We start from the raw sequence: 288,358 nt of genomic DNA, 5'->3' as shown, positions 1-288,358 counted from the left end.
GTGCAAATAAAAATTGCAGCCTTGTAATGTGAACACCCTGCTGTGAGAAAGGAAAGATTTACTACACTTTGGAAATAAAATGCTACGTTCTAAGATGAACTTGAAAACATAATCTTTAAAACACTATAAAGAGACAGTACATACCAATAGAATAACAACATGTCGTCTTCTTGTTGCCCCCCCCTCCCCGCCCCTCGTTTCCACTCTTGCGTACATCATGCTGCTGGTGGTGTGCCATTTCCACCAAAAGCCCAGTTGATGGGCAAATAAAAATTGGAGCCTTGTAATGTAAACACCCTGCTGTGAGAAAGGAAAGATTTACTACACTTTGGAAATAAAATCCTACATTCTATGATGAACTTGAAAGAACAATCTTTAAAACAATATAAAGAGACAGTACATACCAATAGAATAACAACTTGTCGTCTTCTTGTTGCCCCCCCCCCGTTTCCACTCTTGCGTACATCATGCTGCTGGTGGTGTGTCATTTCCACCAAAAGCCCAGTTGATGGGCAAATAATAAATGCAGCCTTGTAATGTGTACACCCTGCTGTGAGAAAGGAAAGATTTACTACACTTTGGAAATAAAATCCTAAGTTCTAAGATGAACTTGAAAGAACAATCTTTAAAACAATATAGAGAGACAGTACATACCAATAGAGTAATAATTGTCGTCTTCTTGTCCCCCCCCCCCACCGCGCCCCCCTTTCGTTTCCACTCTTGCGGACATTATGCTGCTGGTGGTGTGTCATTTCCACCAAAAGCCCAGTTGATGGGCAAATAAAAATTGCAGCCTTGTAATGTGAACACTCTGCCGTCAGAAAGGAAGATTTATTACACTTTGGAAATCAAATCCTACTTTCTAAGATGAACTTGAAAGAACTATCTTTAAAACACTATAAAGAGACTGTACATACCAATAGAATAATAATTTGTCATCTTCTTGTCCCCCACCCACCTCGTTGCCACTCTTGTGGACATCATGCTGCTGGTGGTGTGTCATTTCCACCAAAAGCCCAGTTGATGGGCAAATAAAAATTGCAGCCTTGTAATGTGAACACCCTGTTGAGAGAAAGGAAAGATTTACTACACTTTGGAAATAAAATCCTACGTTCTAAGACGAACTTGAAAGAACAATCTTTAAAACAATATAAAGAGACAGTACATACCAATAGAATAACAACTTGTCGTCTTCTTGTTCCCCCCCCCCCCCCTCTCATTTCCACTCTTGCTGACATCATGCTGCTGGTGGTGTGTCATTTCCACCAAAAGCCCAGTTGATGTGCAAATAAAAATTGCAGCCTTGTAATGTGAACACCCTGCTGTGAGAAAGGAAAGATTTACTACACCTTGGTAATAAAATCCTACGTTCTAAGATGAACTTGAAAGAACAATCTTTAAAACAATATAAAGAGACAGTACTTACCAATAGAATAATAACTTGTCGTCTTCTTGTCCCCCCCCCCCCCCCCTCGTTTCCTCTCTTGCTGACATCATGCTGCTGGAGTTGTGTCATTTCCACCAAAAGCCCAGTTGATGGGCAAATAAAATTGCAGCCTTGTAATGTGAACACCCTGCTGTGAGAGAGGAAAGATTTACTACACTTTGGAAATAAAATCCTACGTTCTAAGATGAACTTGAAAGAACAATCTTTAAAACAATATAAAGAGACAGTACATACCAATAGAATAACAACTTGTCGTCTTCTTGTTGCCCCCCCCCCCCCCTCGTTTCCACTCTTGCGTACATCATGCTGCTGGTGGTGTGTCATTTCCACCAAAGGCCCAGTTAATGGGCAAATAAAAATTGCAGCCTTGTAATGTAAACACCCGGCTGTGAAAAAGGAAAGATTTACTACACTTTGGAAATAAAATCCTACGTTCTAAGATGAACATGAAAGAACAATCTTTAAAACAATATAAAGAGACAGTACATACTAATAGAATAACAACTTGTCGTATTTTTGTCCCCCCCCACCCCCCTTCGTTTCCACTAATGCTGACATCGTGCTGCTGGTGGTGTGTCATTTCCACCAAAAGCCCAGTTGATGGGCAAATAAAAATTGCAGCCTTGTAATGTGAACACCCTGCTGTGAGAAAGGAAGCATTTACTACACTTTGGATATAAAATCCTACGTTGTAAGATGAACTTGAAAGCATACTCTTTAAAACACTATAAAGAGACAGTACATACCAATAGAATAACAACTTGTCGTCTTCTTGTCCCCCCCCCCCCCCCTCGTTACCACTCTTGCGGACAGCATGTTGCTGGTGGTGTGTCATTTCCACCAAAAGCCCAGTTGATGGGCAAATAAAAATTGCAGCCTTGTAATGTGATCACCCTGCTGTGAGAAAGGAAAGATTTACTACACTTTGGAAATAAAATCCTACGTTCTAAGATGAACTTGAAAGAACAATCTTTAAAACAATATAAAGAAACAGTACTTACCAATAGAATAATAACTTGTCGTCTTCTTGTCCCCCCCCCCCCCCCCCCCTCGTTTCAACTCTTGCAGACATCATGCTGCTGGTGGTGCGTCATTTCCACCAAAAGCCCAGTTGATGGGCAAATAAAAATTGCAGCCTTGTAATGTGAACACCCTGCTGTGAGAAAGGAAAGATTTACTACACTTTGGAAATAAAATCCTACGTTCTAAGTTGAACTTGAAAGAACAATCTTTAAAACAATATAAAGAGACAGTACATACCAATAGAATAACAACTTGTCGTCTTCTTGTTGCCCGCCCCCCCCTCGTTTCCACTCTTGCGTACATCATGCTGCTGGTGGTGTGTCATTTCGACCAAAGGCCCAGTTAATGGGCAAAAAAAAAATTGCAGCCTTGTAATGTAAACACCCTGCTGTGAGAAAGGAAAGATTTACTACACTTTGGAAATAAAATCCTACGTTCTTAGATGATCTTGAAAGAACAATCTTTAAAACAATATAAAGAGACAGTACATACCAATAGAATAACAACTTGTCGACTTCTTTCCCCCCCCCCTCAATTCCACTCTTGCTGACATCATGCTGCTGGTGGTGTGTCATTTCCACCAAAAGCCCAGTTGATGGGCAAATAAAAATTGCAGCCTTGTAATGTGAACACCCTGCTTTGAGAAAGGAAAGATTAACCACACTTTGGAAGTAAAATCCTACGTTCTAAGATGAACTTGAAAGAACAATCTTTAAAACAATATAAAGAGACAGTACATACCAATAGAATAATAACTTGTCGTCTTCTTGTCCCCCCCCCCCCTTTCGTTTCCACTCTTGCGGACATCATGATGCTGGTGGTGTGTCATTTCCACCAAAAGCCTAGTTGATGGGCAAATAAAAATTGCAGCCTTGTAATGTGAACACCCTGCCGTCAGAAAGGAAAGATTTATTACACTTTGGAAATAAAATCCTACGTTCTAAGATGAACTTGAAAGAACTATCTTTAAAACACAATAAAGAGACAGTACATACCAATAGAGTAATAATTGTCGTCTTCTTGTCCCCCCCCCACCGCGCCCCCCTTTCGTTTCCACTCTTGCGGACATCATGCTGCTGGTGGTGTGTCATTTCCACCAAAAGCCCAGTTGATGGGCAAATAAAAATTGCAGCCTTGTAATGTGAACACCCTGCTGTGAGAAAGGAAAGATTTACTACACCTTGGTAATAAAATCCTACGTTCTAAGATGAACTTGAAAGAACAATCTTTAAAACAATATAAAGAGACAGTACATACCAATAGAATAACAACTTGTCGTCTTCTTGTTGCCCCCCCCCCCCCTCGTTTCCACTCTTGCGTACATCATGCTGCTGGTGGTGTGTCATTTCCACCAAAGGCCCAGTTAATGGGCAAATAAAAATTGCAGCCTTGTAATGTAAACACCCGGCTGTGAAAAAGGAAAGATTTACTACACTTTGGAAATAAAATCCTACGTTCTAAGATGAACATGAAAGAACAATCTTTAAAACAATATAAAGAGACAGTACATACTAATAGAATAACAACTTGTCGTATTTTTGTCCCCCCCCCCCCCCCTTCGTTTCCACTAATGCTGACATCGTGCTGCTGGTGGTGTGTCATTTCCACCAAAAGCCCAGTTGATGGGCAAATAAAAATTGCAGCCTTGTAATGTGAACACCTTGTTGTGAGAAAGGAAGCATTTACTACACTTTGGATATAAAATCCTACGTTGTAAGATGAACTTGAAAGCATACTCTTTAAAACACTATAAAGAGACAGTACATACCAATAGAATAACAACTTGTCGTCTTCTTGTCCCCCCCCCCCCCCTCGTTACCACTCTTGCGGACAGCATGTTGCTGGTGGTGTGTCATTTCCACCAAAAGCCCAGTTGATGGGCAAATAAAAATTGCAGCCTTGTAATGTGAACACCCTGCTGTGAGAAAGGAAAGATTTACTACACTTTGGAAATAAAATCCTACGTTCTAAGATGAACTTGAAAGAACAATCTTTAAAACAATATAAAGAAACAGTACTTACCAATAGAATAATAACTTGTCGTCTTCTTGTCCCCCCCCCCCCCCCCCCCTCGTTTCAACTCTTGCAGACATCATGCTGCTGGTGGTGCGTCATTTCCACCAAAAGCCCAGTTGATGGGCAAATAAAAATTGCAGCCTTGTAATGTGAACACCCTGCTGTGAGAAAGGAAAGATTTACTACACTTTGGAAATAAAATCCTACGTTCTAAGTTGAACTTGAAAGAACAATCTTTAAAACAATATAAAGAGACAGTACATACCAATAGAATAACAACTTGTCGACTTCTTTCCCCCCTCCCTCCCCCCCCAATTCCACTCTTGCTGACATCATGCTGCTGGTGGTGTGTCATTTCCACAAAAAGCCCAGTTGATGGGCAAATAAAAATTGCAGACTTGTAATGTGAACACCCTGCTGTGAGAAAGGAAAGATTTACTACACATTGCAAATAAAATCCTACGTTCTAAGATGAAATTGAAAGAACAATCTTTAAAACACTATAAAGAGACAGTACATACCAATAGAATAACAATTTGTCATCTTCTTCTTGCCCACCCCCTCGTTTCCAATCTTGCGTACATCATGCTGCTGGTGGTGTGTCATTTCCACCAAAAGCCCAGTTGATGGGCAAATAAAAATTGCAGCCTTGTAATGTGAACACCCTCCTGTGAGAAAGGAAAGATTTACTACACTTTGGAAATAAAATGCTACGTTCCAAGATTAACTTGAAAGCACAATCTTTAAAACAATATAAAGAGACAGTACATACCAATAGAATAACAACTTGTCGTCTTCTTGTTGGCCCCCTCCCCCCCCCCCCTCGTTTACACTCTTGTGCACATCATGCTGCTGGTGGTGTGTCATTTCCACCAAAAGCACAGTTGATGGGCAAATAAAAATTGCAGCCTTGTAATGTGAACACCCTGCTGTGAGAAAGGAAAGATTTACTACACTTTGGAAATTAAATCCTACATTCTAAGATGAACTTGGAAGAACAATCTTTAAAACAGTTTAAAGAGACAGTACATACCAATAGAATAACAACTTGTCGTCTTCTTGTTGCCCCCCCCCCCCCCCCCCTCGTAGCCACTCTTGCGTACATCATGCTGCTGGTGGTGTGTCTTTTCCACCAAAAGCCCAGTTGATGGGCAAATAAAAATTGCAGCCTTGTAATGTGAACACCCTGCTGTGAGAAAGGAAAGATTTACTACACTTTGGAAATAAAATCCTACATTCTAAGATGAACTTCAAAGAACAATCTTTAAAACAATATAAAGAGACAGTACATACCAATAGAATAACAACTTGTCGTCTTCATGTTGCCCCCCCCCCCTCGTAACCACTCTTGCGTACATCATGCTGATGGTGGTGTGTCATTTCCACCAAAAGCCCAGTTGATGGGCAAATAAAAATTGCAACCTTGTAATGTGAACACCCTGCTGTGAGAAAGGAAAGATTTACTACACTTTGGAAATAAAATCCTACATTCTAAGATGAACTTGAAAGAACAATCTTTAAAACAATATAAAGAGACAGTACATACCAATAGAATAACAACTTGTCGTCTTCTTGTTGCCCCCCCCCCCCCCCTTGTAACCACTCTTGCGTACATCATGCTGCTGGTGGTGTGTCATTTCCACCAAAAGCCCAGTTGATGGGCAAATAAAAATTGCAGCCTTGTAATGTGAACACCCTGCTGTGAGAAAAGAAAGATTTACTACACTTTGGAAATAAAATCCTACATTCTAAGATGAACTTGAAAGAACAATCTTTAAAAGAATATAAAGAGACACTACATACCAATAGAATAACAACTTGTCGTCTTCTTGTTGCCCCCCCCCCCCTCCCCTCGTTTACACTCTTGAGCACATCATGCTGTTGGTGGTGTGTCATTTCCACCAAAAGCCCAGTTGATAGGCAAATAAAAATTGCAGCCTTGTAATGTGAACACCCTGCTTTGAGAAAGGAAAGATTTACCACACTTTGGAAATAAAATCCTACGTTCTAAGATGAACTTGAAAGAACAATCTTTAAAACAATATAAAGAGACAGTACATACCAATAGAATAATAACTTGTCGTCTTCTTGTCCCCCCCCCCCCCCCCCCTTTCGTTTCCACTCTTGCGGACATCATGCTGCTGGTGGTGTGTCATTTCCACCAAAAGCCCATTTGATGGGCAAATAAAAATTGCAGCCTTGTAATGTGAACACCCTGCTGTGAGAAAGGAAAGATTTACTACACCTTGGTAATAAAATCCTACGTTCTAAGATGAACTTGAAAGAACAATCTTTAAAACAATATAAAGAGACAGTACATACCAATAGAATAACAACTTGTCGTCTTCTTGTTGCCCCCCCCCCCCTCGTTTCCACTCTTGCGTACATCATGCTGCTGGTGGTGTGTCATTTCCACCAAAGGCCCAGTTAATGGGCAAATAAAAATTGCAGCCTTGTAATGTAAACACCCGGCTGTGAAAAAGGAAAGATTTACTACACTTTGGAAATAAAATCCTACGTTCTAAGATGAACATGAAAGAACAATCTTTAAAACAATATAAAGAGACAGTACATACTAATAGAATAACAACTTGTCGTATTTTTGTCCCCCCCCCCCCCCCCTTCGTTTCCACTAATGCTGACATCGTGCTGCTGGTGGTGTGTCATTTCCACCAAAAGCCCAGTTGATGGGCAAATAAAAATTGCAGCCTTGTAATGTGAACACCTTGTTGTGAGAAAGGAAGCATTTACTACACTTTGGATATAAAATCCTACGTTGTAAGATGAACTTGAAAGCATACTCTTTAAAACACTATAAAGAGACAGTACATACCAATAGAATAACAACTTGTCGTCTTCTTGTCCCCCCCCCCCCCCTCGTTACCACTCTTGCGGACAGCATGTTGCTGGTGGTGTGTCATTTCCACCAAAAGCCCAGTTGATGGGCAAATAAAAATTGCAGCCTTGTAATGTGAACACCCTGCTGTGAGAAAGGAAAGATTTACTACACTTTGGAAATAAAATCCTACGTTCTAAGATGAACTTGAAAGAACAATCTTTAAAACAATATAAAGAAACAGTACTTACCAATAGAATAATAACTTGTCGTCTTCTTGTCCCCCCCCCCCCCCCCCCTCGTTTCAACTCTTGCAGACATCATGCTGCTGGTGGTGCGTCATTTCCACCAAAAGCCCAGTTGATGGGCAAATAAAAATTGCAGCCTTGTAATGTGAACACCCTGCTGTGAGAAAGGAAAGATTTACTACACTTTGGAAATAAAATCCTACGTTCTAAGTTGAACTTGAAAGAACAATCTTTAAAACAATATAAAGAGACAGTACATACCAATAGAATAACAACTTGTCGACTTCTTTCCCCCCTCCCTCCCCCCCCAATTCCACTCTTGCTGACATCATGCTGCTGGTGGTGTGTCATTTCCACAAAAAGCCCAGTTGATGGGCAAATAAAAATTGCAGACTTGTAATGTGAACACCCTGCTGTGAGAAAGGAAAGATTTACTACACATTGCAAATAAAATCCTACGTTCTAAGATGAAATTGAAAGAACAATCTTTAAAACACTATAAAGAGACAGTACATACCAATAGAATAACAATTTGTCATCTTCTTCTTGCCCACCCCCTCGTTTCCAATCTTGCGTACATCATGCTGCTGGTGGTGTGTCATTTCCACCAAAAGCCCAGTTGATGGGCAAATAAAAATTGCAGCCTTGTAATGTGAACACCCTCCTGTGAGAAAGGAAAGATTTACTACACTTTGGAAATAAAATGCTACGTTCCAAGATTAACTTGAAAGCACAATCTTTAAAACAATATAAAGAGACAGTACATACCAATAGAATAACAACTTGTCGTCTTCTTGTTGGCCCCCTCCCCCCCCCCCCTCGTTTACACTCTTGTGCACATCATGCTGCTGGTGGTGTGTCATTTCCACCAAAAGCACAGTTGATGGGCAAATAAAAATTGCAGCCTTGTAATGTGAACACCCTGCTGTGAGAAAGGAAAGATTTACTACACTTTGGAAATTAAATCCTACATTCTAAGATGAACTTGGAAGAACAATCTTTAAAACAGTTTAAAGAGACAGTACATACCAATAGAATAACAACTTGTCGTCTTCTTGTTGCCCCCCCCCCCCCCCCTCGTAGCCACTCTTGCGTACATCATGCTGCTGGTGGTGTGTCTTTTCCACCAAAAGCCCAGTTGATGGGCAAATAAAAATTGCAGCCTTGTAATGTGAACACCCTGCTGTGAGAAAGGAAAGATTTACTACACTTTGGAAATAAAATCCTACATTCTAAGATGAACTTCAAAGAACAATCTTTAAAACAATATAAAGAGACAGTACATACCAATAGAATAACAACTTGTCGTCTTCATGTTGCCCCCCCCCCCTCGTAACCACTCTTGCGTACATCATGCTGATGGTGGTGTGTCATTTCCACCAAAAGCCCAGTTGATGGGCAAATAAAAATTGCAACCTTGTAATGTGAACACCCTGCTGTGAGAAAGGAAAGATTTACTACACTTTGGAAATAAAATCCTACATTCTAAGATGAACTTGAAAGAACAATCTTTAAAACAATATAAAGAGACAGTACATACCAATAGAATAACAACTTGTCGTCTTCTTGTTGCCCCCCCCCCCCCCCTTGTAACCACTCTTGCGTACATCATGCTGCTGGTGGTGTGTCATTTCCACCAAAAGCCCAGTTGATGGGCAAATAAAAATTGCAGCCTTGTAATGTGAACACCCTGCTGTGAGAAAAGAAAGATTTACTACACTTTGGAAATAAAATCCTACATTCTAAGATGAACTTGAAAGAACAATCTTTAAAAGAATATAAAGAGACACTACATACCAATAGAATAACAACTTGTCGTCTTCTTGTTGCCCCCCCCCCCCTCCCCTCGTTTACACTCTTGAGCACATCATGCTGTTGGTGGTGTGTCATTTCCACCAAAAGCCCAGTTGATAGGCAAATAAAAATTGCAGCCTTGTAATGTGAACACCCTGCTTTGAGAAAGGAAAGATTTACCACACTTTGGAAATAAAATCCTACGTTCTAAGATGAACTTGAAAGAACAATCTTTAAAACAATATAAAGAGACAGTACATACCAATAGAATAATAACTTGTCGTCTTCTTGTCCCCCCCCCCCCCCCTTTCGTTTCCACTCTTGCGGACATCATGCTGCTGGTGGTGTGTCATTTCCACCAAAAGCCCAGTTAATGTGCAAATAAAAATTGCAGCCTTGTAATGTGAACACCCTGCTGTGAGAAAGGAAAGATTTACTACACTTTGGAAATAAAATGCTACGTTCTAAGATGAACTTGAAAACATAATCTTTAAAACACTATAAAGAGACAGTACATACCAATAGAATAACAACTTGTCGTCTTCTTGTTGCCCCCCCTTCGTTTACACTCTTGAGCACATCATGCTGCTGGTGGTGTGTCATTTCCACCAAAAGCCCAGTTGATGGGCAAATAAAAATTGCAGCCTTGTAATGTGAAAACCCTGCTTTGAGAAAGGAAAGATTTACCACACTTTGGAAATAAAATCCTACGTTCTAAGATGAACTTGAAAGAACAATCTTTAAAACAATATAAAGAGACAGTACATACCAATAGAATAATAACTTGTCGTCTTCTTGTCCCCCCCCCCCCCCCTTTCGTTTCCACTCTTGCGGACATCATGATGCTGGTGGTGTGTCATTTCCACCAAAAGCCAAGTTGATGGGCAAATAAAAATTGCAGCCTTGTAATGTGAACACCCTGCCGTCAGAAAGGAAAGATTTATTACACTTTGGAAATAAAATCCTACGTTCTAAGATGAACTTGAAAGAACTATCTTTAAAACACAATAAAGAGACAGTACATACCAATAGAATAATAATTTGTCGTCTTCTTGTCCCCCACCCACCTCGTTGCCACTCTTGTGGACATCAAGCTGCTGGTGGTGTGTCATTTCCACCAAAAGCCCAGTTAATGTGCAAATAAAAATTGCAGCCTTGTAATGTGAACACCCTGCTGTGAGAAAGGAAAGATTTACTACACTTTGGAAATAAAATCCTAAGTTCTAAGATGAACTTGAAAGAACAATCTTTAAAACAATATAGAGAGACAGTACATACCAATAGAATAATAATTGTCGTCTTCTTGTCCCCCCCCCCCCCCCTGCCCCCCTTTCGTTTCCACTCTTGCGGACATCATGCTGCTGGTGGTGTGTCATTTCCACCAAAAGCCCAGTTGATGGGCAAATAAAAATTGCAGCCTTGTAATGTGAACACCCTGCTGTCAGAAAGGAAGATTTATTACACTTTGGAAATCAAATCCTACTTTCTAAGATGAACTTGAAAGAACTATCTTTAAAACACTATAAAGAGACTGTACATACCAATAGAATAATAATTTGTCATCTTCTTGTCCCCCACCCACCTCGTTGCCACTCTTGTGGACATCATGCTGCTGGTGGTGTGTCATTTCCACCAAAAGCCCAGTTGATGGGCAAATAAAAATTGCAGCCTTGTAATGTGAACACCCTGTTGAGAGAAAGGAAAGATTTACTACACTTTGGAAATAAAATCCTACGTTCTAAGATGAACTTGAAAGAACAATCTTTAAAACAATATAAAGAGACAGTACATACCAATAGAATAACAACTTGTCGTCTTCTTGTTCCCCCCCCACCCCTCTCGTTACCACTCTTGCTGACATCATGCTGCTGGTGGTGTGTCATTTCCACCAAAAGCCCAGTTGATGTGCAAATAAAAATTGCAGCCTTGTAATGTGAACACCCTGCTGTGAGAAAGGAAAGATTTACTACACCTTGGTAATAAAATCCTACGTTCTAAGATGAACTTGAAAGAACAATCTTTTTAAACAATATAAAGAGACAGTACTTACCAATAGAATAATAACTTGTCGTCTTCTTGTCCCCCCCCCCCCCCTCGTTTCCTCTCTTGCTGACATCATGCTGCTGGAGTTGTGTCATTTCCACCAAAAGCCCAGTTGATGGGCAAATAAAATTGCAGCCTTGTAATGTGAACACCCTGCTGTGAGAAAGGAAAGATTTACTACACTTTGGAAATAAAATCCTACGTTCTAAGATGAACTTGAAAGAACAATCTTTAAAACAATACAAAGAGACAGTACATACCAATAGAATAACAACTTGTCGTCTTCTTGTTGCCCCCCCCCCCCCTCGTTTCCACTCTTGCGTACATCATGCTGCTGGTGGTGTGTCATTTCCAACAAAGGCCCAGTTAATGGGCAAATAAAAATTGCAGCCTTGTAATGTAAACACCCTGCTGTGAAAAAGGAAAGATTTACTACACTTTGGAAATAAAATCCTACGTTCTAAGATGAACTTGAAAGAACAATCTTTAAAACAATATAAAGAGACAGTACATACTAATAGAATAACAACTTGTCGTATTTTTGTCCCCCCCCCCCCCCCCCCCCCCTTCGTTTCCACTAATGCTGACATCGTGCTGCTGGTGGTGTGTCATTTCCACCAAAAGCCCAGTTGATGGGCAAATAAAAATTGCAGCCTTGTAATGTGAACACCCTGCTGTGAGAAAGGAAGCATTTACTACACTTTGGATATAAAATCCTACGTTGTAAGATGAACTTGAAAGAACAATCTTTATAACATTATAAAGAGACAGTACATACCAATAGAATAACAACTTGTCGTCTTCTTGCCTCCCCCCCCCCCCCCCCCTTGTTTCCTCTCTTGCTGACATCATGCTGCTGGTGGTGTGTAATTTCCACCAAAAGCGCAGATGATGGGCAAATAAAATTGCAGGCTTGTAATGTGAACACCCTGCTGTGAGAAAGGAAAGATTTACTACACTTTGGAAATAAAATCCTACGTTCTAAGTTGAACTTGAAAGAACAATCTTTAAAACAATATAAAGAGGCAGTACATACCAATAGAATAACAACTTGTCGTCTTCTTGTTGCCCGCCCCCCCCTCGTTTCCACTCTTGCGTACATCATGCTGCTGGTGGTGTGTCATTTCGACCAAAGGCCCAGTTAATGGGCAAAAAAAAAATTGCAGCCTTGTAATGTAAACACCCTGCTGTGAGAAAGGAAAGATTTACTACACTTTGGAAATAAAATCCTACGTTCTTAGATGATCTTGAAAGAACAATCTTTAAAACAATATAAAGAGACAGTACATACCAATACAATAACAACTTGACGTCTTCTTGTTGCCCCCCCCCCCCCACCTCGTATCCACTCTTGCGTACATCATGCTGCTGGTGGTGTGTCATTTCCACCAAAAGCCCAGTTGATGGGCAAATAAAATTGCAGCCTTGTAATGTGAACACCCTGCTGTGAGAAAGGAAAGATTTACTACACTATGGAAATAAAATCCTACATTCTAAGATGACCTTGAAAGAGCAATCTTTAAAACAATATAAAGAGACAGTACATACCAATAGAATAACAACTTGTCATCTTCTTGTCCCCACCCCCCCCCCCTTTCGTTTCCACTCCTGCGGACATCATGCTGCTGGTGGTGTGTCATTTCCACCAAAAGCCAAGTTGATGGACAAACATAAATTGCAGCCTTGTAATGTGATTACCCTGCTGTGAGAAAGGAAAGATTTATTACACTTTGGAAATAATATCCTACGTTCTAAGATGAACTTGAAAGAACTATCTTTAAAAGACTATAAAGACACAGTACATACCAATAGAATAATAATTTGTCGTCTTCTTATCCCCCCCCCCCACCTCGTTGCCACTCTTGCGGACATCATGCTGCTGCTGGTGTGTCATTTCCACCAAAAGCCCAGTTAATGGGCAAATAAAAATTGCAGCCTTGTAATGTGAACAGCCTGCTGTGAGAAAGGAAAGATTTACTACACTTTGGAAATAAAATGCTACGTTCTAAGATGAACTTGAAAGCATAATCTTTAAAACACTATAAAGAGACAGTACATACCAATAGAATAACAACTTGTTGTCTTCTTGTTGCCCCCCCCCCCCCACCCCTCGCTCCTGCGTACATCATGCTGCTGGTGGTGTGTCATTTCCACCAAAAGCCCAGTTGATGGACAAATAAAACTTGCAGCCTTGTAATGTGAACACCCTGCTGTGAGAAAGGAAAGATTTACTACCGTTTGGAAATTAAATCCTACGTTCTAAGATGAACTTGAAAGAACAATCTTTAAAACAATATAAAGAGACAGTACATACCAATAGAATAACAACTTGTCGTCTTCTTGTTGCCCGCCCCCCCCTCGTTTCCACTCTTGTGTACATCATGCTGCTGGTGGTGTGTCATTTCGACCAAAGGCCCAGTTAATGGGCAAAAAAAAAATTGCAGCCTTGTAATGTAAACACCCTGCTGTGAGAAAGGAAAGATTTATTACACTTTGGAAATAATATCCTACGTTCTAAGATGAACTTGAAAGAACTATCTTTAAAAGACTATAAAGAGACAGTACATACCAATAGAATAATAATTTGTCGTCTTCTTATCCCCCCCCCGCACCTCGTTGCCACTCTTGCGGACATCATGCTGCTGGTGGTGTGTCATTTCCACCAAAGGCCCAGTTAATGGGCAAATAAAAATTGCAGCCTTGTAATGTGAACAGCCTGCTGTGAGAAAGGAAAGATTTACTACACTTTGGAAATAAAATGCTACGTTCTAAGATGAACTTGAAAGCATAATCTTTAAAACACTATAAAGTGACAGTACATACCAATAGAATAACAACTTGTTGTCTTCTTGTTGCCCCCCCCCCCCCTCGCTCCTGCGTACATCATGCTGCTGGTGGTGTGTCATTTCCACCAAAAGCCCAGTTGATGGGCAAATAAAAATTGCAGCCTTGTAATGTGAACACCCTGCTGTGAGAAAGGAAAGATTTACTACCGTTTGGAAATTAAATCCTACGTTCTAAGATGAACTTGAAAGAACAATCTTTAAAACAATATAAAGAGACAGTACATACCAATAGAATAACAATTTGTCATCTTCTTGTTGCCCACCCCCTCGTTTCCACTCTTGCGTACATCATGCTGCTGGTGGTGTGTCATTTCCACCAAAAGCCCAGTTGATGGGGAAATAAAAATTGCAGCCTTGTAATGTGAACACCCTGCTGTGAGAAAGGAAAGATTTACTACACTTTGGAAATAAAATGCTACGTTCCAAGTTTAACTTGAAAGCACAATCTTTAAAACACTATAAAGAGACAGTACATACCAATACAATAACAACTTGACGTCTTCTTTTTGCCCCCCCCCCCCACCATGTATCCACTCTTGCGTACATCATGCTGCTGGTGGTGTGTCATTTCCACCAAAAGCCCAGTTGATGGGCAAATAAAAATTGCAGCCTTGTAATGTGAACACCCTGCTGTGAGAAAGGAAAGATTTACTACACTTTGGAAATAAAATCCTACGTGCTAAGATGAACTTGAAAGAACAATCTTTATAACATTATAAAAAGACAGTACATACCAATAGAATAACAACTTGTCGTCTTCTTGTCCCTGCCCCCCCTCCCTCGTTTCCTCTCTTGCTGACATCATGCTGCTGGTGGTGTGTCATTTCCACCAAAAGCCCAGTTGATGGGCAAATAAAATTGCAGCCTTGTAATGTGAACACCCTGCTGTGAGAAAGGAAAGATTTACTACACTATGGAAATAAAATCCTACGTTCTAAGATGACCTTGAAAGAACAATCTTTAAAACAATATAAAGAGACAGTACATACCAATAGAATAACAACTTGTCATCTTCTTGTCCCCCCCCCCCTTTTGGTTTCCACTCTTGCGGACATCATGCTGCTGGTGGTGTGTCATTTCCACCAAAAGCCAAGTTGATGGGCAAATAAAAATTGCAGCCTTGTAATGTGATTACCCTGCTGTGAGAAAGGAAAGATTTATTACACTTTGGAAATAATATCCTACGTTCTAAGATGAACTTGAAAGAACTATCTTTAAAGGACTATAAAGAGACAGTACATACCAATAGAATAATAATTTGTCGTCTTCTTATCCCCCCCCCCCACCTCGTTGCCACTCTTGCGGACATCATGCTGCTGGTGGTGTGTCATTTCCACCAAAAGCCCAGTTAATGGGCAAATAAAAATTGCAGCCTTGTAATGTGAACAGCCTGCTGTGAGAAAGGAAAGATTTACTACACTTTGGAAATAAAATGCTACGTTCTAAGATGAACTTGAAAGCATAATCTTTAAAACACTATAAAGAGACAGTACATACCAATAGAATAACAACTTGTTGTCTTCTTGTGGCCCCCCCCCCCCCTCGCTCCTGTGTACATCATGCTGCTGGTGGTGTGTCATTTCCACCAAAAGCCCAGTTGATGGGCAAATAAAAATTGCAGCCTTCTAATGTGAACACCCTGCTGTGAGAAAGGAAAGATTTAGTACCGTTTGGAAATAAAATCCGACGTTCCAAGATGAACTTGAAAGAACAATCTTTAAAACAATATAAAGAGACAGTACATACTAATAGAATAACAACTTGTCGTCTTTTTGTCCCACCCCCCCCCCCCCTTCGTTTCCACTAATGCTGACATCGTGTTGCTGGTGGTGTGTCATTTCCACCAAAAGCCCAGTTGATGGGCAAATAAAAATTGCAGCCTTGTAATGTGAACACCCTGCTGTGAGAAAGGAAGCATTTACCACACTTTTGATATAAAATCCTACGTTCTAAGATGAACTTGAAAGCATAATCTTTAAAACACTATAAAGAGACAGTACATACCAATAGAATAACAACTTGTCGTCTTCTTGTCCCCCCCCCCCCTCGTTACCACTCTTGCGGACATCATGTTGCTGGTGGTGTGTCATTTCCACCAAAAGCCCAGTTGATGGGCAAATAAAAATTGCAGCCTTGTAATGTGAACACCATGCTGTGAGAAAGGAAATATTTACTACACTTTGGAAATAAAATCCCGCATTCTAAGATGAACTTGAAAGAACAATCTTTAAAACAATGCAAAGAGACAGTACTTACCAATAGAATAATAACTTGTCGTCCTCTTGTCCCCCCCACCCCCCCCTCGTTTCAACTCTTGCTGACATCATGCTGCTGGTGGTGTGTCATTTCCACCAACAGCCCAGTTGATGGGCAAATAAAAATTGCAGCCTTGTAATGTGAACACCCCGCTGTGAGAAAGGAAAGATTTACTACCCTTTGGAAATAAAATCCTACGTGCTAAGTTGAACTTGAAAGAACAATCTTTATAACATTATAAAGAGACAGTACATACCAATAGAATAACAACTTGTCGTCTTCTTGTCCCCCCTCCCCCACCCTCGTTTCCTCTCTTGCTGACATCATGCTGCTAGTGGTGTGTAATTTCCACCAAAAGCCCAGTTGATGGGCAAATAAAATTGCAGCCTTGTAATGTGAACACCCTGCTGTGAGAAAGGAAAGATTTACTACACTTTGGAAATAAAATCCTACGTTCTAAGTTGAACTTGAAAGAACAATCTTTAAAACAATATAAAGAGACAGTACACACCAATAGAATAACAACTTGTCATCTTCTTGTTGCCCGCCCCACCCTCATTTCCACTCTTGCGTACATCATGCTGCTGGTGGTGTGTCATTTCGACCAAAGGCCCAGTTAATGGGCAAATAAAAATTGCAGCCTTGTAATGTAAACACCCTGCTGTGAGAAAGGAAAGATTTACTACACTTTGGAAATAAAATCCTACGTTCTAAGATGACCTTGAAAGAACAATCTTTAAAACAATATAAAGAGACAGTACATACCAATAGAATAACAGCTTGTCGTCTTCTTGTCCCCCCCCCCACCCTCAATTCCACTCTTGCTGACATCATGCTGCTGGTGGTGTGCCATTTCCACCAAAAGCCCAGTTGATGGGCAAATAAAAATTGCAGACTTGTAATGTGAACACCCTGGTGTGAGAAAGGAAAGATTTACTACACTTTGCAAATAAAATCCTACGTTCTAAGATGAACTTGAAAGAACAAACTTTAAAACACTATAAAGAGACAGTACATACCAATAGAATAACAATTTGTCATCTTCTTGTTGCCCACCCCCTCGTTTCCACTCTTGCGTACATCATGCTGCTGGTGGTGTGTCATTTCCACCAAAAGCCCAGTTGATGGGGAAATAAAAATTGCAGCCTTGTAATGTGAACACCCTGCTGTGAGAGAGGAAATATTTACTACACTTTGGAAATAAAATGCTACGTTCCAAGATGAACTTGAAAGCATTATCTTTAAAACACAATAAAGAGACAGTACATACCAATAGAATAACAACTTGTCGGCTTCTTGTTGCCCCCCCCCCCCCCTCGTAACCACTCTTGCGTACATCATGCTGCTGGTGGTGTGTCATTTCCACCAAAAGCCCTCTTAATGGGCAAATAAAAATTGCAGCCTTCTAATGTAAACACCCTGCTGTGAGAAAGGAAAGATTTACTACACTTTGAAAATAAAATCCTATGTTCTAAGATGAACTTGAAAGAACAATCTTTAAAACAATATAAAGAGACAGTACATACCAATAGAATAACAACTTGTCGTCTTCTTGTCCCCCCCCACCCCCCTCGTTTCCACACTTGCTGACATCATGCTGCTGGTGGTGTGTCATTTCCACCAAAAGCCCAGTTGATGGGCAAATAAAAATTGCAGCCTTCTAACGTGAACACCCTGCTGTGAGAAAGGAAAGATTTACCACACTTTTGAAATAAAATCCTACGTTCTAAGATGAACTTGAAAGAACAATCTTTAAAACAATATAAAGAGGCAGTACATACCAATAGAATAACAACTTGTCGTCTTCTTGTTGCCCCCCTTCCCCCCCTCATTTCCACTCTTGCGGAGATCATGCTGCTGGTGGTGTGTCATTTCCACCAAAAGCCCACTTAATGGGCAAATAAAAATTGCAGCCTTGTAATGTGAAAACCCTGCTTTGAGAAAGGAAAGATTTACCACACTTTTGAAATAAAATCCTACGTTCTAAGATGAACTTGAAAGAACAATCTTTAAAACAATATAGAGAGACAGTACATACCAATAGAATAATAATTGTCGTCTTCTTGTCCCCCCCCCCCCTTTCGTTTCCACTCTTGCGGGCATCATGCTGCTGGTGGTGTGTCATTTCCACCAAAAGCCAAGTTGATGGGCAAATAAAAATTGCAGCCTTGTAATGTGATTACCTGCTGTGAGAAAGGAAAGATTTATTACACTTTGGAAATAAAATGCTACGTTCTAAGATGAACTTGAAAGCATAATCTTTAAAACACTATAATGAGACAGTACCTACCAATAGAATAACAACTTGTTGTCTTCTTGTTGCCCCCCCCCCCCCCCCTCGCTCTTGCGTACATCATGCTGCTGGTGGTGTGTCATTTCCACCAAAAGCCCAGTTGATGGGCAAATAAAAATTGCAGCCTTGTAATGTGAACACCCTGCAGTGAGAAAGGAAAGATTTACTACCGTTTGGAAATAAAATCCTACGTTCTAAGATGAAATTGAAAGAACAATCTTTAAAACAATATAAAGAGACAGTACATACTAATAGAATAACAACTTGTCGTCTTCTTGTCCCCCCCCCCCCCCCACCCTCGTTTCCACTATTGCTGACATCATGCTGCTGGTGGTGTGTCATTTTGACCAAAAGCCCAGTTAATGGGCAAATAAAAATTGCAGCCTTGTAATGTGAACACCCTGCTGTGAGAAAGGAAGCATTTACTACTTTGGAAATAAAATCCTACGTTCTAAGATGAACTTGAAAGCATAATCTTTAAAACACTATAAAGAGACAGTACATACCAATAGAATAACAACTTGTCGTCTTCTTGTCCCCCCCCCTCCACTCGATACAACTCTTGTGGACATCATGGTGCTGGTGGTGTGTCATTTCCACCAAAAGCCCAGATGATGGGCAAATAAAAATTGCAGCCTTGTAATGTGAACACCCTGCTGTGAGAAAGGAAAGATTTACTACACTTTGGAAATAAAATCCTACGTTCTAAGATGAACTTGAAAGAACAATCTTTATAACATTATAAAGAGACAGTACATACCAATAGAATTACAACTTGTCGTCTTCTTGTTGCCCCCCACCCCCCCTCGTTTCCACTCTTGCGGAGATCATGCTGCTGGTGGTGTGTCATTTCCACCAAAAGCCCAGTTAATGGGCAAATAAAAATTGCAGCCTTGTAATGTAAACACCCTGCTGTGAGAAAGGAAAGATTTACTACACTTTGGAAATAAAATCCTACGTTCTAAGATGATCTTGAAAGAACAATCTTTAAAACAATATAACGAGACAGTACATACCAATAGAATAACAACTTGTCGTCTGCTTGTCCCCCCCCCCACCCCCGCCACACTTTTCCACTCTTGCTGACGTCATGCAGCTGGTCGTGTGTCATTTCCACCAAAAGCCCAGTTGATGGGCAAATGAAATTGCAGCCTTGTGACGTGAACACCTTGCTGTGAGAAAGGAAAGATTTACCACACTTTGCAAATAAAATCCTACGTTCTAAGATGAACTTGAAAGAACAATCTTTAAAACAATATAAAGAGACAGTACATACCAATAGAATAACAACTTGTCGTGTTCTTGTTGCCCCCCACCCCCCCTCGTTTCCACTCTTGCGGATATCATGCTGCTGGTGGTGTGTCATTTCCACCAAAAGCCCAGTTGATGGGCAAATAAAAATTGCAGACTTGTAATGCGAACACCCTGCTGTGAGAAAGGAAAGATTTACTACACTTTGGAAATAAAATGCTACGTTCTAAGATGAACTTGAAAGCATAATCTTTAAAACACTATAATGAGACAGTACATACCAATAGAATAACAACTTGTTGTCTTCTTGTTGCCCCCCCCCCCCTCGCTCTTGCGTACATCATGCTGCTGGTGGTGTGTCATTTCCACCAAAAGCCCAGTTGATGGGCAAATAAAATTGCAGCCTTGTAATGTAAACAGCCTGCTGTGAGAAACGTAAGATTTACTACACATTGGAAATAAAATCCTATGTTCTAAGAGTAACTTGAAAGAACAATCTTTAAAACAATATAAAGAGACAGTACATACCAATAGAATAACAACTTGTCGTCTTCTTGTTGCCCCCCCCCCCCCCCTCGTTTCCACTCTTGCGTACATCATGCTGCTGGTGGTGTGTCATTTCCACCAAAAGCCCAGTTGATGGGCAAATAAAAATTGCAGCCTTGTAATGTGAACACCCTGCTGTGAGAAAGGAAAGATTTACTACACTTTGGAAATAAAATCCTACGTTCTAAGATGATCTTGAAAGAACAATCTTTAAAACAATATAAAGAGACAGTACATACCAATAGAATAACAACTTGTCGTCTTCTTGTCCCCCCCCCCCCCCCCCCCCTCGTTTCCACTCTTGCTGACATCATGCTGCTGGTGGTGTGTCATTTCCACCAAAAGCCCAGTTGATGGGCAAATAAAAATTGCAGCCTTGTAACGTGAACACCTTGCTGTGAGAAAGGAAAGATTTACCACACTTTGGAAATAAAATCCTACGTTCTAAGATGAACTTGAAAGAACAATCTTTAAAACAATATAAAGAGACAGTACATACCAATAGAATTACAACTTGTCGTCTTCTTGTTGCCCCCCACCCCCCCTCGTTTCCACTCTTGCGGAGATCATGCTGCTGGTGGTGTGTCATTTCCACCAAAAGCCCAGTTAATGGGCAAATAAAAATTGCAGCCTTGTAATGTAAACACCCTGCTGTGAGAAAGGAAAGATTTACTACACTTTGGAAATAAAATCCTACGTTCTAAGATGATCTTGAAAGAACAATCTTTAAAACAATATAAAGAGACAGTACATACCAATAGAATAACAACTTGTCGTCTGCTTGTCCCCCCCCCCCCTCCCCACGTTTCCACTCATGCTGACGTCATGCTGCTGGTGGTGTGTCATTTCCACCAAAAGCCCAGTTGATGGGCAAATAAAAATTGCAGCCTTGTGACGTGAACACCTTGCTGTGAGAAAGGAAAGATTTACCACACTTTGCAAATAAAATCTTACGTTCTAAGATGAACTTGAAAGAACAATCTTTAAAACAATATAAAGAGACAGTACATACCAATAGAATAACAACTTGTCGTCTTCTTGTTGCCCCCCACCCCCCCTCGTTTCCACTCTTGCGGAGATCATGCTGCTGGTGGTGTCTCATTTCCACCAAAAGCCCAGTTGATGGGCAAATAAAAATTGCAGACTTGTAATGTGAACACCCTGCTGTGAGAAAGGAAAGATTTACTACACTTTGGAAATACAATCCTAAGTTCTAAGATGAACTTGAAAGAACAATCTTTAAAACAATATAAAGAGACAGTACATACCAATAGAATAATAAGTTGTCATCTTCTTGTCCCCCCCCCCCTTTCGTTTCCACTCTTGCGGACATCATGCAGCTGGTGGTGTGTCATTTCCTCCAAAAGCCCAGTTGATGGGCAAATAAAAATTGCAGCCTTGTAATGTGAACACCCTGCTGTGAGAAAGGAAAGATTTATTACACTTTGGAAATAAAATCCCACGTTCTAAGATGAACTTGAAAGAACTATCTTTAAAACACTATAAAGAGACAGTACATACCAATAGAATAATAATTTGTCGTCTTCTTATCCCCCCCCGACCTCGTTGCCACTCTTGCGGACATCATGCTGCTGGTGGTGTGTCATTTCCACCAAAAGCCCAGTTAATGGGCAAATAAAAATTGCTGCCTTGTAATCTGAACAGCCTGCTGTGAGAAAGGAAAGATTTACTACACTTTGGAAATAAAATGCTACGTTCTAAGATGAACTTGAAAGCATAATCTTTAAAACACTATAAAGAGACAGTACATACCAATAGAGTAACAACTTGTTGTCTTCTTGTTGCCCCCCCCCCCCCTCGCTCTTGCGTACATCATGCTGCTTGTGGTGTGTCATTTCCACCAAAAGCCCAGTTGATGGGCAAATAAAAATTGCAGCCTTGTAATGTAAACACCCTGCTGTGAGAAAGGAAAGATTTACTACACTTTGGAAATAAAATCCTACGTTCTAAGATGAACCTGAAAGAACATCCTTTAAAACAATATAAAGAGACAGTACACACCAATAGAATAACAACTTGTCATCTTCTTGTCTCCCCCCCCCCCCCCCCCCTCAATTCCACTCTTGCTGACATCATGCTGCAGGTGGTGTGTCATTTCCACCAAAAGCCCAGTTGATGGGCAAATAAAAATTGCAGCCTTGTAATGTGAACACCCTGCTGTGAGAAAGGAAAGATTTACTACACTTTGCAAATAAAATCCTACGTTCTAAGATGAACTTGAAAGAACAATCTTTAAAACACTATAAAGAGATAGTACATACCAATAGAATAACAACTTGTCATCTTCTTGTTGCCCCCCCCCCTCGTTTCCACTCTTGCGTACTTCATGCTGCTGGTGGTGTGTCATTTCCACCAAAAGCCCAGTTGATGGGGAAATAAAAATTGCACCCTTGTGATGTTAACACCCTGCTGTGAGAAAGGAAAGATTTACTACACTTTGGAAATAAAATGCTAAGTTCTAAGATGAACTTGAAAGCACATTCTTTAAAACACTATAAAGAGACAGTACATACCAATACAATAACAACTTGACGTCTTCTTGTTGCCCCCCCACCCCCACCGTTTCCACTCTTGCGTACATCATGCTGCTGGTGGTGTGTCATTTCCACCAAAAGCCCAGTTGATGGGCAAATAAAAATTGCAGCCTTGTAATGTGAACACCCTGCTGTGAGAAGGGAGAGATTTACTACACATTGGAAACAAAATCCTACGTTCTAAGATGAACTTGAAAGAACAATCTTTAAAACACTATAAAGAGACAGTACATACCAATAGAATAACAACTTGTTGCCTACTTGTCCCCCCCCCCCCCCCCAGTCACGTTTCCACTCTTGCGGACATCATGCTGCTGGTTGTGTGTCATTTCCACCAAAAGCCCAGTTGATGGGCAAATAAAAATTGCAGCCTTGTAATGTGAATACCCTGCTGTGAGAAACGAAAGATTTACTACACTTTCGAAATAAAATCCTACGTTCTAAGAAGAACTTGAAACAACAATCTTTAAAGCACTATAAAGAGACAGTACAAACCAATAGAATAACAACTTGTCGTCTTCCCGTTCCTTTGTGCTCTACAACCCGCCCCCTCCCTTCCGTGCCAATCTCATGGACATCATGCTGCTGGTGGTGTGTCATTTCCAGCAAAAACCCAGTTTATGGGCAAATAAAAATTACAGCCTTGTAATGTGAACACGCTGCTGTGAGAAAGGAAAGACTTACTACACTTTGGAAATAAAATCCTACGTTCTAAAAAAGAACAATCTACAAAACACTATAAAGAGACAGTACATACGAATAGAATAACAACTTGTCGTCTTCTTGTTCCCCCCTCGTTTCCACACTTGCGGACATCATGCTACTGGTGGTGTGTCATTTCCACCTAAAGCGCACTTGATGGGCAAATAAAAATTGCAGCCTTGTAATGTGAACCCACTGCTGTGAGAAAGCAAAGATTTACTACACTTTGGAAATAAAATCCTACGTTTTAAGATTAACTTGAAAGAACAATCTTTAAAATACTATCAAGAGACAGTACGTACCAATAGAATATCAACTTGTCGTCTTCTTGTTCCCCCCCCCCCCCTCATGTGCCTCTCGTGGACATCATGCTGCTGGTGGTGTGTCATTTCCAACAAAAGCCCAGTTGATGGGCAAATAAAAATTGCATCCTTGTAATGTGAACACTCTGCTGTGAGAAAGCAAAGATTTTATACACTTTGGAAATAAAACACTACGTTCTAAGATGAACTTGAAAGAACAATCTTTAAAACACTATAAAGAGACATCACATACCAATAGAATAAAAACTTGTCGTCTTCTTGTTCCGACATCCCCCCCCCCCCCCCTTTGCCACTCTTGTGGACATCATGCTGCTGGTGATGAGTCATTTTGAACAAAAGCACAGTTGATGGGCAAATAATAATTGCAGCCTTCTAATGTGAACACCCTGCTGTGAGAAAGCAAAGATTTACTACACTTTGGAAATAAAATTCTACGTTCTAAGATGAACTTGAAAGAACAATCTTTAAAACCATATAATGAGACCGTACATACCAATAGAATAACAACTTGTCGTCTTCCAGTTCCCCGGCTCTCCATCCCCCCCCCCCCCCCCCCCCTCCTCACCGTGCACATCTCGTTTACATGATGCTGCTGGTGGTGTGTCATTTCCACCAAAAGCCCAAATGATGGTCAAATAAAAATTGCAGCCTTGTAATGTAAACACCCTGCTGTGGGAAGGAAAGGTTTACTACACTTTGGAAATAAAATGCTATGTTCTAAGATGAACTTGAAAGAACAATCTTTAACACACTATAAAGAGACAATAGATACTAATAGAATAACAACTTGTCTTCTTGTTCCCACCCCTCGCCCTCCATGCTACTCTCGTTGTCATCATGCTGCTTGTGGTGTGTCATCTCCACCAAATGCCCAGTCGATGGGCAAATAAAAATTGCAGCCTTGTAATGTGAACACCCTGCTGTAAGAAAGCAAAGATTTACTACACTTTGGAAATAAAATGCTACGTTCTAAGGTGAACTTGAAAGCACAATCTTTGAAACACTATAAAGAGACAGTACATACCAATAAAATACCAACTTGTTGTCTTCTTGTTCCCCCCCCATGCATCTCTCGAGGACATCATGCTGCTGGTGGTGTGCATTTCCACCAAAAGCCTAGTTGTTGGGAAAATAAAAATTGCAGCCTTGTAATGTGACCACACTGCTGTGAGAAAGCAAAGATTTACTACACTTTGGAAATACAATGCTATGTTCTAAGATGAACTTGAAGGAACGATCTTTAAAATACTATAAGAAGACAAAATATACCAATAGAATAACAACTTGTCATCTTCTTCTTCCCCCCACCCTGATTACCAAACTCGTGGACATCATGCTGCTGGTGGTGTGTCATTTCCACCAAAAGCCCAGTTGATGGGCAAGTAAAAATTGCAGCCTTGTAATGTGAACACACCGCTGTCAGAAAGCAAAGATTTACTACACTTTGGAAATAAAATGCTACGTTCTAAGATGAACTTGAAAGAACAATCTTTGAAAGACCATAAAGAGACCGTTCATATCAATACAATAACAACTTGTCGTCTCCTCTTTCCTCGGCCCTCCACCCCTTCCCCCCCCCGGCCCATCCGTGCAAATTTCATGGACATCATGCTACTGGTGGTGTCTCATTTCCACCAAATGCCCAGTTGAGAGGCAAATAAAAATTGCAGCCTTGTAATGTGAACACATTGCTGTGAGAAAGCAAAGATTTACTACACTTTTGAAATTAAATGCTACGTGCTAAGATGAACTTGAAAGAACAATCTTTAAAACACTATAAAGAGACAGTACATACCAATAGAATAACAACTTGTCGTCTTCTATTTCCCACCCCACATCCCCTCTTTACCACTCTCGAGGACATCATGCTACTGGTGGTGTGTCATTTCCACCAAAAGCCAAGTTGTTGGGCAAATAAAAATTGCAGCCTTGTAATGTGAACACATTGCTGTGAGAAAGGGAAGATTTACTACACTATTGAAATAAAATCCTATGTTCTAAGATGAACTTGAGAGAACAATCATTAAAACACTATAAAGAGACAGTGCATACCAATAGAATACCAACTTGTCGTCTTCTTGTTCCCACCACCCCCCACCCTCACGTGCCACTCTCATGGAAGTCATGCAGCTGGTGGTGTGTCATTTCCACCAAATGCCCAGTTGATGGACAAATAAAAATTGCAGCCTTGTAATGTGAACACCCTGCTGTGAGAAAGCAAAGATTTACTACACGATGGAAATAAAATGCAACGTTCTAAGATCAACTTGAGAGAACAATCATTAAAACACTATAAAGAGACAGTGCATACCAATAGAATAACAACTTGTCGTCTTCTTGTTCCCACCTCCCCCCACCCCCCCTTGCCACTCTCGTGGAAGTCATGCAGCTGGTGGTGTGTCATTTCCACCAAATGCCCAGTTGATGGAAAAATAAAAATTGCAGCCTTGTAATGTGAACACCCTGCTGTGAGAAAGCAAAGATTTACTACACATTGGAAATAAAATGCTATGTTCTAAGATGAACTTGAAAGCACAATCTCTAAAACACTATAAAGAGACAGTACATACCAATTGAATAACAACTTGTCGTCTTCTTGTTCCTCCCCCCCCTCTCGTTGCCACTCTCGTGGACATCATGCTGTTGGTGGTGTGTCATTTCCACCAAAAGCCCAGTTGATGGCCAAATAAAAATTGCACCCTTGTAATGTGAACACCCTGCTGTGAGAAAGCAAAGATTTACTACACTTTGGAAATAAAATGCTACGTTCTAAGATGAACTTGAAAGAACAATCTTTAAAACACTGTAAAGTGACCTTACATACCAATAGAATAACAACTTGTCGTCTTCTTCTTCCGCCCCCCCCCCCCCCCCCCCCCCTCCTTACCATTCTCGTGGACATCATGCTGCTGGTGGTGCGTCATTTGCACCAAAGGCTCAGGTGATGAGCAAATAAAAATTGCAGCCTTGTAATGTGAACACCCTGTTGTGAGAAATCAAAGATTGACTACACTTTAAAAAAAATGCTACATTCTAAGATGAACTTGAAGAACAATCTTTAAAACACTATAAAAAGACCGTATATACCAATAGAATAACAAACTTGTCGTCTTCCCGTACCCCGGCTCTCCACCCCCCTCCCCTCCCCACCGTTCCATTCTCGTGGACATGATGCTGCTGGTGGTGTGTCATTTCCACCAAAAGCCCAGTTGATGGGCAAATGAAAATTGCAGCCTTCTAATGTGAACACCCTGCTGTGAGAAAGCAAAGATTTACTACACTTTGGAAATAAAATGCTACGTCCTAAGATGAAATTGAAAGAACAATCTTTAAAACACTATAAAGAGACCGTACATACCAATAGAATAACAACTTGTCGTCTTCCCGTTCCCCGGCCCTCCATCTTACACCCTTCCTTCACATTGGAAATAAAATGCTACGTTCTAAGATGAATTTGAAAGAACAATCTTTAAAACACTATAAAGAGACCGTACATACCAATAGAATAACAACTTGTCGTCTTCCCGTTCCTTTGTGCTCTACAACCCGCCCCCTCCCTTCCGTGCCAATCTCATGGACATCATGCTGCTGGTGGTGTGTCATTTCCAGCAAAAGCCCAGTTTATGGGCAAATAAAAATTACAGCCTTGTAATGTGAACACGCTGCTGTGAGAAAGGAAAGACTTACTACACTTTGGAAATAAAATCCTACGTTCTAAAAAAGAACAATCTACAAAACACTATAAAGAGACAGTACATACGAATAGAATAACAACTTGTCGTCTTCTTGTTCGACCCCACGCCCTCCTAGCCACTCTCATGGACATCGTGCTGCTGTTGGTGGGTCATTTCCACCAAAAGCCCAGTTGATGGGAAAATAAATTTTGCAGCCTTGCAAGGTGAAAACCCTGCTGTGAGAAAGCAAAGATTTACTACACTTTGGAAGTAAAATACTACGTTCTAAGATGAACTTGAAAGAACAATCTTTAAAACACCATAAAGAGACCATACATACCAATAGAATAACAACTTGTTGTCTTCTTGTCCCCCCCCCCCTACCCCCCCCCCCCCCTTGCCACTCTCTTGGACATTATGCTGCTGGTGGTGTGTCATTTCTACCAAAAGCCCAGTTGATGGGCAAATAATAATTGCAGCCTTGTAATGTGAACACCCTGCTGTGAGAAAACAAAGATTTACTTCACTTTGGAAATTAAATGCTACGTTCTAAGATGAACTGGAAAGAACAATCTTTAAAACACTATAAAGAGACAGTACATACCAATAGAATAAGAACTTGTCGTCTTCCCGTTCCCGCCCCCCTCGCCCCTCTCATGGACACCATGCTGCAGCTGGTGAGTCATTTCCTTCAAAATTGCAGTCGATGTGCTAAGAAACATTGCAGCCTTGTATCGAGAACACTCTGCTGTGAGGAAGAAAAAATCTACTCCATTTTGTATATCAAATACTTCTTACTGAAATGAAGTTTTTGTAGCTATCGTTTAAAAATTATAATTGTTGTGTACTTACCATACATTCATTTGTTATTCACGTGACACATAATGATTAGTCAACAATGTTAGTTTTTTTTGAGCCACTATTTAGTTACTGCTTCCTTTCTCACAACATAATGCTCTCAGGCTTCTTTCAAATTGGTTGCTCCTCTTCTCGTAACATCTTTTGGTTAATGTCTGATAATAGTTTGGTTACCAGATGCTTCAGACGAGGTCATCGATACTGGTGTACTCTATATTATACACTGAAGATGCTCTGAATGTTGGACACCTTCCTAGCATTGTGTAGAGCACACGCGAGCATGCAGATGTGTCCTAACATGACGTGGTGTGGATTTGATTTCTGTATATTGAGCAAGCAGTAAAGGAAACAAAAGAAAAATTTGGAGTAGGTATTAAATTCCATGGAGAAGAAATAAAAAGTTTGAGGTTCGCCAATGACATTGTAATTCCGTCAGAGACAGCAAAGGACTTGGAAGAAAAGTTGAACGGAATGGACAGTGTCTTGAAAGGAGGATATAAGATAAACATCAACAAACGCAAAATGAGGATAATGGAATGTAGTTGAATTAAGTCGGGTGATGCTGAGGGAATTAGATTAGGAAATCAGACACTTGAAGTAGTAAAGGAGTTTTGCTATTTGGGGAGCAAACTAACTGATGATGGTTGAAGTAGAGAGGATATAAAATGTATACTGGCAATGGCAAAGAAAGCGTTTCTAAAGAAGAAAAATTTGTTAACATCAAGTATAGATTTAAATGTCAGGAAGTGGTTTCTGAAAGTATTTGTATGGAGTGTAGCCATGTATGGAAGTGAAACGTGGACGATAAATAGGTTAGACAAGAAGAGAATAGAACCTTTCGAAATGTGGTGTTACAGAACAATGCTGAAGATTAGATGGGTAGATCACATAACTAATGAGGAGGTATTGAATAGAATTGGGGAGAAGAGGAGTTTGTGGCACAGCTTGAAAAGAAGAAGAAGGGACCGGTTGGTAGGACACGTTCTGAGGCATCAATGGATTACAAATTTAGCATTGGAGGGCAGTGTGGAGGGTAAAAATTGTAGAGGGAGACCAAGAGATGAATAAACTAAGCAGATTCAGAAGAATGTAGGTTGCAGTAAGTACTGGGAGATGAAGAAGTTTGCACAGGATAGAGTAGCATGGAGAGCTGCATCAAACCAGTCTCAGGACTGAAGACCACAACAACAACAGCTACAACAACAACAACGAAATTTCGCAAATTTATTTGTCTAGGTGACATACGTAAGTAATTAACAGTGTAAGATCTTAAGTTTTTGAGAGCGTGAGATGAGCCACTGCATATGTGAAATGCTAGTGTATGAATAATAAGCATAAGAGACAGAATGTTGCATGCAAACGTGGATGCATTGTGTTGCACAGGTGCCGGATCTCAGTCTGTGGGAATGATATCCATGCCTGTTGCACTTGGTCGGTCAGTACAGGGACTGTTAACGCTATTTACAGATAACGCTGAAGTTGTTGCCTGATGATGTCATTAAAGGCAGATGCGGTGATTGAACAGGCCGAGGCAACATGTCGACAAGTTTGTTGGGTTACAACAGCGCTACGCTGGCGAGCGTTATCCTGTTGGAAAATATCTGCAATGCTGTTCAAGAATGGCAGTAGAACAGTTCGAATCATCAGACTGGCATCCAGATTTGTAGTCAGAGTGCGTGAGATAACCACGAAAGTGTTCCTGCTGTCATACGAAATCGCACCCAAGATCATAGCGAGCGTTATCCTGTTGGAAAATATCTGCAATGCTGTTCAAGAATGGCAGTACAACAGGTCGAATCATCAGATTGGCAAGCAGATTTGTAGTCAGAGTGCGTTAGATAACCACGAAAGTGTTCCTGCTGTCGTACGACATCACATCCAAGATCATAGCTCCAGTGTGTCTAGCATGTAGACGGGTTGGTTGCAGGCCCTCAACTGACACTCTTCTATCCCACACACGGCCATCACTGGCATCGAGGCAGAATCACCTTTCATGAGAAAACACAACAGACCTCCACCCTGCCCTCCAAACCGAAAATGGGGGTGTTTTGGGGTGCCAGTGCCTGGCTCGGAGCTGTCCTTGAAGTAACAGATATGTTACAGTTCATTGTGTCACTGTGGTGGCAACTGCTCCTCAGATTGCCGCTACAGAAGCAGTACGATTCGCTAGAGCCGTGTGCTGATCATGATGGCCTCTGCTCTCGGTAATGAAAGGCCATCTGGAGCCCGGTCTTTTTGCGAACGTACAGTCTCGTGACCAACTATGCCAGCAATCACGTACAATGTCTACATTCCTACCAAGTATTTCTGCAATATCGTAGAAGGAACATCCAGCTTCTCGTAGTCCAATTCCACGACCGCGTTCAAATTCAGTAAGGTGTTGATGATGGCATCCTTGTCACCTTAAGGGCGTTTTTGACTAACAACAACTCTTCACGTTCCATCTCAAAGCTAACTAACGCTCACGACCGTTGCAGTGCGTATTTCAAGCGAACCTGATTTGCACTCTCCTACATCCCGTTTACATGGGACGCCCAAACCCTAATTTCGTACATCGATTTCCCAATAACGATTTTGGGTGGTCATGTATACGCTTCAAAGTCGATTCTGGAAATCTACATCTACATCCATACTCCGCAAGCCACCTGATGGTGTGTGGCGGAGGGAACCTTGAGTACCTCTATCAGTTCTCCCTTCTATTCCAGTATCGTACTGTTCGTGGCCAGGATTGTCGGTATGCCTGTGTGTGGGCTCTAATCTCTCTGATTTATCCTCATGGTCTCTTCGCGAGATATACCTAGGAGGGAGCAATATACTGCTTGACTCCTCGGTGAAGGTATGTTCTCGAAAACGAGCTACTGAGAGTCTGTCTTGCAGAGTCTTCCACTGGAGTCTATCATCTCCATAACACTTTCGCGATTACTAAATGATCCTGTAACGGAGCGCGCTGCTCTTCGTTGGATCTTCTGTATCTCTTCCATCAACCCTATCTGGTACGGATCCCACACCGGTGAGCAGTATTCAAGCAGTGGGCGAACAATTGCACTGTAACCTACTTCCTCTGTTTTCGGACTGCATTTCCTTAGGATTGTTCCAATGAATCTTAGTCTGGCATCTGCATTACCGGCGATTAATTTTATATGGTCATTCCATTTTAAATCACTCCTACTGCCTACTCCCAGATAATTTATGGAATTAACTACTTCCAGTTGCTTATCTGATATATTGTAGCTAAATGATAAAGGACCTTTCTTTCTATGTATTCGCAGCACGTTCCACTTGTCTGCATTGAGAATCAATTGCCATTCCCTGCAACATGTGTGAATTCGTTGCAGATCCTCCTGCATTTCAGTAGAATTTTCCAATCCGCTTGTCATTGCCCGTTTTCCAATTCCGCAGTCGATTTACCCTGAAGCTGTTTACGCCTCGTCTAACTGAAGAGAAGCAGTAATTGTGCTGACTAAATGATAACCGCCGGCTGCGGTGGCCAAGCGGTTCTAGGCGCTTCAGTCCGGAACCGCGCGAATCCTGCCTCGGGCGTGGATGTGTGTGATGTCCTTAGGTTAGTTAGGTTTAAGTACTTCTAAGTTTTAGGGGACTGATGACCTCAGATGTTAAGTCCCACAGTGCTCAGAGCCATTTGAACCATTTTTTAAATCATAAACAGTAACAGCTGTTTTCCAGGAGTCATATTTAAGTGCTCTAGCAAATTCGCTTCAGACAATAAAATTTAAACACGACAGCCAAAAACGGTTTCCGAAATTCGGTTTTCGTCTTTCGGAAGATGTGTCGCGTGTAAACGCAGTGATTTTGGCGCTACTATCGCCACTCTTTTGCGCCTGGCGAGAAACTGGAATAGACATCATTTTTCAACTGTAGAAACACGCCTACCGAGTATCTTTTATGTCGCACAACTCCTGCTCGGTGTTGTGATTTTTTTCCGTCAGTGTGTTTAGCGAGTTGAAGTTTGTGATATCGCAGTTCAGTAATTTAGATCATGTATTCACTGATTACCCAGACATTAAGTAAAGCAGAGTAGCTGCACAGAAGAGAAAATGACGGTTTACGACCTTATCTAATGTAAGTTTGATCACCACAGAAATTTTATTGCAATATTATTACTGAATTATATTAGCGGATTAAAGTGATAAACACGTCTCACTTTCGCCTGAAATGCTGCCTTTTAAGGTGAATTAGTCCCTGTCACAATTTTTTTCTTTCTCAGTAGAATGATGGTCGTGTTTAGTGATCCTGACAGACTGCTCAAAATCTGCGTTGATTCTGGTACTGTCTTCCGGGTTGTCTTAGTCGAGGAGGAAACAAGTGTATGCATGATGTATACGTATGAAGTCAGGAATTTTGTGACTTGGAATGCATACACATATGTTGAGATGTTTCGCCCCATGGTGACTGTTGTAGCACAAATACGCAATAGTTGGATATTTCATAACGACCTACACTGTCCAGATGTTCGATTACGAAACGAATTTCACTCACCGAAGGGATCGCACGCCCGTATCCTCAAAAGTGGTTGGAGCCCATTGATCATCTGGATCAACTGCTGCAACCCTGTTTCAAACAATTATTTCTTGTACAGTAAACTAGATTTTACAATTGCAGAAAGTTACTTAACGGCGAATGGTCTTTGACTCTACTTCCATGAGGACGTATTCGTACCTGAAAGTTTGCTGCTTAAAAACGCTGCCTCATTCTTTTTTACGATCTCGATTTTCTTGCCTGATTTTTCACAGGCCCTGCCGCGTCTACTTTAAATAAGGGAGCTCCTAAGGTATCTGATAATCTGCAGTTTAGAATTATGAAGAAGAAGCTGTTCTATGATCATCAGGTCACACGAAAGAAGGCTTCGCTACGACTGTGATCAGCAAATACTGCAGAGGGACAGTTGACATTGTGTTGTGTGAGCTAGAGACGCGCTCTGCACTTAATGCCGAGGCACCAACTCTGCTGTGTCTGTATTGAAAGATTCCGTCGGGCTTTCAGCAATGACCGGGTGTATTTGAATATCTGTTCAGAATGGTTGTATGGATCAGTGGACAACTGCTGAGAAAAAACGATTACTAAATCAGAACGACTAAACAGAGTAGGCAGTTTGGATGGAGGTAAAGCATAATTTGTGGGCCAATGATTCTCACTATGTAATCTACAACTGGACGCAAACAACTCAAGTGCAACCACATATTAACATTTAAAATCTCATAAATGATCACTAAACATAAGACATCTACTATTTATTATATAATGACAAGAAACTAGTCGGCCGGAGTGGCCGAGCGGTTCTAGGCGCTACAGTCTGGAACCGCACGACCGCTACGGCGCAGGTTCCTGCCTCGGGCACGGATGTGTGTGATGTCTTTAGGTTAGTTAGGTTTAGCTAGTTCTAAGTTCTAGGGGACTGATGACCTCAGAAGTTAAGTCCCATAGTGCTCAGAACCATTTGAACCAATTTGACGAGAAACTACGTAAGTCTATAAAATTCGACATGGATTTCGCCAACTGAGATCCCGCGAAACTCAGCTCGTTCTGTTCCTCCATGAGATCCACAGTGCTCAGATTGATGCCGTGTTCCTTGATTTCAGTGAGGCATTTGGCACCGTCCCGCATTGCCGTTTAACGCAAAAAATACCAGCTTACGGAGTATCGTAGGAGACTTGCGATTGGATTTAAGACTTTCTTGCAGATAGAACACAACATGTCTCTCTTAACGGAACAAAATAGACAGTGTAAAGATAATATCCGGAGTACCACAGGGAAATGTAACAGGACCGTTGCTGTTCAAAATATATATCTAGTAGAAAGCATCGGATGCTCTTTAAGACTATTCGCGATAATTTCCAAGAACGGTTGCCTATCGAAGTCGGTGGATCGAAACGCTACTTATCGAACTTGCGATCGTAAATCGATCATGCAACTCTGGTGGCGGGCGTTATGGGTATGTTTACGATGGTCACTACAGCAACGACAAAAGAAGAGCGTTACAAAAACACTTGCAATTGCAAAGGAGACGTTTTACCCTACTCGTCGTCGGTGTCGTCGTCATGTTAGAGTCCATTACGGTGGTCTGGATGGAAAATTTGGAAGAGTCGAAACATGTATTCTTCCCGATACTCGTTCGTTTCCCGCACTGTCCGCAATGAAATTGTAACAGTATTTCAGCATTGAAACTGCTCTTACGAAGTTTTACACACTTCGCACCACCACACTCTAAAACAGTTCTTCTTCTCTCGTCTGGTAGTACTCCATATTTGCGACAAAAAGTCAAACAATTTTCTACGCTGGATAAACATGGAATTAGATTTTTCCATGTGAGAGAACCCGCCTAAGAAACATCAAGAATACCAGACATCCCACTCACTAACGACATAAATCGTCTGGGTTTCACTAGCAACTCACAAATAATTCGCGGAGATATGTAATTCAGAGCAACTACGGGAATTTTTTTTGGGAGGGGGGGGGGGGGAGGGGAGGCGGGGCGCCCAACTACTAAGGGCATTAGCGCCCAGTCACAAACGTTAGTGCACTAATAGCGTAGAAAAACTTACAAGGAAGCAGAGAAACAAAATAAAAGAGTTAGATCTTTTTGGACAAGTCCGTCAGTGTAATAAAACGAAGGACACGAGCAGCTGCTCGAGCGTCATCAGCTAAAAGTTTCTGTAAGGTAAACGGCAGGCAGAGGACAACACGAGAGTGAATAAAACGGGGACAGGACAACAAAACATGGCGCACGTCAATGGATGACCACAGGGGCACTGCGGGGCGAGGTCACCGGACAACAGGTAGCGGTGGCTAAATCGGCAATGCCCAATCCGCAGCCTGGCCAAAATGACCTCCTCACGCCGGGAAGGGCGTGAGGAGGTCGTCTGAGCCGTCGGGATCGGCTTGATGGCCCTAGGCTTATTTTCGTGGAGAGAGGACCAAGCCTCATGCCACAATGATGAAACGTGCCGACAAAGAATCCCACTAACATCAGTTGATGGGACGCAAAAGGAAGCTGTCCGAGGCAGGAGGACAGCAGACTTGGCCGCAGCATCAGCAGCTTCGTTCCCAGGCTCACTAACGTGGCCAGGAATCCACAAAAAAAGGACACGAGAGCCAGTATCAGCTAGCGACTGAAGGGACCGGTGAATTCGTTGCACGAGAGGGTGGTCCGAATGTGGGTCACGGAGACTCTGAATGGCGCTCAAAGAATCAGACCAGATGGCATAGGGAGAATGACGATGGCACCCTGACAGAGAGCAAAAAGCTCAGCTGTAAAGCTTGAACACTGGTCAAGGAGCCGGTATTGAAAGGTATCGTCTCCAATGACAAAGGCACATCCGACGCAAGCAGTAGTCAGAGCCAGCCATCTGTGTAAATAAAGACGTTATTAGCGAGCCTCGAACGAAGTTCGACAAACCCCGAGCGGTATATCGAATCCACAGTCCTCTCCTTTGGGAGCGAGCTGAGTTGAACCGAACCTAAGCCTACAGCCAAGGTGGCGTCGGGCACTCACCCACTCGAACAACGGAAAACAGGTAAAAATGACGATCACAATCAATTGATCACAACGCCCGCCACAGGAGTCGCATGATCGATTTACGATCGCGTGTTAGATGTGTATCGTTTGGACCCAGCGACTTGGATAGGCAATCATTGTTGGAAATTACCCTATTCGCAGATAATGCCGTTGCCTATACCAAAGTAGCAATGGCAGATGGTAATAAGATTTTGCAGAACGACCTGCAGAGAACTGATGAATAACGCAGTCCCTGACAGTTGACCCTGAACATAAATAAATGTAACATATTGGGCATACATAGGAAAAGAAATCCACTACTGTACAGCTACACTACTGATGACAAACAGCTGGAGACACCGTCTGCCATAAAATATCTAGGTGTAACTATCCAGGGCGATCTTAAGTAGAATGATCATATAAAACAGATAATGGGGAAAGCAGACACCACGCCCAGATTCATCGGAAGAATATTAAGGAAATGTAACTCATCCGCAAAAGAAGTGGCGTATAAGGCGCTTGTTCACCCGATTCTTGAGTATTGTTCATCTATCTAGGATCCCTGTCAGGTAGGACCGACAGAGGAGATAGAGAAGATCCAACGAAGAGCGGCGCGTTTCGTCACGGCATCGTTTAGCTGGCGAGAGAGCGTTACGGAGATGCTAAACAAACTCACATAGAAATTTAAGGATAGAAGAAGTCGGACAACTTATTACTTCCCCCCTCATACATCTCGCGTAATGACCAAGAGGGAATTCGTTAGAGTCAATACAGAGGCTTATCGACAATCATTCTTCCCACGCACTATTCGCGAGTGGAACTGGATTGGAGCGATCAGATAGTGGTACCGAGAGTAGCCTCCGCCACACACCATTAGGTGGGTTGCGGAATATAGTATAGATGTTGATGTAGATGAACTGTTAGAAACCTGCGTCATATTTGTGACTTGAAAGTTGTAACAGAGGAATCCAAATTTTTTATTTAAACACCGTTGGAGTCGAAGCTAATCTTAGACCGTGAAGAGTGGGCGATTGGGGAAGGGGGAGGGGGGGGGCGCAAAATTAATATATTTCGATCCTGAGAAACACACACACACACACACACACACACACACACACACACACACACGTAGTATTCACGGTCAAAAATGAACGCATGAAACTTTTACGCAACCTGCTAACAAATAATTTGCATTTATTGCACATAGTGCCAGGATTGACTAAACGTATTCCAGAGAACTATTGCACCAGTTGAGTGGTAGGAAACGTAGAAGGTAGTCAGTGCCATCAACCGAATGTTTTCAAGTTACGATCATTATCTTGTGAGACAATAGATTATGAACGGAAAATCCACCAGAAACATACTACGGAGCGGCGACATTAAAGACGCACGCTGCTAGTTTGTTGTCTATTTCAGGCCGCAGACAATCAAAAGAAAAACCATTTCAGTTACGGTAGGGATTTTGACTATGGGTGATTGTGAAGGAAATGACTGTCGCAGAAACTGCAAAACACGAGAAACTGCGAGCGGTTCATATATGCTGACATGTCTAATAAAAACAGAAGAACCTTAACATCCTCTAAGAACGCAAACATCACACATTTTCCCAACTACCTATGAGCACAACGCTGCTGATCGTGATTCAGTTACAGAAGTTGAGTATCTCTTACCTTTTCGCCAAGAAAACTTCCTGCTGGTCGCTGGAAACCCCTGGTATAGAATACTGGAAGCTTCAAATTCGCCTCGTATGTAACTGTCGAAGACAGAGCAAACAACATAAGTGTCGCGAAGGCACAGCTGCTCGTATACATAGGCCGTTCAAAGAACAATTATTCGTCGCGGGAAAAAGCTCAGAGAGTAAATAATACGTGGCGGGAAAAACAATCTCGTAGCGAACGCGACTGAAAGTTGCGCATCAGGTGTACAGAATTTTGACATAAACTAAAAATAAAATTTATTAACTGGAGTAATGTATTGTTTTGTAAATAGCAAACGTCGATTGCCCTAGCCCTGTGTCAACCAGTATCTTTATAGAAAATAATCGCCGCAAATTTTTCCAGCCAGTGATATGATACTATTTATGAAGATCAAAGATTCGACATTCGAACTTGAGGCACTCAGCGCTGCAGCCAGAAGTTTTTCGCAGATAGTTTGTCATACAGATAGCTAAATACACTGGCAAAAAGTAGTGAATATTACTTTTTCTTTCTGCTTACAGATCTGTGTATTAAAGAAATAAACTTCTGCATTTTTATTCGCATAAAAGTCAATATTTACACGTGATTCGTGTGGATCTGGAACATTCATGATTTATTCCTATTGGGTATATGGTTTTTAAAAGTAGTCTCACGACAAATGGTTTTTTATCAGTAATTAGGAAATGTGTCAAAGACAAAAGGGAACACTGAGCAGTCCACACCATTCACAATCGACATTTGTTTGCCCAGTGGGACCTCAATAAGTTCAAATGATAACTTAACGAACGTCTTACTGAGGGCTCACATTAATTTCTTATCTACAATGTTCAGAGCATGGGCTGTTGTAGTAAGCCAACATCAACGAGAACGAGAAATATCCCACCTCTACGGAAAATTGTGTTTATACAAGGTCAGACTAAAAAGTTTACGTTTGAAGGCGTTACTGCAGCGCATATGCAATGTAGCCTAACTCCGATGCGGGTATGTAAGCTCCGACATGTAGGCAAGGGACTGGTGTGATATGTGTGTCTTTCCGACGTGCGTGTAGTAAATGCCGTAACGTGAACTATGACGACGTTATCACCAAATGCGTCCAAACAGGAACAATGTGCTGTTATTCTTTTCTTCGTTACCGAAGGACAAACAACGGTAGACATCCATCGGAGAATGAAAAATGTCTACGGGGAAGCACGTCTGTCGAAAACTACTGTTGTGGAATGGTACAAATTCCGTGCTGGTTGCGATTCGACACAAGATACCGGCCGATTTGCGAGACCGGACTCATTTCAAGGAACTTCACTGGGGACCGGTAGCTGCGCATCGTATTGTGTAGGATTTGTCTCTGATGGCTGTTCTACAATGGCAGGCAGAGAGAGCAGTTTACAGGCCATTTTCAGTAAGTAATATTATCGGTCTTCACAATTTCTTTGCTCAAACCACAAACTCAAACTTGTTGGAAAAGATGCAAACGCAGTGTCAGAAATTACGAACACTGTTGTCATTGTAAACGACGCTACAAACGCTTTTTAGAAAATCGACTACACGCTGGAAATACGCTTCCAATTTATCACGAATGTGTGAGACGAGGTGGTCTGAAAAATATAAAACCAGCAGACTATCTTCTCAACATTTCCCAGATGCTGCGAGATCTCTAGAGAAATTGACTACAGACAGAAATTATGCAACGAGAATATCTACGTATCAGTTGAATTCATCCGTTACAAAACCAATGCTCATCTTACTTTTACATACAATAGCCAAGTAAATGTTGTTCGTAGTTGATCGTTGTGTTCGGTCGTTGCGGACGTCATATGACATCCGTTCAAGTTCGTTGTTGATCCTTTCACTCAGTGTTTTATTACAAAGGCCAACCAGCTCTCTGACCGAACACGCTGAGCTACCGTGTCGGCTGTACCATTTGCCTGTCTGTGCACGACTCACAGCCAGACCCAAACTTCCATATGTCATCAACCGTGTGTCTACAACTTGTACTCGTACATCCATTATGTATAGTTCCGTACAGGGAAGACATTTTACTTGAAAGGTGCTTGCCCAGAATCAGCGGACAACGATAGTGCGGTGCCTGTGTTACTCAGAATAGGCGGAGAGTCATCGTCAGACGTAGACGTATTTTCGGGTGTGCCCTAGGGAAGTGAGTTGGGACCCTTGCTGCTCATGTTGTATATTAATGACCTTGCATACAATATTAATAGTAATGCGGGGCTTTTTGCAGATGATGCAGTTTTGTATAACGAAGTACTATCTGAAAGAACCTGCATGAGTATCCAATCAGATCTTGATAAGATTTCAAAGTGGTGCAGAGATTGGCAACTTGCTTTAAATGCTCAGAAATGTAAAATTGTGCACCTCACAATTGTTGTTGTTGTGGTCTTCAGTCCTGAGACTGGTTTGATGCAGCTCTCCATGCTACTCTATCCTGTGCAAGCTTCTTCATCTCCCGGTATCTACTGCAACCTACATCCTTCTGAATCTGCTTAGTGTATTCATCTCTTGGTCTCCCTCTACGATTTTTACCCTCCACACTTCCCTCCAATGCTAAATTTGTGATCCCTTGATGCCTCAAAACATGTCCTACCAACCGATCCCTTCTTCTGGTCGAGTTGTGCCACAAACTTCTCTTCTCCCCAATCCTATTCAATACCTCCTCATTAGTTACGTGATCTACCCACCTTATCTTCAGCATTCTTCTGTAGCACCACATTTCGAAAGCTTCTATTCTCTTCTTGTCCAAACTAGTTATCGTCCATGTTTCACTTCCATACATGGCTACACTCCATACAAATACTTTCAGAAACGACTTCCTGACACTTAAATCTATACTCGATGTTAACAAATTCCTGTTCTTGAGAAACGCTTTCCTTGCCATTGCCAGTCTACATTTTATATCCTCTCTACTTCGACCATCATCGGTTATTTTACTCCCTAAATAGCAAAACTCCTTTACTACTTTAAGTGTCTCATTTCCTAATCTAATTCCCTCAGCATCACCCGACTTAATTTGACTACATTCCATTATCCTCGTTTTGCTTTTGTTGATGTTCATCTTATATCCTCCATTCAAGACACTGTCCATTCCGTTCAACTGCTCTTCCAAGTCCTTTGCTGTCTCTGACAGAATTACAATGTCATCGGCGAACCTCAACGTTTTTACTTCTTCTCCATGAATTTTAATACCTACTCCGAATTTTTCTTTTGTTTCCTTTACTGCTTGCTCAATATACAGAAAACAAAAAGTAGTATCCTATGACGGTAATATCAGTGAGTCACTGTTGGAATCGGCCAAGTCATACAAATACCTGGGTGTAAGACTTTATAGGGACACGAACTGGAATGATCACATAGACTCAGTCGTGGGTAAAGCAGATGGTAGACTTCGGTTTATTGGCAGAATACTAGGGAAGCGCAATTAGTCTATGAAGGAGATTGTTTACATATCACTCGTGCGACCGGTGTGCAAATAATGCCCATGCGTGTGGGACTCGTTCCAAACAGGACTAAGTGGGGATATTGAACGTATATAGAGAAGGGCAGCACGAAAGATGACAGGTTTGTTTAACCACGGGAGAGAGTCACAGAGATACTGAAGGAACTAAACCGGAAGACTGTCGAAGACAGACGTAAACTATCCCGAGAATGTCTATTAACAATCTTCAAAAACCGGCTTTAAATGATGACTGTAAGAATGAACTACAGTTCTCTACGCTTCGCTGACATAGGTATCGGGAACATAAGATTAATTACTGGACACACACACAGAGGCATTCAAACAATCATTCTTCCCGCACTCCATATGTAAACGGAACAGGAATAAACCCTAATAACTGGTACAATGGGACATAGCCTCTGCCATGCACTTCACCGTGGTTTTGCATAGTATAAATGTAGATGTATGGGGTGACAATTATTGAACTATATGAAAAGAAAACGTAAATTAGTTGCAAACTACAGCTTGCACAAACTTTATTCAACATGTAAAATGATTTACGCTATGACATGTTCGATATGCCTGCTATGATTGGCGATGGTGTGGCGCAGACGAATAGCGAAAATTCTGCATGACCCGCTGAAGTGTCAGAACATCGATGCTGTCGATGACCTGCTGAATGGCTGTGGTTTTGGAGTTATTGCTGTACACCTTGTCTTTAATATAACCCCACAAAAAGGAGTCGCATGTTTTCAGATCCGGAGAATATGAAGGTACGGGATACTGATCAGGAAAAAGATGAAGGGGAGACAGTTGAAATTTGGACACCATCGTAGTTGATATTTTGCGGTTTCCAACCTAAAACATTCCAAAACAGTTTTAACAGATTTCTGCGCTTTGTTTTCCAGAATTAATTGACATACTGAGTTTTGCTAAGCATGGCAGATAAATTTAGACAAGAGAACTTCCTGACATAGTGTCGTTCGAAATACTTGTTAAAATTGCTAGGTAATGCGTGTTGTGTGGCCGATTGCAGGCTATATTGCTCACAATATTGCCGGTGATGTATCTCTCGTGTGTGGGATGCTTAATCGACTCATCACTGAGGAAACATCTTGTTGTGTTAGATTAAGAGCGTGAGAGGTTACGTATAAGTAATGCTCACTGTCATAAATTACACATAACCAAAATGAAATACATCATTGAGCAATGCCGACTATGGCATCTGACCTGTGGCGCACAGTCTGAATGCGAAATGAATCACATGTCAGCAGCTCGTCTTGAAGCGATCGCTACCAGAAACCAAGGAAATGTGGCAGCACTGTACTGGTATTAAGGATACTAATTGGAGTGGCACAAAGGCGATAAGGCACGCCATCCTTATTTTACGATACGTAAGCAGAAAAAACAATTTCGAAAGGCATTTCGTTCCCTGAATTACGCAGCTATGATTTAAAAAGCCAATTAGCGTTCTGTCGTAAACAGATGATAAACTCTCGCTTCAGAGTCTACCTGTCAGCTACCAGCAATGACATCATATCTAAGTCCAAGTCGCTACTCACAAGGGAAATTCGCCGTCACATGCCCCTCAGATTTAGTGGTAAGAGAGCACACTGGACAGCCAGTCAAAAACTGGACACACACGGAGTATGAAAACAGGAAGAAAATGTACTGAACTGTGACAAAAAAGAAGCGAAACAGAAACAGTGGATGGTGCTCCAACGTAACGACAAGCGCCGCCACGACTATCAAGAACGGAGGAGCAGAGAGGGCTGTGAGAGGACGTCAGCCAATAGAACGCTGACGAACGCATCTCAGGGACGACACCGAGACAGCAGCGGCCTCTGTACGGAGAGAATGTAAGCGCCGCGCCGCCCCCTAGCCGCGGTGGAGTGGAAGACGAGCCGCGATAACAAACGCTACAGCAGTGACTTACGAACTGTATTGTTTTGCTTGCATTGAAATTGTACAGGGTGTTACAAAAAGGTACGGCCAAACTTTCAGGAAACATTCCTCACACACAAACAAAGAAAATACAGTACGTTATGTGGACATGTGTCCGGAAACGATTAATTTCCATGTTAGAGCTCATTTTAGTTTCGTCAGTACGTACTGTACTTCCTCGATTCACCGCCAGTTGGCCCAATTGAAGGAAGGTAATGTTGACTTCGGTGTTTGTGTTGACATTCGACTCATTGCTCTACTGTACTAGCATCAAGCACATCAGTACGTAGCATCAACAGGTTAGTGTTCATCACGAACGTGGTTTTGCAGTCAGTGCAATGTTTACAAATGCGGAGTTGGCAGGCGCCCATTTGATGTATGGATTAGCACGGGGCAATAGCCGTGGCGCGGTACTTTTGTATCGAGACAGATTTCCAGAACGAAGGTGTCCCGACAGTAAGACGTTCGAAGCAATTGATCGGTGTCTTAGGGAGCACGGAACATTCCAGCCTATGACTCGCGACTGGCGAAGACCTAGAACGACGAGGACATCTGCAATGGACGAGGCAGTTGACGATAACCCTAATGTCAGCGTCAGAGAAGTTGCTGCTGTACAAGGTAATGTTTACCACGTCACTGCATGGAGAGTGCTACGGGAGAACCAGTTGTTTCTCTACCGCGTACAGCGTGTGCAGGCACTATCAGCAGCTGATTGGCCTCCACGGGTACACTTCTGCCAATGGTTCATACAACAATGTGTCAATCCTCATTTCAGTGCAAATGTTCTCTTTACGGATGAGGCCTCATTCCAACCTGATACATCATACTGACGAAACTAAAATGAGCTCTAACATGGAAAGTAAGCGTTTCCGGACACATGTCCACATAACATATTTTCTATCTTTGTGTGTGAGGAATGTTTCCTGAAAGGTTGGCCGTACCTTTTTGTAACACCCTGTATATACCAAAGGACACTGATTATTTGCATGACGCCATTTGCTTGCGACACACCTTTGTGAATGCGCAAAGTTAAGTACAGCGAGTCCACAATGAGATTCCAACATATTAATATCCTATATCTTTCTCATTTCAGATGGTGGACCTGTGAACCCTGAAGGGGCAGACAGAGCAACTCAACAAGTTTGTGGTGTGTAAATTTGACACGCTTAGTGGAGCGCAATCAATTGTTTTAGCAAAACAGAGGATATGAAGGAGCGTGAACAAGTGGTCTGGTGGTATGCAGAGACAAAATCGGCGACCCAAGTGCAAAGAAACTTTCGTCGAGTTTACAACAAAGCGCCCCCGTCGTTCAAGACTATAAAGAAGTGGAGTGATCAGATTTTGGCTACTGGGAGTGTTGCGAAAGGGCACGGTGGTGCTAAGCCTGGGATCAGCGAACATCATGTGGAACAAGTGCGGCGGTCATTCGAACAAAGTCCACAGAAGTCAGTGCGACAGGCAGCACGAGAACTTCGTATGAAACGTTCAACAGTGCATAAAGTGCTTCATCAGCGATTACATTTGTACGCATATAAAGTGCAGGTTGTGCAAGAAATCGAGCCTGATGATCGACCAAAGCGAGAAGAATTTGCACGTGTCGTGTTAGATCGCTTTGCCACGGACGAGACATTTTTATAGCGCACGATGTTTACTGACGAGGCAACCTTTCACGTGTCAGGGGCTGTCAATCGTCACAACGTGCGCATGTGGGAGTCCGAAAATCCACATGCACCTAGGGAACACATGCGCGACGGTCCGAAAGTTAATGTGTGATATGGTTTGATGATAAATCGCATTTTTGGGCCGTTTTTCTTTCAGGAGCCGACTGTGGATGGAGCCATCTACCTGGACACGTTGTAACAATTTGCCGTGCCACAGATAACAGACCTGCAGCCAAATGTGATGTTTCAACAGGACGGTGCACCACCCCATTGGAGCCTTGATGTCCGAAAATTTTTAAATGACACATTCCCGCAACGATGGATTGGCTGTGGGGGTCCAATTCCTTGGACGCCACGTTCGCCCGACATAAACCCCTCGATTTTTTCTTGTGGGGTTATGTGAAAGAGCGGGTATACGCTATACCAGGAAAGGACCTGCAAGACTTGAAACAGCGCATAAGAATTGTCATCAACTCTGTCACGGAACTGATGCTGTGCAACACATGGCACGAAACCAATTATATGGGCTCTGAGCACTATGAGACTTAACATCTGAGGTGATCAGTCCCCTAGAACTTAGAACTACTTAAACGTAACTAACCTAAGGACATCACACACATCCATGCCCGAGGCAGGATTCGAACCTTCGACTATAGCGGTTGCGCGGTTCCAGACAGAAGCGCCTAGAATCGCTCGGCCACCAGTGGCCGGCTAAACTTGAACAGTTCACTGTTTTTATTTTGTCTTTTTTCACAGTTCAGCACAACTTTTTCCTGTTTTCAAGCTTGATCTGTGTTCAGTTTTTGACGGGCTGCCCAGGGGGCCATCTTACCACTAACGTGACAGGGTGCGATGGGCAATATCAGAAGTCAACGAGGCTTATTTGTAAACAAACGAATTTATCACAGAGAAAAAGATAACCATATAAATCTGATAGAATCCCACCACAGTTCATGGACTTAATTACATTGGCACGAATTATATTGTGAAGAAACTGAGATGACGGAAAAGAAGGTAACAACAGAAAAATGAAACATACATGTGTGAAACAAATTGAACCGCTGAGAATCATAACCGTCGTTCATTTTGAGATTGTGGCATGTGTGTGTTGTGTACATAGTTCCGCATAGTCAGGCGTTCACAACTTTCCCACTAGAGCGCGCACCGCAAAGCACAACAGCGCAGGCGCAGCGCTCGTCCGTCTCCGCACTATGAGATGGCGCTGCCATAGAGACGGACCAAATTCTGCTTCTGCCAATCCGCGTATTAATATGTAATGCAGCCAGTGAGATTGCTGCTAACATAGAACCTTTACTCCTCGCGGATCACACTCGCGCAGTGATACATGAACGCACGTGGTATTATAACGAGTGTACAGACCTCCAATTAGTCTGCATTTGTCTGCACGAGGCTGTACCAGTCTGCATTAGTCTGTATCAGTCTGTACTAGTTCTACATTTGTCTGTACCAGTCTATAGTCAAGTTTCAGTCTGCGCCTAATAAGATTACCATTTTCCTGTACATAGCCATGAAGACAAATGTATAGACACTTTTGTCAAGTATCAGAGATATATGTGAGCATAAGATTAACGTTCCAATACCAAAGGAACTTCAAATTGTCAATTGTAAATAGCATCCAGAACCAAGTTAAGTAATTTTTATGCATGTTATTATTTTAATAAATGTGTGTGAAAATAATCAAGTTCTATTTAAAGCTGGTCACCATCAATCTGCTACTCTAAGCATGCAAGTGGCATTTCTATCGTCTGACCTAACGGCAGAAGATAAACACGCCACGATAAGACCACAAGACATATTGCAGACACTCGCCTACTTCGTTAGAGCGACAAGTCAAATAATATGATGGTGTGTGTACTGAAAGTCTTACAGTACGCACACCACAGTATGCATGCTCCTGACATCTGTTGATCTTACAGTGAACCACCTTTGTCCATGCTGTATATCTGCACTACACTGGTATATATGAACATTTGCGAAAAGCTGTCTCGCCGGTTTCTCTGATATTCACTTCGATGATGGCCCAAGGCACAAATTTTCATTGCTGCAGTAATGCTGTCCGGCTACAATGACGCCCATTTCTTCATAAAACCTGGAACCTCGTGGAGAGAAGCCCCACCATAAAATCTCATTCCTTGGTTTCAGCATTCTAGTTTGTAAAATGGACGTTCAGGCTTTTAGAGTCTTTGATAATGTTACCGACTCCACTGCCAAACTGATGTTCGTCGTAACAATTTACTTTTAATAAATTTTGCAATGATGAGGTTCTCAACAGGTTTCCATGAACTGTTGATTAAAGTAACGTAACTTAAATTGGGCAAGGAGGCATATCTCACTCACTTACAGGCGTTCAAATTAGGTGCGTTGGTAAGAGATTCCTATCAGATGACACACGTACTGTGTCTAATGCCGTGTACGACACACCAGACTTGTTTTCTGGTGGAGGGTTCGGTGGACTTGTCTCCTTGTCATCAAACACTTGCGGTTCCCATTCAAAAGTCGACTTCTTTCGGCTGCTAATAGAGTAGTTGTGCAGAATCAACTGTCATTATAGGTCCGTTCCTTACACCTCGCTGTTGCAAACGGACGTTGCACCACGATACAGACGCAAATTTGAACATAGCGAACAGCTAAAGAAGAAAACGTTTGCGGCCATTGAGGGGCTTGAACACGGCTCACCTGCTTGATTGTCTAACACAGTGTCTACTTTTTTTTTAATCTCATTTTGCTCGTTGAAATCGTAGGAGGCCACCATTTTCTTCAAGTCACATTGAGGGAGACAACAATTCGCTATTTCTCCACAGTCCGTAGATGCCTTGCAAAATATAGTGCACCAATACGTAGGTAGAAGGCAAATACCAACCTTGAAACACGAACACTCGAGAAAATACTATAACAAACTTGAAACACATAGACTCAACAAAACTACTAGATTTCATGCCTAAAATGAACAGACAGTTTTATCTGGACCTCAATCCAAAGAATGTGCTTCATGAAAACGATGATAACAGGGATCTGAAGTGTTGAGACAGGTCACAACTATGTGCATTAAGTGTCTGTACTTGTGTTCTGATTCTAGTTTCACATTAGTTACAAACTACACTACAGTTAAAAGACGCCATTACCTCTATTAGATTAATAATAATAATAATAATAGTAATAATAGAAGTACTCAAAGAGTATGCAGAACAAGTAGGGCTAGAGATCTCCTTCCAAAAAACAGAGTTCTTCTGCACGAAATTCAACATACTGAATTTAAACACAAAATATGGCAACATGAACAGAGTATAAGATTTTAAATACCTCGGGGAAGTGCTCGAACCAACAGGAAAGGAGAAAATCACGCAGAACACCAGGTTACTGAAGACGAAGAGAGCCTTACATAAAATGCGGGCATCCACAACAAAAAATGTGTGTCCACTTCCGTCAACATTCGTCGCTACAAGACTGTACTCAAACCTGAGGTGTTGTACGCCTGCGAGACACTGACGCTACACACCAAGGGTGACCTAGAGAAGATGCTCACAGATGAAAGAAAAATTATCAGGAAAATTATTGGACCAAAAACGATGGATACAGGCTTCACTCTAGAGACACCACAGAGAAGTTGTCCAACCTCGCGGCGGACATCAGAAAAAGGCGGCTAAAATTTCACGGCCACGTCAGCAGACTCGAACAGACCAGACGCACCAACAAAATACTCAGATACAAACAGAGGTTCAAAACCACTACACCTTGGATGGCACAACTCAAAACTTATCTTCAAGAAGCACAGGTAGATTCAGCAGACATCACAGACAAAAGCGTCTGTAGACGCAAAATACACAATTGGGAAGTAATGTCAGAGAAGACAGCACCTAAAACCGAAAGACCAAAGTGGACCGAAGAAAGGAAGAGGGCCTTTAGCGAACGAATGAAAAAGTACTGGAAGAACAGGAGGAACAAATAGTCATACACGCTTCGCCTGGTCAGATAAAGGCCTGTGAGGCGTGTAATAATAAGAATGATAAATATTAAACTATATTAATAGGAAATATGGGATGTTAAAAAAAATCACAGCTATGAGACTGGTGGTTTCCCTACAAATTTGATTTTCACAAATATCTGTTTTTCCCTAAACTTTGCTTATGTCCTTTGGGCCCTTCTGGTTCTCAGTGCCTGAATTATTGTCATATTTACGCTAGTAAGTGAAAGAACCATAGACTGCCTTTGAAGTTCACTACAGCATCACACATAGTAAACTCTTAATATTATGGAATAGCGTCAGTTCTTAATAACAAGTATTGAATCTTGGGGTGGTGGGGGTGAGGGAGGGGGGGGGGGGAGCATGAGTTTTGAAAGGGCACAAACTAAAATCTAACACAACAACCGCAAAATGGAAGAAATGGTAACTCACAGGAAACGTAAGCAGGATATTAGCGGGAAATAGGGAGAAAGCAACACAACATTTCTAAAAGAAAAGTCTCTACGCAGGTAACGAAAAAATAACAAATCATAAATCGATAACCAGATGTGAGTTGTATAGTGCAATTCTAGTTGTCGATTCCAAGGTTTGCTGTTTATCGCGTTTCTGCAGTAGTACAGGAATCGATACCATACAGATAAATCCTAAAGGGATTGGGAACCCACGTCTAATGAAAATGACGTAATAAAGAAACGTGAAGTCGACAATTTGAGCGTACCACATACGAAAATTCTGAAAGAATGCACTGTAGGATTATGCAGTAGTTCGTTATATGATTTCTGTTTTGGCATTACTTTCTATATTACTGTTGTTGCTATAGGTGTGTATTGTGCATTCTTTGAGAATTGACTTGTATGGTATAACTCTAATTGTTGCTTCCGTGTTCCGCAATATTTTTACTGACTCTTAATTATTTCGTCTAAGATTTAACTTTTTAGCATCACTCGCTATCTCGCTATGCTTCTGGAAGAACGAGAAACATAACTAACGTTGGAATCGACAACTAGACTTGACCTACGGTGTATAGAGACAAAAAGTAAATAAATAATCCTAAAAGAAATAACAACAGACAATGAAAAATCACGAATAATAACGAATCGTGGTATGAAGAACTAGAATTGACCTATATAACTGTCCTCTTAAGTCGCTGCTTAATATCACCTTCGGCAATCGTGGCACATTAGGAAAAAAAGAAAACCAAGTTTTTGAGAGGAGCAAGATTATATGTACCGGTAATTGTAGACAGTCTCTCTCACACGCAGTAATTTCAGCTGTGCTCTTAAGCATCTGGCCAACCCTGCCTACGGGAATGGTGCCATATTCGGAAAAAGTAGTCATATATATCTACGAGAAATAAAATTATAAATACGATTGCTACTTGATTCACGAGCAGCAACTTAAGCTTTGCACTTAGGTTCCTGCCTAACCACAACCAGAGAAATCGTTATATATTTTTGTAATAAACAGTATCGTTTACGTCAGTTACGAAAACAACCATAGATAAAATTTAATAACAGCCACTTTCATCCTTCGCATCGTAAACTAATGGCGTCCTTCGAATGGGAATCGGACACTAGATTTGAATCAAAATAGAACTTAATGCCTGAAATTCATCTAAAATACGTTAGCAAGTCTTATAAAACAAATTATGTCATACGACAGGGCCAGGGAAAACGTGTGTTTCACGGCAGCACGACGATGTACTAAACTTGTCGAATGTTATCTACACGAGCGAATACAGCAAGCAATGACATATGGGCATCTTTGCAGGACCGTGTACAATTTGTAGTATTCCGATCATACTCTAATTACAAAATTTGTGAAGTTAATGGTTCTCCAACACAAGATGCTTTGGACAAACCGTGATAAACAGTCTGGACGAGCGATTTGCAAAATTAAATTACCTCGAATATAACTGCTGTGTTGAAGATCTCCATATTCATTCAACATACGTGACGTGAGAATTAATGTTATGCGTCAGCAGAAAGGTGCAATCGGTTTAACGCCTGTGTTATGGCTGCCAGGGATAGGCGGAAATCACATGCTGGTTAATGACTTACCAGAGACCGCCACCGTTGCCCGTGCCCGTACTTCATTTCACGATTTCTTAAGGTTCTGCTGAATGTGGACAGGACCATTCACGCTACTCACCATCCGACTCAAACTGTTGCTAAGAAACGACACGGGACGTCGAAGAGACCCCTGTATTGTTGCAAACTGCGTCACGCCGCGATTGCTGTAGTTTACTGAAAGAGGGTATGTGGATAATTATCGCCGTATAATTAAAGGAACTGTACACCGATGATAATAGGAGCGTAAATGGGCTGTGGTGTCCGGGGCATTTCCGTCGAGAAGAACATCCTCACAGCCTTACTCAGGTAATACACCGAAGAGCCAAAGAAACTGGTATACCTGCCTAATATCGTGCAGGCCCCCGCAAGCGTGCAGAAGTGCCGCAACACGACGTGGCATGGACTCGACAAATGTCTGAAGTAGTGCTGGAGGAAATTGACACCATGAACCTTGCAGGGCTGTCCATAAATCCGTAAGAGGTCGAGAGGGAGGAGGTCACGTTGCAAGACATCACAGAAACGCTTAATAATGTTCATGTCTGGAGAGTTTGGTGGCCAGCGGACGTGTTTAAAGTCAGATGAGTGTTCCTGGAGCCACTCTGTAGCAATTCTGGACGTGTGGGGTGTCGCATTGTCCTGCTGGAATTAGCGAAGTCCGTTGGAGTGCACAATGGACATGAATGGATGCAGGTGGTCGGGCAGGATCCTTATGTACTCGTTAGCTGTCAGAGTCGTATCTAGACGTATCAGGGGCCCCATAGCACTCCAACTGTACACGCCCCATACCATTACAGAGCATCCACCAGCTTGAACAGTTCCCTTTTGACATGCAGGGTCTATGGATTCATTAGGTTGTCTCCATACCCATACACGACCATCCACTTGATACAGTACAGGTGTACTCCATATGAAGCTGCTGGAGCAAGAGCCGAAATCGAACTCCAGAAGAGGGACGTGCCTCATACTGATGATCAAAGGAGTCATCGAAGAAGGAGGCATAGGATGGGCGGCCATGCATGGCAGACAAATGACACGGGTTTCTGCTGAGGAGAAAGTTACGGTGGTATGACAGTGGTAGTTCGGCAGCTTCAGCACACAGACTCTCAAAAAATGGTTCAAATGGTTCTGAGCACTATGGGACTTCATATCTGAGGTCATCATTCCCCTAGAACTTAGAACTACTTACACCTAACTAACCTAAGGACATCACACACATCCATGCCCGAGGCAGGATTCGAATCTGCGACCATAGCATAGAGATTCTCAACTGGGCTGGTGTAAAAGGTGCCCGTGGCCAAAGGGATGCCACGATTGTGGATAGTATTGACACAACATAAGAAGGATGGACCTGCAGATGCATAAACAAAACACCCATAGTCTATGATTCTTCAGTTCCTCCCGGCGTATTTGTTGCTCGAACAGTCCACGCGTATCCTACCAGTTGATAGTGTCCAACGGGCACAATATTTCGGCTATCAGACATGTCGCCATCGTCGGCCGCCCGCCCTTAGGAGCTCAGTTCGTCAGCGCACCTGACGATGGCGACATGTCTGATGCCCGAAATACTGTGCCCGTTGGACACTATGAACCGGCAGTATACCCGTGGACTGTTCGAACCTATAGTTTAGTCTCGAGCGGATAAGTGACCAGTCCAAAGGGGGGAGGGTGGTTCAATCTGCTCCCCAGGAAATACCACTGAGGACACGAAGGACGTTGAAGGACTGCATACAGCGGGCTGCCAGGTAAGACATGTGGGAGGACCAAGAAAGTGTCCTATCGAGAGTGAGTCCCATTAGTTTCGTATTTTCAACGAACGGAAGATCAACATGCCCAAGATGTAAAGACAGCGGAAGAAACCAATTGCGCCCCCAGAAATTCATACAAACGGTTTTGTCAGTGGAAAAACGAAAGTCATTGTCGATGCTCCACGAGTTAAGAAGATCGGGACAGCTTTGAAGACACCGCTCAATGAGGCAGGTCCGTGGAGAAATGCAATAGATTGCAAAATCTTCAACGAAAAGGAAGCCAGAGATGCCATTATAGAATTAAGGGGGGTAGGACGTCAAACGGGCCGACTTGGAGCAGGAGAGGCATCACAGAACATTTTAATTTCCAGTGTCTATACTTTTACAAATAAATTCATAATACTTTGTCAGCATCACCAGGAAGGATTCAGGATTCACACTCATTGCAGTGGAAGTTCGAAAACATAACAATTTTTTTACGTGTGAAATTTCATCATTTTTTACACTTACTAATAGCTGCATTTGTTGCTATAGGTACACTTTTCTTCATAAGTTAGAGAGATTCTTCGGTGAACTTTCCAGAACATACATACCATACTTACAGCTGTACGAAACTCTAGAATTTATTAAATTTATGAAAAAACGAATGAGCTGTTATATTTTAAACATCATGTTTAGAAAAAACACAAATTTTATATTTAATTACCTCAATTTTTACCATAGTTTTTAATAGATTTGGAAAATTCTGGAGTTTCACACACCTTTAAGTATGGTTTGCATGCTGTGCAAAATTCATCGAAGAATCTCTCTTACTTATGAAGAAAAGTGTACCTATAGCAACAAATGCTGCCATTAGTAAGTGAAAAAAAATGATGAAATTTCACATGTAAAAAAAATTATTTCGTTAGGTTTTCGAACATCCACTGCTAAGAGTGTGAATTCTGAATCCTTCCTGGTCATGCTGACAAAGTTTTATAAATTTATTTGTAGAAGTATAGACAGTGGAAATTGAAATGTCCTGTGGTGCCTCTCCTGCTCCAAGTCGGGCCGTTTGACGTCCTGCCCCCCCTTAACGGTGTCAGCAAAGAGGACGACGCTCAGGATGGAACCCTGAGGCACATCGTTATCCTGGACAAAGGAGTCTGACAAAGCAGAACCCCTCGCTATCAGTATTTTTTAATAGGTGCAGAAATCTATACAGTGATGTTATATGGTGGTTTTTCCGACTTTTGGAAACAGTTTTCAGAAGCATAAAACGACTGATGACATTATTAAAAGACCTGTGACGCTAAGGTGCCAGGTTCCTTATATTAGATTTATTCCACACTGGCTTAATCATATTTGTGTCACTGAACTATTGTTCCTATAAACATGATATGTAATTCGGAATTTATGTCGGACAGTGTTGCAATGTAGTGCTGAGGTACATCTGGCTATTGAAAACACACTGACGGAAAAAAATGCAACACCAAAAAATAATTAAAGTACAGTAATGAAATTTCGCGAATACATTTGTCTTCATGACATGTGTGATTTGCTAGATCACATGTTAATGTAAGTACGAGATGAGCAATGGAAAACGCGAAATGCTAGTACATTAACAACCAGTGTAAGCGCCAGAATATTGCATGCAAACATGCAAACGTGCATGCATAGTGTTGTACAGGTGCCGGATGACAGTTTCTGGGAAAGAGTTCTGTTACCGCCTGTTGCAGTTGGTCGGTCAGTACAGGGACGAGGATAACGCTGAAGTTGTTGTCTGATGATGTCATTAAAGACGCATCTGGTGGTTGAGCTGGCCAAGGCAACACGTCGACGACCATCTTGGTTTACAACAACGGTATGTTGGCGAGCGTTATCCTGTTGGAAAACATCTCCTGCAATGTTGTTCAAGAATGGCAGTAAACAGGTCGAATCATCAGACTGGCATGCAGATTCGTAGTCGGAGTGCGTGGGATAACCACGAAAGTGTTCCTGCTGTCGTACGAAATCGCACCCAAGATCATAATTCCAAGTGAAGGTCCAGTGTGTGTAGCACGTAAGTGGCTCGGTTGCAGGCCTCAACTGGCTCCCTTCTGTCCAACACACGGCCGTCACTTGCACAGAGGCAGAACCGGCTTTCGTTGACAAACACAATGTACCTCCACTCTGGCCTCCAATGAGCTCTCGGTTGACACCACTGAAGTTGAAAATGGCGGTGTTTTGGGGTCAGTGGAACAAACTGTACAGCGCGTCTGGCTCGGACCTGTCCTGAAAGTAACCGGTTTGTAACAGTTCGTTGGGTCACTGAGGTGCCAACTGGTGCTCAGATTGCTGCTGCAGATGCAGCATGACGCACCGAAACCATACACTGAACACGATGGTCTTCGTTCTCGGTAGTGCCACGTGGCCGTCTGGAGCACGGTCTTCTTACATTCTCGAGACCAACGCTGCTAGCAGTCATGTACAGTGCCTACATTCTGGCCAAGTGTTTCTGCAGTATCATAGAAGGAACATGCAGCTTCTCAAAGCCCAATTACATGACCTCGTTCAAATTCAGTGAGGTGTTTATAATGGCATCTCTGTCGCCTTAAAGGCATTCTTGACTAACATTTACTCATCACGTCGTATGTCTAAGGTAACTAACGCTCACGACCGTTACAGCTAATGTGCTCTCTTATTGTAGCGCTACTATCGCCACTCTTATGCAACTGGCAAAGGCAGAGCGGTTCTAGGATCTTCAGTCCAGAACCACGCGGATGCTGCGGTCGCAGGTTCGAATCTGCCTCGGGCATGGATGTATGTGATGTCGTTAGGTTAGTTAGGTTTAAGTAGTTCTAAGTTCTAGGCGACTGATGACCTCAGAAGTTAAGTCGCATAGTGCTCAGAGCCATTTGAACCAAGTAAGGAATTTTGTGACTTGGAATGCAAAAACATACAGGGTGACTCACGAAGATATGCAAATACTTTAATATGTTATTCTACAAGTAACACGAAAGAAAATATTCATATAAACATAGGTCCGCAAATGTTTAGGTAAGGAGTTATGGCTAATAAAAGATTTTGCCTGAAATTTAGCAACTTCGCTAATATGAAGCCATCGCAAAACTGTGTTTGGTAAAAGTACACCACATTTCCATTTATTTAGTTGTTATGGACCTGGTGAATCTAATAAAACATGTCTCAGACGTGTATCTGCCGCAGTTTTCCAGAACATTCAGAGAAGCAAAGACGTAATTCCGTAAAAATTTAAATGTTCGCATTATGAATGCAATACACGAAATTAAGAACAAACCTGTGAAACTGAAACGAGCAACAAAATATGTTCATTCACGTGCAGCTAAATGCATTGAACTCGGTGGGTATATTTTTGAACATTTATTGTGAATGTATTGTGAAATTTTATGTACACTTTACAACTTCCGTAACAATGAGCTTTGTTTTTTCTGGTTTAACATGAATTCACGTGTGCTATGGTATTAATAAAAGCGGCTTATCTGACACATTCATACAGTTTCAGTTAAGGTTATTACCATCATTTTTACAAAATTAAATTCTCTAAAACTTTTGTTGAAAACTTTGTGCAATTGTCTGGAATTTAAAAAACAAATAGGGCTGAGTAGTTAATAAATTAAAAAATTACGTAGTTATGCCTTTGCTTCTCTGCATGTTCTGGAAAACTACTGCAGATACATGCCTAGGGCATGTTTTATTAGAGTGGAAATCGTGCTTTACTTTAACCTCATACAGTTATGTTAGCGAAGTTGCTAAATTTCAGGCAAAATCTTTTATTATCCGTACTCCGTAACTTAACATTTGCGGGCCTATGTTTATATGCACTTTTTTCTTTCGCTTTACTTGTAGAATAACATATCAAAATATTTGCATATCTTCGTGAATCAAACTGTGTATGGTGTAGAGATTGGTGACTGTTGCAGCACAAAGACCCAATGTGGCAGGTATTTCATATTGATCTACATGGCACAAACGTTTAACTATCGAACGAAGTTCACTCACCAAAGGCGTCGCACACCCGTCTCCTCAAAAGTGGTTGGAGGCCATTGAGCATCTGGGACAGCTGCTGCAACCCTCTTACAAACAATTAATCCTTGCACAGTAAATTAGATTTTGCAGTTGCACCAAGTTACATAACAGCGACTGTTCTTTTACTGTACTTCCCAGAGGACGTATTCGTAGCTGAAAGATCGCTGCTTCTTACGCTGCCTCATTCGATTTCCGATAACCTGCAGTTTAGAATTATTAAGGAGAAGTTCTTCTACGTTCACCAGGTTACACGAAAGATCACGATTGTGATCAACAAATATTGCAGAGGGACGGTTTGCATTGTGTTGTAACTGTGAGCTAGAGGCGCGATCTGCACTTATTGCCGAGATATCAACTGTGCTGTATATGTATTGAAAGATTCCATCGGGCTTTCAGCAGAGATCGGGAGTATCTGAATACCTGTTCAGGATGGTTGTATAGATCAGTGAACAACTGCTGAGAAAAAGCAGTCACTAAATCAAAATGACTAAACAGAGCAGCCACTTTGGATGGAAGTAAAGCAGAATTTGTAGGCCAATAATTTTCACGATGTAATCTACAACTACACAATTGCAACCAAACATTTACACATACAGTCCCAGAAATGATCACTAAACATAAAGAAACTGCTGTTTATTATATTATGGCGCGAAAGTACGTAACTGATGGAGATCTGCGTTATATTCGTGAGTTCAAACTTGCAACAGTGGAATCCGAATTTACACTCCTGGAAATTGAAATAAGAACACCGTGAATTCATTGTCCCAGGAAGGGGAAACTTTATTGACACATTCCTGGGGTCAGATACATCACATGATCACACTGACAGAACCACAGGCACATAGACACAGGCAACAGAGCATGCACAATGTCGGCACTAGTACAGTGTATATCCACCTTTCGCAGCAATGCAGGCTGCTATTCTCCCATGGAGACGATCGTAGAGATGCTGGATGTAGTCCTGTGGAACGGCTTGCCATGCCATTTCCACCTGGCGCCTCAGTTGGACCAGCGTTCGTGCTGGACGTGCAGACTGCGTGAGACGACGCTTCATCCAGTCCCAAACATGCTCAATGGGGGACAGATCCGGAGATCTTGCTGGCCAGTGTAGTTGACTTACACCTTCTAGAGCACGTTGGGTGGCACGGGATACATGCGGACGTGCATTGTCCTGTTGGAACAGCAAGTTCCCTTGCCGGTCTAGGAATGGTAGAACGGTGGGTTCGATGACGGTTTGGATGTACCGTGCACTATTCAGTGTCCCCTCGACGATCACCAGTGGTGTACGGCCAGTGTAGGAGATCGCTCCCCACACCATGATGCCGGGTGTTGGCCCTGTGTGCCTCGGTCGTATGCAGTCCTGATTGTGGCGCTCACCTGCACGGCGCCAAACACGCATACGACCATCATTGGCACCAAGGCAGAAGCGACTCTCATCGCTGAAGACGACACGTCCCCATTCGTCCCTCCATTCACGCCTGTCGCGACACCACTGGAGGCGGGCTGCACGATGTTGGGGCGTGAGCGGAAGACGGCCTAACGGTGTGCGGGACCGTAGCCCAGCTTCATGGAGACGGTTGCGAATGGTCCTCGCCGATACCCCAGGAGCAACAGTGTCCCTAATTTGCTGGGAAGTGGCGGTGCGGTCCCCTACGGCACTGCGTAGGATCCTACGGTCTTGGCGTGCATCCGTGCGTCGCTGCGGTCCGGTCCCAGGTCGACGGGCACGTGCACCTTCCGCCGACCACTGGCGACAACATCGATGTACTGTGGAGACCTCACGCCCCACGTGTTGAGCAATTCGGCGGTACGTCCACCCGGCCTCTCGCATGCCCACTATACGCCCTCGCTCAAAGTCCGTCAACTGCACATACGGTTCACGTCCACGCTGTCGCGGCATGCTACCAGTGTTAAAGACTGCGATGGAGCTCCGTATGCCACGGCAAACTGGCTGACACTGACGGCGGCGGTGCACAAATGCTGCGCAGCTAGCGCCATTCGACGGCCAACACCGCGGTTCCTGGTGTGTCCGCTGTGCCGTGCATGTGATCATTGCTTGTACAGCCCTCTCGCAGTGTCCGGAGCAAGTATGGTGGGTCTGACACACCGGTGTCAATGTGTTCTTTTTTCCATTTCCAGGAGTGTATTTAATTGGAGTCGAAACTAATCTTACACCCTGAAAAGGGGTTGAGGGAGCAAAATTAATATATTTCGATCTTGAGAAATACAAACACACACACACACAAACACACACACACACACACACACACACATGCGAGTGTGTGTAAGTGTTCGCGTGCGCGAGCTTGCGCGCTCGTATACGCTGTCAAAAAAGGAACACATGAAACTTTTACGCAACCTGCTAACGAATAATTTGCATTTATTGCACATAATGCCAAGACTGACTAAACGCATTCTAGAGAAAACACTTCACGGAACTATTGCACCAGTTGAGCGGTACTAAACGTACAAGGCAGTTAGCACCATTAACAAAATGTTTGCAAGTTACGACCTGCATTATGTACGTAAAACTGACCAGAAACTTGCTATGGAGCAGCGGCATTAAAAACACCCGCAGCTAGTTTGCCATCTATTCCAAGCCACTGACAACCGAAAGAAACATCATTTCAGTACCGTAGGTATTTGGGGTGATCGTGAAGCAAATGAATGTCGCAGAAGCTGCAGAGCACGAGAAACTGCATGCAGTTCGAACACGTAATGTTTTTCATGTATGTTGACATGTCCAATAACAACACAACAACCGTAACGTCCTCGAAGAACACAGACATCACACATTTTCCTAACTGTCTATGAGAACAATCGCTACTGACTACGCATCAGTCTCATTCTGCGCTACAAAAGTTGATCATCTCTTACCTTATCGCCAAGAGAACTTTCTACTGGACTTTGGAAACCGAAAATAAAAGCTTGTGTTATAAAACTCATGTACAGAATACTGGAAGCTCCGAATCCGCCTCGTACGTAACTGTCGAAGACACAGCAAACAAAACAAGTGCGGCCAAGGCACGGCTGCTTGTATACGTACGCCGTTCAAATATTCGTCGCGGAAAAACAGAGAGTAAACAGTACGTGGCGCGAAAACAAACTCGTGATTGAAAGTTGCGCATCAGTCGTACAGAATTTTTCCATGAGCTAAAAATAGAATATTTAAACTGAAGTAGTATATTGTTTTGTAAATAGTAACGTCGATTGCACTAGCCCTCTGTCAACCTGTATGTTTACAGAAATAATCCCCCAAATGCTTGCAGCCATTAATATGACTGTATTTATAAAGATAAAAGATTCGATATTCGTAGTTTCCAAGAATGATTACCTATCGAAGTTGCGGTGTCCAAACGATACACATCGAACGTGCGATCGTAAATCGATCATGGGACTCTGGAGGCGGGCGTTGTGATCAATTATATGTGAACGTCATTTTCATCTGTTTTCCGTCGTTATCTTAGTTGCTCTAAATTACACACCTCCGCGAATTATTTGTGAGTTGCTAGGGAATCCCAGACGATTTATGTCTTTAGTGAGTGGGATGTCTGGTGTTCTTGACGTTTCTTCGGCGGATTCTCTCACATGGAAAAATCCAATTCCATGTTCATCCAGCGTAGAAAATTGTTTGACTTTTGTCGTGAATATGGAGTACTACCAGACGAGGAAGGAAGGGACTGTGTAGACTGTGGTGGTGCGAAGTGTATAAAACTTCGTAAGAACAGTTTCAATGCTGAAATACTGTGACAATTTCATTGCGGACAGTACCGGAAACGAACGAATATCAGGAAGAATACACGGTTCGACTCTTTCAAATTATCCATCCAGACCACCGTAACGGACTTTCACATGACGACAACACCGACGACGAGTAAGGTAAGTCGTCTGCTTTGCAATTACAAGTATTTTTGTAACGCTCTTCTTATGTCGTTGCTGTAGCGAACGCCGTAAACATACTCATAACGCTCGCCACCATAGTCGCATGATCGATTTACGATCGCACGTTCGATATGTATCGTTTGCACACCGCAACTTCCATACGCAATCATTCTTGGAAATTACCCGACATTCGAACTTGAGGGACTTAGCGCTGTAGTCTGAAGTTTATAGCAGAGAGTTTGTGTTACCGATAGCTAAACGTGCACCCAAAAGAACCGTGGATATTACTTTTTCTTTCTTTGTTACAGATCTGCATATTAAAGTTGTCATCTTCTGCTAAACCCTTTGTTTATTCACATAAAAATCAATATTTACACAAGATTCGATTGGCTCTTGACCATTCTTGACGTATTCTTGTTCGGTATGCGGTTTTTAAAAGTAGTCTCACGACAAGGGGTGTTATCAGGAATCAGATAATGTGTCAAAGACAAAAGAGAACACTCAGCAGTCCACATCATTCACAATCGACATTTGTTTACCCAGTGGCACCTCAAGTTTAAATGATAACGCAGTGATCGGCCCACTAAGGGCTCACATTGATTTCTTGTCTGTAATGTTCAGAGTATGTGCTCTGTTGTACACTCCTGGAAATGGAAAAAAGAACACATTGACACCGGTGTGTCAGACCCACAATACTTGCTCCGGACACTGCGAGAGGGCTGTACAAGCAATGATCACACGCACGGCACAGCGGACACACCAGGAACCGCGGTGTTGGCCGTCGAATGGCGCTAGCTGCGCAGCATTTGTGCACCGCCGCCGTCAGTGTCAGCCAGTTTGCCGTGGCATACGGAGCTCCATCGCAGTCTTTAACACTGGTAGCATGCCGCGACAGCGTGGACGTGAACCGTATGTGCAGTTGACGGTCTTTGAGCGAGGGCGTATAGTGGGCATGCGGGAGGCCGGGTGGACGTACCGCCGAATTGCTCAACACGTGGGGCGTGAGGTCTCCACAGTACATCGATGTTGTCGCCAGTGGTCGGCGGAAGGTGCACGTGCCCGTCGACCTGGGACCGGACCGCAGCGACGCACGGATGCACGCCAAGACCGTAGGATCCTACGCAGTGCCGTAGGGGACCGCACCGCCACTTCCCAGCAAATTAGGGACACTGTTGCTCCTGGGGTATCGGCGAGGACCATTCGCAACCGTCTCCATGAAGCTGGGCTACGGTCCCGCACACCGTTAGGCCGTCTTCCGCTCACGCCCCAACATCGTGCAGCCCGCCTCCAGTGGTGTCGCGACAGGCGTGAATGGAGGGACGAATGGAGACGTATCGTCTTCAGCGATGAGAGTCGCTTCTGCCTTGGTGCCAATGATGGTCGTATGCGTGTTTGGCGCCGTGCAGGTGAGCGCCACAATCAGGACTGCATACGACCGAGGCACACAGGGCCAACACCCAGCATCATGGTGTGGGGAGCGATCTCCTACACTGGCTGTACACCACTGGTGATCGTCGAGGGGACACTGAATAGTGCACGGTACATCCAAACCGTCATCGAACCCATCGTTCTACCATTCCTAGACCAGCAAGGGAACTTGCTGTTCCAACAGGACAATGCACGTCCGCATGTATCATGTGCAACCCAACGTGCTCTAGAAGGTGTAAGTCAACTACCCTGGCCAGCAAGATCTCCGGATCTGTCCCCCATTGAGCATGTTTGGGACTGGATGAAGCGACGTCTCACGCGGTCTGCACGTCCAGCACGAACGCTGGTCCAACTGAGGCGCCAGGTGGAAATGGCATGGCAAGCCGTTCCACAGGACTACATCCAGCATCTCTACGATCGTCTCCATGGGAGAATAGCAGCCTGCATTGCTGCGAAAGTGGATATACACTGTACTAGTGCCGACATTGTGCATGCTCTGTTGCCTGTGTCTATGTGCCTGTGGTTCTGTCAGTGTGATCATGTGATGTATCTGACCCCAGGAATGTGTCAATAAAGTTTCCCCTTCCTGGGACAATGAATTCACGGTGTTCTTATTTCAAGTTCCAGGAGTGTAGTTAGCCAGCATCAACAAGAACGCGAAATATCCAACATCTACGGAAAATTATCCGATCAAAAAGTTTCCGTTTGAAGGCTTTACTGCAGCGTATATGCATCGTAGCGCAACTCTAATGCGGGTATATAAGCACCGACATGCAGGCGAGACACTGGTGTGACACTCGTGTCTTTCCGACGTGCGTGTAGTAAATGTCAAAACGTAAACTATGACGACGTTATCACCAAATGCGCCCAAACAGGAACTACGTGCTGTTATTCTTTTCTTCACTGCCGGAGGACAGAAAACGGTAGACATCAGTCAGAGAACGAAGAATGTCTATGAGGAAGCAGGTCTTCGAAAAGTACTATTGTGGAATGGTGCAACAGGTTCCGTTCTGATCGCGATTCGACACAAGATCTGTGACGCCAGGGTCATTTCAAGGAACGGGGCGTCTACTTCATTGGGGAACGGTTACTGCGCATCGCAGGAGATTGTGTAGGACTCGTCTTCTGTGGCTGTTCTATAATGGCTGGCAGAGAGAGCAGCGTACAGGCCATTTTGAGAAAGAAATATTATCGATCCTCACAGTTTCTTTGATCAAGTCACAAACTCAACCTTGTGGGTAACAATGCAAATGTAGTGCCGGAAATCACGAATGCCGTTGTCATTGTAAACGACGCAATAAACTCTTTTAGAGAATCGACTACACCCTGAAAATAGGCTTCCAATTTATCACGAATGTGGGAGAAGAGATGGCCTGGAAAATATGAAACCATGAGACTATTTTCTTAACATTTCCCAGAGGCTGCGAGAGCTCTAGAGAAATTGTCTCCAGTCGGAAATTATGCAACGAGAATACATATGTATCAGTTGCATTCAGCCAAACCAATGGTCATCTTACCTTTAATTCAATAGCCAATTACTCAGCAGTTTTGGAACTAGTAGTCTGTCCGATATGGGCAACACCTGTGTTATTCCGAATTTAGATTCAATGTTCCTTCGGACATGCACTGCAGTGACTAAGCCGTTATGAAATACATGAAATGTCTTTGCAGTTGTGAATCCGTTATGTATATACTCGTAAAGAGAAGACGTTTTATTTGAAAGTCACTTGCCCAATATCAGCTGCTAAATGTGATAGTGCAATGCTTGTGTTATTCAGAAGGGATGGAGAGTTGTCGTCAAATGTAGAAGCCTCAGGTTTACCTCAAGGGAAAGTGTTGGGACCCTTGCTGTTCCTGTTGTACATTAATGACCTTGCAGACAAAATGAGGCTTTTTGCATATGATACAGTTTTGTATAACAAAGTGCTATCTGAAAGAAGCTGCATGAATATTCAGATTGATAGGATTTCAATGTGGTGCAGAGGCTGGGAAGTAACTTTAAATGTTCAGAAACGTAAAATTATGCACCTCACAAAACAAAATCGTAATATCCTATGACTATAATACTAGAGACTCACTGTTGGTATCGGACAACTCACACTGAAACATCCCCTTAGAACAATTATACATGACTTTCCTTAAACTGACACACAATATTTTTAGCGCAATGCAATCTGACTTTCAATAATCCCTACAAAAGAATGGCCCTGACTACCATTAACCTATACCTTTCACAAATCACTTACCTCACAAAAATCTTCGTTACTCGAACTACTGCAATACAGCGAGCGCCACTACTGCCAGCTAAATAAAAGATTCAAACTACGGAAGGCACTAACTACTGATAGGCATAGTTAGCAAATGAAAGATTTTAATACAGAACAAACAATGTATTTACCTTAATAGTGTTGAAAAATCATAATATACATAGCAGTTTTAGAAATTCCAAAACTCCGCCATTTCTCTACCCACATCCACCACTGCTGGCGGCTCACTTCCAACTGCGCAACGCTACGCGCTGTTCACATCCAGCTGCCCACTACAATGGCAGACAACAATGCAAACTAGCCACAGACTGCACACAGCACAGCCACTGATTTTCATACAGAGCGCTACGTAACGTTGCCAATAAGAAAACATAAACAGCCTACTTACAACACAAATACCTGGGTGTAACACTTTGTACGGACATGAACTGGTATGATCACATAGGCTCAGTCATGGGTGATGCAGATGGTAGACATCGGTTTATTGGTAGAATACTGTGGAAATGCAGTCAGTCTACAAAGGAGATTGCTTACACATCAATTGTGCGACCAGCCTGCGAATATTGCTCAAGTGTGTAGGACTGGTACCAAACAAGGCTAAGAGGAGATATTGAACATGTACAGAGAAGGGCAGCACGAAAAGTTATTGGTAAAATAATGGGGAAATGCAGTCAGTCTACAAAGGAGATTGCTTACATATCACTTTTGCGAACAGCCTGCGAAAATTGCTCTAGTGTGCAGGACTGGTACCAAACATGGTTAAGAGGAGATACTGAACGTGTACAGAGAAGGCCAACACGATAGGTCACAGGTTTGTTTAATGCGTAGGAGAGTGTCACAGAGATAATGGAGGAACTGAACTGGAAGACTCTCGAAGATAGACATAAGCTACCCCGAGAGTGTCTATTAACAAAGTTTCAAGAAACAGCTTTAAATGATGATTCCAGTAATATACTACAGTCCCCTACGTTTCGCTGACATAGGGGTCGCGAGAACAAGATTAGAGTAATTACTGTACGCACAGAGGCTTCAAACAATCATGCTTTCCGCACTCCATACATGAATGGAATGGGGAGAAACCCTACTAAGTGGTACAGTGGGACGTACCGTGTCCTATGCACCTCATGGTGGTTTGCAGTATATAGATGTAGATGTATAGGGTAACAAATATTGAACAATATGAAAAAAAGGTAAATCAATTACAAACTACGTCGTGCACACACTTTATTCAACATGTAAACCTCACTACAAATATCCGGATCTACGTTATGACATGTGCGATATGCCTGCCATCATTGGCGATCATGTGGCGCAGACAGATAGTGAAATTCTGCGTGACCCACTGAAGTGTCGGAACATCGATGCTGTCGATGACCGCCTGAATGGCTGTTTCAGCTCGGCAGTGGTTTTGAGGTTATTGCTGTACACCTTCTCGTCAATATAGCCCCACAAAAAGGAGTCGCACGTGTTCAGATCTGGAGAATATGGCGGCCAATCGCGGACAATACTAGTGGCCTCTGGATACTCCAGAGCCAGAATGCGGTCCCCAAAGTGCCTCTCCAGGACATTAGACGCTATCCTGCTTTGATGGGATCGAGCTCCGTCTTGCATGAACCACAACGTGTCGAAATCAGGGTCTTTTTGGTTAATGGGAATGAAACCATCTTCAAAAACCTTCAGGTACCAGTCGGCAGTCACTGTGCCATCGAGGAATACGTCACCGGTTATTCCGTGACTGGTCACTGCACACCACACAGACATACGTTGAGGGTGAAGAGACTTCTCGATCACGCGCCAGTTTTCCTTGCTGACGAACCCATCCAAATGGAAGTGGGCTTTGTCGCTAAACCAAACAACAAGGCGTATATTAATTCCCATCATGCCCTGCGGCCAACCGTATAGTTTGAACGTCCTAACGCAAACCGTTCAGAAGTTACGAAAACTTTGTTTCATATAGCTCAGTAACTGTCACCCTGAAGGTGTAGATGTGGTGTACGTGATGTAGATGGGGACAAACCGTGAGAATGAGATCGCAATTCTGTAAGACCCACTAATTCTGACAAAGCACACTGAATGAGATAATTTGGCTCTGAGAGTTTTCACAGTGGTCGGTAGCAAATACTGGACATGCAACAGTTCGTTTCAATAACTATTACATTGTTCCCTCTACAGTTTCAAAGCAAAGTGTATAATCTTACCCCAAATGCAGTAGCACTATTAGTGACGAACATTTACCCTACGAGAATGTAAGCACTTGGTTCTTTTAGGGTCATGTGAGCCTTATACCTGTAAATTTCTGTGGGCTATCGGCAGGATTAGGTCGAGTAACGATCATTTAACGCCTTTTAAATGCCCAAAACTCGGCTGCCAATCACCAAAAACATTTATGCCTAGGGGAGACTGGGCCACACTGAGCAGTGGGACGCAGTGAGCAATTGATTATATGAAATCTGTGACTGTCAGGATACCGTCATACTTTTGCACATGTAGCCTACACTCTCTTAACATCTAGAAGACTGGAACTAGATGGCTGAAAGATGCTAGAGTAGTAAAATTGTGAGTCTAGTGTTTTACTACTTTCCTCTGCAAATTTTGACACGTCTGCAGTAATTATTTGTATGTGCGGCTGGTCCCGGCGGAGATTCGAGTCCTCCCTTGGGCATGGGTGTGTGTTGGTCCTTAGGATAATTTAGATTAAGTAGTGTGTAAGCTTAGGGACTGTTGACCTTAGCAGTTAAGTCCCATAAGATTTCACACACATTTGATTTGAATTATTTGTACTTCCTCATCTTCCAGAAAACAAATTTCAAGAAGGTAAGCCATTATCATGGACACTGTCTCTTCATACCATATTAAATACAGAGTTATCTATATGTGACTGAATAAATATGTTGGTTGGTGATGTGGGGCAGGGGACAAAGTATCTGTGTCATCGGGTTAGGGAAGAATGGGGAAGGAAGGCGGCCCTGCCCGTGCTGCACCATCTCACTCGGTAATAAATATTTTCAGTTGTGTTGAAGGGGTACGGTGCAGAGTGAGCAATTTTTTCTGGGTCACAGTGAGCATAAACTGATGAGCCAAAACATTATGACCACCTGCATAATAACTTGTTCGTCCATGTTTGGAACGAAATACATCACTGATTCTGCGTGTCAGGGATCCGACAGTTTGTTGGTAGGTTTGTGGAGGCATGTGGTATTAGATGTATACGCAATTCGCGTAAATGACAGGCCGATGATTTGCGTACACGGTGATGGCACCAGATAGCAACCCAGATGGGTTCCATGGGATTTACATCAGGGGATTTGGTCGCTGAGACATCAAAAGTGAGTTCACTATAATGCTCCTCAAACCACTGTAGCGCGGTTCTGGGGCCGAGACGCGGACAGTTATACTGCTGAAAGATGACATTGCCATCGAGGAAGACATTGAGCATGAAAGGATGCAGGTGGTTTGCAGCTGTCAGCATGTCATCGATTACTATCACTGTAAGATGTAGTGGTCTCCCGCCTCACAATCGTTCCACACACCAAGACGCTTCATTCGAACCCAAACTCGATAAGATAAAGTCATTGTTGTATGAATTCATATAAACGATATGCAAATAACAAGTAAATCGCGAATGCACACTGAGGTTGAAATACTCGAGGCTGGCGTACACACACACATTCAGGACATGACGGTCACAAAAGCTTTTAATTTGGGAGAGGCAAACCGCACGCCAGGGGGCCGGTCCCTTCAGAGGATGAGTCAACCTATCTACGTTGGCCAGCGACCGCCCGTAGAGCAGACAGCATTTGCCCGAGTGAAAGTGGGAACAACCCCGTGTTCGGCTTAAAAGCAAATTCCGCTACATTGTGTGCAAGCGCCCAGCATACGCATTCTTTACAAACATAGCACACAGTTTCAGAGGTTTTCACAGGGAGACAGCAAACGCCAAACGCCGATGCTACAGATTTCCGGATTGGTCGCCTTAAACGAAACGTCATTCTCCCGTTTTAGAAGAGCAATGCTGATTGGCCGAAGATATTGCTGACGCCTTGAGCTAAAGGAGTAATGGAAGAGACTGAAAGATATCTGGCGTGGAGAGGGGCCGTTCCTTTGTCGCCCTTGGAGCGAGAACACCTAACTAGAGCGTGTGTGCTCATACGTGTACTCAAAGAGCGAGGAACAAGTCTCTCCTCAGTACTTCACTGGGAGGGCACCTCTGTCGAGAGCGGATCAGAGTGCGACTCTATATCGAGTCCTTGTGATTAAGTGTTGTCCACTGTGTTGGCCGCCACACTTACTGTGCGGTGTGAACGGACATAGTTAAACGCCTGCGAGCTGAGTGGCATCGAGGTGGACTGGTTATCTGACCGGTGTACCACGCCAATAGTTAGACTAGGGGCGAATAGGCGTCCTTGACTTCATCAAGGCGTAGGGAGAGTTTGATTGGCGAAGGTCAATCCAGATAGAACGAGTTATCTTGTTTGTCAGCAGCGAGCGGCGCAGACAGCAGTCATCACAGTTTACAGTATTGTGCGCTACAGCTCTTGCGAGCCCCATATTTCCTCCGCAACGGTACACTTCACTGCATTTCACACGTGACAGCCGCGACCGTACCTAGCAACATTCTAACAGATAATTATTCAAGTTGTTAGACACTGGACTCGCATTCAGGAGGACGACGGTTCAATCCCGTGTCTGGCCATCCTGATTTAGGTTTTCCATGGTTTTCCTAAATCACTCCAGGCAAATGCCGGGATGGTTCCGCTGATAGGGCACGGCCGACTTCCTTCCCCCATCCCTTCCTAATTTGATGAGACCGATGACCACGCTGTCTGGTCTCCTTCCCCAAACAACCAACCAACCAATTATTCAAGTTGAGTAGGCGTGGCTCTCAGCCATTCTGGCAAGTCAATGACAATCTTAAACTTTGTATAGAAATTTCATTAGCGAATCCTATCCTTAAGAGGTAACTTCACATTCCAAAAAGAACGCTGAAATAACTTGTTGCCGGGCGGGGTGGCCGTGCGGTTCTAGGCGCTACAGTCTGGAACAGCGCGACCGCTACGGTCGCAGGTTCGAATCCTGCCTCGGGTATGGATGTGTGTGATGTCCTTAGTTTAGTTAGGTTCAAGTAGTTCCAAGTTCTAGGGGACTGATGGCCTCAGAAGTTAAGTCCCATAGTGCTCAGAGCCATTTGAACCATTTTTTGAAATAACTTGTTCAGTTCATAACTAAAAGTGCCATTGTGATTTCTCATAATTTTTGCAAAAAAAAAAAAAAACAATAATAATTTTCGTTAGTTTCATGTTTTTCTTACACTAACTACCACTACTGCAGTACCCAAGTATCCCACTAGTTACGTAAGAAATAGTGTGAATTTTTGTGTCATTTCCTTCCAGCGGACGACTCCAGAAGGTATTTGTTGCTGAAAGTTTTTCAGGCATTTCTCTTTAGAACGTTAGGAGCGTCTGTCTGACTTCTGTATCAGTGTGAGGGTGGAAATTGCACCTTGCAGGAGCCACAGGGTAAAGGGTACATCTCAGATTAATCCGTTGCGCAGAATGACAGAACAGCACCCACACGGTCACACCACAGGTCCCACGGGAGGGCAGGAGAATGTCTCCCATAGCGTAATGCTGCTGCCACCAGCCTGCGTCCGTGGGGCGCTGCACGTTTCGGGCCGCCGTTCACCTCGATGACGGCGTTTGTGGAGGCGACCAACGACTTAGTGTAGCAATAATTTGATTGACTGACCGACTGTCGAATCCCGACGGTCCCGCGCCCTTTGCAATCGTAACTGACGATGTTGCTGGTTCAACCTGCGAACACGCAGGTGTGGTCTGCTACGGAGCTGCATGTTCACCAATGTACGATGGACGGTGTGCTCCGAAACCACTGTGCGGGACCAGAGTTACGCTCTTTGGGCAGAGATGCCACAGATCACCGTCTATACCGCTCTGCAGAGCAGACAAGCCTCCGAACCGCACGTTTTGCGAAGGGTCGTCGACGTCCAACCATTTAGCACTTAGTGGCAGTTTTACTGTCCTCCTTGTGAAGACGTCGTTATTTTGCGATATATATATATATATATATATATATATATATATATATATATATATATATATATATATATATATATATATATATTATTGTTTTCTTCCGTCTGTTCATATATCTTTGATGTTGTAGCGCATTTTTCTTTTGTCCTGTATTATAGACATAAAAGTTATTTTCTAGATGTAATATGTAACTGGAAATTATTTCTTTTTGTAAGTAGGTAAATATGTTTAGAGTTTATTGATTTTGGAAAGCTTTAATTTTTTTTTGTTTATCGTTTACTGTAAAAATTTTGGTAGAAAATAGTTGTGTAAAGATACATGTAATTTACTTTGATGTTGTATAAACTGTGGGCGAGAGTATTGAGAGAGAGAGAGCAATATCGATAGTCGATTCAACAAAGCGGGGGGTGCGTCGGGTAGCGAGAAAGGCGGACACATGTTTTACTGTGGAAGTCGTGACTTTTACGAGCTGGTGAAGATTGAGTTTAGTGGCAAGCGATGTATGTTTTTAATGACTGTTTTATACCAGGACGTGATATGATAATAGTGAGTGTAGAAACTGGGCGAAGTAAATACTGAGACTGTGCCGTGAGACGAAGTAACTATGACAATGCAACCGAGAATGGACGGTATTGTAGCTCTGTGTCTACGGATTGAACTGCGCTTGTATTTTGACTGTGTTTTCGTACACTCAAGTACTGTGAGCTTACGTATTTATTCGCGTTTCGATGAACCACCGGACGCCTATAATCAATAACAGTTGTTCTGAACTTACGCGAACTGTCTATTGTGTGTGAGCACATTCCCGCCCAGGACGCTTTTTCGCGATCGCGGCACTCCATTAATACGAATTGACTTTCTACAGAATTCGCGGTCGGTAAGTTTTATAAACTGTGTGCGGCATAAGTAAACTTAAATTGTGTGCGCCAGAAACATTAAAACTGTGCACATACGGGCATCCGTAACAACAATTAGATCGACCAGCCTGTGGCCTGTGAAACGCCACTGTAATCAGATTTGCAGCTTAATGAATACCACCGCCCGCCCGATTACGAGGAAAACATCATCGGCTGCCATCACACGACCGTGCGAGCAGATCTCAGCGTTTCACCAGCTGCCGTCGATATCGCGACCATCGTCACAACACACCAGGTAAGATTTAAAAGCAGCGCTCTCCTGTCATAGACTCAAAATTATTGCAAACAATTTTAATTTGTAATTTCTTTTCCTTTTGGCTGACATTCACATAACGTTTGTCTTCTTTAGAATAAAAGTGTTCTCCACGAAGTGGTGTGTTCCATGTAGACACTGTTGACTTTCATTAGCAGAAGCCATTTCCCTTTTCATTATTTCCATTTTTTTTTTTACGTTTCAAATCGCTGCCGCTGCAGGTGTATTTTTCATAACTTTTGGAGGGCATGTGTCTAAATCCGTGTGCCGTAACATTTACCAGAAGTATTGTAATACTTTGCTACTTGGACAAGGGCGCCCGCCATTAATTTCTTGAACGTCGACCAATGACAGTGAAGCTCGCTTGCTATTGGTGCTAACATTCTATAGTGGGTAATTCAAAGGTAGGTAGCTGTCAAATCACACGGGTTGTGATTACTTTGAATGAGAGTCGTGTAAAATTGTGGGTTCATCACTCAACTTTGGTATTCTTTTGTTTATTGATGTTAGAAGCAAATTTTTTTTGTCAATGTCCTTGAATCTTATTTAATACGGTTAGTCTATGCTGAACTGGGATAAATGCTCGGTCAGATACTGTGTCGGGAAGTAAAATTTGGAGAAACGTCTATTTAGATACGACATGATTTTGACTGCATTAGTTAACACGGTACTTTTCGGGTATTTTGGCGATACTTAGTGACAGGGTAGAATCGCATTCGTCACATCCTACATCTCTCTGCAGATGCTCGCGACAGTAGCACGTGAACATTTGACCAGCTTCGCCGTTTCGAAGATACTCGTTCACACGTCTGTGTAATCATAATATCCCCTTTCTCACGTCGCTTGTCTCAGTGGAGTTCCGCATTTGCAGGCCATCTTCGCTAGGTTGATCCCCCGTTCGTGTCTGCTCCGCTTACATACTTCAGTTACCGTGTCACGTGCTACTAGGCGGCATCCAGCGTCGCGATAGGCAGTGGTCGTAATGTTTTGGCTAATCAGTGTACTTCATGAAAATAAAAATGGTTCGCTACAGAGAGAGGAAAACTAGTGTTGGCTTACTACCTGCAGAGACCTTTGGAGAAAAGAGAACCACTTGTATGAATATCAAGAGCTCAGATGGAAACCCAGTTCTAAGCAAAGAAGGGAAAGCAGAAAGGTGGAAGGAGCACATAGAGGGTCTATACAAGGGCGATGTACTCGAGGACAATATTATGGAAATGGAAGAGGATGTAGATGAAGATGAAGTGGGAGATATGATACTGCATGAAGAGTTTGACAGAACACTGAAAGATCTGAGTCGAAACAAGGCCCCGGGAGTAGACAACATTCCCTTAGAACTACTGATAGCCTTGGGAGAGCCAGTCGTGACAAAACTCTACGATCTGGTGAGCAAGATGTATGAGACAGGCGAAATTCCCTCAAACTTCAAGAAGAACACAATAATTCCAATCCCAAAGAAAGCAAGTGTTGACAGATGTGAAAATTACCGAACTATCAGTTTAATAAGCCACAGCTGCAAAATACTAACGCGAATTCTTTACAGACGAATGGAACACGTGAGGCAATACTGACCCTATGACTTATCTTAGAAGCTAGATTAAGGAGAGGTAAATCTACGTTTCCATCATTTGTAGACTTACAGAAAGCTTTTGACAATGTTGACTGGAACACTCTCTTTCAAATTATGAGGGTGGCAGGGGTAAAATACAGGGAGCGAAAAGCTATTTACAAGTTGTACAGAGACCAGATGGCAGTTATAAGAGTCAAGGGACATGAAAGGGAAGCAGGGGTTGGGAGGGAGTGAGACAGGGTTGTAGCCTCTCCCCGATGTTATTCAATCTGTATATTGAGCAAGCAGTGAAGGAAACAAAAGAAAAATTCGGAATAGGTATTAAAATCGACGGAGAAGGAATAAAAACTTTGAGGTTCGCCGATGACATTGTAATTCTGTCAGAGACAGCAAAGGACCTGGAAGAGCAGCTGAACGGAATGGACAGTGTCTTGAAAGGAGGATATAAGATCAACATCAACAAAAGCAAAACGAGGATAATGGAATGTAGTCTAATTAAGTCGGGTGATGCTGAGGGAATTAGATTAGGAAATGAGACACTTAAAGTAGTAAATGAGTTTTGCTATTTGTGGAGCAAAATAACTGATGATTGTCGAAGTAGAGAGGATATAAAATGTAGACTGGCAATGGCAAGGAAAGCGTTTCTGAAGAAGAGAAATTTGTTAACATCGAATATAGGTTTAAGTGTCAGGAAGTCATTTCTGAAAGTATTTGTATGGAGTGTAGCCATGTATGGAAGTGAAACATGGACGATAAATAGTTTGGACATGAAGAGAATAGAAGCTTTCGAAATGTGGTGCTCCACAAGAATGCTGAAGATTAGATGGGTAGACCACGTAACTAATGAGGAAGTATTGAATAGGATTGGGGAGAAGAGAAGTTTGTGGCACAAGTTGACTAGAAGAAGGGATCGGTTGGTAGGACATGTTCTGAGGCATGAAGGGATCACCACTTTATTATTGGAGGGCAGCGTGGAGGGTAAAAATCGTAGAGGGAGACCAAGAGATGAATACACTAAGCAGATTCAGAAGGATGTAGGTTGCAGTAGGTACTGGGAGATGAAGAAGCTTGCACAGGATAGAGTAGCATGGAGAGCTGCATCAAACCAGTCTCAGGACTGAAGACCACAACGACAACAACAACAACCTGCAGAAGAAATGATGAAAGCTGTGAATAGGCTGTGTAATTCAAGAAAGCACAAAAGTTCTGTCAGCAGCATTGCAATATAGGATCTGTAGACAGTCTCTTGAAAGGTTACTTATCCTCATAAAGCAACAGTTAAGAAGGTGCAGTAGTCGGAAATATACCAAAAAATAATGATAATGACACCGACAAGACAGATATAACAGACACCAATAACACAGGCACTGTTCCAGTTGTAACTCTGCCTGCGATTAGTAACTGTTCAAATAGCTCAATATACTTGGAAGCACTGAAGGAATTTCCGCCTTTTCAGAAAGCAACTACAGCAGCTCTTTTATGGGAGAAAAAGAGGAGGAACAAGAATTTTTAACTGACAGCCCGGAGAAGCAGGAGTTTCTAGAACGTGAAAATGGGAAGAAAACAAACTGGTCAAACTCTCAACATTAAACGGCCAACGCGCCCGTTTCTAAACGTGTCAGAAGGCAGCTTCAGCCAGAGAGGAACTCAAGAAGGCTCTGCTATTCTTCTGACCGGTAACAGTGACGGTAATTTGAGTTTTCGCGACTAAGAAGAACTGAACATCGAAGGTGAGCTCCAAAAGAAAGAACTAAGTTATTGAAAAGTGGCAATCATTACGTAGCATATGTCTGATCAGTTAATACAAATGTAACCACTGCAATTGTGACTTATCTGCAGAAGTCACGAAACTCTGACAGACATTTTTCGCTTGTTGCAGATCCAGAAGGATGCAGAAGCTAATGAAATTAGCTTCACAGAAGACATTTGTAGACTACCAAAGACTTCCAAAGTCAGCGGCACTAAAAGACACTATAGTAATGCTTGTATTTCCTATTGACACGGATACTTACAACGCCCACTGATTTCATTATGTGCAAATTCAATGTATCACAAAATGTTTATCAACAAAAATAAATGTTTCTAGTGTGTCTGTGGATTTTGTTTCTGTTGCTCACTGTGGCCCACGCCAACACTCATGGTATGCCGTGATGTGGGTAGAGAGGGTATTTCCGCATCACTTTGCTGTCAGTAATTCAATTTGTAACCGGCTGTAGTGACCGAGCGGTTCTAGGCGCTACAGTCTGGAATTGCGCGACTGCTACGGTCGCAGGTTCGAATCCTGCCTCGGGCACGAATGTGTGTGATGTCCTTAGGTTAGTTAGGTTTAAGTAGTTCTAAGTTCTAGGGGACTGATGACCTCAGAAGTTAAGTCCCATAGTGCTCAGAGCCATTCAAATTGTAAAGTTTTTGTCAGAACAAAACGTATGAATTAATGTAGCTACTAGACGATATAGGCTTCCTAAATGACCCGAAATAATCCACAAATATCATCAAATTTGCTCACAAAATATTCTAAAACAAAACATGTATCCACTCTGTCGGAGTCTCCCCTATTGAATTAGACAGTGTGTCAGTATTTATTTCTGTTTCCCTTTTCTTAACGTTGTCTCCTTCTACTTTGTGTGGTCAAGATCAACTGATCTTCCTCCACCATTTCCCTTACCGTCCGGATCCCTGTAACAAAGCCCAACGCCCCCGTCTCGATGCGAAACTGGAGATCTAATGTCGGCGTCTGGATCAGACCTACGTAGCGGCTACAGTTTAGTGTTGGATAGGACTGAGTATGGTCTGCTAAGCTTAGCACCAATATCCAACAACTTATCTCTTTTGCCGGTCGGTGTGGCCGAGCGGTTCTGGGCGCTACAGTCTGGCGCCGCGCGATCGCTACGGTCGCAGGTTCGAATCCTGCCTCAGGCACGAATGTGTGTGATGTCCTTAGGTTAGTTAGGTTCAAGCAGTTCTAAGTTCTAGGGGACTGATGACCTCAGAAGTTAAGTCCCATAGTGCTCAGAGCCATTTATCTCTTTTTTTAACCTCTTTCCCATCCACGTTTACTATTAATCTTCATGGTTGCTACGTGCTCGTGCGCTATTTAAAGTACTTTAAAGAGGAAACATCTTTCGTATATGTAATAGTTTAATCCACTACCAGTTATGGACTGACGAGTATCGAAGTCGACCTATAAGCAATCACCGTCAAAATACAATGAAGAGCCAAAGACACTGTTACACCTGCCTAATATCATGTAGGGCCCCGCAAGCACTCAGAAGTGCCGTAACACGACGTGTCATGGAATCTACTAATGTCTGAAGTAGTTATGAATGTATCTTACACCATGAATCCTGCAGGGCTGTCCATAAGTCCGTAAGAGTTCGAGAAGGCGCAGATCTCTTCCGAACACCACCTTGCAAGGCATCATAGATATGCTCAATAATGTTCATGTGTCGGGAATCTGAGGCCAGTTGAAGTGTTTAAACTCAGAAGATTGCTCCTAGAGCCACTCTGTAGCAATTATGGACGAGTGGGGTGGTGCATTGTCCTGCTGGAACTGCCCAAGTCTGTCAGAATGAAAAATGGACATGAATGGATGCGGTCGATCAGACAGGATGCTTATGTACCTGTCAGAGTCGTATCTAGACATATCAGGGGGCCGGCCCATATCACTCCAACTGCACACGCCCCACACCATTACAGAGCCTCCAACAACTTGAACAGTCCCCTGCTGACATGCAGAGTCCATGGATTCATGAGCTTGTCTACATACCTGTACAGAACCATCCGCTGGATACAATTAGAAAAGAGACTCGTCCGACCAGGCAACATGTTTCCAGCCATCAACAGTCCAACGTCGGTGTTGACGGACCCAGAGGAGGTGTAAAGCTTTGTGTCGTGCAGTCATCAAGGCTACACGAGTGGGCCTTCGGCTCCGAAAGTCCTTATCTATTACGTTTCGTTGAACGGTTGGCACGCTGACACTTGTTGATGGCCCAGCATTGAAATCTGCAGAAATTTACGGAAGGATTGCACTTCTGTCACGATGAACGAATCTCTCCAGTCGTCGTTGGTCCCGTTCCTGCAGGATCTTTCTCCGGCCGCAGCGATGTCGGAGATTTGATGTTTTCCCGGATTCCTGGTATTCAGAACAGTGGTGAAATGGTCGTACGGGAAAGTGTCCACTTCATCACTAAGTCGGAGATGCTGTGTCCCATCACTCGTGCGCCAAATATGACACCACGTTCAAATTCACTTAAATCTTTATGACCTACTGTGGTATACACCACTTCTAACAAACACCGAACAACGCGCTCCAGTACGCGGCCGCCAAATACATAGCTGGCCGCACTTCTCTGGGCGGCCCGCTGCTTCCATCGCTGGCCGTCTTCACACGCACGCTCCCTTACGTGGCCGAGAAATACATCGCTGGCCGCACTTCTCCGGGCGGCTCGCGTCTACCATCGCTGGCCGCCTTCGCGCGCGCGCGTTTGTCAGCACACAGCAATTGGCTACGCCAGGAAATATTGCGATTGATTTTCCCTGGAAAACAGCGACCCCAGTCGACGGCTCCATTGACTAGCAAGCCTTATATAAACCCGGCCGCCGCCGCAAACGACAGTTCTCATCGGGAAGTGCAGTACGCCGTGTTCCAGCTGCTTGTGGATGACTCGCCGCACCACTCGAGGTTACCTGGCTGCTCGGCGGAAAATCTTGCGACTTCACTTGGAGAGACTGAACTTCACTGGACTTGGAAATAATTAGGGAACGTGCACGCCACCATGCACAGTCGGACATTGACTGAAGAGGTTATTGTGTTATTCCTGGTTATAACACCTACCATAGTAGCAACAGTAACCGATCTAACAACTGCGCCAGACACTTGTTGTCTTATATAGGCGTTGCCGACCGCAGCTCCGTATTCTGCCTGTTTACATCTGTTTTTGCATATGCATGCCTATACCAGTTTCTCTGCCGCTTCAGAGTAATTGGCTGTTTCACTGTTGCTCATTTGGTATAGAGTACCATCCGTAGCGCAACTGCGTTAGCATCTCTGTTTATGCTTGCAGAGTACATCAGGTACTTTGTCTCAGCTGTGTCTACTCGAAATACGTAGAGACGCACACAGCAGAGAAAAATGTACAATGCAGTAACAAGTACGTCTCCCAGAAAATGTTTTGCATTGAGTGTAGGGTGGCAGACCGATCAGTGTGAGAAACTTACTGTAAATGTAATTAACGTTACCCATAGCGAACTAATAAAACATGGTAACATACGTGTACCTAATCTTGTCTTAGTGAGAATGACAGTATGCCCAAATACATGTTCGATTATCTAATGTTTTTGTTCATAATGGGCGAAACGACAGTAACTGGATAAAGGTGGAGGTGCAAATATACTGGATGGAGAGAGCCAATACTATCGACTTACAAAGGGAGGCCACGCCGTTTGGAACGCAGATTTACTGCGAAGTTCGTACACTCCTAGTACTCCATGAGGACAACAACATGTGTAAGCAGTAGAGCGTACTTCTCAAGCGTTACTGAGAAAATCGCAAGATAATTTCGGTAGTCAAATATGTAACCTGTGCGTGGCCGTTATTATAACAAAGCGGCGGTCGTTATTAACACGAAGGGGCGGCAGCTAAGTGGTTAGGGTCCAAGCCCCGTTATCGTAGGAAGTTGGTCGCTGGATCGAGTCCTGTTCGTGACTTTTTTTCTTTTCTTTCCAACACAGTCATATTCTTTACTATTTATATTACAGTTAATATCACGGGAAAAATACGTGTAATCAGAAGAACTTTTATTACATTTACAATGTTATTTGGCAGCCTACAAAGTTTTATTATCACAGGGAATATAATATTCATAACTACCGACTTGTAAACGACCTAGCACATAAGTAGATGTAGTATGGTATTCTGCCTTACGGTAGGTCTTGTCATGGGTTAAGCCTCTTCCACTTTTGTCTGTTCATAGCCAGTCTTTTCATTTCTGAATATTTGTCTCCTTTGATATTGTCCAGCATTTGATATATTCTTCTTCCTCTTCCCCCTTTTTCCCTCCACTATTCCTTCTATTCCTTCCTTCAATAAAAAATCCCTCCACAAACAATGTCCAGTCCAGTTCTGTTTTCTCTTTCTGATAACTTTCAGCATGTTTCTTTCTTCTCCAACCCTTCTTAATACTTCTTCATTCGTTACTCGGTCTTCTCATTTCACTTTTTCCATTCTTCTCCATATCTACATCTCTAGTGCCTCCAATCTTCTTTCATCTTCCTTCCTCAAAGTCCAGGTCTCTGCACCATATAAACGCATGAAGTCAGACAATATATATATATATATATATATATATATATATATATATATATATATATATATATATACACTCCTGGAAATTGAAATAAGAACACCGTGAATTCATTGTCCCAGGAAGAGGAAACTTTATTGACACATTCCTGGGGTCAGATACATCACATGATCACACTGACAGAACCACAGGCACATAGACACAGGCAACAGAGCATGCACAATGTCGGCACTAGTACAGTGTATATCCACCTTTCGCAGCAATGCAGGCTGCTATTCTCCCATGGAGACGATCGTAGAGATGCTGGATGTAGTCCTGTGGAACGGCTTGCCATGCCATTTCCACATGGCGCCTCAGTTGGACCAGCGTTCGTGCTGGACGTGCAGACCGCGTGAGACGACGCTTCATCCAGTTCCAAACATGCTCAATGGGGGACAGATCCGGAGATCTTGCTGGCCAGGGTAGTTGACTTACACCTTCTAGAGCACGTTGGGTGGCACGGGATACATGCGGACGTGCATTGTCCTGTTGGAACAGCAAGTTCCCTTGCCGGTCTAGGAATGGTAGAACGATGGGTTCGATGACGGTTTGGATGTACCGTGCACTATTCAGTGTCCCCTCGACGATCACCAGTGGTGTACGGCCATTGTAGGAGATCGCTCCCCACACCATGATGCCGGGTGTTGGCCCTGTGTGCCTCGGTCGTATGCAGTCCTGATTGTGGAGCTCACCTGCACGGCGCCAAACACGCATACGACCATCATTGGCAGCAAGGCAGAAGCGACTCTCATCGCTGAAGACGACACGTCTCCAGTCGTCCCTCCATTCACGCCTGTCGCGACACCACTGGAGGCGGGCTGCACGATGTTGGGGCGTGAGCGGAAGACGGCCTAACGATGTGCGGGACCGTAGCCCAGCTTCATGGAGACGGTTGCGAATGGTCCTCGCCGATACCCCAGGAGCAGCAGTGTCCCTAATTTGCTGGGAAGTGGCGGTGCGGTCCCCTACGGCACTGCGTAGGATCCTACGGTCTTGGCGTGCATCCGTGCGTCGCTGCGGTCCGGTCCCAGGTCGACGGGCACGTGCACCTTCCGCCGACCACTGGCGACAACATCGATGTACTGTGGAGACCTCACGCCCCACGTGTTGAGCAATTCGGCGGTACGTCCACCCGGCCTCCCGCATGCCCACTATACGCCCTCGCTCAAAGTCCGTCAACTGCACATACGGTTCACGTCCACGCTGTCGCGGCATGCTACCAGTGTTAAAGACTGCGATGGAGCTCCGTATGCCACGGCAAACTGGCTGACACTGACGGCGGCGGTGCACAAATGCTGCGCAGCTAGCGCCATTCGACGGCCAACACCGCGGTTCCTGGTGTGTCCGCTGTGCCGTGCATGTGATCATTGCTTGTACAGCCCTCTCGCAGTGTCCGGAGCAAGTATGGTGGGTCTGACACACCGGTGTCAATGTGTTCTTTTTTCCATTTCCAGGAGTGTATATATATATATATATATATATATATATATATATATATACTATGACTGTGTTGTTAAAAAAAAAAAGGGGTAACGAATGTGTCTCGATGCACCGACCTACTACCTATGATTACGGGGCCTTTTTTTTCATTTTGTTTGTTATTAATCGTTGTGTTTGGTCGTCGCAAGACATCCTGTTCAAGTTCGGTGGTTGATCCTTCCACTCAGTTTTTTATTACAGAGGCCAACTGGCTCTCTGACCGAAAAAAAAAGAAAAAACTGGGCTTGGACGCTAACCACTTAGCTGCCGCCGCTTCGTGTTAATAACGACCGCCGCTTCGTGTTAATAACGGCCACGCACAGGTTACATATTTGACTACCGAAATTATCTTGCGATTTACTCAATAACGCTTGAGAAGTACGCGCTACTGCTTACAGATTTCGTTGTCCTTATGGAGTACTACGAGTGTATGAACTTCGCAGTAAATCCGCGTTCCCAACGCCGTGGACTCCCCTTGTTAGCTGTTTTCAAATCGATATTTCAATTAATTTTGTCCATCTTATTTCTGATTACGATAAAATCACACGAATTTTTAAGATGATGTAATCGATGCTGACGATTGACACTAAACATTTAATGACGTCTGTCTTTTTATGAATGACGCCCTCTCATGTCGATTCCTGCATTCTCCTCTACCCGGACGCTATTTATTACGCGAGGACGAAAGACTACGCTGTCATGTGGATCAGGGGTCACGCGATTCATAATCTATTTGGAGGTGGTGTTATAGAACTCATGGATGTTTGAAACTGTTCAAACGATCCTCGTTTTGCTATTGTGAAGAACCCTAAGTACAGTCAACACTTTTCGAACTTTTTGCGAAGCATCTTCCACGATCCGCTCTGTAGTGGATTATTCATCGCAAGAGATAAATTTGATACATTCAGAGAAGGAGACGAACAGATGACGGTAGAACATGCCATGTAAATGGGGGAGGCGGCGGCGTCCGTTGAGTATCGACGCCGCGTGTTACAGAAGTGTAACAGAACTGTTACGGAAGTGTAGGTTTGTCTTTATTTTTCTTTCTTTCAGAGACAAGTAACGGGAAATGTGGGTTGCTTTTTGTCAATAAATAAGTGAATATTCTCCTGTGGCCATTTACCCCTACCATATGATCCTGTTTGATGAAGGAAACATCGTCATGCCCCCGAGACCATTCCTTCCATTCCTTTACCCTGCATAAAAAAATGTGGTCACGGTGTTGGACTATCAAGCAGGCGAGCCATGTTCGAACCTCCCACGTGCCGAAAACTTTCTTCTTCTTTTTCTTTCCACTGTTCGCCGTATTCAAATTTGTGTCCGTATCGTGGTGTAACGTCCCTTTGCAGCCCTGAGGTGTAAGGACGAGACCTATAACGGCAGTTGTTTCTGCACAACTACTCTATTAGCAGCCTGTTTGACGACGGAAACATCGCCTAGCCCCCGAGATCATCATCATCATCATCATCATCATCATTTAAGACTGTTTATGCCTTTCAGCGTTCAGTCTGGAGCATAGTCCCCCTTATAAAATTCCTCCATGATCCCCTATTCAGTGCTAACATTGGTGCCTCTTCTGATGTTAAACCTATTACTTCAAAATCATTCTTAACCGAATCCAGGTACCTTCTCCTTGGTCTACCCCGACTCCTCCTACCCTCTACTGCTGAACCCACGAGTCTCTTTGGGTAACCTTGCTTCTCCCATGCGTGTAATTTGACCCCACCATCTAAGCCTGTTCGCCCTGACTGCTACATCTATAGAGTTCATTCCCAGTTTTTCTTTGATTTCCTCATCGTGGACACCCTCTTGCCATTGTTCCCATCTACTAGTACCCGCAATCATCCTAGCTACTTCCATATCCGTAACCTCAACCTTATTGATAAGGTAACCTGAATCCACCCAGCTTTCGCTCCCATACAACAAAGTTGGTCGAAAGATTGAACGGTGCACAGATAACTTAGTCTTGGTTCTGACTTCCTTCTTGCAGAAGAGAGTAGATCGTAGCTGAGCGCTCACTGCATTAGCTTTGCTACACCTCGCTTCCAGTTCTTTCACTATGTTGCCATCCTGTGAGAATATGCATCCTAAGTACTTGAAACTGTCCACCTGTTCTAACTTTGTTCCTTCTATTTGGCTCTCAATCCGTTTATATCTCTTTCCCACTGACATTACTTTCGTTTTGGAGATGCCAATCTTCATACCATAGTCCTTACATTACTGATCTAGCTCTGAAATATTACTTTGCAAACTTTCAGTCGAATCTGCCATCACAACTAAGTCATCCGCATATGCAAGACTGCTTATTTTGTGTTCACATTTCTTAATCTCACCCAGCCAATCTATTGTTTTCAACATATGATCCATAAATAATATGAACAGCAGTGGAGACAGGTTGCAGCCTTGTCTTACCCCTGATACTACTCTGAACCATGAACTCAATTTACCGTCAACTCTAACTGCTGCCTGACTATCTATGTAAAGACCTTCAATTGCTTGCAAAAGTTTGCCTCCTATTCCATAATTTCGTAGAACAGACAATAACTTCCTCCTAGGAACCCGGTCATATGCCATTTCTAGATCTATGAAGCATAGATACAATTCCCTGTTCCACTCATAACACTTCTCCGTTGTTTGCCGTAAGCTAAAGATCTGGTCCTGACAACCTCTAAGAGGCCTAAATCCACACTGATTTTCATGCAATTTGTCCTCAACTAATACTCGCACTTTCCTTTCAACAATACCTGAGAAGATTTTACCCACAACGCTGATTAAAGAGAACCCTCTGTAATTGTTACAATCTTTTCTGTTTCCATGTTGAAAGATTGGTGCGATTGCTGCTTTCATCCAGTCTGGTGGAACCAATCTCGACTCCCACGCCATTTCAATTATCCTGTGTAGCCATTTAAGACCTGACATTCCCCGACATCATTCCTTCTATTCCTTTACCCTACATAACAAAATGTGGTCACGGTGTTATCAGGCAGGCGAGCCGTGTTCGAACCTCCCACGTGCCAAAAACTTTCTTCTTTTTTTTTTTCACTGTTCGCCGAATTCAAATTTGTGTCCGTATCGTGGTGTAACGTCCCTTTGCAACACTGAGGTGTAAAGACGAGACCTATAACGGCAGTTGTTTCTGCACAACTAATCTATTAGCAGCCGTAAGGAAGTGGCTTTCGAATGAGAACCGCAAGCGTTTGATGACAAGGAGACAAGTCAACCGAATCCTCCGCCGGAAAACACGTCTGGTTTGTCATACACGACATAATGACAGGACGTGTGTGATATGTAATTTGTACGCCTGGTAAGTGAGTGAGATACGCCTCCTTGCCCGATTTAGGTCTTCATATGAATGTGATCACGCTTAAGGAAACGAAAACGTAATAGTTTGTCACATAAGATGCAACAAATGAACGCAACAGTTTCACAATCACACAGTTTCTCTGTACTCCTCCGAAACATATGTTTCTAACGTTTTTTGAAGTTGTGTTCCGTTTTGGAAGTTTTGAATCTTGGATTCCTTTGTTGTGACATAGTCCACACGCGTTTATTTGTTGTTTTCATTTCTGTTTTACCACATGACTCATGTCCTATAACCAATGTATTGTATGACAACTGTCAAAACTACAGAAAAATAACAAACATTTCAATGGCCGAACGGGCAGTTCATAATGCTGCGAAGAAAATAAAAATAAATACCACAATAGTGTCTCGAACCTGGTTCGTCAGCTCTACAGTCTGATACCGCAACTACTCCACGGTGACGCCACAGGTGTTTAGCTGCGCTCAGTATTACACTTGCTAAGCTTCAACCGTTCACTTTTAATTTTTGCTTCTTTTCTCAGTTCAGTACACCTCCTTCCCGTTTTCATGCTTGGTTTGTGTTCAGTTTTTGTCGGGCTGTCCACTGAACCATCAAACCACAAAATATGAGGTGGTGCGATGGGGAGTTTTCCTTGTTAGATGAGCCTCTGAGCACTATGCGACTTAACTGCTGAGGTCATCAGTCGCCTAGAACTTAGAACTAATTAAACCTAACTAACCTAGGGACGTCACACACATCCATGGCCGAGGCAGGATTCGAACCTGCGACCGTACCGGTCGCGCGGATCCAGACTGTACCGCCTAGATCCGCTCGGCCACTTCGGCCGCCCTGCAGATGATAAACAGGTATTCATTGAACAAATATATCATACTAGAACTGTCATGTGATTACATTTTCACGCAATTTGGGTGCATAGATCCTGAGAAATCAGTACCGAGAACAACCACCACTGGCCGTAATAACGGCATTGATACGCCTGGTCATTGAGTCAAACAGAGTTTCGGTGGCGTGTACAGGTACAGCTGCCCATGAAGCTTCGACACGATACCACAGTTCATCAAGAGTAGTGACTGGCATATAGTGACGAGCCAGTTGCTCGGCCACCATTGACCAGACGTTTTCAGTTGGTGAGAGATCTGAAGAATGTGTTGGCCAGGGCAGCAGTCGAACATTTCCTGTATCCAGAAAGGCCCGTACAGGACCTGTAACATGTGGTCGTGCATTATCCTGCTGAAATGTAGGGTTTCACAGGGATCGAATCAAGGGTAGAGCAACGGCTCGTAACACATCTGAAATGTAACGTCCAATGTTCAAATTGCCGTCAATGCGAACAAGAGGTGACCGAGACGTGTAACCAATGGCACCCAATACCATCACGCCAGGTGATACGCCAGTATGGCGATGACGAATAGACGCTTGCAATGTGCGTTCACTGCGATGTCGCCAAACACGGATGCGACCATCACGATGCTGTAAACAGAACCTGGATTCATCCGAAAAAAATGACATTTTGCCATTCGTGAACCCAGGTTCGTCGTCGAGTACACCATCGCAGGCGCTCCTGTCTGTGATGCAGCGTCAAGGGTAACCGCAGCCACAGTCTGCGAGCTGATAGTCCGTGCTGCTGCAAACGTCCTCGAACTGTTCATGCAGATGGTTGTTGTCTTGCTAACGTCCCCATCTGTTGGCTCAGGGATCGAGACGTGGCTGCACGATCTGTTACAGCCAAGCGGATAAGATGCCTGTCATCTCGACTGCTAGTGATACGAGGCCGTTGGGATCCAGCACGGCGTTCCGTATTGCCCTCCTGAACCCACCGATTCCATATTCTGCTAACAGTCATTGGATCTCGACCGACGCGAGCAGCAATGTCGCAATACGATAATCCGCAATAGCGATAGGCTACAATCCGACTTTTATCAAAGTCGGAAACGTGGTGGTACGCATTTCTCCTCCTTACACGATGCATCACAACAACGTTTCAGCAGGCAACGCCAGTCAACTGCTGTTTGTGTTTGAGAAATCGGTTGGAAACTTTCCTCATGTCAGCACGTTGTAGGTGTCGCCACCGGCGCCAACCTTGTGTGAATGCTCTGAAAAGCTAATCATTTGCACATCACAGCATGTTCTTCCTGTCGGTTAAATTTCGCGTCTGTAGCACGTCATCTTGGTGGTGCAGCAATTTTAATGGCCAGTAGTGCATATACGGGCTAGACCCGTAAAGTATATACAGGGTGTTTCGAAAAGGGCTTTACAATTTTGGAAATTCATATAAATTAATTCATAGTACCTACAGAGGTGATTGTAGTCTCAGTTTGTAGGGAACTACATCGAGTTTTGTTGCGCGTTGTTCGCTAGTGCCGAATCGCACCATAAGGAGCGCTAGCGCCAGTTGCGTCGAAGATAACTATCTTCACTGGGCCCGAGTGTGCTTGCTGTGTGTTTTGGTTTCAAGAATCGAAGTCGGCGACACAGTTCAGAATAATTTCTGTACCACGTACGCTAAAGAACCCCCTAATAGGCCTACAATTTATGAGTGGCATAAACGTTCTGTGGAAACAGGGTGTTCGGTAAGACACAGGAAATCACCAGGTCGTCCAAGCATATCTGACGACGTCGTTGAACGAGTGAGACGTTTTGTCAACAGTTTTACGAACTCGATCTTTCGTGCATCTCGCGAACTGCAAATCCCACAGACGACCGTATGGCGGGTGTTGAGAAGCTGTTTGCATTTGAAACCGTAGGGACTCACCTTCGTACATGCAATAAAAGACACTGATAAAATTGCTCGCAAGAACTTCTGTGTGGATGTGTTTAATCGGGTACATGATGATGAACCTTCCTTGTACAGAATCATCTTTTCTGACGAGTCGACTTTTCACTTAAGTGGCAACGTTTACACACATAATTGTAGGATTTGGTGCCGTAAAAATCCACATCGAACATTGCAACATGTCCGTGATAGCCCTAAACTGAACGTTATTTGTGCACTGGGCAAGAACGAAGTGTACAGCCCCATTTTTTCCGTGAGAGAACCAGTGGCGTAGCGTGAGGCGAGACTTTGAGACTTAGTCTCCCCCGTATTGCTGCTTAAAAAAGATGCAATAGTAATTCATAACGAAAATATAAACAACTTTCTACTAAGATCACTAAAGGTGCGGGGTCAGGGATTTTCTCTGCCTCGTGATGACTGGGTGTTGTGTGCTGTCCTTAGGTTAGTTAGGTTTAAGTAGTTCTAAGTTCCAGGGGACTGATGACCATAGATGTTAAGGCCCATAGTGCTCAGAGCCATTTGAACCACTAAAGGTGCGAAGAGATCAGTTTTGTAGCCCGCGCCGCCGCACCCTGAGTATTGGTGTATCTGCTCTGTCTCTGCCTCCCCTCCCTTACCTGGCTGTGTTGGTGGCGTTCTCGGCTCCCCTCCACTTCCCCTCTTCCACGAAGGCCGCTGCGCTGCACTTGCTAGCAGGTATCGAGACTAGTCTCAGCCGCTTCTATGCTGGCTTTCAACACGGAAGTGAACAGTCGCGCGGTTTGTGTTCGTAGTCATTCTTGTGTGATTTTTCGTTGTGTCGCCAACATGAGTGAGCCAACAACTGAACACTTTATAGAATTTTTATTAAAATCTCCTTTTTCTACATTAATGTGCGAAAAAAAGTACGAATTGAAGGACAAACGACCTACTCCTACACTCAGTGTAGTTTAAAGTGAAGCCAAACAAAAACGCACTTTTCAGACAGCCTGGTACGAAAAGTATGGTCGGCTGGCTGCGAATGCAGTTAATAACAGATTATATTGTTACATATGTCTTATGTTTGGTGACGAAAAGGAATGATGCAATGAGGGCATTTGTGCAATAAAGAACTTTGACATGAAAGCACAAAAGCATTAGATATCAAAACGTCACCTGTAGAACAAAGAATCATTTCAGTTACTGGGCAAAAGTAGAATTGAGCACGCCCTTTCTGAAGCCGCTCGTCTGAAAGCAATAAAATACAACAAACAAGTTGCATCCAGCGGGAGAGTATTGGCTTGTCTTATTCAGGCAATTGGATTTCTTTGTAAACAAGAACTAGCCTTTCGCGGCCATCGAGAAGACGAATCCCGCAGCGACAAAGGTAACTATCTGGAATTGTTGGATTTACTAGCTCAAGGAGAGCAGTTAATCCGAGACCATCTGTCATCATCTTCAACCTTTAAAGGAGCTTCTCCAGATATAGAGAATGATGTAATAGAAATGATAATTCTGGTAGTTAATGAGAAAATAAAATCTGAAATTCAGAACTGCAGTTTCATTTCGATTCAGGCTGATAAAACATTAGACATGTCATGCAAGAGTCAAATGAGAATAACATTCAGGTACCGTATTGCAGACGAAATTGAGGAAAGATTCGTTGGATTTTACGATGTTTCTGGAAATAAAACTGCTGAAGCTTTGTCAATCATTATTCATACAGTACTGAAAGAATGGAATGTGGAAGGAAAAGTGGTTAGCTAAACATATGATGGCGCTTCAGTAATGACGGGCAGAGAAAGAGGACTACAAGTATTGGTGAAGCAGTTCTGTCCCTATGCGCTGTTTATTCATTGTTACGCACACCAACTGAATTTGGTTCTGTTACATGCCTCCAAAATCATACGACAAGTGCGCATGTTTATAAGTGAGCTTACTGTATTCCATTAGTTTTTCAGCAAATCATCAAAACGAACTGTATTACCAACTGAGAAAGGATTTAAACTGCCACATGCAAGCAACACTCGCTGGAACTTTCGTTCCAGGGCATTTTAACAACATCTAGTCATTTCTCAGGGCTATACAGTATTTTTAATTATATACTTGATGATACAGACTCTCAGTGGGACCCAGAATCTTTGCGCTGTGCTGTGGAAATGAAACGACAGATGGATGATCCTACGCTTCAGTCAAAATCTATCAGTATAAATGCTTGCCACAACGAAATAAGAACTGTTTTGAGAAACTTACGACAATTAAGAACAGAAACATTCGTTGATGAATGCATTAAATGTAGCTTGTGTTTGAATGGCAATGGCAATGGCAGTCAAAAGACATTTCTCCGGGCACTAACTGACGAGATATTGGATTTGCAAATTGTTCAGATGGAAAGAAGGTTTCAAAACTTTCCCCAAATTCAGTTTGTTGAACTTTTGAACGAAAAATGTTTTCCGAACTATCAAAAAGAAATCCCAAAGTTGAAACTGCTTCAATTATTAGAACAGCACCCTTTTTTCAAACAAGAACAACTTGAAAATGAACTGTGTAACATATACGCTGATGAGAAAAAACACTTATCTCCAAAAATCCTCTTAAAGTACATTGTCAACAACGATTTAGACTTCGTTTATGAAGAAACAACGAAGTACCTGCGTTTGGTTTTGACCCTACCCGCAACTACAGCAAGCTGTGAATGAACCATGAGTACTCCTAAAGACGAGTGAAGAATTAAAGGAATTCAATGTTCAACATCCGGCTGTCGTGTTTGAGCACGTTAGCAATAGAAAAGACTACTTGGAGAGCTATCCAGTGGTCAGATCTTTGTAGACCGAGTTATAGACTTATTCGTGGGAAGAAAAGAGAGGCGCATTGCACTTGGGAACAAGAAAAAAATATAAAGTGCTTCTTCTCTTGCTGCTGGAGTTCTACAAAATTGTCATCGTTTCTTGAACAAGCTAGTTGTTGTTGTTGTTGTGGTCTTCAGTCCTGAGACTGGTTTGATGCAGCTCTCCATGCTAATCTATCCTGTGGAAGCTCCTTCATGTCCCAGTACCTACTGCAACCTACATCCTTCTGAATCTGCTTAGTGTATTCATCTCTTGGTCTCCCTCTACGATTTTTACCCTCCAAGCTGCCCTCCAATGCTAAGTTTGCGATCCCTTGATACCTCAGGACATGTCCTACCAACCGATCCCTTCTTCTAGTCAAGTTGTGCCACAAACTTCTCTTCTCCCCAATTCTATTCAATACCTCCTCATTAGTTACGTGATCTACCCACCTAACCTTCAAGATTCTTCTGTAGCACCGCATTTCGAAAGCTTCTATTCTCTTCTTGTCCAAACTATTTATTGTCGATGTTTCAGTTGCATACATGGCTACACTCCATACAAATACTTTCAGAAACTACTTCCTGACACTTAAATCTATACTCGATGTTAACAAATTTCTCTTCTCCAGAAATGCTTTCCTTGCCTTTGCCAGTCTACATTTTATATCCTCTCTACTTCGACCATCATCAGTTATTTTGATCCACAAATAGCAAAACTCCTTCACTACTTTAAGTGACTCACTTCCTAATCTAATTCCCTCAGCATCACTCGAGTTAATTCGACTACATTCCATTATCCTCGTTTTGCTTTTGTTGATGTTCATCTTATACCCTCCTTTCAAGACACTGTCCATTCCGTTCAACTGCTCTTCCAAGTCCTTTGCTGTCTCTGACAGAATTACAATGTCATCGGCGAACCTCAAAGTTTTTATTTCTTCTCCCTGGATTTTAATACCTATCCCGAATTTATCTTTTGTTTCCTTCACTGCTTGCTCAATATACAGATTGAATAACATCAGGGAGAGGCTACAACCCTGCCTTACTCCCTTCCCAACCACTGCTTCCCTTTCATACCCCTCAACTCTTATAACTGCCATCCGCTTTCTGTACAAATTGTAAATAGCCTTTCGCTCGCTGTACTTTACCCCTGCCACCTTCGGAATTTGAAAGAGAGTATTCCAGTCAACATTGTCAAAAGCTTTCTCTAAGTCTACAAATGCTAGAAACGTAGGTTTGCCTTTCCTTAACCTTTCTTCTAAGATAAGTCGTAGGCTCAGTATCGCCTCCCGTGTTCCAACATTTCTATGGAATCCAAACTGATCTTCCCCGAGGTCAGCTTCTACCAGTTTTTCCATAGCAAGTTTGTTATTATTATTATTATTATTATTATTAGTGGCGGTGGTAGTAGTAGTAGTATTAGTAGTAGTAGTTGTTGTTGTTTTATCTGATGCATTTTGTTTCGTTTGTTTAAATTATTATTTATTGTACTGTTTTGTCTCCCCACAATAAGTGCAGATCCTCCCCAACCTTTACAACCACGCTACGCCACTGGCTGTTAGCAAAGGCACTCGCGTCGGCCGTCTGCTGCCACAGGCAATTAACGCCAGATGTCGCCACACTGTCATAACGGATACGTTCGTTGTACGCCTCCAGGGATTTCTGCGGTTATTTTACGCGGCGTTCCTTGTCTGTTAGCGCCGACAACTCTACGCAAACGCCGCTGCTCTCGGTCGTTAAGTGAAGGCCGTCAGCCACTGCGTTGTCCGCGGTGAGAGGTGACGCCTCGTATGCGGTATTCTCGGCACACTCTCGACACTGTGGATCTCGGAATTCCGTAACGATTTCCAAAATGGAATGACCGACACGTCTGGCTCCATCTCCTCTTCCGTGTTCAAAGTCTGTTAAATCTCTTCGTGCAGCCACAGCCACGTCGGAAAGCTTCTCACGCGAACCAGCTGAGTACAAATGGCAGGGCGGCCAGTGCACTGCCCTCTCATACCTTGTGCACGCGACACTACCGCCATCTGTATCTGTGCATATCGCTATCCCGTGACTTCTGCCACGTCAGTGTACAGGGTGGCGCACAAAATGTGTTACCATTTTCTTTTTGAATATGAACTTTGTTGTCGATGCAATCTGAAAGGAACACAAAGGGTGATCAAAAAGTCAGTATAAGTTTGAAACCTGAATAAATCACGGAATAATATAGATACAGAGGTACAAATTGACACACATGCTTGGAACGACATGGGGTTTTTATTAGAACTAAAAAAATACAAACGTTCAAAAAATGTCCGACAGATGGCGCTTCATCTGATCAGAATAGCAATAATTAGCATAACAAAGTAAGACAAAGCAAAGATGATGTTCTTTACAGGAAATGCTCAATATGTCCACCATCATTCCTCAACAATAGCTGTAGTCGAGGAATAATGTTGTGAACAGCACTGTAAAGCATGTCCGCAGTTATGGTGAGGCATTGGCGTCAGGTGTTGTCTTGACATGTCGGTCGATGACGATATGCTTCTGGTAACTCCAGAGCCAATAATCGCACGGACTGAGGTCTGGGGACCTGGGAGGCCAAGCATGACGAAAGTGGCGGCTGAGCACACGATCATCACCATACGTCTAGCAATATGGGGTGCAGCGCCATCCTGCATAAACATAGTACGTTCCAGCAGGTGTTTATCAGCCAGGCTGGGGATGATGGGATTCAGTAACATATCGGTGTACCTCTCACCCGCCACGGTAGCAGTTTTGCTGTGCAGCACCATCTGTCGGACACTTTCTGAACTTTGTTTTTCTTTTGTTCTAATAAAACCCCATGTCATTCCAAGCATGTGTGTCAATTTTTACCTCTCTATCTACATTATTCTGTGGTTTATTAAGTTTTCAAATTTATACTGACTTTTTGATCACCGGTATACTACAATGAAGAGCCGTCCATGGAGATTTGTTCTAACTCAGCATATGCTCAATATGTCCACCATTTCGTTTCCTAACTTCCTTCGGACTAACACTGAAGTTAGTCATTACCCTACGGCACATGTCTTCCGTAATTTCACTGCAAGCTTGAAGAATAAGTCTTCTGAGCTCCATTAAATCATGTGGACGTTTCGGGAAAATTTTTTTCCTTTACGTACTCCCAAAGAAAAAAGTCACACGGATTGAGATCTGGACTATTGGGGGAGGGGGGGGGCAATTTTGTCCGTCATTGAAGCGACCTGGAAACCTGAGTGAAATGATCCGCATGTCGAAATGCTCGTGTAAAAACTCCAACACAGTGTTTGCAGTATGTGGCCTTGCTCCATCTTGCATGAACCACTGCGTGTTGAAGGGCAAGGCAGTAGCAAGAAGCTGTGGAATGAAGCTATTGCGAAGCGTGCTCAAATAACGCTCGCTGTTCAGTTTCTTGAAACAAAAAGGATCCAATAAGTCCGTGACTGGAAATTGCTGCCCACGCTGTAATCGTCGGAGCATAATGTTGTCGTTCATGAAGCACTTGTGGGTTTTCAGTGGCCCAAAAGCGTACATTTTGTTTGTTAACCACACCGTCTAAATGAAAATGCGCCTCGTCTGAAAACCAAACGTTGTCGAGAGTGTCTTCCCTATCCTCTGCCCACTGAACAAACAGTAGTCTCTGCTGCTTGTGTTCCTCAGTGAGCTTCTGTGCACAGGTCATCTTGTATGCGTACATATGGAGGTCACTTTTAAGAGTGCGTTGAACGGAGCGTCTGGATATTCCCAGTTGCACTGCTGCCTTTCTGCACGATTTCCCGGGACTTCTCTGTACAGCAACTTGTACCGCTTCAATATTCTCCGGCGAACAAACAGGCTTAGTACGAGGTCACTTCGCTTCCAGTACTGTTCCTTCCTGTACAAATTTATCGTACTACCTGTGGATGGTCTTCTTGCAAGGGACCCAACGTGTGTTAAACTGTTGTCGAAAACACCTCTGAGTCACGAGTCACAACAAGGCTTTTCGTTTCATGAAAAAGTAACACAACTGCCGACTAGAGATGGGCAAAACTGTTCTTTTCAGAGATTGGATCAGAACTGTTCACTCCCTGATATGAATTAGCTCTTTTTCATGACTCACCACTCATTTACAATAGAAAATAAATGGATGGCACATTGCCCTTTAAACTTGGTTTATTCCAGTACTATACCTGTATTTTGATCTTATTTGATCCTATTTTGAAGTAACACAGATAATGAGTAAGAATTTTGTATTGTTTATTGAAATTTCCACGATATGACAAAGTTTTTGATTATTGATTTATTTTGCACTATCGTGGTTTTTTGGGTGATCGGAAAATGTTGTAACTTGAGATTTACATTAACAATATATTTGGCTATAATGTATTAAAATTTCATTAACCTCATACAAATACATCGCAAGCCATATATTTTTAAAGTGAACGTTTCCTTCCGAAGACGCCTAAAATCGCTAAGTCCGTACCAGAATAAGAAAAAAAAATATAAATTTGACTGTAAAACGAAAGTGCTGCATATAGACTTACGCAGAATAAAACAAGGAAAATATTGGTGTATCACATTTTGCGATACGTTTATCGGTTCGCTCGTAATTAAAGCGTAAATTCGAGTGTCCATAATAAAAATCCTATAGTAAGAGGAGTCATCAGGAACCTAATCTAATCAGTTTAAACAAATAAAAATAAAATAAAAACAATTGATGTATACATAACATAATAATGTAATATACATAGCGGTATTACTACGAAGAACAATATCCAGTAGAGACGAACTCCGATGCAGAGGCGCTGAGTCGAGCAGGTCGAGCCGTGAGCTGTATTACTGCGTGAGCTGAGACCGCAGAGACCAGAGTGACACCTGAGTCGCTTTGCTCAACGCTCTGGCTAGAGTCGAGACGGTGGGGCGAGCGTTGAGCGGTCGAGTTCCGAGGGTGGGGAGAGCGGTGAACTCACCCGCTCCGAGACAAATCGTCCGTTCCCTTGTGAGCAGGTTGTTGCAAGTAGTTCCTATGTTATCCGCTAGGTGGCTCTCTGTCCTGTTGCTCGCATCAACTGCCCAGAGGGCAGGACGTGCGACTGAAACGATCGCCGACAGAGTGCGATGCGAAGTTAAGCTGCGCCAGACACTGCAGGCGGCAGACGACGCACAGAGATGGCACGGCATATGTGAAACACAAAATCCAATGGGGCACTGCACAATGCAGGCAGCCAAGGTAGTAGCAGGGCAGAGGCCGGCGCTGGCTGTGTTGTGTGGCATGCACTGTGCTCTGACCAGCAGAGGCGCTGCTGATATGCTCCGTCTCTCTCTCTCTCACTCTCTCTCACTCTCTCTCTCTCTCTCTCTCTCTGCCGTGGGAAACGTTTGGAGCTACCGTTCTTTTTTTCTGAATCACTGATTGTTCACTCCTTTGAAAGATTCAACTCTATGAATTAGTTCAAGAGCGGATCACCCATCTCTACTGCCGACCGTTGCTGTGTCGTCAGTCTTCCATTGTCAGCCATTGCTGCTTACTAGTCTCCTAGCGGCAGTATCGTGAATTACACATCATTTCGTAACTCATTTGTTTTTCCAAGCTCTGCTGGTACTGCTGTAGAGATCCCAGCGGGATATCTAATGTGCGTCGTAAATTGTGAAAGAAAAATTGGTAACACATTTCGTGCGCCACCCTGTATTTTCGGCACAGAAAGCCAAGACGAATGTGCAGAAACTCACTTTGAAACCTTCTATTCACGAAAGCCTTAATATCGTCAACAATCTCTTGCAACAAGTTTGCGAAGATGATAATTTACCAAATTTAATATCTGTATTGTGAAGATGGCGTCCAGTGAAATTGAATGAAGTGTTTGACTCTTCTAAGTCATTACGAACAGTGACTGTATGTAGAGTTTGAGTTAGGGGACACTTTTTGTGAAAACATGTGAAATGTGCGATGCTTTCTGTGAACACAAGTAAAATGTGCTATCAGCAGATTCAGTTTAGTTCTTTCGGTTATTCACACTTTGCAAGTAAACCCGGCTTTGGCCACTGTAAATTAGAACAATAAGATATATTTGAATATGTATTTTTCTCATATAGGTTGAATGGAAAAACTGGTAGAAGCCGACTTCAGGGAAGATCAGTTTGGATTCCGTAGTAATGTTGGAACATGTGAGGCAATACTGACCCTACGACTTATCTTAGAAGAAAGGTTAAGGAAAGGCAAACCTCCATTTCTAGCATTTGTCGACTTAGAGAAAGCTTTTGACAATGTTGACTGGAATACTCTCCTCCAAATTCTGAAGGTGGCAGGGGTCAATTCCAGGAAGCGAAAGGCTATTTACAATTTGTACAGAAATCAGATGGCAGTTATAAGAGTCGAGGGACATGAAAGGGAAGCAGTGGTTGGGAAGGGAGTAAGACAGGGTTGTAGCCTCTCCCCGATGTTATTCAATCTCTATATTGAGCAAGCAATAAAGGAAACAAAAGAAAAGTTCGGAGTAGGTATTAAAATCCATGGAGAAAAAATAAAAACTCTGAGGTTCACCGATGACATTGTAATTCTGACAGAGACAGCAAAGGACTTGGAAGAGCAGTTGAACGGAATGGACAGTGTCTTGAAAGGAGGGTATAAGATGAACATCAACAAAAGCAAAACGAAAATATTGGAATGTAGTCGAATTAAGTTAAGTGATGCTGAGGGAATTACGTAGATTAGGAAATGAGACACTTAAAGTAGTACAGGAGTTTTGCTATTTGGGGAGCAAAATGACTGATGATGGTCGAAGTAGAGAGCATATAAAATGTAGACTGGCAATGGCAAGGTAAGCGTTTCTGAAGAAGAGAAATTTGTTAACATCGAGTATTGATTTAAGTGACAGGAAGTCGTTTCTGAAAGTATTTGTATGGAGTGTAGCCATGTATGGAAGTGAAACATGGACAATAAATAGTTTGGACAAGAAGAGAATAGAAGCTTTCGAAATGTGGTGCTACAGAAGAATGCTGAGGATTAGATGGGTAGATCACATAACTAATGATGAGTTATTGAATAGAATTCGGGAGAAGAGGAGTTTGTGGCACAACTTGACTAGAAGAAGGGATCGGTTGGCAGGACATGTTCTGAGGCATCAAGGGATCACCAATTTAGTACTGGAGGGCAGCGTGGAGGGTAAAAATCGTAGAGGGAGACCAAGAGATGGATGCACTATGCAGAAGGATGTAGGGTGCGGAAGGTACTGGGAGATGAAAAGGCTTGCATAGGATAGAGTAACGTGGAGAGCTGCATCAAACCAGTCTCAATACTGAAGACCACAACAACAACAAGTTTTGATAATATAAAATTAATATTTTAGCATGTAAACAGCATATGACTGGTCATTTTATTCAATGCTCTGCCTGAAAGTTACAAAAAGTAATAGCGCCACACTCGAATTAGGACGGGCGCATCTCTCTGTCGGAGAACTTTGTCTTTTTTGCTCTGTAGTTGCTTTGGCTTTTGAGAGAGAACGCACGCGGTGGGCAACTGTTCACTGAAAGCAGACTCATTGCTATTCGGTTTTGTGTTGCAATCGACAAGTATGCGTTGTTTTAAAGTGGTTTGTGTTCTCAACATTCGATACGAGTATAACTTTTGATGAGTTAGTTACGGGACAGACGAAAGAGTTGCGCGACAGAAGGCGACGGCGTGCTCCTGTTGTAAAAAGCTACCAGCTTGTTCGCGCATGCGCAGTGCGGGTAAGACAGCCAGCCAAGTGGCGGAGGGGTCTGATTGTCGGGTCACGTGCGTGTGCGAATTCGTGGAACGCACCGCGCTGCGTATATGTTGCAGGCATCGTCAGTCGTAAGCTGCGTGTGGTAAGTGCTGCGCTTTGCTTCCTTTTTCTACAGTCTTTGCTTCCAATTCACGAACTATCATGTTACTACGACACTGTGCCCGTACAGTATATACAGCTAGGCGACAAGTTTTTTGTGCCAAGGAAAGTACGTCGTTTCGGAAAGTTACTAGAAAACAAGGAAAACATGTTCGCTTTCCTTCTAGTGTGATGCTTAGTTTTTGATGGCGAGATGCTGTTCCTTGGTGAGCATCTGCATTTAACATTTGTCATGACGTGCGAAATGTTGCTGTCAAGGCAATAACTGCAAAACCGTAAACACCACTTGGCATCCGGCTGAAGTAATTCTTCGTCGTTTGCAGGAAATGCCAATACGCGGCGGGTGTAATATTACGTTGCGCCACTTCCGATGATTTTCAGTCGTTTCGAACGTTTCTTTTTTTGCTCCCGGAATGATCTGTGAGATCTGCAGACATCGTAGCGGTATCTCTTTAACCGTCCATCGTTTTTGAAACCTTTGTTATTGTCTTTTGCTTCGTAGGCATTAGGTGACGTTAGAGTAATCTGTATCGTAGATTTAGTATGACTGTGTGTTCAAAGTGTGGTGCGAAGAGAAGAAACGTTTTGAAAAAATGATTTACAAAGCCCTTGGCGAGTCTACGTACGATGAAAATGAAGTATTTGGTGACGACTAAGATTACACCTCGTTTAAAGGTTGTAGTAATTCTAAATTTTTTGAAGATGATTGCTTAACGTATTATTTTCACAGATTGTGTTGTTACGGATTCACCTTCAGGTACGTCAGGAAATCAACGCGAGTGAATGTAATGTTAGACTATTACGATTTGCATCACACTGTATTACACTACGAATGAAAAATTATTTTTTATCTTGTGCTTTGTTTGTTTCTTTAGATTCTGATTGGCTGTAAAAGACTGTAAAAGGCTGTAAGAGGTCGCGTGTTTGCTTACACATTCGAATAACTGAATTGCGTCTCAGTTTATTGGTTCAAATGGCTCTGAGCATTATGGGACTTAACATCTGAGGTCGTCAGTCCCCTAGAACTTAGAACTACTTAAACCTAACTAACCTAAGGACATCACACACATCCATGCCGGAGGCAGGATTCGAACCTGCGATCGTAGCGGTCGCGCGGCTCCAGACTGAAGCGCCTAGAAGCACGCGGCCACTCCGGCCGGCCTCAGTTTTTTCCTGTGATGTTGTACTCTCACCTGAGTAGGTTACTCAAGACTTTATACTAGGAACACCAAAATAAGTGTTTAAAGTAGAAAGCCTAATAAACCAAACACGTTTTGAAATTCCAACTACATACTTGTACGCACGAATTTAAACTAAAAAAAAAAGTAGCAAATCCATAGGTAATTGCAGCTACGCACGAGACCAGAACCGTAAGTACCGTAAGTGTATGGGTTCCCACTTAGTGTGTGCACATCTTTCGACAGCTGTGCTGTCTTGCTTTACTGAATTTGTTTTCTTACTTAAAGTTGTTGATATAAATTAACAGTGAAGTGGCAAAGTGTTTGAATAAAATGTGTGTAAATGTACATCTGTCAGTCTCAATGACAACAAATTGCGGGCTTAAGTATAGATTAGGACCATTAGCAGTAACGGCGGTTTCGATGTACTCCTCATAGGTTGGCGACCCGTCAGTTTCCCGTAGCCAATGGAGTGATGCTTTGGCATAACCAATGAGAGGCGACAACTGACGCAGAGAGTTTCTAGGGCCGAAATTGAAACCACTGTCTTGTTTGCTGTTTTTCGCTGTGTGTTTGGCAAGGATTGCTATAAAGTGGACTGATCCAAGTTATTAAGTTGTGCACAGCAAAGTCGTTCGTTGGTGGATGTCTCGTGGGATAATTGTAGAGACACGAAAACGTATCATATGTGGTGTCGACATGACTCTTAAACAGTCAAAGGTTTGTGTGAATGGAATCATCCTGAAGTGGATCTTTTTTTCAAATTCAGTCTTGGGAAAAGGTAGGTGGTTCAGTGTCTATTAATGGTAGCCACATGTTCAATATAATAAGAAACGTTGATGCATTTTTTCAGTGCGCTGGTGCGGATAGACTACCTAGCAACACACAGTAGAGAAATATTTCATTGCTTTCTCGAATATGCCCTGGGTGGCGACGCTGTCTCTGGTTTGCAGATACCAGCACAGTTTAAACAGCTGCGACCCAAATAAGGAGCTATTTAGTTCATAATCCTCGTTTAGTGCAATGTTTCACCTTTTCTTCCGAATACGTTACTTCGAAACGTATTGTGTCGCTACGTAACACAAAGAACTGAGACATCTACTTCTGTTCTCATATCTCATGGCAAGCGCTGACAATATTCTGGGCCTATTCTAGACTTTTACCCACAACCATGTTAGTCCGCCCCTGGTAGCTGAGTGGTCAGCGCGACTGAATGTCACACATAACGACCCGGGTTCCATTCCCGGCTGGGTCGGAGATTTTCTCCGCTCAGGGGCTAGCTGTTGTGTTGCCCTTTCATCGCCATCGACACGCAAGTCGCCGAAGTGGCGTCAACTTGAAAGACATTCACCAGGCGACAGGAGGTCCTAGCCACACGGCATTTCCATTTCCATAACCATGTTTACTGAACAATGTCGTTTTCCTTTGACAGTAAAGAGCTGCTAATAAACAGCAGAAGGCCTGGGCTTCTGCAGAAAAAAGTCGTACAACTATCCAACACGTCGCAGTTTTTTTCGCTCCACTTTCAGCCAAATCAGTGAAAGTGGAACGTAGGAAACCTATATGGAATTAATATCTACATTATTTAACATGCGGCCGGCCGAAGTGGCCGAGCGGTTCTAGGCGCTACAGTCTGGAACCGCGCGACCGCTACGGTCACAGGTTCGAATACTGCCTCGGGCATGGATGTGTATGGTGTCCTTAGGTTAGTTAGGTTTAAGTAGTTCTAGGGGACTGATGACCTCAGAAGTTAAATCCCATAGTGCTCAGCGCCATTTGAACCATTTTTATTTGATATGCGAAATAAGCGATCAGGCCTGTAGCTTAAGGGGAGCCCACACAGATGTGATTATAAATCGCCAGAAGCAATAAATCTGCTTCCCAACACAGGACAGACCAACTGCACACGATTGCTAAATCTGAGCCTCAACTCAACAGATTCGCTTTTGAAGCAAAAGTAATTACACTTACAAAATTTTCGTGGATTAGAAAGTCGAGTGATGTATAAGAATGGGCCAGTCATTAGACCCCATAAAAATGTTTTAAGTGTCGAGGAAAACGCCTATGATAATGTTGTTGTTGTTGTTGTTGTTGTGGTCTTCAGTCCAGAGACTGGTCTGATGCAGTTCTCCATGCTACTCTATCCTGTGCAAGCTTCTTCATCTCCCAGTACCTACTGCAGCCTACATCCTTCTGAATCTGCTTAGTGTATTCATCTCTTGGTCTCCCCCTACGATTTTTACCCTCCACGCTGCCCTCCAATACTAAATTGGTGATCCCTTGATGCCTCAGAACATGTCCTACCAACCGATCCCTTCTTCTGGTCAAGTTGTGCCACAAACTTCTCTTCTCCCCAATCCTATTCAATACTTCCTCATTAGTTATGTGGTCTACCCATCTAATCTTCTGCATTCTTCTATACTACCACATTTCGAAAGCGTCTATTCTCTTCTTGTCCAAACTATTTATCATCCATGTTTCACTTTCATACATGGCTACACTCCATACAACTACTTTCAGAAACGACTTCCTGACACTTAAATCTATACTCGATGTTAATAAATTTCTCTTCTTCAGAAATGCTTTCCTTGCGATTGCCAGTCTACATTTTATATCCTCTCTACTTCGACCATCATTAGTTATTTTGCTCCCCAAATAGCAGAACTCATCTACTACTTCAAGTGTCTCATTTTCTAATCTAATTTCCTCAGCATTTCCTGATTTAATTAAACTACATTCCATTATCCTCGTTTTGCTTTTGTTGATGTTCATCTTATATTCTCCCTTCAAGACGCGATCCATTCCGTTCAACTGCTCTTCCAAGTCCTTTGCTGTCTCTGACAGAATTACAATGTCATTAGCGAACCTCAAAGTTTTTGTTTCTTCTCCATGGATTTTAATACCTACTCCGAACTTTTCTTTTGTTTCCTTTACTGCTTGCTCAATATACAGATTGAATAACATCGCGGAGAGGCTACAACCCTGTCTCACTCCCTTCCCAACCATTGCTTCCCTTTCATGTCCCTCGACTCTTATAACTGCCATCTGGTTTCTGTACAAATTGTAAATAGCCTTTCGATAGCCTATGATAATAGCCTATGATAATAAGACGACAAAAAAATAAGAGATTTTCATGCATTAAATATGGGTTAATATTCTCTTGCTGTCAGGTGAGTAATCTCCAAATATATACGTATTGGAAAGTATACCTTCTTGAATAAGTTTTATCTTATGTCATTAAACCTCTGCTTCGGCTGTTTGTACATGTACTTCACGATAACTGATGTCGCTTAGTAATTTACTAACGGATGGAAGCAAAAACATAATTATTTCGTTAAATAAGTAGAAAATAATTTAAAACAAACGTCATCCTTACGATGCATGTGAACGTCTGCTTGCTCACCGCTTTGAGCGCTAGTTGTATTATTATTTTCAAAAAAGAAAAGTTTTCTCTCTCGTTTTGTGTGGCACACTTTATTGGCAATTGAAAAATAATTTTTGATAAGAGGAAATTAACTGGAGTGTCGTTAATTAAAAGAAGCAGCCAACTAAAAAAAATAAGTTTCAATTACCACACGGCATAGGTAAATTTACCCCCAAGAGAGAGAAAATTAATAATTCGAGATTTTGTCTAACCTGCTTTGACACCGCCGGAGTGGACTAACCGCTCACGTCGTTTGTTGGCCGTATGCCGATCATTAAAATTACGCATTATGCACGGAAGTGCTGTCCCGAAACTGCGTTTACGGATCGACTTAACAGATCTCAGGGACACACGAGTGGCTGCTACAAATTCGGACATCAGTGACGTTCGACAGCGGTCGACATGTCTGCAGTCTTGCAGGTCTCTTAGCTGAAATATAGAAAAGTCTGCAGTAAAGGTTAAAGTTATTTAAACACTGATAAACAATCACATTTATTCACATACTGACATTTCGTTTACATGGATGAGTACTTTAAACATCTCGAAAATATATTTCAAGAACAAGAGCGGAGTCATCAATTTAGAGAGCAGGCCTCAAGGAGAGAGCGAGCTAGACGCTGCATACAAGTAGAGAACTGAAGGCAAATTTACTGTCAATTTTCCTCGGTCTCTTTCTGTTCTGGAAGCCTCTCGCCTGGAAAAATGTTCGAAAGACTTCACTACACTCTTTCCCGGCACGGCTAATCGCATAAAACTTGATTGTTGACGCCGCTTGCGCTGCGTCTGATGCATTATTTGCAAATTAAAGACATAGTTGCTCTCTTTTGCTAGTTTTAACATCTGTATGCTCTTCCACATTTAACAGAAATTAATTAGTTTTACATTATAAGACAACTTAAAGACAACACACGGAATTAATACAAAAATACAGAGTTTCTTACGTAGGTTTAAATAAATTATTTTACTTTTTTGACGCTTAAATTTATTTACAAGTGAAAAGAAACATTTCATTGCCCACTTGGATGATACTTTTTAGTTTTATAACATACATTACTGACCGTTAAAACTGCTACATCACGAAGATGACGTGCCACAAACGCGAAATTTAACCAACAGGAAGAAGATGCTGTGATATGCAAATGTTCCAGAGCATTCACACGATGTTGGAGCCGGTGGCGACACCTACAACGTGCTGACATGAGGAAAGTTTCCAACCGATTTCTCATACACAAACAGCAGTTGACCGGCGTTGTCTGGTGAAACCTTGTTGTGCTGTCTCGTGTAAGGAGGAGAAATGCGTACCATCACGTTTCCGACTTTGATATAGATCGGATTGTAGCCTATCGCGATTGCGACTTATCGTATCGCGACATTGCTGCTCGCGTTGGTCGAGATCGAACGACTGTTAGCAAGAGCATGGAATCGGTGGGTTCAGGAGGGTAATACGGAACTCCGTGCTGGATCCCCACGGCCTCGTATCACTAGCAGTCGAGATGACAGGCATCTTATCCGCACGGCTGTAACGGATCGTGCAGCCACGTCATGATCCCTGAGTCAAAAGATGTGGACGTTTGCAAGACAACAACCATCTGCACGAATAGTTTGACGACGTTTGCAGCAGCACGGACTATCAGCTCGGAGACCACGGCTGCGGTTACCCTTGACGCTGCATCACAGACAGGAGCGCCTGCGATGGTGCACTCAACGACGATCCTGGGTGCACGAATAGCGAAACGTCATTTTTTCGGATGTTTCAAATGGCTTTGAGCACTATGAGACTTAACTTGTGAGGTCATCAGTCCCCCAGACCTTAGAACTACTTAAACCTAATTAACCTAAGGACATCACACACATCCATGCACGAGGCAGGATTCGAACCTGCCACCGTAGCGGTCGCGCGGTTCCAGACTGTAGCGCCTAGAACCGCTGGGCCACTCCGGCCGGCTTTTTCGGATGAATCCAGGTTCTGTTTACAGCATCATGATGGTCGCATCCGGTTTGACGACATCGCGGTGAACGCACATTGGAAGCGTCTATTCGTCATCGCCATACTGGTGTATCACCCGGCGTGATGGTATGGGGTGCCATTGGTTACACGTCTCGGTCACCTCTTCTTCGCATTGACGGCACTTTGAACAGTGGATGTTACATTTAAGATGTGTTACGACCCGTGGCTCTATCTTTCATTCGATCCCTGCGAAACCCTACATTTCAGCAGGATAATGCACAACCGCATGTTGCAGGTCCTGTACAGGGCTTTCTGGATGCAGAAAATGTTCGACTGCTGCCCTGGCCAGCACATTCTGCAGATCTCTCACCAATTGAAAACGTCTGGTCAATGGTGGCCGAGCAACTGGTTCGACACAATACGCCAGTCACTACTCTTGATGAACTGTGGTATCGTGTCGAAGCTGCATGGGCAACTGTACCTGTACACGCCATCCGAGCTCTGTTTGACTCAATGCCCAGGCGTATCAAGGCCGTTATTACGGCCAGAGGTGGTTGTTCTGGGTACTGATTTCTCAGGATCTACGCACCCAAATTGCGTGAAAATGTAATCACAAATGGTTCAAATGGCTCTGAGCACTATGCGAATCAACTTCTGAGTTCATCAGTCGCCTAGAACGTAGAACTACTTAAACCTAACTAACCTAAGGACATCACACACATCCATGCCCGAGGCAGGATTCGAACCTGCGATCGTAGGAGTCACGCGGTTCCAGACTGAAGCGCCTTTAACCGCACGGCCACACCGGCCGGCCATGTAATCACATGTCAGTTCTAGTATAATATATGTGTCCAATGAATACCCGTTTATCATCTGCATTTCTTTTGGTGTTGCAATTTTAATGGCCAGTAGTGTAATTACAGTTTTACATTATAAGACAACTTAATGACAATACATGGAATTAATACAAAAATACAGCGTTTCTTACGTAGGTTTACATAAATTATTTTAGTTTTTTGGGCTTAAATTTATTTATACCAAAAAGAAACATTTCATTGCCCCCTTGGAAGGTACTTTTTAGTTATAAAATGTAGAATTCAGTTGAATGTAGAAGTCGGGTAGCAGGTGAACGTTTACATAATTCTTCCGGGCTATATGGCCGTGGTCCATGGAATTCTTCTATTCCTAACGTTTCGTCCAATACTACGTTGGACATCTTCAGAGGTATGGCTGGTCCTGCTGAGTCCTGCCGACTGACGAGTCAGGCTTTTTTTTTTTTTTCTTTATTGAATTTCAACTCCCCCCGAAGGGGGCGGGCTGGCATTCGAGTCAGGCGTCGGAGAGCGGCCTAAATACCGAGGAAAGTGGGCGTGGTCTAGCAGAGGGAAAACTAGTCAAAGATAACATGTAACTATCGATAATAGTCCGTCATAGATAAAAATCACTTATCGATTCTGTAACGCCACTGTCCATATCTCGCTTAATTTGAAGGCCTCTTCTTTTTTATTAAAATTATCTTCATGTTTATAAATTTCAATAGCCTCCCTATACAGTCGTGGACAACAGTTCGTGGTAGCACTTAAAACTGTAGTTTCAGAAAACTTAACTACACGGTCACCTGACTGAAGTGCATGTCCCGCAACGGCCGATTTATCTATTTTTCCCAGTCGGCAAAGACTTTTATGCTCCTTTACCCTCGTATTCACACTTCTTTTCGTAGTACCAATAAGACCTTGCCACAAGTACACGGAATTTTATAAACACCGCTAGATGATAATGGTGGCCTTCTATCTTCAACAGAACGAAGTACTTGTCCTATTTTTCTGGTAGGTTTGAATACCGGTTTCACTTTATGTTTCAGGAAAATTTTGCCGATTAGATCTGTAACCTTATTAATGAAAGGTAAAGACACCGTATTCTTCCATTGCTGTGTACCATCCTCCTCCTTTGGCCTGCTGTAATTAGGTCTTAAAACTCTATTAATTTCTTTGTTTGAGTACCCATTCTTTTCGAAGGCCTGTTTCAGATGATTCAGTTCCGTATCCGGATGTTCCGGCGTACAAATCCGTTTTGCCCTGTCCACTAAATTTTTGATTACACCTTTTTTTGTTGTGGGTGATGATTGGAGTTCTTGTGTAAGTATCTATCAGTATGTGTGCTCTTCCGAAATACTTTATGTTTTAGACTGCCATCGGTCTGTCTCATGACTAACTTTGTTCAACTGATCGTCAGTTCCGCAAATTATCGTACAAATCATAAAAGTTCCACAATGTTACTTCATCTGTAAACATCTTTTACGAATGAGAAATCACACAGAATGTGTCCTTTTCTGTGCACTTGGCACGTATTTGTCCATGTTTCATCAAAAAAATTCTTTTTTTTTGGTGTCACTTTGTTGAAGAAAGGCCCATCGGCTTTGCCGATTCGCCGTGTATTTTTGTGTGTGTTTAGATAGTTGTGCTGTGGTAGCACTCTTTATTTGACTTTGGGGGACAGGAATGTTATTGTTTCCGGACTTCGTCCGCCAATCCGCCTCCTTGGATGATGGTTTCCTTTTGCTCTTCAGGAGTTGTGTGGTTGGACGTTCTCGTTGTCTTCTTGTATCTTCCGAGGCGATTTGCCGTTGGGTTGTCGTACTTTGTTTGGTTTTGGGTGCGAGTACTGGTTTATTTCAGTGAGTGGTACCTGAGTCGTGCCTGCCTATCCTTATGAGCTATGATTTTTCTACATACTTGTTTAGAGAGGTGGCTAATGATTCCAATCTTACCTATCCTTATGAGCTATGACCCTACGACTTATCTTAGAAGAAAGATTAAGGAAAGGCAAACCTACGTTTCTAGCATTTGTAGACATAGAGAAAGCTTTTGACAATGTTGATTGGAATACTGTCATTCAAATTCTGAAGGTGGCAGGGGTAAAATACAGGGAGCGAAAGGCTATTTACAATTTGTACAGAAGGCGGATGGCAGTTATATGAGTTGAGGGGTATGAAAGTGAAGCAGTGGTTGAGAAGGGAGTGAGACAGAGTTGTAGCCTCTCCCCGATGTTACTCAATCTGTATATTGAGCAAGCAGTAAAGGAAACAAAAGAAATGTTTGGAATAGGTATTAAAATGCATGGAGAAGAAATAAAAACTTTGAGGTTCGCCGATGACATTGTAATTCTACCAGAGACAGCAAAGGACTTGGAAGAACAGCTGAACAGAATGGACAGTGTCTTGAAAGGAGGGTATAAGATGAACATCAACAAAAGCAAAACGAGGATAATGGAATATAGTCGAACCAAGTCGGGTGATGCTGCGGGAATTAGATTAGGAAATGAGACACTTAAAGTAGTAAAGGAGTTTTGCTATTTGGGAAGCAAAATGATTGATGATGGTCGAAGTAGAGAGGATCCAAAATGTAGACTGGCAATGGCAAGGAAAGCGTTTCTGAAGAAGAGAAATTTGTTAACATCGAATATAGATTTAAGTGTCAGGAAGTCGTTTCTGAAAGTATTTGTATGGAGTGTAACCATGTACGGAAGTGAAACGTGGACGATAAATAGTTTAGACAAGAAGAAAATAGAAGCTTTCGAAATGTGGTGCTACAGAAGAATGGTGAAGATTAGATGGATAGATCACATAACTAATGAGGAGGTATTGAATAGAATTGGGGAGAAGAGGAGTTTGTGGCACAACTTGACAAGAAGAAGGGATCGGTTGGTAAGACATGTTCTGAGGCATCAAGGGATCACCAATTTAGTATTGGAGGGCAGCGTAGAGAGTAAAATTCGTAGAGGGAGACCAAGAGATGAATACACTAAGCAGATTCAGAAGGATGTAGGTTGCAGTAAGTACTGGGAGATGAAGAAGCTTGCACAGGATAGAGTAGCATGGAAAACTGCATCAAACCAGTCTCGGGATGAAGACAACAACAACAACATGGACCTGTGTTGCTAATTTCCTGACTGTTTCGTCTAACATGTCCATCTCCATGATCACGTGGAGGTGTCTAGTGTGTCCATGGTGGGGCGCTTAGGATCCAGCGCAACACTTTGTTTTGGACGATTTGTAGTTGGTACCTGGTGGTTCTGCTTGCAGTGCCCCACGAAGTGCAGCCATACGTCATCGTCGGCAAGGTTGTAGTTTTGTACAGTGTTCGTTTTGTTTCTTGTTTTAGGTTTTTACTTTTGAAAATGGGGAAGAGGGCCTTTGCTAGGTTTTGAGCTTTTTGTTTCCTTTCCTTGATGTGCCGGTGGTAGAGCAGTTTTCTGTCCAATGTGACCCTAAATACTTTACTTCATCCCTCCAGAGTAGTTCCTGTGCATTTATTCTCAGGTTTTCTTCAAGGATGGGTCTTTTTCTCGTAAAGTAGACTGCAGCTTCCAGATAAGCTCAAGTACTATGGTATGAATGGGACAGTGCTCAAATAGTTTAAATCATACCTAACTGGAAGAGTGCAGAAAATTGAAATAAACAGTTCACATAATATGCAAAAAAAACTGGGGAACAATCAAGAATGGGGCGCCGCAAGGTTCGGTCTTGGGTCCTCTGCTGTTCTTAATATATATTAATGACTTGCCATTCTATATTCACGAAGATGCAAAGCTGGTACTTTTTGCCAATGATACAAGTATAGCTATCACATCCGACAGAAGAATTAACTGGTGAAATTGTAAACGATGTTTTTCAGAAAATCATTAAGTGGTTCTCTGCAAAAGGACTCTCATTAAACTTTGACAAAACACAGTATATACAGTTGCACACAGTAAATGGAATGACCCCATTAATAAATATAGTCTTCGAACAGAAATCGGTAGCTAAGGTAGAATATTCAAAATTTGTAGGTGTATGCATTGATGAGGGGTTGAACTGGAAAAAACACTCTGAGGATCTGCTGAAACTTTTGAGTTCAGCTACTTATGCTATTAGGGTCATTGCAAATTTTGGCGATATACATGTGAGTAAATTAGCTTACCACGCCTATTTTCATTCTCTGCTTTCGTATGGCATCATATTCTGGGGTAACTCATCATTGAGTAAAAGAGTGTTCATTGCACAAAAGCGTGTAATCAGAGTAATTCCTGGAGCTCATCCAAGATCATCCTGCAAACACTTATTTAAAGAGCTAGAAATCTTCACTGTAGCCTCACAATACATATATTCACTTATGAAATTTGTTATTAACAATACGAACGAATTCAAAAGTAATAGCAGTGTACATGGCTACAACACTAGGAGAAAGGATGATCTTCACTACTCAAGGTTAAATCTAACTTTGGCTCAGGAGGTGGTAAATTATGCTGCCACAAAAGTCTTTGGTCACTTACCTAATAGCATCGAAAGTCTGACAGATAGCCATATAGCATTTTAAAGGAAATTAAAAGAATTTGTTAATGGCAACTCCTTCTACTCATTAGAAGAATTTTAGGATATAGTAAGTGGGTAATATCCCAACCTCCACAAAAAAAAAATATTATTGTAATGTAATATTCTGTCTAATGTAATATCTTGTATAGACACCTTTTATTAACCTGACACGTTCCACATCATTACGAAGTGTCGTATTCATGATCTATGGAACAAGTACTAATCTAATCTAATCTTCTCTGCGTTCAGTTGCATTTTATTTTGGCGACACCGTACTTCCACTAGGGACAGTAGCCGCTGCAGCCTTTTGATGTTGGTGAGGTGTCGTTTGCCGCTTGTGAAAAATAGAGATGGGGGATCCGCTCTTGAACTAATGCATAGAGTTGCATCTTTCAAAGGAGTGAACAATCAATGATTCAGAAAAAAAGAACGGTAGCTCCAAACGTTTCCCACGGCAGAGAGAGAGAGAGAGAGAGAGAGAGAGAGAGAGACGGAGCATATCAGCAGCGCCTCTGCTGGTCAGAGCACAGTGCACGCCACACAACACAGCCAGCGCCGGCCTCTGCCCTGCTTCTACCTTGGCTGCCTGCATTGTGCAGTGCCCCATTGGATTTTGTGTTTCACATATGCCGTGCCGTCTCTGTGCGTCGTCTGCCACCTGCAGTGTCTGGCGCAGCGTAACTTCGCATCGCACTCTGTCGGTGATCGTTTCAGTCGCACGTCCTGCCCTCTGGGCAGTTGATGCGAGCAACAGGACAGAGAGCCACCTAGCAGATAACATAGGAACTACTTGCAACAACCTGCTTGCAAGGGAACGGACGATTTGTCTCGGAGCGGGTGAGTTCACCGCTCCCCCACAACCCTCGGAACTCGCCCGCTCAACGCTCGCCCCACCGTCTCGACTCTAGCCAGAGCGTTGAGCAAAGCGACTCAGGTGTCACTCTGGTCTCTGCGGTCTCAGCTCATGCAGTAATACAGCTCACGGCTCGACCTGCTCGACTCAGCGCCTCTGCATCGGAGTTCGTCTCTACTGGATATTGTTCTTCGTAGTAATACCGCTATGTATATTACATTATTATGTTATGTATACATCAATTGTTTTTATTTTATTTTTCTTTGTTTAAACTGATTAGATTAGGTTCCTGACGACTCCTCTTACTATAGGATTTTTCTTATGGACACTCGAAGTTACGCTTTAATTACGAGCGAACCGATAAACGTATCGCAAAATGTGATACACCATTATTTTCCTTGTTTTATTCTGCGTAAGGCTATATGCAGCACTTTCGTTTTACAGTCAAATGTATATTTTTTTTTCTTATTCTGGTACGGATTTTGCGATTTTAGGTGTCTTCAGAAGGAAACGTTCACTTTAAAAATATATGGCTTGCGATGTATTTGTATAAGGTTAATGAAATTTTAATACATTATAGCCAAATATATTGTTAATGTAAATCTCAAGTTACAACATTTTCCGATCACCCAAAAAACTACGATAGTGCAAAATAAATCAATAATCCAAAACTTTGTCATATCGTGGAAATTTCAATAAACAATACAAAATTCTTACTCATTATCTGTGTTACTTCAAAATGGGATCAAATAAGATCAAATACAGGTATAGTACTGGAATAAACCAAGTTCAAAGGGCAATGTGCCTTCCATTTATTTTCTATTGTAAATGAGTGGTGAGTCATGAAAAAGAGCTAATTCATTCCAGGGAGTGAACAGTTCTGATCCAATCTCTGAAAAGAACAGTTTTGCCCATCTCTAGTGAAAAAGGCCGTATCGTCAGCGAACTGGGCAATGTTTACTCCTGGCTCCAGTGGGATATCGTTTGCGTAGACATTAAACAGGGTTGGCGAGAGAACTGATCCTTGGGGAATTCCTGCATTCAGCGGTCGTAAAACGATGGCATTGAGGAAAACATTATGATCCCCATTACAAAGAAGGCAAATGCTACAAGTTGTGAAAATTATGGGACGCTCCACCTAGTTACTCACGCCTCTAAAATACACTCCTGGAAATTGAAATAAGAACACCGTGAATTCATTGTCCCAGGAAGGGGAAACTTTATTGACACATTCCTGGGGTCAGATACATCACATGATCACACTGACAGAACTACAGGCACATAGACACAGGCAACAGAGCATGCACAATGTCGGCAGTAGTACAGTGTATATCCACCTTTCGCAGCAATTGGAACGGCTTGCCATGCCATTTCGACCTGGCGCCTCAGTTGGACCACCGTTCGTGCTGGACGTGCAGACCGCGTGAGACGACGCTTCATCCAGTCCCAAACATGCTCAATGGGGGGCAGATCCGGAGATCTTGCTGGCCAGGGTAGTTGACTTACACCTTCTAGAGCACGTTGGGTGGCACGGGATACATGCGGACGTGCATTGTCCTGTTGGAACAGCAAGTTCCCTTGCCGGTCTAGGAATGGTAGAACGATGGGTTCGATGACGGTTTGGATGTACCGTGCACTATTCAGTGTCCCCTCGACGATCACCAGTGGTGTACGGCCAGTGTAGGAGATCGCTCCCCGCACCATGATGCCGGGTGTTGGCCCTGTGTGCCTCGGTCGTATGCAGTCCTGATTGTGGCGCTCACCTGCTCGGCGCCAAACACGCATACGACCATCATTGGCACCAAGGCAGAAGCGACTCTCATCGCTGAAGACGACACGTCTCCATTCGTCCCTCCATTCACGCCTGTCGCGACACCACTGGAGGCGGGCTGCACGATGTTGGGGCGTGAGCGGAAGACGGCCTAACGGTGTGCGGGACCGTAGCCCAGCTTCATGGAGACGGTTGCGAATGGTCCTCGCCGATACCCCAGGAGCAACAGTGTCCCTAATTTGCTGGGAAGTGGCGGTGCGGTCCCCTACGGCACTGCGTAGGATCCTACGGTCTTGGCGTGCATCCGTGCGTCGCTGCGGTCCGGTCCCAGGTCGACGGGCACGTGCACCTTCCGCCGACCACTGGCGACAACATCGATGTACTGTGGAGACCTCACGCTCCACGTGTTGAGCAATTCGGCGGTACGTCCACCCGGCCTCCCGCATGCCCACTATACGCCCTCGCTCAAAGTCCGTCAACTGCACATACGGTTCACGTCCACGCTGTCGCGGCATGCTACCAGTGTTAAAGACTGCGATGGAGCTCCGTATGCCACGGCAAACTGGCTGACACTGACGGCGCCGGTGCACAAATGCTGCGCAGCTAGCGCCATTCGACGGCCAACACCGCGGTTCCTGGTGTGTCCGCTGTGCCGTGCGTGTGATCATTGCTTGTACAGCCCTCTCGCAATGTCCGGAGCAAGTATGGTGGGTCTGACACACCGGTGTCAATGTGTTCTTTTTTCCATTTCCAGGAGTGTAGTAACCTAAATTATCCTAAAACGCATAGCACAAAAAGTCGAAGCTACACTCTCCGAAGACCAGTTTGGATTCCGGAAAGATAGAGGAACCAGAGAAGCAATATTTGCTCTAAAACTAATAATAGAGAAACGACTAGATAAGAACCTGACAACAGCTTTCGTAGATGTAGGGACAGCCTTTCAAAATGTTAAATGGGATAAGATGTTTGAGGTACTCAAAAAAGTAGGAATAGACTATAAAGATAGAAAAATGATATGGAACCTGTACAAAAACGAGACAGCAGTTATCCGTGGATGGACAAAACAAGAAGAGGTGCAGATACGGAAAGGTGTCCGACAAGGTTGCGCACTATCCCCTGTTATCTTTAACCTATACATTGAAGAGGCGCTGAAAAAAGTAAGGGAAAATTCACAGACAGGTGTAGTAATTCATGGCCAACGAATAGATATGATAAGATATGCCGTTGTATAGCTGTCCTGGCTGAAAGTCAAGAACATCTTGTAGTCCTACTGAATAGAATGGATAAATTTATGGGGGAAGAATGTTGTTGTTGATGTGGTCTTCAGTCCTGAGACTGGTTTGATGCAGCTCTCCCTGCTACTCTATCCTGTGCAAGATTCTTCATCTCCCAGTACTTACTGCAGCCTACTTCCTTCTGAATCTGCTTAGTGTATTCATCTCTTCGTCTCCCTCAACGATTTTTACCCTCCATGCTGCCCTCCAGTACTAACTTGGTGATCCCTTGATGCCTCAGAACATGTCCTACCAACCGGTCCCTTCTTCTAGTCAAGTTGTGCCACAAACTCCTCTTCTCCGCAATTCTATTCAGTACCTCCTCATTAGTTATGTGATCTACCCATCTAATCTTCAGCATTCTTCTGTAGCACCACATTTCGAAAGCGTCTATTCTCTTCTTGTCTAAACTGTTTATCGTCCATGTTTCACTTCCATACATGCCTACACTCCATACAAATACTTTCAGAAACGACTTCCTGACACTTAAATCAATACTCGATGTTAACAAATTTCTCTTCTTCAGAAACGCTTTCCTTGCCATTGCCAGTCTACATTTTGGATCCTCTCTACTTCGACCATCATCAATTATTTTGCTCCCCAAATAGCAAAACTCCTTTACTACTTTAAGTGTCTCATTTCCTAATCTAATTCCCGCAGCATCACCCGACTTGGTTCGACTACATTCCATTATCCTCGTTTTGCTTTTGTTGATGTTCATCTTATACCCTCCTTTCAAGACACTGTCCATTCTGTTCAACTCCTCTTCCGAGGCCTTTGCTGTCTCTGACAGAATTACAATGTCATCGGCGAACCTCAAATTTTTTGTTTCTTCTCCATGGATTTTAATACCTACTCCGAACTTTTCTTTCGTTTCCTTTACTGCTTGCTCCATATACAGATTGAATAGCATCGGGGAGAGGCTACAATCCTGTCTCACTCCCTTCCCAACCACTGCTTCCCTTTCATGTCCCTCGACTCTTATAACTGCCATCTGGTTTCTGTAAAAATTGTAAGTAGCCATTCGCTCCCTGTATTTTACCCCTGCCACCTTCAGAATTTGAAAGAGAGTATTCCAGTCAACATTGTCAAAAGCTTTCTCTAAGTCTACAAATGCTAGAAGCGTAGGTTTGCCTTTCCTTACTCTTTCTTCTAAGATAAGTCGTAGGGTCAGTATTGCCTCACGTTTTCCAACATTTCTACGGAATCCAAACTGATCTTCCCTGAAGTCGGCTTCTACCAGTTTTTCCATTCGTCTGTAAGGAATTCGCGTTAGTATTTTGCAGCTGAGACTCATTAAACTGATAGTTCGGTAATTTTTACATCTGTCAACACCTGCTTTCTTTGGGATTGGAATTATTATATTATTCTTGAAATCTGAGGGAATTTCGCCTGTCTCATACATCTTGCCAACCAGATGGTAGAGTTTTGTCAGGACTGGCTCTCCCAAGGCTGTCAGTAGTTCTAATGGAATGTTGTCTACTCCCGGGGCCTTGTTTCGACTTAGGTCTTTCAGTGCTCTGTCAAACTCTTCACGCAGTATCATATCTGCCATTTCATCTTCATCTACCTCCTCTCCCATTTCCATAATATTGTCCTCAAGAACATCGCCCCTGTATAGACCCTCTATATACCCCTTCACCTTTCTGCTTTCCCTTATAACATGAGAATAAATAAAGCAAAAACAAAAGTAATGGCACGCGACAAAAAAGATCAAGTGAAAGTCCAAGTTCATGTAGGCAATGAACTGCTTGAACAAGTTGATAAATTTACTTATCTGGCCAGTAGCATTACCAGGGATGGAAGGAACAAGGCAGAAGTGAGAAGTAGAATTGCTCAAGCAAAGGCTGCTTTTAACAAGAAGAAAAACATCTTAACATCTAAGAGAATCAGCCTTGAAATCAGGAAAAGATTTTTAAAATCATATGTGCGGAGTGTGGCATGGTATGGGTGTGAAACATGGACTTTCGGGACAGAGGAAGACCAGAAGCTAAATTCTTTTGAAATGTGGTGCTATAGATGCATGCTCAAAATAAAATGTATCAACAAGGTCACAAACGAAGTGGTTCTGGAAAGAGCAGGTGAGAAGCTTCTGGAATTTCATTGCTTAAAGAAGAGTGCAATTTACAGGCCATCTACAAAGACATAAAGGACTCCTGAACACAATCATAGAGGGATATGTCGAGGGAAAAAGACCAAGAGGAAGACCACGACTGAGGTACGTCGATCAAATCGTGAAAGATGTTGGATGTAACACCTATAAAGAAATGAAGAGAAAAGCTGAAAGACGCACAGAATGGAGACAAACTGTCATTGTAGCTGTTGCAAACCCAGTCCGTGGATTGACCACTACAGAGGAAGGAAGAAGAAAAGCGGTCGTATGGATGATTGTTTTCCGTCAATATCGACTACGAAGTGTCTGTTGGTCAGTTAGCTGTCTATAATTTTGATGTAGGTGGCTGGGATGGTTGTCTGTCTTAAGAGTTTCCATATTAGGTTCTGATGCCACACTTAGTCAAACGCTTTTTCCCAGTCAAGGAAGATGGCAGCTGTTGAATTTTCGTAGCTTGGGAGACGTGTTCAGTTAGCCGGAGTACTTGGAGCTAGGCGGAAATTTTTCTTTGGAAGCCAAACTGTTCTACCCAGATGGTGTTATCTTCAATGAGGGCTTTTTGTATACGGTTTAGCATAACCCTCTCAGGAATTTTCCCCATAGTTTGTAGGAGGCTTATTGGTCTATTGTTGGCTAGGGTTTTTGCCTGCTTTCGGAATTACGAGTTTCGCTTCCTTCCACGCTATTGGGAAGTAATCAGTAGCGGCGCGGGGAGCAAGGTCATAGCTCGCCTCATATCGCGCGTCCTGCTGCCGGCCTGTGGAACTATGCGGGCAGGCACGCTCCGCTCACGTGATTTTACAGTTGCATTGCTGCGCGGATGCACATACTGCCAAACCACGCGAAGCTTCTTGCGTTCATGAAATGCATAAAACACGGCAGAATCAGTCCTTTATACACTCCTGGAAATGGAAAAAAGAACACATTGACACCGGTGTGTCAGACCCACCATACTTGCTCCGGACACTGCGAGAGGACTGTACAAGCAATGATCACACGCACGGCACAGCGGACACACCAGGAACCGCGGTGTTGGCCGTCGAATGGCGCTAGCTGCGCAGCATTTGTGCACCGGCGCCGTCAGTGTCAGCCAGTTTGCCGTGGCATACGGAGCTCCATCGCAGTCTTTAACACTGGTAGCATGCCGCGACAGCGTGGACGTGAACCGTATGTGCAGCTGACGGACTTTGAGCGAGGGCGTATAGTGGGCATGCGGGAGGCCGGGTGGACGTACCGCCGAATTGCTCAACACGTGGGGCGTGAGGTCTCCACAGTACATCGATGTTGTCGCCAGTGGTCGGCGGAAGGTGCACGTGCCCGTCGACCTGGGACCGGACCGCAGCGACGCACGGATGCACGCCGAGACCGTAGGATCCTACGCTGTGCCGTAGGGGACCGCACCGCCACTTCCCAGCAAATTAGGGACACTGTTGCTCCTGGGGTATCGGCGAGGACCATTCGAAACCGTCTCCATGAAGCTGGGCTACGGTCCCGCACACCGTTAGGCCGTCTTCCGCTCACGCCCCAACATCGTGCAGCCCGCCTCCAGTGGTGTCGCGACAGGCGTGAATGGAGGGACGAATGGAGACGTGTCGTCTTCAGCGATGAGAGTCGCTTCTGCCTTGATGCCAATGATGGTCGTATGCGTGTTTGGCGCCGTGCAGGTGAGCGCCACAATCAGGACTGCATACGACCGAGGCACACAGGGCCAACACCCGGCATCATGGTGTGGGGAGCGATCTCCTACACTGGCCGTACACCACTGGTGATCGTCGAGGGGACACTGAATAGTGCACGGTACATCCAAACCGTCATCGAACCCATCGTTCTACCATTCCTAGACCGGCAAGGGAACTTGCTGTTCCAACAGGACAATGCACGTCCGCATGTATCCCGTGCCACCCAACGTGCTCTAGAAGGTGTAAGTCAACTACCCTGGCCAGCAAGATCTCCGGATCTGTCCCCCATTGAGCACGTTTGGGACTGTATGAAGCGTCGTCTCACGCGGTCTGCACGTCCAGCACGAACGCTGGTCCAACTGAGGCGCCAGGTGGAAATGGCATGGCAAGCCGTTCCACAGGACTACATCCAACATCTCTACGATCGTCTCCATGGGAGAATAGCAGCCTGCATTGCTGCGAAAGGTGGATATACACTGTACTAGTGCCGACATTGTGCATGCTCTGTTGCCTGTGTCTATGTGCCTGTGGTTCTGTCAGTGTGATCATGTGATGTATCTGACCCCAGGAATGTGTCAATAAAGTTTCCCCTTCCTGGGACAATGAATTCACGGTGTTCTTATTTCAATTTCCAGAAGTGTATTATCAATAAAATCATGTGGGAGGAAAGCAGGTGGGGAATGATGGCATTATAGGATTCGGAAACAGGACGTAAACAATAAAAATTCATGAACTAGCAACAGGAGCTCATTTTTTCTTTAAATGCAGTTATGGCAGTTTAGCAAGCTCGAGAGCAGATTCTTCCTTCTACTCCGGCAGTTTCCTTGGGTATTTGCAAACACCAGTTCGTTTCTTGAAGATTTGACTTCCGAAATAAGCAAACAGTTTAGAACAAAGCCACAGCTCTACGTTCTAGCACTGTTATGAAATTCATGCTTTTCTCAGATTGCGGCGGAAGCACACGCTTAGTACCTCAGAATAAATTATATTGATGAGGAAGACGCATCTTCCTCAGTCTTTGGCAGAGTTGTCCTCTGCACTCTGGAGAAAGAGAAATGAATCTAAGTTTTCTAGATTTCAGTATCTGTTTGAATCTGCTGACCGTAATATTTTTATTCTTACTGGACAAAATAAAAAATAAAATGAGAGAATGGATTGTGAATGAATCCACAGACGTTATTTTCGTGTACATTATCACATTTGGCTAATTAATGTTTGTTCACATTCCGCATCAAAAGTGAGAAGAAAGCCAAAATGGGGGAGGAGCGTTCATCCAGATCGAAACGTGCAAGTGCATAATAAAAGGGACTGTCTTAAGGTTCTCACTATTTGCAACTAATGAGGATATTTTCAAGTATTCCTTCAGTGCTCATTGCCTAATTATCAACACCATCTCTTTGCAAATTGCCACTAGAAACAAAATCTTACATACGCACTGCAGGGAAAGTGCTAAAAAAGGGACACACATCGCTCATGCCTCAGCGAATATTATCATTTTATTCACAAGTATAGTTGTTTCTTCTGTAGTTTATTCGCTAAATGGAAGAGGCTTCAAGGTGTCTTTTTGAATTGTTACATCAAACTGCGTGCCATTGTTTACATCTTCGACTTCAAGTAAAACACACTAGATAGGCCGACGTAATCAGCCCGTAAAGCAGTCGGAAAAAAAGATCGGTCAAGCGCCAGGGGGGGGGGGGGGGCAATTGCCCCCATTGCCCTGCCCCCCCACCCCCACCCTTGGATCCGCCCCTACATGAGATGAACCGATTATGCTAGGCGAAACACAGACTTGACACACGGTTTTTGAGGCAGGTTTAATTTCACGACCACGAATTTCGGATTTTGGCTTCATCTGATTTTTTCTTTTTCTTTTTTTTTATCTCTCGTGCTTTGTCCTCTGCGGTTGTTTTCCCTTTGGTGTGAATGGGAATGTGACCTGTACTGGGCAACATGGAACGGTCGTGGCCTCATATGTGTTGACAATGATCTTGCACACATGAGCCACACAGTAGGAATGTTGAACCAGACTGCTGGAGAAAATTCTACAGCGACATCATATTTCTATGCAGGCATGGTTTCAATGTAAACGTGTTTAATAAGTGTATATTAAGTAAATAGTTAGGTATTTAGTATATCGATTTCCGGTATTCAGGTAGCAGGGACTCACTTGTAAATAAGATGTACATTTGCAAAAATGACTGTTTACATGTGTCGCAAATAGTGCCACAAGGATAAGTGGACTATTAGGCGAACATGGGAGACTCAAGAGAGTGCGAAATGTGTACTTTTAAGTGTTTAAGAAGTAGAGAGGATATAAAATGTGGACTGACAATGGCAAGGAAAGCGTTTCTGAAGAAGAGAAATTTGTTAACATCGAGTATAGATTTAAGTGCCACGAAGTCGTTTCTGAAAGTATTTGTATGGAGTGTAGCCATGTATGGAAGTGAAACATGGACGATAAATAGTTTGGACAAGAAGAAAATAGAAGCTTTCGAAATGTGGTGCTACAGAAGAATGCTGAAGATTAGATGGGTGGATCACATACCTAATGAGGAGTTGCTGAATAGGATTGGGGAGAAGAGGAGTTTGTGGCACAACCTGACAAGAAGGGATCGGTTGGTAGGACATGTTCTGAGGCATCAAGGGATCACCAATTTAGTATTGGAGGGCAGCGTGAAGGGTGAAAATCGTAGATGGAGACCAAGAGATAATACACTAAGGAGATTCAGTAGGATGTAGGTTGCAGTAGGTACTGAGATATGAAGAAGCTTGCACAGGATAGAGTAGCATGGAGAGCTGCATCAAACCAGTCTCAGGACTGAAGACCACAACAACAACTTATAATTACGCGAAAGAGATGATTAACAACGGCCAGGTTCGACTTACCGTTTGTGGACGATGTGTAGCAGTCGACGGGAGATGAACCAACGTTTTCAGCCTTTTCTTGTGGTCTACTCCAATGACTGATACACTTTTACACACACACTAAGCAATATAGTGAAGTGTACCATAGTGACATGCTACATTTAAGGCACAAACTGTAATTAATTTCGCTAAAGACGGTGCTGGGACGATATGTTATCGACAACACACAAACAGTGCAATCACACACAATGCAACTTTAGAGTGCGATGAATAAAATGTGTCAGCAGAGACGTCTAATAAATGCCTGCTTAAAAATACCCGTATAAAAGCTCTAATTAAGTAACACTGTTGAGACACGTTTGTTGTGGTTATTCAAACCGGGAACCGTTTCATAACAGCGTGACACACTTCAGCTGTGTGAATTGTTAAGGCTCTAGTGAATGAACAGTGACAATTTACATTAATGCTAGAGGGATACTTATCACACAACAAAAATGCTGATCAGAACCTTATTCCCAGGCACTACAGTGTGAAGTGATATACACTTCCGCCGCAATCTGAGAAAAGCATGAATTTCATAACAGTGCTAGAACGTAGAGCTGTGGCTTTGTTCTAAACTGTTTGCTTATTTCGGAAGTCAAATCTTCGAGAAACGAACTGGTGTTTGCAAATACCCAAGGAAACTGCCGGAGTAGAAGGAAGAATCTGCTCTCGAGCTTGCTAAACTGTCATAACTGTATTTAAAGAAAAAATGAGCTCCTGTTGCTAGTTCATGAATTTTTATTGTTTACGTCCTGTTTCCGAATCCTATAATGCCATCATTCCCCACCTGCTTTCCTCCCACATGATTTTATTGATAATATTTCACAGGACTCTGAAAACCCAGTGGTGCTCGGTCGCTGTAGCGGAACAGTTTTGGCGCTGTCACGAGACGCGCGTACGCGAAGGCTGTGTTCGTGACCCCCCTTGGGTATCGGAGTTAGTGATGTATTTAGATTAAGCTAGAGTAAGTTAGCACTAAGCTGTCTCAAATGACCACATTGTCAACAGGGCGTAAAACAACGTAAAAAAAAAAGTAGGCTTAGCATTTTTTGCTTCTCAATTTCAGTGAAACACGATGGTGATAATGTAAGTCACCACTAGAAGCGTGATTTGACACAAAAAAGTATCATATATTAGAAACTACTGCGAACCGCTGAAGTCAAGAAGGTTGTGTTGAGGTGCGGCTTGACTGTTAAGAAACCGACAGCTTGCGAACTCTTTGGGTGGCAACCGGCATCTAGCTCAATATCCCTCGCATACCTCGCCACGGTCGACGCCAAGTTTATCGTGACAACCCTCAAACAAATTCGGCAGAAGAATATTACAGAGTAACAGTCTATACTCCCCTACTGGACTTCATTATAACTGATTTACGAGAGAGATCCCTCACCAACTGCTTCGGTTCGTTGCTTGACGTGTACAAAGGCATTGCTTCTCTTATGTTACGGGATGAAATGATGTTGTGGCGAGAGAAATGGAATCAAGAAAAGAAACTACAAAAAGAGCTTCCAACCATCGCCCTTGATGTATTGGCTAGATGTGATAAGGATGCATATCCTATAATACGTACGTCCTGGCAACGCTTCCAGTGACAACGGCATCTGCTGAAAGATCTTTTTCGTCGTTGCGGCGCCTGAAAACTTATTTAAGAACATCGATGAATGAAAGCCGCCTCCTTCGTCTTGCACTTATGTATATTCATTACCAGATTCCTGTAGATGTAGAAAAAGTAATTACAAGATTTTAAAAAAGTGGGCGTAGAAGGAGATTAGAATTTAATATTTAAGAGCAGTATTTTGAATATACATATTTAATATTAAATTTAATTTTATTTATATTTTTGCATTTTTATTTTATTTCTTATTTTTTTACAAGAAGAAAGAAAGAAATTTCTTATTATTAAAATTTACATTCATGAGGAAAAACAGCTCATTATGAGCATAAAATGACGTAATTAACAATATAAGATGATTTCCTGAACACAGTAAAATACCCTATTATAACTTTTCGCAGTCGTATCGTCATTGCTGCGAATTCGATGGCAACATTCTGTCAAATGAAAGAAATTGGTGAACTAATTTCGAAGATTTAAGAATGGAAACAAATGAACATTAGCATTTTTATAGATTATTTTACATTAGCAGACAAACACAGAGTTTTTCAAGTGCACGTGTCGTATTTGAAGAATATTTTTTAGGTGATGCAGTAAGTTATTTCATTACACACTTAACATACAGCGATACACAATTAAACTAAAAACAGAATTATATATGAAAACAAAGATGATGTGACTTACCAAACGAAAGCGCTGGCAGGTCGATAGACACACAAACATACACACAAAATTCAAGCTTTCGCAACCAACGGTTGCTTCATCAGGAAAGAGGGAAGGAGAGGGAAAGACGAAAGGATGTGGGTTTTAAGGGAGAGGGTAAGGAGTCATTCCAATCCCGGGAGCGGAATGACTTACCTTAGGGGGGAAAAAAGGACAGGTATACACTCGCACACACACCCATATCCAACCGCACATACACTTTCCGGGACTGGATCAGACTCTGAATGTGGCTCTCTGGCAGGGATACGACTTACTCAAATCCTGCCCTGAAATGAGATCCATCCTTCACGAAATCCTCCCCACTCCACCAAGAGTGTCTTTCCGCCGTCCACCTAACCTTCGTAACCTCTTAGTTCGTCCCTATGAAATCCCCAAACCACCTTCCCTACCCTCTGGCTCCTACCCTTGTAACCACCCCCAGTGTGATACCTGTCCCATGCACCCTCCCACCACCACCTACTCCAGTCCTGTAACCCGGAAGGTGTACACGATCAAAGGCAGAGCCACGTGTGAAAGCACCCACTTGATTTACCAACTGACATGCCTACACTGTGAAGCCTTCTATGTGGGAATGACCAGCAACAAACTGTCCATTCGCATGAATGGACACAGGCAGACAGTGTTTGTTGGTAATGTGGGTCACTCTGTGGCTAAACATGCCTCGGTGCACGGCCAGCACATCTTGGCGCACTGTTACACCGCCCGGGTTATCTGGATACTGCCCACTAACACCAACCTGTCAGAAGTCCGGAGATGGGAACTTGCCCTTCAGTATATCCTCTCTTCTCGTTATCCGCCAAGCCTCAACTTCCGCTAATTTCAAGTTGCCGCCGCTCATACCTCACCTGTCATTCAACAACATCTTTGCCTCTGTACTTCTGCCTCGACTGACATCTCTGCCGAAACTCTTTGCCTTTACAAATGTCTGCTTGTGTCTGTGTATGTGCGGATGGATATGTGTGTGTGTGCGAGTGTATACCTGTCCTTTTTTCCCCCAAAGGTAAGTCTTTCCGCTCCCGGGATTGGAATGACTCCTTACCCTCTCCCTTAAAACCCAAATCCTTTCGTGTTTCCCTCTCCATCCCTCTTTCCTGATGAAGCAACCGTTGGTTGCGAAAGCTTGAATTTTGTGTGTATGTTTGTGTGTCTACCGACATGCCAGCGCTTTCGTTTGGTAAGTCACATCATCTTTGTTTTTAGATATTTTTTTCCCACGTGGAATGTTTCCCTCTGATATATATATATATATATATATATATATATATGTGTGTGTGTGTGTGTGTGTGTGTGTGTGTGTGTGTGTGTGTGTGTGTGTGTGTGTGTGTGTGTATATACGAGGGCAGTTCAATAAGTAATGCAACACATTTTTTTTCTGAAACAGCGGTTGTTTTATTCAGCATTGAAATACACCAGGTTATTCCCCAATCTTTTAGCTACACAACACTATTTTTCAACGTAATCTCCATTCAATGCTACGGCCTTAAGCCACATTGAAATGAGGGCCTGTATGCCTGCACGGTACCATTCCACTGGTCGATGTCGGAGCCAACTCCATTGATTGCCGTTTTGTTTCAGGTTCGAAGTGATGAACCCATGTTTCATCGCCTGTAACAATCTTTGACAAGAAATTGTCACCCTCAGCCACATGACGAGCAAGCAATTCCGCACAGATGGTTCTCCTTTGCTCTTTATGGTGTTCGGTTAGACAACGAGGGACCCAGCGGGAACAAACCTTTGAATATCCCAACTGGCGAACAATTGTGACAGCACTACCAACAGAGATGTCAAGTTGAGCACTGAGTTGTTTGATGGTGATCCGTCAATCATCTCGAACGAGTGTGTTCGCACGCTCCGCCATTGCAGGAGTCACAGCTGTGCACGGCCGGCCCGCACGCGGGAGATCAGACAGTCTTGCTTGACCTTGCGGCGATGATGACACACGCTTTGCCCAACGACTCACCGTGCTTTTGTCCACTGCCAGATCACCGTAGACATTCTGCAAGCGCCTACGAATATCTGAGATGCCCTGGTTTTCCGCCAAAAGAAACTCGATCACTGCCCGTTGTTTGCAACGCACATCCGTTACAGACGCCATTTTAACAGCTCCGTACAGCGCTGCCACCTGTCGGAAGTCAATGAAACTATACGAGACGAAGCGGGCATGTTTGAAAATATTCCACAAGAAATTTCCGGTTTTTTCAACCAAAATTGGCCGAGAAAAAAAATGTGTTGCATTACTTATTGAACTGCCCTCGTATATATATATATATATATATATATATATATATATATATATGTGTGTGTGTGTGTGTGTGTGTGTGTGTGTGTGTGTGTGTGTTTGTGCGTGTGTGTGCGCGCGCGTTTATAGGGTATTAATGGTTTTATTTGGAATTAATTTTTTGGCAGGCAGGTACCAAAGAATTTGCCCCCCCCCCCCCCCCCCCCCCGATCGAGATCCTGGATCCGCCCCTGCTTATACGCATGTATTACGAAAATAAGTACGGGACGTCTGACGAAAGAGGGTCTCGGACACTCATTTGCCGGCAGTCGCCCGAGTTAAACATAAACAACATTGCCATCTGGTTAACTTAAGGAGGGTAGGACGCCAAACGGGCCGACTTGGAGCAGCAGAGGCACCACGGCACATTTTAATTCCCAGTGTCTATATTTTTACAAATAAATTCATGAAACTTTGTCAGCATGACCAGGAAGGATTTAGGTCGGCTCTGAGCACTATGGGACTTAACATAAGGATTTAGGTTTCACACTCATAGCAGTCGAAGTTCAAAAATATAACAAAGTAAATTTTTTTTACATGTGGAATTTCTTCATTTATTCACTTACACTACTGGACATTAAAACGGCTACACCACGAAGATGACGTGCTACAGACGCGAATGCTTTTCAGAGCATTCGCACAAGGTTGGCGCCGGTGGCGACAACTACAACGTGCTGACATGAGGAAAGTTTCCAACCGATTTCTCATACACAAACAGCAGTTGACCGGCGTTGCCTAGTGAAACGTTGTTGTGATGCCTCGTGTAAGGAGGAGAAATGCGTACCATCACGTTTCCGACTTTGATAAAGGTCGGATTGTAGCCTATCACGATTGCGGTTTATCGTATCGCGACACTGCTGCTTGCGTTGGTCGAGATCCAATGACTGTTAGCAGAATATGGAATCGGTGGGTTCAGGAGGGTAGTACAGAACGCCGTGCTGGATCCCAACGGCCTCGTATCACTAGCAGTCGAGATGACAGGCATCTTATCCGCACGACTGTAACGGTTCGTGCAGCCACGTCTCGATCCCTGATTCAACAGATGGGGACGTTTGCAAGACAACAACCATCTGCACGAACAGTTCGACGACATTTGCAGCAGCACGGACTATCAGCTCGGAGACCGTGGCTGCGGCTACACTTGACGCTGCATCAAAGACAGGAGCGCCTGCGATGGTGTACTCAACAACGAACCTGGGTGCACGAATGGCAAAATGTCATTTTTCCGGATGAGTCCGGGTTCTATTTACAGTATCATGATGGTCGCATCCGTGTTTGGCGACATTGCGGTGAACGCACATTGGAAGCGAGTTTTCGTCACCGCCATACTGGCGTTATCTCCCGGCGTGATGGTATAGGTTGCCATTGGTTACACGTCTCGGTCACCTCGTGTTCGCTGACGCCACTTTGAACAGTGGATGTTACATTTCAGATGTGTTATGACCCGTGGCTCTACCCTTGATTCGTTCCCTGCGGAACCCTACATTTCAGCAGGATAATGCACGACCGCATGTTGCAGGTCCTGTACGGCCGTTTCTGGATACAGAAAATGTTCGACTGGTGCCCTGGCCAGCACATTCTCCAGATCTCTCACCAGTTGAAAACGTCTGGTCAATGGTGGCCGAACAACTGGCTCGTCACAATACGCCAGTCACTACTCTTGACGAAATGTGGTATCGTGTTGAATCTGCATGGGCAGCTGTACCTGTACACGCCATCCAAGCTCTGTATGACTCAATGCCCAGGCGTATCAAGCCCGTTATTACAGCCAGAGGTGGTTGTTTCAAATGGCCCTGACCACTATGGGACTTAACATCTGAGGTCATCAGTCCCCTAGAGCTTAGAACTACTTAAACCTAACTAACCTAAGGACATCACACAATTCCATGCCCGAGGCAGGATACGAACCTGCGACCGTAGCGGACGTGCGGTTCCAAACTGAAGCGCCTAGAACCGCTCGGCCACTGCGGCCGGCAGTGGTAGTTGTTCTGGGTACTGATTTTTCAGGATCTATGCACCCAAATTGCGTGAAATGTACTCACGTGTCAGTTCTAGTATAATATATTTGTCCAATGAATACCCCTTTATCATCTGCATTTGTTCTTGGAGTAGCAATTTTAATGGTCCGTAGTGTACTATTGGCTGCATTTGTTCATATAGGTACCCTTTTCTTCATAAGTAAGAGGGATTCTTCGACGAATTTTTCCCAGCATACAAACCATGCTTACATGTGTATGAAACACAAGAATTTATTTAATTTATGGAAAAATGAATGAGCTGCTTTAAACTTCGTGTTTAGAAAAAACTCAAATTTTATAGTTAACTATCTCAATTTTTATTAAGTTTTTAATACATTTGGGAAATTCTAGAGTTTTGCTTTAAGGACTTTGTGTTTAATAATCAGTGAAAAATTCATCGAAGTATCTCTCTTACTTGTGAAGAAAAGTGTACCCATAGCAACAAATGCAACCAATAGTAAGTGAAAAAATGATGAAATTTTACACGTAAGAGAAATTATTTTCGTGCACAGACTGTAACAGCCAGCTGCAATAACGACGTCTAGCAACAGTATCTAAGTTGATGCACTACTGTTATTTTCTACGGTTTCACTTTCGGTTGTATTCAGCTCTGTGAGCAGATGTTAGTGACACCCAGTGTGTAGTGCCAAATGGCGGTGAGATTTTCTCGGACGTCTTTCCAAGGACTCCCCGATCTCGTCTAATTTATTTTCGGTTAAAACGCCAGATTCTCTTGGCCTTCTACCTCTGCATCCATACTCCGCAAGCCACCTGACGGTGTGTGGCGGAGGGTAACTTGAGTACCTCTATTGGTTCTCCCTTCTATTCCAGTGTCGTATTGTTCGTGGAAAGAAGGATTGTCGGCATGCCTCTGTGTGGGCTCTGATTTTATCCTCGTGGTCTCTTCGCGAGATATACGTAGGAGGGAGCAATATACTGCTTGACTCCTCGGTGAACGTATGTTCTCGAAACTTCAACAAAAGCCCGTACCGAGCTACCGAGCGTCTCTCCTGCAGAGTCTTCCACTGGAGTTTCCCGCGATTACTAAATGATCCTGTAACGAAGCGCGCTGCTCTCCGTTGGATCTTCTCTATCTCTTCCATCAACCCTATCTGGTACGGATCCCACACTGCTGAGCAGTATTCAAGCAGTGGGCGAACAAGCGTACTGCAACGTACTTCCTTTGTTTTCGGACTCCATTTCCTTAGGATTGTTCCAATGAATCTCAGTCTGGCGTCTGCTTTACCGACGATCAACTTTATATGAACATTCCATTTTAAACCACTCCTAATGCCTACTGACAAATAATTTATGGAATTAACTGCTTCAAGTTGCTGACTGCTGTATTGTAGCTAAATGACAAAGGGTCTTTCTTTCTATGTATTCGCAGCACATTACACTTGTCTACATTGAGATTCAATTGCCATTCCCTGCACCATGCGTCAATTCGCTACAGATCCTCCTGCATTTCAGTACAATTTTCCAGTGTTACACCCTCTCGACATACCACAGCATCATCCGCAAAAAGCCTCAGTGAACTTCCGATGTCATCCACAAGCTCATTTATGTATATTGTGAACAGCAACGGCTCTACGACACTCCCCTGCGGCGCACCTGAAATCACTCTTACTTCGGAAATCTCTGCATTGAGAAGAATCGTTTGTGTAATTCGGATCTAGTCTCTTGCAATTTCTTCACTAATCTACGTGTCGTCGCATGTTTGGGAACATGCACACTGGAAAATTTTCGTATGAATTCGAGCCGATATTGCACATACGTTTCTGTTTTTGCATAGTTCAACACAAGAAACACTCGTTGATCCTGCGTGTATACCGTACCGAATGGAAACTCGACAGTACTGAAAACAGAACACTGTTACACTCAAGTGCATAATGTAGGGAGTAAGCGCAAAGTATTGGTGTCGGAGAACTTCGCATCCGCGGACGCCTTCCGGATGTCTTTCGTGAGACACCGTTTAGTTTCTTCTTTTTCTTCTTCTTCTTCTTCTTCCGAATGGGCCAGTTAAGGACCACGATATTCTGTTTTTCAGCCTGGTGAGGGACTTGATGTTTGCCCAGTAATCCCGCATCTCTGGCTACGTTTCTCCTTTCTCTCCTTTGTCCAAAGGGCGCCAATCTTTTTACGAACCTCTTTTCTTTTAGTGCCCTTCTGAGAAGTGCTCGGTTTCCGATGCAACTTTCAGTTACGTTCAGTTGCTGGATGTCTTTCTTGACTTCTATCACCCACGGTGCCACGGTCTTCCTGCTCTTCCAGTAGTTTAGAAGTCGGTTGGTCAGTCTCGTTTTGTCCATCCTTGTGATACGTCCGTAGACGTCTCTTCCTGGCTACATCTATGATTTTCTCAGTGTGATTGTATGGCTCCTGCTTTGATTGTCTTCTGTACTCACCAACTGTTTTCATCGGCCCCAGAATTTTTCTCAGGATCTTCCTCTAGTGAATCTCTAGTTTACCTGTCAAGCCCTTCTTGTTCAGATTCAAGCCTTCTGAGGCGCAGAGGACTTTAGGGCAGATACGTAACTGTTTGGTAGTGTTTTAGTCTGGAATTGCGAGATAGGCATTTCTTATTATAGATATCCTTGGTTAATCGAGATGCTAATTGTAGTTTCAATGATACACCGCACTCAGAATCTCTCCAAAACACGTTCACAGTATAGTTTATAAGTCTACAGTGACAGGATGTGCGACTTTGGTGTGTAAAAGCTTAACAGTGGGGTTATGAGCGCACTTCAAGAAGAATATAATAATTCCAATCCCAAAGAAAGCAGGTGTTGACAGATGTGAAAATTACCGAACTATCAGTTTAAAAGTCACAGCTGCAAAATACTAATGCGTATTCTTTACAGACGAATGGAAGAACTGGTAGAGGCCGACCTCGGGGAAGATCAGTTTGGATTCCGTAGAAATGTTGGAACACGTGAGGCAATACTGACCCTACGACTTACCTTAGAAGAAAAATTAAGGAAAGGCAAACCTACGTTTCTAGCATTTGTAGACTTAGAGAAAGCTCTTGACAATGTTGACTGGAATACTCTGTTTCAAATTCTAAAGGTGGCAGGGGTAAAATACAGGGTACGAAAGGCTATTTACAATTTGTACAGAAACCAGATGGCAGTTAGAAGAGTCGAGGGGCATGAAAGGCAAGCAGTGGTTGGGAACGAAGTGAGACAGGGTTGTAGCCTTTGAGATTCGCCAATGACATTGTAATTCTGTCAGAGACTGCAAAGGACTTGGAAGAGCAATTGAACAGAATGGACCATGTCTTGAAAGGAGGATATAAGATGAACATCAACAAAAGCAAAACGAGGATAATGGAATGTAGCCTAATTAAGTCGGATGATGCTGAGGTGATTAGATTAGGAAATGAGACACTTAAAGCAGTAAAGGAGGTTTGTTATTTAGGGAGTGAAATTACTGATGATGGTCGAAGTAGAGAGGATATAAAATTTAGACTGGCAAGGGCAAGGAAAGCATTTCTGGAGAAGAGAAATTTATTAACATCGAGTATAGATTTAAGTGTCAGGAAGTAGTTTGTGAAAGCATTTGTATGGAGTGTAGCGATGTATGGAAGTGAAACATGGACGATAAACAGTTTAGACAAGAAGAGAATAGAAGCTTTCGAAATGTGTTGCTACAGAAGGATGCTGAAGATTAGATAGATAGATCACATAACTAATGAAGAGGTATTGAATAGGATTGGGGAGAAGAGGTGTTTGTGGGACAACTTGACTAGAAAAAGGGACTGGTTGGTAGGGCATATTCTGAGGCATAAAGGGATCACCAATTTAGTATTGGAGGGCAGCGTGGATTGTAAAAACCGTAGAGGGAGACCAAGAGATGAATACACTAAGCAGATTCAGAAGGATGTAGGCTGCAGTAGGTACTGGGAGATGAAGCAGCTTGCACAGGATAGAGTAGCATGGAGAGCTGCATCAAACCAGTCTCAGGACTGAAGACAACAACAACAACAACAACAACATGGATATTTTACATGGCGAAAGTAGATGTTTCTATTATATGGCGCGTGGATCAAAATTTGAGTGTGAATCAACAAGAATCGTTTAATTGATGAAAGGTAGATTAGCGGTTTCACAGCAGCTCACTTTCTTCTAAACATTGTGAAAATTAATGCAGTACTGGCAGTAGATTCAGATAAGAATCTAGTTACCTTCAATGCTCTTAAACACTTGCCCAGTGAATATGGGGAAGGAAGTAACAAGATACCTGGTGACAGTATTAGGCTACCGTTGGAGACCTTGTACACTACTGGCCATTAAAATTGCCACACCACGAAGATGACGTGCTACAGACGCGAAATTTAACCGACAGAAAGAAGATGCTGTGATATGCAAATGATTAGCTTTTCAGAGTATTCACACAAGGTTGGCGCCGGTGGCGACACCTACAACGTGCTGACATGAGGAAAGTTTCCAACCGATTTCTCATACACAAACAGCAGTTGACCGGCGTTGCCTGGTGAAACGTTGTTGTGATGCCTCGTGTGAGGAGGAGAAATGCGTACCATCACGTTTCCGACTTTGATAAAGGTCGGATTGTAGCCTATCGCGATTGCGGTTTATCGTATCGCGACATTGCTGCTCGCGTTGGTCGAGATCCGATGACTGTTAGCAGAATATGGAATCGATGGGTTCAGGAGGGTAATACGGAACGCAATGCTGGATCCCAACGGCCTCGTATCACTAGCAGTCGAGATGACAAGCATCTTATCCGCACGCAACGTCTCGATCCCTGAGTCAACAGATGGGGACGTTTGCAAGACAACAACCATCTGCACGAACAGTTCAACGACGTTTGCAGCAGCTTGGACTATTAGCTCGGAGACCATGGCTGCGGTTACCCTTGACGCTGCATCACAGACAGGAGCGCCTGCGATGGTGTACTCAACGACGAACCTGGGTGCACGAATGGCAAAATGTCTTTTTTCCAGATGAATCCAGGTTCTATTTACAGCATCATGATGGTCGCATCTGTGTTTGGCGACATTGCGGTGAACGCACATTGGAAGCGAGTTTTCGTCATCGGCATACTGGCGTATCACCCGGCGTGATGGTATAGGGTGCCATTGGTTACACGTCTCGGTCACCTCGTGTTCGCTGACGGCACTTTGAACAGTGGACGTTACATTTCAGATGTGTTATGACCGGTGGCTCTACCCTTAGTTCGTTTCCTGCGGAACCCTACATTTCAGCAGGATAATGCACGACCGCACGTTGCAGGTCCTGTACGGCCGTTTCTGAATACAGAAAATGTACTACTGCTGCGCTGACCAGCACATTCTCCAGGTCCCTCACCAATTGAAAACGTCTGGTCTATGGTGGCCGAGCAACTGGCTCGTCACAATACGCCAGTCACTACTCTCGATGAACTGTGGTATCGTGTTGAAGCTGCACGGGCAACTGTACCTGTACACGCCATCCAAGCTCTGTTTGACTCTATGCCCAGGCGTATCAAGGCCGTTATTACGGCCAGAGGTGGTTGTTCTGGGTACTGATTTCTCGGGATCTATGCACCCAAATTGCGTGAAAATGTAATCACATGTCAGTTCTAGTATAATGTATTTGTCCAATGAATACCCGTTTATCATCTGCATTTCTTCTTGGTGTAGCAGTTTTAATGGCCAGTAGTGTAATTGTAATTAATTAGTGCATAAACTATAAATTATGAGTTCCTTTGAATAAACTAAGGATACTAAAATTTAAGATCGTTAGTAATAATGTCAGTGTCATCGTCGTCCCCTTCCCCCCCCCCCCCCCCCTGCCCTCTTTAATTTTCTAGGATTAAGTTCTGTTATTACGTTCAAGCACACTCTCGGAATTCGCGAAATCGAAATTACGATATATTCGGGATGAAAAAAGCCATATATTTCTCCAAACAAGGGTAGCAATGTGATTGCTTCATTGGCATCAGTTTAATATGTTGTCTTACGTCCCAGCCTAACCACGTAACCACAGAACCAACATTATATATGAACCCATAGCTTTAGTTATTTCTTTTGCTACTGTATGTATATTAATTTGTGTGTGCGCGCGAGACGAAACAGTCACTTTGCCATTGGCTGATGGCATCACGTATTCTATGCTCGCTGTAATTGGGCAACTGGATCACATGTCCTGTACACAGATTGCGTCAACTAAGCCACATTTTACAGCGCGATCTATATACCCCCGTTTGCGAAGATATTGTGCCATACTTGATGGATTTCGTATTTACACTTGCTAATCACGCAAATGTGCAGAGTCAGTGCTGCAGCGCTTTGAAGATCTAACCAAGAGACATCGTTGTCTTTTCGGCTCGTTGTCCGACAATGTCTCAAAATCCGATAACGGCATATAAAAATTTAACCGTCAAAATACTCATAACAGCGCCAGCTTCCAAAGTGAGGTTAAAACGATAAACCTTGTTTGTACATATACAGGCTTGCTTGGTAGATCCGTGGTGAGATAACAATTTGTCAAACACGTTTGATTGTTTATGGGGGCCTTAGCCACTGAGACTAGTTTCATTCTGTTCTTGCATTCGACTGCACAGGATAGAGTAGCATGCAGAGCTGCATCAAACCAGTCTCTGGACTGAAGACAACAACAACAACATACACTCCTGGAAATAGAAAAAAGAACACATTGACACCGGACACTGCGAGAGGTCTGTACAAGCAATGATCACACGCACGGCACAGCGGACACACCAGGAACCGCGGTGTTGGCCGTCGAATGGCGCTAGCTGCGCAGCATTTGTGCACCGCCGCCGTCAGTGTCAGCCAGTTTGCCGTGGCATACGGAGCTCCATCGCAGTCTTTAACACTGGTAGCATGCCGCGACAGCGTGGACGTGAACCGTATGTGCAGCTGACGGACTTTGAGCGAGGGCGTATAGTGGGCATGCGGGAGGCCGGGTGGACGTACCGCCGAATTGCTCAACACGTGGGGCGTGAGGTCTCCAGAGTACATCGATGTTGTCGCCAGTGGTCGGCGGAAGGTGCACGTGCCCGTCGACCTGGGACCGGACCGCAGCGACGCACGGATGCACGCCGAGACCGTAGGATCCTACGCTGTGCCGCACGGGACCGCACCGCCACTTCCCAGCAAATTAGGGACACTGTTGCTCCTGGGGTATCGGCGAGGACCATTCGCAACCGTCTCCATGAAGCTGGGCTACGGTCCCGCACACCGTTAGGCCGTCTTCCGCTCACGCCCCAACATCGTGCAGCCCGCCTCCAGTGGTGTCGCGACAGGCGTGAATGGAGGGACGAATGGAGACGTGTCGTCTTCAGCGATGAGAGTCGCTTCTGCCTTGATGCCAATGATGGTCGTATGCGTGTTTGGCGCCGTGCAGGTGAGCGCCACAATCAGGACTGCATACGACCGAGGCACACAGGGCCAACACCCGGCATCGTGGTGTGGGGAGCGATCTCCTACACTGGCCGTACACCACTGGTGATCGTCGAGGGGACACTGAATAGTGCACGGTACATCCAAACCGTCATCGAACCCATCGTTCTACCATTCCTAGACCGGCAAGGGAACTTGCTGTTCCAACAGGACAATGCACGTCCGCATGTATCCCGTGCCACCCAACGTGCTCTAGAAGGTGTAAGTCAACTACCCTGGCCAGCAAGATCTCCGGATCTGTCCCCCATTGAGCATGTTTGGGACTGGATGAAGCGTCGTCTCACGCGGTCTGCACGTCCAGCACGAACGCTGGTCCAACTGAGGCGCCAGGTGGAAATGGCATGGCAAGCCGTTCCACAGGACTACATCCAACATCTCTACGATCGTCTCCATGGGAGAATAGCAGCCTGCATTGCTGCGAAAGGTGGATATACACTGTACTAGTGCCGACATTGTGCATGCTCTGTTGCCTGTGTCTATGTGCCTGTGGTTCTGTCAGTGTGATCATGTGATGTATCTGACCCCAGGAATGTGTCAATAAAGTTTCCCCTTCCTGGGACAATGAATTCACGGTGTTCTTATTTCAATTTCCAGGAGTGTATGTTCCATAGGATTTACACGAGGCGAATTTGGTCACCGAGACATTAACGTGTGCTATAATGGTCCTTAAATTACTGTCGCATGGTTCTGGCTCTGAGACACGGACAATGATGCTGTAGAAAGATAACATCGTCAGTGGGGAAGACGTGGAGCGCGAAGGGATGCAGATGGTTTGCATTTGTTAGCGTGTCTTTGATTACTGCCACAGGTCCCGAGCAAATGCAGCAGAATGTCTCCCAGAGCGTAACACTGTTCCTGCCAGCCCGCATCTGTCGCGCGCTGCACGTTTTGAGCCACCGTTCTCCTCCATGACGGCATAAATGACCTGGGTGACAATCTGAGCTGTTCTCTTAGGTTGTTCGCAGATGATGCTGTAATTTACCGTCTAGTAAGGTCATCCGAAGACCAGTATCAGTTGCAAAGCGACTTAGAAAAGATTGCTGTATGGTGTGGCAAGTGGCAGTTGACGCTAAGTAACGAAAAGTGTGAGGTGATCCACACGAGTTCCAAAAGAAATCCGTTGGAATTCGATTACTCGATAAATAGTGCAATTCTCAAGGCTGTCAATTCCACCAAGTACCTGGGTGTTAAAATTACGAATAACTTCAGTTGGAAAGACTACATAGATAATATTGTGGGGAAGGCGAGCCAAAGGTTGCGTTTCATTGGCAGGACACTTCGAAGATGCAACAAGTCCCCTAAAGAGACAGCTTACACTACACTCGTTCGTCCTCTGTTAGAATATTGCTGCGCGGTGTGGGATCCTTACCAGGTGGGATTGACGGAGTACATCGAAAGGGTGCACAAAAGGACAGCTCGTTTTGTATTATCACGTAATAGGGGAGAGAGTGTGGCAAATATGATACGCGAGTTGGGATGGAAGTCATTAAAGCAAAGACGTTTTTCGTCGCGGCGAGATCTATTTGCGAAATTTCAGTCACCAACTTTCTCTTCCGAATGCGAAAATATTTTGTTGATGCCACCCTACATAGGTAGGAATGATCATCAAAATAAAATAAGAGAAATCAGAGCTCGAACAGAAAGGTTTAGGTGTTCGTTTTTCCCGCCCGCTGTTTGGGAGTGGAATGGTAGAGAGAGATAGTATGATTGTGGTTCGATGAACCCTCTGCCAAGCACTTAAATGTGAATTGCAGAGCAATCATGTAGATGTAGATGTAGATGTAGATTTGTGGAGATGACCGTTGACATAGTTCACCAGAAATGTAATCATGATTTCGATTTCGCGATTTCCGAGGGTGTGTTTACGGCTTGGATGTAATAACAGAACTTAATCCTAGAACATTAAAGGGGGCGAGGGGGGGGGGGGGCGACGACACTAATATTGCTACTATCTATCTTAAATTTTACTATCCTTATTTTACTCAAGGGAATTTTGTTACTACATCGTGTGACCACAACGCCACCAGGTGCGGGGGGCAGTGGTCGTAATGCTTTGACTCGTAAGTGTTGTAGGAATAGTGGAGGTGACAATCCGTTGGAAGGAATGATCTCGTGGACGAGGTTCCCATGGTGATGAACTGTGCTGTAATGTGGCAGAGGTCTGGGTTAGGATGGAAGCCAAGTGTTTGGCTGAGTTAGCGAACCCATTGAATGTCCCAGCAGAAAATTCTGTTTCTGTTAAATGAAATTCGTGGTGAAAGACTCACCAGTAGTGTAACCGGAGGCCTAGGTTAGACTGGAAGATGATAGTCTGATTGGGAGTTGGCAAAGTCAATCAATGTAACGGCAGTACTGTGCATTCCAGAGTTAAATTTATGTCGCTGATGAAGAGCACTATTTTCTTACAGCGGTGACATTTTAAAATTTTTAGTTTGTTGGATGGCGTTAAAAATAACGGTATTCCTGACTCTCAGTGCCAGTGGAGATCCTTTGACATCATTTGAATTTACCGGGTGATCAAAAAGTCAGTATAAATTTGAAAACGTAATAAACCACGGAATAATGTGGATAGAGAGGTACAAATTGACACACATGCTTGGAATGACATGGGGTTTTATTAGAACCAAAAAAAGTCACAAAATGTCCAACAGATGGCACTGGACAGCAAAATTGCTACCGTGACGGGTGAGAGGTACGCCGATATGATACAGAATCGCATCATCCTGGGCCTGGCTGATAAACACCTGCTGGAATGTACGATGTTTATGCAGAATGGCGCTCCACCCCATATTGCTAGACGCGTGAAATATCTCTTGCGCGCGTTGTTTGGTGATGATCGTGTGCTCAGTCACCACTTTCGTCATGCTTGGCCTCCAGGTCCTCTGACCTCAGTCCGTGCGATTATTGGCTTTGGGGTTACCTGAAGTTGCAAGCGTATCGTGATCGACCGATATCTCTAGGGATGCTGAAAGACAACATCCGACACCAATGCCTCAAAATAACTCCGGACATGCTTTACAGTGCTGCTCACAACATTATTCCTCGACTACAGCTATTGTTGAGGAATGATGGTGGACATATTGAGCATTTCCTGTAAAGAACATCATCTTTGCTTTGTATTACTTTGTTATGCTAATTATTGCTGTTCTCATCAGATGAAGCGCCATCTGTCGGACGTTTTTTGAACTTTTGTATTTTTTTGGTTCTAATAAAACCCCATGTCATTCCAAGCATGTGTGTCAATTTGTACCTTTCTATCTACATTATTGTGTGATTTATTCCATTTTCAAATTTATACTGACTTTTTGATCACCCGGTATTCTGCAATGTTTTTGTTTTTTATTATGTCTGCTGTTGATTATTTCTTAAGGTATGTATCTCTACCACATTAATGACTTCAGTAGTCTGTTGGCTCGGTATCACACTGTTAACTTGTTCTGAAATATTTTCATTCATAGTAAATTATTTCAAAGACAGCTGTCAAATAATGTTGGCATGGTGTTGCTGTTATTCATTGGCCGGAGTGGCTGTGTGGCTCTAGGCGCTACAGTCTGGAGCAGAGCGACCGCTACAGTCACAGGTTCGAATCCTACCTCGGGCATGGATGTGTGTGATGTCCTTAGGTTAGTTAGGTTTAATTAGTTCTAAGTTCTAGGCGACTGATGACCTCAGAAGTTAAGTCGCATAGTGCTCAGAGCCATTTGAACAATTTGTTATTCATTACATTAACACAGTGGGCATTAGCTGAAATCTACATATCCATGTAACTGTGTAACGGCAGGCTTATAATGCTGTTTTTTTTTCTTTTTTTTCTATTTTTCAGTGCTTGCAAGCATATCTGACAGACATCCACTTGACAACTCCTTTCCCAGCACCTTTCCACCTCACAGTGGTCCGTCAGCAGGCTCGAAAGTGAAATGGCTTCAGAATCTGAGCACAGTGGTGTATGCCACACAGCTGGTGAAGACACTGCCGTGCGGCGTACGAGCATTGACCACATGCCTGATGAGATAATGATAAACATCTTCTCTCACTTGTCTTTCAGTGAGCTACTGGACGTGGTACGGAAAGTGTGCCGTCGTTGGAGAAAGCTGTCACGAGATTCGAAGTTGTGGGCTGATAAGGAATACCATGTCGGGTAAGAAACCTGCTGATACATAACATTGTAAGGTTGATGTGGGAAACTTTGGAGGCGAGCACACTGTCGGCTCAGCTTAGATCATTGGAGTATTCTTGTTTTGTATTCAAAATGTGTTCCACTTTTAGAATCCTGTAAAGGAGCTAAAACCTGTTTTGAAATTTTTATATCTGTTAGGTAAATTTGATAGTGGCATTTGGTGCATAGACCATGTTAATGAAAAGTCTTTTACTTCTTCGTTAATGTTGCACCTGTTTGTGAACTAAGGTATATGCCGTATTTTTACCTTTCTTTTATACCCCTTCATTTCTGTATTTGTGAATGTACCCTCATTTTTATCCTGATGGAGTTCAAAAAAATTCCTTGATCAGTGACTATCTCAGCTGGTTAAATATGTTTCTGCCCACCTACAGTCCCTGCTGTGCCCCAGGGTAAAAGTTTAGAATATGTAAGGTGACCATATTTTCTAGACTAAATTTGGGACGTTTCCTAGGCCCAAATCCGGGACACATTAAAAATTTTGAAAATAGGCTATGTTTATTTATTTATTATATGAGAAGAAGGTTTCAATTAAATGTAATAAATATAAAATATCAATTAAATTTGTTACAAAGAAAAGCACATTTACATTTTATTTACACCTTCTAAGATGAACAAGTGTGATTAAGGCAACTCTATTTATCAGTGCTGTGAATTTTCTTTTTCAAGTCTGTATTTTTCAACAACATAAAACCTCCTGTGCCACTTCCATGGCTATCAGAAAATATGCAGATTTCTTCCTTCTTCTGTTCGAGTGACGGTTAGAACCGTTTCGACCACGCGATTGCGTTCGAGTGCGAATTTTTCCCAGTTGCCGTGGTCTCTGACTGCCCATTAGCTGTTCGAGCTGTGGCCAACACATGTTTGCACAGTAGAAACAGTTTGATAACAGTTTCGACAATTTGTCGTACCCTCTGGTCAAACAATTTCCCACCATAACTAAAACTAATAATAAAATATACCGATACAGGTGAAATGAATGTTTAATTCGGGACAAATTGGGTCACGATTGTTAATTTCGGGACAAACAGGTGTCCCGAATCACCTTTGAAAAAATTCGGGACAGACACACAAAAATCGGGACTGTCCCGAAAAAAACGGGACGGACGGTCACCTTAAGAATATGGCCATTGATGTACTTACGTGTTTCGTGCAGGATAGTTAGCGCTTGCCGTGAAGTATGATGAGAACAAAAGAACATGTGTCAGCTATTGGTGTTACACAGCCAATGAGATAGCGGTAGGCAGACGACGTGTTTTGAAGTAATAAATTGGAAGAAAGGGTGAAGCATTGCTATAAACGAGGATTATAAATTTAATTGCTCCTTTTTTGAGTCCCAGCTCTTTAAACTGTGCCAGCATCAGCAAACCGAGGGCAGTGTCGCAACATGTGATATATTCCAAAAAGCAGTGAAATATTTTTCTGCTCTGTGTTGGTATGCGATCAATCTGCATGAGCACAGTGAGTAAGTCAAATAATAATAATAATAATAATAATAACAAAGAAACAGGAAAACAAAGACAGAGGATGAGATGGTCAGATGAAGTTAATCGACACCTCATGTTCTGTTATTACCAAGCAACAAACCTAGGAAACAACACAACTGGATACAGATCACAAGTATACACAACATTTATTACCAGATACCCGGAATTAAAATTTTTAACAGAACAACGACTAGCTGATCAGATCCGTGTAATAATAAAAAATAACAGGATACCCCAGTCAGAATTAGAAAACATCAAACAACAAGTACAACAAATACTGGAACAAAATAATGTGCAATCAGAAGAAGAAGAAAATACAGTAATGGACTCAAACATCCCAGAGCAAACAAACAAAGACCAACACTCATCAATTAAACAATCAGAGGAAAGCGAAATCTTAAGACAGCCACCAGAACAAGCACAAATAGAACACAAAGAGACACATGTGTTAGATATAGAAGAGAAATTTCAGCTGACATATATAGAATACAAAGACACAAATACAGACATTAGACCATTCTTGCATAGACCGCCAAATAACCCACAAGTCGAAACAACAATAAAAACTATCAACACAATCATACACAACAAAATAAATGAAAACACAACTATGGAAGAGTTACAACTACTGGTTTATATAGGAGCACACACTACACTAAATATACACACTAGGCAGAGATCAGAACAAACCAACACACAGAAGAAACCCACAAAACCAGAATGGCAACACAGGCTACAGATCAGAATAGAAAAACTGAGAAAAGACATCGGACAGCTAACGCAATTTATAAGAAATGAAATATCAGACAAAAAACGAAAAAGGTTAGGTAAAATCTCACAACAAGAAGCAATAGAGCAATTAGATGAAAAAAAGCAGAAATTGCAAGCATTGGCCAAACGACTTAGAAGATACAAAAAAAGTGAAAATAGAAGGAAACAAAACCAAACATTCAACACAAACCAGAAGAGATTTTACCAAACAATGGATAACACACACATTAAAATAGACAATCCACCAAACATAACAGACATGGAACACTTCTGGAGCAACATATGGTCAAACCCGGTACAACATAACAGGCATGCACGGTGGATACAAGCAGAAACAGACACATACAAGATGATACCACAAATGCCTGAAGTGGTAATTTTGCAATATGAAGTCACCCAAGCAATTAATTCTACACACAATTGGAAAGCCCCTGGTAATGATAAAATAGTAAATTACTGGCTAAAGAAGTTCACCTCAACACATTCACATCTAACTAAATTATTTAACAGTTACATTGCAGACCCATACACATTCTCTGATACACTTGCACATGGAATAACCTATCTGAAACCTAAAGATCAAGCAGACACAGCAAACCCAGCTAAATATCGCCCTACAACATGCCTACCAACAATATACAAAATATTAACTTGAGTCATCACACAGAAATTAATGACACATACAACACAGAACAAGATTATAAATGAAGAACAAAAAGGCTGCTGCAAAGGAGCACGAGGATGTAAAGAGCAACTGATAATAGATACAGAGGTGACATATCAAGCTAAAACTAAACAAAGGTCCCTACACTATGCATACATTGATTACCAAAAAGCCTTTGATAGTGTACCCCACTCATGGTTACTACAGATATTGGAAATATACAAAGTAGATCCTAAATTGATACAGTTTCTAAACATAGTAATGAAAAACTGGAAAACCACACTTAATATCCAAACAAATTCAGATAACATCACATCACAGCCAATACAGATTAAGCGTGGAATATACCAAGGAGACTCATTAAGTCCTTTCTGGTTCTGTCTTGCTCTGAACCCACTATCCAACATGCTAAATAATACAAATTATGGATACAATATTACTGGAATATACCCACACAAAATCACACATTTGCTATGCATGGATGATCTAAAACTACTGGCAGCAACAAATCAACAACTCAACCAATTACTAAAGATAACAGAAGTATTCAGCAATGATATAGATATGGCTTTTGGAACAGACAAATGTAAGAAAAATAGCATAGTCAAGGGAAAACACACTAAACAAGAAGATTACATATTGGATAACAACAGCGACTGCATAGAAGCGATGGAAAAAACAGATACCTATAAATATCTAGGATACAGACAAAAAATAGGAATAGATAATACAAATATTAAAGAAGAACTAAAAGAAAAATATAGACAAAGACTAACAAAAATACTGAAAACAGAATTGACAGCAAGAAACAAGACAAAAGCTATAAATACTTATGCTATACCAGTATTGACCTACTCATTTGGAGTAGTGAAATGGAGTGACACAGACCTAGAAGCACTCAATACACTTACACGATCACAATGCCACAAATATAGAATACATCACATACATTCAGCAACAGAAAGATTCACATTAAGCAGAAAGGAAGGTGGAAGGGGATTTATAGATATAAAAAACCTACATTATGGACAGGTAGACAATTTAAGAAAATTCTTTCTAGAACGAGCAGAAACTAGCAAAATACACAAAGCAATCACTCATATAAATACATCAGCTACACCATTGCAATTTCATAACCACTTCTACAACCCTTTAGATCACATAACATCAACAGATACAAAGAAAGTAAATTGGAAAAAGAAAACACTACATGGCAAGCACCCGTATCATTTAACTCAGCCACACATAGATCAAGACGCATCCAACACATGGCTAAGAAAAGGCAATATATACAGTGAGACGGAAGGATTCATGATTGCAATACAGGATCAAACAATAAACACCAGATATTACAGCAAGCATATTATTAAAGATCCCAATACCACAACAGATAAATGCAGACTTTGCAAACAACAAATAGAAACAGTAGATCACATCACAAGCGGATGTACAATACTATATACTATATATTGTATTGTATATGATTTTGCTGACGAAATCCACACAATGTAAATTGTTACATGGATTAATAAAGAAATCAATCAATCAATCAAAAAAAACTAGCAAATATAGAATACCCCAGAAGACATGACAATGTAGCAAAAATAATACATCAACAACTTGCCATAAAACATAAACTAATAAAACAACACGTGTCCACATACAAGTATGCACCACAAAATGTACTGGAGAATGATGAGTACAAATTATACTGGAACAGAACCATTATAACAGATAAAACAACACTACATAACAAACCTGACATCATATTCACCAATAAAAAGAAGAAATTAACACAACTAATTGAAATATCCATACCCAACACAACAAATATACAGAAGAAAACAGGAGAAAAAATTGAAAAATACATGCAACTGGCGGAGGAAGTCAAGGACATGTGGCATCAGGATAAAGTTGACATTATACCAATTATATTATCAACTACAGGAGTCATACCTCACAATATCCACCAGTACATCAATGCAATACAGCTACATCCAAACATATATATACAACTACAAAAATCTGTTATTATTGATACATGTTCAATGACCCGAAAGTTCCTAAATGCAATATAACATATACCGTACAGTTAAAAGGAAGTCACGCTTGATCAAGGTCCGCGTCACGTTCCATTTTTAACCAGACTTAACAGTCTCAGAAAGTAAAGAAAAAATAATAATAATAACAATGATAATTATAATGATAATCGTCATCGTCATCATAATTTTCCAACTTCAATTTCCTGGGTGTGGTGTACAAGGATTCGCAATCTCCTTCTGTCTTCATACATCTTCTGTTCCAGGACAGCTTCCCATTTGTGTCCTTTCTCCTCCTCATCTGATCTTACAGTCTCTATTCAGTGTTTTCCTGGTCTTCCTCCTATGAGGCTCAGGTTGACATACCTTTTGGCAGGTATTCGGCTGCTCATTCTCATTATATGCCCATACCACTGAAGTCTGCGTTTCTTTATGACACTGGTAACAGAAACCCTAATACCAGATACTTTTCTGTTACTCAATCCTGAGCTTGTCCTTTTTAGTAAGTTGTTTGATTCGTAGTTCTAATGAATCCCATTTCTGTTGCCTGAATTCTGCTAAAGTCCTCGTTTAATAGGGTACATGTTTCTAAATCATATATTAGGACTGGTACAAAATAGGTGTGGTACATGGTCCCTTTTGATTTTCGTGACATTTTCTCATCCCAGAGGTGACTACCCAGTCGAGGCTGAATTGCATGACACCCTTAACTACAGTAAGGGTGTGGTTACTTGCTTCGTTATAATGGAGATGGACCCCGCAGAGTTGCATGAAGAGTGGAAGAATATGAGTCACGAAGGTGCAGAATTATATGAGGAGAGTCGATGGCAAATTGGGAAAACTGACAACGTTTATTCTAATGTTTAGTACTCCCGAATTACTGGAACATATCCTTGTCGGCTATATCCACCTTAAGGTTCACCCATTTGTTCCTAACCCCATGCGATGCTGGAAATGTCAAAGATTTGGCCATACCACTATGGGATGTAGCGGGCAGGCTACGTGTGGCAATTGTGCAGACTGTGATCACAAGTCAGGGACTTCTTGTACACTTCCTCCGAAATGTGTTAACTGCTGTGGGGATCACCCAGTGGGGAGCAGAAAGTGTGGGGTTTACAACGAGGAAAAGAAAATTCAAGAGTTGAAAGTACAGAGATGCATACCCTGTGGTGAAGCTAAAAAAGCTTACAGAGCCATGCAACCACTGGTTTTTGCAACTTCTTTTGAATCAGCCCGTAAAACACCAATAGCTAAATGTGATGCCTTCACACAAACTCAGACCACATATTCAAGTACGAGCAGATGCACTTGTCGCTGTAGCTGTGGGGGAAACGCTTCAATTGCAACTGATGTCACTCAGAAGCCGTCAGCAGTAGACTTACCACCTAAGCCACATACCACTCCCCAACTTCAGAAGCCACCTAAGCCATCCCAGCAACCCAGGCAGCCACCTCCTCCTGTCAGTAAAGAAAAACACCCTTCTAAAAGTAGTTGTAAATGCAAGAAAGCGGTAGGTAAGCCTTTGGATCGATGAGCGCTCTCCTTTTCAGAGGGACTATGCTCTTGATGACATTGTAATTCTGTCAGAGACAGCAAAAGACTTGGAAGAGCAGTTGAACTGAATGGACAGTGTCTTGAAAGGAAGGTATAAGATGAACATCAACAAAAGCAAAACGAGAATAATATAATGTAGTCAAATTAAGTCAGGTGATGCTGAGGGAATTAGATTAGGAAATGAGACACTTAAAGTGGTAAACGAGTTTTGCTATTTGGGGAGCAAAATAACTGATGATGGTCAAAGTAGAGAGGATATAAAATGTAGCCATGCATGGAATTCAAACGTGGACAATAAATAGTTTAGACAAGAAGAGAATAGAAGCTTTCAAAATGTGGTGCTACTGAAGAATGCTGGAGTTTAGATAGGTAGATCACATAACTAATGAGGAGGTATTGAATAGAATTGGGGAGAAGAGGAGTTTGTGGCACAACTTGACTAGAAGAAGGGATCGGTCGGTAGGACATGTTCTGAGGCATCAAGGAATCACCAATTTAGTACTGGAGGACAGGGTGGAGGGTAAAAATCGTAGAGGGAGACCAAGAGATGAATACACTAAGCAGATTCAGAAGGATGTAGGTTGCAGTAGTTACTGGGAGATGAAGAAGCTTGCACAGGATAGAGTAGCATGGAGAGCTGCATCAAACCAGTCTCAGGACTGAAGACAACAACAACAACATGCTCTTGAAGATATGGACTTCCAATTGGAGGAACTAGAGAACGCGGAACTGGCTAACGTTCCTCCTGACCTCCCCGGTAAATCACTGCCTCTGAGGGAGAAAGGAAAGAACCACCATTGCTAACCAATGGCTTCCACAGGGACTTCTGTCTTGCTGTGGAATTTGAATGTATATCGCTCACATTTGGAAGAATTGCAACTGCTGGTCCAGGATAAACTCTGCATCGTCATACAAGAAACACATATTAAAGTCACAGACACACCTACATTACGGGGCTACCACATATACAGGAAAGATTATACTACTGCAGGAAGGGCTAAAGGTGGCGTGGCTGTTTTTCTTGATGACAGATACCACTCTTCTACTGTCCCTCTTACCATGACCATCCAAGCAGTTGCTGTGAAAGTTCTCTCACCGTTTACTGTCACAGTGTGTTATTTGTACCTGCCCCCCCCCCCCCCCCCCCCTCCCCATGACGCTTTGGATGCAGATACACTGGCAGACCTCTCCCAGGCACTTCAATGCCCAAAGTGTGCTGTGGGGCTCGGTTACTACTTGCTCCAGGGGTCAGCTGATTGAGCGACTCGTCCATTCTGAGGATATCTGCCACCATGCAGATGTATGATACACAGGGCAAACTGGTTACTGTACTGTTGATAGGCTATTTTTGAACGAAAGGATTGTGCATAAGAGGCGGTGGCCCATATCACTCATGAGATCCAAAGGGCTGCTGCAGAGTCCATCCCCAGGTCTAGTAACCACCTCTGACAATGGCCTGTACCTTGGTGGAATGACGACTGTCGATTGGCAATCGGGGCCAGACGGACAGCTCTTCAGAACTTTCAACGTTGTCAAACTACAGACAATTTTCATGTCTTCAGGTCTGCGAAAGCACATGCAAGGTGAGTGATCAAATAACGGAAGAGGGCTTCATGGAGCGAATTCACGACTTCCATTAATCGGTTCACTTCCACTGCACACGTTTGGGAATTAATAAGATGGTTTTCTGGTAAGGGTAGACCACAGCCCCTTACGGCCTTGTCAAATAATGGGGTCTTGGTGGACACGCCAGAAGAGATGGCTCACGTTTTAGCTGAACACTTCTTTACTGTTACTAAGTCATCCAGACGAGCTCCTACTGTACAGGTATTCCGTCGGACTACAGAGATGAGGAAGCTCAGTTTTTTCTCGTGTAATGAAGAAGTTTACAACCTCCATTCTCCATGTGGGAACTAGAATCAGCTTTATCTGTAGCCAGAGACACTGCTCCAGGACCTCATGAGATCCGTTATACTGTGCTTCGTCATCTGTACCCTGAAGCGAAAGATCAGCTCCTCTCTTGTTTCAATCAGATTTGGTGTGATAGACAGTACCCCATGACTTGGAAGGAGGCAATCTTAATTCCATTCTGGAAACCAGGTAGGGACCGTAGCACCCCTAACAGTTATCGGAGTGTCACCCTTACCAGTTGTATACTCTTGAACGCATGGTCAACCGCTGCCTCGTCTGGCTGCTCGAGTTCCGAGGTCACCAGAGCCGCTCCCAGTGTGGATGCAGGCACTACTGTTCCACTCTTGACAACTTAATTCTACTGGAGATGGCGATACAGGAGTCCTTCTTATGCCAAAACCACTTAGTTTGTGTGCTTTTTGACCTAGGGAAAGCATATGACACTACTTTGAGGTACAACATCCTTCGCCAACTTCACGAATGGGAACTACATGGATGCCTACCGCTTCTGACCCGATCCTTTCTCGAGGACAGGTGTTTTCGTTATTGCATTGGCAATGCCATGTCTGACTGCTATGTTCAGGAGAATGGTGTGTCTCAGGGCAGTGTCGTCAGTGTCACATTGTTTGCCATCGCTGTCAATGGCATTTCCTCTGCAGTCAGAAGCCCTGTCAAATGCTCTTTGTTTGTGCACGACTTTGCAATCTTCTACTCTTCCCCTGATCTTACGACGACGATGAGGCAGCTACATCTGACCCTTAGGAGGCTGGAAACCTGGGCCCAGACAACTGGTTTTTGGTTCTCAACCTGAGAAGACTGTGTGTGTCAATTTTAATTGTCGTCGTCAGTTTTAACCAACCAGAGCTTACATCGTATTTTACTTTTTCAAGACACAGTGCGCTTTTTGGGTTTATTATTTGACTCAAAATTAACATGGCTCCCACACCTGAAAGACCTACAAACAAAGGACTTCCGGTTGTTGAACATTTTGAAATGCCTTGGCAGAAAAACATGGGGAGCTGACAGGTCCCGCCTCCTACAGTTTTATAGGGCATTTGTTTGATCACGCTTAGACTATGGCAGTGTGGCCTATGGATCAGCCCGTCCTTCCTACCTCCAGATCCACCATGCGGGCATTCGAATATCGACTGGAGCCTTTCAGACCAGCCCCTTTCAGAGTCTGTGTGCATAGGCTGGTGAACCACCACTCTGGATTCGGTGACGTATCCTTTTGGCTCGATAGGCACTGAAAATCTCGGTGTCACCCCAGTCATTGGCATTTAAATCAGTGATCCAACCCACCTTTGAACGACTGTTCAGGAATCGGCCCCAAGCGACCCAGCCATTTGGTATATGTGCTACGGACTGCCTCAAGGATTTGGATCTCTCGGGTATGAAAATACACAACCAGGGATGGAACGCACTGCCACCTTGGTGTCTTCTGAGGCCCAAAGTAATTTTAAGCTTGACGCAGTACCCGAAAAATTCTATTCCAGATATGGTTTTTACAATTTTGTTTTCGTCTATTTTAAGTATGTCCCTAGTTTTATCATTATTTATACAGGTGAATCCCAGCAGGAGAATGCTTTCAGTTGTTCTGTGGTTTTCCCTGATAGGGGTTTTAAAGTGTGCCTTCGAGAACAATTTACAAATTATGATGCGGAGTTATATGGCATTCTAATGGCACTAGAGAGTATTCACAGACATCACCGTACGAGTTTCCTTGTCTGTTCCGACTCCCACTGCAAGCGCTTCACCAAATGTATCTGGTAGACCCGCTGATTAGCTCATCCGTGACTGCTTACAGTGGCTCCAATGCCGTGGTAAGGATGTGATCTTTTGCTGGGTACCTGACCACGTTTGGATACAGGGTAATGACATGGCTGATAAAGCTGCCAAGGAAGCATGTTGGGATTGTGCTGTCCATCAATATCCCATCCCGTTGCATGCCATTATCTCATTTTCTGACAGATGCATCATGCATCAGTGGGAGACTGAATGGTTGCAGGTGTCGGGCAACAAACTGCGGTCACTCAAACCGACCACTAAAGCTTGGCGGACTTCGTGTCAGCCTCGCCACTGGAAGGAGGTTTTGCTTACTAGACTGTGCATCGGGCATAGCCCTTTCACACACGGCTTCCTCCTCTTGGGGGGGGGGGGGGATCCACCTTTCTGTGAAGTTTGTGGCGTGCCACTTTCAGTTCAGCATATTGTGGCTACGTGTGTCCTGTATACTGATATTAGCGCAGCCCTCGGTCTTGTGGGAGATCTGCCCACCGTCCTCGCGGATACCGATACCAGTGGTGAAATATTGTGAATTATCAGGCCTCATCCCTAAACTGGTGGGGAAGTGCGGCAGACTTTAGTATGTTATAAACTGCTCTGCATGTGGGGACAGCCTTCTTCGCCACCCTAGAGATTTCATGTTGACTTTTCGTCAGGGCGCTGATGACCATGATGTCAAGCAGCCCCCTCAACCGATCAAGCCCTCATCATCATCGTCATCTGATCTATCTTCCCTTTTAGCAGATGACATCAGCTCAGCCGATCGCGTCCTTGAGTTTTATCAGTGTCAGGGAGATGACATCAGTCATTTGAAGCTCTTTTTTGGGGAAAACAACCCCCCTTAAATTGCAGTTCTCTTGGATTGCCTTTCATTTTTAGTTTCCCTCCTTCGAGAGTTTCGGTCCCATTGCTACCGATTTAAAATTCGGTTTTTTAGCTTCACCAAGCCACATGAAGGGCACTTACGACTGTAGCAGTTTTGCACCCTAAAACCATAATTATATCAAAACTCTTCACAATTGAAATGTTACCCCTAAACAATATGTTTGCTTCTTCTGCAGCTACTGTGACTGTCTCCTGAAGATCAACTTCATTCATAGCTTTGACAGACAGACTGGTGTCATTGGCAAACAATACTGTGTCTGCTGCTGATGTATAGGTGGCATGCCATTTAGAAATTTTAAGAGCGGCAGTGGTCCCTATAGGGTGTCCTGTGACTCTCCGTATCCGACTCTTTGGTATGCTGATGAGTAATTTTTTTTCCTGTATCTCTACCATTTGGTACCTGTTAGAGGGATAAGATTTGAACCATTCATATACTATGCCATGAATCCCCTAGCACATAGCAATATAGTTCTCTCTCTCTTTCTCTTAAAAAAAAAATAATAATAATACTAATAATACGTAAGACAAGTTGAAGACATCTCTCTGTCCTCCTCCTCCTTCCCCTCCCCCTGCCTGTCATGATGAATTATACAATGAACTTTTCTCTGAGGGGGAACTCCTTCAGGCTCTTGACTAATCGCACAGTGTGGCCCCAGTTCATCATCAGATGATCCAACATTTGAATGTTACTTAAACACTCTCATCTACTCAGGGGCTGCAACCTTATTTGGCCAGAAAGTATTTTTCCTTTACAGTGTCGAGATAGTATTCCAGTCTTTAAGCCAGACAAAATCCAGACATCCGTTGACAGCTACTGACCAATTAGCCTCATCAATGTGCTCTGAAAACTGCTCAAAAATATGGTAGCCCAACGTTGTTGTGGTATCTCAAATCGCTGGGCCTTTTGTCCCCCAGTTTCCAGGAGGAACAATCCTCAATTGACGATGTGGTTAGGTTGGAAACAGCAATCTGACAGGCTGTTTGTAAACGGTGAAGCCTCGTTGAAGCCATTTTCATCTCTACAAGGCAAACAACACTGCTCGGTGTGATCACATTTTACTTACGCTATATGATAGGGGCTTTAGAGACTCTCTGCAGGTTTTTATTTGTCAGCTTTTACTACACTGATGGTTTCGTGTTACAGTTGGTACACCGCGCAGCCCTGCGTGGGTCCAAAACGGCAGGGCTCCACGCATTTCACACTTCATCACCACTGTAAGTGGGCTAGTTACCTGTCGTACCTTACATCACACTCCGGCTGTGTCAGCTTTTGCATCTGTAACGCCTTCCAGTCAGTAGCCTCGACTAAACAGCACTTTCGAGGTGCCATCCGAAAGGCCTCTGCTGGGACCCTTTCCTACGACTCCCAATTCTCTTTCACAAAAACTGGAGACACACATTTGTGTTGTCGTGCTGCAGTCCTTCTGGACCCAGAACTCAACTTACGTTCTCCATGCTCAGACGTTGTTGCACCGTCCCAATTTGTGGGACTCCTCTGTGATAAAAAGCTGACAGAGCTGTCCCATATTTGTCAACTGAAGACCAGTTGCGTGCCTAAGCTTAACCCTCTTCACTTCCTCGTCCACACCTCTCGGGGAGCAGATCGCGCTATTTGACTTCGTACATACTGACCCCAGTTTCGACCCAACTGGACTGTGATTACAGGTATACGATTCAGGGTCACCTAGAAATGACTGCATCCAATCCATCATCGTGGAATAAGTCAATCGCTGGTGCCATTCGAACTACTTCCTTTGACAGTCTGTGATACAGCGTGGTTCTCCTCTCCCATCTGCTAAGTTTTTGACATCTGCTGATGGTTAATTTTTTTCTTTCCTATAATTTTTTGCCATATTTCTGTTTTGTAAGTGATATATGGCATATGTATTGCTTTCCCAGAGGTGTAATTGGGCTTTCTGCATTTAGATTTGTTGTTCAGTTTATTCTTCTCATTATGCTGATTGCACTGATGGCATTGTTTTGGCTACAGAAAGTGTTAGTTATTACAGTCAATTGGGCTTAATGCCACAGTTCGATACGTGTAAAACTTGGTGAGCTAATTAACGTAATTCAATTTAGTGACTCACACTGACAGAATGCTAAGCATTCTGACTTTCCTCTAAAGTACTCTAAATTACCAAAAACTGATTAATTGGAGAGACAGTTCACTTTCAAGTACATACGCAGCCCAATCTTCCACTGAAAAATTCTATGTAGCCACTGTTAGATTCTGACTTTTGAATACTTATTTCTGTTGTTTTAATTTTTGTGTGTTAAATGATATGCAGTATTGATTAATCAACTTAATAACTAATATTTTCATATTATTTACCCTGAAACATGTAAATAATGGATCTATAGTGTGTAAGCATAATAGCACTCGTGTATTTTTCTAAATTTCTGTCGAGGGATATTGTCTATGAGCCAAAATCATATTAGTTCTTGTAATACAGGAAAATTGTAAAAATCCAATCTAGCCATTTTTAAACCATTATATAGCTCTCAAAATAAGTTTGTTCTTATGCCCATCTACAAAGAGTCGGACATCCCCCGAAATTGGCAGTTTGTCGTTTGAAAGCTCGCGAGTAAGATCTATGTCCGGAGCACACCCAGTGCCGAATTGTGCCACTACTGTGTGTCTTCAGCAAGCAAAAATTTGTGCACCAACAGCAGCAAAGCTGAGGACTTGAATCATTAATAATTTTTGAGTGATTTCTGTAATATAAATTAATTAACATCTTTTACTAAACTGTGTTGTGATTAAAAAATGCTGTGAAATCTTATTGCAATCAAAACTACTGATTGTTGCATGCTGAAGCTCATTATGGATTAAATTGAACTACCAAAGTGGAATGTTTTCTGTAACAAATTACTACAGTGCAGTCTTAAATAGAAACTGTGACTTTTTCATCTAAATATGGACTATGTATTTTTCTGCAATCAAACAGTTAACTTCACCATTGTCACTGTAGATGTCAATCTGGTTCTGTGGGCTAGTAAGTTTTTGTAATTGATAATCTGGTCTCTATTCTTAATAGCTGAACTTAGTGAAGAATGAATGTTTGTGTGTTAATGTAATCTAGATGATATCATGTACATTTTTGAGTAATCGCCATCCCTCACTCATTTAGACTTTCAACTTCACAGTGATGAATAGTGATGCTCCTGAGGAAAGAGCTACAAGAAGCAGGTCAGTTCTGCTTAAAGTCTTCACTGAAGCCGAGACCTTACCTCTCCATTTCTCACAGTACCAACTCGAGCTCATTTATGCAGTCACACTCAAACTGTCCAGCTTACCAGATTCTTCTTGGGTGCAAGGGGCATCATTCCACCCGTCCTTGGGAGTGATTACCAGTCAGAATGCTGCTCAAGATCCCCCACCTAACATCTGTAGAATGTGCAGATCGTGTTCTCCCCCCTTCGTTGGCATGCATACCGTGAATTAGGACTGACCTGCTTCAAAGACCTGCAGTTTGTCATCCCTGTTGACTTTGAGTGTCCATTTTTCTCAGTTTGTCAGGAGTATCAGGATGTTAGCAGTTCTAAAACCATGAGTAGTGCAGGATACGCTTTACGCCTCCTGCTAACCTTAAAAAAAAAAAATAAAAAAAAAATAAAAAAAATTGCTGCCAGGAACATCTGCACAGCTGATAGTCATTAACAGAGCTCTAAGTTTTGTCAAACAGACTTCTGTTGACCATGTCTTAATTTGTAGTGACCCAGTGAGCAGTCTCCAGGCTACTGACTGATGTTACTTTCATCACTGTGTGGTGTGTACTATTTATGATCTTCTCTGTGACCTCAGTCGCTCTGCCTGACCAGTTGTCTCTCTCTGGGTCCCAAGTCCTTGGGGGTATCCCAGGGAATGAAATGGCTGCCTTTTGGCTAAAGAAGGGATACCCACCCGACATTCACTTTGACAGTAGCAGGTGTGCAAATAAGACCTCTACTCACTCAGAAATGGAACATATGGTGAGATACTGTCCCCTCAATCTAACTCTGCACTATCGAGGAGACTGCTGCTGTAATGAATCCCCTATCCTACGTAGCACGTGCATCGGTCGTACCAATTAATCCGCAGTTTTGTCTGATGTAATGAGCAACCGCCACATTGCGGCTGCCGAGCCCCACGTTCTGGCAAAATGCTACGTTTATATGACTCTGCACGCTAGGCACGGTCTTCCAGATTGTTTGCCTCTAATGTTGGCGGACAGCATATGGTCGGTCCATGTGGTTTTAAACTGCTTTTGGGGTGGTGCAGGATGGTTTGGCTGGTTTTGGGGGATTGTAAACACCACCTTCTCAACCAGCTGCCACGATCATACCTCTCCTACTCTATTTTAATCATTTTAAGGTTTATTTTGCCCTTTTTTCTGCCATACTGCAGTGGCACGGTTCTTTCCGTCCCTTTACGATGGACCTGCACCTACCTGTGAACATCGTCTCAGCACATCATCAGTAGGAAAGCCGAGTGAAACCTACTGTACTTCAATGTGAACCAGGCTGCAATTTAAGTCACTAATCAACGTTTCGGGAGAAAATTTTCACACAAATGAAAGTTTGGAAATTTTGTCCTCAATTAATACACTCCTGGAAATTGAAATAAGAACACCGTGAATTCATTGTCCCAGGAAGGGGAAACTTTATTGACACATTCCTGGGGTCAGGTACATCACATCATCACACTGACAGAACCACAGGCACATAGACACAGGCAACAGAGCATGCACAATGTCGGCACTAGTACAGTGTATATCCACCTTTCGCAGCAATGCAGGCTGCTATTCTCCCATGGAGACGATCGTAGAGATGCTGGATGTAGTCCTGTGGAACGGCGTGCCATGCCATTTCCACCTGGCGCCTCAGTTGGACCAGCGTTCGTGCTGGACGTGCAGACCGCGTGAGACGACGCTTCATCCAGTCCCAAACATGCTCAATGGGGGACAGATCCGGAGATCTTGCTGGCCAGGGTAGTTGACTTACAACTTCTAGAGCACGTTAGGTGGCACGGGATACATGCGGACGTGCATTGTCCTGTTGGAACAGCAAGTTCCCTTGCCGGTCTAGAAATGGTAGAACGATGGGTTCGATGACGGTTTGGATGTACCGTGCACTATTCAGTGTCCCCTCGACGATCACCAGTGGTGTATGGCCAGTGTAGGAGATTGCTCCCCACACCATGATGCGGGGTGTTGGCCCTATGTGCCTCGGTTGTACTTGTCTGTGCCAGTCTGTATTTGTCTGTACCAGTCTGTACTTGTCTGTACCAGTCTGTACTTGTCTGTACTTGTCTGTGCCAGTCTGTACTTGTCTGTACTTGTCTGTACCAGTCTGTATTTGTCTGTACCAGTCTGTATTTGTCTGTACCAGTCTGTATTTGTCTGTACCAGTCTGTACCAGTCTGTACCAGTCTGTACCAGTCTGTACCAGTCTGTACCAGTCTGTATTTGTCTGTACCAGTCTGTATTTGTCTGTACCAGTCTGTATTTGTCTGTACCAGTCTGTATTTGTCTGTACCAGTCTGTATTTGTCTGTACCAGTCTGTATTTGTCTGTACCAGTCTGTATTTGTCTGTACCAGTCTGTATTTGTCTGTACCAGACTGTATTTGTCTGTACCAGTCTGTATTTGTCTGTACCAGTCTGTACCAGTCTGTACTTGTCTGTACCAGTCTGTATTTGTCTTTACCAGTCTGTATTTGTCTGTACCAGTCTGTACTTGTCTGTGCCAGTCTGTACTTGTCTGTGCCAGTCTGTACTTGTCTGTGCCAGTCTGTACTTGTCTGTGCCAGTCTGTACTTGTCTGTGCCAGTCTGTACTTGTCTGTGCCAGTCTGTACTTGTCTGTGCCAGTCTGTACTTGTCTGTGCCAGTCTGTATTTGTCTGTACCAGTCTGTATTTGTCTGTACCAGTCTGTACCAGTCTGTATTTGTCTGTACCAGTCTGTATTTGTCTGTACCAGTCTGTATTTGTCTGTACCAGTCTGTATTTGTCTTTACCAGTCTGTATTTGTCATACCAGTCTGTATTTGTCTGTACCAGTCTGTATTTGTCTGTGCCAGTCTGTACCAGTCTGTATTTGTCTGTACTTGTCTGCACCAGTCTGTATTTGTCTGTATTTGTCTGTACCAGTCTTTATTTGTCTGTACCAGTCTGTATTTGTCTGTACCAGTCTGTACCAGTCTGTATTTGTCTGTACCAGTCTGTATTTGTCTGTACCAGTCTCTATTTGTCTGTACCAGTCTCTATTTGTCTGTACCAGTCTCTATTTGTCTGTACCAGTCTCTATTTGTCTGTACCAGTCTGTATTTGTCTGTACCAGTCTGTATTTGTCTGTACCAGTCTGTATTTGTCTGTACCAGTCTGTATTTGTCTGTACCAGTCTGTATTTATCTGTACCAGTCTGTATTTGTCTGTACCAGTCTGTATTAGTGTGTACCAGTCTGTACTTGTCTGTGCCAGTCTGTACTTGTCTGTGCCAGTCTGAACTTGTCTGTGCCAGTCTGAACTTGTCTGTGCCAGTCTGAACTTGTCTGTGCCAGTCTGTACTTGTCTGTGCCAGTCTGTACTTGTCTGTGCCAGTCTGTACTTGTCTGTACCAGTCTGTATTTGTCTGTACCAGTCTGTATTTGTCTGTACCAGTCTGTATTTGTCTGTACCAGTCTGTACCAGTCTGTATTTGTCTGTACCAGTCTGTATTTGTCTGTACCAGTCTGTATTTGTCTGTGCCAGTCTGTACTTGTCTGTGCCAGTCTGTACTTGTCTGTGCCAGTCTGTACTTGTCTGTGCCAGTCTGTACTTGTCTGTGCCAGTCTGTACTTGTCTGTGCCAGTCTGTACTTGTCTGTGCCAGTCTGTACTTGTCTGTGCCAGTCTGTACTTGTCTGTGCCAGTCTGTACTTGTCTGTGCCAGTCTGTACTTGTCTGTGCCAGTCTGTACTTGTCTGTGCCAGTCTGTACTTGTCTGTGCCAGTCTGTATTTGTCTGTGCCAGTCTGTATTTGTCTGTACCAGTCTGTATTTGTCTGTACCAGTCTGTATTTGTCTGTACCAGTCTGTACCAGTCTGTATTTGTCTGTACCAGTCTGTATTTGTCTGTACCAGTCTGTATTTGTCTTTACCAGTCTGTATTTGTCATACCAGTCTGTATTTGTCTGTACCAGTCTGTATTTGTCTGTGCCAGTCTGTACCAGTCTGTATTTGTCTGTACTTGTCTGTACCAGTCTGTATTTGTCTGTATTTGTCTGTACCAGTCTGTATTTGTCTGTACCAGTCTGTATTTGTCTGTACCAGTCTGTACCAGTCTGTATTTGTCTGTACCAGTCTGTATTTGTCTGTACCAGTCTGTATTTGTCTTTACCAGTCTGTATTTGTCATACCAGTCTGTATTTGTCTGTACCAGTCTGTATTTGTCTGTGCCAGTCTGTACCAGTCTGTATTTGTCTGTACTTGTCTGTGCCAGTCTGTACTTGTCTGTACCAGTCTGTATTTGTCTGTACCAGTCTGTATTTGTCTGTACCAGTCTGTATTTGTCTGTACCAGTCTGTACCAGTCTGTATTTGTCTGTACCAGTCTGTATTTGTCTGTACCAGTCTGTATTTGTCTGTACCAGTCTGTATTTGTCTGTGCCAGTCTGTACTTGTCTGTGCCAGTCTGTACTTGTCTGTGCCAGTCTGTACTTGTCTGTGCCAGTCTGTATTTGTCTGTGCCAGTCTGTATTTGTCTGTGCCAGTCTGTACTTGTCTGTGCCAGTCTTTACTTGTCTGTGCCAGTCTGTACTTGTCTGTGCCAGTCTGTACTTGTCTGTGCCAGTCTGTACTTGTCTGTGCCAGTCTGTACTTGTCTGTGCCAGTCTGTACTTGTCTGTGCCAGTCTGTACTTGTCTGTGCCAGTCTGTACTTGTCTGTGCCAGTCTGTACTTGTCTGTGCCAGTCTGAACTTGTCTGTGCCAGTCTGAACTTGTCTGTGCCAGTCTGTATCTGTCTGTACCAGTCTGTATTTGTCTGTACCAGTCTGTGCCAGTCTGTATTTGTCTGTGCCAGTCTGTATTTGTCTGTACCAGTCTGTATTTGTCTGTGCCAGTCTGTATTTGTCTGTACCAGTCTGTACTTGTCTGTGCCAGTCTGTACTTGTCTGTGCCAGTCTGTATTTGTCTGTGCCAGTCTGTATTTGTCTTTGCCAGTCTGTATTTGTCTTTGCCAGTCTGTATTTGTCTGTGCCAGTCTGTATTTGTCTGTGCCAGTCTATGCCAGTCTGTATTTGTCTGTGCCAGTCTGTATTTGTCTGTACTTGTCTGTACCAGTCTGTATTTGTCTGTACCAGTCTGTATTTGTCTGTACCAGTCTGTATTTGTCTGTACCAGTCTGCTTTAGTCAGTACCAGTCTGCATTAGTCTGTACCAGTCTGCATTAGTCTGTACCAGTCTATAGTCAAGTTTCAGTCTGCACCTAATAAGATTACCATATTCCTGTACATAGCCATGAAGGTAAATGCATAGACACTTTTGTCAAGTATCAGAGATATATGTGAGAATAAGATTACTGTACCAATACCAAAGGAACTTCAGATTGTCAATTGTAAATAGCATCCAGAACCAAGTTAATTAATTTTTATGCTTGTTATTATTTTAATAAATGTGTGTGAAAATTAACCAAGTTCTGTTTAAAGTTAGTCACCGTCAATCTGCTACTCTAAGCGTGCAAGTGGCATTTCTATCGTCTGACCTAACGGCAGAAGATAAACACGCCACAATAAGACCACGAGACATATTGCTGACACTCGCCTACTTCGTTAGAGTGACAAGTCAAATAATCTGATGGTGTGTGTACTGAAGGTCTTACAGTACGCACACCACACATACATCATCTCTGGCTGGGTGCAGCTGGGTACGTGCGCCGCTTCCCTATTCCATTATTCCCACTGCTTCTCCCTTTCCTACCACTACCCTCAGCTTGCAGTCAGTGCTGCCACCACTTCTTGCAGCTGATTACAAGAGGCAGGGAGGCGTGAGGAGTGGTTTGTTTGGATCTAATTCTCAGAGATTGTAGACGCAGTGGCTGGAGACAGCAGCCGTGTTTACGTGAGTTGTGTCTGAGTGTGTGAATGTGTGTGTGCTCTTGTTTGGCTGTGGCTGAAAATTTAGTTACGATTGTGATTTCTACGTGCCTGTCTGTGGCTCAGTGATCATCTTTACAGTGAGTTGCTACCCGTCCTCATTATTGATTCTCAGAGTATTCGCACAAGTTATCACCTTCACAGATTGATCACCGAGCTCTCATTTCATTGACGTGCTGTCTGTGACTCTGAATAGCTGGTCGCACGAGTGGATTTCCACAAGAAGCTAAAACTGCAGGCCGTTTCTTCACAAATGTGTCCGGCCTGACAATCTGAAGTCCTTCAGGTTCCACTAACATGCAGGCCCTGCCTGTTGGATCTAGTCTCAGTGATCTGCTTGCAGGCCGGATCTGTTTGTGTGTGGCATAATGCAGCTGATTTTCACAGTTTATCCTCGGACCCAGGACTGTGGTGCTCCTCAGCAGGCCAGAGGCCATGCGCGATGGATTTCAGGAGTTATGACTGTCTCACCACAAGTACGTTGCACGGTGTGGCATGTTATGGACATTTTATTTGTTCTACGAGGGTAATCCCAATAGTAAGGCCTTTTTTTTTATAAGTACAGAACTCTGTTTGTGTGCCGGTCGGTCACACTGATACGAAGAGTGCTTCACACGCCGTGGGTAAACGTGCACACGCCACACTGAGGTACTCACTCTTGGCTCGGCAGCTGTCGAGACTGGAGCTCCCGTTGGATGTTACCGCCGAGTGTGAATTGCGTGCAGTTATTTGGTTTTTGAATGCAAAGGGCACTGCGCCAATTGAAATCCGTTGCCAATTGACAGGTATGGTGAGTTGTGCACGGATGCCAAAAATGTTCGTAAGTGGTGTAGACAGTTTGCAGCTGGTCGGACCGAAATTCGTGATGAACAAAGGAGCAGGAGACCGTCTATTTCTGAGGAGACAGTGTTGAATGTTGAACAAAGCATGTGTGAAGATAAGCGGATCCCCCTGTCTGATCTCTGCACGATGGTTCCTGAGGTTTCCTGAAGCACCGCTCACAGAATTTTAACATAAACATTGAACTACTGGAAAGTGTGCGCAAGATGGGTGCCATGCGTGCTGGCTGAGGACCACATGCGGCAACGAGTTGATGCTTCCCGCACATTTCTTCACCACCTTGCAGCCGAACAGTAAAACTTTTTGGACTCGATTGTTGCTAGTGACGAAACCTGGGCATAACACTTCACACCTGAAACCGAGCAACAATCACGCCAGTGGCATCACCCTTCTTTGCCAAAGCCATGGAAATTCAAACACAGTCTGCTGGTAAAGTCATGACAACCGTTTTCTTCGGATCGGGAAGGGGTATTGTTGGTCGACTTTATGCCCACGGGGACCACAATTAACACTGACAGGTACTGTGATACTCTGAAAAAACTGAAACGGGCATTTCAGAACTGGAGAAAAGAAGTGTTGGGTGAGGGCATACACAATCTCCGTGACTATGCTTGCCCACACATCTCTCGGCAAACCGTTGCTCTTCTGCAACACAAACCATTGCTCTTCTGCAACACAAACCGTTGCTCTCCTGCAACAGTTTCAGTGCAACATAACCACCCACCCACCCTATAGTCCTGACTTGGCACGTAGTGACTATCACCTGTTCCCTAAGTTAAAATAAACATTTGGCCAGAAAGAAATTCAGCTCCAACAACGAGGTGAAAGAAGAGGTTCATAACTTTCTGAACAGCATGGCGGCGAGCTGGTATGACATGGGCATACAAAAACTGCCACAGTATCTACAAAAATGCATTGACATAAATGGTGATTATGTCAAAAACTAGCTAAATGTTCAAGCTGTAAACTGATGTAAACCATTGTAGAATAAACAGATCTTTGTACTTATAAAAAAATAGGAGGCCTTACTTTTGGGATTACCTTCATAGGACATTTATATATCAGAAAGTATGGATGATAAGAAGAAGAAAATTGTGTCAGTTGCTGGCAGTTTGTGCGCTATGTACTCACATATTTCTTGAAAGAATAGTTGCACAATACCTGTAAAATAATAGATATAACACAGCATGTAATAACGGACAATAATGAACATAGCACAACCAACCTTTTATTGGCAGTCACCTACACTGCTGGTTTACACAATTCGTCCACATCTTATGCACTTCTTTCAAGAGGCCTACTTCCTTCTGAGGTTATTTCTGAAATTGGTGAAAGTATTTTAAATCTGTCTTGCGAGTCCAAGGAAATGCATATTTTTGTCACCAAAAATGTTTTATTTTAATAAAATAATATCAGTAGTTTTAATGAAACACATATACCATTTGGCGTGCTTTCTACATCTATAAACAGTTCATTACAAAAGAGGTTGATGTTAGTACCTAAGATTTTTGCTTACATCGGAAAATGCCGTCTGATTGCAAGTTTGTGTGTGTTTTTTAGGTATTTCCTCGTTTACACTATTATTTCTTGTACCGCAGCTGCAAAGACAGATTGTCAACTCACATCTTAACTTACACCCTTGAAATCTCAAAATTTGTCATGGAAAAGTGCTAAAACTTGTCTGAAAATCAGCGAATTTTACTTGGGGAAACTTGTGGCAACCCCAGTCCTATACCTCGCCATTAGTCCCTAAATCCTCACCGACCGACCAACATGTTTCTTTGTGGTGTCCTGCTTCTGTAATTGTAACTTCTTCACTTTTCAACTGTGCAATGCAAGCAATGAAGATTCCAAAAAAGCTGATGGTTGCCACAATATTAGATATAAAACCTACCACCTGAGAGCAAATGTATAGTCCTGAAATCTATAAATTTTGGTACTACTTTGTATATTGGACAGTGACATTGTGTAGCATTAATTGTCAATTCACGATCTAAACTCTCAAGCATAAATTCGAATATTCGTGCAAGCTACTCTTTCCACGTAGCAAAATTAGTATAATTCTATATATGAAGACAGTAACTGTTCTCGAAAGAACAGAATACTGTTGATGACCGTGCAGCTTTTCCCTGGAATAAATGATGACTAACTGAAACCCTCAACTGCCAATAGGTGTTGTTGATATACCTCTATGTGGACAGCTGAATTTTTAGATTGTATAAAAATAATAATTTTACTGTTTTTTAATTTTTTGGTTTTGATAAGTACAGATTTTAACCTTGATATCTACATATTTTAATTAAGTATTTTTGGAGATAAAAGTTAATAAAAAAAATGTCTACTGAATACAGTATGTGCAAATGGAATGTAACAAATGTACCAGATGCCACCTATCAGTAATAGTGTTATAATTAATGTAAATGATGTGCGTTCTGCCAACCAATTTTATGTGATGCAGCATGTGAAAGTTGCTGGATTTGGACGGGTTACTCTTGTAACGAAATATCAGGTACGTTCTGGTACATTTGATGTTGATTAGATAGGATGAAAAAGATTTGCTTCCGTGAAATAGTAAATTAGTATCATTATTGTTACAGATCTGAAGATGGTTCTGAATGAACCGAAACCGATCATATGAATAAAAAATTTTGCAATCAAGACGGATTATAAGTAACATTATACGATCACTGATTGCTGCTATCCCACCTGACATTTTTCCAAATAGTACTGCCCTTACTGCAACAACAAAAGTAAAAAACATTAACAGTTTGTGTTATAATCACCCAATAATGACGACAGTCCTGTGCTGTGATCTTGACAGACCCCTTAGTCATTTGTATGCATTGTGACTAAAAGGCTTGTAACATACTTGAGAATTCAGTTTCTTATACAAATAACCTCCTCATTTCTCATATTTACTATTGTAACTCAAAGCATTAAACTTACTAAATATATTGTTCACTCTCAAAATAAAATACAAACCAACTCAAATCAGTCTGTAGTTTGCAATTGTAGTGTACAGAATGTAATGATAACACTGCTGGAACTTCCTGTTAAGTTACAGCTGTGTGCTGGAGTGCGACATTAGCGACAGTACAGCTGAGCAGTCAGAGCACGACTCATGCCCCGTCCTCACAGCTTTACTTCTGCCAGTACCTCATCTCCTACCTTCTCAACTTCACAGACGTTCTCTCATATTCCCTGCAGTCTCAACACTCCCTAAAGAAATGATCGTACCTAGAAATGGCTCAGCTGTAGCCTAAAACATAGTTTCCGGAATGAATTTTGACTCTACTGCAGAGAGTACACTTGGTCAGCCACATACTTTTAATTTGCCATGAAATTTCAAATTGGTGCACACTGTCCTTGTTGGTAAAAATTCATTCAGAGTAACAAAACCACATGAACTGGAAAAAGAAAAAATAACAAATTACAATAACTTAAAAGCTCATTTTTGGTCTCACTGACTGTTCAGTGAGACTTTCTCAGCAGCAACAGTACTTAAATACCAAATTACATAAAACCACAATAAAATTCCAACACGTTTTCATTAAACAGTGACAGAATAATTAATTATGTAGAAAGGCTCACCTCTACTTAATTTTTAAAATAATATTTGTTTATGTATTGTTTTAGCATACATGTTAGCTCTAAGAGCAATAATGAGAAAGAGAGATCACCTTTTATTCAAGTTTATTTGCCCTGTCTCCTATGTAAAATTTTTCAACGTTAAGAAAAGCAGATACTACGACTAAATTAACAGTAAAAGTAATCTATTCTTGGTACACAAATACAGAAACAATTATTGCTACAGGTGATCTTTGTCTTGTCATGACAACCGTATCACCAATGGAATCAGTTCAAAGTGGACAAGTGGCAGATGCCGCATCTGACATACCCATGAATCTCAGGAGATTGTCAATAACAAACCCACTGAATTTTGTTTAAAACTAAAAGTATAAAATTTATAGCTGATGTTTGTGCCTGTTACATATAATTGGCTTCATAGAAGGTACTTGTAAAAGAAGTACAAAAATGAAAGAAAAAGCTTTATTGGACAGTCTCCAAACGTTTGTGCTATGCACAAAGGAAAATAAAAACTGTGCCCACATGTATTTCAATTTTAGCTCCATCTCTAGTGATCTCATTGTCGACAGTAGGTTAAATGCTAATCTCCCTTGCTTCTTTTGTTTTACTACTAGTACTAATGTTCCAGCAGTAATGTTACTATTTATTATAATGCTTGTGATTATACAGCGTAATTTTGGAATATTTAGTATCTTAAGTGGTGTCAACATTTAATAAGATTTAGCTATCCTTTACCTTTTATTCTTGACAGTTGTCCCTTTTTGTGCTTGTTGGACTTCCGATCCATCTGTTTTAGCATTACTATTAAGAATTGTTACACCAAATTTGTAATCTGTACCAGATAACTTGCGAGATATCACTTGCATTAATGTTTATTTCCTTTACAAAAATTACATAAACTTGTTAAGTCAAACCTACTCGGTTCAATATGTCATATGCAAAATGACTCTGAAAGAATGACGGAAATTATAATAATGTCTCCTTTTGTAACAACCTTCTGTTGTTTTCACCTACACTTTGGATTCCAGTACATCGCTAAGGAAGTTTTATTTCCACATCTGAGCAGATATTTCCTCTCATGACGCTGCTGCAATCACCATTCGGTGTCAGAGATGTGTGTCTCCTTGTATGCGTGTGGTTCTGATGCAGAATCGTGTCTTTCTCAACTCACAATGAAGCATTGACAAATCTATATTTGTTTGTGATAGGATGTCACAAGTTATGACAGGTTGGTGTAGCAAGCATGTTATTATGAAGGTCTTCATAGAAATAAATTGGTGATGGCTAATGTTTTGTAGTTCACATATTTCTGTACCTCATGGTCCCAATGCCCACAATAATCCTGACAAATACTGAGGGAGACCCTTAGCCAAGGATACAGACCTCATAAATGCCTTACAAAGGTTAAATTACTACTTTTAATGATCCTTCCTTCCCTTCAACATCAGAACCAGTGGTTCCGAAAGTTAACATTGGTGCTGATCTGCCCCCCCCCCCCCCCCCTTTCCCCTTTTTTGTGCCTATGTTTGTTAATGTTTGGTTTTCCTATCTGTTCACTTCTGATTTCACCTGGGACAGTACTTCGATTGTGGGTGCTAAAATAGGCTTCTACAGTGTTGACAAATTCTCTCTCCTGCCTGTTGGAGATACTATTCAGGAGTGAACTGTCGACATATTGCTATTTCACAGGGTCTCGAGGCATTGCAACTCAAAGAACTGTAAGAGTGGCAGGACTGAACGGGAGGCAATACGGATCTTCCGCAGTGCCCGAAGCCTGCGTAAAGTACACATTTGGCGCACTGTCAACTGCCACCTCATCGAAGTCCTCTGCAACAAATGCCGGAGACTCACAGATCTCCACCTGCACGCCGCCCAGGAGCTCAGCTACTCAGTAAGTGTCCCATTCTTTATATTAAACAATGGGAAATCCAGGATGGGGTAATGGCAATATTATGCGAAGGATAGGTTGCTACTCACCGTATAATGGAGATGCTGAGTGGCTGAGTGTTAGATAGGCCAGAAAGAGTGATAACAGCTATGCAATACCTCCTTCTGGATTAAACACACACACACACACACACACACACACAGATATAAATAAAAACGAAAGCGCTGGCAGGTTGATAGACACACAAACAAACAAACACAAACATACACACAAAATTCAAGCTTTCGCAACCAACGGTTGCTTCATCAGGAAAGAAGGAAGGAGAGGGAAAGACGAAAGGATGTGGGTTTTAAGGGAGAGGGTAAGGAGTCATTCCAATGCCGGGAGCGGAAAGACTTACCTTAGGGGGAAAAAGGGACAGGTATACACTCGTGTGCATGCGTGCGAGCCCAGACACACACACACACACACACACACACACACACACACACACACACACACACACAGATATCCATCCGCACATATACAGACACAAGCAGACATGTGTAATGGCAAACTCTTTGCTTGCAGTCTGGCCCAAGCAGCTCGAGACGGCGGTAGTGAGCAAGTGAGTTGCGTGTGGGTGGGTGGGATGGATAAGTGTGGGAGGGTGGTGTCTGCTTCAAAAGGAGGCCTTTTGACCGACAGCTTCTTACATGTTTAGCAGCCTTTTTGTTGTGCCCATCTGCAACTCATCTCCACTATATGCTGAGTAGAAGTCTATACTTTTCAAAATTTTGTCATTCTTTATATTAAAGTCTTCACTTTGTACTGGTGGTTATATCTCTAGTCACCCTTCGGTCTTATAAATATCTGCAAGCAAGCAAGCAAGCCTGCAAAAAACCACACTATAACAACTTTAAGTTAAACGATGAAACTATAGAATGTGTAGACTACACAAAATTTCTTGGTATGCATGTTGACAGTCAGTTAAAGTGGGAAGAACGTATTAAAATACTTAGTAACAGAATTGCTACAGTGTGCTATGCTCTTAGAATTCTGACTGCAGTGTGTGATACTACATGTGTCAGATCTGTATATTTTTCTTATATCCACTCTGTTATTACCTATGGAATAATATTTTGGGGAGTCAACAGTAAAAATATTCAAATAGTTTTCAAATTACAGAAAAGAGCAATTCTTAAAATAACCAAGAGGGGCAGTAGGGCTCACTGCCTTGAACATTTCCAAAAGCTGGAAATCCTAACTGTCCCCTGTGAATACATTTTTCAAAGTATTGTTGTTGTTGTTATGGTCTTCAGTCCTGAGACTGGTTTGATGCAGCTCTCCATGCTACTCTATCCTGTGCAAGCTTCTTCATCTCCCAGTACCTACTGCAACCTACATCCTTCTGAATCTGCTTAGTGTATTCATCTCTTGGTCTCCCCCTACGATTTTTACCCTCCACGCTGCCCTCCAATACTAAATTGGTGATCCCTTGATGCCTCAGAACATGTCCTACCAACCGATTCCTTCTTCTGGTCAAGTTGTGCCACAAACTTCTCTTCTCCCCAATCCTATTCAATACTTCCTCATTAGTTATGTGATCTACCCATCTAATCTTCAGCATTCTTCTGTAGCACCACATTTCAAAAGCTTCTATTCTCTTCTTATCCAAACTATTTATTGTCCATGTTTCACTTCCATACATGGCTACACTCCATACAAATACTTTCAGAAATGACATCCTGACACTTAAATCTATACTCGATGTTAACAAATTTCTCTTCTTCAGAAACGCTTTCCTTGCCATTGCCAGTCTACATTTTATATCCTCTCTACTTCGACCATCATCAGTTATTTTGCTCCCCAAATAGCAAAACTCCTTTACTACTTTAAGTGTCTCATTTCCTAATCTAATACCCTCAACATCACCCGACTTAATTCGACTACATTCCATTATCCTCGTTTTGTTTTTGTTGATGTTCATCTTATATCCTTCCTTCAAGACACCATCCATTCCGTTCAACTGCTCTTCCAAGTCCTTTGCTCTGTCTGACAGAATTACAATGTCATCGGCGAACCTCAACGTTTTTATTTCTTCTCCATGGATTTTAATACCTACTCCGAATTTTTCTTTTGTTTCCTTTACTGCTTGCTCAATATACAGGTTGAATAACATCGGGGAGAGGCTACAACCCTGTCTTACTCCCTTCTTAACCACTGCTTCCCTTTCATGTCCCTCGACTCTTATAACTGCCATCTGGTTTCTGTACAAATTGTAAATAGCCTTTCGCTCCCTGTATTTTACCCCTGCCACCTTTAGAATTTGAAAGAGAGTATTCCAGTCAACATTGTCAAAAGCTTTCTCTATGTCTACAAATGCTAGAAACGTAGGTTTGCCTTTCCTTAATCTTTCTTCTAAGATAAGTCATAAGGTCAGTATTGCCTCACGTGTTCCAGTATTTCTATGGAATACAAACTGATCTTCCCCGAGGCCGGCTTCTACTAGTTTTTCCATTCGTCTGTAAAGAATTCGCGTTAGTATTTTGCAGCTGTGGCTTATTAAACTGATTGTTCGGTAATTTTCACATCTGTCAACACCTGCTTTCTTTGGGATTGGAATTATTATATTCTTCTTGAAGTCTGAGGGTATTTTGCCTGTTTCATACATCTTGTTCACCAGATGGTAGAGTTTTGTCAGGACTGGCTCTCCCAAGGCCGTCAGTAGTTCCAATGGAATGTTGTCTACTCCGGGTGCCTTGTTTCGACTCAGGTCTTTCAGTTCTCTGTCAAACTCTTCACACAGTACCGTATCTCCCATTTCATCTTCATCTACATCCTCTTCCATTTCCATAATATTGTCCTCAAGTGCATCGCCCTTGTATAGACCCTCTATATACTCCTTCCACCTTTCTGCTTTCCCTTCTTTGCTTAGAACTGGGTTTCCATCTGAGCTCTTGATGTTCATACAAGTGGTTCTCTTATCTCCAAAGGTCACTTTAATTTTCCTGTAGGCAGTATCTATCTTACCCCTAGTGAGATAAGCCTCTACATCCTTACATTTGTCCTCTAGCCATCTCTGCTTAGCCATTTTGCACTTTCTGTCAATCTCATTTATGAGACCTTTGTATTCCTTTTTGCCTGCTTCATTTACTGCATTTTTATATTTTCCTCTTTCATCAATTAAATTTAATATTTCTTGTGTTACCCAAGGATTTCTACTAGCCCTCGTTTTTTTACCTGTTTCATCCTCTGCTGCCTTCATTACTTCATTCCTCAAAGCTACCCATTCTTCTTCTACTGTATTTCTTTCCCCCATTCTTGGCAATTGTTCCCTTATGCTCTCTCAGAAACTCTGTACAACCTCTGGTTCTTTCAGTTTATCCAGGTCCCACCTCCTTAAATTCCCACCTTTTTGCAGTTTCTTCAGTTTTAATCTATATGTCATATCCAATAGATTGTGGTCAGAGTCCACATCTGCCCCTGGAAATGTCTTACAATTTAAAACCTGGTTCCTAAATCTCTGTCTTACCATTATATAATCTATCTGATACCTTTTAGTATCTCCAGGGTTCTTCCATGTATACAACCTTCTATCATGATTCTTAAACCAAGTGTTAGCTATGATTAAGTTGTGCTCTGTGCAAAATTCTACCAGGCAGCTCCCTCTTTCATTTCTTAGCCCCAATCCATATTCACCTACTATGTTTCCTTCTCTCCCTTTTCCTACACTAGAATTCCAGTCACCCATGACTATTAAATTTTCATCTCCCTTCACTATCCGAATAATTTCTTTTATTTCATCATACATTTCTTCAATTTCTTCATCATCTGCAGAGCTAGTTGGCATATAAACTTGTACTACTGTAGTAGGTGTGGGCTTCGTATCTATCTTGGCCACAATAATGTGTTCACTATGCTGTTTGTAGTAGCTTACCCGCACTCCTATTTTCCTATTCATTATTAAACCTACTCCTGCATTACCCCTATTTGACTTTGTGTTTATAACCCTGTAGTCACCTGACCAGAAGTCTTGTTCTTCCTGCCACCGAACTTCACTAATTCCCACTATATCTAACTTTAACCTATCCTTTTCCCTTTTTAAATTTTCTAACCTACCTGCCCGATTAAGGGATTTGACATTCCACGCTCTGATCCGTAGAACGCCAGTTTTCTTTCTCCTGATAATGACATCCTCTTGAGTAGTCCCCGCCCGGAGATCTGAATGGGGGACTATTTTACCTCCGGAATATTTTACCCAAGAGGACACCATCATCATTTAATCATACAGTAAAGCTGCATTGCTATATGGAAAATTCCTTAGTACAGAGCTGTGAAACTAGAAACCAATACAATCTGCGTATAGAGAGGAAAAATAAAGTTAAAACTCAGCAGAGCTTGTTGTACAATGCCGTTAAATTATACAATAAATTACCCCAAAATATAAAAGATATTGACACAATTGGACAGTTCAAATAAAAGTAAAAAATTTTTTATTAAATAAAAGTTATTACGCAGTAATGGACTATCTGAATTAAAACATGTAGTGTAATTAAAGTAGCCTGCATTGTAATACATGAGGAAATAATTATAATATGAAATCCAGAATTGTACAGTACTATAAGAAAATTACATAAGGATATAAAACTAATGTAAGATACTTCAAAAATGTGTGTAAATACTAATTTTATGTGTATAAATTGTAGGTGTTTTGTATTGTATATGATTTTGCTGACGAAATCCACACAATGTAAATTGTTACATGGATTAATAAAGAAATTGATCAATCAAAAATGGTTACACAGCGGAACCATTCACTTCTTAGGAGATATAAAACTTTTTTCCCAGCCTTCATTAGAGCAATAATCTTCTGCTTACAATTTGGTCAGCTGCAGAGAGAGACAAGCAGTGGACACAGTTGTTTCCAATGGTTATGGTTTCAATATGGGATACTTCAGAATTTCTGCTGGTGAAGATTTAAATCTATTCACTTTTGAAATTGGTAATTAGCGGAGAATTTAAGTTCCTGAGTCACTGTACAACATAGCTGGATACAAATAATTTTGCCAAGAATTATGTCTAAATTCTCCAACACTACACTACCACCTCCACAAAAAAAGAAAAGAAGTTCTCTAGCCTGCTAGTGAAAATGAGAATTTATATCTTCAAAAACTTTTTGTATTTCAACATAATCTCCTTTGACATTAATACCTTTTAACCAGTAGTGTTTCAGTGACAGTATGGCATCTGTGGGTGTTCCTCTCGAAATAATGTAAAATACTAAGCTGCATATGCTTCTCGGTGGGACAAAATATACTAAGCAGCAGGGAGAACTTGATGTTATGGGAAGAGATGGGGTTCTGAGGGAGCCAAGTGAGGGAACAGGGTGGGCACTGCAAGAGTCCATGGTGCAGATAACTCATGTTTTCTGCTGCGGAGATACTTTACTGCACACGTGAATGTCTTAAGGAAAACCATCTCTCTTTTCTCAGATGTTTGCGTCCAGATCTATTAGAAAGTTAGAATATTACTCTACAGTTATTGTTTTATCTTTTTAACAATAGTTGATTAACTGATGCTATAACCTTCCCTGTTGATGGCACCATCTTCCACTTCTTTGGAACTGAAGAATTGCCTTCTGTTGTTTCTGTTTACTGTTGTGATTCTGGTGTACAGTGGTGAAGGTCCTTACAACGTAGCAATTTTATGCCTCGGTACGCTGATCTTCCGAGATCGTATCATGTCGTTCTTAAACAGTTTCTGGTGTATTTGCAGATTTCGGGTGTCTGTCTACTCGATTATTGTGGACTCTCCGGCCCTCATTTAAATTCAGCAGGCGAGTCACTGTACACTTTGGTGAAACAAATTTTGTTGGATTTGAGCCTTCTTTAGCAAAATAACTGTAGCACTGCATGATACCTGACTTTCTGTATTACTGAGAATTCACTCACAACAACTAGTTCAGACAGCTGTCTACAGCCGATTACTGGACTGAGTTGCTTTGCAGTTTCACACAGAACTTCTTAAGTTCTACTGATCTCCAGAGGGCAAAAATTGTGCACCTAGTGCTGCAATATAAGGATTAGGCAGAAAATTTTTCAGATCAGCTTACTAAGTAGCTTCTGCTAATTTCGTACATTTGTGTCCCACTTTTGAGGTCCATGTTGTAGGGGACAGTTTTGCAAACAGTCATACAAATTTGTCACCTGTGATCAGAACCAGTTAGTAATGACTTACTTCACGATATGAGATCTCAGGCTTTCCTGCCAAATATGCTGTATCCAAGGTTCTCGGGTGTCCAGCCGGATCCGTTTGTCGAAGTTCCACGATATTTCGGCCGATAACCGTTTCGCCATCATCAGGTGGTGCTGTTGGAATGATCTGTCTGCTCTGTGTCCGTGGTATTTATGTCTGCGGGGTCCCGAGTCGTACCCCAGTGCGGGCGGCCAGCGGGGCGACGTGTGGTGGGAGGGGTGGGGGTGGGGGAAGCTGCAGCCATGCCCGGTGGTAGGCGCAGTCCATCTCCGTCCGCCGTGGCGGAAGGATCTCGTGTCCGCTCCTGCTGTTGCTCTTTGATGTTGTTTAATAACGGTAGATACTGTCCCAGTAGGCACTTGTGGCAGTCAGGATTTTTTTTTTTTTTTTTGTCTCTTAGAATTTCACTGTGTGTCCTGTTTCAATGCAGTGTTCTGCTAGGGCCGAATGGCTGGGCCGGCGTAAGCGGGTGTTATGTTCGTGTTCTTTGCATCGGTCCTCGACTGTGCAAACTGTTTGGCTGATATAGGATTTGTCACAGCCGCACGGGATTTTGTATATGCCCGCTTTCTGCAGCCCTACGTCATCTTTTGCTGATCCTAGTAGGTCACGAATCTTTGCTGGTGGCCGGAAGACTGTGTCAATCTTGTGTCGCCTTAACAGTCTCCCTATTTTTGACGACACGTTGCCAGCAAACGGCAGAAAGGCCGGAACTTACTTTTCTTCTTCGGGTTGTTCTTCATCTCAGTTCTTGCTGCACTTCTATTGTCGAAAGGCCCTTTGTATTTGGCAGTTGCCATACCCATTCTTGCGGAACACGGTCTCCAGGTGTTTGAGCTCCATTGTCACTTTCTTTGTGCATTTTTGGGAGACCATATATCCTCGGGGCTACCACCGAATGTTGCCGAAGTCTTTTGATGTCCTTGTCCTCGAGCGCGCCATTTTTCAGAAAGGTGGCCAACCCAGCCATTCGGCCCTAGCAGAACACTGCATTGAAACCGGACACACAGCGAAATTCGAAGAGACAAAAGTCCTGACTGCCACAAGTACCTACTGGGACAGTATCTACCATTATTAAACACCATCAAAGAGCAACGGCACGAGCGGACGCGAGATCCTTCCGCCATGGCGGACGGAGATGGACTGCACCTACCACCGGGTGTGGCTGCAGCTTCCCCCACCCCTCCCACCACGCGGCAACCCGCTGGCCGCCTGCGCCGGGTTACGACTCGGGACCCCGCGGACATAAATACCACGGACACAGCACAGACAGATCATTCCGTCAGCACCACCTGATGATGGCAGAATGGTTATCCACTGAAATATCGTGGAACTTCGATGAACGGATCCGGCTGGACACCCGAGACCCTTGGATATGACTTACTTCATGTCTTCATCGAAACATGGTCCAGAAAAACATGAACGGGGATGCGTGTATAAATTGTGGGTCAACAAATCAGCTCTTTAGGAAATTGGACTTTGTCTCAACAGAAAACGCCTGCTGTACAATTGTGCCTGGGCATTATCGTGTTGGAAAGTAGTAAAACAGACTGCTGTTTAAACATACAGTGTATACCGATGCATTTGTTTTTTCCTTTTTTCTTATGTGGGGGGGGGGGGGGAGGGTGGCGGTGGTGAGGGGTGTTGTCACTGAACTGGCTGCCACTAAGTCGTGTTTGCAGAGACTGTTTGCTTTCACTTCATCTTTCTGTCACTTTTCCTCTGCTTGCAAATAACCATGTTGGATATTAGGAGCCAAAGTAGCCAGCTTTTCCTTTCTTATGCATGAATAGGTTGCTGTGTTGCTATGCGGATGAAACAGTTTATGGTTGGCTTATTACAGATATCTGTGGCATTGTTTTTTGCTTGATTTAATTAAAAAATGTTAGTGCCTTATAGTATGGCCACGAAACTCGTAGTAATGTATGCCAAAGTTGGGCTTCTGTTGTCACATCTCACATGGCAGTGGTCCCCATTGCAGATTGGCTGCCTAACAGCTTACAGGGGCAAAGGACATTTGATTTTCAGTACTACATGTAATTACTGTCCAAACTTAAAACAAAATGCTGTCATAATATACTCATTGAGTGCTATAATCCTAAGTCAAAGATTTAACATAATAATAATGAAACATTACAGTTCAAAATTATGCTCTTCTTGAGGCTGCATAACGCACAGCTCACAAATTAGCCAGACTGTACACACACACACACACACACACACACACACACACACACACACACACACACACACACACGTGTTTTCGGGTACCAGACCCCAACAGGTGTTCCCGGTGTTAACATTAATGGCGTGTTATCCACCAACACAATCACAATTGCCTAGCACTTTGCTGAGCACTATGCTCGAGCCTCTCCATTGGAGAATCACCCCCCAGCCTTTCGCACTCAAACGGCGGCTGGAATGGAAACTCCTCTCATTTGCTACACGCCACAGTGAATCCTATAACGCCCCATTTACAGAGTGGGAGCTCCTCATTTCCCTTGCATATTGCCCTTGCACATTGCCCCAACACTGCTCCTTGGCCAGATTGGGCCCACAGTCAGATGATTAAACATATCTCATGTGACTACAAGTGACATCTCCTCGTCATCTTCAACCAGATCTGGTGCGATGGCATCTTTCCCTCACAATGGTGGGAGAGCACCATCATTCTGATGCTCAAACTTGGTAAAAACCTGCTCGATGTGGATAGCTATCGGCCCATCAGCCTCACCAACATTCTTTGTAAGCTGCTGGAACATATGGTGCGTCAGCGGTTGGGTTGGGTCCTGGAGTCACGTGATCTACTGGGTCTGTGTCAGGGTGGCTTCCACCAGGGTCGCTCTACCACTGATAATCTTGTGTCTCTTGAGTCTGCCATCTGAACAGCCTTTTCCCAATGCCAACACCTGGTAGCTATCTTTTTTGATTTACAAAAAGCGTATCACATGACCTGGTGAGATCATATCCTTGCCAAATTATACGAGTGGGGTCTCCGTGCCCCACTCTCCATTTTTATCCGAAATTCCCTGTTATTTTGTACTTTCCGTGTTCAAGTTGGTGCCTCCCATAGTTCCCCCCACATACAGGAGACTGGGGTCCCACAGGGCTCTGTATCGAGTGCGTGTCTCTTTTTAGTGGCCGTTGACGGTCTAGCAGCAGCTGTAGGGCCGTCCGTCTCACCTTCTCCGTATGCAGAAGACTTCTGCATTTCGTACTGCTCCACCAGTACTGATGTTGCAGAGTGGCACCTACAGGGAGCCATCCACAAGGTGCAGTCATGGGCTCTTGCCCACAGTTCCCAGTTTTCGCCCACAGACTCATGTGCTGTGCACTTCTGTCAGCATCCAGAACTTTACCTTCGTGATGATCCTCTCACTGTAGGGGAGACATACCGATTCTTAGCACTGGTTTTTGATGCCCGATTGACTCGGCTCCCTCATCTTCGTCAGCTTAAGCAGAAGTGCTGGCAGCACCTCAATGCCCTTTGCTGCCTGAGCAACACCAACTGGGGTGCAGATCTCTCTACACTGCTGCAGCTCTACAGAGCCCTTGTCCAGTCCCGCCCCCTTCTTCAATACCGCCTCGACAATGGAAGTCTGGTTTATGGTTCGGCGGTGCCCTCGGCATTGTTTTTACTCGACCCAGTGCACCACTGAGGCATTCGCCTAGTGACAGGAGGTTTTAGGACGAGTCCTGTGACCGGCCAGTTACGTTGCACACATTTGTAGTTCTCCTGCACATCCAAATTACCATCTCCTTTTCCCACCCGTGGCGGTTCATCTCCCACATTGGCGGCTCAGGTCAGGGCTTCCAATTGCAGTTTGTGTCCGAGCCTTTCGTTCCAAACTGGAGTCCTTGCCTTTACCAACTATACTTGAGGTCCATTCACGTACACCTCTGTTGCGTACATAGTTCCACACAGTGAGCGCGTGCACAACTTTCCCACTAGAGCGTGCCCCGCTAAGCACAACAGCGCAGGCGCAGCGCTCGTACATCTCCGCAATACGAGATGGTGCTGCCATAGAGACAGAACAAATTCTGCTTCCGCCGATCTGTGTATTAATATGTAATGCAGCCAATGAGATTGCTGCTACCGTAGAACCTTTTCTCCTCACGGATCACATTCGCGCAGTGATACATGAATGCGCGAGGTATTGTAACGAGTGTACAGACCTCCGATTAGTCAGTCTGCATTTGTCTGCACCAGTCTGTATCAGTCTATAGTCAAGATTCAGTCTGTGCCTAGTAAGATTACCATATTCCTGTACATAGCCATGAAGATAAATGTATAGACACTTTTGTCAAGTATCAGAGATATATGTGAGAATAAGATTAACGTACAAAGACCAAAGGAACTTCAGACTGTCAATTGTAAATAGCATCCAGAACCAAGTTAAGTAATTTTTATGCTTGTTATTATTTTAATAAATGTGTGTGAAAAGTAATCAAGTTGGTCACCGTCAATCTGCTACTCTAAGCGTGCAAGTGACATTTCTATTGTCTGACCTAACGGCAGAAGATAAACACACTACGATAAGACCACGAGACATATTGCTGACACTCGCCTACTTCATTAGAGCGACAAGTCAAATAATCTGATGGTGTGTGTACTGGAGGTCTTACACTACGCACACCACAACCTCCACGGTGTACACCTGAGCTGTGGCTTTGCCTGGACCTTTCACATGGCCCTAAGGACTTAGTTAACCCCACGGCTCTCTGCTGCCACTTCCTCTGGATTCTTGACATGTACCGAGGACACGAAGTGGTTTACACTGACGGCTCGATGCCTGACGATCGTGTCGACTTCGCGTATGTCCGTGGAGGACATATTGAACATCATTTCTTGCCCAATGGCTGCAGTGTTTTCACTGGTGAGCTGGTGGCTTTATCTCATGCTCTTGTGCACATCTGTTCCTGCCCTGGGGAGTTGTTTCTTCTGTATACTGACTCCTTGAGCAGCCTACAAGCTATCGACCAGTGCTACCCTTGCCATCCTTTGGTAGCAATCATTCAGGAGTCCATCTAAGTTCTGGAATGGTCCAGTTGTTCAGTTGGTGTTTGTCTGGACCCCTGGTCACGTCGGAATCCCAGGCAACGAACATGCCCACAGGCTTGCCGAATGGACTATGCGGAAACCGCTTATGGAGATTGGTTTCTCTGCAACTGACCTGCATTCAGTGCTATGCCGCAAGGTTTTGCGGCTTTGGGAGACAGAATGGCATAACCTCAGCACGCACAACAAACTGCGTGTCATTAAGGAGACTACGGATACGTGGCAGTCCTCGATGCAGCCCTCTTGCAAGGACGCTGTGGTTCTCTGCCGCCTCTGCATTGGGCACGCGTGGGTGACACGTGGCTACCTCCTGCACTGTGATGACCCACCTCACTGTCGGTGAGGTTCCTGTCTGACAGTGGCCCATATCTTGGTGAGCTGTCCTTCTTTGGGTGCCGTGCAACGGACTCTTCAGATACCGGACTTGTTGCCATTAATTTTAACTGACAATGCCTCATTGGCTAATTTTGTTTTATGTTTTATATGTGCCGTGTTTTATCATTCTATATAAGGGTTTGTGCATGTCCTTTGTCCCTTTGTGTTGTGCACTCTAATGCTTTTAGGGTTGATGTTTTAATGTGTCGCAGAGGGCTGGGTTTTCCTTTTCATTCTCGTGGTCGGCCAGCCACGGTCATCTGCCCTCTTGTTTTTAGGCTTTCTACCTGTTTTCTGCTTCTCTCTGTGGTTTTCTTTTCATGTTTTGTCCGTAGTAGTGTTGGTTGTCCTTCTGTCGTTCTTCTGGTTCTTCCATTCTCCTGTTATTGTGCTGTGTAATTATTATTACAAAGAAAGCAGGTGTTGACAGATGTGAAAATTACCGAACTATCAGTTTAATAAGTCATGGCTGCAAAATACTAACGAGAATTCTTTACAGAAGAATGGAAAAACTGATAGAAGCTGACCTCGGGGAAGATCAGTTTGGATTCCGTAGAAATATTGGAACACGTGAGGCAATACTGACCCTACGGCTTATCTCAGAAGCTAGATTAAGGAAAGGCAAACCTATGTTTCTAGCATTTGTAGACTTAGAGAAAGCTTTTGACAATGTTGACTGGAATACTCTCTTTCAAATTCTAAAGGCGGCAGGGGTAAAATACAGGGAACGAAAGGCTATTTACAATTTGTATAGAAACCAAATGGCAGTTATAAGAGTTAAGGGGCATGAAAGGGAAGCAGTGGTTGGGAAGGAAGTGAGACAGGGTTGTAGCCTCTCCCCGATGTTATTCAATCTGTATATTGAGCAAGCAGTGAAGGAAACAAAAGAAAAATTCGGAGTAGGTATGAAAATCCATGGAGAAGAAATAAAAACTTTGGGGTTCGCCGATGACATTGTAATTCTGTCAGAGACAGCAAAGGACTTGGAAGAGCAGTTGAACAGAATGGATAGTGTCTTGAAAGGAGGATATAAGATGAACATCAACAAAAGCAAAACGAGGATAATGCAGTGTAGTCGAATTAAGTCGGGTGATGCTGAGGGTATTAAATTAGGAAATGAGGCACTTAAAGTAGTAAAGGAGTTTTGCTATTTGGGAAGCAAAACAACTGATGATGGTCGAAGTAGAGAGGATATCAAATGTAGACTGGCAATGGCAAGGAAAGCGTTTCTGAAGAAGAGAAATTTGTTAACATCGAGTATAGATTTAAGTGTCAGGAAGTCGTTTCTGAAAGTATTTGTATGCAATGTAGCCTTGTATGGAAGTGAAACATGGATGATAAATAGTTTAGACAAGAAGAGAATAGAAGCTTTCGAAATGTGGTACTACAGAAGAATGGTGAAGATTAGGTGGGTAGATCACATAACTAATGAGGAGGTGTTGAACGGGATTGGGGAGAAGAGAAGCCTGTGGCACAACTTGACTAGAAAAAGGGATCAGTTGGTAGGACATGTTCTGAGACATCAAGGGATCACCAATTTAGTATTGGAGGGCAGCGTGGAGGGTAAAAATCATAGAGGGAGACCGAGAGATGAATACACCAAGCAGATTCAGAAGGATGTAGGTTGCAGTACCTACTGGGAGATGAAGAAGCTTGCACAGGATAGAGTGGCGTGGAGAGCTGCATCAAACCAGTCTCAGGGCTGAAGACCACAACAACAACAAATATTTTACTGGAAACAAGGGACCAATGACCTCGCAGTTTGGTCCTTTCCAAGAAAGGAAAAAAGTCCATCGTTCATCACTTATGGCATTTTCACTGTTCTGCAGTAAAACATCCACACCAGGCATTGCATTTTAATTATTACTTCTTCACTACTAACTATATTTTCAACACTTTTGCAGACAATATCTACATATAGCACTGAACATATCTGCAAAGTTATATCATTCTACCACAGATATATTAGGAGATATTGTCGTTGATGTCTTCAGTCTGAAGACTGGTTTGATGCAGCTCTTCATACTACAGATATTCTATCCTGTGCAGGCCTCATCATCTCCAAATAACTGCAATATACAGGGTGTACATAAAGTCCGGGAACACTTTCAATTATTTATTGCACAAGAATCAAACATTGTACAGATATCGTACATACGTCATTTTGAAGAGACACTCTGAAAGTGTTTTTCATGTATACCACCACAGCGTAGTTTGGTAATTTGTCGATAGTCGGTGCTAGTCGCAAACATGGCGAGTTCAGGTGCAGAGCGAGCTTTCTGTGTGTGTAAGTTGACAAAAACAAGTGTGCTACAGCTGTTCATAGAACCAAGTACGGTAAGAAGCCAACAACAAGGAAGGCCATTTACCACTGGCACAACCAATTCATTAAGAAGGGTTGTTTGTGCCCGGCAAAGAGAAGTGGACATCGCAGTGTAAGTGAAGTGAATGTGGAGCGCGTACAAGGGGCATTCGTAAGGAGTCCAAAGAAATCAGTGCGTCGTGCATCCCATGAACTCGAAATGGCTCCAGTGACAGTGTGAAAAGTCCTGCGACAGAAGCTGTCTATGAAACCATTCGAATTGGAGCTAGTGTTTCAGCTCAATGACAATGACAAAGACAAGCATTCTGAGTTTTGTTCGCAGTTCCAACAATTGAATGAGGATGGGGATGGCACTGTTGATCGCTTAATTTTTAGCGACAAAGCCACTTTTCACACTAATGGGGAAGTGAACTGGCACAATTGTCGATTCTGGGATCCAAATCGTACACACGAATGCATTGAATTTGAGCATGATTCCCCAAAGGTAAATGTTTTTTGTGCCTTGTCAAGTCGAAAAGTGTACGGGGCATTCTTCTTGGCCAAGAGCACTATCACTGGATATTCCTACTTGGATGTGCTGCAGCAATGGCTGATGCCTCAAATTCAATTGGACTCTCCATTCGTCTTTCAGCTGGATGGGGCTCTACCCCAGTTTCATCGTGAAGTTCGTGGGTACCTGAACACGGAGCTGTCGTATCAATGGATCGGCCTTGCTGTAGAAGGGGACAGATGTTTCATGAAATGGCCTCCCCGATCGCCAGATCTCACTCCGTGTGACTTTTTTCTGTGGGGACACATTAAAGATCTGGTGTATGTACCGCCTCTACCACGTGATGTAGCAGAGCTCCGGGAGAGAATACGGGAAGCGACTGCCGCAGTCAACAATGACGTGCTGGGATGGGTATGGCAAGAATTTGATCACCGTATTGATGTCTGCCGGGCCACTCACGGTTCGCACATCGACTGTACAATGTTTAGTTCTTGTGCAATAAATCATTGAAAGTGTTCCCGGACTTTATGTACACCCTGCACATCCATTTGACATCTACACCTACACAACTGCTCTGCAATTCACAATTAAGTGCCTGGCAGAGCTTCCGTAGAACCACACTTAAGCTACTTCTCTACCATTCCACTCTCAAACAGTGTGCAGAAATAACAAACACCTAAGTCTTTCTGTGTGAGCTCTGCTTTCTCTTATTTTATTATGATTTTACCCCCAATAGTTCCCTCCAGTACTAAACCGGTGATTGCTTGATTTTTCAGAATGTGTCCTATCAACAAGTGAGTTCTTTTAGTCAAGTTATGCCACAGATTTCTTTTTTCCTTAGTTCTGTTCAGCACCTTTTCATTAGTTATATGATCTATCCATCTGATCTTCAGCAATCTTCTGTAGCACCACATTTCAACTTCCTGACACTTAAATACATTTTTCATGTCAACAAATTTCTCTTCTTAAGAAACTCTGTTCATGCAATTACCAGTCTACAGTTTATATCCTCTCTACTTAAGCCGTCATCAGCAAAACTCATCTTCTACTTTTAGCGTCTCGTTTCCTAATCTAATTCCCTTGGCATCCCCTGATTTAATTTGACTACATTCTACATCTACATCTACATCTACATTTATACTCTGCAAGCCACCCAATGGTGTGTGGCAGAGGGCACTTTACGTGCCACTGTCATTACCTCCCTTTTCTGTTCCAGTCGCTTATGGTTTGTGGGAAGAACGACTGCCTCAAAGCCTCTGTGCATGCTCGAATCTCTCTAATTTTACATTCGTGATCTCCTCAGGGGGGTATAAGTAGGGGGAAGCAATATATTCGATACCTCATCCAGAAACGCACCCTCTCGAAAACTGGACAGCAAGCTACACTGTGATGCAGAGCGCCTCTCTTGCAGAGTCTGCAACTTCAGTTTGCTAAACATCTCCGTAATGCTATCACGCTTACCAAATAACCCTGTGATGAAACGCGCCGCTCTTCTTTGGATCTTCTCTATCTCCTCCGTCAACCCGACCTGGTATGGTTCCCACACTGATGAACAATAATCAAATATAGGTCGAACGAGTGTTTTGTAAGCCACCTCCTTTGTTGATGGACTACATTTTCTAAGGACTCTCCCAATGAATCTCAACCTGGTACCCGCCTTACCAACAATTAATTTTATATGATCATTCCACTTCAAATCGTTCTGCACGCATACTCTCAGATATTTTACAGAAGTAACTGCTACCAGTGTTTGTTCCGCTATCATATAATCATACATTGCCTTTGTTTTACTTTTTATCTTATCTTCTCTTTATAAGACACTATCCACTCAGTTCAACTACTCTTATAAGTTCTTTGTTGCCTCAAAGTATTATTTCTTCTCCCTGAAGTTTAATTCTGTTGTGTTGGCAGAAGAGCCAACACCATGTTACTAGGGGAGGCCGAAATGAATGCGTTGTAGCTCACACAGGCTGGCGTGAGGAGGGAAGAACTATAGTGATGTGAGGTCTGGAACATGACAAGGAATGAGAATTCAGAAAGCGGACAAATGATGAACGTCGCTCTTGACGGTACATGATTCACAATGTCAATATCAATAGTAACTGAATATGGCGCCTTGCTAGGTCGTAGCAAATGACTTAGCTGAAGGCTATGCTAACTATCGTCTCTGCAAATGAGAGCGTATGTAGACTGTGAACCATCGCTAGCAAAGTCGGCTGTACAACTGGGGCGAGTGCTAGGGAGTCTCTCTAGACCTGCCGTGTGGCGGCGCTTGGGCTGCAATCACTGATAGTGGGGCCACGCGGGTCTGACATATACTAACGGACTGCGGCCGATTTAAAGGCTACCACCTAGCAAGTGTGGTGTCTGGCAGTGACACCACAAATTCCTACTCCAATTCTGTAGTTTTCTTTACTGATGGTTCAGTGTAGAGACTGAATAACATCGGGGATAGGCTAAAACCCTGTCTCCCTCTCTTTTCGTGCCTCACAATTCATAACTGCCACCTGGTGTCTGTACAAGTTGTGTACAACCTTTTGCTCCTGATGTTACACCTGCTACCTCCAGAAGTTCAAAGAATGTATCCCAATTAACATTGTCAAAAGCTGTCTGCAACTCTACAAAAGCTATAAGTGTAAGCTTGCCTTTCCTTAATCTATCTTCGAAGGTAAGTCATAAAATCAATATTGCATTGGGCATATCTACATTTCTCTGGAATCCAAAAATATGTTCCCCGAGGTTGAGTTCTACCAGTTTTTCCATTCATCTGAAAAGAATTTGTGCTAGTATTTTGCAACTACAACTTATGAAACTGTCAGCATTTGATTTCTTTCGAATTGGAATTATTATATTTGTCTTGAAGTCTGAGGGCACTTTACCTGGCTCATATATCTTATGTACTAGGTGGAATAGTTTTGTTATAGTTGGCTCTCCCTAGGATATCATTAGTTCAGAGGGAATGTTGTCTATTCCAGGGGCCTTGTTTCCAATTAAGCCTTTCAGTGCTCTGTCAAATTCTTCTAGCAGTATCGCATGATATCTCCCACCTCATCTACATCTGTATCCTCTGCTTTACCGTAATATCGCCTTCAAGTTCATTTCCCTTGTGTAGACCTTTTGCATACTCCTTCCACCATTCACCTTTCCCTTTTTGCTTAGGACTGGTTTTCCATTTGACCTGTTGTTACTTGTACAGATGCATTCCTTTTCTGAAAATGTCTTTCTAACTTTCCTTCAGGTGGTATCTATCTTTCACCTGGTTTTATATACTTCTGTATCCTTGCATTTGTCTTCAAACAATTCCTGCTTAGCCATTTTGGATTTTCTGTTAATCTCATTTTTTAGATGTTTGTACTCCTGTTCAGTTACTTCATTTGCTGGATTTTTATATTTTCTCCTTTTGTCAACTGAATTAAACATATCTTGTGATATCCAGAGAGATATTTAATCATAAGCACTGAGATATGTGAAAAACTGCCTTTTGCTTAAAACGGAAAAAAGTTATCCAAACAGTACTCCTCCAGTGTTTGATAATTAGAACAATCAGTGACTTTCAGCATACTTCAAACATTATTTTAAACCTTTTCTAAACTTTTTCTTGTTTACCTGCTGAACATTACATATTTAACACATTAACTCATATGTAATCAGACATTTGATACTGTTTTTGTACACAATACTTTGTTTCTCAAAATAACGGGTGTTGCATTGGTATCATATTACAGCTTAAAACAACTCAATAAAAACCATTAAATAAACCGTAATGGACCTAAATGAACCTTTTGGATAGTAAGCATTTATTCCAGTTATCACTGTCATTACAAAAGATTCCTTCTGAATGCGGGAAATTCCACTAATATATTTCCATTCTAATCCACTGAGCTTTTTCCCAGTAACTACTTTGTCTCAATGTATGAGGGGGGACCCAAAACAAACTGGATTGTTGTCATAAAAAATTTATTGATGAACCTTTTTACAAAATTACTTCAGTCACCTTCAAAATACTCTCCATTGCATGTGATGCACTTGTCAAGTCTCTTTTCCACTGTTGTAAGCAGGTTTGCAACTCTTAAAGTTTGATATTGTCCAGTGCCCTTTTCGAAGCTGTTTTTACTGCCTCCACATCGTCATAACATTCCCCTTTTGGCGTTTTTTTCATTCGTGGAAATTGGAATAAGACGCACGGGGCTAGGTCCTGCGAATACAGAGCATGGGGAACGACAGACCACCTCTGAGATGCCAAATAGCGGGTAACTAGTAAGGCCGTGTGTGCTGGAGCGTTGTCGTGATGCAGAAACTAGTCACCCGATCGCCAAAGTTCTGGGCGTTTCCTCCTCACATCCTCTCGCAGACGTCTTAAAACATCCAAGTAAAAGTGCTGGTTAACAGTCTGGCCAGGTTGTACCAATTCCCGATGCACAATTCCATGAACATCACAAAAGACAATGATCATTGTCTTCATATTTAACCTCACTTGCCTTGCTTTTTTTGGTCTGGGAGAAATGGGAGTCCTCCACTGGCTTGACGCTTGCTTGATTTCTGGGTCATACCTGTAACACCAACTTTCATCCCCTGTAATGACTTTGTTCAAGAAATTTGGATCACTTGCAATCTCTGTTTTCAAGTCCTGACACACATTCATGTGGATGGGTTTTTGCTCCTGTGTGAGAAGGCGTGGAACAAATTTAGCAGCAACACGTCTCGTCTGCAAATCCTCACTCAAAATCCGCTGGCACGAGCTCCAACTGTTTCCTGTCTCTGCTGAAATTTGGTCAATCGTTTGGCGACGATCCTCTTCGATCTTTTGACGGGCCTTTTCAATGTTCTCCTCATTTCGCGATGTCGAAGGGTGTCCAGAACGAGCTCGGTCTTCAACACACATCTCACCACGTTTAAAGGCCCAAACCACTCGAAAACCTGTGTGCGGCTCATAGCGTCCTCTGGAAAGCTTCCTGAAGCATTTGGTGTGTCTCTGTCACAGTTTTTTTAAGCAGGAAACAAAATTTCACACACTCTCTTTGTTCTTTTAAAGTTGTCGTAACGACTTTGCAGAGGTAACCTGCTAACAGTCAGAGAAACACAATACCGCACTTGCACGTACAGCTCTACACTGACGCCGTCTGCACAGCTGTTTCGTGAAGGTCTCTACTAACACCATCTAGCGTGAGAACCCTGCACTATGTCTACGAGTGGCAGCGCCCTCGGAGTCAGGTTTATTTTGGGTCCCTCCTCATATGTACGATTACTGGGGTGGCACATAGTCAATTAACAACAAGGAAAAAAGAGTAGAGATTAGTTGTTCTGAAATGTAGGCCATTCAGCGTGTTTTCTGGGATCGAAAAAGACACACGGTGGTACAAGCAGCTGTGACATTGACAATACGAATCAACTTTGGAGTCATCAGAAGGGAGGAAACTTGTTTGTAGTGAATAGCAGCCTTCTGTTAGCTGACAAGAAGTCAGTTTGGTGAGTGTGGATGATGTGGGTGCTTTCCTTTTATTCATCACAATTACTGTCTTCGTTTGTGGCCGTCTATTTTGTTGCTGCGCAACTTCTGTTGCTGGAAATTGGTTAGGTGCTTCAGAAGAGACAGGAAGCTTCTGTTTGAACAACCATTAATAGTGCTCCTTTTGTTTCAGTGTATCCCACTCCTTAGCTCGTAAGTGTTACTATACTACAGGAACTGTGCGGTTGCAGACGGTGATGGATTTGGTCGAGCAATGCTCCAGGATACAGACGCTGAGGGCATCTGACGAACTGCTGAAGACCGAGAGAGCTTCAGTGGCAGTATCTCGACTACAGCACCTCCGTGTGCTGCGTCTGCAAGAGACACACGTATTCAATATTCGTGTCGTGCGTCCCTTTGTGCTGAGACCTCTGGCTGACGGGTGCCCCCGACTAGTAGAGATTGACTTCGGGCATTTGTTTGTCAGTATGGATGATCTGAAGTACTTTCTGAATGCCAAGAAGAACACCCTCAAGTCCTTACGAATAAAGTGGTCAATGGATGGAACGAGGTGAGTGCTATTACCTCTCCTCATACGATTGTATGTTCAATATTTTCACACTACATAATAGCCATTTGGCTTATTTCACGCTTACATATGCATAGGGACAAGAGATACAAAAGGTTAAGAAGACATCTAATTATTACTATAGTGCTTTTAGGATAGGTGTAGTTCAGTAAACATATCTACGTCTTCAAACATCTTCTGTCATGTTTTTTACGAAATTACTTCCACTCGTAGCTAATAGTGCCATTGTATTTAAGGGTTGTGCCCAATTCAGTTCTGTGCGATTGAGCAGTACCCGGCAGAACTGTCTCACTCGCACGTGCCACTGTCGATTGATTGTGTACACACAGCCTGTAGAAGAGGAAGTTTTTCAAACGTGCTTCCCTTGGTGCACAATTCTGGGCCCATTACTTTTCCGTTTACATCTGCAATATTCTGTCATCATTTATTTCCATTCTACTTTTTGCTGCTCATTATTGAAACTTAGCAACTCATATGCGAGGGAACTGTGCCTGCTACAGCGCGAGCTTGTAGTGGAATGTATACTTTGGTACTACATAATTTTATTGTGAAACAGTTGCCAAAAATGGCTTTCTACTGCAGCTCGCATATGAAAGTGTGACCGTGTGAATGTTACACTAAACTCACGAAAATAAATACAGTAAAATCCTGTTTTACACATTCTCACATTTTACATTTTCCTGCTTTTCATGTTCATTTTTGTCGGTGCCACCAGGAGTCACATTCTCTCAATTCAGTATTTTCCTGTTGTTAATGATTTTGTGTTACAACATTTCCCACATTTTAAGTTTTCTTTAACATTATCACAACCTTTAACATTGTTTTTCATACAGATATCTGCAAAAAGTGCATTGTATTCCTGCTCAGTCAACCTCGGAACAAAGCAGAAAATGCAGACTATACACGAAGTTAATAATCATGTAACACAGTGTTAGCATAGTAAGCAAGATTTTCATTGTCATCATGTTGGGTCACAGCCACCTGTATTATAGGTTCGCAGCGTTTGGAAGGGTCGGAGAGTATGCTGATCGTGATCTGACAATAGTAGCAAGCTTCCTTCTGCACATCGTCTTGTATTTCTACAGCTTTGATTTAATTTCAGTTATTCATACAAACGAGACACCACTTTTGAAGATATGAAGATGGAATCTGTTCTTTCAGACATTTCCAATAGAACAGATACCATCTTCATATCGTTTAAGGCTAACTGGCTGATGACCTCCTTCAGTGGGGATGCACACAATTTGCCTGAACTCTTACGTTGGATTGTCTACTGCGAGTAATGGGTATAACGGCAGGGGCACTACGAATGTAGAGTGTGGACTTTAAGTTGAGGTTGTGGTTCTCACGGGGAGACTGCCAGCAATAAATTCGTGCAGTCACACTATCCTCTGTGCCCTCGGTGGCTCAGTTGGATAGAGTGGCGGCCACGTAAGCAGGAGATCCCGGGTACGAGTCCCGGTTGGGGCACACATTTTCAACTGTACCCGTTGATATATATCAACGCCCATAAGCAGATAATGTTATTGATTTAACTGTAATTTCACTTTTGAAAACTATATAATGAGCTTTCACAAATTGTTGTTTCTTGAGTGTAAAATACACTAATCCGTAGTAGGCATGCAGTCTTACGGCAATACGACTTCACGTCAGACACAAGTATTCCTCCTCGAGATGCTCCATAACATTACGAATTACATCCTCTTCCTTGCCCAGGATGTCCCTGAACCAAGTGACCTCCTTGTTGACAACAAGCTGTAGATTTTGTGTCTGTTGTTCTCCATTTATGAAAGACTCCCAACATTAGTGTTTCAACCAGTATTGTGTTACAAGTTTTATTTACCACAGTTTTATTACGATTAACAGTAATAAGTCTCACACTGTAATGTGAATGCTTTTTTAATGTGGTTTCATGAAAGAGTACAGCAAATTGCTGTTAGAAAGAAACAAAAACAATTATTTCAGTTTTTTTTAAATATGCAAATTTTAAATCATTATAATTTCTTATTTTGAACAATATATAGAGAATGACAGTGAGATAAATTTATTCATTTTTACTTGTTGTGTTTCCAGTGCTTTCCTGTATTTTGCACTTTCCAGCATCTTAAACTTTTTTTTTGTGTCATTCCATTGAAAATTGTAAGCAGGGGTTTAACTGTATGTCAAGAGCTGATTCCACCACTTGGGTGTAAAAATTCAGTATACTACAGTTCAGTTATATACTTCAGAGTCTTTTTGTCTCTGATACATTAACTACTGTCCACAATTAAGCATTATTAAGACCACTGTGGCCTGGACTGCCATTGTTTCATTGTTATGCACACACAAAAAGACACAAAACTATATAAAATAACTCCCTCTGGAATATGCACACAAAATCAACAATTAAATTCAGTAAAGAATTTTCCATAGATAGTGTTCAGTGAACACATGTATTTGCAGTGATGGTTGATAACACTGACACATGGGGCAACAATATCTGAACAAAATAAACCTCACGCTTGGGGGGGGGGGGGGGGGGGGGGGGAGAAAGAGAGAGAAGAAAACCATAAACACCTTTTGTTCATGGATTCACGTCAGCATAAATGTATATTTCATATCTTGCAATGATACATTGAACTCACAAAAATTTAATTAAATTATTTAGATAAATACCGATATAAGATGACAGATGGTCGTAATATGACTGTATAATAATAGTGATAGTGGTAGCGGCAGCAGCAACAGCAACAATAACTCGTGGTCTTGGCTATTATCCAGTAGTGAGGAACAGATATCAAGCAGAGGTACAAGCTTCACACTGAAACACAAACTTACTGCAAACACTGCGTTCTCAGATTAAGATTTGTAAAGCTGCATAGTGGTGAACTTTCAAACTGATCAGGCTCTAACTGAACTACAGAAATCAGTTAAACATTAGCACAGTTGCCATGTCACAGAAGAAGCTGCCCTTGCTTCCAGTTTTGTCTTACAAATTCTCCAATACTAGCGTGGTTATTTTACCAGGGTGTATATGTGGACAAGGAAAAATAATTCCCGGGTAAAAATACACTTTCTCCCACGTGAAAATACGCTTTTTCTGTGTTAAGTGACACTAAACTCTTCCTCGGCACTGTAAAACTCATCAATTCTTTGAATGTTTATGGTTTTATATATGGATGTAAAATTTCCCGCCACTTTAGGAAACTAAACTCGGAGGGGGAAAAAACGTTTTGAATGACCTTTGATGTGCACTAACATGTACGCTGCATAGTTCCGTATTACGAAGGTATAAATTTGAATTCCACCATACACCACATGTCACTTTCCGAAGCATTGAAATCGAGATTGCGATGCGCTTTTGTAAGCCAGTCATAGTTCATGTCCCGTGATCTCACCACCTGATGACAGCATAGGACACGTGATGTAGTCAGCCAATAGCAAAATCACTCTTAAGTAGTGCAAACACACAAATAAGAAAAGTTAGTGGTTTAAATTAATATACATAGCATTCACATATAATGTTGGTCTCAAAGATTAATAAGCTGGAAGAGAAGCTAAGCTTCCACATACAATGTTGATCTTTTTTGCGTGTGTAACACTTAAAGATACAGCATACAAATGTGCCAGCAAATTTTTAATAACTTCATTTCAAATAAAGCAGAAAAGATTAATGAAAGCCAAACCTCGTTAGCAAACCAACAAAAATAACTTCATTGTTCTGCAAGGCAATTAATGCTTGACTGTCAGGAAGGTGGAAATAAAATATAAAACTAATAACATATTTTAGCCTTCTGTAATCATGGGAACGTATTTTAATTCATTTAATAACTCCCGGCCGCAAAAATCCATTTGTTATCATTTAACGTGAGAACAATAAATGAAGAGGAAACAACAGAATGACTGAACTTAAACACAGTTCACGTGGATACGACCCATATACCCACCACAACTCAGACTACTCCGGGCATCAGCACCAGATTTACTATATTTCTGGTGCAATATTAAGTAGTGGCACCCAGCCATACTTCCGTAACCAGAAACGAAAGAAGATACTACTCATACAAGAATCAACTGTGCATGCACAAGAGACCGCCCGCAACTGCTCAAACGAATCTAATTTAAACAGTTGTCATACGTCACGCTCATCGGAAGCAATTTGTTGTTACGAAGCCTTTGACACACTTTGCTGTTGGCAGATCCTTGTATGAGGACTGTGTTTTGTTGTTGTATATGGTGCATTTCGTTTGCAACTTAAGTTTTCTTCTTCTTTTTTTTTTTTTAAGTTTATGTTTTGTTGCTGCAGTATTATTCTGCAGTAGTGGGATACAGTAATATCCTATGTTTGAGCATTGGTTCTTACCAGTCAAAATCACAAAAATTTAACTGAAAACTAAAACAATGAAATATTCCCAGAATTCTAAACAATTCCCGGGGTTTTCCTGGTTTTCTCCCGGATGAAAAAATTCCCGGGTTTTTACCAGATCTCCCGTTTTTCCTGGGTCATATACACCCTGTTTACGTGCCCAGGTTATCATCTCGGTACTGCCTGTTGACAAGTGCCCAGCATTTGATCGCACACCCACTCATATTCGAAGATAGTGCGGAGCATCTCTTCCACTGTGGCTAGTCAGTCCTCGCCTCGTACAGGACAGTCATTTTCGAGGACTACAGTGGGTGGGACTACAGTGCCAAAAAACAAGGTTATTCAAAAAGGAGTGGCATATTTCTGGAATTAATCTTTTACAAAATATAAAGGATAGAAATGCAACTCCAGTGTTCCTAGACAGAGAAAAGTGGAAACTTTTGATTAGTTCACACAGAAGATCAAGTGAAGGTGCATTGCTGCTGTTGCCCATTTGTAGGAAAATGGAGGCACCACAGGGGCATTCATTTTTTGTGCTGCTGCAGTTAGCAAAATTAGTCCATTTCTAATGTTTTTGAAGACTAAGAGTGTGTGAAGTGTGTGTGAAAACTCCCCACTTCTCTTACACGAGTCGACTTACTTGGGAATGCGCAGCTGATCTTCTTCTCTGGACAACTGGCTTCTGGAATCTCTATAAACTTCTTATCCGAAGAATGATGCTAGTTACAGGAGCCTTAAAGACTCTCTCTCTACTTGCGAAATAATTAGGTACTCGAAGAATACTTTTAGTTCGCTGTCGGTATATTTCAAATTTCGTAAAGAACACATTGCCATTTCTCACATAAATATTTGACTTCTTGTAAGCCACCTGTGATGCCTCACATTTGACACAATTAAGACACATTTACTACAGAGTTGGTTTAACAACCATAGAAATCATAAACAAATCTTGCTTCTAGTCTGTGTTAAAAGTTACTAAAAATCTTTTTCGACTCAATTGTTCTTTTGTCACTAACAATAGTCACAGTTGCAAAACAGCACAGAATAACACAGAAGTTGCTCGGTGCTGCCGTGTGGTTTCATTACGACTACCGTGTATCGACCGACAAGTACTTGCCGGTGTCGTTCGACCGCTGTGTCTACAGTCTTCTCACGATAAACTTCTGACCTGCACACACAGACAGGTGACACGCAGTATGTAGTTTTCCTTTCTCCCCACTCACATCTAAAATATCGTGTCTTCTAGGCGGTGGAAGGCCGAGTGGTTCTAGAATTTACACAAAAATTCTCAAAGCACTACGTATCGCCCCTTTCAGATCGAACACATGATATTTTATTCAATCGTTATGTACATTAATATCACACGTAATAACAATTCACATTTCAACAGTATACATTTTTTTCTTTTAATAATCGTGAGGACTATATATATATTTTTTCCTTTTTTTTCTTCTGTATTTCCAATCGTAAACTCCAGGTGTTCATGACACATGAGTAACCTACTTTCTGTTCTCACCTTTTGTACTACCTTTCCTAAGTATGTACTAATTGTAGTATTTTTGTGTAGTTTGGAGGAACTCTGGGCAAAATGAAAGTGTTCTTCTGACACACGTAAACTTCCATAAAATGTAATAATGCTAGTTGTGCATAGAATTCAAACTTACCAGAATAATTCCTATAAAATGTGTGACTTCTGTCACAATACTGTCCCCTTCTCCTAGGATCAGTACCTATACGTTGCATGTGGGTTGACCTTCGAGAGCACTTCCTCTTTCCATTCTGGTGTGTATGCCCCTTTATAAAACATTCCTATTTTTCAGGCCACAGGTCATCCTATCTCCATATAGGTGCACCTGCCCTGTATACTTACAAAATGCAGGGTACACCCCCCCTTATCCTTTCTGAGTAGGCCTCATGGTTCATTACCCTCATATACATTTCTATGTATACTATAATTAAATATTTTCTGTTAAGCTACAAATCTATTTTACACTTCACATTCGCTTTTGTAATACACCATTTAATCCCTGGAGTCCACCTCCACCTCTCAACTCCTATATCCTTATTATATACTATGTTTGTGTATAAATGTAATTTTGTGTGTATGTAGATGTGTATTTGTGTAGTCTGATTCTTCAGCCTTCTTATCTGAAGATAAGGTTATTGGAAACCACGGGAACCAGGAAGGACTTCTGTGATAGAAGTAGATGAATATGGAAAGAGGGAAAAATTAGGTAGGTCCTCAGATGAGAAGTAAGAAAGGAAATAAATGGAAATGGTTGCTAAGATTGGAGAAGAGAAAGAAGAAATCCGCAAAGACAGGAAACCCTTACACCTCCCCTCCCCAGGATCCCTACCCCTCAGATACTTGAGTGAGATGCCGGAGGAGGTTTGGTGTTAAATCGTCTCCTACAGAACAGACATTCCCACCTTCACCCTCAAGGTCCTCAAAGGAAATCTTAGCAACCTTATGAACACCCAGCTAATGGTAAAGAATCAGTCACACTTGTTTGTGAGGGTTGTATGAAAGGTGTGGTGTGTGTTTTGTGTTAGTCACGATTTATGTGTTCTCATAAACCACGCTTTTATCTACAATACCCAACCCTCCCATCTACATCGCATCTTATAAAAGGTATAAAATATTCTGTACAAAATAGAAAATTATACCCTACAGTCTAACAATCATTCAGTTTGGCACGTTATATTACATTTTCCACAGACATAATAGTCTTATTCTGTTTATTTCATGTCTAGAGATCACTTTCTTTCGTATCCCATGATTCTCCTAAGTTGTAGTCATATCCAGTTTTCTAGGTAATAAGATTGTAGGATAGTTTAAGATTTTAGGAATAGATGACAATAGTTTAAGATCTAAAGGGAATTCAGTGGGAGAAAACTATTTTGGAAGAAACAACAAAAACAACTCTGGATCTGACGGTCGTCACTCCGCCTGTCAACTCAGAATGTTAACATCCCTGGGGGATATATGACTCCACCCGGGTCCCATCAATCTGACATTAACTTTTCTTGTGCACTGGCGGACCAGTATTTCTCTTTAAACTTCTTTTGAAAGTCTCCCCACTGCAAATCAGTCACCACTTCACTAGTCAACACAACATAGGGTGAAGTTCCTCATTTTTCTACTTGTTCCTGGAAAAGTTTGACTTCTTCCAGAGTTTGTCTATACCTTTCCCGGTATCAGTAAGTTCGGAAGAAGCCATAGGCGATGCATTCCTGAATGTTATTCTCTCAGTGAGATTCCAATCTATAATTTCTTCTATCTGTTCCTCCAGACTACTTACATGATATCAGCACTTGCTGTATTCTCTTTGAAGCTTCTTTCTACACTGTCTACTCACTTACTTACACCATTAATTTGCAATTGAGTGGCAGGCATTAATTTGCTATGCTTATCAACGCTCTCTTTCAAAGTATGTCATCCCTACTTTACAGCATTAAACTTAGCATTGCATACATTTTCAAATTATGGTAACTTTTCATTGATTTCTGATTCTACAGTATTACATTTTTTCTCAATATCAATTTCTAAAATTTGCTAAATCTTGTAACTGATCATTCTCTTTCTGACTAAAGTCAGTGAACAGTTGATTTACATGAATGTCCAAGGAATTGGTTAATGCTTTCTTTAGGTCTAATTTCAAATCCTCTCCTTTACTATTCAAGGTTTCAAATTCAGTCTTTAAAACATCCACACCTTCTCATAGATTACTGAATTCTTTGCTCTGTGCATCAACTTCAGCATTCAACAAATTTGAGAGTCTAATGAGCCTAGTTCTTTACTTAAAGCTTCACTCTAGGCATCTATTTTTTCACTTAAAGTCACACTTAAAGTAGCATTTTGAGCTTTGATTAGATTTACTATCTAAGACCAGTCTGGCCCTCCTTTACTAATTTTCATAGCCATGACTGGTTCTCAAGTTTCCCCAACTTGCTGTTCCTGATCCATAATTTAACAAGCTTTAGACCTTGTGAGCATCTAAAAATTAACTTTTATTATAATAACTACACTAATAGAGTTCATTCAACAGTTTATATCACGTTGTATTAAAACAATGAAGTTCTGTTTTGCACTCACTCGGCACAGAATTTGGGCTGCGTCGATGAGCGGACATGTAATCATCCCCAGTGAACAGCAACTGGTGCCATGGTGTCGGCTGTTGGTTTCCACGTCTGCATCCCCTCAATGTGTGTGAGAGCTATCCACTCCCTGCACCAGATCTTCTTAGTCAAAGTGATCTCGGTGTATTTCTTCTTAGAGAAACACACTGGAACTTCACTATTTCTCAATTCAAATTTTTTCTCTTTTGAGTACTCAAGCACGTCCCTGAGTCTCGGAGCAAATCCTTTATCTGGTTTGGTTTAGTTGCTATGGTAACATACAACATCCACTTTTCTCGTTTTTTGGTCTTAAAATTCCCGTGTTTTTGTGTCCTTTTTCACTGGTCGCCATGTTCTAACATTTTGTGACAACTTTTTTAATAGGCCTTCTCTTCTAAAACTGTGCTCTTTCAGCAACACCATCGGTATATTTGGACTCCGTGCACAAGAACAAATTCACACTTTCAATATAAACATTAGACTTCTTGTAAGTCACCTGTGTTGTCTTAAATTAGACACAATTAAGACACATTTACTACAGAGTTGGTTTAACAATGACAGAAATCGTAACCGTGTCTTGCCTCTAGCAAGTCTGTGTTAAAAGTCACTAAATATCTGTTCCACGCAATTGTTCTTTCGTCACTAACAATAGTCACAGTTACAAAACAGCACAGAATAACACAGAAGTTCCTCGGTGCTGCCGTGTGCTTTCATTACGACTTCTGTCTACCGACTGAACAAGTACTTGCTGGTGCCATTCATTTGCCGTGTCTACAGTCTTCTCGTGGTAAACTTCGGACCTGCACACAAAGACAGGTGACGCTTAGTAGATGGGGTTCCTTTCTCCCCACTCACATCTAAAATATCATGTGTTCGAGTTGGTGGAATTCCGAGAGGTTCTAGAATTTACGCTAAAATTCTCAAAGCACTACACATTGTTTGTGACAGGCATGTATTTTGATAAAAATTTGACAGAGAGCTGCCTGCTGGTAAACAAATGTATGAGTACCATTGAAAATCACAGAAAATGGGTGCATCTGCAAATGGAAAAGTGTGCGTCATCCTTGCACACAGAGTGAAGATGTCAAAGGTATCTGTGCAACTTACAAAAGGCACCCTAGGAAATCCATGACATGAGCAAGCAGTAAACTTAAGACCCTTCAACTAGAGATATGGTGAGTTAGGAAACTGTCTGCATCAGAAATTGTATACACCAGAATTGTTGCAAGCATTCCATTCTGATGACCACACCAAAAGATTTGAATTTTGCACAGAAATTCTAGAGGAAATGGAAGAGGATATTTTTTTCTGAACAATTATATTTTTCGTATGAATCCACTTTTCATCTTTCTGGTACAGTTGCTCGACATAATGCTAGATTTAGATTTTGGGAGAGCGAAAATCCTATGGTAGTAGTTCAGCACAAATGAGACTCACCAAAAGTGAAAGTCTTCTGTTTAGTTGCCATAAACAAAGTTTACGAAGCGTTCCCCCCCCCCCCCCCCCCCCCCCCCCCCCCCTCCCACCTTTTTTTAAAATTGAGCACTGTTGTAGGAATCTTGTATCCAGATATGATAGAAAACTGGCTGTTTCCTCAACTTAAAAGTGATTCATGTAAAGTCGTCCTCTCATAAGGTGGCGCATGATTCTTCTACAACCGTGTTCGATGTCACTGAATAACATCACTCTAGGATGCTGGTTGAAGGACGAGGAGTGGATGATCAGTTTATCAGCAGCCACCAGACTTTATGGCCCTGCAATTTTTATGCATTGGTCTACACAAGACAGTCCTTTCGCCCTACATATGCCTACTACTCTCTAAGATGTGAAATTGTTGAAGGTGTGAATTCGATAGAGACCAGCTCATTGGTCTGTGGGCAGAAATGAGCCTTCATTTTGATGTAACAAATGGTGCTCACATTGAATGAGTGCATAACTGTTGGAACATTGAAATCTAAACCTTTTCCTGTCTCAGGATCATTGAAATTGTGTTTGTACTGTTTGTAGTTTGTGAGAAATACTTTTTTTTAAATCTGCTCCTTCTTTTTGAATAACTAAGTATGTGTTTCTTCAGTTAAAACTTTTGAGGTGAAAGAGCCTACCAATCATAGATTTACCTCTGAAGATACCTCCCACAGTTGGAAACGAAACGTCAAACAATAGTTTTACATGTCGAACACAGCCTTTCGTCGTTGACGTTTCGACTTAGGTACGTCTACATCTACATCCGTACTCTGCAAGCCACCTGACAGTGTGTGGCGGAGGGTACTTTGAGTACCTTTATCGGTTCTCCCTTCTAAACACTGGCTTTGAAACCTGTGTTGTATGGTCTGTATGTATTGTTAACAAAGATATTTTATACAAAGAATTTCATTTTGGCAGTATATTCTCATGACCATTTGCCTATATACATCAAGAGTAATTTAAGTTGGTACTGAGTTGCAGGAGCAGTCAACAGATGGCAGCCACAAACTTGTCAGGTGTTGCATATACGTCATAAAAATTGAATCCTGACTTTGTAAAGTCATAAAAGTGCTATTTATGTTGAAGCCTTAGGAGCATTAAAAACTGTCCTCTGAAAACGCTATTTTGTACCCAACAGAATTGCAAATACCTAGTGCCCTGACACTCATCATTGTGTCTAATGTAAAGCAATACAATTTGTCACTCACAGGTATAATTTCGATGCAAATTAATGTGGTGATAGTATTAATGTTATCATATTTCAGTGGCAAGTGATGTAAATGTGACAGTTGAACATGGAAATGTTACAAATAGAGGATTAGAACCATTAATTTGGAATTGGAATATAAGGTACACTGTTTTTTTGGTCTTCTGAAATGTGACTGAAGATTAATAATTCTCACGAGCCCCATTTCTGTTGTTACACAGGTGCCTCTTATCGTTGCTGCCAGTATATGCTGACAGCTTGGAATGTCTGGAACTTTACGAGTACGACATAGCCCACGACTTAGCCAGAGAGGCATTCACTACTGTCGGAAGCTTAAGGAACTTGCAGGAACTCTGGATGTCCGTCCCCGATCAAGTACCACCCGGAGCAGCTGCTCTGGCTTTTACGTAAGTCGTGTGTCGAACACGTAGAGTTGTCATGAATGTGTGCAGTATTGTGTTGGAGTTGCAGTTTAAAGAGGAGGTGAGAGAAGCAGAGAAGGAAAACGGCTACTGTATTTACTCGAATCTAAGCCGAATTCAAATTTAAACCACACCTGAAAAATGAGACTCTAAATCGAGGGAAAAAAATTTTCCCGAATCTAAGCCGCACCTGAAATTTGAGACTCGAATTGTTAGGGGGGAGAAAAGTTTTAAGCCGCACCTCCACATCGAAACAAAGTCAGTCCATTGTAATATGAGACATAATTTAGGTCGAATGAATGACGATACGGCTACAGTAGTTTGGTTCGAGTCGTAAGTTTAGCAATTAAGCTTTACCAGGTAGCCATTGCTATGCGTCAGGCGCTCCGTCCATATTTGTACGATAACCCTTCCTCTTTCACGTGCTTCATCTGATTTGAATTGATTGCTTATTTTTCTTTGATCTGTAAAGTGCCATTCTCTTTGTTATAGGTGTTTACGTCACTCTAAACTGAAAATGCATTACTGTACTGTGTCATGCATTGTTTGTCGCATTCTGATAACGAGTGTTTACGACCTGTCACCGCTCACCACATGGCTTGCTATTGTGCACGGTACCGCCGCTTACAATGCTATTTGTTGTTACTTACACTGCTACTTTCTTTGATAATGATCAACAAGAACCAAATAATAGACTGCGTATGATAGATGATGTTCTGAACGAGAGTTTAGCGAAAAATTTTTCTCCGTTTGAAAATCTTTGCAGTACATTACATTCTGCACTGAAATTAGAGTCATCTTAGATTTAAAAATCTAGTCAGTTGCCGTGCTTCATTTCTGACTGTATCACTATTAGACATAAGAATAATACGAATATAAACATGACATGATATGTATATTTTTCTGCTGTTGTCTCACTCTAGTTTCGTAGTTTATTAGGCAGACAGGATTTAAATGAGACAGCAGCAAACATGAAAGAATACATGGCAAAATGTTTATATTCATATTATTCTTGCAGTGAAGAGAATACTGCATGTGATTCACAATTCATAAAACTTCCTATTAGCAATCATCTCTTCTCACAGGTAGGAAAAAATTCAGAATGTAGAGTTTCCCTAATTGACAAATATCCCAAACAGTCTTGCCAGTAGGATTTTCATAGCACATTGAAATGCTGCTACATTCGAAGATGAACAATACGAAATTTGTATTTACTTTGTTGAATAATGTATGAAGATGCAGTGGTCGAAACTCGGGTCAGAGAAAAAAGATAGTCTTCCACCTTTTATTTTATTTTATTTTATTTACTGACGCAGAGGTTTTTGCGACAGTATTTCTCTTTGTGCCTGCAATGCATGCCTGTGAAGCGCTACATATATTTGACAGCAGAAGTTACGTTTGGCGGCACCTACCAACATTTTTCAGAACTTCCGCATACTTTGCACTCGATTCTAAGCTGCAAGCGGTTTTTTGGATTACAAAAACCGGAAAAAAAGTGCAGCTTGGATTCGAGTATGCAGGTGCTCTGGATGGATAAGAAGCATGTGTGAGGCTGGAGTGAGAGCATTGGAGGGAATAGAGGCTAACAGTGGGAGGGGTCGGGATTTACAGGAACAAAGAATATATTGCAAGTAGAGTTCCCACCTGCAGAACAGAGGACAGTGGATGTTGTTAGAAAGAATCCAGGTGGCATGACCTTTTTTTTTTTTTAAAAAAAAAAAAAGAAAAAAGAGTGACCCACCAAGTAGGTAATTACTGTATTTACCTGATTATAAGATGAAGTTTCTTCCCAAATTTGCCATTCAAAATATACAACATCGTGTTATATTCACAGATTAAACTGCTGCTGCTGAGATTAACATTTTAACATTGTTTAACAGAGTACATAGGAGCCATGGAAGAGGAGGTGGACGAAGATGAAATGGGAGATATGATACTGCGTGAAGAGTTTGACAGAGCGCTGAAAGACCTAAGTCAAAACAAGGCCTCTGCAGTAGACAACATTCCATTAGAACTACTGACAGCCTTGGGAGAGCCAGTCGTGACAAAACTCTACCATCTGGTGAGCAAGATGTATGAGACAGGCGAAATTCCCTCAGACGTCAAGAAGAATATAATAATTCCAATCACCAAGAAAGCAGGTGTTGACACATGTGAAAATTACTGAAATATCAGTTTAATAAGTCACAGCTGCAAAATACTAATGTGAATTTTTTACAGACGAATGGAAAAACTGGCAGAAGCCGACCTTGTGGAAGATCAGTTTGGATTCTGTAGAATTATTGGAACACATGAGGCAATACTGACCCTACGACTTATCTTAGAAGAAAGATTAAGTAAAGGCAAACCTACGTTTCTAGCATTTGTAGACTTAGAGAAAGCTTTTGACAATGTTGACTGGAATACTCTCTTACAAATTCTGAAGGTGGCAGGGGTAAAATACAGAGAGCGAAAGGCTATTTACAATTTGTACAGAAACCAGATGGCAGTTACAAGAGTTGAAGGGAACAGAAGGGAAGCAGTGGTTGGGAAGGGAGTGAGACAGGATAGTAGCCTCTCCCCGATGCTATTCAATCTGTAGATTGAGCAAGCAGTAAAGGAAACAAAAGAAAAATTCGAAGTAGAAATTAAAATCCATGGAGAAGAAGTAAAAACTTTGAGGTTCACCAGTGACATTGTAATTCTGTCAGAGACAGCAAAGGACTTTGGAGAGCAGTTGAACGGAATGGTCAGTGTCTTGAAAGGAGGGTATAAGATGAACATCAACAAAAGCAAAATGAGGATAATCGAATATAGTCGAATTAAGTCGGGTGATGCTGAGGGAATTAGATTAGGAAATGAGACACGTAAAGTAGTAAAGGAGTTTTGCTATTTGGGGAGAAAAATAACTGATGATGGTCGAAGCAGGGAGGATATAGAATGTAGACTGGCAGTGGCAAGGAAAGCGTTTCTGAAGAAGAAAAATTTGTTAACATCGAGTATTGACTTAAGTTTCAGGAAGTCGTTTCTGAAAGTATTTGTATGGAGTGTAGCCATGTATGGAAGGGAAACGTGGACGGTAAATAGTTTAGACAAGAAGAGAATAGAAGCTTTCGAAATGTGGTGTGACAGAAGAATGCTGAAGATTAGATGGGTAGATCACATAACTAATGAGGAGGTATTGCATAGAATTGAGGAGAAGAGGAGTTTGTGGCACAACTTGATTAGAAGAAGGGATCGGTTGGTAGGACATGTTCTGAGGCATCAAGGGATCACCAATTTAGTGTTGGAGGGCAGCGTGGAGGGTAAAAATCATAGAGGGAGACCAAGAGATGAATACACTAAGCAGATTTAGAAGGATGTAGGCTGCAGTAAGTATTGGGAGATGAAGAGGCTTGCACGGGATAGATTAGCATGGAGAGCTGCATCAAACCAGCCTCAGGACTGAAGACCACAACAACAACAGGGGGCATCTTACATTTACAGATGGAGCTTTGCAAGCAGAGGTCACGTGCAGTTTTATTTTGAAGAATTCAGAAGAGCAGGGCCGGGCAAATGATATTTGTGTCATAAGAGTCTCGAGATTTCCCGATAGAAACATTAATACTACTTTTAAAGTAAACGTAACATTCAGAAGTGGAAATGTTGTTGTTCAAAAAACATTGCTCGATTCTGAACCCAGACCAATATTTTATTTGATTGTGAGAGACTGAAATGATTTATTAAGTGCATTGAAAGTGAGAAATTTGGCTGCTGTCCATGTATTAGAAGAATAGGTAAAAACATTACCAGCTTTTAATCAGCTTTAGAACATGGTGACATTCAGATGAAAAAAGAGGAAAATTAATCGAGAATTAGATTTCTAATTAACAAAATATATCATATTAGATTGACTGTAATTGTTATTGCAAGAATAAATTACAGCGGCAAGACTCGTCAGGAGATACTGCTGACAGACATCAATAGGTCATGGGATGAGCAATAGTTTAAGAATTGGACCGAATCGTAATTGAAAACTATATTTGTGTATCGGTCGTGGTTGTCGTTGTTGTTACATCCGACTTGCACTCTGGGAGATATTGTAGTCTGTGTTTCGTAGTATCTCGAGCAGAGTTCCACACGAGGCTTAGTGGGGGAACAGCTTGGTGGAGTGGAATGTGAGGAGTGGAGTAGTGAGCACTTGGGAAATTATGTCGTGTTGCCAACCGTGGTAATCTGTACCATGTACTCTGTCATTTCATGTACATCTGGCATGTTTAAGCTGCAGTTTGCCTGAATCATTTCGTATTCGGTATTGAATTGACTTTAAAACTGGACAAACACACAACAGTAGTATTCGTTTCTGCAGCAGACTTATTCAGTCTCCCTTACTCCACCTCTCACTTTTTTACTACTAGAGGTAATTTTATTCGGCTTGTGGTTATGGAGCGGGAGAGGGAATAAAACACTTTTATCATAAATGTGGCACACCTTGGATCAAATTATTGCTGTTCCTCATCTGCTCTGGATAATCATGTGTGGAACTTTCACTTGCTACTGTAATGCAACCAAGAAAGAAAGACTACTGTATCTGAACTTACTACTTTTCATCGTCTTCAGAAAAGTCAGTAATGAAATTCAGATGATCTTTACAGCACTGAATGTTGGCTACGTTATGCAGTGGATTTTTGAATACTGTTAATTAGAACAGGTGCGTGGCTAGCCCACATTCTCTTAATCTCGGGGAAAAAATGTAAAATATTGCTTTAGTTTCACGCAGCAGACCTTGCCACAAAATGTGAAAATGATAAAGTCATAACACAGTTATTCGTTATATTTTTTGCGGCCGCATGCAACATGTCGCACAGCACCTTCCAAATCAAACTGAGAAATGCACTGAATAATATGATATAGTCTGCCAGCACTACTGGAAGCTGTAAGAAAATGTTAAATATTATTACGTTACCTCGCTTTACCGGCGAGGTGACTGCGATGCCTGAAATAAATGTTTTTTAAATGTGCCGCGTGTGCGGCCGTTGCCCTCGCAGATTGGTACAGCGGTTTGCACTAAATTAAATGCTGAAAATGTCTAAATTATTTACGGGATGAATGGCTGGCAACTTTACAAATTATTTTAAAAACATATTTGCTCAAACTCTATATATTAAAACAAAAATGCATTAATTTTACACACTTTTTTACAACTCACCTAATGGCGGATCTCAAGCTTCATGAACAAAAGACTCATGGCTAACATATACATTTGCTTAACACGCTAATGTTACTCGTAACGAACCCCAAAGAGAACAAAGAAATTATTACAATGCTTTTTAATATTTATACATGTACTGAATTGTCCTTTTTATCTGAGGCACAGATCATAATCACTAATTCATTTAACAAGATTTTCAAAGATAATAATATGTCATTGATTCAAAGTTAACAAATGCATAAAATGTCAAATAATTATGAATGTTCTACATACACACATAGTACATTCGTGAAATGTTTACACAGTCTTGCTTTATTGCTTCACTTGGTTGTGTTTAAATTATTTCTCTTTCGCCGTGTGCATGGCACTATATCGATACATGTTAACTGGTCTTACACAGATGGAAAAAAACTCTTATCATACGATTTTTATGACGACTGGCCAGGAGACACTACAGACAGTAAGTCTGTGTAGGGGCCAGTGGCGTAGTTGTATGTTTCACGCTGTAGGGTTATCGATGCTCACTGTGATGTATGACAGGTGTGAAAGGATATGTGTCAGCTGTCTGTTTTGTGTAGCTAATGAGAGAGTGGTGGGCACTTTCAGATGAGACCACAACCCCAGGATAGAAGCAAAACTTTGGGCCCCAGTCCATCGTAGTTAAAAATGTCTTAAATGATGCATGACTTCAGTCCGGTCATTATAGTATAATTGGTGAATGTCTAATAGCGGACGTAATTCATTAAAAAAAATGGTCATTGGTGTAATTGTACATTAAGCTATGGATCGATACCCAGGAGGTTGAGATTATCTTTGCCTCGTCATCATGTTTATCGATGTATTATCTTTGAGGATCAGTAATATACTTGAAAATGGGCTTATAATCTGAAACATTAATAATAAATTGTGAAACAAGGCTAGAAACAGTGTTTGTTTAGTTAACTTACAATGTTTCAATAAGGACTCTCAGTTAATTCAATTAAAATGGCATAAATTTAGAACAGGTATAATGTTAACTTTTTAGGCAGATACTTTGTCAAGAAAATAGTTTTTAATTTTGATTGCTCAAGAATAAGTTTAAAAAAAATTTCTTAAGAAGCCACTTGAATAAAAGGGGCTCATCATAAAATCAGGGTCGTCTTACCCTCATGTAAATATAGTATGGCGGGCTGTTTGTTACTAGAAACATGTACTGAGCCAGTAGGAGTTAGGTCTCTCAGCCGTCATGGTTACTCAAGATTGGTGGCTTCAAATGAGAGAGAGAGAGAGAGAGAGAGAGAGAGAGAGAGAGAGAGAGAGAGAGAGAGAGAGAGAGAGAGAGAGAGAGAGAGATGTGCCTACATTGTGTGGGCTGGACACACGTCATGTATCTACATCTACCTCTACGTCCATACTCCGCAAGCCACCTGTCTGTGTGTGGCGGAGACTATCTCGAGTACCTATATCGGTTCTCCCTTCTATTCCAGTCTCGTATTGTTCGTGGAAAGAAGGATTGTCGGCATGCCTCTGTGTGGGCTCTAATCTCTCTGATTTTATCCTCATGGTCTCTTCGCGAGATATACGTAGGAGGGAGCAATATACTGCTTGACTCCTCAGTGAAGGTATGTTCTCAAAACTTCAACAATAGCCCGTACCGAGCTACTGAGCATCTCTCCTGCAGAGTCTTCCACCGGAGTTTATCTGTCATCTCCGTAACGCTTTCGCAATTACTATATGATCCTGTAATGAAGCATGCTGCTCTCCATTGGATCTTCTCTATGTCTTCTATCAACTCTATCTGGTACAGATCCCACACTGCTGAGCAGTATTCAAGCAGTGGGCGAACAAGCGTACTGTAACCTACTTCTTTTGTTTTCGGATTGCATTTCCTTAGGATTCTTCCAATGAATCTCAGTCTGGCATCTGCTTTACCGACAATCAACTTTATATGATCATTCCATTTTAAATCACTCCTAATGCCTACTCCCAGATAATTTATGGAATTAATTGCTTCCATTTGCTGACCTGCTATATTGTAGCTAAATGATATGGGATTTTTCTTTCTATGTATTCGCAGCACATTACACTTGTCTACATTGAGATTCAATTGCCATTCCCTGCACCATGCGTCAATTTGCTGCAGATCCTCCTGCATTTCAGTACAATTTTCCATTGTTACAACCTCTCGATATACGACAGCATCATCCGCAAAAAGCCTCAGTGAAATTCCGATGTCAACCACAAGGTCATTTATGTATATTGTGAATAAAAACGGTCCTACGACACTCTCCTGTGGCACACCTGAAATCACTCTTACTTTGGAAGACTTCTCTCCATTGAGAATGAGATGCTGCATTCTGTTATCTAGGCACTCTTCAATCCAATCACACAATTGGTCTGATAGTCCATATGCTCTTACTTTGTTCATTAAACGGCTGTGGGAAACTGTATCGAATGCCTTGTGGAAGTCAAGAAACACGGCATCTATCTGGGAACCCGTGTCTATGGCCCTCTGAGTCTCGTGGATGAATAGCGTTAGCTGGGTTTCACACAATCGTCTTTTTCGAAATCCCTGCTGATTCCCACAGAGTAGATTTCTAGTTTCAAGAAAAGTCATTCTACTCGAACATAATACGTGTTCCAAAATTCTACAACTGATCGACGTTAGAGATATAGATCTACAGTTCTGCAGATCTATTCGACATCCCTTCTTGAAAACGGGGATGACCTGTGCCCTTTTCCAATCCTTTGTGTGTGTGTGTGTTAGTTGAGTACATGACAAAATTAATAACCAAGACTGCTGTCTTCATGAGTCTTCGAGGAATATAGTGTGTGTGTGTGTGTGTGTGTGTGTGTGTGTGACATTTTTGCTTTTCGTATTTATGTTTCCAAAAAACAAAAACGCTTAACGAAAGAGTTTCACAATTCCTGTTATAGGTTCCTAAGGGTTGTGAAGGTGACTTGTCAGATAAAATCTGGTAAGGAACCCACGTCTGCAAATTTACCATTTGGACGCAACAGAAGTTTGAAGGTCACATCACTTTCGTGTCTTCTACCATAAGCAGACACGCACACAGTGGAGGTAATGAGCTCTGACTTTTTGTAGGAGCATGCATTATAGTCAGTGTTTAGAGTACTCATTCTATGTGGTGAAGGACATTCTCTCCAAAGTCGAGAGTTTGGCCGGTCTGTGAAGCACCACATAAGATCGCTATAGTTGTAAATGTACCAGTTTCTTGCAACCATTGTTGTAGTCGGAGGAAAATGGTATGCGATGTCATTATTACAACAGCCTGTGACAACAGCATGCTCTTCTCAGGGGCTGTGTGCACCATGAAGTGGAGGACTTGAAAGTTTTCTGATCTTCAAACTTATTTTACATTCAAAGAGACATGGGCTCATTATGAAAAACTTGTATACTAAGTCTCCTCTACAAGTCCTACAAGACTGCAATAGGAATTGTAAAACACTCTGTTGCCAGAAAAAAAAAAGAAAAACTACAGAAAGCAGACTCTGGACCAAGGATGAAAGATGAATTGTCAAAGTTTGTAATCTCTACAACATATAAGTTGACAAGTAAACTAATAATGTGAACACAGGTCTTGTACCAGTTGGCCACAGTCAGCAAGGCTTCCACCACAAAGCATATCTGTGGTAATGGGTGAGATGTGCCACAGATGTATACATTTTAAGAAACTTTTATTTTCACAATCTCAGTTGAATGACATAAATGACTGGGTAGTTTTGGTCATATGTAAGACAGAGAAAAACAACCTGACTGATCAATTCGGAGCACAGAAGAAGACATAGAATTGACAAACATTTTCTGAATAACTGTTGGTCGTAACTGCATCTTTGAGGAACTACAGCTGATCAGTGGTGAGAACATGGAAAAGTGTGTACATTTGAACTAACTTTCTGTAGCATAATTGCCTTTTACACTAAAGAGCCCAGTGACTATTTAAATTAGCTGCAGATGATAGTTTCAGGCGATCTGTCAAACTTGGTAAAACTTTAAATTCATATCCATGGCTAGTTACCCGACACGTGAATTTTCTGTTATGTTTACTGGGTAATGGTAGACTATTAAATCCAATTATGCTAACAGTACTGTAATGTCATTAATTTGTGAAGATACTAATTGGTACCGGAGAAACAGCACTGCACTAAGATAGATTAAAACTGTGTGCCGGACCGAGACTCAAACTCGGGACCTTTGCCTTTTGCGGGGCGTGAGTCGTGCTTGGATAGCTCAGTTGGTAGAGCACTTGCCCGCGAAAAGCAAAGGTCCCGAGTTCGAGTCTCGGACCGGCACACAGTTTTAATCTGCCAGGAAGTTTCATATCAGCGTACACTCCACTGCAGAGTGAAAATCTCGTTCTGCACTGAGATAGTTGACTTGAGGTACTGTAAGATTCAGTGTTGTTAATACTGAAATGTAAAGGCCATACATTCTTTTTTTTTTCCTAATGTAGAGATAGCCTGAATTAACTTTTATTCTACCAAGTTCAGTAGCACTGTATTCTGACAAAATTACACTACTAAACACATCCTCGTATCGTACACACTTCTGTGTGCTCGTAGCTGATCAGCTGCTGTTCTACAGTGGGAGCTTCCAGACGGTGAAATTTTGCTCAAATCGAGGTTGCTTATGTTGCTCTGATCTCGTGTTCTGGCCGGTTTTATTTTCCCACCCTATATAATGATCACCTCGATATCAGAGTGTCCCCACAGTCCGTGATCAGTCGAGCATATCTGAAACAAATTGAAATTAGGATTTTGATATCTGGAAAATTAATATAGTTACAATTTCCTTATTTTTTTAGTGTTCCAAAATTGTACTTGCTCCAAATCACATCGTGCCTCGGGTCATTTGACTTGGATATTTCCAAAAAATGTAGTGTTGTGACCTATATCCTTTCGCAAGATTTACTTTCTTGTGGCACCTGATTAGCATCCTAAAGTTTTAAAGGCTGGTGAGCAGGGTGTGTCCTGTCATTGTAAGCAGAATGTGTCAGATTGCTGTCTCTTATTATTATTATTTTTTTTTCATTATAAAGACAAAATAATGTGGCACAACATAAACTGTGTACTCGATTGTGTTTTTAAGGAATGGAGGACTGCAAGAACTGAAAGTGCTGGGTCTACCATACGGGTGTGGCGTGGAAGATAACACAGTAATTGCCATCAGCCGTGGATGTCCCACTTTGCGGCAGCTCTCCATCACTCACACTACGAAGCTGTCGCCTGCTGCCTTCTCGGAGATCGAACGTCTGGAACATCTCGAAGTGTAAGCGATGTTGCTGGCTTTGCAGTGTAGTGCAAACAGAGTAATTGGCTGAGTAATGAAACCGTAACTGGTGAAGTAGCTGAGAATCACTCGTAAATGTCATGACTGAAACTGAGTAAAAAAGAATCATAAGTCAAGACATTAAATAAAATATGCAGCTAGCTATTAAAACTGCAATATCACAGAGGTAGAATGAAACAATTGTCAAATCTGCACGAAGTTTACTACTGTTTCTACCCAAGTATAAGACGACCCCGAATATGAGATGACCTCCCCAAACCCCTGCACCCTGCTCACCCTTGAAGCTTCTTTAGAAACATTTATTTTAACATAACCTGACTAATCAGAGTAACAAACTGTTTTATTGACATAATGTTTCTGTCTAAAATGTTAACATTGTAACTATTCTGAACTTATTCCATTTGTGACTGTCTATATTTGATAACACAAGGAGCATTTTTTTTTTTTTTTTCCAAATTGTGTTCCAAAAAATAATAATTTTTTATTAATTAAAAACATTATATATTGAAGGACATTACATACTAAAATATAAAGATGGCTTTTAGAGCTCAAAACTGTAACTTACAAAATTTTGAAAATCACCAATAATACAATCCCGTGCATACTCGGGCACTAGACTTTGACTAAAATATCTGTAACTTGAAATCATTTTTTAGTTTCTGTGTAGCTGTCAATTCTAAGCACATATTTCACAATGATTTCCTGTGAACAGAAATCTCGTAGGAGCTGGCCAGAGCACATTTGAAGTACTTATCTCATACCACCGGCAAGTACTTGTCACTCGACTGACGAACTGTCATCACTTTCTGTCTCTAATGAAGTAACGTCACATACTTCTTCACTTTCTAAGCTGCTTTAATTCATTGTCAAACTCGTGATATTTGTAGTAATCCTTTTTAAAAGCATTGCGTTAACAACAATACAGGAGAAAGGCTGAGAAGCACGTGTTTCGTTGTTGAGCATCTAAAGATGCACACAGTAAAGACGATACCTAGTAGCAACCACCTCAAACAAAACATGACGGCCAGGTACAAACGCAATACCACATGACCTGTAGTGGCTGAACACTTAATTATCAGTGCTGAAACAGATATAAATGGAGTTTTATTCTTTCAGAGGTCTATTTTGAAGCTGCCCAAGTACACTAGCGATTTTAAGTATGTGTCAAAATAATAAAATTGAGGTAACTCAGGGTTTTATGATGTTGTTGTTGTTGTTGTTGTTGTTGTTGTTGTTGTTGTGGTCTTCAGTCCTGAGACTGATTTGATGCAGCTCTCCATGCTATTCTATCCTGTGCAAGCTGCTTCATCTTCCAGTACGTACTGCAGGCTACATCCTTCTGAATCTGTTTAGTGTATTCATCTCTTGGTCTCCCTCTATGATTTTTACCCTCCACGCTGCCCTCTAACACTAAATTGATGATCCCTTGATGCCTCAGAATGTGTCCTACCAACCTATCCCTTCTTCTAGTCAAGTTGTGCCACAAACTCCTCTTCTCTCCAATTCTATTCAATACTTCCTCATTAGTTATGTGATCTACCCATCTAATCTTCAGCTTTCTTCTGTAGCACCACATTTCAAAAGCTTCTATTTTCTTCTTGTCCAAACTTTTTTTATCATCCATGTTTCACTTCCATACATGGATACACCCCATACAAATACTTTCAGAAATGACTTCCTGACACTTAAATCTATACTAGATGTTAACAAATTCCTCTTCTTCAGAAACGCTTTCCTTGCCATTGCCAGTCTACACTTTATATCCTCTCTACTTTGACCATCATCAGTTATTTTGCTCCCCAAATAGCAAAACTCCTTTACTACTTTAAGTGTCTCATTTCCTAATCTTATTCCCTCAGCATCACCAGACTCAATTCGACTACATTCCATTATCCTAGTTTTGCTTTTGTTGATGTTCATCTTATACGCACCTTTCAAGACACTGTCCATTCCGTTCAACTGCTCTTCCAAGTCCTTTGCTGTCTCTGACAGAATTACAATGTCATCGGCGAACCTTAAGGTTTTTATTTCTTCTCCATGGATTTTAATACCTACTCCGAAATTTTCTTTTGTTTCATTTACTGCTTGCTCAATATACAGATTGAATAACATCGGGGAGAGGCAACAACCCTGTCTCACTCCATTCCCAACCACTGCTTCCCTTTCATGCCCCTCGACTCTTACAACTGCCATCTGGTTTCTGTAACAATTGTATATAGCCTTTCGCTCCCTGTATTTTACCCCTGCCACCTTTAGAATTTGAAAGAGAGTATTCCAGTCAACATTGTCAAAAGCTTTCTCTAAGTCTACAAATGCTAGAAATGTAGGTTTGCCTTTTCTTAATCTAGCCCATATTTCTACGGAATCCAGACTGATCTTCCCCGAGTTCAGCTTCTACCAGTTTTTCCATTCGTCTGTCATTAATTCGTGTTAGTATTTTGCAGCGTTGCATGTTCAGTGATTTTCACATCTGTCAACACTTGCTTTCTTTGGGATGGGAATTATTATATTCTTCTTGAAGTCTGAGGGTATTTCACATGTCTCATACATTTTGCTCACCAGGTGGTAGAGTTTTGTCAGGACTGGCTCTCCCAAGGCTGTCAGTAGCTCTAATGGAATGTTGTCTACTCCCAGGGCCTTGTTTCGACTTAGGTCTTTCAGTGCTCTGTCAAACTCTTCACACAGTATCGTATCTCCCATTTCATCTTCATCTATATCCTCTTCCCTTTCTATAACATTGCCCTCAAGTACATCGCCCTTCCATAGTCCCTCTATATACATCTTCCACCTTTCTGCTTTCCCTTCTTTGCTTAGAACTAGGTTTCCATCTGAGCTCTTGATATTCATACAAGCGGTTCTCTTTTCTCCAAGGGTCTCTTTAATTTTCCTGTAGGCAGTATCTATCTTAACCCTAGTGAGATAAGCCTCTACATCCTTACATTTGTCCTCTAGTCATCCCTGCTTAGCCATTTTGCATTTCCAGTCGATCTCATTTTTGAGACGTTTGTATTCCTTTTTGCTTCTTCATTTACAGCATTTTTATATTTTCTCCTTTCATCAATTAAATTCAGTATTTCTTCTGTCACTCAAGGATTTCTACTAGCCCTCGTCTTTTTACCTACTTGATCCTCTGCTGCCTTCACTACTTCATCCCTCAATGCTACCCATTCTTCTTCTACTGTATTTCTTTTCCCCATTCTTGTCAATTGTTCGCTTATGCTCTCCCTGAAACTCTGTACAACCTCTGGTTTAGTCAGTTTATCCAAGTCCCATCTCCTTAAATTCCCACCTTTTTTAGTTTCTTCAGTTTAAATCTACAGTTCATAACCAATAGATTGTGGTCAGAGTCCACATCTGCCCCTGGAAATGTCTTACAATTTAAAATCTGGTTCCTAAATCTCTGTCTTACCATTATATAATCTGTCTGAAACCTGTCAGTATCTCCAGGCTTCTTCCATGTATACAAACTTCTTTTATGATTCTTGAACCAAGTGTCAGCTATGATTAAGTTGTGCTCTGTGCAAAATTCTACCAGGTGGCTTCCTCTTTCATTTCTTACCCACAGTCCATATTTATTTATGATAAGGAGTTGAAATGAGGAGTTAAAATAAAGGAAAAGATATGGTTTTCATTAACATGTGGACTGTTTTATTTTCTACCTCTTTTGCCTCTAACCCTTGTTTTCTGTGGTACCACTGTTTGTAATCATCATCCTAATAGTACAACTGTGAAATTCATATATTTGCTATCACAATTATTTGTCTGTTTATCAGAATACATTGCAATTACGAAGGTTTTGATGGGAACTGAGAACACATCTATCATCCCCCCTCCCCCTTTCCCCTGCCCTTCCAAATTCTTCAAAACTGATCTGCATGTGACCTCAGAGCCAAAGCTTCCTCTCTAAACATATTATTATCTTTATACGCTCTATTAAACAATGTGAAAATGTTGACTGTAGCAGCAATAGCTTCATCTGCGAATATGAGATGAGATGATCCTGCAGTTTAGGAATGAGGAGTTTGGGAAAAGCCTCATCTTATAATCACATAAATACAGTAACTGTTTGTATATGCAGACAATCGGTATTTCAGCACAATCATGCAGAATTCTTAGCAATAAGTCTAGCTACATTCTTTATGTAAGGAAACATTACACTGTGGGTTTCTCCTTAAGAAATCGCTTTAGATGTCATTTGCGAAAAGACCACATTATACGTCTAGTAAGATGGAGAAATGTAAACTGGGATGTGTCAGAATAAAACAGCAGCAGGTTCATGGCTTGTAGAGACTGTAGTGTAAATAATTAATGGAAAATCTCATATAAAGATGTGAAACAAATACTAACAAAGAGATAGAGGGGCTGGCCAGTACTTACCTCAGCTCAGTACAGCCGATAGATACACATAAAACAGAACCGAAAATTACATTCCTAGCTTTCGGAACAGATGTTCCTTCATCAGGGTGGAGAGAGGGGAAAGAAAGGGAAGAAGGGAAAGGAGATTCAGTTACTCACAACGCAGGCTATGAAGCAACAGGGAAAGGAAAATTGGGATGGTAGCAAGGATGGAGGCATGGTTGTCAGAGGGAAGCCCTAGCAACAGGGAAAGGAAAATAGGGATGGTAGCAAGGATGGAGGCATGGTTGTCAGAGGGAAGCCAAAGATATTCTACTGTAAGTACTGTGCCAGCTTCAAACCAAAGAGGATGCATACAGAAGTAAAGAGGTATGTAGTATAAAGATAAACACAACTATGTAGGATGAAAAGATGCGTGAATGGCTAAAGAGGAAAGGGAAAGAGGAGAAGACTGAAGAGTAAATGGGAGTGAGGTTGTTTAATGTAGGTTCAGTCCAGGGGGATGGCGGGATGAAAGGATGTGTTGGAGTGCAAGTTCCCATCTCCGCAGTTCAGAGGGACTGGTGTTGGGTGGGAGAAGCCAAATGGCACATACGGTGTAGCAGGTTCCTAGGTCCCTAGAATTATGCTGGAGGGCATGCTCCGCTACTGGGTATTGGACGTCTCCTAGGCTGACAGTTCGTCTGTGTCCGTTCATGCGCTCAGCCAGTTTAGTTGTTGTCATGCCGATGTAAAAGGCTGTGCATTCCAGGCATGTCAGTTGATAAATGACATGTGTAGTTTCACATGTGGCCCTGCCTTGAATTTTGTATGTTTTACCAGTAGCGGGGCTGGAGTAGGTGGTTGTGGGGGGATGCATGGGGCAGGTTTTGCAGCGGGGTCGGTTACAGGGGTAGGAACCGCTGGGTAGAGAAGGTGGTCTGGGAATATTGTAGGGTTTAACAAGGATGTTACAGAGGTTAGGGGGGCGACGAGAAGCAACTCTGGGTTGTGAGTAACTGAATCTCCTTTCCCTTCTTCCCTTTCTTTCCCCTCTCTCCTCCCTGATGAAGGAACATCTGTTCCGAAAGCTAGGAATGTAATTTTCGGTTCTGTTTTATGTGTATCTATCGGCTGTACTGAGCTGAGGTAAGTACTGGCCAGCCCCTCTATCTCTTTGTTAGAGACTGTAGTGTGTCATTCAGCAATATTACAGCTCACATCGTTTGGGATCCCACAACTGTAGTGTGAATAAAAAATTGACAGTTTTGGAAATCTGTACTAGAGTCGATGCAGGATCTCGACAGAGACTGTCACCTGAGAGGACAGACACGTTGTTCCCTCAGCCGTGCAGGATTGTATAGCCATGTTATGTTCATAGTCAGGAAACTGGTTGTTTGCAGCGAGACAAGTATGCGACGTGGACTGTCTGACGACATCAGGAGCAGTGAGGACTGTTGGCACAGCGACAACTGTTGCAGCTTCCCTTCACACGGCACCAGAGAGTGTTCTCTCCACCCACCTGGCCTTAATTTAATGTCTTCCATCTCAGCATTTCTTCACAGTAACTGCTCTTTTCTTCAGGCCGTTTTATTTTTCTACGTGTTTCATTTTCTTGCCCGTCTACTTTTCACTACCTCATCCCAAACTCTGTTACGTACAATGCACTTACCTTTTCACTCTTATTAACTTGTGCACAATGTTCTCTGAATGCATATTACCCCATCTTCCATCTTTAAGGTCTCGGTTTTCAAATCTCGCCCGGTGCAGTCTCCAACAGTCTGTCTTCCCGTCTCATCCTGTGCAGAAAGTCTTCCCTGAACCACAGTTCTGGGTGACTTTTCCGAAATGTATCTCTTTTCCTAGACCTCTCCAGTGTGTTTTCTTCACTCCTCTTCCACCCCCTTCAACCATTCTGCCTGAAGGAGGAGCTATTGGCTGCAAAAGCATGCCTAATTAAAACCCTCTTTTATGAGTGTGTTCCGCCACCACTCGGTGAGTAGATTTTTTTATATATCCCAAAATATATTGCTGTACGAAAGATATTTTGGGAGGTATCAAGTCAAATGCTGAGACGAGTGCTGCATTGTGCATGACGTTTTAATTTACTGCTTCTTTACTACTAACTGTATTCACAGCACACTTCACTTGTGTGACTGGATTCGTGATTTCCTCTCAGAGAGGTCACAGTTCGTAAATCACTGAGTAGAACAGAAGTGATATCTGGCATTCCACAAGGTAGTGTCATAGGCCCTCTGCTGTTCCTGATTTACGTAAATGATCTAGGTGATAATCTGAGCAGCCACCTTAGATTTTTTGCAGATGACTCTAATTTACCGTCTAATAAAATCATCAGACGATCAATTCCAATAACAAAATGCTCTAGATAGAATTTCTGTATGGTGCGAAAAAGTGGCAATTGGCATTAGACAGTGAAAAGTGTGAGGTCATCCACATGGGTACTAAGAGAAATCTGATAAATTTTGGGTATACAATTAATTGCGCAAATCTAAGGGCTGTCAATTCGAACTAAATACCTAGGAATTACAATTATGAGCAACTTAAAGAGGAAAGACCACATAGATAATATTGTGGGGAAGGTGAAACAAAGACTTTGCTTTGTTGGCAGAACACTTAGAAGATGCGACAAGCCCAGTAAAGAGACAGCCTACATTACGCTTGTCCGTCCTCTGCTGGAATACTGCTATGCGGTATGGGATCCTTACCTGGTAGGATTGATGGAAAGTGCAAAGAAGGGCAGTTCATTTTGTGTTATTGCGCAATACGGGCGAGAGTGTCACTGATATGATACGTGAGTTGGGGTGGCAGTCACGGAAACAAAGGCGGTCTTCTTTGCGATAAGATCGATTTACGAAATTTTAATCACCAACTTTCTCTTCCGAATATGAAAATATTTTGTTGACACCCACCTACGTAGGAAGAAATGATCATAATAAAATAAGAGAAATCAGAGCTTGAATGGAAAGACTTAGGTGTTGCTTTTTCTCACATACCATTCGAGAGTGGAATGGTAGATAAGTAGTATGAAAATGGTTCAGTGAACCCTCTGCCAGGCACTTATATGTGAATTGCGGAGTGACCATGTAGATGTTAGATGTAGATGTAGATGCAGACAGTAGCCACATGTACTATGGATGTACCTGCAAAATTATACCATTGTACAACAAATAATTTAGAAGACACATTGTCATAAACATTGACCTGCATGAAATTCATCAGAGATTCAGGTATCTGTGAAATACACTCCCGGAAATGGAAAAAAGAACACATTGACACCGGTGTGTCAGACCCACCATACTTGCTCCGGACACTGCGAGAGGGCTGTACAAGCAGTGATCACACGCACAGCACAGCGGACACACCAGGAACCGCGGTGTTGGCCGTCGAATGGCACTAGCTGCGCAGCATTTGTGCACCGCCGCCGTCAGTGTCATCCAGTTTGCCGTGGCATACGGAGCTCCATCGCAGTCTTTAACACTGGTAGCAGCGTGGACGTGAACCGTATGTGCAGTTGACGGACTTTGAGCGAGGGCGTATAGTGGGCATGCGGGAGGCCGGGTGGACGTACCGCCGAATTGCTCAACACGTGGGGCGTGAGGTCTCCACAGTACATCGATGTTGTCGCCAGTGGTCGGCGGAAGGTGCACGTGCCTGTCGACCTGGGACCAGACCGCAGCGACGCACGGATGCACGCCAAGACCGTAGGATCCTACAAAGTGCCGTAGGGGACCGCACCGCCACTTCCCAGCAAATTAGGGACACTGTTGCTCCTGGGGTATCGGCGAGGACCATTCGCAACCGTCTCCATGAAGCTGGGCTACGGTCCCGCACACCGTTAGGCCGTCTTCCGCACACGCCCCAACATCGTGCAGCCCGCCTGCAGTGGTGTCGCGACAGGCGTGAATGGAGGGACGAATGGAGACGTGTCGTCTTCAGCGATGAGAGTCGCTTCTGCCTTGGTGCCAATGATGGTCGTATGCATGTTTGGCGCCGTGCAGGTGAGCGCCACAATCAGGACTGCATACGACCGAGGCACACAGGGCCAACACCCGGCATCATGGTGTGGGGAGCGATCTCCTACACTGGCCATACACCACTGGTGATCGTCGAGGGGACACTGAATAGTGCACAGTACATCCAAACTGTCATCGAACCCATCGTTCTACCATTCCTAGACCGGCAAGGGAACTTGCTGTTCCAACAGGACAATGCAAGTCCGCATGTATCCCGTGCCACCCAACGTGCTCCAGAAGGTGTAAGTCAACTACCCTGGCCAGCAAGATCTCCGGATCTGTCCCCCATTGAGCATGTTTGGGACTGGATGAAGCATCGTCTCACGCGGTCTGCACGTCCAGCACGAACGCTGGTCCAACTGAGGCGCCAGGTGGAAATGGCATGGCAAGCCATTCCGCAGGACTACATCCAGCATCTCTACGATCGTCTCCATGGGAGAATAGCAGCCTGCATTGCTGCGAAAGGTGGATATACCCTGTACTAGTGCCGACATTGTGCATGCTCTGTTGCCTGTGTCTATGTGCCTGTGGTTCTGTCAGTGTGATCATGTCATGTATCTGACCCCAGGAATGTGTCAATAAAGTTTCCCCTTCCTGGGACAATGAATTCACGGTGTTCTTATTTCAATTTCCAGGAGTGTATGTTATGAGTAAATATATGTAAAATAGATTCGAATGTGTGTACATGGGCATGGCCATGGGTAAAAAGTTCATCCTAAACACCTGGAATGATTTCAACCAAATTTGGTACACGTATTAGTTGTGTTCTGGAAAGAAATACTGTGAGGATGAGAACCACCAGCCTCCTATTGGTGTGTGAGTGATAATGTGGTGAGAGAAGGTGGGAGGAGGGGATGAACAGAGGGGTCAGAGGAGGAGATTGTCAGGCAGGGGGAGGAGAAAATTGACATATTGATAACGGAGGAGGAGAACCGAGAGGGCCGAAGGAGAAGATGTATGGATTGGGAGGGGGGGAGATGGACTAATAGAAGATATAGAATGAGATTTTCACTCTGCAGCAGAGTGTGCGCTGATATGAAACTTCCTGGCAGATTAAAACTGTGTGCCCGACCGAGACTAGAAACTTGGGAACTTTTGCCTTTCGCGGGCAAGTGCTCTACCATCTGAGCTACCGAAGCACGACTCACGCCCGGTCCTCACAGCTTTACTTCTGCCAGAGTCTCGTCTCCTACCTTCAAAACCTTACAGAAGCTCTCCTGCGAACCTTGCAGAACTAGCACTCCTGAAAGAAAGGATACTGCGGAGACATGGTTTAGCCACAGCCTGGGGGATGTTTCCAGAATGAGATTTTCACTCTGCAGCAGAGTGTTCGCTGATATGAAACTTCCTGGCACATGAAAACTGTGTGCCCGACCGAGACTCGAACTTGGACCTTTGCCTGTCGCGGGCAAGTGCTCTACCGTCTGAGCTACCGAAGCACGACTCGGCCCACCCCAGGTAGCCAGGTAGGACACATACATACCCCCTGGTAAAGACCAGGCCCAGGGACGGGTGATTACCCGAGTTGGTACCTTCCAAATGTGCCAATTGGTCCTCCCCATCCGCTCCTCGGGAGGTGTGACCTGAGTTGTGAACGATTACCTAAGTTGGGAGTGTCCTCGGAGAGGGCCTCCATGAGGAAGGAGTGCGCCATCGGAGATGCCGGTAGTAATGTGGGATACTTTTGGAATGGTTTCCTCTATGTCTACAACTTCTGCTCATAAGCAAAAGTTTGATGAATCTCAGCCACAGAAAATTCTTCTGTCAGTGCCATTGTTTCTAGTTGTTTATTGGTCGGATGAAGGTCAAGACTTCTCCAGTCAGTCCTTTCATTATTCAGAAAGGTATTGATGCAATTGCAGGTACGGTAAAGTCTTGTTCCTGATAAAGAAGTGGCACTTCGTTGTTAGAAACATTCAGTGCCCTCCAGGCACAAAAATTACTGCACACTCCACTGCTACACACCTTCCCTGCCTGGGTGGATGCACACCGGACTTTAAATTCATCATGTGGGGTGGTTTATACGTGCTCACGCGATGGATTGTCCAACGAGGACTTTCAAAACTACCTGTCTCACCAGGGCGTAACAGCTGTACGTAGTCATGAAAAGGGTTAACAAGGACTTGGTACCAACCTGCACTCTCTTCTTGATGTTTGACAGAGTTCAGATCCCATCAAACATTAAAGCAGGATATGAGATAATTTCAGTTTGCCCTTACATCCCCGACTCTACGAGTTGCTATCGGTGTCAGCAGTTTAATCATACCAGCCGGTCATGTTCCAATCCGACCAAATGCATTACATGTGGCAGGGATGCCCATGAGGGTTATTGTCCACCTCCATCCCCTCATTGCATCAACTGCATGGGCGGCCATGCTGCTTCCTCTAGAGATTGCCCTGCACCGTTTTCAAAGATGAACGAATTATTCGGGAAATCCGAGTGAAGGAAAAGGTGTCTACTTTTGCCGCTCATAAGTTATTCGCCAGTTGAAAGCCCACTGTGCCCCCGGCAGGTAAATGTAGCACTGCCCTTGCCTCTCCTCGGCTTACTAAGGAGGTAGCCGAGCAGACTTGCGATCTCACCTTTAGTGCCACGATCGTCACATCAGCCAGCCCAAAGATCGCCCATTTAACCTCCCCACTGTCACCTGCTCACTCTCCGGCTCAGCCTTCATCAGCTCCTGCTAAATCACGAGCCCCAAAATTGGTCGCCCCACAGCGTGTCTCATCTACAGTGCCACCCAGCGGTACCCACCCTCATCCACCTTCCGTGTCACCGACGCGCACCACTGGCTGCCGATCCCTGGTGGCAGGAACTGCCCCCTAAACAACCTATGGATCAGGATCTTCTGCCTTCGGCTGAATGCTGATCCACACTGTCGGCCGCCAGCTCTCAGCAGAAGTCGAGTTGACAGTAACCGTGGTAAAATTCTTCCCTTTTCTCTCCATACTGTGTCAATTACCCATTGGAATATCTGCGGCATTCGAGCGAATCGGGATGGATTGTCGATCCTCTTACGATCCTATTCCCTGGTTGTCTTCCGTCTTCAGGAAACAAAGCTGCATCCCCACGATCGCTTTGTTCCCCCTCATTTCCAATCGGTCTGGTTTGATCTCCCCTCTGTTCATGGCACTCTGGCACATGGGGGCTTATGATTCTACTCCACGATACTGTCCGTTATCACCCAATCCCCTTAAACAGTTCCTTCCAAGATGTCACTGTCTATCTTTCCCTTTCTGGATACACCTTCTCTCTTTGTACTATATATATTCCATCGTGCACACCGATGGCAAGAGCTGATATTCTTCATCTCCTTGGTCAGTTCCCGGCCCCCTATTGGTGGTTGATCTTGGCGATCTGTGTCCTTGTCTGCGAGGCTCTCTATTGACTGACCTCTTATACCGAGCGGATCTTGCATGCCTCAACACTGGGGAACCTACATCTTTGTCTGCCTCCACAACAATTGCTCTCATTTGGACCTTTCGGTCGGTACTGTTCAGCTAGCTCGGCACTTTGAATGGTTTGTTCTTGCTGATACACACTCGAGTGACCATTTTCCGTATGTCCTTTGATTACAGCCACAACTGCCATCTATGCGCCCAAGACACTGGAAGTTTTCCCAAGCCGATTGGATACTTTTCTTCTCTTTAGTGACACTTGATGACCGTCACTTTCCTAGCATCGTTGATCAGGCCACTTGTGTTACCTGAAAGCACCCTTCTGCAGTTGACCATCTTGTTGCTCTCTCCACTTATATCATGAACAATTTTCTCAGGAAACGCCAAACGGTAGCAATAGTTTCTGACCTGGAGAGAGGACACGATACCTGTCGGAGGACAGGCATCCTCCGCACATTGATCTCTTGGGGCTTTCGAGGTCGACTATCCCTTCCACTTTCCTCCCAGTAAGACTGTCTGTCTAAATTTTTTGCGTCGTACACAGCTTCCTGTGCTTTCCCTACATGTAGGCCCTGTCAACGTTCCATTTTCGGACATCGCTAAAATCTTGGGTCTTATGTTTGACAGAAAACTGTGCTGGTCCTCCCACATTTCATGTCTTTCGGCTCACTGTCTGCAATTTGGCAACACTCTCCATATTTTGAATGGTACATCGTGGGCAGTGGACCGAGGGGTCCTTCTCCACCTATATTGTGCCTTAGTGCACTCGAAATTGGTCTGTGGAAGAATAATTTACTCCTCTGCACGACCATCTATTCTTCAGCGTCTCGACTCTGTCCACCACCGTGGATTGCGTTTAGTGTCTGGAGCTTTTTACACCAGCACACCAGCCCCGTGGAGAGCTTTTACGCTGAGACTGCTGAACCTCCACTGTCCAATCGGTGAGCTGTCCTTCTGAGTCGTTATGCTAGTTGTCTGTCTTCAATGCCTGCTCATCTTGCCCATGACCTTTTTTTTCGACGCCTCCTTGGATTTACAGTAGACCGCCCTTCCTATCTACTACCTCCGGGAGTCCGCTTCTGTCAACTGCTACGTTCTCTTTCCTTCCACTTTCCTAAAACTAAAGAAAGTCAAGAGACAACTGGGGGTACGGCACTATCTCGGCTTCACCCCCAGACCTGCTTGCTCTGTGACCTTTGCCACCTTCCCAAGGATAGTACCACTCCCCTCATTTATCATCAGGCATTTGCTGCTCTATGTGCACAAATGGAGGATGCCACATTTATTTACACTGATGTCTCAAAAACAACATTTGTTGTTGGGAGTGCCTATATTGTTGGCGACACCCTTATTAGATTTTGGCTTCCCGACCAGTGTTCGGTTTTTACCGTGGAGCTTTACACTGTTCTCCAGGTTGTCCAATACATCCCTCGCCATAAGCAGGTACAGTATATTATATGCTCGGATTCACTCAGCTCTCTCCTCAGCCTCCAAGCTCTTTATCCTGTCCATCCTCTGGTCCACTGGATTCAGGACTGCCTCCACTTGGGGGGGGGCGTCTCTGTGGCATTCCTCTGAGTCCCAGGGCACGATGGTATCCACAGAAACAAGGTAGCCGATATAGCGGCCAAGGCTGCAGTCTCTCTTCTTCAGCCTGCTATTCGCGTGATTCCCTTCGCCGATCTGCGGAGTGTTTTATGTCATTGTGTTGCTCTTTTATGGCACGCACATTGTTCTACACTTCCCGATATAAATTACAGGACGTGAAACCTCATACCTGGGCTTGGACCTCTTCCTCCTGACCTAGTCGTCGGGAGGAGATAATTTTAACTAGACTCTGTATAGGGCACTGTCTTTTTAGCCATCGACACCTTTTAAGTGGCGATCCACACCCGCTTTGTCCCCACTGCTCTCAACTGTGGACGGTGATACATCTTTTACTTCAGTGCCCCTGTTTTAATCCACTACGCTCTCACTTACATCTGTTGCCTGATATATCTTCCATTTTACATTTTAGCAGATACACGTGCTCAGCCAATCACATCTTTGAGTTTATCAGTGTCAGTGAGATGACATCGGTCATTTGAAGCTCTTTTTTGGGTAAAACACCCCCACCTTTCCCTTATATGATAGATTTCCTTCTGCTTTGTTTCCCCCCTTTTTGAGTTTCAGTCCCATTGCTGCTGATTTCCCATTCAGTTTTTACCCTTCCCTAAGCCACAGAATGGGCGCTTATGATCATAGAAGTTTTGCGCCCTAAAACCATAAAAAAAAGAGATGAACTACGTTACATGTGATAATATCTGATGAATTTTGTAACTCTCAAAGCATTTGACTCTGGTTCAAAACTAACATATTTAGAACCTGCCACTTAGAAAAATTTTGGTCCTAGAACATTAGAAAATTGTGATATTATTTAAAATTTTTGTGGCATATTTCCATTCGGTATCTCATAAAGGATAAGACACAGTAAAAAGCGCCGAGCTTCAAGGTTACTTTTTCATATTTAATTTAGTTCTTCCATAGATTACAAACAATGCTATAACAATGGCAAAGTATAATTATCCTTAAAAAAGTAATGTGAGTTCTTGAGCAATTTGACACATAACTGGCTTAAAATGTTGATGTTCAACAAAACACATATTCGGCTGCATAATCTATGAAATATTTGGTGGACCGCAGTGACATTTATAATTGTGCTCATCAGAAATTTTCAGCTCGTGCAATTTAAGCTGTACTCTTAAGATTGTTCCCAGCCAAATCCTCAGAAAAAACTAAAAAAATTTGATGACCATTATTATCTGTGAAAGTATAGCTTTACTTGTAGCTGTATTGCATATATGCATATAAATTTAAACATTAATATTTCCTGTTTGTGGATTCATGCTACTTAGCAGTGATGTTGCTATTGGCTGACTACATCACATGTCCTATGCTCTGAATACCAGCTGCCATTGGAAGCAAGATCTTGTGACACAAGCTATCATTGGCTCACAAAAGTGCATCATGGTTTCCTAAAGTGCCAGGAAGTTCTACACTGGAGCATAAAACCTGTATAGTTCCCAGGACTGATAAATTTTATAGCTCAGTGGGAAAGTATATTGTCACTTAACATGGAAAAAATGTATTTTCACCCAGGGTATAGCGTGTTTTCTCTTGGGAAAAAGTGTGTTTTTGTTAAAGAAATCCTGGAAATTTTTTCTTGTCCATGCATAACCCTAAAATTTCTCATTGTGAGATGGTGGTGAATGTATAATTTTGCTCTTTTGCACTGTGTTAACAATGGCTTACAGATTATAAACCTGATATTTAGGCTTTCTCAAGGAGTAGGATATTATCATCAATGCTGCAATTCTTTGCTTCAGAACTTGTGTAAGGTATTGTTTTCATTAATTTTCCTTTGTGACAGTTGTGCCTTTTCATAGGTATCTTTGTCATCCCCCTCACCTTAGATTTAAGTTTAATTTTGTGACAATTTTACTTGAAGATGTTCATTATTTTATTTTTATTTATCCTTTGACGAAGTACATTGTATGGATCAAGATATATTTTCATTTCATGCACCGACAGGTACATAGTTTTTACTGTCTACTGTTTAACAAAAATATTATATATTACAAAATTATTCTAGGACTATTTCATATTAAATTAGATTTTTTACAATTTTCCTTTTGATACAATAATGGTATTGCAATTGTTTTGAACTGTAGTGCAATAAATTCATTAACACTGTAATAACAGTTTCCTATTAGTAAATTTTTGAGACTTTTTTAAAAATATTTTTATTGTTTATTTCTCTCAAGAATGAAGGGAGTTTTTCAAGGGCTTTTGGTCCAGCATATGATGTGTCGCGTGTAAGTTCATGGAAGAGGTTCCGTTTTCTTGTGTCATGGTTGTGTTCTGTGTTGTTAGCTCTAGTATCGGTAGAATATTTGAATTTTATCCAACAGAGGAGTTCGTATAGGTATATACTGGGTAATGTTAGTATTTTGAGAGCTTTAAATGCTGGTTTACGTGAGTCTTTCCATTTAAGGTTGGCTATCATTCTTATGGCTCTTTTTTGTAATTTAATTACTTTATTAATGTTTGTTTTCGAGGCATCTTCCCACAAAATTATGCTGTAATTTAATGTCATATGAATTAATGCATAGTATATTGTCTTCATAATGCCTGTATCTTTTAGGTAGCTGAGTTTGTGCAGCACATATAGGTTTGCTGTGCCGAGTTTCCCCCTTATATATTCTACATGCTTTTCCCAGTTTACATGTTCATCGATAATTATCCCAAGGAATTTTGTATATTTGGTGTTCTCTGCTATGCACTCATCTATGCATACATTGATATCTTCACTGCGAAAGTTTCGAAATCTAAACTTTACACGAAGTGTTTTAGTAATATTGTTGTGCAGGTTTAATTCAGTAAATCTTTGGGTGGCATTATTTACTTCTACATTGGCTTTTATTTCTAGCTTTTCTGTGTCTTTATCCGTGAACAGAAGAGTTGTGTCATCTGCACACTGCTATACCTAATCATATTTGGGATGTGATTTGTGTATAGAATGAAGAGTATTGGGCCAAGAATGGAGCCTTGTGGCACAGAGAAGTGTTAAATTCTTGTTTTAGATTTTATTTTTTCACCAATAGTTTTTGTAATTTCAGTATATTGGCTCCTGTTTGTCAGGTAGGAGAGAATCCAATCTCCTGCATTTCCTCTTGTGCCATATGCTCCTAATATTTCTACTGAAGTTTTGTGGTCTACACAGTCAAATGCCTTTGTTAGACCCATAAATACACCTACACATTTACTTTTAGAGTCCAAGTTTGTTATGACATTTTCGATTAGATCTATTACTGCATCGATTGTACATTTATCTTTCTGGAAACCAAACTGATTCTTGTTGATTATTTCATATTTCATCAGAAAAGCAACAAGACTCTGTGCACAAGCTCGTTCAAATATTTTTGATATGACTGGTAAAAGAGCTATAGGCCTATAATTTTCTGGATTGTATTCATTCCCCTTTTTGTGTATTGGTTTTATCAGAGCTGTCTGTAAGCACTTTGGAAAAGTTCCTTCCAGGAATGATGAATTGATTAGTTGTGTAAGTGGTTTCTTGAGTTTCTGCATACATTGTTTAATTTCTGTACTTGATATTCCATCAATTCTACGTGACTTTGTTTGCTTTAGGTTTTTTATTATCTTTAGTGTTTCTTCTTCTTGTCACTGGGAAAAGTGCCATTTTTTTCCCCTGGGGATTAATAAATGTTTTTTTTTTTATTATTTGGTTTTTTTTTAGTTTTTGGCCTACTGTGGCAAAATAGTCATTGAAGAGATTTATGATTTAATTCTGTTCAGTTACAGTTTTTTTGCTGATCATGAACTGTAGTTTGCTGTGTTCCTGTGAGTTGGAGGGTTTGCAATTTGTACTTATAACAAGCCTTGCTTTTATTAGCAGCACTATTTATGTACTTTTTTGTTTCTAGTCATCTGGCTGCTTGCAGTACTTTAGCGCACACACTCTTTTATATTTTCTGTAGTACTCTTTAAAGTTTTCATCAGTGCTAGTTTTATATATTCTGTGCACCATTTTTACCTTGTAACATTTGATTTACATGAAAAATTGCTCTGTCTAAAAGGTGACAGCTAGGAGCAAAATTCATCACATTTATTTCTGCCAACTTGTTCTCAGGTAGCATACTCGTGTTTTGTTCCAGACTAGATGTGACAGGTTGCAAAAGACTCGGCGGAGCCCTATTCCCTCACCTCGTCGGGCTACCACGACTTCACACATTGCGAGTGGGTGCCATGTATTTTGGTACCACGTATGTTACAGGGTTGCAGCCAGGTGTGGTCAGCATCCTTAAATTGTCAGGTTTGCGCTGCCTGACACTCGATTATTCGACTGTTACTGGAATGCCTTTTGATAAGTTTCCAGAGAATCTCGTCAGTCTCAGGTAAGGAAAGATCTGTCTCTACCTGATTACTTTGCAGAATCAAGCATGGGAAAGTGCAGGTTGGAATATGAATAATATGAGGAAAAGGATAGATTCTTACTCACGACTCAATTTGCAGACAGGCACGACAGAAAGACTATAGCTATGGACCAAAGCCTTCTGCAGCAAACACACACACACACACACGCACACACACACACGCACACGCACACACACACACATATTGGGACCAGGCAGCACACCTCATTACTGTATTTACTTGAATTTAAGCCACACTCGAATCTAAGCCGCACCTGAAAAATGAGACTCGAAATCGAGGAAAAAAAAATTTTCCCAAATCTAAGCCGCAGCTGAAATCTGGGACTCGAAATTCAAGGGGGAGAGAAAAGTTTTAGGCCGCACCTCCAAATAGAAAGAAAGTTGGTCCATTGTAATACGAGACACAATTTAGGTCGAATGAATGACGGTACAGCTACAGCAGTTTGGTTCGAGTTGTAAGCTTAGCAGTTAAGCTTTACCAGGTAGCCGTTGCTATGCGTCAGGCTCTCCGTCCATATTTATATGAGTACCATTCCTTTTTCATGTGCTTTGTCTGGTTTTAATTGATTGCTTTTTTTTCTTTGATCTGATAAGTGCCATTCTCTTTGTTATAGGTGTTTACGTCACTCTAAGCTGAAAATGCATTACTGTACTGTGTCATGCATTGTTTGTCGCATTCTGATAATGAGTGTTTACGACCTGTCGCAGCTCGTGGCTTGGCTTGCTTTTGTGCGCGCTGCCACCGCTTAAAAAAAAAAGAGAGAGGAATTGTCTCATTAGCAAAACAATGGCAAGAGACTGCTATTTGTTGTTACTTACAGTGCTGCTTTCTTTGATAATGGTCAACAAGAACAAAATAATAGACAGCGTATGATAGATGATGTTCTGAACGAGAGTTTAGTGAAAATTTTTCTCCGTTTGAAAATCTTTGCAGACACCTCTTTAGTACATTACATTCTGTACAGAAATTAGTCATCTTAGCTTTAAAAATCTAATCAATTGCTGTGCTTCATTTCTGACTATCTCTATTTGGCATAAGAATAATACGAAAATAAATATGACATGATCTGTATATTCTTCCGAGTTTCCTGTTGGCTCACTCTAGTTTTGTAGTTTATTAAGCAGACAGGATTTAAATGAGATAGCAGCAAACACGAAAGAATACATGGCAAAATGTTTATATTCGATTATTATTATGGTGAAGAGAATACTGCATGTGATTCACAAAAGTTCCTATTAGCAACCATATCTTCTCACAGGTAGGAAAAAATTCAGAACGCAGAGTTGGCCATATTGATGAACATCCCAAACAATCTTGCCAGCCAGATTTTTGTAGTACATTGAAATGCTGCTACATTCGAAGATGAACAATATGGAATTTGCATTTACTTCGTTGGATAATGTATGAAAATGCAGTGGTCGAAACTCAGGGTGGTGAAAAAAAGCTCGTCTACCACCCTTTTTTTTTTTTTTTTTTTTTTTTTTTTTAATTTATTTACTGATGCAGAGGTTTTGGTGTCAGTATTTATCTTTGTGCCTGCGAAGCGCTACATACATTTGACAACAGAAGTTAGTTGTGGTGGCACCTACCAACATTTTTCAGAACTTCCGCTTTGCACTCGATTCTAAGCTGCAGGCGGTTTTTTGGATTACAAAAATCAGAAAAAAAGTGCGGCTTAGATTCGAGTAAATACGGTACACACATGCCCGCTGCCACCGGCAGGTCTGACTGGAATGCAACTGTAACATTAATAGTAATCTGATGCAGGTGGGAGGAGAGAAGAAGACTGTATGGCGGGGCATGCGGGGACTAGATAGAGGTACGACAATACTGCCAGGTGCAGTGTCGGGAGTTGGAGGGGAGGGGGAAGGGGGAAGAGTGGGAAAGAGAAGGCAAGGGGAAAGGATGGTCAGGTGCATTGGCAGAGGGCAGCACACAATGAGGGTGAGAGGACATGAAAAGGGAGGGGACGATAGGACAGATTCGATGGAAACTGCGAGGTGGAGGGTGTACAGACAATTGGTTACCGTACATTCAGGCCGGGATAATTTTGGGAGTGGAGAATGTCTAGTAAGGATAATTCTCATTTTTGCAGTTCAGAAAAGCTGATGGTGGCAGGCAGGATCCAGATGGCTCGAGTAGTGAAGCACCTGTCGAAACCCAGCACGTTACGTTCAGCTGCACGTTGTAACGCGTGGTGCTCTACTTTGCTCTCGGCCCCAGTTTGGCGGTGCCTGTTCGCCCTGGTGGATAGCTGGTTTGTACTCGTACCAGTATAGAAAGCTGTGCAGTGATTGCAGCAGAACTGGTAGATGACACGGATGCTCTCTCAGATGGCCTGACCTCTGATGGGCTAGGACAAGGCTGTGACACAACTGGAATTGAAAGTGCTGGGTTGTGGACTGGGCTGATCTTGTACCAGGGTCCTCTACAGTGATGCGATCCCAGTAGCTAAGGTCTGGGATGGGGAATGGCATAGGGACGGACTGAGATGTTGTGGAGGTTGGGTGGGTGATGAAACACCACTTTAAGAGGAGTGTGAAGGATCTCGTGTAGGATGTCCCACATTTCACGAGGCTTTGGCTGAAAGCTTTAACATGTAGCAGTCTTCTAGTTGTGCCTGTCTGCAACTGAACATGTCACATTTATGGTGAATAGTAATCTATCCTTTTCCTGCATTTCACATTTGTTTGGCAAAGGGTTCAGAAATATAGAAGCACTTAGGCTTTCTCTATGTTCCATTCTAAGATAGCACGTTGGGAAAATGAATAACTTCTCTTGCAGTTCTGTACCCATATTAAATATGGATAAATGTAAGATGATGACTGTGTGTGTGTCTGTGTGTGTGTGTGTGAGAGAGAGAGAGAGAGAGAGAGAGAGAACAAACTGTGTAGTATTTGCTTACAAGATTAGTAGCAAACGACTTTAGCGTATCACATTATGTATGCATTAATCGATAATAGTAAGAAGTGATATGAAATATGGTGATCAGGCAAAAACATTATTAGGAAAGGTGCGCGGAAGGCTTAGATTTGTGGAAAGGGTGCTGGGAAAGTGATTTGTGTCTGCATAGGAAATTGCACACGACGCACTTGTGCATCCATTTATGTTGCTGTAGATGTTCGTAGAAACGGAACCGTCCCAAAGTGTCACAAATGTTGATGACGTACTTGTCCGGTTCCTGCACACAGAGTGACCATTCGATGGAATGTCAGTCAGAATTACTGCTACTTCTCTGAATTGCAGCCCCAGGATGACCAGGAAATCTAGAAAAAATGGAACTTTTTCATCTGGGAAAAGTCCAGCAATTTGTTAGAATTTTGGGAATTTATCAGTGTTCTAATTTTCAGTTCAATTTTTGTAGTTTTGATTGATAAGAATTGATACTCTAACAAATAATTTTACTTTAGCCCATTCCTGCAGGATAATACTGCAGCAATAAAACATAAACCAGAGAAAAACACCAAAACAAAACTTAAGTTGCAAATAAAATGCACCATTTACTACAAAATGCAATGCACTGACAAACGTCTGATGACAGCAAAATGTGTCAAAGGCTTGAGGACGAAGACTGTGAAAACTTTGTAAGAACAAACTGCTTTCAATAAGAGTGACATCACGGGTGTTTACATTTCTAACAAGCTGTGGGAAAATATTGCAAATGGTGATATGAGAAGCATTGCTTTCAAAGTGAATTTCCTTTTACACAAGATGAATTATGTCATGTGTGAGAATATGCGACGAATTTCTTAAATAGTGGTGTGTTTCACTATTGTTCAAAACTTAAACATTTTGAGAGTCAGCCACTTTAAAAAAATTGGGTCCAGAAGGCCAGCCATTTATGACATTATTTAAAATTTTAAAGGTGCATTTGTGTTTAAAGACTAACACATGCTAAAAAAAGACCAAGGTTCATGGTTAGTTTTTCATACTTATTACAGTTCTTTCATAGATGACAGATTATGCAAAAACAATGGTAAAAGTATAATTATCCTTGTTGTTGTCATTGTGGTCTTCAGTCCTGAGACTGGTTTGATGCAGCTCTCCATGCTACCCTATCCTGTGCAAGTTTCTTCATCTCCCAGTACTTACTGCAAACTACATCCTTCTGAATCTGCTTAGTGTATTCATCTCTTGATCTCCCTCTACGATTTTTACCCTCCACACTGCCCTCCAATGCTAAATTTGTGATCCCTTGATGCCTCAGACCATGTCCTACCAACCGATCCCTTCTTCTCGTCATGTTGTGCCACAAAATCCTCTTCTCCCCAATTCTATTCAATACCTCCACATTAGTTATGTGATCTACCCATCTAATCTTCAGCATTCTTCTGTACCACCACATTTCGAAAGTTTCTATTCTCTTACTGTCCAAACTATTTATCGTCCATGTTTCACTTTCATACATGGCAACACTCCATACAAATACTTTCAGAAATGACTACCTGACACTTAAATCTATACTCGATGTTAACAAATTTCTATTCTTCAGAAACGCTTTCCTTGCCATTGCCAGTCTACATTTTATATCTTCTCTACTTTGACCATCATTAGTTATTTTTCTCTCCAAATAGCAAAACTCCTTTACTACTTTAAGTGTCTCATTTCCTAATCTAATTCCCTCAGCATCACCCGACTCAATTCAACTACATTTCATTATCCGTTCAACTGCTCTTCCAAGTTCTTTGCTGTCTCTGACAGAATTACAATGTCAGCGGTGAACCTCAAAGTTTTTATTTCTTCTCCATGGATTTTAATACCTACTCCAAATTTTTCTTTTGTTTCCTTCACTGCTTGCTCAATATACAGATTGAACAACATCGGGGAGAGGTTACAACCCTGTCTCACTCCCTTCCCAACCACTGCTTCCCTTTCATGTCCTCGACTCTTGTAACTGCCATCTGGTTTCTGTACAAATTGTAAATAGCCTTTCACTCCATGTATTTTACCCCTGCCACCTTTAGAATTTGGAAGGGAGTATTCCAGTCAACATTGTCAAAAGCTTTCTCTAAGTCTACAAATGCTAGAAACGTAGGTTTGCCTTTTCTTAATCTTTCTTCTAAGAAAAGCTGTAAGGTCAGTATTGCCTCACGTGTTCCAATATTTCTGTGGAATCCAAACTGATATTCCCCGATTTCGGCTTCTACCAGTTTTTCCATTCGCCTGTAAAGAATTCGAGTTAGTATTTTGCAGCTGTAAATTATTAAACTGATAATTCGGTAATTTTCACATCCGTCAACACCTGCTTTCTTTGAGATTGGAATTATTATATTCTTTTTGAAGCCTGAGGGTATTTCACCTGTCTCATATATCTTGCTCACCAGATGGTACAGTTTTGTCAGGACTGGCTCTCCCAAGGCCGTCAGTAGTTCTAATGGAATGTTGTCTACTCCTGGGGCCTTGTTTCGCCTCAGGTCTTTCAGTGCTCTATCAAACTCTTCACACAGTATCGTATCTCCCATTTCATCTTCATCTACATTCTATTCCATTTCTATAATATTGTCCTCAAGTACATCGCCCTTGTATAGACCTTCTATATACTCCTTCCATCTTTCTGCTTTCCCTTCTTTGATTAGAACTGGGTTTCCATCTGAGCTCTTGATATTCATACAAGTGGTTCTCTTTTCTTCAAAGGTCTCTTTAATTTTCCTGTAGGCAGTATCTATCTTACCCCTAGTGAGATAAGCCTCTACATCCTTACATTTGTCCTCTTGCCATCCCTGCTTAGCCATTTTGCGCTTCCTGTCGATCTCATTTTTGAGACGTTTGTGTTCCTTTTTGCCTGATTCATATACTGCATTTTTATATTTTCTCCTTTCATCAATTAAATTCAATATTTCTTCTGTTACCCAAGGATTTCTACTAGCCCTGGTCTTTTTACCTACTTGATCCTCTGCTGCTTTCACTACTTCATCCCTCAGAGCTACCCATTCTTCTTCTATTGTATTTCTTTCCCTCAGTGCTGCCAATTGTTCCCTTATGCTCTCCCTGAAACGCTGTACAACCTTGGTTTAGTCAGTTTATCCAGGTCCCATCTCCTTGAATTCCCACCTTTTTGCAGTTTCTTCAATTTTAATCTGCAGTTCATAACCAATAGATTGTGGTCAGAGTCCACATCTGCCCCTGGAAATATCTTACAATTTAAAACCTGGTTCCTAAATCTCTGTCTCACCACTATATAACCTACCTGATACCTTTTAGTATCTCCGGGATTCTTCCATGTATACAACCTTTTTTTATGATTCTTGAAACAAGTGTTAGCTATGATTAAGTTATGCTCTGTGCAAAATTCTACCAGACGGCTTCTTAGCCCCAATCCGTATTTACCTACTACGTTTCCTTCTCTCCCTTTACCTACACTCAAATTCGAGTCACCCATGACTATTAAATTTTCGTCTCCCTGCACTATATGAATAATTTCTTTTATCTCATCATACATTTCATCAATTTCTTCAGAGCTAGTTGGCATATAAACTTGTACTACTATAGTAGCCATGGGCTTCGTGTCTATCTTGGCCACAATAATGCTTTCACTATGCTGTTTGTAGTAGCTTACCCGTACATCTATTTTTTTTTATTCATTATTAAACCTACTCCTGCATTACCTCTATTTGATTTTGTATTTATAATCCTGTATTCACCTGACTAAAAGTCTTGTTCCTCCTGCCACCGAACTTCACTAATTCCCACTATATCTAACGTTAACCTATCCATTTCCCTTTTTAAATTTTCTAACCTACCTGCTCGATTAAGGGATCTGACATTCCACGCTCCGATCCCTAGAACGCCAGTTTTCTTTCTCCTGATAACAACGTCCTCTTGATTAGTCCTCACCCGGAGATCCGAATGGGGGACTATTTTACCTCTGGAAAATTTTACCCAAGAGGACGCCATCATCATTTAATCATACAGTAAAGCTGTATGCCCTCGGGAAAAATTACGGCTGTAGTTTCCCCTTGCTTTCAGCCGTTCACAGTACCAGAACAGCAAGGCCGTTTTGGTTATTGTTACAAGGCCAGATCAGTCAATCATCCAGACTGTTGCCCCTGCAACTACTGAAAAGGCTGCTGCCCCTCTTCAGGGACCACACGTTTGTCTGGCCTCTCAACAGATACCCCTCTGTTGTGGTTGCACCTACGGTATGGCCATCTGTATTGCTGAAGCACGCAAGCCTCTCCACCAATGGCAAGGTCCATGGTTCATGGAAAACAAAAAAAAAAAGTGAAAGATGAGTTCAGCAATTTCACACATAATTGGCTTTCCAATGTAAAGGCCAAAGTTTTCTGGCACATAGGGAGATATGCTGTAATTGTAGCTATACCTGTTTGCTTCATTTCTGCTCGTTTTACCAGTGAATTGCCTCATCTTCTCCGTACCGTGCTCTGAATATCTGCTGTCATCATCTGTTGAGATATTGTGACACAAACTATGATTGGCTACCAAAAGTGCAGTTTGCAGTACAGTCTAAATTTCATTGCTTCAGAAGCCACCGTACTGTATTTGCTGGAATTTGTATTTATATATGTTCCCCGCATTAAAGAATTATTTAGATGCATTGTTTTCTTGCTGGATTTTGTTTCCTAAGTGCCGGAAGTTCTGTGCTGGTGTATAAAACCTTTACCATTCAGAGAACTGAAAAGTCTTACAGCTCCGAAGGAAACTATACTGTCACTTAAGAAGAAAAAAATGTACTTTCTCTCACAGTATAGTACATTTTCACCCAGAAAAGTGTATTTTTAATGGGGAAAAATCCATATTTTTCCTTTTTTTTTCTAAATTGTCCGCATGTACACCCTGTGTAATAGTGGCCCTGGTGCATCTCCATAATGCTTTGTGTCATGAATACAAAGCCCCAAAGGAAAAAAAAATCACTTAGATTGAGGTCAGGTGAATCTGGAGGGCAGTGGAAGAGTGTCCTTGTCATATTGATCATTAGCAACAGTGCAACAATTGAAGACCTCAGTGTTCAACTGTGCTCGTACAAAAACATGCCAATGGATAGGGACCAAACGTTTTCAGTGTCACCTTTTAACTGATGAAAGAGCCATTCTGGAAACATATCCAGATAAGCTACCCCCTGCATGGTAACTTCAGGGGAATATATATATATATATATATGTGTGTGTGTGTGTACACCTGACATTGGGACACAGCACAGAAATAATGTCCGCCGCTCGTGGTCTCGCGGAAGCGTTCTCGCTTCCCAAGCACGGGGTCCCGGGTTCGATTCCCAGCGGGGTCAGGGTTTTTCGCCTGCCTCGAGATGACTGGGTGTTTGTGTTGTCCTCATCATTTCATCATCATCCAGGACAGTGGCGAAATTGGACTGAGCAAAGATTGGGTAATTGTACGGGCGCTGATAACCACGCAGTTGAGCGCCCCACAAACCAAACATCATCATCATCATCATCAGCACAGAAATAGATTTATTTTTGGATTTCACATATACTTTCATCTGCTTAGTTCTGTGCATCTTAATTGTCACATTGGATATGTCTAATGCAACACTTTGTACGGTCCACGGAATTGTGCAGCCACCTTCTTAGAATGATGCCTTCTTACGGATTCGTCAAACAAGAGAAGCATCCTAAATAGTCTTCGATTCTCCAATTTGTCTTGTGAGCCTTACTGGTTTCCTCAATTTCTTTTATCCTTTTCAAGCTACTGGGTGTGCTACTTGCATTCTAGTTGGCTGATCTACATTGTTGTTGTCGTGGTCTTCAGTCCTGAGACTGGTTTGATGCAGCTCTCCATGCTACTCTATCCCACGCAAGCTTCTTCATCTCCCAGTACCTACTGCAGCCTACATCCTTCTGAATCTGCTTAGTGTAATCATCTCTTGGTCTCCCTCTATGATTTTTACTCTCCACGCTGCACTCCGATACTAAAATGGTGATTCCTTTATGCATCAGAACGTGTCCTACCAACCGATCCCTTCTTCTAGTCAAGTTGTGCCACAAACTCATCTTCTCCCCAGTTCTATTCCATACCTCCTCATTAGTTATGTGATCCACCCATCTAATCTGCAGCATTCTTCTGTAGCACCACATTTCGAAAGCTTCTATTCTCTTCTTGTCTAAACTATTTATCGTCCATGTCTCACTTCCAAACATGGCCACACTCCATACAAATACTTTCAGAAACAACTTCCTGACACTTAAATCAATACTCGATGTTAACAAATTTCTCTTCTTCAGAAACGCTTTCCTTGCCATTGCCAGTCTACATTTTATATCCTCTCTACTTCGACCATCATCAGTTATTTTGCTCCCCAAATAGCAAAACTCCTTTACTACTTTACGTGTCTCATTTCCTAATCTAATTCCCTCAGCATCACCCGACTTAATGCGACTACATTCCATTATCCTCGTTTTGCTCTTGTTGATGTTTATCTTATATCCACCTTTCAAGACACTGTCCATTCCGTTCAACTGCTCTTCCAAGTCCTTTGCTGTCTCTGACACAATTACAATGTCATCGGCAAACCTCAAAGTTTTTATTTCTTCTCCATGGATTTTAATACCTACTCCAAACTTTTCTTTTGTTTCCTTTACTGCTTGCTCAATATACAGATTGAATAACATCGGAGAGAGGCTACAACCCTGTCTCACTCCCTTCCCAACCACTGCTTCCCTTTCATGTCCCTGGACTCTTATAACTGCCATCTGGTTTCTGTACAAATTGTAAATAGCCTTTCGCTCCCTGTATTTTACCCCTGCCACTTTTAGAATTTGAAAGAGAGTATTCCAGTCAACGTTGTCAAAAGCTTTCTCTAAATCTACAAGTGCTAGAAACGTAGGTTTGACTTTGGTTAATCTTTCTTCTAAGATAAGTCGTAGGGTCAGTATTGCCTCACGTGTTCCAACATTTCTACAGAATCCAAACTGATCTTCTCTGAGGTCAGCTTCTACCAGTTTTTCCATTCATATGTAAAGAATTCGCATTAGTATTTTGCAGCTGTGACTTATTAAACTGAAAGTTCGGTAATTTTCACATCCGTCAACACCTGCTTTCTGTGGGATTGGAATTATTATATTCTTCTTGAAGTCTGAGGGAATTTCGCCTGTCTCATATATATTGCTCACCAGATGGTAGAGTTTTGTCAGGACTGGCTTTCTCAAGGCTGTCAGTAGTTCTAATTGAATGTTGTCTACTCCCGGGGCCCTGTTTCGACCTGATCTATATAGTCATTACAATTATTCTTAATAGTTCATTCCTCTGTCTGTAGGACACCCGGAATGTGTACTTGTCTTTCATAAATTTATGCCAACAATGTGTACCCATTGCTACAATGAAAATATAAGCAATTTGATAGATTAGTTTTCCACTTCTTTCATTTTCTAACCTGTCTATTTTTTGCCATCCCCATTCCACCTTTATCACATACAGTGCACTTAGCTTTCTGCTTTTATTAGCTCATGCACAATGTTCTAGCAGTAATCTCTGTATCTCTGTTTCACGTATTACTGTGTCTACCACGTTTAAACTCTCAGATTTTCGAATGTTGTCCAGTGCATTCTGTAACAGACAGTCTTTCCTTCTCATCCTGTCCGTTAAGTCTTCCACTGACCAGCAGTTCTGCATGACTGCTGCAAACTCCACCCATTTATCTGCACCTCACCAGTCCTCATCCTTCACTGCTCTTTCTTCCCCTTCAACCCTTCTGCTAGGAGAACAAGCAACTGGCTCCAAAAGCTTGCAGACTGTAATACCTTGAAACTTCCTGGCAGATTAAAACTGTGTGCTGGACTGAGACTCGAACTTGGGACCTTTGCGTTTTGCGGGCAAGTGCTCTACCAACTGAGCTACCCAAGCACGACTCACACCCCATCCTCACAGCTTAGCTTTATTTCTGCCAGTACCTCGTCTCCTACCTTGTTTGGCCCGCGAAAGGCAAAGGTCCCGAGTTCGAGTCTCGGTCCGGTACACAGTTTTAATCTGCCAGGAAGTTTCATATCAGTGCACACTCCACTGCCGAGTGAAAATCTCATTCTGTAATACCTTTTTATGCATGTGTTCTCCTGCCACCGCTTGATGAGTAGATTTTTTATCTATCCGATTACTTATATTTTCAAAAACTGATTATTTTCACTGACACTTTGCTACTGTGATGCATATTAAATACAAAAACAGTATGTGGTTCCCATGTACTCAAATTACAGTGGTCCTCTCTAATGAAGTGCCATAAATATTCCGTTAGTGTCCTGCAAGTTCTCTCAAGCACCCCGTTTGTCAGTGAAATGCTGTCGTCGCGGTTTTCCGGATCGTTAATAATCTTCTCTGCATGAACTTATTCCTTTGACTTTTGTAATACTTCCTAATGTGCTCCTCTTTTCATGCCTTTCCACTAAGTATAGTTTTTGATTTGGCCTAAGGTTCTGTGCATCCTCTGATGGCTGTCTGACATGATTTTGGCCTTTTCCTCTGGGTTTAGTTCATTTTCTTCGCACACTCTTAATTTCCCCTAACCACCCCTGTACTTTCATGCCCTCTACATCATCTGACCGCATTTGGCTCAGTGCATCACAGTGGTGGTGCACGTTATTGTCGCAATGTTGCTCATCTCCCAGTAATTTTATACTTCATATGTCCACTTTTCTTGTATATTATTTGGTTTAGGAAGCCTAATGTATACCGTGGTAGGTGTTACAATATACTGTCTTCGGTTACCCGACGTCTTATTGCGTCGATAATGAACGCAAGACTGCTGCAAGGCTCGAAGCAAACTCGGGGTTCTCTCTCTTACGGCAACTCCGTGGCAGCCATCAGATCTGGAGTCAGTGCGAGTTGAAAAGCCCTTCTGTGGCAACAGGTGGCTCAAGTGCCAGTGACGTTGGAGAGTACTGCAGTTGGCATGCAAACTCCCTGACTGGAGACAGTTCTGAATGTCCTGTCAGGTTGCACCGCTCTACAGATGACGTGTCTGCCAGCTTTCTCTCATTAATTTGTTATCAAGGCCACTTCAGCGTGTCATTCCACCATGCACAATGTTACCAGTACTGATCTTTTGACAGCAGTTGTGATAGGTTTGTTTCACTGACGTAGTAGTTTTGAAGGTAAAAATTAGGAGTAAATGTTTTCTCATCAGCATAACTGAATTTTATAGTTTTTCAATTGTAAATAGAGTGCAGATTTAATGTAGCGGCGTTTGAAAAAATGGCTGGAATATCACAGTTGTCAGTCCTAATGATATTGTTTATTACTCATCATCATCATCATCATCATCATTTAAGACTGATTATGCCTTTCAGCGTTCAGTCTGGAGCATAGCCCCCCTTATACAGTTCCTCCACGATCCCCTATTCAGTGCTAACATTGGTGCCTCTACTGATGTTAAACCTATTACTTCATATCATTCTTAACCAAATCCAGGTACCTTCTCCTCGGTCTGCCCTGACGCCTCCTACCCTCTACTGCTGAATCCATGAGTCTCTTGGGTAACCTTGCTTCTCCCATGCGTGTAACATGACCCCACCATCTAAGCCTGTTCGCCCTGACTGCTACATCTATAGAGTTCATTCCCAGTTTTTCTTTGATTTCCTCATTGTGGACACCCTCTTGCCATTGTTCCCATCTACTAGTACCTGCAATCATCCTAGCTACTTTCATATCCGTAACCTCAACCTTATTGATAAGGTAACCTGAATCCACCCAGATTTCCCTCCCATACAACAAAGTTGGTCGAAAGATTGAACACTGCACAGATAACTTAGTCTCGGTACTGACTTCTTTCTTGCAGAAGTGAGTAGATCATAGCTGACCACTCACTGCATTAGCTTTGCTACACCTCGCTTCCAGTTCTTTCACTATGTTGCCATCCTGTGAGAATATGCATCCTAAGTAGTTGAAACCGTCCACCTGTTCTAACTTTGTTCCTCCTATTTGGCACTCAATCCATTTATATTTCTTTCCCACTGACATTACTTTCGTTTTGGAGATGCTAATCTTCATACCATAGTCCTTACATTTCTGATCTAGCTCTGAAATATTACTTTGCAAACTTTCAATCAAATCTACCATCACAACTAAGTCATCCGCATATGCAAGACTGCTTATTTTGTGTTCACATATCTTAATCTCACCCAGCCAGTCTATTGTTTTCAACATATGATCCATAAATAATATGAACAACAGTGGAGACAGGTTGCAGCCTTGTCTTACCCCTGAAACTACTCTGAACCATGAACTCAATTTACCGTCAACTCTAACTGCTGCCTGACTATCCATGTAAAGACCTTTAATTGCTTGCAAAAGTTTGCCTCCTATTCAATAATCTTGTAGAACAGACAATAACTTCCTCCTAGGAACCCAGCCATATGCCTTTTCTAGATCTATAAAGCATAGATACAATTCCCTGTTCCACTCATAACACTTCTCCATTATTTGCCGTGGTCCTGACAACCTTTAAGAGGCCTAAACCCACACTGATTTTCATCCAATTGGTCCTCAACTAATACTCGCACTTTCCTTTCAACAATACCTGAGAAGATTTACCCACAACGCTGATTAAAGAGATACCTCTGTAGTTGTTACAATCTTTTCTGTTTCCATGTTTAAAGATTGGTGTGATTACTGCTTTTGTCCAGTCTGATGAAACCTGTCCCAACTCCCAGGCCATTTCAATTATCCTGTGTAGCCATTTAAGACCTGACATTCCACTGTATTTGATGAGTTCCGACTTAATTTCATCCACCCCAGCCGCTTTATTGCACTGCAATCTATTGACCATTTTTTCCACTTCCTCAAATGTGATCCTATTTCCATCATCATTCCTATCCCATTCTACCTCGAAATCTGAAACATTACTGATCGCATTTTCACCTACATTGAGCAACTCTTCAAAATATTCCCTCCATCTGCCCAAGGCATCCACAGGATTCACCAGCAGTTTTCCTGACCTGTCCAAAATACTTGTCATTTCCTTCTTACCTCCCTTTCAAAGACTGCTAATTACACTCCAGAATGGTTTTCCAGCAGCTTGACCCATAGTCTCCAACCTGTTTCCAAAGTCTTCCCATGATTTCTTCTTGGATGCTGCAATTATCTGTTTGGCTTTGTTTCTTTCTTCAACATAACTTTCTCTGTCTACCTGGGTTCTGGTATGTAGCCATTTTTGATACACCTTCTTTTTCCTTTTACAGGCTGCCTTGACTGTATCATTCGACCAAGCTGTTTGCTTCATCCTACTTTTACACACTACTGTTCCAAGACATTCTTTAGCCACTTCTAGTACTGTGTTCCTGTACCCTTGTCCATTCCTTTTCCAATGACTGTAATTGACTACATTCAACTAACTGGTACCTTTCTGAGATTGCTGTTATGTACTTGTGCCTGATTTCCTTATCCTGAAGTTTCTCCACTCTTATCCTCCTACATATGGACCTGACCTCCTGCACTTTCGGCCTCATAATCCCAATTTCACTGCAGATTAAATAATGATCAGTGTCATCAAAGAATCCCCTGAATACACATGTGTCCCTCACAGCCTTCCTGAATTCCTGATCTGTTATTATATAGTCAATGACAGATCTGGTTCCCCTGCCTTCCCAAGTATACCGGTGAATGTTCTTATGTTTAAAAAAGGAGTTTGTGATTACTAAGCCCATACTGGCACAGAAATCCAAGAGTTGTTTCCCGTTCCTGTTGGCCTCCATATCCTCTCCAAATTTACCCATAACCTTTTCATACCCTTCTGTTCGATTTCCAATCCTAGCGTTAAAATCACCCATGAACAGAACACTGTCCTTGTCCTTTACTCTAACAACTACATCACTGAGTGCCTCATAAAAACTATCCATCTTATCTTGATCTGTTCCTTCACAATGCGAATATACTGACACAATCCTAATTTTATTGCTAGACACTGTCAGATCTATCCACATCAGTCGTTCGTTTACATACCTTATTGCAACTACGCTGGGTTCCATTTCTTTCCTGATGTAAAGCCCTACACCCCATTGTGCTATTCCTGCTTTGACTCCTGACAGGTAGACCTTGTATTCTCCCACTTCCTCTTCTTTCTCACCCCTTACCCGAATGTCACTAACAGCTAAAACGTTTTGTTTATTACTTGTACAAATATTATCTCTGAGCACCTCGTGTGTATAAGTTGTGGCGTTTCGAGATGATAGTGTATTGGTTCTCAATACTGCATTTTTCTCTGCACTGTTGCGTATAATACATCCTGTACAGTGAGAACTAGCTTGTCACACAGTGCCTAGTTTGCGGAATGTGAATGAACACAAATAGTGTAAATACTTTACAAACTACAGACTTTTCCCACGTTTCTGATGAGGAGAAGCTTGCTGTAAAGAGACTAGGATGGTGTTACCAGTTTTAAACACTGTGCAAAATATTAATACTGGAAATCAACAGTTTTGGACGGTGTTTAAAATGGATATTTATAAAAACAGTGATTGGTTATGTGGCTGTGAATTTAAAAATGCATTATTTTGCTTCCTATGCCTGTATGATGATGAATCCTTGTGGACAAAAGTGAGAGTTACAGACATAAACCATCTGAGTAGCAAAGTGTAGAAGCAAGATCTTCAATTACTCCAATACAAAATTGTTTGAGACTGGCACTTTTTGGAACTGTCAGTGTAGCCGAACAACTGAGTAGTCCATCGAGAAGAAAAATTGCCGAGAATGATGCGTCCGAAAGAACAGACGTCACACATTTGTATAACCGATCTGCTGTGATGGGCATTGAAATTACAACTTTGTGATAAACAGTCTGTCTGGGTGAAGCAGTGGTTAATGTGACTGTCTAGTAAGTGAGAGATCCCAGGTTTGAGTCCCAGTGGTGTGCACATTATCCCTCATCACCACTTATTTTGCATAAAGTCCTGATGCGACTGATATCTTAGTACCTTCCCCGTATGTTCTTTTCTCTCCCCTCCACCATCAGTTTGCATAGTAGGAGAAGTTAGGCATAATAGGTCTGGGCTAAATATATTAATAAATATATTCATTTCTGTGTTTCCTTTGAATTGGCCTTAAGGGATTGTGATGAAACTGAATTGTTATCAAACCCTAGTGTTTTCAGAGGACTGGCTAATTTTAGCTCTGGGTTGAATGCAGCACTAAAAGATAATTTGGGTAAGGCAACTGTTTTCAAAGGAATCTTCAAAACTATTCAAAATGAACTTTTCCAAATTATGTTGGATGTATGCCAAGAAGAAATTTGAAAGCAAATAAGGAATTGGAATTTTTAGCTGTTATAGCAGATGAAAATGAATAGACAGCTTCTTGAGTTTCCTATCTCCTTGCAAACGCGGTGCTGCACACATGTTAGCTGTGACTTTGCTAGAAGAACTGAATAGGCAAAAAGTAAATCAGTCTCCTTAAAAATTACTTGCACAGACCTATGATGGGGCTTCTGTTCTGGCTGTTTCCTCTGGTGGGGTACAATATGTTGTGAAAAAATTGTCCTAATGCAAAATATGTACATTGCTATGCCCATGAAGTTAATGAATTATTTATTTCCAGAATGAGATTTTCACTCTGCAGCGGAGTGTGCGCTGATATGAAACTTCCTGGCAGATTAAAACTGTGTGCCCGACCGAGACTCGAACTCAGGACCTTTGCCTTTCGCGGGCAAGTGCTCTACCATCTGAGCTACCGAAGCACGACTCACACCCGGTACTCACAGCTGGCAGAAGTAAAGGTCCCGAGTTCAAGTCTCGGTCGGGCACACAGTTTTAATCTGCAAGGAAGTTTCAATTATTTATTTATTTAAAGTTCTCAGGGAATACGTCCTTGATGACTTAGTGAGAAAGCATTTCCCTCAATCTTATCCAGAGGAATTTTCAGTCTCAATTTGTAAACACAGTTAATTACTGCAAGAATTTATAAATCACATACTGGAAGGTGAGCCTATAAGAAGAGAAACTCAATTTTCCAAGCTCTTGGTCATAAAAATGTTCTTTTCAGTCATATCTTAAATTATTAGTGAGCACAGACATTTGCCTGCAGGGGAACAGCAACTGGTTATAAATTAAAATTGTAGAGCTGCAACAAGTTTCAATTGACTTTTTATTTATTTTACATGTTTCACTTGACCAATGTGAGCTTCTTCAGAACTTATGTAGCCAGGGGTCACACAGTACCCGTTTCAGTTATTGGTTAGAATTATTTAGTTAAGTTATGCTATTCACCAGAGTTCTCTTTGGTCAGTTACAGTACGGAGAATCAATATGTGCTGGCCCATAACACAATTTCAGCACTTAAAATAAATGTTATTAAGATTTGAGAAGTAATTGGCATCACCAGTGACAATGAATCTACTGATTGATTAGTGAAGAAAAGGAAGTTGAAACAGACTGATGTGAGTAGAAAAGAAGAGCAAAGGTGGTGTGCAACATGATAATTTTTTATGCTATAGATCCCTGTAGTTTTTCAGGTCATCTTGTAGCTGCGTCATTCTTTCTTCCAGAAAAGTTCCCCTTGTATTTTTTTAAGATATCCTAAAGATATCTTAAAGGAAGTGTGTTCAGTGTCAACATTTTTGGATAAACTGAAACTATATTGTGAACTATCTTCTAACTACCTAGCACAAGAATGCAGATCACTGTCTGGTGCACTTAGTTTAGTTGACTTTATGACAACTAACTGACTAGGGAAGATGTTCACTAAGTACTCTAAACTGTTGTATGTAATTCTCACAATTCCTTTGATGTTGGCCAAACCGAAAGGCTGCTTTTCAACTTTGAAAATAATAAAATTATTCTTACATAACTCTGAGTGAGGAAAGATTGACGCCCTCAGTGACGCTTTCCGCTGAAAGAGCCCTCACGATGCAGATTACAGACTCCAATTGGTGTGTGACTGACAAGTTTGTCAGTGAAAAACAGAAGGGCAGAGTTTCAGTACAAGTAAGACAAGTCCTTTAAGGGGGGTAAGACGTCAAACGGGCCGACTTGGAGCAGGAGAGGCACCACAGGACATTTTATTTTCTACTGTCTATACTTTTGCAAATAAATTCATAAAACTTTGTCCGCATGACCAGGAAAGATTCAGGATTCACACTCATAGCAGTGGAAGTGCAAAAACATAACAAAATAAATTTTTTTAGATATGCAATTCCATCATTTTTTCACTTACTGTTGGCTGAATTTGTTTGCTATAGGTACATTTTTCTTCACAAGTAAGAGAGATTCTTTGATGAATTTTGCACAGCATACAACCATATTTACAGGTGTATGAAACTCTAGAATTTTACAAATCTATTAAAAACTGTGGTAAAAATTGAGATATCCTAGAGTTTCAGACACCTGTTAGTATGGTTTGTATGCTGTGCAAAATTCATCGAACAGTCTCTCTTACATATGAAAAAATGTGCCTATAGCAACAAATGCAGCCAATAGTAAGTGAAAAAATGATGAAATTTCACATGTAAAAAAAATTATTTTGTTATGTTTTTGAACTTCTGCTGTTACGAGTGTGAATCCTGAAACCTTCCTGGTCATGCTGACAAAGTTTTATGAATTTATTTGTAAACGTATAGACAGTTGAAATTAAAATGTCCTGTGGGGCCTCTCCTGCTCCGAGTTGGCCCATTTGACATCCTACCCCCTTAGATGGTGAATGTGTTTCAGTTCTACTAGTAATTTAGCTCATTCAATAGTTTTTCTAGATATCTGATAAATCATTGCACGCTCTTTGCTACAGATTTTGTCAGATATACTTCTCACTTTTTGCAGGATCATAACTTGGGATTTAAAAAATTGAATTTTCTGGCCTTCATACAGCACTAATTGTCAGGATGTTTAAATCGTAATGAATGTTGGGAGGCGAGGCACTGATAAAAGAATTTTCTTCCTTGTAACCGTCTCGTATAAAAATGCAACATTGAAACTTTGGTGCAACACCCAGCTTCAGATACCACCATCCACCGCTGATGCATCGGCATGTGCATTGCAATTTCTGGGTTTATACACGATGTCTTAAGAATATTCCTCTAGTTCCAACCACCATTTCAATAATCTCAGGACAGGTCTTTGACACCAAAATTCCGTGTCTGTGTCAGTGGCTTGTGATCTGTTACTATGGTAAAATCCTCCTAGGTGTGTGGTCTGCACTGCTTTGTGACCATACAATTGCTAAGCACTCTAGTTTCAGTCTTATTCAACAACTGTGGAGCACAGTTGACTGGCAAATCTGCACCTATCATCCCTTGTGACAGAACTGCTCTGCGCTGGTATCTGTAGCACCAGTGTTATGGTTTCTTCAAATCTGGGTAGCTCAGTATGGGAGGATTTACTAATCTCTCAGTTCCTTAAATGCTGCTTGTGACAGATCTCCCAGTTCGTGTGGCACTATAGTCTTCAACGATTTATATACTGGAGTCACAGTTTTAATATCCAGCCACTCCTAAATATCATTTAAACCCTGTCATGGGTTTCAGAACTGTTCTCCACCTCTTCACATTATGCTCACCTGGTTCCACATCTTTCTTTGTTATTTTGTGTCCTAAGAATATTACCTCTCTCTCAGAAATTCACACGTATCTGATGTAACTTTAACCTAGGTGCCCTTAACCCATCCAATATTTTCCTGCAGCTTCTCATTACATCCTTTCCTGAACTACCTTAGCAAATTATGTCATCCAAGTACATTAAAACACTTTGCCCTTGCAATCTTGCTAAAGCAATGTTCATTAGTCTCTGAAATATACTTGATGCATTCTTTAGCCCCATTGACATCCTTTTCGACTCATAGTACTGATAATTGTAGTAAATGCTGTGTTTTCCACTATCTGCTGAATCTATTAAAATCTAATAATATCTGCTGGCCAAATTTAAAGTGGAGAAATAGTTGGCTTTCCCCAGTTTGTCTAGTATCTTCCTTATGTTGGGGATGGGGAAGGGTTTCCCCACTGAAATTTTGTTCTGTCCCTATACCACAGGTGTCCATGGGTACTTTTCAGGGACTCTGAACGATTATATTCCCATTAAACATTTTCTATATTTGCTCCTGTAATATCACCTTCTGTGCTTCCAGCATTGTGTATGGATGGACCTATCCTTTGTTTTTTTTTTGGCAATGTAGCTTCTTGTGCATACCATACTGTTTCTGTGTATGCCAAATTGTCACGTTTTAGATAAAATACCTCACCATATGCCGTACAATTCGTATCAGTCTTCTTTATCCAGATGACCTCTCAGATCATTTCTCTAACTTATTTCCTTATGTGCTCATGCTGTTCATTGCTTCCTGTGTGGCTCATATTGGTGTCACATTGTCTATTAGTTCCCATAAGACTTTCATTGTACTCAGATTCCACTTGGCGTCACTTGTAATCAGTACACTGAGAATGTATTTCCCTTGTTCTGTTAGTACCATAAATTTGATTATATGCACACTTCTGACTTGCGGCATTGCTTCAGTCTTGCTTATTGTCAGTAGTGGAATATTTCAAACTGTATTTCAATGGTGCTCTCACCACAGTTGATAATAACTTTTTGTTTGATTTCTCAGGTAGTCACTCCCCGCTAGACCTTCATAAGGAATATCCATTCCTTCTCCTATGATATGGAACTTGTGCATCACTGTCATTTTCCCTGTTAGTAATTGCAGATCAATGGTTTCCAATTTACTATTGTACCTTGCATTACACCCTTTAGTACATGGATGTCTTCCCTACTAATTACTACTTACTTTGTGAGCCTCTCTTGTTGTGTAAGGCCATTACAAAGGTGGTTTGATAAGTCTGGTAAATATCCAGGATGGAAAAATTTTTGTTGCACATTGATTATTCCAAGCATCAAATAAAGAATTTCAGCAATGGTCAAATGTTCAAATGTGTGTGAATTCCTAAGGGACCAAACTGCTGAGGTCATCAGTCCCCAGTCTTACACACTACTTAAACAAACCTATGCTAACAACACCACACACACACACACACACACACACACACACACACACACACACACACACACACACACACACACACACATACAGTGACATTACGCCTATAACTGTGCAGCCATTCTGCACGGCTTCAGCAATGTACATTGTACAGTTCAATGTTGCCAGCTGTCTCAATTGGTCAGTGTCTTGACTGCAATTGAAAATGCAGAAAACAGAGTTTCGTGCTGTTATTAAACATTTTCATTTGAAGAGTTGGACTGCTGCACAGATCAAAACAGAATTGGATGAAGGTCACATGACTGTTCACCATCGTTAAAGACCACTTACCTTTGGATTAATTAATTTCAATGTGGTCAGGCAAGCACCAAAGACAAAATGTGCTCCAGTCATCTGATTGAGGTAACCACAAAGGAAACCATTGACAAAATCCATGACACAGTAATGCGAGATGGCCTAATAAAAATTTGTGTGACTGCTGAGACTGTAAGCATCTCGACGCATCTTGACTGAGTGAGTGCCTAATATCCTGTACAGAGAATTTGCTACGAAGAAGCTGTGTGCGAGGTGGGTGCCGCAATTGCTCTGTCGACTGAAGGCAAATCTGGGACATTATTATGATGCAGTGCCTGGCTATGTTTAATCACAATCTGCAAGAGTTTTTCCCAAATTTGCGATTAGTGATGAAAGCTGGATCCATCGTTACACTCCAGAGTCGAAATGGCAGAGAAAACAGTTGACAAAAGGCTGGTAACAGTGCACTGAAGAATGCAAAGACCATTTTGTCAGATGGTGAGGTGATGGTCACTGTTTCTTGGGATTCCCAAGGATTAATTGGATTACTTGGAAAAAGGCAGAACCATAGCTGGACCTGTTTATGTTTCATTGTTGCATCATCTGAAACTTGTGTTGGCTGAGAAAAGATCAAAGTTTGCTTACAAAAAAAAGGGTCCTTTCACCAGGATAATGCACCACCCCACCCATCAGCGGTAACAATGGTGAAAATACATGAATCAGACTTTGCATTGGTTCCTCATCCACCCTGTTCACAAGACTTAGTCCCAAGTGACTTCACCTTGTTCCCTTACTTGATCCTTTGGCTCGCTGGGAAGAAATTTTCATCAAATGAGGAAGTGATAGTTGCAGTCAACAAGTATTTTTCAGTGGTATGAAAAAGTTGGTGGATCACTGGACCAAGTGTATATCCCTCAAAGCAGAATATGTTGAGAAGTAAGTTGAGTTGTTTATGAAAAAAACATTTTTTCTTGCTTTTTTATCTGACTTATCAAACCAACTTTGTATGTGCTCTGATATCTATTGATAAATGTAACTGTCTTCCTAATTCATAGCAATATTCCACTGCAATTTCTTTTCTTGCTTCAAAATCTGTGACTCTTAACATTTGAAACAAAACTAACAAAGAGATAGAGGGGCTGGCCAGTACTTACCTCAGCTCAGTACAGCTGATAGATTCACAAAACAGAACAGAAAATTTACATTCCTAGCTTTCGGAACATTGTTCCTTCATCAGGGAGGAGAGAGGAGAAAGGAGGGAAAGTGGATTCAGTTACTCACAACCCAGGTTATGAAGCAACAGGGAAAGGTAAACAGGGAGGGTAGCAAGGATGGAGGCATGGTTGTCAGTGGGAAGCCAAAGATATTCTACTGTTAAGTACTGTGCCAGCTTCAAACCAAAGAAGATGCAAACAGAAGTAAAGAGGTATATAGTATAAAGATAAAACACAACTATGTAGGATGAAAAGATGCGTGAATGGCTAAAGAGGAGAGGGAAAAAGGAGAAGACTGAAGAGTAAATGGGAGTGAGGTTAGTTAATGTAGGTTCAGTCCAGGGGGATGGTGGGATGAAAGGATGTGTTGGAGTGCAAGCTCCCATCTCCGCAGTTCTGAGGGACTGGTGTTGAGTGGGAGAAGCCAAATGGCACATTGTAGCAGGTTCCTAGAATTATGCTGGACGGGATGCTCCGCTACTGGGTATTGGACATCTCCTGGGCGGACAGTTCGTCTGTGCCTGTTTGTGCGCTCAGCCAGTTTAGTTGTCATCATACCGATGGAAAAGGCTGTGCAAAGCAGGCATGTCTGCTGATAAATGACATGTGTTGTTTCACATGTGACCCTGCCTCGAATTGTGTATGTTTTACCAGTAGCGGGGCTGGAGTAGGTGGTTGTGGGGGGATGCACGGGGCAGGTTTTGCAGTGGGGTCGGTTACAGGGGCAGGAAACGCTGGGTAGAGAAGGTGGTCTGGGAATATTGTAGGGTTTGACAAGGATGTTACGGAGGTTAGGGGGGCGATGAAAGACAACTCTGGTTGGTGTGGGGAGAATATTGTCAAGCGATGATCTAATTTCAGGGCTTGACTTGAGAAAGTCATATCCCTGGCAGAGTAATTTGTTGATGTATTTGAGGCCAGGATAATATTGGGTGACTAGAGGGATGCTTCTGTGTGGTCTGGGGGTAGGAACATTGTTGTTGGATGGGGAGGAATGTATTGATCAGGAGATCTGTTTGTGGACAAGGTCTGCAGGATAGTTGCGGGAGAGGAAAAGCACTGGTCAGGTTATTGGTGTAATTGTTGAGGGATTCGTCACTGGAGTAGATACGTTTGCCACAAATACCTAGGCTGTAGGGAAGGGAGCGTTTGATGTGGAATGGATGGCAGCTATCAAAATGAAGGTACTGTTGTTTGTTTGTGGGTTTGATGTGGACAGAGGTGTGGATGTGAGCTTCAACAAGATGAAGGTCAACATCCAGGAAGATGGCTTGGGTTTTGGAGAAGGACCAGGTGAAATTCAGATTCGAAAAGGAGTTGAGGTTATGGAGGAAATTAAGGAGTGTTTCTTCATCACGAGTCCAGACCACAAAGATGTCATCTATATAAACCTATACCAGGCCAGGGGAAGCAGCTGTCGGGTCTTCAGGAAAGCCGCCTCCACGAGGCCCATGAAGAGGTTGGCATAGGACGGAGCCATCCTGGTTCCCGTGGCCATTCCCCTGATTTGTTTGTAGGTCTGGCCTTCAAAAGTGAAGTAATTAACATTTGGGCATTTTGTCATGGTAAGATGTGTATTCTTCGTGTAGCACACTCTTAGTTTTCCATTTTACTTGCAGGTACAGCCCCTAATTTCTCATTGAATTGTGGTAACAAAATGTCTGAGAGCCTTTTGCTTCTTCTGCCTTCACGTGTGTCACTACCTGACTACCCTCACGGTCCTCTTTAGCTTTCGACAGTATCCAGCCGTGTGACCCACTGCACACAATATCGTCATCTTCCCTCTGTGTTACTTAGAGTTTAGACTTCCTTCACTCTCAGGAATAGATCCTTTTTTTTAAAGTGGAGAGTAGGGCACTTTCCTCTCACAATGCCTCTTCTGCTGTGGCACCTAACCTAATTTATTCACCCTGGCTTTGTACAGTTGTCCGCATCCTATCACTTGCTAGGCCCTGCACGGTGCGATCCTGTCCCAGTATCCGTACCACTTCTGATGCACGTCACAGTTGTGCTCCCCGTGTCGTTGCTTCCCACAACAGTGCTGATGCTGTGGTTCTGCTGGTTTCTTTTGCAGTCCCTCAAGTATTTCTTCCACTCACAGTGCCTCCTGCAACTTGTCTGGCCTGGACAAGACCACCAAGTTAATGTTGGGCTCTCAGGATGGCTTCTGCTTCTTTTTACCTGTTCCACATTCCCCATAACCAATCTTCCTGCTGTTGTAACACCTACAGCATCTCTCGGTGTTAATAAACAAAAATAGCTCCCAAATTAGCTCCCGTGCCCTCGAAATATAAGTTCAGAAAATGTCCCGAGCCCCTCCACAAGTAGTAATTTACGAAATAGAAATAAGAGGCAAATAGAGGGAAATCTACAATAGAATAAGAAAAGAATTTTAATCATAAATTTTGGAAGCATGGGAGGGGGGAAAAACAATAGAAATGGTTAAATTATTAGTTAGTCTTATATATGAGAAAATCAATATTATAGTCACAGAACGTAGGCCTTGAACACCAAAGATAGCGTTTACTAAAGTATAAATAGACATACAATGCAATTATGATACTCCAGTCTCTATCCTCTAGTCTGTTTGAAGTCAATTAAGACGTACAGCTTTAGGAAACAACAATAGGAGCTTTATTAAACCAAGGCGCAAGAATAAATCGCGACGAGACTGTTTTTTGGGAAGCATTAATTTCAGATCAGAATTAGAACTATTGTCATATTAGAGGAACAGGGAGGTGATCAATAATCTCTCTGACTTTAACGTCACTTCGTGTGAAGATTTAAATATTTTATGGAATTAATGATTTTTGGACCGATTTAGACTTTGTATTGTGATAGTGGAAAAGCTTTACTTCACGCGACTAGTAATCATAGTTCGTGACAGTTTATGGATATTAAACGGGAACAATCTTTTTATCGAAAGTGACAGAACGTTGTTTAATATCTCTGATATTGATGGGATTCCAGATTAGATACTTATTCAAAGAACCCCTTTTAATGTGATCATGTCAATGAACTGATTTATTAATAATTATTGTTAAATAAAATAACGTGTTAATTTGAAACTGACTATTCGTCTTGAACTTTACTTCAATTTAGGTTCATAAATAACTAGCTTACGTGATTTTCACCAAGAATAAACTGCAGACTAGTAACTGAAACAAGTGAATGAGAATCTATTGAAAACACTAGTATTAATTTACTTATGGTTTTTTCCTTCAAAACTGGGAAGACAATACGTGTAGTGACTCACTGGGGTTAATTTAAGAACTAGCCAGGATAAAACAAAACCCCTCAATACCAGTCAATGTATAGATAAATTGACATTCCTACTTTCATGCAAGATACGGAAGTCGGGATAGAAAAAAGGGTCACTACACTGTACATGGTGTGAAGGACCAGTTCCGATAGTCTTTCGGCCTGTGGGGTGCAATCGGGCTGTTGATGACAGTGTGGACTGAAGCCTACTGAGATACCTTTAATGGAGTGAGAGGAAGAAAGTCTCAAGGGTACTTAGCATACATGATTCTGGAGTGGAGAGAAGAAGTTGTTGGCTTTGTAGGAAGTGAATAAGGGTGCACACAAAAGAGGTCATACGGATAAAAAAGAGAACATTCTTTGGAGAAGATTCGCGGAGTGAAAGAATGTGCACTGAGAAAGCACTTTATATCGTGTGAACAAAAAGTTCAGAGCATGTTTTCTGGAGTTCATTCTCACTGTCTCACATCCTGCTGGAGACTGTTCTCAATGCGTGTCGTCTGCTGCACCAGGCACCAGCATACTCTTTATCTTGCATTTCAGTCAGCTTGCTCAAATATGCAAACTATTCAATGTACAAATATAGAACTACTGTAGCATCACTGTGTTTGGGAAGAGTTGCATAACATTTCATTTTGTTTTCACTTTTTTTATTTATTTATTTATTTATTTTTTTTTTTTTTTTTTTTTTTTTTTTTTTTTTTTTTTTTTTTTTTTTTTTTTGCAGCATCAGATTATTAATAAGATTACAGACAATTTATGAAAATACATTTTCTGACAGTCTTAACAAATTTTCAACATGCGGGGAACTTTTTTGTTATTGAAGTTAGGTGAACACATCATGCAAATGAAATTTTAAGAATACGCCACATTATCATCTACTTTAGACTGGAACTCGAGAGTTTTCTAACACGTGATAACCTTGTTTAAATGGCACATAATATTCTGTTGGCATGTCAAGTACTTAACTGGACACCTTGTGGTTCTGTTATGAGAAACAGTTCACCAGGTGTGTAATAAACCAGTTGTTAATTTTTCTGGGTCGCCTACTTATTTCTAGCATAGCAAAATGGAATGACTGTGCCGTGTGAAAATATGATGAACATCTGAAAAGGTCAGTGACACATTTCTCTGGTGTGAACCTAGTCTTCCCACACACCAGTCAGAAAAAGTGGGTCTGGTAAATACCACAAAAATGTTTTCGTTTTTGCTTTATGATTTTTGGGAAGAAAGTTCACCAGCTTAATAATGTTTTTACTGTTCAATCCTTATAAACTTATACAGTTTCACTCTTCAGTATTACTTCAGGCTATGTATATCTTTTCTTTTTTTCCTTCTGAGAAACATAAATTTATTAAACTTACTAAAAAAACGTGGTAAGACTTAAAGTCTACAGAATTTACTCAGCTTTAAGTACGCTACAGAGCTCATGTTAAAAATGGGGAGAATTTTCTCTGCTCATGAGAAACTTTGCTGTGTTTATTCATATGAAATCAGAGAATATTCTTCACATTGAGCAAGGTTCCCCACCTGTTTACTCAACTGAGAACACTCTCTGGTGAAATACATACTCACTTTATTTATTTGCGTGAACTTGATAATGTTCTCCAAAATTCCTAGAATTAAGTACTTTCTCCATGTTATTTATACAATCCACGGATTGAAATTAAGAACAACTTATTCCACATGCTTTATGTCTTTGCAAATCATTGCCGCTGCCCCTCTCTAATCCCCCCACCAGTTTCCCTCCCATGCCACCACTCTCCCTACCCACCCTGCCATGCTGGCAGCCCCTCCCTCCCCCTTTCCGTGCACTGCCACACCACCTTTTCACTTTCCTCAAGATTTTTTTTTTTCCTCTGGGTAAATATGTATTTTCATGTACATTATTAGAATTTTGTAGTAATCTCTCTCTCTCTCTCTCTCTCTCTCTCTCTCTCTCTCTCTCTCTCTCTCTCTCTCTCTCTCCTATACCTAAAAACAAAGATGATGTGACTTACCAAATGAAAGAGCTGGCAGGTCGACAGACACACAAACGAACACAAACATACACACAAAATTCAAGCTTTCGCAACAAACTGTTGCCTCGTCAGGAAAGAGGGAAGGAGAGGGAAAAACGAAACGATGTGGGTTTTAAGGAAGAGGGTAAGGAGTCATTCCAGTCCCGGGAGCGGAAAGACTTACCTTAGGGGGAAAAAAGGACGGGTATACACTCGCACACACACACATATCCATCCACACATATACAGACACAAGCAGACAATGTCTTACCTTACCTTAGGGGGGAAAACGGACAGGTATACACTCGCACACACACACATATCCATCCCCATATACACAGACACCTATTATTGAGTATATATCGGCGGGATAAAATTATGTCTGTGTATATGCGGATGGATATGTGTGTGTGTGTGTGTGTGTGTGTGTGTGTGTGTGTGTGTGTGTGTGTGCGCGCGCGCGTGTACACCTGTCCTTTTTTTCCCCCTAAGGTAAGTCTTTCCGCTCCCGGGATTGGAATGACTCCTTACCCTCTCCCTTGAAACCCAAATCCTTTTGTCTTTCCCTCTTCTTCCCTCTTTCCTGATGAGGAAACTGTTGGTTGCGAAAGCTAGAATTTTGTGTGTGTGTTTGTGTTTATTTGTGTGTCTATCGATGTGCCAGCACTTTCGTTTGGTAAGTCACATATATAAAATCGAGGGAAACATTCCCCATGGGAAAAATATATCTAAAAACAAAGGTGATGTGACTTACCAAACGAAAGTGCTAGCAGGTCGATAGACACACAAACATACACACAAAATTCAAGCTTTCGCAACCAACGGTTGCTTCATCAGGAAAGAGGGAAGGAGAGGGAAAGACGAAAGGGAGAAGGTAAGGAGTCAATCCAATCCCGGGAGCGGAAAGACTTACCTTAGGGGGAAAAAAGGACAGGTATACACTCGCACACACACCCATATCCAACTGCACGTACACTTTCCGGTACTGGATCAGACTCTGGATGTGGCTTTCCAGCAGGGATACGACTTTTTCAAATCCTACCCTGAAATGAGATCCATCCTTCATGAAATCCTCCCCACTCCACCAAGAGTGTCTTTCTGCCATCCACCTAACCTTCGTAACCTCTTAGTTCATCCCTATGAAATCCCCAAACCACCTTCCCTACCCTCTGGCTCCTACCCTTGTAACTGCCCCCAGTGTAAAACATGTCCCATGCACCCTCCCACCACCACCTACTCCAGTCCTGTAACCCGGAAGGTGTACACGATCAAAGGCAGAGCCACGTGTGAAAGCACCCACGTGATTTACCAACTGACATGCCTACACTGTGAAGCCTTCTATGTGGGAATAACCAGCAACAAACTGTCCATTCGCATGAACGGACACAGGCAGACATTGTTTGTTGGTAATGAGGATCACCCTGTGGCTAAACATGCCTCAGTGCACGGACAGCACATCTTGGCACAGTGTTACACCGTCCGGGTTATCTGGATACTTCCCACTAACACCAACCTGTCAGAACTCCAGAGATGGGAACTTGCCCTTCAGTATATCCTCTCTTCTTATTATCCGCCAGGCCTCAACCTCTGCTAATTTCAAGTTGCCGCCGCTCATACCTCACCTGTCATTCAACAACATCTTTGCCTCTGTACTTCCACCTCGACTGACATCTCTGCCCAAACTCTTTGCCTTTACATATGTCTGCCTGTGCCTGTATGTGTGCAGATGGATATGTGTGTGTGTGCGAGTGTATACCTATCCTTTTCCCCCCTATGGTAGGTCTTTCCGCTCCCGGGATTGGAATGACTCCTTACCCTCTCCCTTAAAACCCACATCCTTTCGTCTTTCCCTCTTTCTTGATGAACCAACCGTGGGTTGTGAAAGCTTGAATTTTGTGTGTGTGTTTGTTTTTGTTTGTGTCTCTATCAACATACCAACGCTTTCGTTTGGTACGTTACATCATATTTGTTTTTAGATATATTTTTCCCAATTGGAATGTTTCCCAAGAAACATTCCACATGGGAAAAATATATTAAAAAAAGATGCTGTGCCTTACCAAATAGGAAAACACTGGTAGGTAGATTCAGTAAAAAACACACAGACACACACACAAATATCAAGCTTTCGCAACCTTGATATTTGTGTGTTTTTTATTGTTTCTATCTACCAGCACTTTCCCGTTTGGTATATATATAAAAAAACAAACATGATGTGACTTACCAAACGAAAGCACTGGCAGGTTGATAGACACACAAACAAACACAAACATACACACAAAATTCTGTTTTCACAACCAGCGGTTGCTTCATCTGGAAAGAGGGAAGGAGAGAGAAAGACGAAAGGATGTGGGTTTTAAAGGAGAGGGTAAGGAGTCACTCCAGTCCTGGGAGCGGAAAGACTTACCTTAGGCGGTGAAAAGTACAGGTATGTGCACGCGCGCGCGCGCCCACACACACACACACACACACACACACACACACACACACACAAAAATCTGCGTGTGTGTGTGTGTGTGTGTGTGTGTGTGTGTGTGTGTGTGTGTGTGTGTGTGTGTGTGTGTGTGTGTGTTTGTGTGTGTGCGTGCGTGCGCGCGCGAGTGTATACCCGTCCTTTTTTCCCCCTAAGGTAAGTCTTTCCGCTCTCGGGATTGGAATGACTCCTTACCCTCTGACTATTCGTCTTGAACTTTACTTCAATTTAGGTTCATAAATAACTAGGTTACGTGATTTTCACCAAGAATAAACTGCAGACTAGTAACTGAAACAAGTGAACGAGAATCTATTGAAAACACTAGTATTAATTTACTTATGGTTTTTTCCTTCAAAACTGGGAAGACAATACGTGTAGTGACTCACTGGGGTTAATTTAAGAACTAGCCAGGATAAAACAAAACCCCTCAATACCAGTCAATGTATAGATAAATTGACATTCCTACTTTCATGCAAGATACGGAAGTCGGGATAGAAAAAAGGGTCACTACACTGTACACGGTGTGAAGGACCAGTTCCGATAGTCTTTCGGCCTGTGGGGTGCAATCGGGCTGTTGATGACAGTGTGGACTGAAGCCTACTGAGATACCTTTAATGGAGTGAGAGGAAGAAAGTCTCAAGGGTACTTAGCATACATGATTCTGGAGTGGAGAGAAGAAGTTGTTGGCTTTGTAAAACCCACATCCTTTCATCTTTCCCTCTCCTTCCCTCTTTCCTGACGAAGCAACCGCTGGTTGCGAAAGCAGAATTTTGTGTGTATGTTTGTGTTTGTTTGTGTGTCTATTGACATGCCAGCGCTTTCGTTGGTCTGTATATGTGTGGATGGATATGTGTGTGTGTGCGTGTTTATACCCGTCCCTTTTTCCCCCTAAGGTAAGTCTTTCCGCTCCCGGGACTGGAATGACTCCTTACCCTCTCCCTTAAAACCCACATCCTTTCGTCTTTCCCTCTTTCCTGATGAAGCAATCTTGGGTTGCAAAAGCTTGAAATTTGTGTGTGTGTTTTTTATTGTCTCTGTCAACATACCCACACTTTTTATATCTCTGTGATCCCATGAACCAAAGCATGCCAATTTCTTTTTTCCTGCACTTACCCCTGTAGGCTTTCCAGGTTGGAGCACATTATTTCTGTGATGCCATTGATTCATTTCATCCTCTGACATCCTCTTTTCCTAGTGCCTTCGATCTTCCCCAGCATTAGAGTTTTTTCCAGTGAAACATATCTTTTCATCATGTCTCCAAAGTAGGTCAGCTTTTGTATTAGCATCAGACCCTCCTGGCAGTGCTTTGGTTTTATTTGTTCTGATATTAACCTATTCATTCCCTTTGAAGTCCATGGGGCTCTAAGAAGTTTCCTCCAACACCACTATTCAAAGGAGTCTAGTCTTCGCCATTCATTCCACATTGCTAATGGTCCACGTCTCACATCCATACATCACAACTGGAAAGACTGTAGTCCTTACAGTACAGATCTTTGTTGCTAAAGTCATAACTCCACACCTTAAAACCTCGTCAAGGTCTGACTTTGCCTTTTTATCAAACAGCAAGCATGTCCCGATTTCGTGGAGACACTTGCTGCTCGGTAAAAAGACAGTGTCAAAACTTGACGAGGTTTTAAGGAGTGGAAATATAGCTTAAATCCTTCAGTAGTGTTGTACAAACATTCGCAGCATAGAGGAATCTCAGTATGTTGGTCACATTGTCACAGTAACAGCAATGCTCCTGTTCTTTCACAGGGAGCTGAGTGTCGAAGGGTGCCAAGGTGACCCCAAAGCCACAGACAGGCTGACCGAGCAGATGCCTAATCTCGTAATTCGTGGCAACATCCATGCTAGGCTACAGCTTTTCGACTTTGGGGCACCTGAAGACAACAGAGTCAATGCAGACGGACATTCGGAGAGTGACGAAGACAGCGACAGTGGTAGTAGTGTCGGCAGCAGTGACAGTGAGAGAGGGTGAGAGAGGTGTATCTGTGTGTATAAAAGTGTTGTGGAATTTATAGGAAAGTACAATTGTCAGTACTGATTACATTCCTTGTCGACATAAGCAGAAACTGTTTTGAAGGAATATAACAAGTAATTTTGGAAATGTATAGAAGAAACTGTAATGTTGTTTGAATACTTGCTGCAATAATCTACAGTTACATTTGATTCTTGTTGTAACAACAATGGATTTGCAATGACACAATTTCTTTAAATGATAAAATGGCAACACAGATCAGGTAGCAATTCGTAAATAGCACTGACAATGTTTTTTTTGCAGTAAGTCATATTTAAAAACTTCTGTATTATTATGAACCTGTGAAACAATAATAAATGAGGACTGATATCCTGTTATTTTAAGTTTTAATTATATTTATCAGGATACTACTAGTTACCATTTTTAAATATTAAATTTCACTTGGAGGAACCCACCTTGTGATTAAAAATACATGACAGACTGTACTTTATGAATGAACCACACAGAACTGGTGTAATATTGTACAGTATTTATTATTTGTTACACAAACCAGTTTTCGGCTGTAATGCCATTGTCGGGTATGAACATAAGTAAGTGGTAAAGTGAAATTGCTTGGATCAAAGATTTTAAAGTAGTGCATGTAAAGAGTACCTCCATTTCCAGAGGTGAAAAATGTTAATGTTAAAAACAGGAACAGTAGTAGTAGTACTAGTAGTAGTAATATGGTATTCTGCCTTACGGCAGGTCTTGTCATGGGTTAAGACTCTTCCACTTTTGTCTGTACATAGCCAGTCTTTTCATTTCTGAATATTTGTCTCCTTTGATATTGTCCAGCATTTGATATCTTCTTTTTCCTCTTCCCCTTTTTCCTTCCACCATTCCTTCTATTCCTACCTTCAATAATCAGTCCCTCCTCAAACAATGCCCAGTCCAGTTCCATTTTCTCTTTCTGATGACTTTCAGCATGTTTCTTTCTTCTCCAACCCTTCTTAATACTTCTTCATTCCTTAATCACTCTTCTCATTTCACTTTTTCCATTCTTTTCCGTATACACATCTCTAGTGTCTCCAATCTTCTTTAATCTTCCTTCCTCAATGTCCAGGTTTCCACACCATACACTGCAACACTCCAGATGTAACATTTGGCAAGTCTTTTTCTCTTTTGTTTAGTGGTCCACAAAGTAATTTCTGTTTCTCTTGAATCTTTCTTTTGCCATTGCAATCCTTTTTCTAATTTCTGTTGAGCAATACATATCATCCATTATTACACTTCCCAAATAATTGAAGTTATTCACTTGCTCAATTTCCTCTCCCCCTATTTTCATACGGAATTTTCTCCCCTTTCTTCTAATTACCATGCTTTTCATTTTCTTCTTATTAATCTTCATTCCATATTCTTCTAAATTTGTGTTAAGATCATCTAACATTTGTTCCATCCTCTTGCCATCTCTGCCATCACAACCATGTCGTCTGCAAATCTTATACACTCTACTGTCCGACCCCCTACACAAACTCCAAACGGACAATGAGCAGAAGAGAATTGTGACTGTCACTGGCAGTTTGTATGCCACATACTCGTATAATTCTTGAAATACCTGTAAAATAACAGATGTAATGCAGTGGGTAATAATAGACAATAACAAACCTAGTAGAACTGACATTTTATTGGTGGTCACCTACAGTGCTGATTTACAATATTCTTCCTCTTCTTATACATTTCTTTCAAGAGGCCTACTTTTTTCTGAGGTTATTTCTGAAGTCAGTGAAGGTATTTTAAATCTGACTTGCAACTCCAAGGAAATGCGTATTTTTGTCACCAGATGTGTTTCACTTCATTGAAATGAAATAATATTAGTGGTCTTAATAAACACACATACCATGTGACTTGCTTTCTCCATCTATAAACAGTTCATGTAAAAGATGTTAATTTTAGTACTTAAGATTTTTGCTGACATCGGGAAATGCCATCTGCTTGCAAGCTTCTTTTAGATATTTCTTCGTTTACACTATTGTTTCTTGTACCATTGCAGCAAAGACAGGTTGTCAACTTACATTTTAACTTACCCCTGAAATCTCAAATTTTCTCAGGGAAAAAATGCTAAAACTTGTTGGGAAATAAGGAAAAGATCAGGGAAATTCACTTGGGGAAACTTGCGGCAACCTTGGATGCAGTTGGCCAGGAATTTGTGTAGTACGTCTGCCCCCACATTCCCACGCACTCGGACGTCGGGCCATGGTCGCACATGACTGATCCGCAAATCTCGATATTTCACAACTTGACTGGCCAGCCAGATGCAGTTTCTTTCAGACTTAGGTCCTGTTAGGCAGCGATGTCAGCACCTGACTGTGTCCTCCTCAGAGATTACTCAATACCTCACACACTTCACGCCCCTCACATATCCTTCCAGGCTGATAACAACACGAAACACAAGAAAGACTGACGCTCGCTGGTGGCTCTTTGTCTGTCACAGAGAATCGCAACTCTAATTATTTACATAACTGCCAGTGGTGTGTAAGTGTCCGTGTTACTCTGTCATCCAGCCAAGTCTTCTGGATACTTCAGTTGTCAGGCAGCGTATTTGAGGTCAAGATGCAGCATACGTGTTAGAGGTGGTTTGTAACTGTAGTTCCATTTACAGCAGATTTTATGATGGAAAAACTGTTAATGAAAGTGAATTTTATAGTAATTTAATTTAGTTTATGTTCTGAAATTGGTTCTGAGATGTGCAGAAATCATGTCACCCTCTTTATTGATTGTAACAATGTTATGATAAGGATAGTTGCTACTCACTGTATAGCGGAGATTCTGAGATTCGATAGGCACAACAAAAAGACTATCAGAAAGTGAGCTTTTAGCCAACAAGGCCTTTGTCAGAGATAAAACGCCCCCCCCCCCCCCTCACACACTCACTCACACACACACACACACACACACACACACACACACACACACACACACACACACACACACACACACACACACAAATGCAGCTCGCTCGCATGAGGCAACAGCCAGAGACTGCAGTCATGTGTGTATGAGTTGCGTAGTTGCGTGAGTGCTTTTTTTGTGTGTGTGTGTGTGTGTGAGGGGGGGGGGGGGGGGCGTTTTATCTCTGACAAAGGCCTTGTTGGCCAAAAGCTCACTTTCTGGTAGTCTTTTTGGTGTGCCTATCTGCGCCTCAAGCATCTCTGCTATACGGTGAGTAGCAACTATCCTTCGCATAATATTTGCTACATTCCATTCTGATTATTGATTGTTCTCTTAAAATCTGTAGTAAAATAGTTTCATATTACATGAAAAATCATAATGTTGTCATGTACAGGGAAGTTTATCTAGGAAGAGGTTCAACATATTACTTGTAGGTGGAACGGTGGTCTGATCATTTAATATTAAAAGACTATGACCAAGGTGTGGACGGGGCCAAGGAATTGACATATCAGACATGATTTAACACATAAATAATTTATTCATAACATACAATACATAACGCCAACTACATAAATCCTGCTTCGATGCTTACAACTGCCCAAAATGGGAGGGCCACCACTTTCGAATTGGAAAGGCTTTAATTTAAGAAACTAAAACGCCTATTATAATTTTTAAAAATAATAATAACACAACACGTAAGTAAGCACTAAGTGAACACACTCTTAAATCTTTAATTATTAATCACAAAGATGGGTTTACCACATTTAAATTCTCATTGCAATATAAAACATAAATACATGAATTCACAACACGGCATGGCTTCAAAATTTCTACCTGGACAACCTATGGTCCTAAAACTTTCGTATTACCTTCCAGCCAATCACATTAATAACTTATAAGCACAGTTGTTAAAATACAAACGCTTGCACTATAATCAATTTTAATAATCCACAATCACTCAAAAAAGCAACATCAGAAGTTCGATATGGAGCATGTAAGCCTGTTTATACAAACTTTTGGACCAAAATAGGCATAACAGAAGTGCGCTAGTTGATTTTAGGATATGTGCTCCCATTCGCTTAATCACTGAGCAGATATTTACTTAAGCGACAGGTTAGATAGTTAATGCAAATAGAAGGTATTTCTAAAGTTTTTTTTTCCTTCCTCCTTTTTAACAAGGGGGTTTTAGTAAGGTGTAAATTACACTTTGAGGAGATGCAATAGCAATCTAGCAGGCAGCCTTCACAAGGACGCCATGCCACTACACACGTGCTAAACTAGCCATGTATCCACTGTTCAAGCCAAACATTAACAACACAGTTCCATATTCCTGTCACCAAAATAGTAAGGATCAAAGCAAAACCAAAAATCTCAAGAGCGCAAGATCCAGCATAGCTTCAGAACAGATCTTACTTCATGCAGTTGCCTTCACAAATACAGGTATTGAAATGAAGACAAGAATGTGTAACAACATTCCCTAATCAGCACAATGTTCTTCTTCAGGTCCCGGTAGCACTAGACAATGCTGACATGCCGATGTTAACAAACCTCTAAGGCAACACCCTCCAACTGACAAGCCAAAACCAACGTGACCCCTTATCAGCTCCATGACAGGACTTGAACCCCCAACTACTCTCAGTGCAACTCACTTAGAATAAATACAGCGTAAATAGTATGGCAGACACATATACCCAGGGATTAACGGAACACTAGACTGAACTAGAATTAACCTTAATAATACAGCACTAGATCTTGGGAGACAAGGAACTAACTCCCCACCCGAAATTCTGTAACCACAGGGCGGGAGGATGAACTACCAAAACGTAGAAGTGCAAACGTACACAAATAACTACCAAAATACACCACTACACCGGTTAGCAATGATGTGTGGAGGAATCTGCACTGTCAGAATTACACCAGTGAACAGAACAGAGGATTGCCACGGCAGTGGCCACAAGGTGGGAAAGACGACTGGATGAACTCAATCCCAAAGGACGATCAACTTGAAACGTTCACACTTAACTTCTTTTCTCCTTTCCCTCACTGCACTTCTTTGTTTGTCCAGGACTGCTGTGCACAATTCTGAGCCGTCCCCAGTTGTCCCGGCAGACACCGACCCTGCCAAACTGCTCCCGGACTCAAACCCTCGCCGAACGGCGGCTCCACCGCCCCATGGCGGTTACTGTTTGTTTGCCTTCGTCGACGCAGGCGATGCTTAGACTGCCATCCGCCTCCAGCGAACAACCAGTGAAGAGCAAACAGAGGGGCCCAACCAGGCCGGCGTTCCTCCATGGTTAGAAGTGCGGGTTCGATAACAACACCCGTACATGGAAGGCAGGATGTCGACGTCACCAGAGCAGACACGAAGGCCACTCCGCGACAGCCTCCTCCAGTGTGACCGCGCTCGCCTATAAATAGTACAGGCCAAAGTGTCTGCTGCAATAAACACGTGAGTCAGTCGTGTTGCCAACCTATGGTTTCTAAGTACACCAAAGACAGAACCCTCAATTGATAGTGGGTACACTACGGGCGGGAGTTCAAACGAAAGAGCTTCATAAAAGACCAACCCTGAACAACTGTGGAAAAATTAAATAGGAGCGAAGCAATAAAAGACCACAACAAGATGCTAGAGCCCAATTGCACTCAAACAATGTTGATTACCAAAAAATATTGGCTCCACATGAGGCTCAGGAAACGAGCTATAGAAAGATGGAAGTACACACAGCTCAGTAGGTATTATACTTGATTTACACTGATAACTGCTCCGTGGAAATCAAGGTATCTTATTTACTGATTATATATGTGTTGTTTTCTTTGTTTGTTTTCATTATTTGACTAGATGAGAAGCTTGGTGTTGTCCACATATGTATTTTTTACTTATAAGACTTTTTTGTATACAATGTTTGAAGCAGTGTGATTGGGGACATGCACAAAGAGACTGTTTGCTTCACTAACACAGGAGAGAGCCACATATAGCTGCCCATGCAAAAAGCGTCTGTCTCCAAGGTCCATGCCTGCAACACACAGCATCTGGCATTGTGTTGCATAACTGTCAGTTGTACATGTTTAAAGGGAAGTGATAAACTGATAAGAATAAGTGGAATTTTTGGTGGAAGATGTCCCTCATTTGTGCTGATTTCCACCAAATTTTCTGTTTGTATGATGTTATGTTGGAGAGAAGTAACTTAAAGCCTGTGTGCGTGAAGAGGTCTGAGGAGTGAGACGATGCGTGACATTCCCGATCGGAGCTATGTTGCACCTCACTCTTGAAAGAAGCTTCGAAAGAGCGAGTCAAAACCTGATGTTCTCGATCTGAAGCAAGTCCTGCCTCATGATCTTTATTGGATTCTTTAGATGGCATAGACCTCAGTCTATTAGCCATTCTGGTGTAATCAGAAAGACTTCACTGTTTTCTAGGCAGTTTTATGTGCAAACAAAATGGGATTGGAGTGTAGTGAGTAGGCATTCAAATGAAAATGCAGATTTAACAACTCGTTTTTTCCTAGCAAAGAATATAAATAAAACATACTGAAAGACGTGCACCACTGTTGTTTTACAATACACAAAGCATAATCAGTAAATCTGGATACCTAGCAAAGCAATTTCGCAATTAGTTTGTATACCTAAAGACGAGATTGCAGTGCTTAATTCTGTCACTGAGGTAAACTTCCTCTCACGCACCAGTCATGTAGTTAACAAAAACTAACTTGGTTCTCTGGTGTACTACACTGTAATGATTAACATCCAGACTACTAAGCTGCACAGACAATTTAAGACAAAAGTTTGTTACTAAATATATATAGGGTGAGATTTTCACTCTGCAGTGGAGTGTGTACTGATATGAAACTTCCTGGCAGATCAAAACTGTGTGCTTGGCCGAAACTCAGGACCTTTGCCTCCCACGGGCAAGCGCTCCACCAACTGAGCTACCCAAGCATGACTCACACTCCATCCTCACAGCTTTACTTCTGCCAGTACCTCGTCTCCTACCTTCCAAACTTTACAGAAGCTCTCCTGCAAAACTTGCAGAACTAGCGTTCCTGAAAGAAAGGATATTGCAGAGACATGGCTTAGCCACAGCCTGGGGGATATTTCCAGAATGAGATTTTCACTCTGCAGTGGAGTGTGCGCTGATATGAAACTTCCTGGCAGATCAAAACTGTGCGCCGGGCCGAGACTCGAACTCAGAACCTTTGCCTTGAGTTCGAGTCTCGGCCTGGCACACAGTTTTGATCTGCCAGGAAGTTTTATATATAGGGTGTTTTAAAATGTTTTAAATACTTTGAGAGGTGGTAGTACTCCTCAAAACAAGAAAAATAAGTCCAATAAACACAGGTCCACAAGTGCATATTTTCTGAGATACACGTGTTTGTAGGAATGGCTGTGAGATTCTCAGTTGTGGACAATAGCGCTGTCATTGCTTTGGTGCTTTGTCAAATGTATCAGCAGGGTATTATGTGTTACCGTTAGGTGATTTGAAGTCAGTTGTGTGGTTAGAGTTGTGTTGTAGGCTGTATTAGTTTTCATAATGTTCGTGTTCCTTATTGTCAGTACACTCAACCCTGCGAACAAATGTGGATTCACTTATGTATTTTCTGTTATTGCACTGTTTGTATGTACAATTGGTGTAGTACATTTACATTTTCTCACTTCTACCACTTGGCAACGGAAGCGTACTACTCGACAAGTGAAATGGCCGATACGATATTCTGCTACGGTTTAGCAAACGGATATAGCCTCTGAGCTCCTGCCCTCGATGCTGAAATGCATTCACAGTGCAGAATGGCTTCTGATAAACTGTTTGACAGACTTTTCCAGCCCCTGAGGGACACAGGTACCCTTGTGCCTCAGAAGACTGACAGTGGAAAGCCCCACAGAGTGTGAATACCTGTCAAGGTGGAGCTTGTGCCAGGTTTGGCGGAAGAAACTCCTGTGACTACCGTATTTACTCGAATCTAAGCCGCACTTTTTTTCCGATTTTTGAAATCCAAAAAACCACCTGCGGCTTATAATCGAGTGCAAAGTAAGATGAAGTTCTGAAAAATGTTGGTAGGTGCCGCCACAACTAACTTCTGCTGTCGAATATATGTAGCACTACACAGGCATGCTTTGCAGGCACAAAGATAAATACTGGCGCCAAAACCTCTGCACCAGTAAATAAATTAAAAAAAAAAAAAAAAAAAAAAAAAGGTGGAAAATGAGCTTTTTTGTCCACCCCAAGTTTCAACCACTGCATTTTCATACATTATCCAGTGAAGTAAATACAAATTCTGTATTGTTCATCTTCGAATGTAGCAGCATTTCAATGTACTACGAAAATCCGACTGGCAAGACTGTTTGGGATATTTGTCAATATGGCCAACTCTACGTTCTGAATTTTTTCCTACCTGTGACAAGAGATGGTTGCTAATAGGAACTTTTAGGAATTGTGAATCACATGCAGTATTCTCTTCACCATAAGAATAATAGGAATATAAAGATTTTGCCATGTATTGTTTCGTGTTTGCTGGTATCTCATTTAAATCCTGTGTGCCTAATAAACTACGAAACTAGATGAGACAACAGCAAATGCGGAAGAATGTACATATCATGTCATGTTCATATTAGTATTATTCTCATGCCTAATAGTGATACAGTCAGAAATAAAGCACGGCAATTGACTAGATTTTTAAATCTAAGATGACTAATTTCTGTGCAGAATGTAATGTACTAAAGAGGCGTGTGCAAAGATTTTCAAACGGAGAAAAATTTTTGCTAAACTCTCGTTCAGAACATCATCTATCATACACAGTCTATTAAATGGTTCTTGTTGATCCTCTTCTTTTTTCAAAAAGAAAAAAAAAAAAGAAAAAAGAAAAAAAAGAAAGAAAGAAGCGGTTGTAGCACGCACAAAGGCAGCAAGGCATGCCGAGAGCGGTGACAGGCCGTAAACACGCACTATCAGAATGCGGCAAACAATGCGTGACACAGTACAGTAATGTGTTTTCAGCTTAGAGTGAGGTAAACACTTATAACAAAGAGAACAGCAGTTATAACATCAAAGAAAAATAAGCAATCAATTCAAACCAGATGAAGCACGTGACAAAAGGAAGGGTACCGGTACCCATATAAATAAGGATGGAGCACCTGACACATAGCAATGGCTACCTGGTAAAGCTTAACTGCTAAACTTATGACTCAAACCACACTACTGTAGCTGTATCATCATTAATTCGACCTAAATTGTGTCTCATATTACAATGGACCAACTTTGTTTCTCTCCTCGAATTTCGAGTTTCAAATTTCAGGTGCGGCTTAGATTCGGGAAAATTTTTTTCCTTGATTTCGAGTCTCATTTTTCAGGTGCGACTTAGATTCGAGTGTGGCTTAGATTCGAGTAAATACGGTAGTTGCGATGATTAGCTGAGGAAAGAGAGCATCAGCACCAATTCTCAATCGAGTTACGGGCAGGCGTGCTCGGCAATAGATTAATAGGGTCATAAGTGCTGCCACAAAGGTTAACTGGAGCGCATTATCTGGACTTTCTCATTAATGTATTGCCTGCCTTGCCGGAGACCGTGCCATTGCAGCAACAATACAAATGTGGTTCATGCACGATGGCTCTCACTCCCCCCTCCCCACAGGGGGCTCACCGCTCTTTGGCGAGTTCGTGCTCGGCTACCACGTGGCTTTGCGACATCTTCTCCTGTCCGTGCTGGATGTCTACGCTCGTGCTGTTCCTTTTCCTCTCCCTTACGGATCGTGCCTGGGGTGTTATTGGGAACGTATTCTGCATTTTCAGGATCTGACATCTGAACTGTCTCACTACTGTTTTTTGTCCCTTTTTTTCTTTCTTTGTTCATCTTCTCCTGTCCTTCCTCCGCTTCAGCGTTTGAGGTTCCTCTTTCTCTTCTTCCTCACTGTGCACTCCTAAGGGCTGACCCACACGTTTGATGCGTAACATGTGACTTGATAACACACAATTCCCAGCCCCAGGGTGACAGGTAGGGATTGCATGTATGCCCTGGTACAGGCCAGGCCCAGGGAGAGCTGACTGCCAGGGCTGCTACATCCCAAATTGCCAATTGGTCCCCCTGTCAGGTTCTGTTTCACGGTAACACCTGTCCTCCACATTGACAGTTGGACAAAGGCTGTGCTTCAGTGATTTGGATGGGAAACACTGCAACATCCTCCGCACAGTGCTGTTCTTTCATCGTGGGGGTTTTCACTTCTTTGGCAACCTGAAGAAAGACAAACGAGGACACTGGTTTCAGTCGGCTGAGGAAGTCAATCCATCACCAGCCAACTGCAGGAACTGATCATCTCTCATGCCTGTGGGATAATCTCTTAATGTGTGGGGTGCTTAGTTTTGAATTGCATGATTCCATGGTCCCATTGTGAAGGTATTCTGTTGTTGCCTGACTGCGCCTTACACAATGATCCGTGGAGAAGCTATGCAGTGTTCCAGTCATCTTTGGAATACTTCTTATTCCCCAAGGACAGTACAGCGATGTCTGGTTTCAACCAGTTAAATGGTCATTTTCATATCACATAACAGAAAGCAATTTACAATGATTATTAAAGGAGATACTTTGCCACAATCATGTAATTACGATTTTTTAGTTTGGAACTGTTAACATGACTTTGACAAAGTGTCTCACTTCACTAACCAATGCCGACACTGCATTCTATTACGTGATCTGATGATGTCCACTTAAACTAGTAATATTTTTATCTTCCCTTGCAGATTTGGCACTTACATAGTTTTCCAAAAGGTGATGAACACTATATTTAAAGATCACCTCTTACAACTCGGGCAATTTCAGGTACTGGTAATTAGAAGAATTTTTTGTGTGTTTGAGAGAGTTTGGACTTATGTTCTCAGCTTCAAGATTTCAATCAACAACAAGAATAATCACGATATGCTTTTTCATAAAGGAATCTCAGGTGATTGCATTATGTTTTCTGTACCCTTTCAACTTTAACTGTAGATCTAACTATAATTTAGCTGAGGGGTAACACAGGAAACACTTCAATGATTACTATTGTTTCCTTATGATAAAAAGTGAGCCTCACAATTGCATTGTACATGTTCTCTTCTCGTATTAAAACTTGCTTTTAATGTATTACAGTGAATAATTTTTTTTTTTCTGCACAAACAGAACACGTACTATCTCATTTTTTCCGATCCCAATCCTGATACAATTCAATCTCATTTTTACCTCTGGTTTGTCTCATATTAGACGTTTTCTTTGGTAAAAAGAGAGACAGATTTTCTCCTTCTCTTTTTACACATTAACAGATCTGGGCAGACTGATTCCAAATATGCCAGTAATGGACATACGGTGCTTTCATGACATGGAAACAAAGACAACCTATTTTCAACCTCTTCAAGATACCATATTGCTTATGTTTCAAATGCCAAATGGAAAATCAGGATATCGATTGGGCACCTCACATAATTGTAAATTAACACAATGGGTGAAAGACAAAAAAGATTTGTTACCATTTGAAATACCAGTGATGTGACAAATGTCTCAGAACCATGTTGTTACTACTGTTTGATCACTGTAACTGGTTTTTCATCACCCTTGGTGATTAGATCCATTCCCTATTATGAACATCAGCCCATGCTGGCTCCTCCTAATCCTGACCGCGAATATACAGACTCCGAGGAAGCAGAGTGCTCTTTCCAGAATTAAGACCACATTTAGTAACAAGCTTACATAAACAACCTAGTTCATGATATATACACTACTGGCCATTAAAATTGTTACACCAAGAATAAATGCAGATGATAAACGGGTATTCACAGGACAAATATATTATACTAGAACTGACATGTGATTACATTTTCACTCAATTTGGGTGCATAGATCCTGAGAAATCAGTACCCAGAACAACCACCTGTGGCCGTAATAACGGCCTTGATATGCCTGGGCATTGAGTCAAACAGAGCTTCGATGGCGTGTACAGATACAGCTGCCCATGCAGCTTCAACACGATACCACAGTTCATCAAAAATAGTGATTGGCGTATTGTGATGAGACAGTTGCTTGGCCACCATTGACCAGACATTTTCAGTTGGTGAGAGATCTGGAGAATGTGCTGGCCAGGGCAGCAGTCGAACATCTTCTGTACCCAGAAAGGCCCATACAGGACCTGCAACATCCGGGTGTGCATTATCCTGATAAAATGTAGGGTTTCGCAGGGATTGAATGAAGGGTAGAGCCGCGGGTCGTAACACATCTGAAATGTAACTTCCACTGTTCAAAGTGCCGTCAATGCGAACAAGAGGTGACCGAGACGTGTAACCCATGGCACCTCATACCATCATGCCGGGTGATACGCCAGTATGGCAATGATGAATACACACTTCCAATGTGCGTTCACCGCGATGTCGCCAAACATGGATGCGACCATCACAATGCTGTAAACAGAACCTGAATTCATCCGAAAAAATGACATTTTGCCATTCGTGCACCCAGGTTCGTCATCGAGTACACCATCACAGGCTCTCCTGTCTGTGATGCAGCATCAAGGGTAACCGTAGCTGTGGTCTCCATTCAGTATTACCCTCCTGAACCCACCGACTCCATATTCGGCTAACAGTCATTGGATCTCGACCAACGCAAGCAGCAATGTTGCGATACGATAAACTGCAATCGCAATAGGCTACAATCCGACCTTTATCAAAGTCTGAAACGTGATGGTATGCATTTCTCCTCCTTACACGAGGCATCACAACAATGTTTCTTTCACCAGGCAACACTGGTGAACTGGTCTTTTGTTTATGAGAAATCGGTTGGAAACTTTCCTCATGTCAGCACGTTGTAGGTGTCACCACTGGTGCCAACCTTGTGTGAATGCTATGAAAAGCTAATCATTTGCATATTACAGCATCTTCTTCCTGTCGGTTTAATTTCATGTTTGTAACACGACATCTTCGTGGTGTAGCAATTTTAATGGCCGGTAGTTAATGAAACAGTCTTAACATATCAACCTGCAGAGTGGTGCTTGTGTATAGATGCCTCCAAGACACCTGAAGGTTGTAACCTATAATGGCAAAAGTTTCAATCTGTACCTGCGGTTTACTCTGTGACAACTGAAGAGAATTACATAAATTTATTGTATATTTGTAGCTTTTAATAATGAGGGGTCCTCAAGAAGTAATGCAACACATTTTTTTCTCTGCCATTTTCGGGTGAAAAAATGCAGAATTCATTGTGGGACACGGTGGAATATTCCCACTTCAGCCCTTACAGTCTCATGAAGCCCCAGTATGTGACAGCACTATATGGAGCCTTCAAAATGGCACCTGCAACAGAGGTGTGTTCCAAGTAGAGAGCCGTCACTGAGTTTGTTTTGGCAAAACATCAGTGCAATGCAGATATTCATAGGCACTAGCTGCATCTCTGTGGAGATTTGGCAGTGAAGAACAGCACAGGGAGTCGTCAGGTGAGGCTCTGTCACCATCGCAACAAGATTACTCAAACCTGTTTGATCTGCCACATGTGCACAACTGTGACTTCTGCAATGTCGGTATGTGTGGACAGCCTCAGTTAAGGTGGTAGATGGATCACAATATAACACCTCACTGCTCAACAGCACATCTCTGTTGGCAGTGCTCTGCACCCAAGAGGAAGCCACATAACTTCACTGGACTGTTTCTTCCTCAACCACACTGCAGCACCTTCCGACTTCCATCAGTTTGGACGGATGAAGGATGCACTGTACAGGAGCAGTATGGGGACGATTGGGAGGCTACCAATCCAGCTCTCTTATATCAACCAGTAGAATAGTACCGTGCAGGCATACAAGAACTCCAAATGGCTCCAAGCACTGTAGGACTTAGCATCTGAGGTCAAAAACCCCCTAGACGTAGAACTACTTAAACCTAACTAATCTTAGGACATCACTCACAACCGTGCCTGAGGCAGGATTCGAACCTGCGACTGTAGCAGCAGTGCGGTCCCGGACTGAAGCGCCTAGAACTGCTCAGCCACAGTAGCCGGCTTACAAGAGCTCCCAGGAATGTAATGTAAGGCCATTGCACTGACTGGAGATTACATTGAAAAATGGGGTTTTGTAGCCAAAGGAGTGGGGAATAATATGGCGTACTGGAATCCCAAATAAAACCACCTTGCTTTCAGGGGGACAAAAAATGAATATTTCACTGTTTATTGAATGTCCTCATACAAAGAGAAACAGCTGGAAAATGTGGTGATCTTAATGTAATTGGTTTATTAACTTCTCTCCAGAGTGATTTCAGAAAGCTTTGCTGTTTCCTTTGTCTTCGGGATAGCTCTGCAACAGACAGACACTGTACAGTAAACTGTGGCTTCCAATAAGGGAACTGGCTTACTGAAGGGAAAGAAAACGAGAAATATGTACCTTTGGCTGATTCTCAAAGTGTCTTCCTTCCCCTGCAGCATATAAAGCTCGGACTTACCAATGATTATGTGAAAAATATGGACAGTGGTATCACTTTCATGCAGCTATGAGAAATTGTAACGAAGCAGGGTTGCCCACTGCTATCCTGTTTTGGTTTTACACTTCTTCAGTAACTTAGTTAAGCAATGAACTTTTTTTTTTCTTCATTTTCACTTCTCAGATTCCGACTACAGATTCTGTGGTCTTCAGCCTCATAGTACAGAATTCAGGAATAGTTTAAATAAAATTCCTTTAAATAAAATTCCCCTTGTAAAATTATTATTTCAGTACAATCTAAGGTCCATTATGAAAGTAATGAGCTAATTAATTTTATTGTAAATGCATCATATTAACAGTTATGAACAATGACGTATATAGCGCAATACATATTAAGTAAAATTCGAGTGAGCTAATAGAGCGAATTCAGCTATAATAATGCATCCAAAAGAAAGCCTAAATTTTACTTATTCCAGCAAAGTGTTTAAATTAACCTAAAGTTTGTTAGTTAAATAGATATTAAGACTTAAAATCTGTAGCCTGTATGACTTTCAGTGCCAATTGTGACCAAACTACCAAATAATTCTGAGATCTGTTTCGATACTTTTGCTACCTTTATTTTTCTACATAAAATAACTCCAGTCTCAACTTTGTAAGTGCACTAATCAAGAATTAAGTAAATTTGAAATGTAAAAATTATTGTTCAAGAGGGCTGCCATGGTTATAAGTCGGGAATTCCCATGGCGGATGCATAAGTTAGTTCCGCGTATTTAAATTGATATAGCTCACTCGTGTTATTTAAATAATAAAACCCAATAGTTAACTTCAAAACCAGTTAGAAAAGATCATTTTAACCCTGGGAAATTATAAACTATAATATATTATCAGAAATAGTCAAATATTCAAGCACTCGTCTATATAATGTCCGAGCTGGGGCAGTTCTAAGTTAGTTCTCGGTCAGATTCTCTTGGAGCAAAAGTGCGGCAAGTTGGTTAATTTTTCAGTAATTGTAATTGTGAACTTTGTTAAAGACTGGAAGTTTCTAACCTACCTAATGTGATGATTAAGTGTAAGAGGCCTGGTCACACGAATATTGTGTGTGCGAGTGATAACAAATAAATCGTACTGTGGTTGACACAAATGTTCAACAATGAATACAATCTTGACTTTTGATTTTGGAAAACTTAACCTAGGATCCTGGCTTCTTAATTTCAGTGTGATTTAGGTGAGACGGATGCAGCTACCGGGAAGACAATATTGAATAAACAAAGCAAGAACACCAGAACCCAAATTACCTGGTTCAAAGAAGTCAAAGCAGACTTAGAGGAGATGGGTATAGGAGAAGACGATATAACCAACAGAGACTTAAGGAAAGACAAAATTCAACATTTTGAAGGATTTGAAGTGAAGAAGAGAAGAACTGGAGGAACAGTGTGGACAGAAGACCGAAGGGAGCAGCACAGAGAGAGGATGAAGACATATTGGCAGAAGAGAAAAGAGGAGGAGCGCAATAGGAGAAATGTACATTGAAAAATAGTTGTTTAACGCAGTCCCTAGACGGCCAAAATCGGAATTAAAAAAAAAAAAAAAAAAAAAAAAAAAAGCAAGGTAGGTTGAGAATACTGCGCACTATCTACTGGGTGAGGAAATGTTTCAATAGCAGTACATCCGGTTGTCATGTGAACTTTAAGTGGCACTAAAATAAGGACATTTCCTGGCACGTTACATGTGGTGCCCCGGGTGAGGATACAACCTGGCACGTTACAAAATGATCCCTGAATTATGTTATAAAAACATGAAAAAAGGGGTTTTTAAACAGCCACAGACTATGAAGTTAACACACAATAAGAGCTTGCAGTCTGGTGTTCTTTTATGAGTGTCACTGACAGTTTCATAGAGAACACAAGACCAGAAAACAGTCGCATTAGTGGGAAATTTTAGAGAGAATTATAAAAAACCTTGGATGCAGAGCCCAATCTCGCCAGGCTCTATAATGTGGTCCCGTCCACCGGCTACTACCCCGACCTGTGGAAAACCTCCCGCATCCTGATGTTCCTCAAACCCGACGAACCGCCGTCCGCTGTCTCCTCCTACTATCCCATCAGCCTTACCTCGGTCTTCAGCAAGGTCCTGGAATCCAACCTTACCTGACGCATCCACCAGCATCTCTGCCAGCACCGCCTCCTTCCCGTTGCCCAGTGTGGATTTTGGCCACCCTTCTCTACCGATGACCTTGTCCTTCACCTCACTCATCTCCTCTCCGAACAGCTTAATTCCCGTCGCTCCACTATCTTCCTCTACCTTGACCTTGAACAAGCCTATGACCATGTGTGCCATTCTGGTCTCCTCTTCAAGCTCCAAACCTTCGCCCTTCCTATTAACTACATCTGTCTGATGGGCTCCTTTCTCTCCCAACGTCCTTCCTAGGTCACCATCCATAGCAAGGATTCCTACACCTTTTTCCCCTCCTCCGGTGTGCTCCAAGGTTCTGTCCTTTCCCCTCTTCTGTACCTTTTGTATACGGTGGACATGCTGCAGCCTTCACCCTGCATCCACCTTCTCCAGTACGCCAATGACACCACCTTCCTTGCCCTCGCCCCCACCCTGCAGTGCTCCCAACACCTTCTCCAGTCCCATCTTGACCGATTCACCACTTGGTGCAACCAGTGGTTGCGTAAGGGCAATCCTTCCAAAACCCAGGCGATGATTGTAGGCAAAACTACCCCTTCCTTCCGCCTCCTCGATTTCTATGCCACCTTCTATGGCTGTCCTATCGCCCTCACCCCCACCCTTAAGTACCTTGATGTCACCCTTGACCGTCGCCTCTCCTTGACCCCCCACCTCCGGACAATCCAAGCCAAGGCACGCTCCCGACTCCGTCTTGTCAAGCTCCTTTCTGGCCGTACATGGGGTCTGGAGCCCTCCACCATCTTCCATACCTATAAATCCCTCATGCCGCTTATTGTCTGCTATGCCCACCCTGCCTGGATCTCTGCTTCCCCTACCGTTTACAAATCCCTTCAGATCCTAGAACGCCATACTCTTTGCCTCCCCTATCACATCCGTCTCCCCTTCCCCATGCGGATCCTGTATGACCTTATTCTGTTCCCCCACATCCTCCTTTTCCTCGAACAGATACGCATCCTCTACACCTCCTGTAAACTCGATCCTCCTCACCCACTTGTCTCTCCCATCCTCTCCTGCCCTGTCTGCTGCCGTGCCTGTATTTCCCACATGCTCTCCATCTCTCCACTCTCCATAACCTCTCCCAAGGTGGCTTCCGCCAGATCCCCCTCTCTGATGATGCCCTCCTCCCCTCAATCTACCCCTCCTACAAACTTTGATACTCCCCCCCTCTTCCTGTGTTTGTTCCTATGGGCACCCTCTCTCCCTTCTCTCCCCCTTCCCTCCCTCCTCCCCTTCTCACCACTCCTCCCCCAGGCTTCCCCTACCCCCATACCTCCATTCCACCTACCATCTCCTCTGCCATTTTCATCTATGCTTTCCCCTCTCCCTCCCCCACCCCCTTCTTCCCCTCTTGGCAGGTCCCCGGACTCGCACATGTTAAGTGGACACTTGCGCGCCGGAGATCATCGCCTAGTGTTTGTGTGTGGCATCATGTTCATGCTCAAGTGTTCCAGTGTTCCAGTGTTTATTCATTTGTGCTCCAACGTTGGTGTGTGCCATCAATCATCTCTGTGCATGTCCATATGTCTGAACATTCTTATCATGGACTCTGCGCCCGTGAACGGCTCTGTGTTTTAATTTTGTATGTCTACGTTGTATATCCACCCTGTCTGTTCTGTGATTGCCGTCTTTTGTATCATTGGTTTTATCTGTGGCCGAAGAGCGGCGTAATATGCCACAGCTGGCCTACCTGTATCAGGTGTGAAATTAACAATAAAGAAAAAAAAAAAAAAAAAAAAAACCGCATTTTCATGCAAACATGTACTATTTTCCTCAGTAATCCCTGCCTGCCACTGGCTGGAGGTAATCCTAAATATCTGTTTCCTGCCCACTCCTTTTCCTCTCCCCTCTTGATAAAAGCTAAACATGGATACAGATCTAATCGTTGAGTGTTCAAAAATGGCAATGGATTCACGTATTGTATGTGGGGAGAAGAACGTTGTGGCATTATTATGTTCATAAATTTCTGGGCTTGCGAGGTTTGAGACATTCAATATTACAAGTCAGGGAGTGTGACCTTGAAATGTAATCTTCAGCAAGGCCGTGATGGTTAAAGAGAAACCTGTACTTACAAGCTTCTTTAATGATGTTCTCTCCTGTAAAACAGAAAAAAGTTTGGAAGAACTGTAAATTTTTACGAAAACTTTGATTATCGTGCCTGTATCTTTGACAGTTTGGCGACTTATACTTTCTTTACTGCACTGTGTTCCAGTGCTCAAACGGTAACTATATTTTTCCGTTTTCCAAATGAAGGTTGTATTAACATGAACACACACACAACAACCCAAAACACTTGATCTGTAGACTGGGACACTATTGCAAACTGCCACCAGAACGCGCTACGACTTCACAACTTATAATTACGAGAATTATGTAACTGTGCATTTTAAAAATGCAGAACACATCGAATTAACAAATCCTATCATTTCATGTTTCTTAATTTGTCGGAATGCGACAAAACGCGACAGTTTATAGTTTTTTTATTACGTAGCAGGGAAATAAGCTATCGTGTAGGTTTTACTCGGTGTGCTACTGAAGTTAAGGGTATACGGAACGAATTTTTCGGTAAAAAAATCGATTTTTGGGTAAATGCATTTTCGAAAAACTTAGACCCTCCCGTTTAATACCATGTATAAAATATTTGGATGACGTGAATAGAACTATTTTTAATAATTTTTTAAAATAATTTCGACACACAATGTTCCGCACCTTGTATATGAGACGCGAAATACACTCCTGGAAATTGAAATAAGAACACTGTGAGTTCATTGTCCCAGGAAGGGGAAACTTTAATGACACATTCCTGGGGTCAGATACATCACATGATCACACTGACAGAACCACAGGCACATAGACACAGGCAACAGAGCATGCACAATGTCGGCACTAGTACAGTGTATATCCACCTTTCGCAGCAATGCAGGCTGCTATTCTCCCATGGAGACGATCGTAGAGATGCTGGATGTAGTCCTGTGGAACGGCTTGCCATGCCATTTCCACCTGGCGCCTCAGTTGGACCAGCGTTCGTGCTGGACGTGCAGACCGCGTGAGACGACGCTTCATCCAGTCCCAAACATGCTCAATGGGGGACAGATCCGGAGATCTTGCTGGCCAGGGTAGTTGACTTACACCTTCTAGAGCACGTTGGGTGGCACGGGATACATGCGGACGTGCATTGTCCTGTTGGAACAGCAAGTTCCCTTGCCGGTCTAGGAATGGTAGAACGATGGGTTCGATGACGGTTTGGATGTACCGTGCACTATTCAGTGTCCCCTCGATGATCACCAATGGTGTACGGCCAGTGTAGGAGATCGCTCCCCACACCATGATGCCGGGTGTTGGCCCTGTGTGCCTCAGTCGTATGCAGTCCTGATTGTCGCGCTCACCTGCATGGCGCCAAACACGCATACGACCATCATTGGCACCAAGGCAGAAGCGACTCTCATCGCTGAAGACGACACGTTTCCATTCGTCCTCCATTCACGCCTGTCGCGACACCACTGGAGGCGGGCTTATCGATGTTGGGGCGTGAGCGGAAGACGGCCTAACGGTATGCGGGACCGTAGCCCAGCTTCATGGAGACGGTTGCGAATGGTCCTCGCCGATACCCCAGGAGCAACAGTGTCCCTAATTTGCTGGGAAGTGGCGGTGCGGTCCCCTACGGCACTGCGTAGGATCCTACAGTCTTGGCGTGCATCCGTGCGTCGCTGCGGTCCGGTCCCAGGTCGACGGGCACGTGCACCTTCCGCCGACCACTGGCGACAACATCGATGTACTGTGGAGACCTCACGCCCCACGTGTTGAGCAATTCGGCGGTACGTCCACCCGGCCTCCCGCATGCCCACTATACGCCCTCGCTCAAAGTCCGTCAACTGCACATACGGTTCACGTCCACGCTGTCGCGGCATGCTACCAGTGTTAAAGACTGCGATGGAACTCCGTATACCATGGCAAACTGGCTGACACTGACGGCGGCGGTGCACAAATGCTGCGCAGCTAGCGCCATTCGACGGCCAACACCGTGGTTCTTGGTGTGTCCGCTGTGCCGTGCGTGTGATCATTGCTTGTACAGTCCTCTCGCAGTGTCCGGAGCAAGTATGGTGGGTCTGACACACCGGTGTCAATGTGTTCTTTTTTCTATTTCCAGGAGTGTATACCTGATATAGACAGCCTTGCCAGAGATATAATTGAGCACAAGAGAGTTAGCTTTTCTGTTGGCTACACTGCTAGACAGTTGACAATAGATTCTGCACCATTTGTATTGTTTCCTTTGTGAGTACATCCATGTCATTGTTGTGAAAGTCGTATGTGGAGAAGTCATTGAGTTTTCTTTCCTTCAACATGCCAAGACCTAGTCTGAAGGTATTTAGAAAGCATGTATATTGGCGCAAGAAAGTAAAGTGTACTAAAAATTCGTCTGATTCATCTTCATCAGTATCTGATGTCCCAGTAGCGACTAACCTCAGTACTGGTAGTGATACATTGAGTGATGCTGATGCCACTACACCGGAAAGTGCTTCAAGAAGAAAACTAGCTGGAATTGAAGAAGAATACAAGAAACTAAATGCTGGGACTACAAAATATGAGGTAATTAACGTCTCTTTATTATCAGACGTTTTGGAGAACAATGTGTGCTGCAAACAATGTGGAAAATGTGGTGTTTCATTGAAAACAAACTTACATGTACGACTTGCTTGTGAATTAGAGTTGATGTGCAGTTATTGCAAACACAGTGTTACTTTCTTCAATTCCTCACATGTTACTGCAGATACAGGTAAACTATACGATATAAACATTAGATTGGTTTATGGATTACGGTGTATAGGAAAGGGCAGGGCTGCAGGTGCCATGTTGTGTGGTGTGATGAACCTCCCTCCTCCACCTTCAAAATTTAACAAACACATAATTGCAATAGGCTCTGCTGTAGAAGATGTGGCACAGGAAAACATGAAAGATGCTGTTGAGGAAGCAGTTGTTGAAAATAATAATAGCAGAGACTTGTCCATAGCTTTTGATGGAAGCTGGCAGAAGAGAGGCCACACATCTCTGAATGGTGTAGTAACAGCTACAAGTGTGGACACTGGTAAGGTAGTTGATGTGGCAATACTTTCCAAGCATTGCAGATGCAAGGAGAAAATGAAAACTAAACATGAAGAGGAGTGCGTGGCAAATTACTATGGGTCAAGTGGTGGTATGGAAGTTACTGGTGTAAGAAGTATTTATCAATGCTCAGTAAAATGGTACAACGTTAGATACATAAATTATCTTGGAGATGGTGACTCAAAGGCTTTCAAAGAAATTGAGGAACTGAGACCCTATGGTAACGATGTGAAAATTTCCAAACTGGAGTGTGTTGGCCATGTTCAGAAAAGGATGGGATCAAGACGTCGACGGCCTAAGGCTAGCGTGAAAGGCAAGAAATTGAGCGATGTAAAAACTTTAGATGGGAAAAGTAGACTGACAGATGCTACAATAGATCATATTCAGAAGTGCTGTGGTCTAGCAATAAGACAGAATACAGCAGATGCAGAATTAATGAGAAGAGCGGTCTGGGCTCTGTTTTTCCATACAGCTTCAAACAATGAGAATCCCCAACATGGGCTATGTCCAAAAAGAGACGATAGTTGGTGCAAATACAACAGAGGCAAGGTAACTAAGATACAATACAATCACCCTCATCACCTGCCACCTGCCATAATGGATGGAATAAAACCAATATTCCGAGACCTCGCAGATATTAGTCTACTAAAGAAATGTCTTCATGGCCGGACTCAAAATCCAAATGAGTGTGTGAACCATGTGATATGGAATAGACTACCTAAAACTGTGTTTGTGGGGATAAACACACTTCACTTTGGCGTTTATGATGCTGTTTCATCATTCAATCAGGGCAATATAACAAAGTGCAAAGTTCTGCAGAAGTTGGGGCTCTGTGTAGGACTACGAACTGCCGCAGCTATGCTTTGTTTGGACTAGAAACGGCTCAGGTCTTCCGATAATGCCATAAAAGTATATTCAGAGATGGCTAGACAGCATAGCAGAGCCATCAAGAGGAAGCTGTTGGACGATTCTGATGATACAAGCTATGGAGCAGGCTTGTACTGAAGTAAAAACTTTGAAGCTAATTTCCCGTAACTTTAGTTTTTTGTGTATAAGGTACATTTTCTCAGGGCCTATTTATAGTAGAAAGATGAAATTTTCTGTAGTTGTTCCTTAAGACCTTCTAATATATCTGAATTAAGAGATATGTGGAATTATTTTGTGTTAATGGATGTAAATTTTAAAATACCAGTTAAAATGTATAACTTTTTTTAACATTTACAAAAAATAAAATATCTGAAAAACTATACATTATTTTTTTCAAAATTAATAATTCAGCATAAAGGCAGAACATATCTCTGCGTTCTGTGAAAAAATCAAGAGTATCGTCCAAATAACAAATGAGAAAATGATCCTAACTTTTAGCTCAATTTAACATTGTAAGCATAGGGCGTTCCGTATACCCTTAAATGTTTTACTTTTCGAATTTCTAGGGCTGCTTTCAGGTTCACACATTCAGATAAATGGCTCTGAGCACTATGGGACTCAACTGCTGTGGTCATAAGTCCCATAGAACTTAGAACTACTTAAACCTAACTAACCTAAGGACAGCACACACATCCATGCCCGAGGCAGGATTCGAACCTGCGACCATAGCGGTCGTGTGGTTCCAGGCTGTAGCGCCTTTAACCGCTCGGCCACTCCGGCCGGCCACATTCGGATATTTTTTGTAAACATTTGCTCTCGCTGGATTCTTTTCACTCTTAGTAAAAAATAGGACTGCCACCATTTACTATAAAAAATTATATTTGAAGTGACGTGTTTACATTTTCCTTCATTGACAGGCTTTTTACAGTCAGTACATTTGTTGTATGCACCTTGGCATTTTGCCAAAGTCCTCTTGTTGGCAAATAGTACATTGACTCCTTTTTGGCGTTTCCATCAGGAACCAGCACATTTCGATTATGGAAAAGCACAGTGAATAACCCATAAGGTAACAGTTTTATAAATGTGTGATTAACTCTGTCCGTCACCGTTTCGCGGCTAACACACTGAATCAAATGTGATGGTGCTTGGTGTGGAGGAAGCTTAAACTGTGAGGAAGACCATAGGCTACATAAAAAATTAAATAGGTAGGTAGAGGTGATAACACTCGACAGCAGTGAATCAAGGCAGCAAAAAGTTTGTTCGCAATGCATTCTTTTATGAGGGCTGTTCAAAATGTAAGGTGACTTTTCAAATTACGCGGGCAGTTTCAAACACAGTCTAACATAACAGTCGCGACACTCACTGCCGCAAAAGTTGTTACCGTTTAACAGCTGGAACTGCACTAGCGCTCCAAGCAGCAAGAAAGGAGAACTTCAGATGCGTCGTAACCATAGTGTGCGTTTTGCATTCCTTTCCTAAGTGATTTAAGAAATATTTGAATCGTTTTGTTGCCTACAAGAGTTTGTGTAATATTACAAGACATAAATGGTTCTAAAATAAGGTCAAGCAGGGATAAAACTAATGAATCTAGTGGCAAGTTACAACAGATTCGCTAAGAAATACTTGTGACGTTTGATGGAACTGTGTTAGACTGTGGTTTCAAGTATTCAGCATACATCTCGTTTTTGACAGATAGAAAGGTTAGACGTGTTTCAGTGTCCTCGGCGATTTTAGATTATTATAAAAAATGGAGCACAGAATTTGCAACAAATTTTGTGTGAAAAATTGAATGAATTGCTCTAAAACACTTGGAAAAAAGAAATGTTTACAAGTGTTACAAGCTCTTCCAAGATGGCCGAGAAGATGCCAATGACGAACTTCACTCTAGACGTCTCAGCACATCAACAACAAGTTATTATGTCGAAGCTGCGAAGAAAATTGTTTTGGAAAATCGTCGAATTACCTTTAGAGAAGTTGCTGAGGATGTTGGCATAACGGTCAGATCGTGCCATGCAATTTTTTCTGATTTTACGTGCATGAGACATGTATCAGCGAAATTTGTTCCAAAACTTCTCTATTTTGATCAGAAGAACCGTCGCATGAGCATCGCTCAGGATCTTTTGAATGACGCCAATGATGATCTTGATTTGCTCAAAAGGGACATAACAGGTGACGAAACGGGGGTTTACGGTTATGACGTCGAAATCAATGGCCAATAATCCCAATGGAAGCATCCCAGAGACCCAAGACCGACAATGCACCCCAAGTTTGATCAAATGTCAAAGTTTCGTTCACTTTTTTTCAATTAACGTGGCGCATTATATCATGAATATTTGTCTGAAGGTCATACGGTTAGTAAGGAGTACCACCTTGACCGTTTGTGAGAAGCAATACGCTAAAAACGTCCGGAACTGTGGGAAAACAATTCATGGCTTTTGCATCACGACAATTCACCTGCTCATTCATCGTTGCTTCTGAGAGAATTTTTGACCAAAAACAACACGACAATCATCCCTCGGCCACCATATTCACCAGATTTGGCCTCCTGCGACTTTTCCCTGCACCCAAAACTTAGGATTCCTCTGAAAGGAGGAAGATTTTCAACGATCGAGGAAAGTGCTTTTGAGAACTGCTTCGAGGATTGGAAGAAGCGTTGGCAGAAGTATATTGTATCTGAGGTGGATTACTTTGAAGGGGACAATATGAATATTGATGAATGAATAAACATTTTTTCATAAAAATATAAAGTCACCTTACTCTTTGAACGCACACTGTACAATTTGTTGCACGGGCGCTCAGAGCTACTACTAATTGTAAAGTAGGAAACAGCAGCTCTCAGAATGATTACAAGGAAGTCCCCGACAGCATATGCTTATCTTTTACGGTTCACATATAATCACTTTTTTGTCTTTTAACTGCACCTGATATAGCAAGTCCGAAAGACATTACAAAAATGGTGATTGTTTGTGAACCATGAAACGTATGTTCTAGCAGAGTTTTTTATATAATTTTTTATATCTGTATTTTAGTTGTTGTTGTTGTCTTCAGTCCTAAGACTGGTTTGATGCAGCTCTCCATGCAACTCTATCCTGTGCAAGCTCCTTCATCTCCCTGTAACTACTACAACCTACATCCTTCTGAATCTGCTTAGTGTATTCATCTCCTCGTCTCCCTCTACTATTTTTACCTTCCACGCTACCCTCCAATACTAAATTGGTGATCCCTTGATGCCTCAGAACATGTCCTTCCAACGGATCCCTTCTTCTACTCAAGTTGGGCCCGCAAATTAGTATCATTCGAAATATGTACTACATATTGATTAGGCAGCAGGTTGCTGCCGGAAAACTCTCTTCTTTATATAGCAGTTTAAAGGTAAACCGCTGAACAAACTTACGTCACGACAGTTCTGATTGAATTAACCTTCAAATAAATATTTAAATCGATGCATTCATGGTCGGAGTTGTGATGACACAGACATACAAAGACGTTGTTAAACTTGTCACACCTGACTTCGAACAACAGGGCAGCAGAGGGGACGGCGCTAATCGCAACCTGTACTTCTCCGATACTCACTCGGAACGAAATACCGCATAAAAAAAGATAGTACTAGTAATCGATGAAGAACTTTCGGAAATGATTACAGGTTGCACTCTGTTTACGTAGTAACATACAGCTAAGCTCTTAACAGACTAACGGACCGGATTTTCAGACACAGTCTGTTGAAGAGTATTACAGTCTGTAAGTGTTCATACCTTGTTCTCGATCATTTGTTAAATAAAATATCATTAAGAGTTCCTACAACTCGGTTACAAAATATCAGGCATCTACAATCACTGCTGTCCCAAAGCTTCACTCATTAAGATATTGAGCATATTTTGCAAAGTGCTGAACCATACAAAAACGATCACACTTGTCTTATAGCTTTGAACAAAGAGCTACAAATTACAGTGTCACAAATTTCCAGCCAACTGGTTCGCTAATAGAATTTAAAAGTCAGTGCCACCTAGGGGCACCTTCTTCAGAAGAAACTGTTTCCTTACCTAACAATATCACTGGAAGGTACATTAATAGCACGTAGGCATTAGAACAAACACTTAAATTTTACAAATTAAATTGCATAAAAACGCCTACGTACGTTTAAAAGCAAATTTATCACTCTAGCCAAACATTAAAACCACGATTAAAATATTGTCCAGCCATAAATCTGCATCAGGAGTGGTTACCGAGAATGGATGGGGGGGGGGGGGGGGGTAAGTGACTGCTTCTCCAGCCAAACGACCAGCAAGCTTATTACCTGGGATACCCACATGGCCAGGGACGCAAAGGGAGTCAATGGAACAAGCAGCATGGTGAAGATCAGCGAGACGGTCATAGATGGCGGAGACCAAGAGATGGCAGGAAAAACACCGGCCAATTGCCTGAAGGCCACTCATTGAGTCTGTACATAACAAAATGCGGTTGAGTTTGGACTGTGTAGTAAAGGTAAGGGCCTGGGAAATTGCCATCAATTCCACAGTAAACACCCCACATGTAGTTGGCAGGAGATGACTCTCCTTGACAACAGAGGATGTAAAGGCATATCCCACACTATCAGCAGATTTAGAGCCATCGGTGTGAAAAACAACAGCATCCTGAAACTCTCGTAAAATTCGATAGAAAAAACAACAGAACACCATCGGGGGAACGGAATCTTTCTGACATCGGGGGAGATACATCCAAATCTGGGGCCGAGGAACTAACTAAACGGGGGTGTTGGGGAGGGAACGTGGGAAACAGGACAAAGAAGGAAGCTGAAAATCACAGCAAAGAAACGAAAGGTAGAACTCAATCGGTAAACCCGCCCGTGGGCGGGAATCAGGTGGGCAACATCCATTGTCTGGGAACAGGAGAGAAAAGGAAGGATAAGTGGGAGAGGAACAGACAGCGGTTGCATAAGAAACCAGAAGCTGGTTCCGCTGAACAGAAAGAAGGGGGCGGGGGATCCCAGCTTCAACCAGGAGACTATTAACAGGGGTACTAGGGAAGGCACCGGTGGCAAAATGGATATCACGATGGTGGACCGTATCCAGGAGGTGGACTGTGGAAGGAACAGCCGAACCATAAACTTGACAACCACAATCCAAGTGAGACAGTACTAAAGCCTGATAAAGGTGGAGAAGGGTGGAGCGTTCCACACCCCAAGAGGTGTAGGCGAGGAAGCAAAGGACATTGAGTTTACGGAAACACCCTACTTTCAGAAGTCCGATATGAGGCAGCCAAGTGAGATTGTTGTCGAAAAGAAGACCCAAGAAACGAAACTGTGGGACCACAGGTAATTATCGACGAAAGCTCCGGATTGGGGTGGACCACAATATGGCGACAGAAGTGGACCACCCTCGATTTTAAAGGAGAGAATTTAAACCCGTGCGAGTGTGTCAAGGCAGAGGCACGCCATATAGCTCCCTGGAGCTGCTGCTCTGCAGAGTCCATCAAATAGGAACTAACCCAAATGCAGGAATCATCCATCAACAGAGCAGTGGTGACCAAAGGACCGACGGATGCTACAAGTCCATCCATAGCAATGAGGGAAAGAAGTACACTCAATACGGAACCCTGTGGGATGCCATTCTCCTGAGTCTGTGTAGAACTAAAAACAATACCAACCCGAACCCTGAACGACTGATGGCAGATAAAAATCGGGAGAAGGTACTGAAGACCACACACATGAAGTATAAGAAGATGTGAAGGCATCAAGCCTTGCAAAGGCCGAAAAATACTGCACCTAAATGGCGGCACTGGGAAAAAGCCTGCCGAACTGCGGATTCCAAGTGAAGTAAAAGATCGACCGGAGACCGTCCCTCTCGAAAGCCACATTGGTAAGGGGACAATAGATCCTGAGATTCGAGGACCCAATTAAGCAGACGGGCTAACATCCATTCAAGTAACTTGCAAACAACGTTTCTCAGACTAATTGGCCGATACCTTTCGACAAACAGGGTGTTCTTACCAGGCTTAAGGACGGGAACCATGATGCTATCCCTCCATTGCGAAGAAAAGTCACCCTGGAGTGAAATACGGTTAAACACCCGGAGAAGAAATTGCTGTCGTGGAGCACAGATGTTGAAGCAGTTGGTTATGAATGAAGTCTGCGACAGGGGCCGTATCTTCAGAAGAAGAAAGTGTGGGAATAAGTTCCCATTCAGCATAAAGTTCCTTGTTAGGTTCTGACTGACCAGGGGTAAAACATAAGACCGAAGCTTCAGCCTGCTGTTTCTGGTGAAGGAAAGCAATCAAGGTTGATCTGATGCTGTTGCAAAGTGGGTCACAAGATGTTCTGCCAGAATCAACGGGTCCATGCAAAGGCCATCCGGGAGGGTAAGGCCTGGGAGGATAGACTGCCGAAGGAAACCTTGGAGACAGCGAAGTGTAGCCCATACCCATGACATAGGGACAGTAGAATGGAGGGAAGAAACAAAGCGTTCCCAACACACCCATTTTCTCCGTCTGATTAAGTAATGGGCTTTCATGCTAAGGCGTTTAAAGGTAATAAGATTGACAGTGGATAGGTGCCTCTTAAAGTGTTGCAAAGCTCGACGGCGATCATGGATGGAAACTGCAATGACCGGTCTCCACCACGGGACTTGCCGGCGGCGAAATAGTCTGGATGAGCATGGGATAGCAAGGCTAGCGGCGCGAAATATCACATCAGACACGTCACGGAGGACGTCATCAATACAATCTGACAAAGAGGGAGAAAGAACGACCTGTGCAGTGTATAGAGGCCAATCGGCGCATTGGAGAGACCAACGAGGTAACCTGTCCGTCAGGGAGCCAGAAGGGAGCAAGAGAATGAATGGAAAGTGGTCACTATCGCAAAGGTCGTCTTGTGGCGACCAGTGGAATGAAGGGAGGAGGAAGGGAGAAGAAAAATAAAGATGGCAGACAAGGTACCATGACCAGCACTGCAGTGAGTAGGGGAGTCATCATTAAGAAGGCATAAGTCGTGGTCTGCAAGAAACTGGTCTATGAGAAGACCTCGACTAGATGGAAATGCACTGCCACACAAGGGATGGTGGGCATTAAAATCCCCAAGTAGGAGGAAGGGAGGAGGAAGTTCCTGAAGAAGGGCAGTTAAGGCAGCAGGTGTAAGAGGCCTGTCAGGAGGGAGATAAAGATTGCAAACTGTGACCTCACAGTCAAGGTGGACCCTAACAGCAACCACTTCAATGTAGTTTGAAGAGGAAGCCACGTTATAGCAATGTCCATACAGACCAACGTACGAACGCCACCAGAGGCCCGAGGCAGCCAACCCAATTTCGACAGATATTATGGAACCCACGGAGGGTCAAAAAATGGTTCAAATGGCTCTGAGCACTATGGGACTCAACATCTTAGGTCATAAGTCCCCTAGAACTTAGAACTACTTAAACCTAACTAACGTAAGGACATCACAGACACCCATGCCCGAGGCAGGATTCGAACCTGCTACCGTAGCAGCGTCGCGGTTCTGGACTGCAACGCCAGAACCACACGGCCACCGCGGCCGGCACGAGGGTCAGTGAGTGGTCATCAGTAACATGAGATTCCTGTAGAACCACACAAGTTGCAGAGTAAACCGAAATATGGGATTTCAACTCCGGAAGGTGACGGTAATATCCATTACAATTCCATTGGACAACCACAGAATGATCATTCAAATGGGGGGGGGGGGGGAGAGGGGTGAACAGTCTAAAGCCAGTCATGCCGCCAGGTCACCACCCGTCACCGGCAAGGAGGGGCGACATTCATGAACAGATCAGTGTCAGGTTGCAAAGGTGGGGGTGGTAGCTCTGGCGACACCAGAGACTCCTTATCCTGGGACTTATGTTTCTTCTTTTCTGTTTCAGATCGAGAAGTGCTGTGTGGCAAAAAGGAGCCAGCTGCAGCAAGATCTGGAACAGAAAGAGATCAGGCGACCTGGGGCTCCGTCCACAGACCGTGGTTCTTGTGGTCGTTGTGTGGCAGCAGACCTTTGGCCCAGAAGGTGCCAGGAAGGGGGATCCCGGGAGGGTCGACGTTGACCGGCAGACATCAAAGAAATGGGAAACTTCTCTGGCTGGGGAGGGGGAGCGGCACCTAGAGGGGAGGGTGTGTGAGCCTCAGGGAAGGGGGGGGGGGAAGAGAGGGGTTTAGGTCTGGGGTAAGGAAAGGGGAGGTAGGGGTAACAATGTAACTGAAGCATAGCTATACATCGTGGACACAGGATGAAGACCAGCTTACTTCTTACGAACCTCAGTGTAGGTTATACGATCAAGGAACTTATACTCGTGTATCTTCTTTTCCTTCTTATAAACTGAGCAATCTGGCGAATGTAGAGAATGATTGACACACACAGGAGAGGGAACACAGGAACTCCCCTCATGGAGTGGACGTCCAGTGACCACAGAGATGGGCCTGGGAACAGTGGGAAGACAGATCTGGTGATCGAGTAGGCCTAAGCAACTAGCAGTACTCTGTAAAACATGTTGGGTTACAAACGCGGTAAGTGGGCGAGCATTATC

The 288,358-nt window shown here is 42.4% G+C and overlaps 1 protein-coding gene and 1 non-coding gene across 5 annotated transcripts; one reads left to right on the top strand and one right to left on the bottom strand.

Annotated features, from left to right (window-relative positions):
- Positions 1-97,601: 97,601 nt before the first annotated feature.
- Positions 97,602-257,706, top strand: LOC126109801 (uncharacterized). Of its 4 annotated transcripts, XM_049914859.1 has the most exons (8): positions 97,602-97,693; positions 138,088-138,402; positions 164,764-164,965; positions 185,144-185,463; positions 196,838-197,023; positions 207,298-207,477; positions 224,981-225,220; positions 257,126-257,706. In XM_049914859.1, exons 2-8 carry the CDS (start codon positions 138,182-138,184, stop codon positions 257,346-257,348), a joined length of 1,572 nt encoding a protein of 523 aa, XP_049770816.1. In that variant the 5' UTR covers positions 97,602-97,693; positions 138,088-138,181; the 3' UTR covers positions 257,349-257,706. The 4 variants fall into 4 exon arrangements, with proteins under 4 accessions (XP_049770816.1, XP_049770817.1, XP_049770818.1 ...); XM_049914860.1 differs by lacking the exon at positions 196,838-197,023; XM_049914861.1 differs by lacking the exon at positions 224,981-225,220.
- Positions 257,707-280,535: 22,829 nt separating this feature from the next.
- Trnas-gga (transfer RNA serine (anticodon GGA)) lies at positions 280,536-280,619 on the bottom strand. The gene is given in 2 exon segments: positions 280,536-280,570; positions 280,580-280,619. It is a non-coding gene; the product is annotated as a tRNA-Ser (tRNA).
- Between the last annotated feature and the right edge of the window lie 7,739 nt (positions 280,620-288,358).

The sequence above is a fragment of the Schistocerca cancellata genome, chromosome 12, assembly GCF_023864275.1.
Source record: "Schistocerca cancellata isolate TAMUIC-IGC-003103 chromosome 12, iqSchCanc2.1, whole genome shotgun sequence".
NCBI classification, from domain to species: domain Eukaryota; kingdom Metazoa; phylum Arthropoda; class Insecta; order Orthoptera; family Acrididae; genus Schistocerca; species Schistocerca cancellata.
The sequence above is the reverse complement of the archived record's forward strand: the minus strand, read 5'-3'. Positions and strand labels throughout refer to the sequence as shown.

Excerpts from the sequence above, each read along its gene's own strand:
- LOC126109801 (XM_049914859.1), top strand. The coding sequence starts at position 138,182 with ATGGCTTCAGAATCTGAGCACAGTGGTGTATGCCACACAGCTGGTGAA. Across the intron at positions 164,966-185,143 it reads CCCAGGAGCTCAGCTACTCA|ACGGTGATGGATTTGGTCGA; the intron begins GTAAGTGTCCCA and ends GTGCGGTTGCAG. Across the intron at positions 207,478-224,980 it reads CGTCTGGAACATCTCGAAGT|ACTAGATGTGACAGGTTGCA; the intron begins GTAAGCGATGTT and ends GTTTTGTTCCAG.